A 288,358-nucleotide genomic window follows, 5' to 3' on the forward strand; every position below is an offset into this window, starting at 1 on the left:
TGTTCTTTTTATTTTATTTATTGCTTGTAACCAAGTGTATTAAATTAGAAAACTGCACATCCTGCTGTGCTTTAACTATTGGTAATTGAGCTGCTCTGCTGCATTTCTGTGCTGCAGGTCTGCTTGGGCAAGGAGGATCTGTGGGTTCTTCTGTCTGGAATAATTTTGTGCACTTTTGCTCTAGAGAAGCTGAATTTCAGTCTCAGAGTCCTTGCAGCCAAAGGACAGCATTGCTGTGCAATGGGGAGAGCTGGGAATGGATTTTTATTTTTTTTCCCAGTGTTTGGGTGAGCTTTAACCTCTTCCTATCAACTGTTGTCGATAGCATTCAGTTATAACAACAATTAAATGAATAAATAGAGGGGATGCTCTGGGAGGAGTCAAGCAGAACTAACAGAACTCTGCGAAATTCAGGAGGTGGGACCCTGCTGGTTCACAGAACTCTGCTCTTCTCTGGGGTTTTTAATCCTCTTAGTAAACAGATGAGAAATTAGGCAGTTACAGCAAAGGTCACCTTTTAGTCACAGTTAATTTTGGGTGTCCAAACCGCCTGCCTGGGTGCCACCTTTCTTTCTTTCTTTGTGTGTTGTCTTTGAATAAAAGGCCAATTTCTCTTCTCAATTTGACATTTGCACTGGGAGTGGGAGCTGTGGATGAGAGAATCCCAGACTGGTTTGGGTTGGGAGGGACCTCAAAGCCCACCCATCCCACCCCTGCCATGGCAGGGACACCTCCCACCCCCAACCCCAATGTCCAACCTGGCCTTGGGCACTGCCAGGGATCCAGGGGCAGCCCCAGCTGCTCTGGGAATTCCACCCTGTGCCAGGGTCTGCCCATCCTCATCCTAAAAACCTTCCCTGTGGCACCAGTGACATGGAGCCCAGCCCTGAGCAGGTGTCACTCCTCAGGACCTTTATTTTCCTGGTGGTATTGGAGTTTTTTTAGTGTTTGACCATCGAGAGGCCAAATGGCAGCCACTGCTCCACGGTGGTCACATCACTGAATCTTCCTGCACATCCAGCCCCGTTCATCCCCAGGAGCTGTGGAACATCTCCATGTAATGGGAATGTGCAGGGAATGGCTGGGATCGTTCTCTTCCCTCCCTGTGTGGGAGCTGCTGCCCAGCTCCAGCAGAGGGAGGTTACACAAGAGCTGCATTGCAGCAGCACTCCAGCGCAGCCCTGCCAGCAGCACCTTGGCCTCATCCCTTCCCTCCTCATCCCTTCTTTCCTCATCCCTTCCCTCCTCATCCCTTCCTTCCTCATCCCTTCCCTCCTCATCCCTTCCCTCCTCATCCCTTCCCTCCTCATCCCTTCCTTCCTCATCCCTTCCCTCCTCATCCCTTCTCTCCTCACCCCTTCCCTCCTCACCCCTTCCCTCCTCATCCCTTCCTTCCTCATCCCTTCCCTCCTCATCCCTTCCCTCCTCATCCCTTCTCTCCTCACCCCTTCCCTCCTCACCCCTTCCCTCCTCATCCCTTCCTTCCTCATCCCTTCCCTCCTCATCCCTTCCCTCCTCATCCCTTCCTTCCTCATCCCTTCCCTCCTCATCCCTTCTCTCCTCACCCCTTCCCTCCTCACCCCTTCCCTCCTCATCCCTTCCTTCCTCATCCCTTCCCTCCTCATCCCTTCCCTCCTCATCCCTTCCTTCCTCATCCCTTCCCTCCTCATCCCTTCTCTCCTCACCCCTTCCCTCCTCACCCCTTCCCTCCTCATCCCTTCCTTCCTCATCCCTTCCCTCCTCATCCCTTCCCTCCTCATCCCTTCTCTCCTCACCCCTTCCCTCCTCACCCCTTCCCTCCTCATCCCTTCCTTCCTCATCCCTTCCCTCCTCATCCCTTCCCTCCTCATCCCTTCCTTCCTCATCCCTTCCCTCCTCATCCCTTCTCTCCTCACCCCTTCCCTCCTCACCCCTTCCCTCCTCATCCCTTCCTTCCTCATCCCTTCCCTCCTCATCCCTTCCCTCCTCATCCCTTCCTTCCTCATCCCTTCCCTCCTCATCCCTTCTCTCCTCACCCCTTCCCTCCTCATCCCTTCCCTCCTCATCCCTTCTCTCCTCATCCCTTCCCTCCTCATCCCTTCCTTCCTCATCCCTTCCCTCCTCATCCCTTCCCTCCTCATCCCTTCCCTCCTCATCCCTTCCTTCCCCAGCCCTTCCCTTCTCCTATCTCCCAGTGCAGCAGCTCCTGGAATTGTACATCCCAACATCCCCCCTACAACAGGTTGTGGGCACCAACGGGGCTGTGTTTTGGTGGTTTATTTTAACTTGGCTATAAATACTCCGATGAATTTTTAATGCAAGTGCAGAATTTAAAGCAGCAGCCACTGGATTTGTTCTCCAAGTTCCGTGAATTCTCTGATGGGTTTCTTAGCACAGCCACCAGCAGCGATTTGTTGAGTTGTTTTTTGCAGGATCTGTTTTTGTGGTTGGTAATGGCTATTGACTACTTCCTACACTTTTTTGTTTATTAGCTGCCAGTCATAAAATCTGTACAGACAGTTGCTTATGGCTTGACCTTTACAAGCACATCCCAGGGCTCTGCCCAGTGTCCTAGAAAACTATCCCTGGTAAAGCTCTGGAGTTGTTATTTAAACAGAGCTTTTTATAGACTTGCAATCTGCATTTCCCAATGCTGAATGCATTTCAGACATGCTCTGTGTCAGGAAAATTGCCTTGGTTTGGAAGCTCGGGGAGCTGCTCCCTGAAGCCTCACAAAGCTCTATGGTCCCTCTTCCCAACAAATCTCAGCAGACCAGGCTCTTCCCTGGATTCCTGCTGGATTCCTGCTGGATCCAGCTGCAGATCCAGAATATATTCACAGCTGGGTATGTATTTCTCCCATAAGCTTTGATGCCTCCTAACCCTGATGGGGTTCACTGAAGGGAAGGAAGTGGTCAGAGCAGCATCTGTCCAGCAGGTGCCCACAGCTGGGCCACTCACAGCTGGCCAGATGTGCATGAGAAGAGAGGTGGCACCACCCCGGGTGAGCTTCACCCACCAGCTCAGTGGTGCCAGCACCTGCAGGGAGCACCTGTGGAGAGCCTCCCCTGAATCCTAAATGCCCTGAGCACCTCGCTCAGGGAATTCAGAACTCTGCCATTTCATGGCTTTGGGCTTTTCTAGAGGCTAAAATGAAAGTTTTAAAACAGGGGTCTCATGCTTGATGTTTAAACCCCGCTTTTTTTAGTGCAGTTGTTCCCTCTAACACCTAAAATTCATTATAAAAGAGAAAAACAGAACAAGTGGAACTGAGCAAAGCAGCCTGATTATTGATATTCTGAGATGTGTCAGTTTGAAGCTTTTTCAAACACATTTTTGGTCCTGCTCCAAGTACAGTCATCCCAGTGTTTCTTCAGTGTCCAGAAATACAAAACAGGAGCACAGAGAACAAAATAAACCCATTGCAGGCTTCAACATCTGAGTTCTTCTGAGAAATATGGGAAATGCAAAGGAAAATGTTAAGAATTGTATTGGCGAAGTATAAATAATCACAAGATACAGAGAGATGAAAGAAATAACTTGCATGATTTCTGTCAAGTTTTGAAGGTTATTGTGACAAATTGGAAGTGTTCTTTGGACACTTGCATTGATCAGTAGGAGATTTTGGATGCAGATGGCACTATGAATATAGGATGTTATTTCATCTCTCTGCTCTGACAGCTGAAGGAAAATGGTGAAGGCAGAAAAAAAACAGGATGAATTTTTCCAGGGCCAAATTTCCACTTAGTGGAGTTTGGATCATTGCTTGGATGGTTTCATTTTCTCACACACTGGGAGGGAAGAGAGGTTCATCACTCCTGTTTTCCATGAATCATTAAGCAATTAAGAGGTGAAATTAGCAGTGGGAAATGATGGGAAACTGGGGACACCAGTGCAGGAAAATCACTGGGTTTTAGGCAGAGCATGGAATGTTGGTGCTGCATGTGTTGGGCTGCATTTTTACTGTCTTGGATCTCTCTCTTCAAGCTGGACACAAAATCATTGAATCAGTAGGGCTGGAAAGCAGCTTCAAGGTCATCAATTCCAAACTTTGACCACCATGTGCCACCTCTGCTTGGTGTTTTGAACACTTCCAGGGATGGTGACTCCATCTCTGCTCTAGGAAGCCCATCCCAATGTTTCAACACTCTTGCAGTGAATAATTTTTCCTGATATCCAACCTGAACCTTCCCTGGCACAGCTGGAGGCCCTGTTCCTTGTCATCAGTTCCCTGAACCAGAAATCCCAATTCTCTGTCATGGTTGGGGCAAGTGTGTCCCCTGCCCACACCCATTGTTTTTAGAGCAAGAATCTTCTATTGTTTGGTGTCCTAAGCATTTCTGAATCTAAATTCTGGTTTTTTTTTTGTTTTTTGTTTTTTTTTTTTTTCCCCTGTGCTCCCACTGTCTCTCAGCCTTTTGTTTTTACATTTTGTTCCTTATGTAAAAGAGGAGCCAACTGGTTCCCCTGCCCACGTTCTGCTGGAGGCTTTGCTGACCCTCTGAGCAGAGCTTTCTTCTCCCTGGTGCAAGGCTTTGCTGGGAATTAGTTAAACCTCTGAGTCAGAGGAGTAATGAGTGGTTCTCAGCAGCATTAAAAGGCAGAGAGTACCCAGGGCAGCCGGCAGCAAGGAACACACTTTGCTCTGAAGAGCTGGATTTGCCTTTTCCCGACGTGTTCGTCACTTCAGACATCTCAAAATGGAAGGGATTTCACTCAGAAGTGCTCACACTTCATCCATCTGTAATTGCCTCCTGCTCCAGAGCAGTGCTTCAGCTGCAGCTGCTTTAACCCAACCGCTCTCACACGTGGTTGTCTCCAACACTCAGCAGAGCACTGGCCTTGGAATCCTCTCCTGCCATCCAAGGGATGCCAGCTGGGATTATTGGGCTCCTTTTCTCTGCCTAACCCTGGACTTGTTCCCAAATCCCTCTGTGATACTTCAGAGCTCCCAGGCAGTGCTGGCTGCAAGGGTGACAGCTCCTCACCTGCTCTTAGCAGCAGGTCATTGGAGTAATTTGCACAAAATCCCCCAAATGCCAGTGTGGAATTTATGCCACTCTTTGTCAACTGGGAACTAAGGATGGCTTAACTTTTATGTTTAATCCATAATGAGGTATTGATCTCGTGACAGGAGCTGCTCCCTAGGTGCTGCCTCTGAAGTTTTTATGTCTTGATAGACACCAATCAGGTACAAAATAATTCACACGTGCTAAAAAAGCAGGATTGTCTCCAGGAAGGAACCCAGCCTCTCTCTTCCTGGAGATTAAGGACATGGGGATTTAAGTGCCGTAAAATTGACTTGGATTTTTTTTTTTAAGCTTTATTTTATGTGGCTTCTAGAGAACTAAGCACAGATGATATTTAAATGATCTTAAAAATAGGATTATATCTCTAAAAAAAATTCAAAAGCAGAACAAAATGAGCTGCCTTCCCTCTGAAGGCTCTGTCTGGAAAGGTCCCCAAAGCTGTGCCAGCCCAGGGCTGCTGAAGGCTCACAGTGAACTCCAGCTATTTATAACTGGGAAATTGTAACTGGACCCTTGCTGGAGAAAGCCTGAACTTGAGGACTGGGATATTTTGTGGTTTTTCTTTGGGCTTTGCACTGCCCATCACAGCAGCTCCTTAGGGCAGGATGAGCTGGAGATGATGTGGGGGGGTCCCACCACATCTCCTCACTCTGCCGCTGCTGCAAGGGGGGTCAGATGTCACCTTGGAGTTGTCTGTGCACCACCAGTGATTCCAGAAGCCATTCCTGCTTCTCTGAGGCTGAATCTCAGCTTTTCCTTGAGCACAGTTTGTGCCTGCATTGTCCACTGTGTTTAATAATCCAGAAAAAAATTGGGACTATGTGAGCAGTTCTTTATTTCTTTCCTTCTAACAAAAAGTCTGCAGCACTGCTTGGGAAGGTCAAGGCTGTTTGACACTGCCAGGATGCTGATATTCTTGGAACAACCATCTGTTCAGAACACAGTGAAAAATCGGTTTGTGACTGCCCAAAGTCACTTCAGCTCATGAATAAAATTAAACAGAAAAAAAAAAAAAAGTACAGCAGTGTTTTACCATCAACAACAGAGAAATTTCCATTTGGAAAATCGGTGTTTCTGTCCATGACTGTCCATTTCTGTCATCAACAACAGAGAAATTTCCATTTGGAAAATCGGTGTTTCTGTCCATGACTGTCCATGAGTGGATGAGTGGTGGTTTGTTCATGGAGGGATTCAGGTGTTCTTGGCCAAAAGGGGGACATGGATTTTAAGGCCTTGGGACTGTCACTGTGTGACCTGATGGAATTGGCCAAGTGAGCTGGATTGAACTGCACAGGGGCCCTGGGAGGGGGGCAGGACACCCCCAGAGCTGGGAACGAGGCTGGAAATCACTTGTGTGCTGCACCCCCAGCCCAGCCAGGAGCTGGGTGGTTTGCACTTCTTCCTTTCTCTCTGCTTCATTTGTACATTTTATGAAATTGAGTAAACTTCAGCAGATGGAGGGTCTTTGTTACTTTTCTTTTTTCTCCTGGCAGTTTCAGTATTTCCTCATCTCTGCCTTATTCTTTTTAATGATTTTTTACCAGCTGCCGCATTTTCATCTCTCACTCTGTTCTTCATCCCTTAAGGCAGGATCCAAAAATATGATCCAGTGGCTTCTGTGGGTTTTGTGTTTTGCTGGTTGGCCCCAGAATGTGCCACATTTTGATCATTGTGTTTTCCAAAGCAAATTGGACGTTGTAGCGGGGCAGGGATGGGGCTCTGCCCCCAGGGAACAGTGACAGGACAAGAGGAAATGGCCTCAGGTTGACCAGGGGAGGTTTGGATTGGATATCAGGGAGAATTCCTTCCCTGGAAGCCTCTGGAACAGGCTGCTTGGGGAAGTGCTGGAACGTCCATCCCTGGAGGTGTTCAATACGTGTGTAGATGTGGTTCTTTGGGGCATCATTTAATGGTGGGCTTGGCAGTGTTGGACAGTGGTTGGACTCAATGATCTAGGAGGGCTTTTCCAACCTTAATGATTCCATGATTCTACTCACACACCAGCTTTTCTCTGTTTTTCCTTTGATAATTTGAGATTTTTCTTGCTGCTTAAATTAGTGAAAATACTTTCCCCTTGAATCTGATGTTGACTAATCTGTGTTTTCCAGGTGTGCTGTGACCTGTGCTGCTGTGGGATATTCATTGGGATATTCAGTGCTGCTTTTTGGACAAACCTCCTGATACAGTGAGTAGAAAATCCCAGCTAAAATGTTGGAGATTCTGTATAATGGTGTGGCTTAGAAAGGCCTGGAAGTGTCAAGGCCAGGCTGGATGGAGCTTGGAGCAGCCTGGGATAGGGGAAGGTGTTCTGCCCTTGGCAGGGGGTGGAATGTGAAAATCAAAAGCTCTGGTGAGATATGGTATATGGCAGGCTGCTGAAAATTATTAATATTACAAAAAAGCTTTCTGGTGTGGGAAGTTTCATTAAGAGTTACATCTCTGAGTTCAGTCCCAATTTAATAAGAGATAACATCTCCAGCTTCTTAAAATTTAATTTGATAGTTTATGAAGAAAATAATTAAAGCATATTGTGGCATCAGTCACTTTTTATTTCATAGAAAGTCTGTATGAAAAAAGAATCATTCGTAGAGCAGAGTTTATATTGGCCTGGAATTTCATTAGTCCTTATTGACAGAACATCCACTAATCCAAAGCAAATGGGAAGGAAATGATGGAAAAAATAATAAAGAGCAATCTTGACCTTGAGGCTATGGAAAATGGAACTTGGTGGAAAGTTTGGAGATGTTGCAGCTCTGTGGGGAAAGAAGATGTTTCCAGTTCCTAATAATGAACTGGTGTTCCCATCTCTGGGGGATAAAGAGATAAACCAAGAGTTTGGGGGCTCTTCAGTCACACCAATCAGTGCATGTGTCCCTCAGAGAATCCTGGGATCACTGCAGTTGGAAAAGATCTTTAAGGCCGTCAAGTCCAGGTGTCCAACCACATCACCGTGTCACCTGAGGGCAGGTGAGCCAAACAGAACATGTGGGATGTTCTTCAGAGCCCTGATTCCTGGAGCAGGACAAGCTGCTTATCCACTCTTGGCAGACCCTGTTACCTTTTTTTTTTTCACTGCCTTTCCCTGCACAGTTCTGCTTTAGGAATCCAAAATTAGAGCACCTTTTTTTGACATAAACTTTTTGTGGCCCTCCCCAGGTCTCTGCCCAGATGATGTTCACGAGTGCTTCATCTGCAGGCTACACCAATAGGTTTCAGAGAGTGTCTTGAAGATTGGATTTGCCTCTGGAATGGTTTTAATCAAACTATTTTTTCCTATCACTTTTTGGACACTTTACAGCTTTCAGTGACTGTCTTGAATCAGGTCCATAAGAATGTCTGACAAGCCAAAAATAGATTAATCTCAAGCCTCTGCTGCAATCACCACTTGGATTTCTGTATCACTTACTGCCTAAGTGGTTTACAAGCAATTACAGCCTAAGCCTTCCAGAGGCTCTTGGAAGGAGCCTTTCCATGGTGCTGTGCAGGGGGAAGCAGAGCAGGAGAGGATCAGTGCTGGTGGGCAGGACAGAGGCAGCCCCCAGCCCTGGGAAGTGCACAAGGGACTGTTAATCCAGCTTCAGGAGAACTGCCCGAGGGAATTTTGGCACTAAAGGAGAATCCAGTCCTGTCCTGGAGTGGAAGTTGGCTTTAGCTGGGCTGGAGCCCTGCTGCTGACAGCCCTGTCTGTGTCTGTTCTGACTGCTGGGCTTAGGCCAGGTAGGTGGAAGGACAAAGAGGTGCTCGAGTCATTGCTCAGGTAAAACCAGCATCCGATGAGAAAGATTTATGATGTGTTGGGAAGTTTCTTGGATAAATCACAGTTAATCCCTTCCTTGTGGCTCCCTTGTACCCACAGATTTGTTGGGAGTGACAGAACCTGCTGCTGTCACATCCATGGCCTTTCTTGTGGTATTACCCTGAGCAACTGATAATAGGAACATCAAATTGAGAATCACCTAAGGATTGTGTTTAATAAAGCAGCTGGGAGGCTGCCAGGAGTCACAAAGAGATCCTGAGCTCTTTACATCCAAGTTTTCATAACTAGTTTTTTAGATTTCAATGGGTACTTGGTTTAGATACCTGGAAGTTATTTTGGTGAGTGATCTCCTGTTAAATCAGGATTCCTTTAGAACTGGGGACTGATGGATGTCAGGAGCACTCTGGTTATTTTGGCTGGATGCAGGAAGGACAGTGCTGGAATTTTGTGTCCCCTAAGGCATGTGACCAAGTGAGAGCTGGCAGCAGTTCAGTGGAATGGAATAGAATGGCTGAACAACTTCTCACCAGGGCTGTGCCTGGAGAGGCCACAGATGAATTCACTGTGGATTCAACCAGAATTTGGGATAGGGGGAGCTGCATTAGTGAGGTTGGGATAGCTGGAGGAGCTGTGGAAGCACACAGGGTGGAATGGGAGCGTGCGGTGAAGCGTGCAGCCCATGGGTAATCCTCATTCCAGCTGGAGAGCTGGAATCCAGCCCTGCGGTGCCACGTGGGGCTGCTGGGCAAAACCTGGACAATGTTTGTTTAAACACCCTTGGACAACAGAGACTTTTAAAAAGCAGGATTTTGTTCACTTGATAAGATTAAATTAAACACAGCATTACCATCTCTGCCCCCAACCCTTAATGCCAAGAGGCAGGAAGAGGATCAGAAATCTCCAATTCTTTCTGGGGGAGGTGCCAGCAATAATATATGAGCAAATATATATTTTTATATGCATATATTGCATGCTATTCTGAGCAAATCTTCAATAGGAAACTCCCAGCTACTCCTGTTTCAGAATTTCCTTATCACCAGTGATGCTCCAAATGTGCTGTTTCACAGTCGAGCAGGGTTACACCATTATCCTGCCTTTTCTTCCCGGAAAATTGCACTGTGCAGCACTATAAACCTGAATAATGCAAGTCCTGTTGGAAAGACATCTTATTTTTTCCTTCTACGTTGCTTAATTAATTTCTTTCCACTTCTTTTATACTGTTTGATGAATATTATTTCAAACTACTGTCAAAGGGAATGTGAGGAGGGAAAAATGAGCCACCTACACACTGCTTCTAATACAACTGTATCACCCTTCAAAAACCAGAGATTTAATAAAAAATAGGTGTTAGCCCATATCCTTGACAGGGAGCATTTGGAATTGTCAGGCATGTTTCTACCCTCATTATCTTTGTCGGGCCATTTTGTAAACTGAAAAATTCCCCAAGTTCAATAAAAACTCAGAGACAGGCTATTGATAATAGGATATTGAAAGCTCCACTTTCAAAGACCAGAACAGAAATTGTTCTCATTTGGGTTTTCCTTCCCACCCATAGACCTCTCACAGCATATTGCCATGAAAAGCAAAATGAGCACATCTGGGGGTGTCATGAATTGGGTGTGTTTGAAGATTATTTGTCATCTCTGGGGGAAATCCAACAAAACTGGACAACTGTGCAATGTTTCAGTGTGGGAGAAAGCCTCCAGGTGGAATTACACGGAGAGGTTTTCATGTCCCTGCATTGTGATGATTAAACTGGAAGGGAAAATACAGGATAATGCTGATGCTTTGGGTTCTGTGGGGTTTGGGGTGTCTTATCAGAGGCACTGACACAACAACAGCATCCTCTGCAGTGCTTGTGGAAGGGAGAAGGGGGTGGTTGTGGGGTTTTGAGACAAGGATGCAGCTCCCTCAGCCAGAGGTGGCACCAGCGTGGCTGGAGGAGGTGATGATGACTGAGAACACCCCAGGAGCAGGTCAGGCTGCACACAGAGATGAAGGTTGGGTAATTAAAATTAATTAGGCAGATTCCTGAGCTGGGGGCCCCATGTCAGGCAGGTCAGCACAGCCAGGCTCAGCTGCTGCCTGCACACAGTTAACAGCACACTTGACTTTGGGTAGCTGCTGCTCCCAGCCTGGCTCGAGGGGGCATTCCCTCCCTCGAAATTCTGAGGGAATAATTCATGGGGGAAGTTTGTCTTTTACTCATGTTTGTATTTCCCATTTCAAAAATCTGTGCTGAAAAATTTATCAAAATAAGCCTTTTTCTTTAGTTCTTTCCTGAGACCATAGGAAAAGCTGCTGCTGCCTAATTGGAGGTTCCCAGAAATCATCTTTCTCCTGTGAATACACACAATATTAATATTGTGCATATTTGCTATAGATTGAGTGGGTTCCTTCTTCAAAACTTGCTGTGCTGATGAACGCTTCTCCTGGGAGAGTTCCCCTTTCAATATTTGTGGAAAACGCACAGAGGACAAGGACACAGTTGAAGTCTTTTAATTTGCAAATGTATCTGAATATTCATTATGCCTATTTTCATATTCATCCACTTTTCTCCTCTTGTTAAGGCAGCGTGTCTGTTTTAAGGTAGAACACATCCGTCACAGTTTGTTTTGTCATCAGAAATATTAATGCTGGGGAAAACCAGTGCAAAATTGATCGCAGAATCATGGAATGGGTTGGGTTGGAAGGGACCTTTGAGATGATCTCGTTCCACCCTGAATTTGCCAGCAGAACTCCTGCTGTGTGCCTTAATAAACTCCTGATTCGTGCAGGTTGATTCCTGCCCCAAGTGAAGGGCAAAAGTAGTGAATATTGTGGTCAAACCCAGATGTTGGAATGGTCACCGTGCCCCCACAGCTGCCTCAGGAGCTGCCTTTGGAGAGCTCCCTCCTTCAGAGACTCGCTTCTCATGCCTCGCTGCACTCAGCAAAATTAAATCACCAAGTGTTTAAAGAAAGGGCAGCACGAAAAGCACTTTGGATCCCTTCAGAAAGAAATTAATTTTCCATTTGGACCCAGAGCTGCTGAAGCCAGTGCCTGTGCTCCCTGCACGGCCCGCGGCGCCCAGCGCTCCTCGCCTTTCATCTGCTGCCTGTCGACAGCTCCTCAAATTGTCTGAGAGGGAAATTTCCTCCCACATCTTATTTGAACAGTTTATTCCCTGAGAAATGTTGCCAACAAAGATTACTTCTCTTCAGGACTGGCAAACACTATTTCTTACCTGGTGGCTTATTGGGAATACAATTGGAAAAAAAAAAAATCATGATAAGGTTTTACAAACAGCAGGGTGAATAAAGGGAGGAGGGAGATTTTTTATCTCCCCCCCATTAGCTGCAGGCAGAGGCAGTTCCTGCTCTGATTATCTCCAGTGTGCAGTTTTTCTCAGTGAAGCTGTTGATTTAGCTGGAAAGCATCGAGTGTCACGGGCTGGTGGCTTCACAAGGTCACAGTGCTGGCACGTGTGAGGTCCTCACTGTCCCCTGAGGAGCCCCACACCTCGCACTTGGTTTTCCATGATCTGTGTATTCTTTCCTCCTCGAAGGCACTGATGTTCTTCCCCCAGAGTGTCCCCACTTCTCTGTGCATTTATGGACTGGGTGATCCAGAGGGATTCCCTGGGGCTGCTTTGGTGCAGCGGCTCTGGCAGGTGTAGGAGGGGCATTCTGCATCCCTGAGATCCTTCCAGATCATCTCCAGAACAAGAGGTCTCTCTAGACTTTTAGCCAGTGTTTATTCTCCCTCTCTGTTTCAATTACCCAAATGTTTGTGTAATTCAAAAATTGATTTCAGCCCAGCAAAGCTCCTGACCACACTCTGAGTTTTGTTTGCTGCAGAGCCCATAACTAACAAAGAAACAACTTTTTATTGCAGGATAAAAGCCCATCTAAGATATAAGCTCTCAGGAGGAATATGACACTCTGCACTATTTCTGGGCATTAAAACTTCCATTTATTTTCAAATATTTTGCAGAGCAGCCAGCACCTGGTGCAGAGTTTTGGGATTACTGTGCCACCCAAACCCTGGCTGTCACTGCAAGGCAAAAGAAGAAACATTCGCTATTGACATTTTCCCTCCAGGTTCACCTGCTCATGCACTGTTTGTGTGGCACTTGCTCTGGTGGGTGAAGGCCTGGGCTGTTCTGCCTGGCACTGAAACATGCCCTTAAGGCTCGCGGAAATATAGGAGAAGACAGGGATTACAAGTCCTTCCTGAGCAGCCAGAACAGAACCCATTAAGGTACTGCAAGCCATGCAATTCAATGGCCCTGGAAGTCTAATTTGATTGTAATTCAGGAGGTTACTAAAAGGAAATCCATACCAGGCTGAAAGATAAGTGAAAGCGAGGAGTGTATTTACTGTGAGTGCTGAAATGTGAGGTGTGGAGTCCCTTATCTCCTTTGTCTGCACTTTATCACCACTGAAGGCAAGTAAAAGGGGAATAATATCTGCTTCACAAGAGAAGATTGGATTAAGTTTTCCCAATGGTCTTGTGGGAGTTATTTCCATTTGGCTCCTGCCTGGATTAGCCTAACTCCTTCAGGCTGCTTCCCTGTCTCTACAGGGGAAGGCCCTGGCTCATGGAGGGGAGGGGAGCATGGTTGGTGCGCTGGTTCTTCCTGGAGGAATTTGCCTTTGACCTCTGTAAAGGAATTAGGAGACCTACAACCTCCTCCCTGACTCTTACTGTGGAGGTTTCTTTTTCAGATCCCTTTTTGTTATGCAAACTTTTTGTTCAGCAGTGTTATCTCTTGCAGTTGTTTGTTAGAACCATTATTTGTGAGAAGAAACCTGGGTGTGCTCATTTCTTGCTGAGGTTTCCCTCACTGCCCTTGTGTCCAGCTCTAATCCCTCTCTGCAAAGACCTGCCTGACTCACTGCAGGACTTGGAAACAGGTACTTTAAATCTCTATTTTATATCTCTATTTTATCTCCTGGTGCTGCTCTGAACACTGAAAGGATGCTGCTGCTTCTGTATGGTGGGATCCAGTCCCCATTAGTGCCTCCATCCACCTGAATTCCATTGAGGTGGGAATGATGGAGTCTGGTGGTTCTCAGCCACGAGAGTTTGCTTAGATTGTTGAGTTACCCAGGCAAAGGCTGATCATGCTCAGGAGATGATTTTATAGCTAACACACATTAACTGTCCAGTTATTTCCATTTTTCCTTAGCCTTTTTCACATATAACTTGCCTTACATGCACGTGGGATGAAAAAAAGAATGCACTTATGGAATGTCCTGTTTTATTCCAGGGATGGCTCAGCTCAGACGTGATCACAGACAGACACTCATCACTTCCACCCAATTCCACACTGCTTGCCAATGGAACAGGGGAAAACCTCTGTAGCTTGTGGGCTCCGACAGGTACCTGCCAGGAAGTTTATAACTGAAATGAAGGGCTGATTTCCCTGGTTTTTCATTTGGAGGAGGCAGGCAGTGATTCTTTGCTCACTAATGGCCAGTGCTGACCAGCACAAGTGCCTGTTCCTGCCAGAGCTTTGATTTTCAAGGACCACGTGTTTCTTCTTCTACTACTTTTTTTATTTCTCTCTAGTTGCTGTTGTAACTGCTGCATCTTCTTTGAGCTCCTGGGCACTACAAGACATCTCCTAGATGTTGAATCTTGTCATTTTTGATAAATCTCTGTGAAGTACAGAGCTCAACTGAAACTGCAGCTCAGCATCCTGAAGTGCCAGTTCAATCTATTTCTAGCCTTGGAAAAAAATAGAAGGGGGCACAGCAAAAACATCTCAGTTTTATAGCAGTAATCATGGTGGGAATGAGTTGGCTTTCAGAAAATAATTTAATCCCTGGAGTATTGGAGATGGGTATTGAGTGTCAGAGCCTAAGGTAAGGCAATGTCCTCTTGTTGTGGCTTGTATTAAAACAAAGAAACCATTTCCCTCTGAAAGTTCATTAAAGCTCAGTTTTATTTTACCATTTTTCAGACTGAAGACACAAGTGGAGCAGCCTTCTGGAAATCCTGGGGATTGGTTTTGACTTAGCACTGTCAGGTCACCTGGGCACTGCCCTTCTATTGTTTTATGTGAGTTTGGGATCCAGAGGAATTCCTTGCACTGGGGAGAGGCCAAGGCAGTACCTTTTAAGAGGTGATTGATTACAGGAGAGCTGGAGAGAGCTTTTAAAGACAGAAATGGAGGCTAGCTGCCTCTCTGCAGCCCACAAAATCAGGCGTCTATGTCTTAGGCTTTGAAATTTCCTTTTGGTTTCACCAAAAGAGGACAAATCTCACTCCTGGTTTCACAACAACGCAGCAGTTGGCATCACATTAAATGTCAGGTGAATGCCACAGACAGGAGAATTCAAATTTGGCAGCAGTGACTGCCTGGTCCCCGGGACCAGAGTTACTTCCTCACAGATGCTGATGATTCCTCATGGATGCTGATCCATGGAGATCAGATGATCTCCATGGCTCTGGCTGGGCTGCAGCTCCCTGAGAGGCTGTGGGCTAATGGGGAACAGGGCAGGGGAGTGTGCCAGGGTCAAACCCATCCTTCTGCTCCAGCCTCTCCATCTCAGGCACATCTCAGACTGTGCTTGAGCTGTTTTAGGACAAACCCCTTCTTCTCTGTTTTTACCTGTGGATTGCCTCTGTGCCTGGACATCTCTTTTGTGTGGCTTTGGGGATCCCTGGTTCAAACTCAGCTGTTCAGTCTGATGTCTTGTCAAGGTTCAGGCCTTTCAAAACATCAGCCCTGTCTTAATATTTGGGTTGCTTCAGGTTTCTCTCCAAATACCATTAATTACCAGAAAATCCGCAACCATATCTTTAATTATATAGGATATCCAGAGGTACAGGTAAATGTGTCTAAGTGCATTTAGGAATAAACAGGATGCCTACCTGTTTAGCATTCAACTTCATCCTTCCTAACTACCATTTCCATTTGTACTCTGGTTGTGACATATAAATCAATGCCCCCCCAAATGAAATTTCTTTGTCTAATAATCCTTTGTGCCAGGGTTATCAATAGTTCATTAGTCTTACTTTGCATCTGTCAATAAAAGGTGGAATTGAGAAAGAGAGAGCTCAAAGAAAGGAGTGCATGCTCTGTGGAGGGTGTCTTCCACTCTTTGTCTCCACTTGATTCCAGGCTCAAGGGTGTAGCTGTGCACCCAAATTTTGTTCACTTGAAACACCTTGGAAGCTTTCACAGGTTTTCATTTATTCCTGGAGAGCCCCAGAGGGCTCTTGAGTCTCTGAGCAATCCTCACACCATGAAAAGCCGTGACTGAAAAGCTCCCACATCAGCACAGGGAATGATTTTAGCTGTCCCTTGGGTTTTGGCTCTCCTGCAAAGGCCACTTGTCCCTCCCTGGTGAGGACCTGGTGTGGCCCTGCCCAGGTGACAGCAGAGCCCTGTGCTGCCTAAGGAGGGCCCTGCCTGGGCCAGCCAGGTGCTCCTCACTCATTACCCTGCTTTATGGAGCTTGACAGGAGTCATTGGATGATATCCCAGCAAGGTGGCACAGCTTCAGGCCATGACATTTTATTCCCAGAATCTTGCCAAGTTCATCTGAGCAGCATTTTGTGCTGTGGTGCCTCTCACCCTGTGTCACTGAGCTCTAACAATGTGCCAGGGTCAGTGTAGGAGCCACTTTGGGTCAAAAACATCTCAGACCCTTGGTAGTTTCAATTTTTTTATTAATTATTATTTATTAATTAGTTAGAACTCTGCAGAGATTGACAAGGTTAACAAGCGAATTGTGTCATTCATTAGGTACCACATAATTAGTGATGGCTCCTGGGATGTCACCTGATTTCTTTCATCCCAATTTTTACCTTGTTACAGCAAGTTTTTCCAATGATCAGCAAACAATCATTTCACAGTTCATCAAACCAGTAGATGTAGAGCAAAACCCAGGCTTGGAAGGTCTGTGCAACAGAAGGGGATGGGGCTGGAGCTTTGGCTGGGTGTACTGGGCAGCCTCAAATGGGATTTCTGGTCCTGGAGGGGTTTCTCATGGAGACTGGAGGCTGAGCAGCTCCTGCCCGTTGTCCTTCAGCTCTGGAATCTCCCAGACTGAGGCTGGGATGGGATTTGAGTCAGCACATCCAAGGGAAGCAGAGAATTTATTTAAATCCATCAAATGACCTCAAGGGATTTGTGGAGTTTGTTTGGAAGGAAACCCAGCTAGATGAGCTAAACCCCTCTGGCCTTGTGGTGCTCCAGAAAGGAGTTCCTGAACTCACACAGGCTGTGTTGGGTAGAGCCACGGAAAAGTTTTGACTGAGAAACTATTTGTCAGCATATTGTTGCCATGAATGTTTCATGAAGCCTTTGATTCCTTCAGATTTTCCTGCTTGGAGAACATTGATCATGGTTGTGGGTAACTCTGCTGCAAGAAAATTCTTCTTCCAACTTATTTTATGTCCTTTTCCTTTTTGCCAAAGGGTAAAGAAAAAGGGATTGCTAAGTTATAATATCTACAGAGTAAGGAAAAGAAATTCCTTGTTTCACTACTGCTGAAAATGACAATGAATTTTAAAAATTTCAAGCTGAAAGCAATAATTTATTTTGAAATTCCTCACAAGGTATATTTGCCTTTTTATAAAAAGTCAGTTTTCTTCATATGTAACTTAACAAAGTGATCTGATAGTGCTAGGCTGCAGTTAAAAAAATATATATATTTGTACATAAAAACAGGGTGATTTAAAACTGTTTCTTGTGTGACACAGTTTTGGATCAATATTTCATCACAGGAAGTCGGCACCGTGACTTTGAGTCTGGCTTTGCTGGCACGGGGAAGCTGCTCTGCTCCAGTGTCACTTCTGCCTGGTTTTCTCTCCTGATAAAAGTGAGCAGGGAGAATGAAAGGGGACAAACGCTCACAGCTCTCAGAAAAACACGCAGAGAATGAAAGGACTGTGCTTCTTTTTGAATGGATGTCTCTTCCCTCCTGGCTGCCCCCATCACGTGTCCCCCATGCCCGGCTCCTGGTGCTGGCATGCTTCCCCATGGGCAAACATTCCCTGTGATCAGCTTCTCCTGCACTTGGCACCTGCAGAGTGGCAGGTGATGCTGTGGGTGATGCTTGTGATGAATGCATGGAAATCTGTATTCATGAGAATCAGAGATGGGGAATTTCTAATCTTTCCTCTGCTCCAGGCCAAGTGCAGATGTGGTTCTCAAAGATTATTCAGTGAGTCAGCTCTAAGTGAGCTTTCCTCAAGTATCCTGGATTTTTTTTTTTTAATAAAACCTCTCCAGCCCATGAGTGAAGTGGTCTCTGGGTGCTCAGTGCTGAGCTGTGTGCTTGGCCGATGGCAACTGCAGCCACAGGCAGGACAAAGCCATGGGAAACCGGGACAGTTAGAAGGTCAGAGGATGTTTGGCACCTTTATCACTGTCTGCTCCTTGCCAAGCTCTTCCAAAACATGACTGTGGCTCTGACTGTCACACTGTGTTTGGAGACAGATCCAAGAAATGACTCAGGGCCCATCTGTGTTGCCAAATAACTTCACTCCGCTGTTTGCTGCCGGTCGTGTCCGTCTGACTGTCCGTGCTGGCTGCTGCTTTGGAGTGAGCCAGCTCCTTCCCTCCAACAGGGACTTCTCCAGGGCTGCTGGCACAGATGCACAGTGTATCCCCACCTGCTGCTGCTGCCTCACAGCTCTGAGCTGTGAAACATCCCTGCTAGCATCTCAGCCGTCCTGGGGCCACCCTGCAGTCACCATCCTGCTGCAGGATTGCCTTGGGGAGGAAATGTTCAGGGTGGGACTGGTGAGGGTCCAGCAGGGAGGTTTGTCTGCCTGTGCAGCATTTCGCAAGGGCATGGAGTGACAGGACAAAGGGGAATGGATTTGGGGCAGGAATTGTTCCCTGGCAGGGTGGGCAGCCCTGGCACAGGGCCCTGGACATTGGGGCTTGGAGCAGCCTGGGACACTGGGAGGGGTCCCTGCCATGGCAGGGATGGAACTGGATGATTTTTAAAGTCCCTTCCCACCCAAACAGTTCTGGGATTTCAGGCCCCACTTTAGTTCTGAGTTACACAGTTTTAGTAACAATTTAAAATTTACAACACCCACTGAAAGTAACTTTGGATGGAAACACACAGCTATACTACTTTTTTCATAGTTTTATCAGCAAATATAGCCCTTCCTAACAGCCTTTCTACCCTCTTGCCTCACGATTTATTTTTGAAAGTGCTATAAACAGGCAATGCTCTGTATTGGGTCAGTTCCCCAGGGAAATAAGTGCATACCACTTTTATATTAGAGGTTAAATTCTGCCAGCCTTACTCTCACTGACAAGAGCATTAGGGGAGGTGTAAGGCCGGGAAGAGCTTGCTACTGTGTACAAATGTAATTTCACAAAGTACACCAATTGCATTTTTAGAAACCTGATTATAGGGTCGATTTATTTTGTCAAGTGAGCAGTAATTAATTTTATAGATCTTAAAAAGAGTTAACTCTAAACTCTGACTCGGACCTTGACATTAAAATAGAAGAGTTGTGTGTGCTGAGCTTTCAGAGCTGCTCTCAGTGTTGGCTGAGTGATGTGATGTGGTGAGGGGCAGGGGAGAGCCCCGAGTGTCCTTTGATCCAGGCAGGGATGGGGCCAGGGCTGGGCTGGCTGAGCACAGCACAAACTCCTCTCCCCTGTCAGAGGCTTGCCCAGTGCCCCTTGCTGCTGTTGGTGCCTTAGGATTTCAGCTTTTATATTTTCCATGTATTTGTAACCCTGCGGTTCTTTAGTGTAGAACTCCAAACTCCATACTCAGTGCTGGCTGCTGCTCTCCCATTTTGGGCACACACAACAATTCCTCTCTAGGCTGGGAATCAAGGACACCTCAGTGCCTCAGGCCCCCAGAGATGGAAACAAAAGTGAGTTGGGGGGAGCAAAACAACTTTATTACCTGAGGCTGTAATTGGGAGATTGACCCCCAAAATGCAAATGGACCAAACTTATAAAAGTGTGAAACCCCGTGATCCATTTTGGGTGCAGTCCCTGGGGGGCTTTGTCTGCCCTAAATGTACCTGAAGGTCCTTAAAGAAAAATATAATAGCTTTTTATTTGCTTAATTCGGTCTGGCCTCTGTTTCTAGGCAAACCCATCAAGACATCAGTGTGACACCCTTCTTTTTGTGCCTCTAATCCTCTGGGGGTTGTGCAGAGGGATTCTCCAGGCAGGGAGACACGGTGTGAGGGATGTGTGTAATTATAGGGTTGTTGTTCCCAGAGATGCTGACAGCTTGTCATGCAGCACAAGCCACTGGGTGCTGCTTCAGCTCTGCCATCTGCCGTGGTTGCCCTCTTCCCTGCCTACTCCCCATGCAAGAATTGTGGTTTTCTCCATCCTGCTGAGATTCCTGCACAGCCCATCCCCTCGTGCCACTGCTGGGACAGCACTGGGAGGCTGCTGGGGAGCCTGACCTGGATGACGTGGGTGTTACCCACCCACTCCTCACTGGGAAATCTCTCTTGTTCTAATAAAGAAAGCAAACAAAGTGAGATTTGAAGAAAGTGGCATCCAGTCTCATGTGCTGGTGAGACAAAAATCCCTCTTCTCCCTGACTGTGGGCATTTGACTCAAAAATTCAAGCAGACTTTCAGCCTGCTGTTTTGTGCAATGTAATTTACTCCTCTTTCATAATGAAAAATGTTTGGATAAAGGTGAAAAAAACTATTTTAACCCATTTTAGTGGTTGGTTAGATGACTTCAAAAGTCCCTTCCAACCCAAACTCTTCTACGACCCTGCAGAAGGTCGAAAGAATAGCCTGACAGGTTGAATATTTTGAAGGACGCTATTCCTACTTTGGTTTAGCAATCCAGCCAAGGAGAGAACAGCATGACTGGAGCTGAGGAGAAGAGTGGGGAGAGTGAGTAACGAGCAGGAATGAGCAGCAGCCTGTGCTGCACCTGCACAGACAGCCCGAGGCCAGCCAGGGCATGGCACAGGGATGGCACTGGGCACGGCATGGGGAGCACCATATGCACTGCAGGGCTGAGAGCAGCATCTTACACTGCCCTGCAGATGGGGGAAACAGCCCTGCCCTTGAGCAAGGTCAAAGAGAGGGATTGTTGAAGATGAGCAGCTCCAGAGTGCAGGATCTCATTTAAAGCACAGTGGGTTTGTGGTGATGAGGCATTGAGGGCGTTCTCAGGGACGTGATGTGCAGGAAGGGCCCTGGCACAGCCATGGGAATTTCTTTAGGGAAGAAATGAGGATTGATAGGGTTGCATGAAATTTACAGTAAAAAGAAACCCAGCAAATTAAGCATTTGGGATGCAGATTTTGGATAGTTCCTGTCTTCCCCTGTTCAGTGTATTAATGTTTGAGGTAGTGTTTGAAGGAATGATTTCAAGCAGGGATGTACTGGAATGACAACACAAAATAGCCTTAGTGCTGTTACCATGTTTACAAACTATGTAATGCTAGTTTTTTTCTGCTAAATGTATCTTCTTCCTAATTTTGAGTTTCCCTGATTGGCTGAGTCTGTTCCACTTGGTATAAAATAGAATAAGATGCAGTGTGTGATAGATTTAACAACCTGTGGGATGCAGGGGTGAGATCCCCTCTCCAAGCCAGGCAGACAGGACATTATTGTCTTTTCTGTGTTTTGTTTACCTTCCTTTTTGTTTCAGTTGAATACCTCTGGAGGGTGAAGGATGGGTGACTTCCCTGACTTGCTTTCTTGCCTAAGTCAGAGGAAGAATTCATGGGAATTAGGGAGAATTCAGAGAGCCATGGAGATGTTGGACAGATAATCCCCTGCAGGATGGCCTCTTCCCAGGATTTCAGCCTCATGAACCTGCTTCCTCCTTCAGGTCTCTTCAGGTCTCTTCCTTTAATAGGAACATAAAATGGAGGTTTTTGGCTTCCCCGAGTGTGTGACTTTTATTTTTGCTTGGTCAATATATTGGAAGTGCTCAAGGCCAGGTTGGATGGGGCTTGGAGCAACCTTGGAGGTGGCAAGGGGTTGGAATGACAAGACCTTTAAGGACCTTTCCAACCCAAAGCATTCCATGATTCCATGGCTATGCTGGGAGCTGAGAGCTGGAAGTCAGCAGGAATTTGCTGCTGGCACTGGAGGAGGTGGAAGCAGCCAGATACCCCTGACATGAAGGGTATCAGCACCCTGAAGCCAGGTAGGACATGAGGACTCAGCTGAAAAAGCTCCACCAGAATCACAAAGCTTTAAAATCCATTTAAGGGCGACTGCAAAATGTTTTGCATAAAGTCCTTTTCTTTCTGCCTAAATGTGAACACATCCAGATCAATCACTGAGCTCGAAAATCTTCCTGGTTCTTTTGTGAACATCCTGCTTTGTTATTCCTTTCATTTGTCTTGCACAGAACAAGCCAGCACCAAGAAAATAACTTATTGTGGATGATCAGAAAGACCTTTTTTCCCTTGCTTTTCAAACAGTTGTACACAGAAATCGAATGTTGTCTGTACACAAAGTTGCTGGTTTCCATATATAACCAAGGTGTCATGCAGCTCATTATTTCAGGAAAAAAAATCAGTGTCAACAACCAAGCTTGTGGCTGCCGTTGGGTTTTTTAAAAGCAAAAACGTTTGATCTCTTGAAGAAAGAAAAGGAATCAGCTCCTGGATTTTAGATTTTTTTTCCTGTACTCGGTCTTCTTGAAAAGCATCAAGAAATGAAAAATCTAAGGTGACATCCTCCGTTCTCGTGGCCCCTAATAGCCAGTCACTCCACCAATTTTTCTAAGTTTATCTTTAATCTACTATTCCCAAACTAATTAGGGACTGAATGTCTTTGGACTGATTTTCATTTTGTCTTGAGTTATTGTGACATCTTTACTACAAATTCTTTCTCAGTCTAATTAAATTCCTGCAGCATAAATGTCATTATTCATATCGTCACCTGTGGTAGCCTGGCTTTGCCTCAGTCTCCTGATGAGGGACTGACTCCCTTCCTTCCTGCTTCATATTTGAAAAGTCTGGCTTGAAGTAAGAACATCTCCAGGCTTAGCACAGACAGGGAAGCCATTAATATTTAGGAATTCAAATTGATGAGGTTTCATTAGAAGCATCCAACAGTTGTGCTCTTATATTAGTTTTCAGAAGAATATTTTATATGTGCCTTCCTCTGTCCCCCCGAGGCCCAGAGGCTGAGCTGGGCTCTGAGCCTGGCCTGAGCTGCCAGGACAGGCAGACAGCCCCAGCACACCCACTCAGCCCAGAAATCCTCTGCTCTGCTCTGCTCTGCTCTGCTCTGCTCTGCAACACGGTGCAGGGGCTTATCTGCTAAATAAAATCCAAATGAGAAATGTTGATACTTAATGAAATATAAGTTTGAGGATTTCACAAAAGAAATCTGCTGTCATTGCTTTAATTTATTAGGGGAGAGTTATGTGCAGATGGTATATACAGAGTTATTTCCTGACTGTACTCCAGAGTAAGTTGATTTGTGGTTTAATGACTTTTATCAAAATGAAATAAGCGTTTGATCTTTGGATTTGATCTGGCTATATCTGCAGCTGCTACACCACTACAGCAATTACTTCCAAGCTGGGCTTTTTGCCCAGGCAAATGGAGTTCGTCCTTGTTTCATGTCTCATTGACTGTCCTGATAATACACACAGTACTACTGTAGGTTTTTTCTTCCTCTAAATTTGATAGGTGTGAAAGTAAGAGAGTAATTCCCTTTTTATTTTAGTATCAGTGTTGTTTTATTATAATGCATTCACTACTCTGGTTAATTTTATCTCGAAGCTGCTCCTAACTAGAATTCAATACAAGAATGTGTAATTTTCTCCACATAATCCTGTGATGCCCTTCTATAGAGAAACAAGAAATTCATTTATGAATTCTAAATCTCAGACCCCTCGTGGTAATCTTCACATCTGTCCATGTGGTTTAGGGATGAGTTTGTAGTGATATGTTGTGTACCCACGCTGGGCTAAATCCACTCCTAATGGATTTCAGTGGAAGGCAATGGAATTTATAGTCGGAATCAATTTACCCCCATGTATCCATCTCTGAAATAGTGGGGTTTTTTTGCTGTTGGTTAATTAATTCCTGTCAGATTGAAGCTGTTAAGGTTAGCAATTCTTTTTCCAGGACAAGACTTCTTCCTTTATTTACCGCTCAGAACAAGATTTGTCCAAGTTCAGCCTCAAAAACTCCTGGTGGGAGATGGTTGTTATGATTAAGAGTTCTTAGGGCTTGTGCTGCCAGCTGTGACTTGCTGAGGAGCTCCAGCTGCATTTGTGAGCAGTGTGGGAGCCAGGAGCTGCTGAGGTGGCTGGAGCCAGCTCACCTGGGCAGAGCAGCAGGAGGGTTTGAGGTGCATCCCCTGCATCAGGCCGTGCTGGATGAAGATGTTCTGGGAGCAGCCTTGGTTTGGAGCCAGCAGGTCTGAAATCTGTGAATCACAATGGTGAGGAGAAGCAGTCAGAAGGAATTATAAAAACCAGTGAAAGATTTTTGTTCTCCCCTTTCTTGCAGTCACTTCGGGATAAGGCGCTTCACGCTTCGTGTGGCTGGAAGGTAGATTTTAAATTGTGATTTTTGGCTGGATATTTCCTAGAGATAAGCAATAAGAATGGCAATAACTGGGAAGTGACTGGTGGATGAGTTGCCTGGAGATTTGCAGTGCTACCAGAAGCTCTGTGAGAAGGCGGCTCAGCCTCGGAGCTGGGGAAGGTTTTCCTGTGCCGGGGTTGCTGCTGCATCTTTAGCAAATCAAACCCCTTGCACAGTGCTTGCTCCTTAATCCAGGAAAATTAAACCACCAGCCATAGCTACATTTTCCAGCCATCTGCTCTCCCAGGTGCTCCCATGCCTGAGCAGAGATGGAGGGATGTGACCTAGAATCCCACTGCAGAGCTGGGATCATTCCCAGCACAGTCCCAGCCTTCAATCTTCTGCATGACATCAGATAAAGTAAACATCAAGATTTGATGTGAGAGCATATGTCCATTGCATAATTCATTAGAGTTCTTCTCCACAACTATTTTTAGGCATTTTTCAATCAGAAGTAGAGGGTGAGGATTGTTCAGGAACAGAAAAAGATAAGAAAATAATGGGGGGGCTTAGAAAGATGTCTAGGTACTTCTGGGACTGAGATATGGACATTTAGCTCTGTGTGTTTGGTTTTTAAATAATTTTTTCTGTCCTGGACAATTCCACAGTCCTTCATGACAGCTTGGCAGTGGGATGGTATAAATCCAACAGCAGAACAGGAAACCTGCTCCTTTTTTTTCATTCAGCACTGCTGCTAACCCTCCTGTCAGACCAGACACCATCAGCTCACATCATTCCAGCCTGTATCACTCCATCACCTTGAATGTGGTTATTCCCAATTTCCAAGCACTAAACACATCCAAGAACATTTCCCCTCTGTTTTGAAAAGCATCCACTGAGTGTTGGTGGGATACAGCGAGCAGAGTTGATGGTTTTCCTGCAAAACACTTTGTAACTGCAAATCATCACAGCTGCCACAGCTTCTTCTCATGTGTCAGCAGGCTGTGAGCTGCATCCCAGGTTGTGTGAACACCTGGGATGTTCCTGGGTTCTCAAATTCAGGCAGCACCTGCGCCCTTTGCCCAGCCTCGTTTCACCCCACGCGTGCAAGAAAGCGAGGGCAAAAATCCTAACAAACCCCCAAAGCCCGTGTTGTACAGCGTGAGTCACTGACAAGAAGTGCAAGGACGAGTTATTTTGAGGCTTTCACATCTTGCCTATTGCTAGGAGACAGTTCTGGGCACGCAGAGCTCCTCGGGCTCCCACAGCTGCCTCCTCTGTGCCACGGCATCCAGGGCAACTCACGGAGCAGCTTCGAGGGAGACAAGGAGAAGGAAATTGGGATGGGAGCTTCTTTTCCTTTTTTTAGTCTTTCTGAGACAAATGGAGTGGAGGCAGCTGCAGGTGCCAAGGGGAGCGTGGTGCCTGAAATGTCACCTCAGGCTGACCTCGGTCACTCAGCTCTCACGGGCTGCTCTCTGCAGGGAGCAGGGTAACGATGTGGTTACACCGCATTCTGGCCAAATTTGTAGTGGTCGAGAAGGTGCAAAAATGCAGCAGTGCCAGCCAAGTTTGGGCCTGTCTCTGGTGATCAGTCCATGCACAGCATCACCTGCTAGCACTGGAGTCCCACAAGAGCACCCTCAGAGAGCACCTGGTCAGCATCAGCCTCACCACCGGTCACCCCAGTGTTTAAAATTCCCAGTTCTGATCAAAAATTATTCCCTGGATACCCAGTTTTCATCAGGCACCTAAGTATGGGCTGATTGAGGCTGGGGTTGTAAATGGACACATCTCCTGGGGTTGTCTCAAGGGCAGGGACGGCCTGGAAAAAACCAAAGCTGTCATGAGAACATGGGAATTTGTCATCCAGAAGGGACTGCTGAGACAACTGTGGAATATCTCGCACTGTAATTTTCGCACTAATGCCAGATGGCCAGGAATGGGATCCCCCACGTTCTCCTCCCAGTCTGAGAAGACAAGAAAATAAACAAGGAAAATGTCTGTGCTGATGGCATCTGTTGGCTCCCTCATAAGGTGAATCACTGCTTTTGATTGCTGAAATAATTAGGATTTCTTTCTAATTGGATTCCCATGTTAACCCTTTCTGCACCACAGATCTCAGTCGTCCTTTTAGTTCCTGGCAGGGGGTTGGAACTGGATGATCTTTAAGGTCCCTCACAACCCAAACCATTGTGGGATTCTGTGATTTTGTGGAAAATGAGATTCGGCAGCAATTCCAGGCAAGGAGATTTTACACCAGTTGGGCTGTTGGTGTGGAACCCCATCCCTCTGCTGCTCCCATCACCTACAGGACCATCCTGGGGGTGATCAAGACTCAGTTTCCTTCCAGCTACAGGACAAGAGTGCAAGGAATTGCAGGAGAAGAAACACAGGGCACAAATCTGTGGAAATATTTTATTGTGGAGTGCCCTGCAGCAGGTTTTACTTTGGAGGTGCTTGACACATACAGTCCATGCTCCCTGAGATCCCTGCACTCCTGCCATACGTATGTGGAGATACATTTATTTTTAAATGCTTACACGCAGCATTTCCTACCTGGCTGGTGCACCAAAGCAGTTTTTCTCCCTTAGCAAATAAGGGGAAGAGCTGGTTAAGTATAAATGTGCTTCTTAACAGCCTTGTTTGTGACAAAATTGCCAAGTAAATGTTCACACGACATCGGGCTGCGAGTATTCGAGTCACACTTGGACAGCAAAGCCCACTGCACGCAGCTTTCATTACAATATTTCTCTTAAGCACAGCCTGTCTCTCATGTTTTTCTGAACATTGTTTAAAGAACTGATGAAAGGGCTGAAAACTTTTCAGACTTTCCTTTTCTTGGGTCTCTTCAGCTCAAGTCTTTCATCGCTCAGTCAGCAAACAGTGGAGGACTCTTCTGAACTGCAGTGGGAGCGAGAAGGAGAAGGGGAAATTAATGATATCACCAAATTGAAACTCTTTCAAGTTCCTTTTAATTGCAGAGGGCACAGGGAGCTCGTTCAGTTTTCATTCTCTGATCTCTTGCTGTCCCCAAAGGACCAATCTGCCTCTGCTCCCACGCCGCATGCGATTTTCCCGGGGCGGGTTCCTGGCTCCTTGCTCAGGGCTCCTATGCTGTGCAGGGCCCTTCCCGGTGGGATTTAGGCAGTGAACAGCAGCCACAGCTGCCCACTGAGGTGGTCACGCTGCCCTTGGGCTGCTCCTGCTCCTTCAGGCCCCTGGTGCCCGTTCGGTGCCTCAGCTGCCCATCTGTGGATTGGGGATCACAGGATCCCACGCTGATTTTAGTTGGAACCCATCCAGAGCCACCCCTGCCATGGCAGGGACACCTCCGTCCACCGAGCAGCTTCAGCTGAAGGCACCAAGCATTCCCTGGCTGTCTTTGTCTCATGGGAAATATCAGTGCAAGGGGCTGAAAACTGCTCAAAGAGCCATTCCCACCGTGGAAAAGCCTGAGGATTATCATCACAACAGGTCCCTGGGCAGAAACATGAAGCATAAAGCTTTAAATTCAAGTCACACCGATAAGAATGACAAATAAAGAGACCAAATTCCCTTAAAAATGGGATTACAGAGGCCGTGGGGAAGAAATATTTTAAAGGAAGTTAAAGAGAAGTTAATCTGCTTTTATGTAATTTGTTTTCCTATTCTTCCCGAACTGGCTTGCTTTGGAGACAGCTGTTTTCAAGGTTTACAGCCATGCATATGGTTGAGAGGGCTGGAATTGGCAGCCCTCGGCCTGACAGAATAATGGCTAACTGGAAAAATGGCTGGGTAGATAATTTACAGATGATACGACCACATCAAACCCGGTGAAACACATCCCATTCATTTTTACAGCCTCCACATTGCTGCCTGTTGTGATCCATCCCTCCCGACAGCTCTCCTGTCACACAGCCCTTCCCTTCCTCTCCCATGGGGCGGAATCCCATGGAAATTCCTGGAGAGTTGGACATGGAGAAGCAAACCAAACAGCCCTTGGTTTCCAGATTTCCCAACTGTCTGGGTTTGAACCCAAATTGCCTAAGGTGAAGCAAGCACAAAATCAGTGATAAAGCTTGGGAACACCAGCAGTGTTTAACCTTCTGCAGATATTCCTGTCTTCCCTGTTGGAAAATCGTCTGGGAAAAGCTGCCTTTCAGAAAACGAGTGTTTTTCTGAATGCACTGTGATTTTAAATCACAGAACATCTCTGTGCTGTTTTTCTCCCTCAGTTTTTCTCAATGAGTGAAAAGGGAGAGGGGGAACCATGGAATACAGACATGGAATCTGGAAAAATGGGCTTTTTTCTATGACCTGGACATATTTCACCTTCAAGTAAATGGCTTTCTATACAAATCTCCTTTTATTGTGAACGTAGCAGTTGTTCTTTTCTCCTTGGGAAAAAAAACAGAAGGGTTGAGTCTTCTGTTCTTCCCCCAGGAAACAGAGATGTGACAAAGCCCAAGGATGCTGAGGTGATTCACGGTGTGGCACACAGGGATGTCTCTCTTCATTCCCGGGATTACAGAGGAGGCTTCCTGGAAAATGCCCTTGAGGTGGGCTGTAAAATCCATCCTACAGTTGCCTGTTGAGAATTATCAGTGTCTGAGGAACCAATGGCAGGCCTGGCCTGAGGCTCACTCATGTCCTGCCCTGGGGTTGAGGATTTGCTGAGGCTCAGCCCCTCCTGACCTTATCCATGTGTCTGCTCCCTCTGACACAGGGAATTCAGCAGGAGCTGGTGGGATCCTGACGGGATATGCTCTCCTGGGTTGGAAAGGGCCCCAGCACTGCTGGAGCTGTGCTTGGATGGATCTCTCCAGCTGCAGAGTCCCAGCCTGGGCTGGCAGAGGAGGAGATGACTCCAGGGTTGCAGTGAGTGCAAAAACTGCCGTGTCATTTCCCAGCCACGGTGCCAGGGCTTTCCTGGAGGGGAATCCAGAGCTTTGGAAACGCTGCTCAGGGATGCTCATGCTCACCAGGCTGTTGGAGCTCCCTCTGAACATGAGCTTTGTTGTCAGGACAGGGTGTGGAGCATTTTCAGCTCTTGGCTCGTGCACAGTGTGGGATTACTCTGAGTTTACACCAGACTCTCTGTGTAGTTGGAAGTGACTGATTTGCTCATCAGTGCTGCAGAAAGATCTCACTGCTCCTGCACTGTGGGACAGCTTGGGCTTCCCCATGGGATGGAACCTGCCTGCTTTACCCTGTGCTTGACACAGCACCTTCAAGGTGGCCCAGAGGATGTGGGATTAAGGAAATCTCCAACTGTTGTTAGAAAAATATTCATCCTTTTTTGTTGCTCTCACTTGCAGCATCACCAGCTGCAGCTGGACCAGGAGTGGAGTTCAGAGGCAAACAAGGCCAGGCTGCTCTGCCCCAACAGGGGCAAGTTTCAGCTTTTCAGTTACTCTCTCCTGGTAGGATTTCATTGAACGAGGGTGGAATGGATGTTCAGAAATATGGAAACAGTGCTGGTACAGTGAGGTACCTCCAGCCCCACCAGCTGGGTGAGGAGAGCAGGAAACCACTGCCCAGATGTGGGCAGCTGTGTGGGCATGGAAATGGATGGATATTGGATGGATTACTGTGGACAGGGGCAGTGCTGGGTGCAGACCTGAGGCAAGTTTTGCACCACTCTCATTTCAGTGGGATGAAACTATTCTACAGCAGAGACTGAAAATTCAGATGGGAAAAGGCAGAGATTATGTTCCTAGAGCCTGTGTCCATTCCCTGTGCCATTGATGAGTAGGACCATGGGTTTGAATTCCACTTCCTTTCTGTTTTCTCTGTTTAAACTGGGAACACGGATTAGTGTTTGGTTTGAGATTTTAATATTCAAGGACAGATTAAGACAACAGCAGCCTGATGTTAGATGACCATTAAATACCAAATGCTATCAAAATCTCCAGCAGCATCAAATCAAGCCCTAAATCCTAAAAGCTTTGTACTTTTCCCCCCAGAATTACACCAGAGTATCACCTTTGGAGCTGTGTTGCTCTTTGTTCAGCAGTAAATGAGCAATTCCTGGAGAAATCCCAGCTGGGGTAGTCCTGGCCCTCCCTTGGCCAAGCCCTGAGTGAAAGGCAGATTCTCACGGCTGAATTACAGAGCCACTAAACAAAATGGAAATGTTGATGTTCGTTATTGATTTTATCCTTTGCTGCTCTGGAATGGTGCTAGTGGGAGCTGTTGTAATCAGATTACCTTAAAACTTATTTACAGAATGAAGTACTTAATTTTTCCCCCCTTTTTCCTTTCCCAGATCAGTACAGCAGGAAGGGATCAGCTGTGCTTCTTGTAGAGCAGCCCTTCTCTTTTTGGTTTTCCTGCTGTGTTTGTGTAATTCATCTTTTATCACTCTCAAAACCTTTTTTTTAAAAACATTTTGCATTTGTTACATCTTCTCAAGTAATCACTCATATTGGTTATGGAATAGAATAGACTGTTATTGTTGGAGATATAACTGCAAAATGTTTCCAATTTCTGGGACTATCTATTGAAAACTACGTTTACTAAACATCCATCTCCAGCTCCCTGTGCTGTCAGGTCTCAGCTCCGTGTCTTTGCAGCCTGCATGTTTTTGGGATTCAAGTCAGCCAGGCTGATTCCAGTTTAACTGAGGATCTGGGAAGTGCTGCATTTTGAGTGATATATCCCCTCATAATCTGGGAGGTTAAACGGTTTTTCTGATTTGATTCTTTACTGCCTTCCCCATTTCACATCAGATGAAACCGGCTGTGAAATGACAGCAAATCCAAGTGGCACATTTGTGTGCCCACCCTTGCAGAGTGACTGCAGCAGGGAAAGAGGAGCTGGGCTTTAATTGCCCCTCATTAGTCATATGTTGTGTGCAATATGAGTGGCAATTTCAGTGGGCAAAGTGTGTGAGAGGTGCAGCCCCTGTCGTTATCCCAGGCTGGCTGTGGGGCTGGAAGTGGCTCAGAGTCAGGGCACCAAAGTGCCCAGTGCCTGCCAGGCCTGTGGCCAAGCAGCTGCTTGGGAAAATGGACCCTGCAAGCTCTGCCCCTTTGCTGGGCTCAGGGAGGATTGATGAGCATGATCAGAGAATCCCAGAATTATTTGGGTTGGGAAGGACCCTAAATCCCACCCATCCCACCCCTGCCATGGCAGGGACACCTCCCACTGTCCCAGGTGCTCCAGCCCCAGTGTCCAACCTGGCCATGGGCACTGCCAGGGATCCAGGGGCAGCCACAGCTGCTCTGGGAATCTGTGCCAGGGCTGCCCCCCCTCCCAGGGAACAGTTCCTGCCCAAAATCCCATCCATCCCCGCCCTCTGGCAGTGGGAAGCCATTCCCTGTGTCTTGTCTCTCCATCCCTTGTCCCCAGTCCCTCTCCAGCTCTCCTGGAGCCCCTTTAGACTCCAGAAGGAGCTCTAAGTTCTCTCTGGATCCTTCTCTTCCCCAGGCTGAACCACCTTGCTCTTGCTGTGTTCTGTGTTCACATTCATGTGGAATTTGGCTCTCCATCCTCTTAAGCCCTGGTGGGCACCTGGTCCTGAGCAAAGCACTCAGACCAGGCCATGCCCTTACAAAAACACAGAACCCTGGGATGCTTTAGGTTGGAAAAATCTTTGAGGTCCTCGAGTCCCACCATGAAGCAGCACTGTTACAGCTGTGCTGCTACCAGGGATGACCAGGCTGTGACCCTGCCATGCTCCTCTCCAAGTGCCACTCTGCAGGGGAACCTGCCTTTCAAAGGAACAAGACTTTTATCTGTGGATTTATCGATTTTAACCCTCTCCTTGCCGTGTCCTGCTGGCATTCCCTGCCATTCCTTGGCAGCCAGAAGCTCTGATCCCAGCTCCTCCCATCATTCCTCTCCCTGACCACCACTTTAGAAGGAGGATGGAGATTTTTGTGGCTTAGCAGATGGCAGCAAATCTTGATACCTGCATTTCATAGCCTGGCCGTGGGTTTAGAGTGATGTATTTACTCCAGCACCTCAAGTCAATGAATTACATCCAACCCTGCAAATGGTCATAAATATGATAGTCTGTGTGAGCTGAGGTAATTGCCTGCTTTATATATGTGTTTATCTTCCCTGCATTGCATACACAATGTGCATTATGTCAGGGAGATGACAAAGAGCAGTCATAATGCTCCTCAACTGCATATTTCTTCTTACTTTATGGTTGAGGCTCGGAGTTATCTTATGCAGAGTTGACTGCAGTGGTTTAATATAAATTAACATACTTAGAAAATGTCAAGGAGCATTAATTGACAATTTCAGAGGCCTACCTTGCTAAATACCAGTTCAGTTCTGAAGCCTATCCCTGTAAGCTTAATATATGGAAAATAATGCTTATTCATGAGTGGCTTATGTAACTTGGCATTAATTACATGGCAGCAAGTGCTGGCTGTCACAGATGGTCTCTCTATACAACCGGGTGCCAAAAATAAAGTTTCGAGTCCCACGAGGAAACTTCTGGGCTGGGTACTCAGCGCTTTGGAAAACCAGGGCACCTCATCTTGTGTGGAAATACCGACTTACTAACCTAATTCTGGACCCATTTTTGGCAGAGGATTGGCCTATATAAAAATATTTCACATCAGCACCTTCTCCTCCACCTCAAACGAGGGGATCCATGGCAGGAACCTGCTGTGCCCCTAACCCAGAACTCCCCAAGCACTTCCCACCTGGAAAACAGGGATGACACTGAATATTCCTGTTGATAAAAAGTGAAACAAGCTGAGGTTTTTATTCAAACAATTAGAACAGTGTTGGTGGTTGCTCTGCCTGCCCTCCAGCCTTGTCACAGCTGGGAGCAGCTGGTTGGTGTGGAGGTGCTCAGCTGAATGCTAATTGTTGATTAATATAGCCCTGGGTTATAAAACCCCAGTTTCTCTCTTTAGGGTTTTTTTCCCGTGCACCAGGAAGGTGCATGCTGGTCTCCAAGATTTCCTGCTCCTCATTCCAGCTGGGAACGTGGCCAGCTCCACAGCTCCTGGGAACTTCCCTGCCTCCCTAAACAAGGTTAAGCAAGGCTGAAAGATGAGATTTGAAGGCATTTATTGATTTTCCTTTAATATTCTGTTATTTCTTTCCCATCAATACACCATTTGCTTTATGCAGTGCACTGTGGTGTAAGTATATTCCCAGAAAATGATGCACATAATGTTATCTCAAATGTGAGCATATGGATATCAAATGAGAGCTGGGCTGTAAATCAGTGAAAATCAGGAATGGAAGCACCATCCTGGCAGGTGCACTCTGAGCTGTCCCTGCTCTGTTCCTGAGCTGGAGTGGGAAGGGCAGCCCTTCCTGAGCACACAGGGCTGGGTTTCCTTGCCATCAGTGGATGCTGCAGTGTTTGGGGCCCCAGAGCTCTGCAGTGATGGGTTTCTATGGCAACTGGCTGGTAAAGCCAGGGGTGGGGGGGCCTGCCCTGTGCCCCCAGCTTTTACCTAGTAGGGGTTTGTTTTTGCCAAATAGACCCTTCTTTCATGATTTCCCTCTTCCTTTTTTTTTTTTTTTTTTTTTTAATTGTTGCTGTTGAAATACTTTTCTGTTGTCCCTAAGTTAAGTCCTCCCCTGGCATCAGGGCAAAACTGAGCCTAGAAATGCCCTCCTGGTCTAACAGCAAGGATTTATTGCCCTCACCCCCCTGCCCTCTGCTTTTCCATGCCCTACTCCTCCCATCCCGGGCACCTGTGGGGACACAACCTCTCTCTTCAAATCCTAGAGTGGTTTGGGTTGGGAGGGACCTTCAATCCCACCCAGTGCCACCCCTGCCATGGCAGGGACACCTCCCACTGTCCCAGGTGGATCCAGCCTGGCCTTGGGCACTGCCAGGGATCCAGGGGCAGCCACAATTTCCCTGGACAGCCCATTCCAATGCCTGACCACCCCTCTGGGGATCTCCCATGCCACTTTTAAATACAATTCCAGGGATCATTTTGTCTTCTCTTGCTTAACCCACCTGCAAAGCTTCAAATTAAATTCTGTGATAAACCCAAAGGAATTGAGAAGAGACAAGAGGAGCTCGCCCTGGGAACAGGGTGATGAGGAATTCCCTGGGATGGAGCTGCCACTGTTCCTCTGTGCCACCCCAAATGTCCCCACTGGCACTGGGGCAGTTGTTGCTGCCCTTGTGAACCTCTCAAATGTGTCTTTCCCCTTCCTCCAAGATGTCACCTATGGCAATGACAGAATTCAGCTCAGCCCTCAGGAATTCAGGAAAGCTGTCCTGACCCGCGTTCCCAGAGGTGCTGCTCAGGGAAGGTGTCTCTGCTCTGGACACTGCAGAGAGCACAGCCCGGCTCTGCTGGGTGGCTTGAGCATGAAATTGCCCGTGAAATGGGAATCTATTGTTTATCATGCTAATTAGTAACCCCACGAGTTTATTTAAAGGTCACTGGAAAGCCATGAGAAATATCTTAGACGTGAAAAGAAGAAAAGTCAGGAAGCCATAGGAGGTTTGGGTTATTTAGTAGAATGTTATTGCTAATATTTAAGATACTTTTTGAGATGTGCATTAAATTAATAACGGAGATGAAGGAGTGTTTTAATATAACTTAGTGTGAAAGTAGCCCTCAGAATTTATTTTATTAATAGATTTTTGCATCAAAGGCCCTATAATGATTAATTTTCAAACTTACAGGTTTAAACAGCAAAATAAGAAATAATAGCTCCCAAGTTGCTTTGAAATACTTAATAAAATGGTGTTTTTTAAAGCCTAAATGGCTTCCTAATACCACTAGCACTTCAAAGAACAGCACCCTTCACAATATTTCTATTCAGTTTTCTGCACTCTGCAAAGCTGACTCACTGTATAGGGCATGGAAATATTTTCAAGTGGGCAAAATCAAAGTATTGTTATATCCCAACAAAAGCCTGGGCTGAAAACCCACACCGAGGGTTTGGTAGGGCAGGAGTTAATTTGATGGTGCAGAGGGATCCTCGGCCTTCCAGATTCCAGGGCAAACTCAAAATACAATAAGTTAGAAAAGGATGCTGCTGTTCTGAGGGATGTCTGACGTGGGGCTGCTGCAGAGGCACAGAAGGACTGACACAGCCCCAAATCCAAATGATTTTTTTTTTGTTGGAAAATCCATGTCTTTCCATGGACAAAAAGCATCTTCATGTCAAAGCCAAGGCGTGTAAAATCAGAGGTTCCAACCTGGAGAGTGCCCAGGTTTCCTTTGAGTGGGTATTGGAGGGAGAGAAATTCCTCCTGGGATGCTCCAGAGATAAAAGAGAATAAAACTCTAAAATAAGAGCAGGATTTGTCTCATTGCAGCTCCTGGGGAGGCAGAGGGCAGCTGGGATCCAGGGCTCAATCCTGTTACAGGAGGGCTCCTAATTGTAAATTCAAGCATGCACAGGATTAATTGCCAGCAGGTGTCAAAGATAAGAAATTCCTCTTTGATCTGGGCAGGGGGTAACTCTGAGTATTTCCCTGTATTGTTCTGTTCTTACCATTGTTCGGGGGGACAGAAAATGAAAATCTACGTGAGGAAATGGGAAAAACAATTTTGCTGCTGTCAGAAAAGGAGAAAACGCAGCACAAGGCTTCAAAGGGGTGAAATTGTTAATTAGGAAATTACTTCTTGAAAAAAAAATATAAATGGGGAGGTCAGAGAGTTGGGAAAAGCCAGCCTGTAGATTCCTGACCTGCCCCGAGCCAAGGGTTACAATAAACCCACCCCAGCAATTTACTTGAGTTCCTTCCTCCTGGTGTTGTGGGAAAATGAGTGAATGTAGCAATTAGTGGAGCTGCTGATTGACTCCTGGCCATCCCCAGCTCCTCGCCCCCTGCCTTGGGGCTGCCCTTGTCTCTGCAGCCCCTGCACAGGGCTCAACCTGGGAGGTCCTGGCACCACTTCTGCTCCTCAGGAGGAGATGCAGAGCCTGACCAAGCCTTTAATGAGGGGCTGGTCCCTGTGGAGAGCAAACAGAGCAAAGAAAAAAGGAAGAAGGGCATTTAGAAAGTGCTTTCCTGCATTCCCCAAGGCCAGGATTGTCTGGTTTTGCTTTCTTTGCAGGTGGAAGGGAAAGATTCCTGGTGATGGGAGCAGGGCATGAACCTGAGGGAAGGACCTTGCCGTCCATGGGGTGTCCTGGGAACATCCAGGAAGGGAATTTCTGCTGGAAGCAGCACTCTGCAAATGCAGGCTTCTGTTTGCTCTCCATCCACACAAACAAACCCTGAGAAGGTCACTGAGGAGTCATCCCCAGCTATGGAGCTGTGTCAGGGGAGGGTCATGCTGGAGAGCCGGAAAAGGTCAGGAAAAAGGAGGGTGCTGGACACTGCCCAGAGCTCCAGGGAAGCCCAGGGTGGGATTGTTGGGGGATCTTGATGGTCCTTGTGGGTCCTTTCCAGCTCAGGATATTCCCTGACTCTCTGAAGGAACTTACCTGACCAGTCTGGTACTGGTTGGGAACAGCCAAGTCAGAGAGGAATCATGGAATGGTTTGGGTTGGAAAGGACCTTAAAGATCATCTCATTCCAACCCCCTGCCATGGCTCTTGCAGATTCCCAGGACACACAAAATGCATCATTTCAATCATCATTTATGTGGCAGAAAAGCCATGGCACCCCTGTAGTGAAGCAGAGAAGGACATGGAATAATGAACTGCAGTCAGAAATAATTAATGCTATGATGAGTGCCACAGCTGGGGCTGTTCCAGAGACCTGGGGGTGTCTGAGGCAATGATGATGCCCTGAGATGTGCTTTGGTACGTAAGTCACAAGCAAACCAACGTGGCTTTAGGAGTTTTGCCATCATCCTCAGCAGGAGCTGAGGCACAGTCATTATTTGGGGTCCTCTCTGCATTATTTACAGGGGTGAAAATGGCTAGTGAGCCTTTGGGGTTTATTTAAAAAAATAAGAAAAATGTTGCTGCAGCCTTGCAGAAGGCTCCTGGGCCGTGTTAAAAAGCCAAGGCTGGGTTTAAATTAGCAGCCAGCTCTTTGCCAAAGCAAATGGGAAGAGCAAAGCAGACACAGTGTGAGTTTGTGAGTGCTGAGCTCCCCAGGCACTGGGCTGGCAGCATGGGGAAGGGGAAGGGAAGGGAAGGGAAAGGGAAAGGGAAAGGGGAAGGGGAAGGGAAGGAAGTTCATCCTGAGCAGAAGACACAGCTCACGTCTCAGCCCTGAATACCCCCTCAGGAAAGGAGAGATCCCTCTGCTTTCTGCACTCCTCCTTTGGGGCTGGGCATCCTTGGAGCATTTACAACATAGAAACAATGCTGAAATGCCATTTCATGGCATTCTCCAGCCTCCCTTCTTCCTGTAAATATCATTGTCAGCTTAGGAAAAGTCATTAGCAATGAGGCCGTTGAGTCCAAAGATATGCAGAGGAGTTTTTAGTTCCTTTCATTGTACTAAACCAATTTCTTAGGGATATTATGGAAATCTTTGCATTTCGATTGCAACTCTAAAGTAATTAAGGAAATACTCCAGATTGATGCAGTGAGGTTTTTCTTTACTTCTCTAGAAGATGGGTGCTCTGAGGAGCCACTCTCTTGAAAAGCGTGAGGAGCAAGTCCTTTGCTCAGTCTCTACACCCATTTTGGACCATGTTGGTGAAATAAAAGCAAGTGGGATTAATTGCAGAGGAAGTTCTAATGGGCATTTTGGATTTTGAAAGCTGTCCTTGACATCATAATGGACAAAGGGAATGACTTCCCACTGCCAGAGGGCAGGGTTAGATTAGATACTGGGAAGGAACTCTTCCCTGTGAGGATGGGGAGACCCTGGGACAGGGCTGGAAATGTCCAAGGCCAGGTTGGACAGGACTTGGAGCAACCTGGGATAATGGAAAGTGTCCCTGCCCATGGCAGGGGATGGAACAAAATGAGCTTTAAGGTCTTATCTAACCCAAACCATTCTGGGATTTTTATGATCATTCTTGTCCATCCTCCCTGAACCCAACCAGATAATTCCTGTAGTGCAAATCTTGTAGAATTCATTTTCCTGAGCAGAAGAGGCAGCTTCCCATCTGGGTAGGTTTCTTTTCCTTCCTTGCTGTAAGAGGAACGTGCACTCAAGCAGAATTTGAAGTCACTGGCAGAAAATAAGGTGGGGAGAGCACATGAGGGAAACTGGAGGGACTGTGCAGGTGTGAGGAGTGGATGGAATAGTAATGAGGGAGTTAGAGCAAAGACTGGGAATATGTAACACTGAAGAGTAAAAGATAAGCAAAGCAAAACATCCAGAGCTGACAGTATCCCAGCAACAATAAATTGTGTGTGTGATAGGGCCGGGTGAGAGAGCTGGGGACTGACAGCTCTCTAATCTCCTCCCAAAATCCCTGGTCACCATTTCTCCTGCACAGTGTCAGCTGGAAGGTGTGAAGCACACACAGGCACGTGGGGCTTTGTGCAGGTGCTGTTCCAGGAGCATCTCTCCCAGGACTGGGGGCGACACCTGGAGCGGCAGAGCTGAGAATTAACTTCACTCCCAGCTCAGGTGGAAGTGCTGACGCTGCTGATGGGAAATTCTGGGGTTATGTTTTCTGCCCAAAGGTGATGTTGGCCTCAGCCCATCTGCTCCCAAGGAAAAGGAATGGTTGGTTGCCACAGGGATCAGTTTATCGATGTAACAGGGCCTCTGTGGACACAAATAAATGAGAATTTCCTGTGGGTGAGCATCTGAGTGGCAGTAAATGGCATCAAAGTAAAGATCTGCACTTATTTTTTTTTTTTTTTTGAGGAAGAGGAGACAGGAGGCTCACACAGGTGGACTTAGGCAAGCTGCCAGTGCCAGGAAAGAAAGTGATAAATCATTGTCTTGGAAAAACCTGAATGGAGGAATGATAACCATCAACAGCAGAAGACATTGAATGAGATGGATTCTCACTTCTAGAAACTTCCTATGTTTATTATTGATGGCATTGCAGGTTTTATTTCTTTGCTTCTTGTACTTTTCAGTACAATCTGGTTAGGAATTCAAATGCCAAGGCAGGTGATGGAAGGATTCTGGAAGGAAAGTGAAAAATGACATAAATGAGCTGCAACAGCAGCCCATTTCTGGCAAGGAGTACAAGGAACTGGAGGTTATCCTAGATGACAAAGGCTTTGTTTTCCTCATTACCACTAAAACATCATGCAAAGAGTCTCAGGACAGGGTAAATCTCTGTTTCCATGGGATTTCTGGTTAGCTGACCCTTTTTTCCCTTCTCCAGTATCCTAGACCTGATTTTAAAGGTAACTGAGCACCAAGAGGTTTGGATTAGCACATTAAAAATTCACTGCTCCCCTCTTCAAACTCCTTGTAAACTCTTGCACATCTTTTAAATTGGGATATTCTGTCCTGTATGCCCTGGTGAGGGCTGCTGAAGTGGGATCTCACACAGAGAGGGGGGCAATGTGCTGCTGAGTAATGGTGAATTTTTCAGGAAATGAATAATTTTGGGACTTTCTAAAGGTCACTTTAAGTTCCCCTGAACTTTAATAGTTGCTTATATAAAATGAAAAGAGAGAACTCTTAGTCTAGATAACTGTCAGTCGGGTGAGATAACCTGGCAAAGGCTCTGGAAGGTCAAGGCACTCCAGTGACAGTTTTTGGGAAGAGACCAGTCAGCAGAGCTGCCTCCCCTGAGGGGTGTCTGAAATGGAAATTCCAGCTCTCCCTCTTGCAGCATATTTAAGTGGAAGTTCACAGTCCTGGTGGGCACCTGGGTTTTATAACTGACCTCTGAGAAGTACCTGAGCCAACCTTTTGTCTCCATTTGTAAAAATTAAAGCCCAGACAGGGACAGGTGAGCTGGAGTGGCTGGAAAAACAGACTGACACCTGCCCCCGTTTTTCCAGGACCTCCTTAGGGGCAGCTCTGGAGGATTGTGAAGGGGTTCAGGGTTTGCTGAGGGGGTGTTGTGCTGCTCCTGCTGGGTTTGGGTGTTGATGCTCTGCAGGACCGGCTCTGGAGCCCCCCTGGACCACGGCTGAGCTTGATGGGCTGGGACAGGGAGACTCCCATGGTGGAGAAGGCCTTGGCTCCAGAAGGAATCTGCTCCACCTGCAGATGTGCAGCTCAGGAACAGCCAGTGCCCTGATGGCAATGCCAGTCCAACCTGGCCCAGACCACTGTGGAGGGCACAAGGCATTCCATGGAAAACCATGGACCCTGGAGCTCTACCTATCAAAGACTGGAACTCAAAGCAGCAGAACGATGTTTCCCTTTGTTACGATAATTCCAATTCCAGGTATGCAGATTTTTTTTCGAATTCTGCTCCAAATGGCACTCGGTGATTGCCAGGAATGAGAAATGGATTGGGTTTTCCACGGTGCTGTGCTCCAGGTCAGCTCGGAAACACGGGAAATGGCAGGTTAATGGCAGTTTAACACCAATTAACAGGCCACTTTATAATAGATTGGCATTCGGAGTCTGTTCAATGGGTAATTACAATAATTAACTCTCGGCGCCTGCCTGCACTTGTGAACAGAAATTTGGTGCCTCCGTTTACTCTGGAGAAGGCAGGGCAGGAGCAGACATGGATCATCGGGAGTGCTCGAGCCAGGCAGGATGGCGAGGGCTCTAAATTTGGGCTCGTTCTTGAAATGTGCTCACAGGTGACATCCCCAGGTGGAGGGGACTCTGTCAGGGACTATTTTAGTCCTGGCTGAGCAGAGCTGAGATTTAATGCGCTGCTGGGAGAGGCACCTGTGCTACAGAACGGCCTCTGCATCCCTGGCCTCACAGAGATGGATTTACCACCTCCTTGGCCAGTTCTTTCCAGCATTCAGCACTTGTAGCCGAAGTCAGAGTCCCACATAAATCCCTTCCTGCTGGGAGCACTGATGCTGAGGAGTGTTTGGTAAGAGGCAACTCCATCCTGACGCTCCAAGGAATTCGACGTGCAGCGGGGTGGTGTCCTAAATTCTTCGGGAAAGGATGGACCTGCTGGCTCTGGGAATGAGGTCTGTGCTCACATTGTCCTGCTGGGTTAAAGGCTGTAAAATCTCCTTTGTAATTCTCGAGTTCCCGTTGAGTCGATGCATCTCGTTTAATTTCATTGACCTTATCTCTTAAATACTGTGAAATCTGCTGAGAAATGCTAAAGGTGAGCTCTAGTTGTGGTTGTTTGATAAATATTCAGGCAGCGGGCAGAGCTAACACAGCAATGTAGCCTGTGTGTGTATGGCTTCACTGCTGCATTAATTAAATGAATTAATAAAACCACAGGATCATGAGGCACCAACCCTGGGGAGCCACGATCCAGATCCCACTTCTCTGGGGGATGGATGCCAGTATCGTTCAGGACCCAGGATCTGTTTTAGCAATGGGGAAAAAGACGTTCAAAATCAAAACTGGGATTTTAAGGTAGAATTGTATTGCTCAGGTTATATGGCTGGATTTTTGTCATCCAAGCTGTTCCAGGTGCAAAAGCAATTTAGGGAAAAAGAATTTGGCAGAAAAATGAGAATAACTGGTACAGCTGAAGAAGGGTTCAAAATTCCTCAGTCCAGGGGGAAAGCCACTGCTCTGAAAAAAACCTCAGCCTTTTTCACAAAATTAGAAATTTATTTCCCTTCAACATTAATAAGAACTTCTTTTTCCTTCTCCTGCCTCTTCCAGGACCTTCCCTTCCTGCTCAGCAGAAGGAGAACCCTCTGCAGAGCTTCTTCAAACACAGATAAGTCCTGCAAGGCACTCTGGGGGTGTGGAGCAGCTGTTGGAGAGCACAGCTGCTCACCAGCCTCATTGTTACTCACTCCTGGTTTTTTGGAGCCAGCCTCTCTCCGTGGTTGTATTAAAGAACATTTTCTACCCCCGAGGTGCCCTGGATGAGCTGGAGATGTCTCCTGCCCTCGGCATCATTCGGGTCCTGGGGAGGAGCTGCTGCCCTGGGACTCTGAGGTGTGTCCCTGATGGAGCAGGGTTTGATGGGCTGTAAAAGGAGCCAACTTTAGCTGTTTGGTATTGAAAACATAATAACGTGTATTTAATTTTAGCTGTTCTCAGCACCAGGATGAATCTTTGGCACTGGGGCACTAAAGCAGTTCATGAAACAGGGAGATCTTTGTGATGCATCAGCACTTCCCAGAGGAGCAGGGCAGGTCCTGGATGCAGGTGAGGTGCCACGGGGCAGACATCAACCCTTAGTAAGCAGTAACTCCTGTGCTGCTGTCTGTGCCATAGATCAGATCTGTGGCTTTGGGGTGCTGTCCCAGGCACTGTAACACCTCGCTGCAGAGAAAACTGGCCAACAAATGTCTTCATAGTACTTAACATTCGATGGAGCAAAAGGAGAATAATGAGCACTGCAGCCATCCCAGGTTAGTAATTACCGCCGTCATTATTAATTTTCCAGAGCAATCTCGTCAAATGAGTCATTATTATCTCAATTCCTTAGCCAGGACTGATTGATTCTTTCTCCCTGTTGTGACTAATTCCATCTAATGTCTGAGTACAGTATAGAACCATAGAGCCCGTGTAATTCTAAGGCAGGATAATTCTAAATAACCAAATCCCTTGCCTTCAGCTCTGTTTAGATCTGATGCTTTATACCACTTAATGGAAATAAATACCCCAATCCTGTCACTCCCTACTCTCCACAGCCACTGGAATTCCACTGGAAACAGGGATTCCTGTCAGCCTGGGGTCTGCCCTGTGTGTTCCAGTGGTGGATCTGTGCTGGGACCAAGCAGGAGCTTCACAGCACTCACAGGAGCAGCATGGTGTGCTCTGAAGGAAGTGTTGGTCAGCTCCGCCTGATGTCAATTTTGACCATTTTAAAGGAAGTTTTTGTTGTTTTTTTTTAATTCAAGTAACGCTATGCAGGTGTTTGGGTTTTTTTGTTTGTTTGTTTTTGTTTTTGTTCTTGAGGAGAGGCTGTAAGTGATGTTTTTTAGCCCTGTCCATTATTTCTGTTTGCAGTTGAGTGTCAGCAGACCTGAGCATGAAGAAGTTCAGTGCAGGATGAGGAGAGGGATGACTGTGGGGATGGGAATGGGGTTCCTGCCTCTCTGGAAAAGGAGAGGCAGAACAATTACCTTTCCTTTAGAGGAACTGGAAACCCATTCCTTGCATTTCCCTTGAGCTGCAGGGAAGGGAAGGAGGAGGAGACCACAGTTATTTTACAACTTTGACCTTTTTGTCTCCCAGACTTCAAACATGATGAGACTGGAGAGGGAAAGGAGGAGGCTGCAAAGCCAGGAAGAGCAGCAGAGGGGCTGTCAGGGGAACCCTCAGCACTGGAACTTTTCAGACCAGGAAGATGTGATGGTTTAATGCTGAACCACAGGGAGGGGTGAGACATTCCCTGTCCCTGCTCTCAGCCTGGGCTTTGCCTCCCTAAAACCAGCCCCTGCCCAGCAGCAGCTCCTCGTGCCAGCTGGGATTGTGGCTGTGCTGACATTGAAGGATATCGGTGTAGGTTGCTCTGGATTGGATTGGGAGAATTAAAAATATTGAATTGGACAGTAAATAAAGGAGGAGAGGTCATTGCATTCCAGCACTCCTTTATTCCTGGTTATTTATTGAGGCAGTTCCACTTGAGTCCATTAGTGTTGAATTCAAAATTCACTTCATAACCCCCTGGAAGCAGAACTTGGCTGTTCCCCAAGAGCCTTTTCCCTGGTGGGTGTCAGGATGGAAATCCAGTGGGTTTCCAGTGGGATTCTGTGTTTGATGGTGTCCATGGCATTCAGCCAGGTCCAGCCAGGCCTGTGTCACCACCTCCCCTGATGGCTGTGTCCTGTCCTGTTCCTCCAGGTGTTAAAATGTCAGGATTTCCAGATTTTAACAGGAACACCCCATAACATTGTGCCACCTTCTTGGAGGTGTGTTTGTGCTGTAAATTCCTGCTTTTTTTCTCGTGTTCCTCCCTGCATTCAGCCAGCAAGAAGAAACTGAGAGGGTAATTTAATGTATTATTTCTCTTATTTACAGTAAAAACAACACCCTGTTTATGGTTATTAATTAGATATTTACTAGGCTTGAGATGCTGAAATTAAAGCAAAGCTTGAACTGATGGGAGGGTCCTTTTGGAGCCCAGGGCTGGAGTCAGAGGTGGCACCTTCTGTTAGCCACAGATGGGCCCAGAGCTGTGACACAGCTGGTGCCACGGAGCAGGAGCTGGAGCTGACCTCTGTCCAAACCCTTCCTGCACCCAGGGATGGGACCAGCTCAGCTGGGATCAGTGGAAAACAGCCTGCTAAAGGATGGATTTGTAGGAAAAACAAGCTGAGGTTTGGCTTGGTACAAATGACCCCCCCCCCCCCCCCCCGGCTCTGGTATTACAACAATTGGAATATCAGTTAAAGTAAATGTAAATTCTTGCATCCAGCCATGCTGGGAGATAAATCTCTGTGTTTTTATAATAAATGTTACTTTATGGCAATCACCATATGCTGCCTCTGGTCCTGTTTGGAGTGTAAATCATAACAAGTGTGGATCCTAAAATGCTTTATTGTCTTTTTATGGCCACATACGGCTGCTGCTCCTTCCATTTGTTATTAATTTTTTTAATGGTTCCCCCTAGAACCTAAAAAATAATTAAAGCTAATGAATACTCTGTGGTGACAGTAAAGGAAGGAGCATATTGCATCTCTTCTCACCGCTCAGATCTGATCAAAAGCGGGCTGGAGCTGTGAAGTTGTGACACTGACATTTTGTACCGAGTGCCGACCACCTCCTGAGACCAAACGATGACTTTGGGGAAGAGCAGGAATTAGAGTTTTCATTGTTTCACAGCAATAGTGCTGAGAGGATGGAATTAAAAGCAGTTGAAGTCACAATGTTTATTTCTTAGCAAATCCTCTTTAAAGAAATCAATCCAAGATGTAAAGGACTTTAAGACAGATTTTTTTTTCCCCCCTTGTCCTTGCCCCTGGGTGCATGAAGCGAGATATTCTATGCACTGGGACGGGTTTAAATCAGTATTTTGTCCAAACACAGAGCACAGCCCCTTTTCCTTTCCAATCCTGCAAGCCACAGGTCTGTGCCCATCCAGGCTGGGGTCCCTGGCTCAGGGAGCTGCAGCTGCTGAACATCACAGGAATGCCCAGCTGTGGCACAGCTGCCCTGGCAGAGCCTCCCCAGGGCCTTTAATGCCACCTGCACTCCAGATCCAGAGCTGGATTTGGATCTGCTGCCTCCCAGCCAGGGTTTTAGCTCCAGATAACCCTCCAGAATCTCTGCAGTTTGATTTTCTTATTTTTCCCCTCCAGTGCACTTGGGTGTTGAACTTCTGTGTGTTCTGCATGGGAGCACAGCCAGTGTTGAGAGCTGCTTAAAAACCTTTAAAAATCACTTCTCAAAACTAATATTTATCTGTAAAGGCTGTAATTAGAGTGTGGGGGGTGTTGCTGTGCACATATCTGCCTCTCTCCAGGCTTCCTGCAGCTCACAGTGGCTTTGAAATGAAACTTGAGGGGAATAATTGACAACCAAGTGCTGGACTGGGGTTAAAGTGTCAGTGCTGCAGGAGAAACCTCAAAGGTGCCACGGACAGATGGAAAACAAAGTCCCCAGGCAGCTCTTGGCATGGTGTCACCTCCTCCTTCACTGCTGGGTGTGAGCACTGGGGGCTTGGAATTCACTGGGACTTTTCCATGTCTGCTTTTCAGGCCCTGAGTGACACTGGCTTCTTCTTCCTCCTCCTTCTTCTTTCTTTCTCCTTCTTCTTTTTCCTTCCTTCTCCTCATCCTTCTTCCTCCTTTCTCCTTCTTTCTCCTCCTTTGTTGCAGCTTCAACCTTTCTGCCTTCCCAAATTCATGGCCAGTTCCCAGTTCCATCAATTAATCATTTTCTTCTAGAACAGCTTTAATTACCAAAGCAAATAAAGGATAATTAAGAATTACCATCATCTGCAGAACTGGTGGGAGAACAAGTTGCATCGCAGTTAAGTCACTGGTGGAACCCTAAAATTGAATCCCACCTTCTGAATTTCAGTTTGACATCTTAAGCTGGATACTCTTGCTTCCATTTTATGATTTATGTTGATTAATTTCTGGTTATATGAGTTTTAATTGGTTAAGTCGGTTTGTTTTTCAAGATAAAGCCAGAGCTTTAAGAATGCACTTTTTAATTTGCAAATGTTCATTCCAAAGAGAGAACCATTTATAGTTAAAACCTGAAATGTATAAGGAAAAGGGTCATTGAAGTTATTGTCAGGGTACTGCCAGGTGCTCAAACTTTACTGTCCTGGCTGATTTTTTTTTTAAAAAAACCTTTAATGACCATAAAGTTGCCATTTTCTGTAGTAGGTTCCCCGTGAGCTTCCCCCTGTTCAGTTGTACAGTATCATGAGTTAAAGTGAACCAAATTAAACTGTTGTGGCATATCAAAACAGCCAACAAAGGCAGGCAGCTTTTTTCCTGAGCCCCCTGAGATTTATTCTGACAGTTTGCAACTCGATGAAATGGATAATGGAAGTCCCTTGTCACAATAACTCAACTTAAATGTATTGTTGGATTAATAGACTCAGTTATCCACTCTTCCAAGGAGAAAAATGACTTGTGGTTTCAAATCAGGCCCTCACTCATGGAATTCCATCAAATTAACCAAACAGGCCAAATTTAAACTCCTGGCAGAAGGCAGGCACTCTTGAGTTGTGTCATAAAAACGAGTTTATTTATTTGTAATGATTTCCAATTGCTGTGGTAATAGCTGTGGGTGACACACGGTGGGGAGGTGGGAGCCAGGGTGATGGATGTCCCTGTGCCTGCTCAGGGAGCTCCTGCCTGGTGTCACCTCCCTCTGCAGCAGCAAATTCGGGAAGGGAGCTCGCTGTGGATGTGATACACCTGTGGAAATGCTGCAGGGCTGATTTCCTCTGCTGGAGATTGATGTGGGCAGTGGGAATTTACAGTTGGTGCAAACAGTTGGCTGCCTTTCCCTGGAGCTTGTGGAGCATTCTGTGGGATTTAGCACTCACACACCTGGGAGAGGCTCTGCTGTCCTCTCCTTCCAGGGGGAAACCTCACTGGCCATGCCCCTCTCACCTCTCTGGTCCTTGCACTAAATAACCTCGGGAGATAATTTCACTCTTTGCAAGGTCATGGCTTGGTTCAGTCTTACACAAAACCCTCACTGGCACAGGGTGGAATTCCCAGAGCAGCTGGGGCTGCCCCTGGATCCCTGGCAGTGCCCAAGGCCAGGTTGGACACTGGGGCTGGAGCACCTGGGACAGTGGGAGGTGTCCCTGCCATGGCAGGGCTGGCACCGGTGATACCTGGAGAGGCTCCCTGGAGCAGAGGCTGCACAGAGTTAAAGGAATAAAGCAGGGATTTATTAAAAACCCTTCCAAGGATTCACCTTGGGCAGTGCAAGAGCCCGGCCATGGCTACAGCCAGGATGGACCCTGGGTCACGAGTTCTCACACTTTTATCAGTTTTGCTCCATTTCCACCTTGGGCTTCATTGTCCAGTCCCAGCTCCAGGTTCTGCAGTCCCACCCTCCCAGATTCTCCCCTCCATTCTCTGCTCTTTGCACTTTTTGGGGTGAAGCTGCAGCGGTGTCCTTGGCTGTGGGGCTGGAAAAGGATTGTTTTGTGTGCCTGAGCTGTGAGCAGAACTTGGAACACTCGGTGTGGAGTTCAGAGTTATTTACTAAGGCAGCGCAGAACCTGGAAAATGTGAAAGCTCAAACTGAAGGCATCACTGGATGGGCTTTAAAGCCCCTCCTGACCCAAACAATGCTGGGATTTGTGTGCAGGGCATTCAGGGGCTCCCTGGCTGTCCCTCACTGCACCACGGATGGGCTGCATGCCTGCACTCCCAACTTTATATGGGGTCAGCTGTGGGTTTTCAGAGGAGTTTTGATTCTGTTTTGTTCTCAAAGCCCCAGTGTGAATCTCCAGCCCCTCCACCTGCCCCACAGGTGAGCAGCAGCCGGGCAGGGTGCATGACCTGGCTCACATCTGGAGAGGGGCACACTGGGTTGCCCAGCTGTGGGGCTGCTCCGATGTGCCATCACTGCCTGCTGCAAGTTTTGATCTGGCAGAGCTGTGGGGGTGTGGCAGGGCTCCTTCCCTGGCCTCTCCAGGGGAATCCGGCTGTGAAATGTGCAATGTTGAAGTCGAAACCTCTGAGAGCTCACGGCACTCTGAGGCAGCAGTTTCCCTTCAAAGTCCCTCTCTGCCTGTGCTCAGCACCTCTTGTGATGCAGCACACGTTGTCTCCACAGAAAGTCAGAAGGTTTGCTTCCTAAAAATCTCATTTTCTCCTCTTAATTAGGTGGTTCCCCCAATGAGCAGTGTGGGAGTCGATGGAGAAGGTGGGGATGTTGGCACAGCCCAGCCCCACGGATGCTGACTGATGAAACATCAGCTTTGAACTCTGGATTTTCCTTCTGGAACATCAAATAAATAAGAGACACATAACTGAAGGCAGGGAGGATGTGTGGCACAGCTCCTATCCCACCTTGCTCAGGTCAGTGGGGTTTCCACCTCCACATTCCTTTGTCTCTGGTTTGTTTTAAGCCTATTTTCATAAATACCATCTGCTACCTGCCCCTAAATCAGGCTGAATGTAAGGGGCTGTCCCCGAGGGGTTGAAATTGTGCCCAGCACGAACATAAAGCCAGGCCATTCATCTCCAGGTGCTGGTTGTCCATAAACCCCTCCAGACAGAAAGGGGATGAAGCACAACACGAAAGTTCATCAAGAGGATGTTTTCAACTTAAAAAGAGCAGATTTGGAGTAGACAGAAGGAAGAAATGTTTTGCAGTGAGGGTGGGCACAGGGTGCCCAGAGCAGCTGTGGCTGCCCCTGGATCCCTGGAAGTGCCCCAGGCCAGGCTTGGACAGCCTGGGACAGTGAAAGGTGTCCTGTGGTCTGCCCAGAAGGCATGGCAGGATTCTCCAGGTGGCTGTGTGGACATTGGAGCCCCCAGCAGAAATGGAGATGGGAGCATTCAAAGGACCCTCCTTGAAGCAGCAAAACAGCTGAGCACAGCACATCCCTGAAACACAGGGAAGAGCTTTTATTTTAAACTGTGATCGTGAAACAGAAAAAAGCTTCTGCCTTTTGATTTTTGCCTTTAACGTGTTAAACCAGAAGCACCTACTGCCTGCTGGGCTCATTAAATATGTCTTTTTATTTTCCTAAATCACCATGGTAGAATTTGAATTATTTACTCAGTAAACTCCAGGTTACATTCATTTACATTCTCCAAGGTTTTTGTGCATTAGCTTTGGAACTTTTTCCTTCCCACCTTTTGTTCAGTGCCCACCTTGTCTCCCCGAGCAGGATCGCTCCCCTTGGTGACTGCAGGGGTTTCGTGAACTTCAAAAGCAGCCTGAATGTCTGAATTATGGATCAGAATACAGCACATCAAACACCCAGCATTATTCACTTGTGGGTCTTTGCTTGGTAAAGCAATAAAAATCCCTGCATTTCTCCTTTGCTAGGATGTGGGGTGGTTGTTTTACATGCTCCAGTGATGTTAGCAGGGGTGTAGGGGGATGTGGAATATTTTTGTTTAAGAAAGGCACTTCACTCAAAGCTTCATGGTACTGTAAACCCAATTAGCTCCAGTCTGCCAAGTCAGCTCGACTGTCTGCAAGAGTGTGTGTAAGGCTATGAATAATTGCTGAACTCGGCTCTCGTGCTCTCTAGGAAATGGCACGAGCACTTTGCTACCCCCAGACAAGCCCCCTGCACTTGGCTCTGAGGTTCCAGCTGAGGACACACATTCAGAGCCCATCAATGTGTTTGAGCAGGGCTCTGTGTGTGGAGAGGCTCACGAGCAGGCACTGCTGGCTTTGCTCTGGAGCAGAACCTGGATCCTGGGTTAGGGTTAGGAGCTGAAGGGGGGGCAGGATCAGAGGTTCATGGCTGCAGAACAAGCCCATTTCTGTAAGAAAACAGTCTCTGGGCCCTCCAGGAGGAAGGGCGGCAAAATGAAATAAATGCTGCAACCAAACCTGTGGAAAATGGGTCACCTACTTTGGGTGAGGAAGTGCACAAGGTGTTCAGCTGAATTTGAGGTGCCACGTGCTGCTTTGTGTCAGTTTGGACACGGTTCCACAGCTGGAGGGTGCCACGAGGGAATTCAGGCTGGGTAACCAGAGCCCTGCTGTGGGACAGGGCACTGGGCTCTTTGGGATCCTGCCACAGCAGGACCCAGGAGGAGAAGAAACAGCCTCATGTTGTGCCAGGGGGGTTTAGATTGGGTATTAGGGGAAATTTCTTCATGGAAAGAAGAAATTGTTCATTTTCAGGCTTTGAACAGGGCAACAGTGGAGTCACCATCCTTGGTTTTAAAAACCTGAATGTGGCACTTGAGGAAGTTGTTTGGTGTTGAGGGTGCTGCTGCAGGGTTGATGGTTGGACCTGATGAGCTCAGAGGTCTCTTTGAGCCTGGGTGACTCTGTGGTGGCACCAGAGGTGTCCCTGGGACTCAGCTGCCCAAGCCCACAGAGGGAGGTGGGACACAGAATTGCCTCCAGGGCTCCCTCCAGCCCTGAGCAATGTGCTGTCCCTCCTCTGGCTTTGGCCAGCTGGCAAACAGTGTAGTGGTTTAAGTTCTAAACAGGCAGAAGCACACATTTTGTGTAGTGGTTTTGGTTTGCTGATTTGAGATTTCTCCAATTAACTGTTAAATAAACAGGTTTTTTCCACTAAAAAAAATAAAAAAGTGTGTGTAGAGTTAGAATATATAATAATTTTGGTAGTAAGCTGACAATATGGGGATAAGAGGTGGAATATCCTGGGGTGACTTTATGCTGCTTGTATCCCCAGTTGTCTGTTCTGTTTGTGCTGGATGTTAAGTTCTGCAGCTTCCAGACTAGTTCCTTTCCTTCCTTACCAAAAAATAAATTAATACAAACCAGCAAACACAGGCTGTGTTTCCTCAGGTGAGGAAAGTTGAGATCTTTGGTTGTTTCCAGTAGAACACACCTTCCCCAACTGCAATGGGTTTTTCCTTGGATATTTATTTGTCTTTCTACCCTGCATGTAAAATATCCTTATTTTCCCATTTCCATCTGTGGAGCACCTCAAAAGTTGTCATGGGAGTGAGTCACCCATCTCACTTAGGCTCAAGTTTGATGAGCTCCTGTTATTGTGATTCCTGTTAATCAAGAGATTCCTGTTAATGTCCCTCAAGGATGGCCACAACCCAGTGACATCTGGAAGACTCTCCCACTGTTTCCTTCCCAAACATTTACTTTTAAATTTATTTTCCTTGAAGCCTAAGGTCCATCAAGTGATCTAATACTCCTTGTGCTGGCTGTTGTGTGACAAGATTTTGCCATCCCAAGAAAAAGGCTGGGTCTTTTGCATGATTTTTATAAGTTCAGTGTTAAATGCTGTGTGTTTACACGGACACACATCTAGGCAGGGAATTTTATTTCCCCCAGATATGGCACTGTATAAAGTGTCACAACATTATTCCCTTCTTTTGTAACGTCTGCCAAAAATAACGCTTGAAAAACTGATAAACTTGGATATGAAACTAAATGTTTTTGCCGCAGGGGAAGAAGTGATTTTGGCTGATTTTATGATAGCAGGTAGATGAACAAATGCCTGTTTTGACAAGCATGACCCAGGCTGCACGAGGTGGGAGTGATCCCAGCAGCAGCAGCTGTTGCCACGCTGGTTTGTGACATCCAGCTCCCCTTTCCCTGGTGCTGTGTCCCACTTACACTCACTCCATGTAGGGGTGGCCCTGAGGAGCAGGTGACACCTGAGAATAGAACATTACCCACAGGGAGAGGGTTTTCTTTAAATAGAAGCCAAGTCTGGAGAGCTGAGAGACTCCCAGACACAGTGAAATCTAGAGGGAGATTTTAATCTTAGCTCGTGCTGTGGGATAATCTAAAAAACACATGTATGGCCCAGTCCTTTTGGGAAATGTATTAAGGGATCACTCCTGCTCCTAAATCTGGGTGTGAACAGCCCCACAGAGCTCTTCAAGCACTTGGTGGGAATGCAGGGACAGCCCTCAGAAATAGAAGGAATTTCCAATACTACTGCTATTAATGAGGTGCAAGAGAAGTTTTCCTTCCATTTGTTTGAATTCCTGGCTGATTCTGGAGTGTCTGTGTGTCAGCTCCAGCTGGGATGTTCTGCACACATCCAGGGAAGCTGAAAGGAGCCCATGCAGGGCTGCCTGCTCAGAGCTGTGCAGGAGAACCTGCTCCTCTGTCAAGCTCCTGCAGCAGCTCCCTGAGACCTTTTACCTATTTTCCGTTTATATGGCACTGCTTGGGGTGAGTTTTTAAAATGCTTTGCAATTGAAAGGACACTCGGAGCCTAATTCAGGCTGGGTTTTGTGCTGGGGACTGAATTTAATGCACTTAGCTCAGTGCTCTCTGACTGAAGACAACTCTGGAATGAGAGAACACGTGGAAGCTGTTTCTGAAGATTTACATGTACAAAAAGATAGGGTGCTTTATTAATGCAATTGCAGGGATCCAGCTCCAGGTTCTGCATTAGGGCATTCGAGTGTGGCAGCAAGGGGCTGCAGGGGGGGAGTGGAGCAGCTCTGCCTGGCCCTGTCCTGGAGCATCCCAGAAGCAGACAGGCTCCTGCAAGGAATCCCAGCCATCCCCTCGGATGGATTTTGCAGGATTTGATGGGATCAGTGCATGGAGCATTGCTTGTTGGGCTGGAAGGAGCACGGGGAGCACAGCACAGGCAGCCTTGGAAGGAATCCTGGCAGCTGCACTGACTGACACTCGTGGCCAAATAAAGCGTGGCTTGCACTTTGTTTGACTGCTGAGGCAGAGCTGGGATTTTGGGGTCCCTCAGGAGCCACGTAGGGGTTCTCTGCAGGGTGCAGAACCTGTGGGTGCTGCCCCAAGCTTTGGCTGCAGCACCCCTGCTCCTTTTGGGAGGCAGAGCATCTGTGAGGCCACGTAAACAGGGACAAGGTGGAGCTCTTGGAGAGCCTTGGGGAGGGTGGCAGTGGTGCCAGGGCTGAGTCCTGAGTGCTCCTGCTGTCCCCAGGGCTGCCCAAGGGCAAGGACACTGTGGCCACTTGTCACTTTTAATGGCTCCACTCCGCTGCACCTCAGAGCCAATTAATTTTATGAGTCCTATTTGTAGCTCTCGTTCCTCCTTATATAATCCTCATTTGTTTCAAATGAGCAGAGAGTGTGCCCCTGAGATTCTAAACATACCTCTTTATTAGTTCAAACAGAAACTGTTACCTGCAGGAGCTAAACTTAGCACTAATGTATGAGATAAGATGAAGAGTTCCTTTCAAATCCCCTACCCGGTGTTAGATAACAGGGGCTGTGCTGGGAGGGGAGCAGGGAACTGCACAGTGCTGGGAGCAGCACTTTAAAGATCTGGGGGTTTGTTTCTCCAATTAAAAAAAAAAAAAAAGATTAAACCCCAAAATGCAGGTATAGGGGGTGGGTGCACAGCAATCTATCCCTGCTCCCCCTAATGCCACACTCACAAGGCTGGCCACCCTTCCAGAGTGTCTCAGGAGCAGTTTTAGAGCTGATAACCCCCTCTGAATTGTCTTTATCTCTGTCACACACCAGTGTCTCACACTGCTGACCCTGCTGGATGCCCTGGTTGGGATATCAGTCTCCCATCTCCAAAATTCCCTTCACAGCCTTGGGGTTCGTCTCCCAAGGATATTCCTGTACAGCCCCGAAGTGTGAGACAGCTCAGATTGTTTAAGGTATTGAAGGATTTAACGAGCCAAGCTGGAAAATGTTCTGTTTTTCTAAGAAGCAGAGTTAGGGAGCACGAGGAGGAGGGAGAGGAAGGAACCACAGCACGGTGCAGGAAATTCTGGCTTTGCTGTGTTGTGGCTGTGGCATCCTCCAAAATCAACACCCATAACTCCTGCCACAGGGTGTCAGACTGCTTGGACATCTCTGAAGGATTTTTATCCAGATTGCAACTTCTGAAATTCAGGCGCGTTCATTTTCTGTGCTGTAAGCAGAAATGAGGAAGAGCAGAGGTTCTCTGGGGGATTTCTGCACCGGGAAAAGTAGGGCTGGGAAGAACTGGGGGTGTGGGAGAGCTGGGGCTGCCCCAGGAACAGGTTTGGAGGAAGGGGCTTTGTTAGAAGTTTTTGGGGATGTATTTAGCAAGGTGTTTTTTGCCATTCTCCAGCCCAGTTTACAGCTGGCTCTGTGTGTGTGTGTCAAAGGCAAATTCCTGACTTCCATGAGCAGCTCTTCTGCAAAAGCTGTTACTGGAATTAAGTTGCAGGAGCGTAGATGAGGAAAAAAAATTGCTTTTCCTCTAAGGAACATGAGGATGTTTGTAAATTCCTCTCCATGAGGAGACCAGCACACTCCGAGGCCAGGATGAAAAGTGAGGATCAGATGAAAGGATGGAAATGATCACTCAGGTAACTCGGGGATGTGACACACGCTGTCACCATGGGGGCACATTTGGCATCTCATTGCTCTGGGAATACTGAACCTGCCTGTGCAGTGATGCCCAGCAGGCCTGGGATGGTTTTGGATAACTGGCAGCCACCTATTGATCAGATATTGGATATTATGATTTTGAATCCAGGGATTATTCCAGGTGTTTCCATGTGCAGTGGGCAAGCAGGGGGTGGCATTCAGGTGTTCTGGGGTTTGGGGCTGCTCAGGAAACTGGGTTTGACTGCTGGGTTAAGCAGGATAATGTTTGCTGTGGCTTGCACTGTGTTCCTTGTATTTTCAGGTATCTGTATGCTCATTTTCCTGGATTTCTGACCTGGAAAGCCTCTCTGCACTACAATACCTGCTCCCCAGGTGTGTAGGCCCAGCCTTAACAAAGCTTTAAGCCAAGAAATACAATCAGATGTAGGTTTTTAGCTTGTCTTTGCAATCACCCACTTGTCTGGCTATAGCTGGAATTTTCATGGAGCTGGATGGATCCAGTCTCTGGTGGATTCAGGATTTCCTCCTCCCATCGCCTCAGGGATGGCAGCAGAAAGATGACTGTGGCTTTAAATGACATCAAAATGTGGCTCTCATCCTCCTGTGTCCCTAAAACAATTTAGTGCCACTGTAATTATTAGCATTCTCATTAAGAAGAGTTTAGCTGAAAACCAAGACACAAAGATGCAGTGACTTCATCAAATCCAGATAAAGCAGGTTCCTAATTCACTTCCATGCTTTGAAATAAATCCTCAGAGCATCAATTACTGTATCTCTTGTAAAGCAATTACTAACAGCCTGCATTGCTCCCCTTTACACATTTTAATTTAATCATTATTTTTGCTTTAAAATACAGGGTAAGGAATTTCACATTTCCTCAGGAAGAGCTAAAGCAGACAACAACAAAAAAACCCTGTAAAAGAAGAAATTACTTTCTTTTGTAATCAGGTTGATTAGACTGGTGTATAATCGTACACAGCAGGTGGGAAGATTAACATTTCACTAATTCCTAGTGGTCATTACTGCAAGGAAATTTAATCTGCAGAGTTCACAAGGATTGCAGTTGCATGCTGGTAAAGCTCATTTAAAAGACAGAGCAAAAACAACACAACTTTGTACTCTGGAATCCAGTTTCCCTCTGAACTCTTTTGGCCTGCAGGCAATACACATACACCAGGATCTTCTACTTAATTGAGAAATAGATTTGTATTGATCAGGCCCACTTAACAAGCACATTCAGAGCTGTTCCCGCTCTCAGTTACTCGGGTGGGGAATGCGGGCAGACCCCAGAGGCTTGAGTTACCTGATAAAATAGATATTTTTACAGCAAATGTATTTTTCTCTGTGGGGGCTGCCCTAGTCCACAACACTGAGAGTCAGTTCTCATATTTGGATCAATTCAGAGTAATTCTGCTCAAGTTGAACAACTTATTAATTTCTTCCTATGAAAACAAAATGTGACATAATTATTGTGATCAGGTTCTGCTTCACTAACCTGGATGAGGGTTAGTCCAAAATAAAAAGCCCAGCAGCTCGTAGTGGGCAGGTTCTGGTCATCTGCCATTGCTGCACCTCGGATGTCTGCACTCCTCATTCCCAGCTGCTGCCAGCAGGAGCCTTTCCCAGCACACCCAGTGCTGCAGCTCAGGGTGCTCTGGGACTGACAGGGAATGCTTCAGGGGATTTTGGATGGGGAAATCGGGATGACTGCTCTGCTTTCCACTTGTGTGGGGTCTGGCTGGGACTCAGCTGAGTTCTGTCTCCCACGAGGGACATGAAAGGGCAGAGGGAAGGCAGAGCTAAGGCTAAACTGGGCAGGATTTCTGAGTGGGAGGTGAAGCAGATCCCAGGGAAGCAGGGTCTGATTCCTTGTGCTGCACCTCCTGCAGATCCCAAGGCACAAACCCATCGGGAAGCTGGAGGAGGGTGGGGATGGGAAATTCAAACACTGGGTTTAGCTTTGGCTGGAGTTGGGTGCTATTCCCACAGATTACAACATCTCCCTCAAAACACAGCAAGAGGCCACTGATCCTAGGTTTGACCGAACATCATTGAATTTACACCCCACAGAAAAGCAGGGAGTGGGAGCCCTGAAGGAGCTGCCCCACTCCTGCCCTCCCAAAGCTGGGAATGTCCCATCTTCGGGTGAAAAAGATGCCCAGGAGCCTCGTGGGGCTCCAGGCAGCACAGGACAATGTCAAGGAGCTGACACTAACGAGGATAACAAAGTTAATGAGTAAACAAGGAGGCAAGTTAGGCCATCAATATGCAGAGTAACAGCACCCCTGAATCACCCGGGATCTGCTGCTCTAATGATGCTCTTGTGAAAGCCATGGCCCTGAGCTATTTCAGACCACTGCACTGAATTTGGGCTGACGCTTATCAGTTTATATGCAAGGAAATTTATAGCACGGAACTGAAATGAAACAGTGCTTTGGACAAGGAAAAATGGATTGCAGGTGCAAACAAGCATGAAATGAAAATCTACTAATGAGTTTCCATTAGCAGCTAAATACATAATCGAATAATTTTTAGCCAACATAGAGCAATGAGAAAATCAATTTATTCCTGCTAAGTACTTCTCTGTGGATTGATGCTCTAGCACAGCTCAGGGTGGTTTTGTTAAGTGAGAGCTGAGCTTGGGATTCAGCTAGAGCAGAGCAGGGGTTTGCTTCTGCTGAGTATGAATGCAATGCGATTTCCTTGGAAACCCTAAATAATATAAGGTAAAATATATATAGTTATATATCTTAGTTAAAATAGAGTATTTCCATCTGAAAATTAAAGAATAAAACATTCCAGGAAAATGCACCAGCACTGGCATGTAATTGACTCAGAAATATCCATTAGTGCAGTAAGGCTTGTTCTTCACTGCTCTTGAAGCAACAGGATCCTCAATTTCCCTTCTTTTTGCCTTAAAGAGCCTCTGACCTGGGTTCTCTTTCTGCCTGGTGTTTCACAGCTGATTCAGTTATGGGAAATATTTCTCTTGAGGCCCTGGCACAGGGTGGAATTCCCAGAGCAGCTGGGGCTGCCCCTGGATCCCTGGCAGTGCCCAAGGCCAGGTTGGACACTGGAGCTGGAGCACCTGGGACAGTGGGAGGTGTCCCTGCCGTGGCAGGGGTGGAATAGGACAAGTTTTAAAGTCCCTTCTAACCCAAAGCATTCTGGGATTCTGGGATTTGTGTACAAATTCAATATAAAGCACACCAAAACACTTTGTTTTCCTAAGAACCTGTTTTATATCTGTGAATGTGAAACCAAAATTAGCTGTAAATTGCCGGGATATGGTTGGAATTTTGAAATCTTGTTTAACTCACTTTGTCTAAGAAAATGCCCATATTTTGGACCCATCTAAAAGCAATTTCTCATTTCCAGCTGGCTTTGTATCAAACCTTAGCGTGCTTTACAGCAGGCAAGTAAGAAAATCAGTATTTCCACATCTTTCTGCAGAGCTGGGAATGCTGGGGGAGCCTGAAGATCCCCACGAGGTCTCCCTGAGTGTACCCACCTGGATGCCCTGTGCAGGTGAGTGGTGACAGGTGAGAAACCAGGGCCACAAAAAGCCAAATATTCATTAGGGTACACCCTCTTCAGCTGAAGGAAGTGTATCTTTTTTCCCATCTCCCTCTAAAACTCTAAATGAGAAACAGATAAAAATTTTATCCTCTTCCATAACCCCGAGTATCAGGCAGCATCCTTTATCTGCCACCAGCTGGAAATCTCACATTTTCATTGCCTGAATCACCAGATGCATTCATCAACCCTGACAAATGCCTCCAAAACACTAAATCACACCACTCCATCTCAATGGGCTACATAATCATTGTCAGGCTGACCATAAATCTGGGAATATCTCTGTTCTACATTCCAATATCTCCAGCTTCTACCAGGCCTGAGAAACTGCTGCAGGAAACTGGATGCTAAGTTAATTTTAAGAGTTTTTCAGTCCCTCAAAAATTTGATAAACTCATGAGTTTCTGTCAGGCTGGTTTATTTTTAGGGGAAAAAAAAAAAGATACTATTTTCTACCCACAGGGGTAACTCATGGACTATGAGATTTTTCCCAAGAATAAGGTTATATCTTAATAAGTAAAAAAACACAGAAGGGGGAAAACTCTCCTGGGGAGCTGCCAGCTCTGTGACCTGGCATTCCAGAGGATCCACAGCTGCCTAGGGTGGAGCTGGGAGGGGATGGCAATATCCCTGCAGCTTCCAGAGGGCAGGAATGCAGCAGAGCATCCCCTTCAGGGTCTGTTTTACAGGACCTGCACCCCCAGGGCAGTGCCAGGACAATGTTGAGACCACCACATGCCAAACTTCAGGATTGCTTCAAAAAAAGGAAAAGTTTTGCTATGGACACATGAGCAAAATGCCCTGAGGATCCCATAAATCAGCTGAGATAGGAGAGCCTCATCTCCTCTGCAAGGGAACTTGATAACCTTAATAAACGAGCTCCTTGTTCTGTGCCTGCATTGCTGGGGAGGGCAGGGAGGTGCTGCTGCCTCAGATGACCTGGGCTTATCCAGGGCCACACACACATCTGCCCCACTGGGCCATAAACTGGTTTTTACTTCCATGGAGCTGCTGCTCCGTGGTCAGAGTTTAAATAGACATTTAAATCACAGAATCCAGGATGGTTTGGGTAGGAAGGGACATTAAATCCCACAGTGCCCCCCCAGCCATGGCAGGGACACCTCCCACTGTCCCAGGTGCTCCAACCTGGCCTTGGGCACTGCCAGGGATCCAGGGGCAGCCACAGCTGCTCTGGGAATTCCACTCTGTGCCAGGGCTGCCCACCCTGCCAGGGAACAATTCCATCCCAAAATCCCATCTAACCCTGCCCTCTGGCAGTTTGAAGCCATTCCCTGTGTCCTGTCACTCCATCCCTTGTAAAAAGATCCTCTCCACCCTTCTGGTTTCATTTTAAAACAAGTTTCACAGAAGATGCAGGAATATAAACATTTCCTCTTCAGTGCTTCTAACCCAGATTCAGAAGCCTCATGTCTGTGTGTAGGATTGCTATGTGAGTATGTAGGAAGTCTTTGTTTTCAGTTCGTACACGAATCTTGATGGTTTAAAAGTGTATTTATATGCACCTATTTTCCTACACATTGTGCCCAAAGCAAGGATCCCACTCACTGCTCTTACAGCATTTCCTTAGCTCTCTGCTGAGCGCTGTTTATTGCATTTTTAATTTCGAGTCCAGTCAAAAGAGGAGACTTGCCTGGGATTTTCACTGGGGTTTTGCCACCCAGTTCCCCCTGAAGCTGAATGTGTGATTTTGCTGAAAAAAAAAACCAAACAAACAAAAAGAAAAAAACAACACCAAAAAAACCCAAACCAGATGATTTTGCAAGAATGCAAAAGCTGTGCTGGTATCAGTGGGATTTTGTGTCTCTGGAGTGATTAAAGACCAGAGGCACTGCTATGGAACCAGCCTGGCTTCTGGCTGAGTGTGCTGAGCTTCCAGAGATTCCCTGGCAAGAAGGATCTCTCAAATTGCCATACCTGTAGAAAACTTCCACTCCTATTTTCTCACAACATCATCTGATTTACTCCAGTGCTAAATCCAACATGCTGTATAAACATTTATTTCTTTAACACCCCCTTTGCTGTTAGAAAAATGCCCAAAGCTGGGACCTGTTCTGGCGAGTGACAGGTGAAAACTCAGCGAGTGCAGGCTGACTGTGTGCAGGACCTGTGACTGCAGTGCCTGAGCAGTGGGAAGGCAGCACGAGTCACAGCCCACGGCCACCTCCTCACACTGTGGTGGCCACCAGGGACGGGCAAGGCAGGTTCTGTCCAGCCCTCGCTGTTAACAGGGCTGGGATGAAACTCTCTGAAATGTTTCTCAGTGCTAAGGACTCAGAGTAATGATCCTTGCAGACTAATTGCCCCCCAGAGGATTTTTTAAACTTTTTTATTTTTATTTTTATTTTTTTTTGGATGCAGGTTTACCTGTCAGGCTGAAGAGAGACATCACAAAGTTACACCTGAGCACCAGGCTCCTTTGGTGTGAGGAGCAGCCAGGAGCTGGGCAGGAGGGGATTTTCCCAGTGGAGGATTATGGAAAAACATCTTCATTTCCCAGCCAGATCCCGAGGTAGGGGTGAAAACCAGGCAGGCACAGTGCCAGGGTGAGCAGGGCTGTCTGCTGCCATCCTGAACATCCCAGAAAAGGCTGCTCCAGGTGTTTTTAGAGCACAGCTTTGCCTCATTCTGTCGTTGAGCAGACATCGGGTGCTGAGGGTCTCTGCTGGAGCCACAGCTGGAGCCTCATTCACAAACACCCTCGGAGGCCCCTGTGCCATGAGAGCAGGCAGGATGGCTCTGGCAGGCTGTGCCCTCCTCCCTGTGTGCTGGCAGGAGCTCAGGAGCAGCAGACATGCACTGCAGGGCTGCTCCAGACCTGCTGGAACACAGACTCCTGTCTGCTGCTTCATCAGCGCTTTCCACATAAAGAGCATTTTGGAAGGAGCAGAACAATGCTTTGTGCAATTAAAAAAATCCCCAAAAGGACTTGGGCTGGTGGGATGTAAATAACTAAATGCCCCAATGAGCTCTCTCTCCTTGGAAGAGATCCACAACCCAGATGCTGGTGGGTGCTTTGTGTTTTGAGTGGCTCTGTCCTGTCCCTCCTCTGCTCTGCCCTGACACCACAGTGCCACGCTTGATTTATCCAAATAATGGTCTTTTGAAGAAAAATGCCCCTTTGCCCAGGCTGAGGAATGGCTGAATCAGGGAAAGCAGCACTTGGAAGTTTTTCTGGGAGGTTGCTGTGTCCAGTGCTGGTCAGGCCCTGCTCCAGCTCAGCCCCTGGGAGCTGCTGATGCTGCACACCCACCAGGGTAGAGCTTTTCCTGTTAAAAAAACCCTAACTACCTCCATCCCTGCAGGCTGAAATAGAAACCCCGGGATGCACAGCAGCTTTTCCACGTGGGCAGCCATCCAGCCCAGCTGTGATTTCCAAGTGAAACCATCATTTGTGGGATGGTGCATGGGACTGGCAGGTTTGGGAAGCTGTGGAGAACGAGGTTGTTGTCACTTAGATAGGTCCAGAGCTCACCCAACAAAATCAGCTTTTAATAACTTTCAGCTTACTCAAAATGATTCATGGATTTAGACAAAATTTGTTGAAGGAGTCTCAACAAAAAGGAAAGAAAATTATCAGAAAAAACAACAGCTTTGAGATGTTTCCAATTTTTGTTTGAAAATGGTGCTTCCATTTCAGAGGCAGCACCAGCAGTTCACAATTTACTCCCAATTTAACCAGTCCTGTGGTGTTTAAATTCAATAAAAAGGTAAAACTCGCTTAGAAGCTGTTTTTTAAAATCCTGCTCCCTCTTTTTTGGAAGCCTGGAAGGAACATAAAATGCAGTTCTCAGCAGAAGGATGTAATTGGGAGGAACTGTAATGGATGGGCCGTGTTTCTCTTTGATGTTCCCATTGATCAGTGCTGCTGAGACGATTTTTCTAATCCATAACTCAGGAACATGAAGGAATTGTCACTTAATTCTTCGGGTGTTTGTGTTTCACCTCCTAAGAAAACAGATTCTGGCCTTGAGTCAAGTTGTTCTGTGAAAAGTGAGGAAGAATCACCCAGTTCTAGTGGGGTTTTTTTTAATATATTTTTTTCCTCCTGTTAACCAAAACAGTTCTGTGATTTCTTTTTTATGCCTGACTTGGGTGTAGGAAAGCCACAATTAATACCTTCTGCTCCAAGAATGTGCTTTCAGGCAGTGGAGCAGTAATTAAGAGATGATTTCCCCCTCCTTTCCACTGGAGAGGCAGCTTGTGCTGAAAAGCCAACCCTTCACAAGGAGGCAAAGCCATCTGTCCTCTCTCTGAGGATGGAGATCATTTTTTATGCTCCCATTAGTTGAACCTCCACGTAATAACTCGTTTCCATAAGGAAGGCACCCACTGGGATGAATTTCCATGCCTCTAATTCACACAGCTCTGATGGCAAAGCTGCCAGAGGAGCTCTGGCCACAGCTGGGGAAGATCAGGGAGTTCCATCAGATGCTTGAGCAGCCCTGGGACCACGGGCACAGAATCCCTCTGGAATTGTGGATGTGCAGAAAAAAATGTCCTGGTGGTTAAAGTGCCACTTGTACTGACAAAACACCTTGGCCAGCTACTGCCAGGTCATGATCTCTCTGAATTTCATTATCTCAGCTGAAACCAAACACCCTTAGCAGGAATTTCTGAAGAGAAAACATTGAGGACTTTAAGGATTTCACATAAGTTTCTGCTGGATCCATGATAGTTCTGGATATGAGGGCTCCTGGCTTGGAGAGAAGGGGGAACACTCAAACCCTGGGGGCAGGTACTCGAGTTCCTGACTCTGTTTTGATAAGAGAAGGAAAAATTATGCTCCTGCTTGAGGAAATGATGGTGATCCAGAATTCAGAATAACAGTCATTAATAAATAATGAGGGGAGTTGTGAAGAAAATGTATTTTTCAAGGACTCTGAAGAACATATTTGGAGCTGAGGTCTGGAACCTGCAGGCAGAGAACTACAACCTTCATCCCACTGCACATTGATCAGAGGTTTGGTAATTAGCTGCTGCTAAAATGTCTTTTGCAGCTGATCTGATATTAATGAAGTGGTTTGGACCAGTACTTTCCACTGGTTTGTCCTGGTTTGAAGAAAAAGAAGGAAAATGGTGATTTGTTCTGCTAGACTCTGTTCAAGCAGCAGTTTTTTTAAAGCTGATGTATTTGTAATGTGGGTCTGTACTGCTCCTTACCCCTGCTTTTGTATCTCTCTATCAAGGACTGACTAATAATTCTTCCTAACAGCCTTTTGGGTGGTTTTGGCATCTATTTTTGCCCAGAAATCTCATCATCCTTCTCCCTTTCAGAATCCTCTCAAATTCCTCTCCATGCTCAGACACTTGAGGACAAGCTGTGGCCATTGTGTAAGTGCAGAGCACAGTCCAAATGGAAATGAAAACAATTAAATATACATGACAAGCAGGTATTTAGACAAGCCCAGATTTCTTAATGGTTCATTTCCACCTTTCAACTAAATTAAATGTTGCTTTCATCTATTTTTAAAGGAATGTCTATTTTCAGTCAGGAGCTGCCCTGCTCCATCTGTTCCTTAGAGGGTTTTCCTCTATCCCAAGGACAGCCCCACAGGCTGTGTCAGAACCAGGAGATTTTTATGGCATCAGGGATGAGGATTCACACAAACCAGGGCTCTGTTACCTCCAGGATCCTTTGGAAAGTCAAGTCCTCTGATTTTAAAGACTGTTCCTGTTAATGACGTGGTCCTGGAACTTATGGCATGGATTTTGGGATCTGCTTCTCCCAGTGCCCCTCAGCAGCTGGAAATTGTGGGGGCTTCAAGAGCTGCCTGTATCAAACCCGTTCCTGGTAACCCCAGACTCAGCCTGTGCCTGCTGAAATTCCCATACCTACAGCTGGAATTCTGCTTCCATTCCCATATCTACAGCTGGAATTCTGCTTCCATTCCCATATCTACAGCTGGAATTCTGCTTCCATTCCCATATCTATGGCTGAGCAGGGTGACAGGAACTGGTCAAAGGGCTCTTGGCAGTTGCTTTGCTTCCATCTTGGGAATCTCATTTTCATTGTCTGAAAATCAGGCACTGGGAAAACAAAAACTTAAGGGGTTTTGCTTCTTAATGATAGGCAAAATGAGGGGAATAGTGAGAGAAAAAAATGACTGTAAAATGCAGCACATGAAGAAGGTATTTGCATATCCCTGTCTCTTTTGGGTGGCTCAAGTGGATGTGGATCACAGATCTGTGTCCTTTGATATAACAGGTACTGGGATTGGAATTCTGAGCGAGATTTCATGGATTAAAACCCTCACAGGCATGATGGGTGCAGGTATGGGTGCCCTGCTGCCCTTGGGCATTCCTGGCTCCACGGCCCCTCCAGAGGCAGAAGCTCTGCTGTAATTCCCAGGCTGGGAGATGAATATCCCTTGGCAGCTTCCCACGAGTCCGTATTGATCAGGGCAGCGCTGCCCTTTTGTTTTGTGCTGAACAACTCGGTGTTTGGAACCGAGACCTGTCAGGAGCTGAGGGACTAAACAGAACAGGTTGGAAGGAACAGGGCCATAAATTTCCCAGGAATTCACGCCGTGGTTAACACTGGGGAGGAACAGGCTGCACACAAACGGCCCTGCCATGCAAATCCTGATCGATGTGCTGACAAATATCCTGCTGCATCCTGCTGTCTCACTCAATAGTTCTGCAAACAGACGGAATTTAGGAGGCAAGGCAAGGCAGAATGTTCCACCTGAAGTGATGCAAGGATGGGAGGTATTGTGGAACTAATCAGGACTGGATGGATGAGCTTTGTGGTTGCCTCACTGTTTATTTCATATATCTGCTGCTAAACTGTATTCAAAGGGATTTAATTGAAAAGGGGCCTGCTTGACATATAAAACACCTTTTCTCCAGTGTGTGTTCTGAAAAGGCAGTGCAATATCCTTTCCTAGGGATAAATCCAGGAACTGACGGGAATCCAGGTCAATACATTGATGCAGGAAACAAGGATCCCCCCTCAAGCCCCATGACTCCACCGGGCACTGCCCAGCACCTCCACCCTTCCACAGGGCTCTTCTGCAGCGCCCAGCTCTTGGTGCCCTGCAGTGCCAACCAAACTCTGCCCGAGGATCTCCCTGAGCTCCTCAGGTGTCTCCAGCTCTCTGTCCTCTGCCACTGTCACCCAGCTCAGCCTCAACACCCCTTGCCCCTCTGCTGAAGCAGAAAAGGTTGTGTTTGCAGAGGGCAGAGGCTTCCAGAGGTGATGGCCAAGGTTGTTTTAATGTTGGGTGTCTTTGCTGGTGGGTGTTGGACAGTTAGGAGAGTCGGGGAAAAGGATATATTTGATGTGCAAAAGGAGCTATAAAATAGGGTGCCCACAGAAGCTGTGGCTGCCCCATCCCTGGATTGTCCAGGACCAGGTTGGATGAGACTTGGAACAATTTGGGATGCTGGAAGGAGTCAGGGGTGGGACTGGGTGAGCTTTAGGTGGAGGGGATTTGCCCACTTTTGGACACTCCAGGAAGGAGCTGGCTTTGCTGGAGAGAGATTCTCACTGAGCTCCCACTGCTGTGAGAGCTGGGAATTTGGGGGAGGTTTGGGGGGTGACAAACACGCACTGTAAGGAGAAACTTGGACTGACACTTGACAACTCCTCTCTTTTGTGCATTCCAGAGGAATTTGAATTGCATGGTATCTTCTCACTTGCAAATGTTGCAGACTTGTTATTTTTCCCTTTTCCACATATTTTAAGCTTACAGAATTGCATAATTTTTTATAACTCTGTCCTTGTGGAGGAACAAGCAGAGAGCAATATCTCAGGAATAATTCCCTTACAACAGCAATCTGCTTTTGCCTGCAGACAAAATAATCCAAACCATGTTAATGGTTTTAATTTCCAGGGGTGTAAGAGCTGGTGCTTCTGGAAAGGTGATCTTTAAATCTGTGGTAAACTCAGATGCCTCCAGAAGAGCTCAGTGGGAGCTCCAGGTTTGTTGGTGGAGTAAATATTGGAGCTACAAGATTGTTTGGGAATACTTTATGGAAGAGCAACTGGAAAAGCACATGTTAAACTGAAAGGACTGCAGTGGGACTTGGTCCTGGGCTGGTTGAAGCTAAGGAGGGCAAGGAGAAGCCAAGTGTTTGAGGAGGGCTGGAAGGGAATATTAGGCAATGGCAGGAGATGTTTAGATAAACAACAAACAACTGCTGAAGGCAGGGATTAAGAGATCAATGGGAGAGCGATGTAAAAAGAAATGAAAGGGGGGGGGAAACAAGGTTGTAATGAAATGCTGAGATGATGTGGTCAGCCTGTGCCAGTGGGATTAATTTCTGTGCCATCAGGGATCAGTGGCTCGTGGGACTGTCCCCAGCTCCTGGGGCAGGTGACACGCTCGGGGCAAGCAAGAAACTGCTCCAAACTGGTGGTGGAAAACACAAGTAAAATTGAAACTCAGGAATATTTTGGTGGGGAGGAGGAGAGAAGAAGATGTTTTTTTTTTTTTCCCTTAATGCCAGCTGGCACCTTGTCTTTCATGGAGGAGGAGGAAGAGGCGGAAGAGGAGAGGGGGAGGAGGTTGATTCTCCCATGGGAGAGGAGGAGGATGGAAAGTTGCTGAGGAAACCATTGGATTCCCTGGCATGATGTGATGGGTAAATTTGACCATCCCTCGATAGCAACAAAAATGTCTCTGCACAAAATTCCATTTAATCCCGGTTCAGAGTAAGTCAGGAGAATTGAGGGAGTTCTGTGCCCTCAGGGAGGAGCTGGGATAACACAAGTGTGACCTTTAAGGCCCTTGGAGGCAAGACAAGGTGAGCAGAGCATCCCTGCTCTGCATCCGGCCCGGTGGGATGTGGCAGTGACACAGCAGGGACAGCACAGCAGCAACTCCCTGCAGCTGTGTTCCTTCTCTTGTCACTGCCCTCCATTTCCACTGCAGGAAATGCTCTTAGGACACTGAAAATAAACAGCATCTCTCTTCCTACCAGTTTCCAACAACACTTCCAATTGCTGGGAGCCTGTGCCCTTCCAGAGGTGCCCCCACACCATCTGCTGGTGCCTGGCTTTGGCATTCCAGGCTCTTGGCAATCCCCTCCGAAGCATTTTGGTGGGAAAAGCCCCATTTCCCTGACTGAAGCTCTCCTGTTAATGGCCCCATTCCCATCTCTGCCATGTGCAGTATAAATCCCACTTTAGCTCTGTGAGATCTTCACTGGGCTCTGTGGGCTATTGTGCAGTCATTTCACTGCTGCTGGGAGCATTTGGAGCCTTTCCTATTATTTGTCTTTATTCTAGGGAATAAATGCTCAGCATTTGTTTCAGATGTGCCTCTTCTACAGAAAAAAATCCCCCTCAGCATCAGAAATTAGCACAGGCACAACAGACAGAGGTGGCAACTCTCTGAGGATGCCAGACTGGCTTTTCCCAAATGCCTGTGGTGACATTTTGGATTGATATGACCCAAACCAATGCAGGAGCACTCCGGGTAGCACAGAGGGATGTTCCTGCTTCTCATCCTCCCAGCACTTGTTTTTCTGGATCTTCTGTATCCAGGAGCTTCCTCCCAGTTGCCACTCTGGCTCCTCTCTGGTGTTTTATTTAGAAAATTAAGTTGCTGTACAATGTCCAGTGATGGTGTTCAGCGTGCCCTGGGATAACATTTAAATGTGGAACAGCAAAGCCAGCTGGGAGGAACCTCTCGCAGTGAGGGGAGAGCACACTCATTTACAAAAGTACTTCAGTAGGAATTAAAATAAAATTTGCATTTTCCACACTCTCATTCTGATCCTCGTTGTCATTAACTTACTCCAAACCCCACTTGGTATTTCAGACTGGAGTAAATCATTGTGTCTTCCAATTAAATTCCATCCTCCAGACAACATAATGGGACTGATTTCATTCAACTCTGTTGTTTAATAAACATCCAAACAATTCTTTATCTCTGAGCCATGCAGAAATGTGCACTTCTGGTGTACTGAGCACGAGGTAATGGGCAAAAGGAAAATTACTGGGGAGGGTTCATCTTGGGTTTTGTTTCTCACCTCACCCTGGGAGCAATGGGCAAGGCCAGGGAACGAGCTGCTCTCCCAGCAATACTTCCATGGAGAAAGTATTGCATTCCTGTTCCAAATTCTGGGATTTTTGGCTGCCTAATCAAAGGCACTGCAGGGGTCAGCTGGAGGCTCATCGGCCCAGAGGGGGCAGGGATGTAGCAGTGAGTATGAAATATGATTATTTCCATCAAAGGCAGGGATGCTGCGATGCTGGGACAGGGTTGGAGGACTCAGTGTTCTGGGATCAGCCATGGGCATGAGCAGAAGACCCAGGTAAATTCAAGGTATAACAGCCACCAAAGTGATGTGAGCTGAACAATACTGCAGTCTGTGCAGTTAAATTATTCAGTGTTTGGAAACGGAGGATGTGAAGGGGCAGAGCTGTGCTGCCCGTGTCCCAGCAGAGGCTGCAGCACAGGGCAGCAGGATGACAATGAGCCCCAGGGAGGGTTCTGCTAAAAGGGGCAGGTTTGTACAACTGGCCCTGCTTACAAGGCAGGCAACACCTTGTAAAAAGTGAATTATTTTGCTGCTGTCACTGCAGAGGGCTCTGTGTGCTCCCTGCATGGTCACTGTGGGACAGGGCTGAGTGCTGGAAAGGGAATATTAACAGGGAGGAAATGTCATTGTGCCTGAGTTTTCCTTTTGGAAATTCTCTCCAGGAGAGTTTGAGCAGATGTCTAATCAGGGAGGAGAAAGACTGTGGTGTCACTTATCACAGAATGAGCGAGTGGTTTGTGTTGTGGGGACATTAAAACTCATCCCATCCACCCCTGCCATGGCAGGGACACCTTCCACTGTCCCAGGCTGCTCCAGCCCCAGTGTCCCACCTGGCCTTGGGATCCAGGGGCAGGATCCTGCTATAGGAACCTGTTCCAAACCTGTTCCAACCCTGTTATCAAAATGATGGCTCTTGAGTCTGGAATTTCAGCCCCTGTGGCCTTTTTCAGCTGAGCCTTTGAAATGAAACGGGCTACATCTTTTCAAATATCAGTGTCTTTGAGGAACACAGCCTCCTCAAAGGATTCCTGGGGCAGAGAGGAAAAGAAGACTGGATTCCTTGAAAACTTTGCTAATTACTGAGCTGTGGTGTATGCACCCCAAGCTCTGAGATGCAAGGTTCTGGTTGGCATCAGCCATGATCAGCAGCACTGGGCTGAGCACTGTGGAAATCCTTCTGCTCCCTTTTATGCCTGACAGCAAAAATGAGCATTTATTCCTGAAGTGAGGAACTCTAGCCCTGCCTGAGCTGAGGGAAGGCATCTGCAGGGTCCAGGCTGCAGTGGAATGCAAACAGGCAAAAATGAGGAGTTCATTTAGTGGTGAGTGCTCTGATATTTTTTCCCAGATGTGTTTGCAGAGCCATTAAGAGCTGTGTTTAATCTCAGCTCCATTTGCAATCTGATGCACATTATGCTGCCCCACACAGAGCAGGAGCAGTTAATGGCACTGGATGGCTCTGCCCCTCCAGGACAGGCTGATGAGCTCTCCTGTCCAGGGCTGCTCTTCCAGGGCACTCTGGAGACAGCTCTGACCCGAGCCCAGGGCTGAGGCTGTTCCATGGCTCTGTGTACCACACTGGCACGCCAGTATTTGGGACTGAATGAAAACTTCCCTGAATTAGTAATGATGTTTTTATTTTTAAGGTCAGGCAGAGTTTTAGAAAATGAATCATGATTTTAGGTGATTTCTTTCTGCTTGGATGCTCAGAGCTGCCTGAATATTGTCTGTTAAAGCTGCTGCAACTTCTGTCTCTAATGGAGGTGCTCACACTCACTAAACTGTTTGGCAAACACTGGCTGTCGTGGCTCATCCTCCTGATTAAATCCCATATTTGCATTTCCTTAGATATACAGAGAAAAAGCAAATCAGCAATGAACATCACAGTTAGAGCAGGAATCAGCAAACATGGATAGAGGAGTAACTGCTGGTCTGGTGATGGCACACTGCAGAGCCAGCCATGCACACAGGCCCTGTGCAGGAGAGCATTCCTGCATCCCTCAGAGCATCCTGCATCCCTCAGAGCATCCTGCATCTCACAGAACATCCTGCATCCCTCAGAGCATTCCTGCATCCCTCAGAGCATCCTGCATCCTTCAGAGCATCCTGCATCCCACAGAACATCCTGCATCCCACAGAACATCCTGCATCCTTCAGAGCATCCTGCATCCCTCAGAGCATCCTGCATCTCACAGAACATCCTGCATGCCTCAGAGCATCCTGCATCTCACAGAACATCCTGCATCCCACGGAACATCCTGCATCCCTCAGAGCATCCTGAGCCCCCTGGGGACCCCAGTGCCATGCAGGTGCTGCCAGAGGAGCAGGGTGGCCCTGCCCATTCCCTGCCAGGTGTCCCTAGGGATGCACTGATGGACACAAGCACTCCAGCTCAGCACGGCTCAAGTGGAAGGTGCTGTGTGGGATTTCTGGTTTTATCCTTTTCCTTTATTTCATCAGAAGGATGTGAGGAAAAGTTTGATATTTTAACACTTGGCCTCCTATTAGCTAGGGAAATCTAGCAGATGTACTTCATCATCTCAAAGACATGAGCAATCTCCAGCACTCTGGTGTTAATGTGGGGAGATTGACTCAAAGCGTTTTGCTTCAACAGCTCTTAAGAAATTCACAGTTCATTTCCAGTCATTAAAATAATTAGTGCTGTGCTCTGCCTCCTCTGAGGACAGAGCTGTAGGGCCAGCTGCCCTGGGTGGGAGTGAGGGGCTGAGCTCCTTCCTCAGCCTGTGATGGGGATGATGCTGAGCCTTCTCGAGGCCTGGGGGGACCCAGGGGAAGACCCAGCTTAAAGAAGGACTTGGGGGCTTAAATGGCTTTGAGGGGCCCTGGCCCTGAAAGAGCACATGAAAAACTGCCCCATTTGTTTTAATGAGGCTGCTCCTGTGATAGAGAGAGTTCCATAAATAAGTGATTACAGGACTGAGCCAAAACCAATCGTGAAGGATTAGATGAGACTCAAGGGATCATGAAAAGTCCTTAGTTTTACTGGAGGCAAGGGAAAAAGTCTGTTCTTTGCTGAATCCCATTGTATATCACCTTCTCCCTATAAAGAGATCTTGGAAAATAGGAGTTAACCCAGAGATGCTGCTCAAGGGATGGGAGAGATGTCAGGCACAGGGAGCTCTAGAACTGCATTTCTCTTTCAATAACCAGTTCTTATCTAAAGGTCTTTAGTCTATTTTGGAAAGAGCAGGGACATTCTTGCAGTTCTGGTGTCTGGTAGCAAGATCTGGAAGGTGTTTCTGTAAATAGGTTTGAAATGGATAGAATTTGGCTCAGGAGAATTTCTGAGGGCGAGCAAAGCTTTTCTGTGCATGGGCAGTTTGGGCAGGTGAGGTTTGTAGGGATGGAGGTCTGGACAGTTTGTGATGGGCAGGTGAGGTTTGTAGGGATGGAGGTCTGGACAGTTTGGGATGGGCAGGAATGGGTTATCAGAGCCAGGGCAGTCGAACCACAATGCAAAGGGAGTATCCATGGGGGCTGGAAATCAGTCAGCTGTTCAGTTTGAACTCAAACCAAATGGGAATCAAAGGGAAAACCTCTCTTGTTTGCTCCATGGCAGTGCAGGATGTGAGGGACCAGGATCCAGACAGGATAAGGGGAATGGCTTTAAACTGAAGGAGGGCGGAATTCCAATGGATATATTGAGGAAATCCTTCCCTGGGAGGATGCTGAGGCCCTGGCACGGGGTGCCCAGAGCAGCTGGAAGTGTCCAAGGCCAGGTTGGACACTGGGGTTGGAGCAGCCTGGGACAGGGGAAGGTGTCCCTGCCATGGCAGGGGTGGAAGCAGAGGATCCACTCACTTTGAGGGATTGAAGAATTCAGGTGTTTGGGTAAGTTTCCATTCACTATTCCCTTATTTAACTTGGATAAGTATCACCCATTGGAGTTTTAGGAAGGCAGGCTGTGAGTGTGCTAGGAAAATAGGAAGCAATAAAAAAGGCTATTGAGACACTTATCCAACGCTGAGGGAATTTTCAGAACAGCTGTAGTTGAGTAATTATGAGCAGAACCCTTGTTTCCACTGGAAAAAAAATGTAGATTAGATTACTCCCTAATGATAAAGATTATTTAAAAGACAAAAGCTATAGAATAATAGACATTAGCAGAAGTATCTATTTCCAAAATCCCTGAAACCAGACTTAAATCTTGGGAGTTATTCCTCACCTTTAGCAGAGCTCTCATCAGTGCAGTGTAAGCCCCTGGGCTGACACTCCAGATAAGTACATGATATAGCTGAGCCCTAAAACTCTTAACACAAAATACATCAGGACTTACTGTAAAATTTCATGGAGGATTAGAGAAAATATTAAGTCAATAGTTCTTTAGTTATTAGGGGCTTTTAAGGTAATCAATACTTTCCAGCCATGTTAGTGCCTACGATGATAAAAAGATGACATTAATACCCAACTTTTCTTTTTTTCTGGTATATTTATGTATATCCTTCCTTTAGTCACTCCTGCTAGAATCAATAGCTATACAAAGAATATGGTTATTTTTAAATGGCACCAATATTGATTCACCTGTAACTGCCAGTTTCAACTGGAACTTGATTTCAGGTAAAAAACTCTCACTTTTTCATACAAAGGGATTACCAACCTCCCTAAATCTTTGGAGTACCCCTGCCTTTGCTTCTAGTGATTTTCACATTTAGCAGTGTGCTAATGCAGCAGAAACTATTTTAGGCTTAATAAATCCTAAAAATAGGATGAATAGGATTAATTCTAACATTTCTTTGGACTTACATGACATTTTGTGTCCTCAAAGCATTGTGCAGATGTTAATTGAATTTAATTCACTGATATCATTCAGTCCCCAAAGTTATATGCGTGCAGTTATTAATGGTTTAATTATTTTGTCAATGGAATAGATTCTTTGCTCTTGATTCTGCTCCAGGAGATCCAGACAGTCCTTAGGCTGAATCCTTTTTATTCAGGTGACTCAGGAATGTTGGTCCAACGATAAAATTTTGCCCAGGGCATCCCCAGGCAGGGATTTTCCCCTTGGTCAGCCCCAGCCTGAGGTCTAAAAGGGATTATTGCTCTTTGCACGTGGAATGTTTGGTAAATCCATGGTCAGGCTGTTCCTTCAGCCTGGGGAGGGATCTCATGGAGCCATGGAATGGTTTGGGTTGGAAGGGAACTTAGACATCATCTTATTCCAACTCCCTGGGACTCGGACACTCCACTGCCTGTCCAGCCTGGCCTTGGACACTTCCAGGGGTGGGACAACCACAGCTTCTCCCCACCGCACAGTAAAGGCTTACAATTAAATTAGCATTAGAATTAAAGAAATAGAAGGATCTCTGAACAAAGAGCACTCTGCCCAGTCCTCCCAGTGGGATGGACATCCCTCTGCACCCCTGTCCCCAGTGCCTGCTCTGGGCTGCTGCTGGAGGTGGGACAGGGACAGGGCTGCACCTGGAGGGGAAGGATTTTCCTGCAGCTCTGGAGAGCCTGGCTCTGGGAAAGCTCTGCAATAATCTGAATTAATGTCTGCACAGAATGGCAGCAGCCTTTATTTCTTTTGTAATTAACCAAATCATAAACATCACCTCCAGCCAGGAGGGAGCTCTGCAGTGTTCCCTGGGTGCTCCTGACAGCCAGGGGGTGTCAGGATAACACAGTTCCAGCAGGGCTGCTGGATGGGGTGCTTTGCCTGGCTGAACCTGGCTTTTGCCACTCCCAAGGAAGCGCAGGTTTGTTCCCTGCAGTGTTTGCTCAGCTCCCAGCAAGTGCCAGAGGGTGAGGAGAGGATACATTGAATTAATTGTGGCACTCAGAACTGCATTCTTTTGGCTAAATTTAAATCACATTGGACTCACATTTTCATCTTGTTTTCAACCCACTTGTATGCCGGAACACAGACTCTTACAGCAGTTACCAGCTGGAATTTCCCTTGGAAATCAGCTCCCAGATGCCTTAAGTTCAGCAAAGCTGTTCCACAATTCCGTACAATTTGTCCTGTTCTGACCTGTTCGAAGAAGACGGAAGGAGACCTCTCAGGGTTGAAAATGAAAGAAACTCATATTTAAAAATACCTCTGAATCCACTGCATTTAGAAGCTTTATTGAGAGATGTTGCAAAACTGTTCCCAAAAATGGTTGTAAAGAACAAGAGGGTGGGTGCAGTAGGAAACCAAGGAACCATTTATGCTCAAACCAGTTGCCCCAGTGGCTCTTAGGGCACCAAGCCCTGGATATGGAGCAAACCAGCCACAGCAGACTCGGAGAGTTTCCATCAGAGAAAGCTGTGAGCGATCCCCGGTGAATGCACCAGCATTCCTGGATGCCGGGGTTAAAATCCCTTGTGTCTGCAGGCACTTCTGCAGGAATTGCCTTTCCTTGGGAGCTGTGAAGGTCTCTGGCCGGGGCAGGGAGGGTGGCTCTGCTGTGGTGTGGATCCTGGTCCCTCTGCTGCCAGGGCTGAGCACAGTGAGAGGCACTCAGCGGACACCAGGCTCCTTCTCTCAACTCAGCCTTCTCCAACGCCCAATTAATAGGACATCAAAGGGGAATTACCGCATTTTGCATTTGAGAAAAGGCTGGTGTTGTTCCAGCGGAGTGTCAGGCCCTAGTGATGGAGTCAGGGAAAACATGTCTGGTCAGGCCTCTTTTCATTTCAATCCCAGCTTATCAAGGGGAAGAACAAACCCTAAAGAAACCACAGAAAACATTGAGCTGCCCTCCCACAATACATCATTTGTAAAGCTTTCACTCCAGCTTTCCAAAAGGCCATTTAGCTTAATAATCTGTCCCATTTTTCATTTCCTTATGCTACAGGTGCTGAGGGGATGATTTACAAAAGAACAATGGAATGACATTTTACCTGACTTTGGAAATTAATTCCCAGCAGTCTCACGCCTTTTGTGCCTCGGATTTGCCTTCCATAACACGGAATGGGTGGTGAGATTTTGTAGCAAAACAATAGGAGATTTAAAAATGAGAGAATACATCCAATTTTCCATCCAGCCACTATCATCCAGAACCATTAGTAAATTGTTTGTATGTCCATATTAGTAATAAAAGATTAATCGACTGATTGAATTTTCAGAAATTTAGGCAAAGGCCAAATGAATTGGCCTCCATTCTAATGTAAATAAATGCCAAAAAAATTACTTGTATAAAATAGTTATTTAAAAAACACTCTGAAGAACACATGCCTAGCAGTATGAGACATATTTAGATAATCTGCATATTTAAACCCTGTAAGAACCTACAATATCTGAATTATATTTAAAAAATTAATGAAAAGGTGGGGGGGAAATTTGTATCTCAGTTTGGCTGTTACTGTTCTTATTTCCACTGATCATGACACGTCCTTAAATGAAGGTCAGATCCTTGTGGAATAGTTTGTTGGCTTCTTCAGGATCTTAAAACTTGTGAGGCATGAAATCAATGACAAATTTTAGGGCAGTATTAGTGTTGTAAAATGGAGATCTTCCAGTGATTCAGAACATTGTAGGTATTCACCTGTTGGGTGAATGGCCCACAAAATATGATCTATTGCTGAAAATCTCCTTAAACACTCAGCCATTGGAGGAAATGAACTTTAAGTGAGACTTGTGTAGTAGAACCTCTGCTTTGATGAATTTATCATGCTTGGTGGGTAGTGATATTCAACTAATGGCTTAATAACCTCACTATTTACAGGCAATTACCCCCAAGAAGGAGCTGAGATGGGATGCAAACATCTGCTTCCTTCTAGAATCTGTGCACATCTGCCCTTAAACGTAGTGAAAATTTGGTGTGAGAACTCTTAAGGACTGAATTACTGTGGTTTTTCTGCAGTGCTACCTTCTCTGCAATTAGATAACACCTTAAAATCTGATTACTGAGTTGTTTTTTACCTCTCAGAATGCACAGGCACAAGTGAACTCTCTGCTGAGAGCTGATTTGATGCCAGTTAAATATTCAGGTAGTCCTCTGAAGGCACTGGAAATCAAATACCCGAAACATCTTGTGCAGAGTGAGAATTTCCATGTTTCTGAACGTGTATTTCCCTGCCATTCCCAGTGGAGGCTCTTACTGTTGCTTTTTCCAAAGCCCTTTAAAGCTGTTAGTGAGTTCAGAGTTTCACTGGGACGTTCTCTCAGGCAGGGGAATCCTCTTGATGTGCTGGTTATGCTGGTAAAGAGAAAATACAGCTCTGTGAGTAGTTTTGTACCTGAGAGAGGCAATCTGACAGGGAGATCCTCACAGCAAGATCCTTTCTTCCTTCCAGCAGAGACAAAACTGGCAGCTGGAAGGATTTGAAATGTGGGGGAGCTGAGGAATCTGAACAGCTCCAAGGCTTTCTTGAGCTCCCAAAGGGACTGGGCTGTTCCAAGGGGATGGAGGCTCAGCTTCTCCTGCTGGGAAAGGCCACAGAGAGGACTGGGAAGGTCATGGATCTGCAGTGTGTGTGACATCAGGGCCAGGCTGTGGAGAAACCTGGGCTGGTGGAAGAAGTCCCACCATGAAGGTGGAAGGAATGAGAGGATTTTTAAGGCTCATTCCAACCAAACCATTTCATGCTTCTATGAAAATGAGAACTGCAAAAGCACAAGAACACATCTAGAGAGTGCATTGCTCTGCTGCCTGAGGCAGAAATCCAGCAGACTTTGGTATTTATGCCCATTACATGCACTTCATGTCCATTACATTTTAGCATGTATTTTTTCCCCCCATCTTTGCAGTGCACCCACCCGTGGATCAGAGTGATGCAATACTCAGTGCCACTATTAAAAAAGAACTGGAGAATGATGTTAACAATATCTTTCAGCCCAAGAAATGGAGAAACCCTAAGTAAGCAGCCTGCAAACACGGTGTGCTCAGTCTCTACTAAATATCACTAAGTTATGATGTGAAAAAACCCAAAAAGGGCTTGATTCCCAAGCCTTTCTGTGTTCTTTCCCTCCCTGACTCAGTGATGGGTTTTCACTGCCATTGTCTGCAGACGTTACTGAACTTCCTCCCCGAGACAAACTGCAGGAAAACTTCCAGGATAAATTCCCAAGATTAAGGACAACATTGTAATATATGTGGCTGTATTAGCTTTCCTCAAGCTCCCTGAGTTCCGAGTGGTTTTCCTGCGTGGATAATGGAACGAGCCTGCTCTAAATCCAGTGAAAGAAAACCAGTACTTTTAACTCATACTTAGTGCTCTGTGTTTGAAACTGAAGTGAGATTTATGAGCAAGCTCCCTCTATCTAAATGTATATACACCCATTTACATGATTTTACATAATATATGGGAACAGTTTGTTGGGTAATATACACAGGGATAAAACAACACTCTTTGCACTCGGAGTAGGGATCACTGCAGTGAGCTCTGCATAAACTCCTGTGCACACAGGGCTATTGGATCTTCTTGGGAAATAAATGTCCAGAATTATAAATACATTGAACTATAAACACATTGAACTTGCTGACAGATCTAGCAGGAACAACGGAGAAGGAAAAAACGGTGTTACAGCTTATAAGACTCACTGGAATCACTCTTGTTTATGCTGGTTAAAATTTTGGGACCCCATTAACAAAAAAAAGATCAAAAATTTTGTGATAGAAAAATTAAAGGAAACTCCAAATCCTTATCTCTGACAAATCTTCTTTGCAATGGATACATGAGACCTGTGCTAACCTGCACCTCAAAGCTACAGACACATCTCAGGTGATCTGGCAGCTCTGGATTTGCAGAAATATTCCTCAAGGGTCCCTTTGCTGTAGTCTCCCCTTCCAGAAAGTGTTACAGAGTTTTTCTCTCACTTTTCATTCCCTTTATTGAACCACATTTGTGTTTATAGCCCCATTTGCTTTCCCTGCCATGCTGTCTGTCACTTGTGTGGAATATGGGTTTTGCACACTTGCCAAATAGTTTTGTTGCTTGGCTGGGGGTTGGCTGGCAGAATTTGCCTCTCCCATAGTAATGGGCATGTTTGGCTAATGGGCCCTTTGTCTGGGGCCTCCTGCATATTCAGAGCTGCTCCTTTGTCACCAGCCTGACCCAGGCAGCAAATATTAAAAGGGATTGTAAATATGTCCTGTTCTCACTGGGATGCTGGCTGAAGCAAGGATCAGCTTCCTGGGATAAACTGGTCCTCTGCTGCTCTGCAGCTTCCCAGCAGCTGTCCAGGCTCTCTTATTCTAGAACAGCTCTACCCATCACTGGTTTTGATGCTTTTGGAGTCAACTTTCTCCGTGTCTTGTGTCCTCTTAGAGTACATTTAATACTGACAAGGCCAGCTCTGATGATGTGCTGTAGGGATGGCACAGCTGGTATTGGGGTGTGTGCAGAGCTGACAGCTCAGCTGGGCTGCCTGTGCACTTAGAGAAGGACTTTTCCCCTTTTTGCTGGGGACCGGCAGGTAAGACATCTCCCTAATTTGTGCAACAAAGTGATGACAAAGAGAGTAGCAAGTCCAACTGGTCACTTGAAAAGCCAGGAATTTCCATGGCCATGTGGACATGACAAGTGTCTTCAGGATTGGGGCTATTGGTAAGAAAGTGGCTTCATGGATTTTATTGTAACCTTCCCCCACCCCCCCATGTCTGGAGTATAGATTTTCTTTTAGTCCTATAGCTGCTTTTTACTGTCAGTGTTTAATAAATTGTCTAAAGGTGGGGAGTCACTTTTTATTTTGGAATACTTGGATAAATTGCTTGGTTCTGCCTGGAACAGCAAGTTTGGGTGGATAATGAGCCAATTTATTGGCAGGGCAGAAATCAATGGCACAAGCACACAGAACTTTTACCAGTTGAATTAGACTATCCAGACTCCTTTTTAAACAGCCCGGTCAAAGCACCACTTTGCAGAGACACAAAACCCCTCATTTAAAAGGATAACGCTGTAGATCAAACTTTTCCATTGTTTGCAGTGAATCCCCTAAAATCAGAAGCCCCAAAGCTCGCCGAGCAGCTCAGCTGAATAATCCTGCCAGAGAAAACCAGCAAAAGGGGATGTTACAGCACCATCTAGCGCCTCTTCTCCCAGCAATATCGGGAATTTTTGAATTTTCCACTTCATCCAAGGATGAAGGTGTGGGGACGAGGGAGTGCATTGGCTGCTTAGACATTGACAACTTTTCTCAACCAGTGTGGAGAGAGAAGGGAAACGTGCGATGGAAAGGAGCTTTGGGATTTCACACGGGGAGGATTTTGTCAGCAGAGCTGCTCTTAGTCCCTCTGATTTCAGCTCCTCACCAGTCACACAGCTTTCCTCCTGAGGATAGTCAGGGAGTGGATGCAGCAGTAGGAAAATGGGAAGAACAGTTAAATAACAAACTGGCCAAATGGCATATTTTGGGGAGGCAGGGTTGTATTTTTGGTAGAGCAATGATCTGTTCAGTGAATGACTAAAGGAGGAGGCTGGTGTTGGTTTGCAAACTCCTTGTGTTGAGAACTGCACCTGTAATCAGGGAACGAGCACTCAGTCTTTGCTTTCCTTATCCCCAGTGTGACCCGGGATGAAAACTAAATCAACACTAAATTCAGTTCTAAACAGGGCTACATTTTAATATGCTTTACATTCCTATCCCTTTGTTTCTTTTTCTTCCGGAAAGGTGATTTAACATCCTCTGACTCCAAACTACTCAATGGTTAACAAAAAAATAATTTGCAATCATTCCCAGCCAGCCACTGGAGATGAATTTGGGGATGAAGCCCCTCTAGGAAACAACTTCCAGTGCTCCCAGTCTGAGTTTGGGAGCACAGCTTGTGCTGGGAGCGATTCCAGTGTAAGATTAATGACTTCAAACTAAGTTTTTTGTGATAATAAATATCATTATTTATATGTTAAACGTGTTTTCTAGCAAGTTGAATTTAAACCCCTCCAAATTAATTATACCTTAAAGCATTTAGTAAACATGCTGATGGTGATGTGGAACTTAACGAAAGTCACTAATCTAAAAAAAAAAAATCTTCATCCAAAATCCTCAGTGTCTTCACTACAGCCCTGTAGAAAAAGCTGGTGGAGAGTGATGTCTGTAAATTAGAGTCTAAATTAAGAGTTAATGCCCATTCCGGGGGTTGAATTTATGTTTAAAGCTCTCGCTGGAGTTACAGTGCTCACAGACAGAGGTGTTAGCAGGGTGAAAAAGAGCTGCAACAGCATCCAAAATACTCCCAGATTCCCCATTACCTATCATTTTGATTATTATTGAATTTAGGGTTTCATAAAAGAAACCCCAGCTCCTTGCACCCTGTGAATTTTTGGAGATCCCAGAAGCCACTAAAAATAATATCTATCCTTCAAGAGTGCAGAAACAAGCTTAAAAGTGTGACTCCAATATACCCCCAGTAATTTAGTAAAAAAAAACGACAGAAATCAAAATATTTTAGCATATCAAAAGAATTTTAAAATTATTTAGCATAATATTCCTTAATAAAATCCCAGGATTTGGAGAAGGGGCTCATATTTTTTTTTTATTTTTCAGTTGGCCAGACTAATAACAAAAATATATATTTATTTTTTATCATGGTAAATTATCAGATACAATACCCTGCAATTATGTGCATTACACTGAGACAATGCAGATAAAGTTATGGAACCATAACGTAATCATTTAAGTAATTATTGTGTTTTATAAATGCTTAATGTATCACCAGGGGCATGTTCATGCTCGTTTGGCAAATGTAGTATTGATTGTTGCTCTAAAGGCCCATTCAGGTCAGTATTGATAATGATTGTTTGGGAATTTTCCACCCAGGATGCTAAGTAAATTACAGTGCTATTTGTCTTTTAAATTTGGTTCTCTAAATCACTTTAATTCTGAATTTCTGAAGAATTTTATTCTGAAGTATAAAAGTTAGTGTTTTGCTTGCTGGCTAATCATTGCTTTGTTCTGTCACTGATGCAGGGAGAATATTATTGCTGAACTGAAATGGGAGATAGTGAAAAGAAAAGCAGAAGGGAGAAAAACAAGAAACAGGGCTGAGATTGAAGAATCGTGAAATGCTCAGGAGCACCCTACGGGTTTTTGTGATTTGTAACGAAGAATGCAATAAAAATTTCAGCAATAAAAATGTAACATTTTAATAGAGGAAAAACCCCAGGGCCACGATACGGCTTTTCTGAGGGCTTTTAAAGGGAAATGGAATGACAATAAGTGATGAGACAGAGCGTTTGTGTGAGAGGTGGGCAGCACAGAGGCAGCTGCGTTTCTGGGGTTTGCATCCCACGAAACGTTTCTGGTGATGCCACCAACCTCACACCAGGACAGGACTCTGCTGACAAGCTTCAGAACACAGGGCACAGGTTTGTGTCCCCTCAGGTCTGGAATATCCACAGGGAGGAGGCTCCACAGCATCTCTGAGCATCTGCTCCAGTGCTCGGTCACTGCTGGAAGTTCTTCCTCATTTCCAAGGGGAACTTCTGGGCATCACCTTGCTCCTGAGCCATTGCTGGGCACCATCCAGAGGAGCATAGCTCCATCCTCTCGGCACTGTAACTCATCAGTTTAATAACTAAATTACTAAAGTTGGTGTGCACGGATAAAATCCCCTTCCAGCCATCTCTTCTCGGGGTCCAAGAACCCCAGCTCAGCCTTCCCTGACAGCAGAGATGCTCCAGTGCCCTCGGCACCTCCTTGGCCTTTCGCTGCACAAGCCTCTCTTGTGCTCATAGATTTTTATTTAAGATTGCGTTTAGTTTCTTTTCAAGCTATTCACGCGTGAGCTATAACCCGGTTTTATTCACACCCAGCCTTTCTCCCATGCCCCCAGCCATGAGGCGCTCTGCGGACCCGCCGCAGGTGCCAGCCGGGCCGGCTCTGCCCTGCTCACCCCCGGCCGTGCTCCGTGGGCACAGCACGAACCGCTGTGGAGGAGACTGCTGTCCCTGCCCTTGTCCCTGTCCCTGTTCCTGTCCGGGCACAGGAGCCACCGCCCCACGGCCGCTGTGAGCCCCGGGGCCGAGCACCGACCCTCGGGCCGCGGCTCCCGGCCCCGCTCCGGCCGGCTCGGGCTCCTCCTCCGCCCGCCTCCTGCTCCTGCCCCCGCCCCGGCGCCTTCCCAGGCTGCTCTCCGGGTAAACAGCGATGGCCGCCGAGGATCGAGGCGGAGAGCCCCGAGATAACATGGGGAACCACCTCCAGCTGGTGCCCGGTGAGGGCCGGGCCGGGGGCACCGCGGGGGAAGCGCCGGGCCGGGACTGGGCCGGGAGGGGAAGGAGAAAAAGGAAGGGAAGGGAAGGAAGCAGGGAGGAGAAGAGGAAGGAAGGGGAAAAGAGAAAGGAAGCGAAGAGAAGGGTGGCGGGGAGAGCCCCGGGCGGGGTGGGGAGCGCTGAGGGCAGGCGGAGCTGTGGGCGCTCCCGGCCGCTGCACGGCGAGCTTGGCCCGTGAGCTCCTGCGGCCTCTGCTCCTGGGCTCCTGCAAATCCATGGAGGCCCCGGGTGCTCCTTGCAGGCCCCGGGTGCTCCCCGGAGTTCCCGGGTGTTCCTTGCAGGCCCCGGGTGCTCCCCGGAGGAAGGGACACCCACTCACGGGTGCCTGGGGCAGCCGATGGGCTGAAAGGCACGGTGGGGTTTCCACCAGAGTGGGCGAAGCAGGCGTTTCTCTGTACAGCAGAACCCGAAGGCTGAGGAAAACGGTGTTGTTCTAGGAAGTCTCGGCTCTGTTTCCCAGTGAAAATAAGCAGGGAAGCAGAGGTGCTGGGGACTGGGTGGAGGGCAGTGCTGGATCCCATGTGCAGCCCGGCTTATCTGGCACACTCGCCCGTGCAGCTCTTCTCCCAGGGAATTGCACGTAATTATTGCATAATAATGGGGTTTTCTGCATATAGTGCCTCCACACTGGCAGGAGATCGAATGGCTTGGGAGGCAGCTTAACAGGAAAGAAGCATTATTTCAGAATAAGCATGCAGGGGAGAAGGGAGTAAGAAATTCTGCCAGCGACCAGCATCATTTCCCATGGCAGGAAATTCTGTGACTTCCTTAGGCCTGTATGTTTTAAATACTAAGAAAATATTTCCTAAATATTTTAGGAAATACAACCTTAGTATCATTGCAATATAAGCAATTTTCCTGAATATTTGAGAAAATATAGCTTTAGTGCCAGCTTAATAAGCTATTTCCCGAATACTTTAGGAAATACAGCCTTGATGTAACCTTAATATGGTGTATAGATAACCTTGTCCCTTTTCCTTAAATGAGGTTCATATTTCCTCATTTCTGCACAAAGGCACTGAGAGTGGGTTGGGTTGTGTTAGTGAACCAACGCGAGGGAAATGGGGTTTTTGTTACTCAGGGGAGCCTTCAGCTCTTGCTTTTCCCTCCTTCCTGTGTGTTGGTCGTGCTGCTAATCCTGGCATTTGAAGATAAATAAAACCCAGTAGTTGGGGGTGTAAAAGCTTCAGCTTGTTTTGCCAGCTGAGAGGGAGGAGGAGAGGGAAGGCGCCGGGGTTTGCTGTGTTCTCTGGTGCTGCTGCAGTGAAATGAGTCATCGTCCCTCAGCCACCACCACACAGCAGCCACTGTGCGCTTTTGGCAACAGCCAGCAAAAGTTTGCAGGGCACAATTCTTTCCAATCAGCTGCTGCTAATTCCTTCTGTGTTCAGAAAGAAACAAATGGGACAGCCTTTCCCTGTTAAAACTGCTAATGATGGATGCAACCGGATGGGAGCACGTGGAAAAATCAGAATTTTTTTTCCCTCCCCCATCCTGCAGTGATGCCCCAGAACAAAACAAAAACTTCCTGCTCTTCCCCTCCATCAAACTCAGCAAAACATTGTCGTTAAACATTTTGTAATAGTTCATGGTTAGGGTTGCTAATTGAATATAAGAAGTTTCATATAGACGTGGAGTATTTTTAACAGCCATTAGGCAGATGGTGTGTCACTGCTGTAATTAGGTACAGTACCAAGGAGAGTCTGTAACCTCCATTCCTGTCATGCTGGATCATTTCTTGCTGAGATAAATGCAATATAGGATGGATCTGTAAGAGCAGGTTCTGTAAACTATGAACTATTTAAAAAAAACATAAGTGAGGTAAAGCAGAAGAGCAGTGACTAAACATTTTGTGGGAGCATTTAACAAATGTGTCTGGAGGCCAAAGAGGGGAAAAAAGTTTCTCTAAAATGAGTTTTTAATGTCTTCTTCACTGTTCTCTTGTCCTCCTGCTCTCAGAAATAGTGAAATTAGCGGTGCTCTCATTTCTGAAGGAAAATTCTTTGCTTCTGCAGCATCTTTCTTTTTTGAGATTTCCCTGCAGAACCCTTTGGAATGAGAGAACCCCTCCATCTTTTACAATTTCAACTCTGGATTATTTTTTAAGAAGATATTGATTGCAAAGGCAGGCAGCTAGACAGACTATTGTAAAACTAATTTTTCCCATCTTGTAATACCTTTCATGGTCTAAATGATGTTTTTCAGCACCTCTGGGATTATCCATTACCCAGCAGCTCTTGGTGTAAGAATCTTGGAGATTGGTTTATGCTAACGTAGTTTAGACATAACATGGTGTATAAATAATGTTTGTGTTCAAAGAAATAGGGTCAGTTAATGCAGTGACTGATAATTTAATTGTCCTCTTGCCTGAAAACTACTTTAGGATTGGCTGAGAAATGGGAAGAAAGCAGTGGTTTTTAAATACTGTTTTCTATCTGAAATCCCTTGGAGTCTTGTGATTGCTTCCTCAGGAGTTCCTTTGCTGGGTTTGTGTTTGGTGTACACACAGCAGAGGCTGACAGCAATTAAATTGTCTAAAATACCAGCAGGAGTCTCTGCATGAATATGGAATTTCCCATTGCTTCTTACTCACTTGCCGTTTGATTGTTGAGGTTTGTGCAGCCTCAGACGCTTCACTCAGCATCCTACAAGGAATGAATTTATCTGGCATCCTAGTGTGCAGACAGAAAACCTTCAGAGCTGAGATAAGGAAGCACCAATGCAGTGAAAACCTGAACTGACAGCCTTTGTTTATTGTTTTCTTCCAAAGGAAGTTGTTCTTTAGCCTTTCAGAAATAAATTACCAGCTTTTGACCCTGTCTATAGAATGATGATTTTGCTTTAACAGCAAGAAAATTATTTTCCTCCAGTTTATTTCCCTGTGCAAGGCTGTAGGCTGGGAATACTGAATTCATTTCCCTGAATCTCAGGTTTTTCTCAGTATCTCAGTCTTTATTGATTGACTTCTACTCAATATTCTGTATGTGCTTATCAGTAGAGAGCGAGGAAGAGGATGACAATGAAATGGAAGTGGAAGACCAAGATAGTAAAGAAGCTGAGAAGCCAAACATCATTAATTTTGATACCAGTTTGCCCACATCACATATGGTATGTTTTTATATGTTGTCCATTAAATATATCCTGATGGGATTTTAATGGGTTTTACATAGTTCTGCTGTAGTGCTCTTAAGCCCAGATCTTAATTTTATTTTCACAGTATCATATGATTGTAGAACGGTTTGGGTTGGAAAAACCTTAAAGGGCACCCACTTGCACCCCCTGGGCAGGGACACCTTCCAGAATCCCAAAGAGCTTCAGGTCCCAGTGTCCAGCCTGGCCTTGGACACTTCCAGGGATCCAGGGGCAGCCAGAGCTGCTCTGGGTACCCTGTGCCAGGGAGGAATTTCTTCCCAATATCCATCTGTCATCCACCCACCCATCCACCCACCCACCCATCCATTATCCACCCATCCATTATCCACCCATCCACCCACCCACCCATCCACCCACCCATCCACCCACCCACCCACCCATCCACCCACCCATCCACCCATCCATCCACCCATCCATCCACCCATCCATCCACCCATCCACCCATCCACCCATCCATCCACCCATCCACCCATCCATCCACCCACCCACCCATCCATCCACCCATCCATCCATCCATCCACCCATCCATCCATCCATCCACCCATCCATCCACCCATCCATCCATCCATCCACCCATCCATCCATCTCTGCCCTCTGGCAGTGGGAAGCCATTCCCTGTGTCCTGGCACTGCATACCTTGGAAAGAGTCTCTGTCCCTCTTTTCTGTAGCTCCTGCTGGTACTGGAATTCGATCACCCCGAGGCTTCTCCAGGCTGAACAGCCCCAACTCTCCCAGCCTTTCCTCCCAGCAGAACAGCTCCACGGTGCTCTCCGTGGTGTCCCTGTCCTCCCTGAGCTCCCACCCCTTCCTGAGTGTCCCTCCTTGCCCTTGGCAGTACCTGGGCTCGGACATGGAGGAGTTCCACGGGAGGACGGTGCACGATGACGACAGCTGCCAGGTGATCCCCGTGCTGCCCCGGGTGATGGTGATGCTGATCCCCGGCCAGACGCTGCCTCTGCAGCTCTTCCGCCCCCAAGAGGTTAGCATGGTGCGGAATTTAATTCAGAAAGACAGAACCTTTGCTGTCCTTGCATACAGGTAAAGGCCACGGGCGGGTTGCTGGTGTGTGCAGCATGTTTTTAGCACGGTTTCTGTGGACACTAAAGCAAAAGCAGATGGTTGCATCAGTTCTGTGCTCGATAATGAGCTGAAATTGTTTAACAGAAATTGTCTTCCAATATGTAATGGCAGTGTAGGTGCTTGACAGCATCGTGTTTGTGTGGAGAGACAGCAAGTGCTGATCTGCTTCCTTGTTTGAACATCCTCTTCATTCCAGTAACTGTTTGTTCCATCTTGTTAAAGAATAAGCCTTGACCTGAAAAGTAAAAGTCACATTCTTGTTTCTAGAGCTGTATTGTTGCTTGTTTTGTGTGTGAATTAACAAGCACTGGCAAATGTTTCACAGTAGAGTTGAGAGACAGGAGGTGATAGAAAAGTGGAAAAGAGAGAAGCTCATCAGTGCCAGAAGAAGTTGGGAATGTTCCTCCCTCTTCCCCCTGCAATTTACTCTGGATTAATTGTGTGGGAGGTGGGAACAGTTCTGTTATAAAGTCAACCCGAAGAATGTTGGTGCTTTCAGTGCCTGCATTTGAAATACTGACACACTGGTGATCCCTGTGCTCCCAGAATGTCCTGTCTAGACCCTAAAATAAAACCAAGTCACCTGGCAGAAAAACCCAACCAACCGAAACCATAGAAGTTGCTTTATAATGGAAAAACTATTGTTGTGATTAGTTAAATGTATTTCACCAAAAAATTGCTTTTTTGATCAGACCAGTCATGTGCAGTCAGTGCAGGCAGACTGGAGTCTGAATGATCAGTGCTCTTTGGGGGGGGGGTAATTAATTTAATTCATCTTTAATTCTGTTACTTTTAGTAATGCTCATGAGAGGGAAGCACATTTTGGAACCACAGCAGAAATCTATGCCTACAGAGAAGAGCAGGAATATGGAGTTGAAACAGTCAAGGTGAAAGCAATAGGAAGACAGAGGTTCAAGGTGCTTGAAATACGAACACAGTCAGATGGGTAAGGAAATAATTCAGTTATTTCTGTACTCAAGTCAACTTTGATAGGACTGTTCTCTTATTTTCTATATTCCAGTTGGATAGCTGTGATATTTCAAGGCTCTTCTGACTAGTTTTAACATATTATGTAATTAATGCCTTTTTGCATTTCTAAAAGTGATGAAGATCCTCAACATCCAGTAAGAATATGCTGAGTGTTCCCTCATTTTGAAATCCTTGGCATCATGCCCTGCACCATGGCAGTGTCACTGGCCAGAGGTCCAGGCTCCAGCACTGATCTGGGAGCCTGTGACAATTCTTAGCACAATTGCTGGAGCTTCTGTGATATTTTCTGCAAGGCTTGTGAAGTATTGCTCCAAATCTGTAAATCTAGAGAGACTGAACTGTATCCTGCAATTCAGATTGTGGCATTGCTTTGGAAAGAGGCCTGGGAGCAGCATTTCTGTGGATTTGTGACCTGCAGCTGAAGAAATGAAGAATACCAGTGCTGTTGGCTCTCTATTTGGTTCCACATAACAGACTCTGAATGTTAGAGCTTAGGTAAAGCCCTGCTTGGACACATGGTGGCAGTGCTTGGACAACTGCAGCAGCTTTGTTACTGGGAATTCACTGTCCAGAGGTCTCCTCAGCAAGAAGAGCATTTCCATAATTCTTGGTGTTTCTGATTCCTGACTGCTTTTGGCACAACATTATCTTATAATTTATTGTAAGTTACCAGATCAGTGCTGTCCCTGTGCAGAAAATCAGAAATTTGTAATGACATACCCCTCAATATTTCAGGATTTCTACTGCATAATTCTGATAAAACATGAAGTCCTTCCTGCTGGACAGCATTTTTAATAGCCACATAACATATGCTGAGGTCTTTGTGGAAGAGATGACCTTTGATGCTGGGATATTAAAATCTGGTCAGAGTCTGTATCCTATTTCTGCTGATTTTCACCTCTAGCTGAGCACAGAAGCTTTTGTGGTTTGAAGATAGCAAAGTGCATTTCAGCTAAACTGAGGCATTGAGATGGAAGAGCTGGTTATTTATGCCAGAAGTAGCTTGAAGAGACAAAAATCTAAATTTATAGTGCTGAGATTGTGGAACATTGAGCTGTATGCCTCCGTCAGTTTGTCTGTGTTTCTGTCCACCACAATCCCAACAGATCTGTAGTGCCCTAAGATAAAAAGAAGTTCAGATGGAATGGGTTGTTGTTTAAATTCTCTAGTCTTGTGGAGTGATCAGGCCATTGCGCCAGCCTGTGAGCAGTAAGCAGTAAAATCCATTTTTAAAACGCGTTTATTTGAAAAAACATTTTAAAATGAGTGTTACATGAAACAAAATATTTTTGTTTCCTTCCTCAGAATCCAGCAGGCTAAAGTACAAATCCTGCCTGAGCGAGTGCTGCCTCCCACCATGTCAGCAGTGCAGCTGCAGTCCCTCAGCAGGTGCCGTGTGATTCCCTCTTCCAAACCCTCCTGGCAGGACAGAGCCATCCGCCAGTGGTGGCACAAGTACCAGAAGGTGACAAGTTCTTCTACAGCTTGGCTTATTTTGTTCTTGTATTTTTTGGTCTTCATTTCTGATGGCATCTAGAGAATCAGTATGCAATTCCATGTGTAGAGGAGGAGGCACAGCAGGGAAGGCAGATTCCAAGCTCCTGCTTTTCATGGAATCGCGCGGTGCTTTGGGTTGGAAAGGTCCTTAAGAAAGGTGCTTAAAGCCCAACCACCCCATGGGCAGGGACACCTGCCTCTATGCCAGGTGTCCCCAAGTCCTGTCCAGCCTGGCCTGGGGCACGTCCAGGATTGTCTCCCGCCTCTCTGGGAAACTTTTGCCAGTTTATATTTGTATCTATTATTTATTCCATTGTTTTGGTCACTGGCACAGAGAAGTTACCTTGAAATCTTCTGTCTCTGTAGAGATCTTTGGACCAACCTCCAGAAATTAATACAGAGTCCTGGTAACTCGACTCGTGTTTGGATTTGCTTTTTTTCTTCAATGGTTTTGAACTCTTGTACCCTCAGCATCAAATAAAAAACTCCATTGATAACAAAGAGCTCTTGATTCTCAGAGTTCCTGCCTGAGTTCACGTGGGTTAATGAGCCCAGGAGCACTGGGCTGTGAGGTGGGAATCTCTTTCCAAGGCTGCTTCTGTCAGGTGAAGCTGAAATGAGGTGAACCCACTGGAGGAAAAACCTGGGATGCAGATCCAGAGCATCCTCTTGACCTCCATCTCTCTACTGGAGTAATTTGTCAATGAGGAGAGTTGCCCTCCACGGGGAGATTAAAATTGAATTTGTATGTATTTGCAGTGCAATATGAGATCCTCTTTTGAAAAGCAACGTAGTTATGTTGTGTGCAGCTTTTTAGACTTTTATTAACTAAAGCTCTAAATTTCTGTGTTCAGAAATCACTGGAGAAGATTGGTTAATTAAGCAAATGACATTACACTGGTGGAAGTTTGGTGGTTCCAGGGACAGCTGGTGGAGACTTAGGAACAGATGCACTGTTAATAGCACTTAAATTTTGATTTGTCTCCATTTGAGATAGATACCCTTTTGAAAGACAGTTTTTTATTATTAAACATCAGAAATACCTGTAATGCAGAGACAAGTTTTGTGACAAAATCCATGTATTGTCCTGTTCAGAGAGCTTAGCCCTCAGTGCATCTGAAAATGGGTTTGGAAGCTTCCCAGTGAAGTGCTGGTGCTGATGGGGATAATTTCTTGTGTCTTTAAATAGTTAGGTCTGACTCCCCTGTTTCATTTGTTAAAAAAAAAAACAAAAACAAAAAACCATCCTGTTGCTAAAATCTGCTTTTGTTAAAGAACAAATCTTTGTGGGTTTGGTTTCAGAGGAAGTTCCACTGTGCAAGTTTGACATCTTGGCCCCCCTGGCTCTACTCTCTCTATGATGCTGTAAGTTCACCTTTACATTAAATAACCTGCAGTGAGCTTTATAGTTGTAATAACTAAGTATGGCATAACATAAAAAGCTTAAATTTTGTTGGCTAATAATTTCCATTTTAAAGCATTTTCTGTTCAGTGTAATGTGAAAAGATCAGAAAGGGTTTCCCTCTCTGTGGTTCCCTGCTTCCTAGAGCAAATGTCTGGGAGGGATAGCAGAGATTTCTGGTTCCCTCTGTGCTGTCTCAGAGCAAAAACAGTTACACTATGGAGGTACAAAGTGATTCTTTAGTTACTCTTTAATTAAAATCTACTGTCCACTTAGGGAAAAGAGCTTACTCTACATTTTGCTTCCCTTTTGTTCTTTTTCCTAAGAAGAAAACAGCAATACCTATGTATTTAAATTAGGCTTTTCTTCTAACAAAAGGAAACCTTGATGGAAAGAGTCAAGAGGCAGCTCCACGAGTGGGATGAAAACCTCAAAGATGAATCTCTTCCATCAAACCCAGTAGGTACGAGATTTTTATAAACACACACTTTATTATTTTTTTTTTTAATTTAAGAGACCACAGCTTAGCTAATCACCTGTGGTAAATAGAAATAATTGGGTTATTTCTCTGTGAATTCTAACAGACCTGCTGCTTTCTCATTTCTAGATTTTTCTTACAGAGTTGCTGCCTGCCTGCCCATTGATGATGCTTTACGTATCCAGTTGCTCAAAATAGGCAGTGCTGTGCAGAGGCTGCGCTGTGAGTTAGATATCATGAACAAAGTGAGTAGTTCTTCTTTACTGGCCACCAGATTGCCAAAAAACCAGGAGTGGCTGTTACAGTCTCTTCCAGAAATGATGGAATTTCCAACTAATCCTTCCAGAGGATGAATTTGGGTATTCTGTTCTTTCTTCAAAAGGAAAATGATCTCTCAGTGCTGGATTATGTTTAGCAGCAAGCAAGAAACATATAATAAAATATAATAATATAATAGCAGAAATGTAATATTTGCCTTTGTTGGAAGTATTTCAGTGTGGCACAGCACTTTTTTAGCCAAGAGATGGTGCTAGAAGTCCAGTGTTGTTAACAACCACTATGGCTTCACACCTACTCCACAATTAAGTATCATTTCTCCATGGAAATTTATGGATTTTTTAGCAAAATCTTCAGAGCATTGAGCATAAATCTAAGTATTTGACTATTTTTTTTTGGTTCTTTGGGTTTTGTTTTTTTGTAAAAGTCATATTTGTTTCTTAGGCAATTCCTTGTTAAGATGTTCAAAAACTTGTTTCCATTCCCTTCTTTTCATTGCCATGGCCTTGTAGTGTTCTATTTTTGTGTAGTACAGTTCTTTATATTAATTTATATTTTCTAAGTAACACTGCTGTGTTTGTCTAATGGATACAGAGCAGTGGAAACTTTGCCTGCTTGCCTAAAAAGTAGTCATTAAATTCTTGCCTGTTTCTGGGGAGAAGTGAACCTGAGGGTCATTTTAATAGGGATCCTCTTTCCAAAGCTCATGGACCAGAAGTGTAAAGAAAGGAGACAGAAAACCTCTCTTCCAAAGTCTGAGTCAGAAATGGGCAGATTTTTGCCTGAGGCTGTAATCAGACTAAATTTCACTTTCCTTTTCTGAGTTGAAACTCTGAAAACACCCTGATACTCAAGTACTGCTGACAACGGTTCATGTTCAGTAATTATGTATTTTCCATAAATTCCAAAGAGACAGGAAAACTGGAATTACCCTCATAAATTGAAGTTCAAGTTGCTTTTTAACCTATACCAAAAGGTGTTTTCTTCATCATCGTGTGACATTTTGTTCTGTAAATGTGTTTAACTGTTCTGTATTAGTGTCAGAATGGGTTTATTATGGTTTATTTACAGTTTATTTAGCAGCATTTTGGTAGAATCCAGTTTTGTTTTTTTTTTACCCAGAGTTCTTCAGGGTGTTCAGACTGCAACTTCCAGTAATAAAACTGATCCTGAGAGCTGATCCACTTTGCTTTGTCTGTGACACCAGTGAATGATGCTGTACTTTTATCAGCTTTCCCTGTTGTTAATGCAGTTACCAATGCTTATTTTAAGGAGTGTGCCTGGCTCCCAGGTGTAACACTGTGAGTTGCACTCGGGAGTGCTGATTACAGTCATTAGAGGGGTTTGGAAGTGGAGCCATGGAATAAAAGAGTGGCTAAATTGGATTGTCAGTGCTGAGCAGCACTGGAGTGAGGGTGTCTGAAAGAGGTGAGACAGGAGAGAGAGGCCAGGGGAGCTTCAAGAGGGGATGAAGAGGATCTGGGGAGTGGAGCTCTTGTCCTTCCTCATCTCCTGTGAGCAGAGAGGGGCAGGACCAGTGGCAGCAGAGGGAAAGGGGCTGGAGCAGCTGCACTCCAATAAAAACCTGGGAAGGGAGCAAAGGAGAGAGGGAGGAGAGGTGTGAGTGTGGGGTCACAGCAGAGTGCAGCAGGCACAGCTCAGAAACACAAACTCCACGTTTTGACAGAGCTGTCCCTGCCTGCAGCATTTTATGCCAAAATCCTGTGGCTCATTTTGGGGGGAATTTCACAGACATTGCCCTTAAAAAGTACAAGTAATGCATGTCCTGAAAATGAATGGGAGTGTTCTCCTGAGCTGATTTAAATGCTGCTTTTCTGGGCAGTGTCAGTGATGAATTGTTTAGTTCTACTTTGTAGAAATTGTAGAAGATGAATTAATCTGTTATAATCTGCAGGAGAGAGATCAATATGTTTCACCTATTTTTGTGAGGAAATTGAGCCCATTGATCTACAGTACTCTCAAATTTAAGAAAGACTTAATGATTGCATTTGTCTCATCTGCCTTTTCTGTGCTGTATTGCAGAAGAGCAAAGGTTGTTTTTTCTAAATTAGCCTTTAGAGACCTTAAAAGGTTGGCTCATTTATTATCTTTGTGGAGTCAGATCCAGTTCTCTTTTTGTGAGGGGACAATATGAAAATTGTGATGTTTTTTGGAGAATTAATTTTTAAATAAATGAACATTTATTTATTTATTTAAAAAGTAAAATGCTTAGGAAAAAAAATCCCACATCAGTGACTGCTGCTGAGATGAACAAAACAATTTGTCCAAAGTCTGTTCTGATGGAAAATGAGAGACACTTTTTATTATTTCCCACTGCTGACATGCAGCTGGAAATTAATGAAATTATCCTCTTTGTGTCTCTTTCCCAGTGTACATCTCTCTGTTGTAAGCAATGCCAAGACACAGAAATAACTACCAAGAATGAAATATTCAGGTGAGTTTATTACTCTTTACCTTGGGCAGCAACTTGGTCACAAGCACAGGCACAGCAAAGCAAATTAAGTTGGGTTAAGTCTTAAAACTGCTGGGTTTGCCACAGCTCCAATACAATTTAAATAAATATTTATGGAATTTCCATTTGAGCTTTTTTAATAAAAAGTTAGGAAATCTCAGCATTTCCAGGTATCTTGGAACAGAAGTTGGTGTTGTACCACGAGCCCAGCACCTCACACGGAACAGTTTGAAATCTTTAAGTACATAAAGACTTTTTCCATCCTGGTATTTCTGAATAAAGTTTTTGATATCCCGAATTTTATTTCTCAGCACTTCATTTATGTGTCAACAGGCCACAGGATCAAATTAAAATGCACTAATTGGGGAATATAAACAGGCTCCCAGGATGCTGGCATGCAGGGAAGTTCCTGTTGAAGCCATTAAATGTCGTGATCCTTTTTTTGCTTTTTAAGAATTTAAGATTTTTCCTGATAACTGGCCCCATTCTCTTTGCCCTATAAAACATCTCCCATGTTTAACAACTATTACGTTTCCTAAATAATTGCTGTTTCTGTCAGCCTTGTCACTGCTTCTCATCGTGATTAATTCCCATCAGCCCAACCCCTCTGATAATGGCAAGGTTAGAAAATGGTTTGGGTTAACAACGATTGCCCAGAGTTTTTCTTTATCAGTGTGATAAGGAGCTGATGGGATAATTAAAAGCCATTTCTTATCTTCTAATCAAATAATGGATTGCAGACACCACAATTCCTGCTGTGTCAATATGATGAACTTTTAACAGAAGATGCTGAGAAATTGGTGCAATAAATGAACATTTTTTGCTTATTTTTAAAGTTACATTTTCCTTGCTTTTTTTGCTGTTTAAAGTAATACTTTAAAAGCTTAAAGGATGAGTCTGTCGTGCACTTTGCTGCAATTCTAAGCAAGTTTGAGCAATGATATTTTAAAATAGCATCTATTTTCTTTAAATTTTTAATACTAGAACTCAAGTAGTTTTTTCCCCTACAAAAAGTGTTTGGGTTTTTTTTTTTTTTTCTCTGTTGAAATATTTTAAGCTTTGCTGGCAGTTTTTCCTCTGTTTATATTTGTCACCCTTTGCTGCTGGAGTTTTTTGGTTTTATTTTTTCTTGTTTTGGTTTTGTTATTTTGTGGGGGTTATTTTGGGCTACTGTGCTTTGTTTTTTTGTTTGGTGTTTTTATTTTGTTTGGTTTTGTTTGTTTTCTGTTTTGTTTTTTGTTTCTTTGGGTTTGTTTGTTTGTTTTTTGGGGGTTTTTTTGTGGCTTTTTGGTTTGGTTTTTAGGTTTTTTTTTTTTTTTTTTTTGTTCCCTTGCTCTCTGACAAAATTCCTTGTGTGTTGTAGCTTGTCCCTGTGTGGGCCCATGGCAGCCTATGTGAATCCCCATGGATACATCCATGAAACCCTCACTGTATATAAAGCTTCCAACCTGACTCTCAGTGGACGCCCCTCCACAGAGCACAGCTGGTTCCCTGGGTAAGAGCAGCACCATTTTAATAGAAAATTACCTAAATTGGCTGTTTCTGGGTGGGTGGAATAGTAAATATTGATTTTTTTTCTTTTTTTAAGGCATGTGTCAACATTTTACTCATGTAAAAAATAAGGAACTAAATATAGATTTAGTCAAAACACAGAATAAAATGGAAAAAGAACATAAAATATTGCAGGATTTAATATTTTTAAAATGGGGAAATATAATGATTTTAAAACATAGTTTAGAATCTAAACTGTTTAAGTTGTCTGGAAACTTCTCTGTGTAGTTTTGTTTAAAGTGCAGCTGTTTTCAGAATCGTTTTCACACAGCTTTAGTGCACATGAAAACCAGAAAACATAAATGCATTTAGTCTGCTGAAGTACATTTTTATATCTAAAACCTGAACAAGTGCTACATGAAATTAAGAGCTAATAACATTTATATTGATCTGATTATCTTTGATTTTATTTTAATAAGAGGTAGTTAATAATGAGTCTGCCTCTGAGACAGTAACAGAATTAAGTGTTTAGATGTAAAAGTTTACCTAATAATAACAGGTATTTTTTTCCTGAAATTACACAGAACTGAGCAGTGACTTGGAGGATGTCTGGCATTTCTGTCACACGTTTTAACTTTCCCTAAAGAAAATTTGAGACTTTTAATATCTGGAGTTAATATTGCTCATCCTTTTGTGTTCTCTCAGCTTTGAAATATTCATGTTCTCGCTCATAAAACTGTTAGAGAAAAGATCTGCTGCTGTGGGAAGTGCAGCAGTCCCCATTATTTGAGGGGCAGGGCAGAAATCACTTTTTATTCCTATTAAATAATTTACTGTGAGAAGTTTTCTGAGCCCTCTTTAGGGGCTCACTGCTGGAACCTGGGACAATAAAAAGCTTTGGTTGCTCCCTGTCTTTGAAGAGGCAAGAGAGGGCTTTGGGGATGGGATGTTTCTGGGGTTTTTTGCTTTATTTTTTGAATCTCTGCAGGGTTTTAGATGGGAGCTGAGCACTGGATTCCTGAGGATTGGTACCTGAATCCAGCTGGGGATTGGTATTCCAATCTCCCCTTTTTAATGTTAATTAACATTAATAGTTTGTCTCACACTTGAAGTTGAAAATACTAACAAATGCAGTTTGGGATTGGTACCCAAATCCATCTTCACATTCTTACCCAAACCCACTTGGGAATTATTTCCCACTTGGGAAATGCACTTTGGGGTTCTCACCCAAACTGAATCTGGGGATTGTCACCTAAATCCATCTGGGGATTGTCCCCCGAATCCAGTTTGGGGATTGTCACCTAAACCCAGTTTAGGGATTGTCCCCCTAACCCAGTTTAGGGATTGTCCCCCTAACCCATCTGGGGATTGTCCCCCTAACCCAGTTTAGGGATTGTCCCCCTAACCCATCTGGGGATTGTCCCCCTAACCCAGTTTGGGACTGTTGCCTGCTGAAGCATCTCGCAGAGCCCTTTTCCTGGACCCAGGCTTTGCTGTGCCCTCGGCAGGTACGCCTGGACCATAGCCCAGTGCAGGATCTGCGGGAGCCACATGGGCTGGAAGTTCACGGCCACCAGGAAGGAGCTGTCCCCTCCCAAGTTCTGGGGGCTGACGCGCTCGGCGCTGCTGCCGCGCATCCCCGAGGGCGACGGCGAGGACTCGGAGCGCGGCCGCTCGCCGCTGCTGTGCCTGTGACACCCCCAGGGCCCCTGCCCAGTGCTGCTTCCGTGCTTCCTCGGCCCGGGAACCCCGGGAAGCGCTCCCCGCCCCAGGGAACCGGGCTCACCCGGCTCCCTGTGCCGTTCATCGGGAGCTCCGGGCCCTTCTGGAGAGGGGGTGACGGGAGACGCCAGGAGCGAGATCCGCGTGGGACGCGCCGGGCAATCCCCGATCCACGCGTGAGGCTGGACTTGCGCGAGTCCCACTGGCAGCGAAGGGAGGGGACGGAAACTGAAATGGAAGTAAAATCCCGACGAGCAGAGTCTGATCGATGCAATAGCAGTTACCTGCTGAGGAGTGTTTGCCATAATACACTTACACGTGGTGTGCTGAGAATCCCTGTTTCTAACTCTGTGAAGTCCTTCGGGTTTGCTGCTTGTGCTGTTTCTCAGCTTTTTGCTGAATAACCGTGGAACGGAGGAGCAGCCTGAGAGTTGCTGAGTGCTGGAATGTGCAAAAGCTGGAATTGCAGCTGCCTCCCAGGATGGAACCCGTGGGGAAGTATCTGTTCCTTACAAGTTGTCTCATCCGTTTAGTCCGTTTGTCTTTAGAAGTCTTAAATTTTAAACTGCTGATAAGAAGTGCACGGGTCAGTCCCAGAGGGTAAACAGCATTGTCGTGTTCTGTTCAGTGTGCTTCAATTGCTTCCCCAAATTGTTCTTGGTAAATTTAGCAGTGGAGATGTCCAGGGCTTTGGGAAGGACTCTTAAAACATCCCACCAAGGTGATTTTTAAATACTACTTGTTGTGACAAAGGGAAGGAAACATCTCATTTAATTATTTTGTCCTAACTTTCAGATCATAAAGTAAAATTTCACATTATCACCATATACAAATAAAGCAGAAATAAAGGCGGTGCATTTTTGTGGGGAGGTTTCTTGGTAGATCTTTGGTTTGGTTTTTGTCTGTGCTCCACAAATTGGGTGCCAAAGTGGGGCAGCTTTTCCCACTGATTAGTTGTTGTATTTCCTCTCAGAATGCACTTTGGTGATGGCAATGGAGATTTTTTTCACTGCTTGTACACGTAAACACTTGTTTTTCTTGTGAGCTTTTATCATTCACTCTTCATTTCTTCACAGGGATGTAAAACTAGTCAAGTTTAAGATGTGAGCCAGTGGTGGTTGCTTGTTCTCTGTCATGCTCCAGGCAGGTGTAGCAAGGACAGGTCACTTCAGCTGAGGGCCAAGGCACAGCAGGAGCTGATTCCCATGGCAGTGTGGGACCTCCAGCTGCTAAAACCCCCCAAACCATGGACTTGCTGCTGGGTATTTGTCATGCCAGGTGTGTAGAGATTAATTGTGTAACTCAGGTTTAGTTCTTTGAAACTTTCTACCTCTGTGCTGTTTCTGTTCTTCTCAGACACCTTTAATTCCAGGCTCAGTCCTATGTGCAGTGCCCTGAGTTGGCGGTGAGCTGTGAAAAGCAATACTTGGGATGTGGCTGGGAGCAAACAGAGGGTGATGATGGCTCATTTTCATCCAGAAAACATTCTGGATGTTGATATTGATTCATGGCAAGCTGGGAAAGCCAAGCACTCGTGTGAGAGGGAGACTCTGAATGCTCTGTGTTTGTGAATCTACGGGACCCAGGCCTGCTTTCCCTCAGCCCTGCACACACAACACACCCGGGCTGGATTTTGTGACTTTTGTGATTTTGTGACTTCCCCTCCAAGTCCCTCCTGTCTGTTCCTGTGACCCTCAGTGGGGGCAGAATTTGGAGGGTGCTCCCAGCACCTTCTGCTGCCTGGGTGCGAGCATTCACTGGGGCCTGGGCAAGGGCAATTTCAAAAGGATGTTCTCAGCTGTCACTGAACTTCTAAAGATTCAGTTCTTTCGGGTTTTGGTCGTTTGGAGTCTCAATGAAAAATGGAAGTGACTGAATCCAGAATAAGTGTATTTTTGGTCTTTTGTGTATATAGTCAAATGTAAACTAATACAATCGAGGTAAGTCAGGAGTAAATTAACATGAATTAAATGTTACTGTAGATGATGCTGTTCCAAGTGCTTAACCTGTGTGGTGTTTGCTGTATTGGAGTCCATGACACTTCCCAGGTTGACTCCAGTCCTTACAGGGAGGCATCAGTGTCCAGCACTCCAGGGTGTGGAGCTGGGGATGGTTCCTTACACTGGGTCATATTTTCCATGCTTTTCTCTGTTTTGAAGAGAAAACCATTGGTGGGAATTAGGGAAAATTTGGAACATCAGTATGGAAAAATACAGACACCAACTGCTTAGGAGAGCTGATTAAAGGAAACAGGTTCTGTTAATATTTACTACATTTACCCCACTGATTGGCTGAGTTGCTTCATGCAGGAATTAATCAGTCAAGTGGGCAGGACTGAGGGATCACAGGATTTACAGCAGACTCACTCATTTTCAAGCCATCATTGCAGCATCACCAACACCCCCAGTCAGAGCCTGTAACCTTGCAAGTTTTCATTAATTTTAGTTTCATTTTAAAAAATAGGTAGTACCACTTGTACACTGGGTCTGAAACATTTCAGATACTCACTTGTTTTTTATTAATGCTGTTTTTGTGCTGCAGTTCATTTGTTCCTCTCTCTGTCACCTTTAATTGCACTGTAAACTGCTCCAGGGGTAGCCCAGTCTCTGCTTTAACTCTTCCTTTCTCTGCCTTTTGGGACAACTTTTCTGACAAATCTTGTGGCTTGCAAATATTTGCAACGAATAAAATTCAATTTGTTCCAAAAGTCACCTGGTTACGCTGATTGTCGGGGTGGGAAAAGGAAATGTTTGGGTTTAGGATGTGTTTTAAACAGGTTGGCTGCAAAAAGTAAAAGTTCCACTTCCAAGTCTATGCTGGCTCATCTGGCCCAGGACAGAGAAGGTAAGGAAGAACAGGGGAGAGAGGGGAGGTTGTCAGGTGTTAAAACCCATTGTGAGTATCATTTAATTAGTCAAGAATCTATTGGAGAACTTCACTTGACCCTGTGTGTATCAAACTTCATCTCTTCCCTCCCCCTTTGCTTTTTAAATGGCCCATACTAGATAAAAGAATATTTATTTAAACCCAGCATTTTTCCAGATCCCAAGCTGGCAGTGCTTGCCTAAAATACATGAGTATTTTTTATCTTGTGCCTTTCATTTTCCTAGGGGTTAATTTTAGTGGAAGATAACCAGAGATACTCAATAGTCCAATAGGAAACCTCAAGCAAGAGCTGATCTTTAAAGAGGTGTTGGAACTGAATTCCAAGCAGGACTGTTCATGAAGGTGCTTGTGGAATAATCTGGTTTTGCTGGTTTCTGGGGATTTGTAGCAGGATCCTTTGTGTTCCCAGTGAGGGATGCAGGACATGGGGTTCTCCCTGCTTTTAGTGACCAGCTTGGCCAGATAATCTCCAATTAAACCCATCGATTTCTACCTACTGATAATTTAATAATGCACTCTACAGCAGCTGTAACTCCCTATACTGTGTAGCAAATAATTCTGATTAAATTGAAGTTCAGCACTCTTGGGAAGCTCTCCTTGCTAAACTTTGTCCAAAGTATCCATTTGATCTATGCCAAGATCATCCATTTGAAGCTTTTGTCCTTAAAAATCCTTTCTCCACAGGGAGTTGGATCCTGACAGCAGTTTTGGGTAAATTTAAATCAGTATTTTACCATCTCCACAGCCATAGCCCTAAAGCTGATTTTCACTTTGGTGAAATCTTTAAAGGACTCTCTACAGCCCTGAATTTTGTCACCCTCCCTCCCAAGATTTCAGTAGTTGCAGAAATTACACAAAAGAGGCTTCAATTTAATCACCTCATTCAATTAAGCCCCAGCCTTTTCTTGGGAGATTTGCCTTCCTTACAAACAGCACTTTCCCTCTTCCCTTGCTGGCTCCCACAAATTCCCAGGCACCTTCAGGATAATTTAGTTAAAGGACCAGACATCCCAGGAAAATCAAAGGCAGCTGGGAGGTTGTGTGTAAGCCCGAAATGCTGGGGTTTTTTTGTTTTTTTTTTTTTTTTTTCCCCAGCATTGCTGCAGTGTTGCCATCTAGTGTTGCAAAATGATATGCAAGGAAAATGAAATCCAAAGGAATTTATTTGTTACCATGGTTCTGCAGGAAAACTTCAACCTGCAACAAGATTTATACACACCAGATCTGCTCTCAGATCTTTTAACAGCACGCCAAAAAAATCCCAAGGACAGGAAGACATTCATAAAGACCAGGAAGAGCTCTGCACCCAATCCCCAAATGCCCAAGGCAAGGAGCTGGATCTTCCCTTGTTAATTAATAGTTTGTTTCACACCTGAAGTTGAAAATCCAACGTAGAACCTTCACCAGCTTACTGTGGATTTAGTTATTCAGTGATAAGTTACTGAAAAACTACTGAAAATTCATGATGCTCATTCAGACAAGTCATCCTTTTAACCTAAAACTGATTCTGGAATATAAAATCAGTCCTAGAAAACAGCCTGGTTTTCCATGGCAAGGCTTTTGGGGACTGCTGGAGTGAGTATTTCTATCTGTTATCCAGTTTTAAGTACAAAAAAGAGTTAAAGTAGAACCTTTTATTTCCACACAGTCTCCTAGGCACATGAAAACCTCTCCATGATTTTTGATTTGCATCTAGAGGATGCAAAGAACCTTTTGGGGGGGGAATTTTGGGTTTTTTTGGATATAGAAAGAAGGAGAAAAATCTTGCCCTCACCTCCAATGCCCTAAGTCATGATAAAACAGTAAGTATCACTAAAACCAGCAAAGACAGGTTGAGGAGGTGGAATTTGGCAAACAGGGTGACATTATTACCTCCTTGCAGAAGTCAGGAATTAGTAATGAGAATGTTAAACGTGACATGCTCAGCTAGCTGTGAGAGGCTCAGTTCCACTCGGATCAGGGCACAAACAGTTCTGTTATTATTCACTTCACAGCTTCTTCAGGCAGCTCAGCAGTTCCTCTTTATCCATGTGGTATCCACTCTTTTTCCACTCATCCCTCAGCTGCTGCAGTGCTGTCCCAATTTCCTTCCCAGAGGACACCCCCATCTTCCGGAGGTCGTGGCCACTGACAGGGAAAGAGGGCACAGTCCAGTCCTGCATTTCTTTTAAAAGCTTCTCCTCTCCTTGGTACTTCAGGAGCTCAAAGATCTTGGAATTGGTGTTAGCTTCCCTAGACTAGGAGAAAAAAAGGAAAAAAAAAAAAATAAAAGAGAGGGTTCAGTGTTAAACAGCAGAAACAGCTCCAAGGGGGCTCAGCCACTGTTCTATTCCCATTACTCCTTGTTAGCAAAGATCTTGGACAAGCTGGGACTATGGAAGCAAGGATCTCTCCTGTCTCACAGGTGTTAAAACTGAGTCTTGGAGATCCTTGGAAACTCCCTGAATCCCAGGTAATAGCTGTAATCCTTTTCCATCACCTTTCCTGTGGTGGATGGGCCTGGCCCTGGGGACTGGTTCTTGCCCTCACTATCAGGGGCTGCTCTAGAGGTGCAGAATTCATTTGCTGTGGAAGAACATCCCAGGGCTGCCTAAGGAACAGTGGGCCTTGGGAGGAACACCAAGAATTGCACTGATTTTCCATTCACAGCTGAATTTCACAGTTAAAAAAAAAAAAAAAGCCAAATTCTCCTTGAGGTCCAGCTCCTGTTTTATATTTCAACAGGTCAGCACAGCAACCTGCCAGTCCCAGGTAAGGTCACAAGAAATTGAATGTGACATTTTTCAGCCTGACTTTAAAATCAGTCCAAAAATTGAGCACAAAGTGCTCAGAACTGCTAAAATACAGAAGATTTGTTTTTTAGAAATGTCTTAAAATGAATTCAGTACTGTGAAGCCCCAAATGAAGCCATCTGAACTACACTCACATCCATCAGGAAGTCCTGATATGGTCTAAGTGGTTCTGGCCCCGGGGCTTTGGTCAGCTCCTGCCTGTGCTTCACCAAGAAAAGGCCAAGGTTTTTTTCCTCCTTGGAGATTTTCAGCCTCAGGTCCAGGTTTGTGACATCATCCTTCCCCCTGAACAAGGATGTCAGGACAGTCACAGGTTTTGGAGACAGGTTTTGGATGTTTTTAGTGACTTGGGCAAATTCCTCTAAATTCCCATCGAGTGGTAACCCTAAAAACACAAAGTGCAAGGAAGTGTTAATAAGAAAAGTGGGAGTTAGCACAGGATAAAAATAAAATAAAATCTGATTTCTGTGTAAACCCAAGTTTGATCTCAATCTGCCACAAAATTTTGTCTGTATAAGATACAGGAGTAGGAAATCAAACTTCATTTCACTTTACCTATGTACTGGGCAATATCCAGCTCATACATAAGTTGAACCAAATGATTGACATGGTTTCCAAGAAGAATTTTTTTCAGTTCCACCCAAATCCTTTCTCCTGATATTCCAGCCAAGCCTTTGGCATTTTCTTTAATTGCTTGCAGTGTACTGGGCTCATGATCTCCAGGTTTCTCTGCAATTCTTCCATAAAATCTGCCAAATAAACTCTCTGGATGTTAGACTAGAAAACTATTCCACTTACAATCATAAAATCATTTAGGTTGGAAAGGAACTATGACAACTACAACTCCTTCTGCATCACTGGTGTATTTTTACATGTTTTTGAAACTTTATACCATTTGTTTATCAAGGCAAGGCAAAACCTCTCACCTGAAGTATCTCAGGATTCTTAAATAATCTTCTTGTATTCTCTCAGCTGCCTTCCCCACAAATCTGATTTTCTTGTTTTTCAAGTCTTCATAGCCATTAAAGAAATCATAGAGAGTCCCATCCAAACCTAGAAAAAATGAGAAAACAGAGTATGAATTTCCAAACGGGGCTGACACAATGGAACACTCATTTGGAAACGAGAACATGTGGGATTTGTCAGATTATCTCATGTATTTATACAGACCTTTGAGACACAATTCACTGGCAAAACTCAAATTCACTGCTTCATCTACGTAACAGTTTTCCAAATTTACCTAAAAACATGGAGTTGACAGTGAGATCCCTCCTCTCAGCATCCTTGTGCCAGTCAGTGGTGAACTCCACCTCTGCGTGCCGTCCATCGGTGACAACATCTATTCGGAGAGTGGTAATTTCAAAATTCTGTTCATGGAGCTGCAAATCCCACAGACATCATTACTCAACACAACCACAACATGAAATGAAATGCCAAAATGAAATGCCCATTTTTTTCAGCCCTCTGTTTGTGTACAGTGGGTAGATACATGCACAGCACTGTTTTCATAGAATGAGAAATAGGAACTTCTGAGAATAATCTTGACATTATTTATTCTCTACAGAGCCTGCACAAGATGGATTAAGAGCAAGGTAGAGAAAACAGAACTTGAGAGGAAATCAGGAGCAGGAAACCTTAGGATCATGTGTGGGCAGCCAACATTATCTTTTCTGGTGATTTCACAGCAGCATGAATGGGTTACATGCATTAAAATATGATAACTACTTGAATTCTACAATGAATAATCAAAAACATCACTCCAGGTGTTAAAGCAGGATCTCATTTACACTCTTGCTGTGATATATTAACAAATAAGGAGCAGATTTTCTATTGGACATCATCTACAGACAGGTAGAAAAGATCCAAACAAGTCCCAAACCAACCCTGGCAGTGATGGTTCCGTGTTTTTCTCCTTTGTTATTGATCAGACGAACCCCAGCTGCTGTGAACATTTCCTTCATCTCTGCTGGTGTAGCTGTGGTGGCAAAATCGATGTCTTGTGGTGTCACTCCACTCAGTAAATCCCTCACAGCCCCACCTGCTATTCTCAGCTCATAGTTCTTCTTCTCAAACAGTTCTGGGAAGGGAAGGAAAAGCAAACAGCAGTAAACCCATGGCACAATCAGCCATAAGGTGCCTTCTCACAAAATTAACATCATACATGTAGCAATAAACACTCAAACATGCAGCAAGTAACTCACAGCTTCATGCAAAATGCACTAATTCGTGGCACAGCTGGGCACCCACAGGTATTTTTCCTGTCATTTATTTTTCTGTAAACAAAAATATTGGCAGGTCCAGGGGATCGTTTTGAACAACCAGGGGACGACAAGGGGAAACAATTCAGATTATTTACGGCAGAGCACAGTGAGCCGTGAACCCAAATTTCTCCAGGAACAACAGAGCATCATGGAATGGGCCTCCAAAGGGGAAAAGGAGCTCTGAGTGTCCCGGAGAATGGCTGAGCGTGTTCGGCCTGGAGAAGGCTCTGGGAGCAGATAAACGCTCGGGGAGAATTTTTACAAGGGCACGGAGTGACAGGGCAAGGGGGACGGGCAAACAGGTGATGGAGGGGAGGTTCAGGAGCGAGGTTTCCGCGGCTGCCCCCGGATCGCTGGCAGTGCCCGAGGCCAGGTCGGACACTGGGGCCGGAGCAGCCTGGGACAGCGGGAAGTGCCCCTGCCATGGATGGGGTGGGATTTAAGGTCCCTCCCAAGCCGAAGCACCCCGGGGATGCGCCCAGGGCCTTTTTTCCGGGCCCTCCCTCCCCGCACTCACCGGCCACGCTGCGCAGCCCCGGCGTGAAGAGCGCCTGGAACTGCGGGGCCTGCAGCCTCATGGTGCCGCTCCCGCCGCTCCGGCCCCGCAGCAGCAGCAGCCGCAGCCCGGCCCTGCGGGGCACAACCAAGAGCTCAGCCCACATGTGAGGCACGGCCGCTCCGCCGCCCGGCCCCGCCGCCCGCACTCACCCACACAGCCGGGCCCGGCTCCGCAGCGGCGGCGCCGGGAGATGAGCTCAGAGCAGCGCCGGGGAACGGGAACTGGGGAACGGCACCGCCTTTGGGCCGGGCTCGGGGAACGGGGAACGGCACCGCCTTTGGGCCGGGCTCGGGGAACGGCACCGCCTTTGGGCCGGGCTGTGGGAACGGGGAACGGGGAACGGCACCGCCTTTGGGCCGGGCTCGGGGAACGGGGAACGGCACCGCCTTTGGGCCGGGCTCGGGGAACGGCACCGCCTTTGGGCCGGGCTCGGGGAACTGGGAACGGGGAACGGCACCGCCTTTGGGCCGGGCTCGGGGAACGGGGAACGGGGAACGGCACCGCCTTTGGGCCGGGCTGTGGGAACGGGGAACGGGGAACGGCACCGCCTTTGGGCCGGGCTGTGGGAACGGGGAACGGGGAACGGCACCGCCTTTGGGCCGGGCTCGGGGAACGGCACCGCCTTTGGGCCGGGCTCGGGGAACTGGGAACGGGGAACGGCACCGCCTTTGGGCCGGGCTCGGGGAACGGCACCGCCTTTGGGCCGGGTTCTGCTCCGCTCCAGCTTCACCGGCGGGGTTCCCCACCGCCTGTGCCTGTCCGGGAGCGAGTCATAAAAACTCACAGAATCACCGTCAAGATCAAGAGTCCAGCCCATGCCCTAACACCTCACCTAGACCATGGCACCACATCCAGTCTTTATTTAAACACAGCCGCTCCACCGCCTCCCCGGACAGATCATTCCAGTACTTTGTCGCTCTTTCAATAATAAACTTTTTCCTAATGTTTCCCCTGGTGCCCCTTGAGACTGCATCCTCTGGTTCTGTCAGTGCTGTCTGGAGAAAGAGACCAACCCCAGCTGAGCACGGACACTTTTCAGGGAGTTACAGAGTGACAAGGTCACCTCTGAGTCTCCTTTTCTCCAGGATAAACAACCCCAGCTCCTTCAGCCATTCCTCACAGGGTTCGTTGTCTCCTCTGCATGTGTTTGAGCATCTCAATGTCCTCCCTAAACGGAGGGGACAGAACTGGACACAGCGTTCCATAGCAGACATAATTTACCCTGGCTTTGTCTCAGTTTAGAGAAAAGTACTTAGAACAGGAATATAAGTCGTAGCAGGAGGAAAATTACGTGGTTTGGTAATGGCAAAATAACTGGGATGGCATTTACGGGTTTCTTCTCCCCGATGAGAAGGAATTAGGCAGCATTTAAATGTTTGAATCATTGAAATCACAAAGTGATACTTTTGGAAAAGCCCTTTAAGATCAGCAAGTCCAGCTGCTCCCCAGCACTGCGGGCTCGCCACCAAACCCTGTCCCCAAGTGCCACATCCACACAGCTTTAAATTGCCCCAGGAATGGGGACTCCTCCACTGACCTAAAACCCCCTCCTGTTCTGAGGAGCAGATATCAGTGAGATGTGTGATAATCGATTATTTACAGCTATTAATGTGCACTTGATAATGTGTAAATGCAGTTGAGATCTTGCCCGCATTGAATTACACCCATTTCCACCAATTTGGAAGGAGCTTTAATTGTATCCTGAGCCCCAGAACACTCGCCCCTCCAAGCTTGTGTCACCTGCACATTAATAACTTGGATTCCAGGTTGTTAATGAGGGTGAGTCATTAGCCTTCTTCTCCTCCTTCCTCTAACTCCATCACATATGGCCCCACTTTCTGCAGGGTCGTCCCTTGGGTTGGATTCTGTTCCCTCTCCTGTTTGTGAGCCTGCATTACCATCGTAGAGTCATGGAATGGGTTGGGCTGGAAGGGAGCTTAAAAATCATCTTGTTCCAACAGCCTGCCACAGGCAGGGACACCTTCCACGAGCCCCATCCAACCCTGAACACTTCCAGGGATGGGGATCCCCAGCTTCTCTGGGCAGTACAGAGGTTATCCAACCCTGGCGATCACAGCTCAAAGCTCTCAGCACAGTATTAGGAAACTGGTTTTGCTCTGGTACCAGTAAAAAAAACTGGACGAAACATGGACAGTTTTCCAGCAATGTCCGGGTTTGATTTTTCTAGAGGAAGAACAAATTGGGATATCAGCAGTGGCTGTGGGTTATTTCTTTGAGGTCAGCCATCACATTCCTGCTCTTGAAAAGTCATCAGAGAACTCTCAGACCATCGTATATAATTCATGGCAATAAACCCATTTCTGGGCTGGATTGTGCTTGTATGGAGCCTTCCACCTTGTGGTTAAATCCTCAGTTCCCTTTTTCAAGGCGTGCTTATCTCGCTCGTCCTCTGCCATCTCTTCTGAGGTGCCAACCCCGCTGGCACTTAAAGGCAGCAGTTATAAAAGAAACCCCCAGGGAGAGCACCCCGAGGATGGGGAACAAACACACCCAGCTCTTCACAGGACTCTGAGATCCCCAGGTAACCTCCCAGGGGTCTGGTGTGCTTTGGGTCTGCCTCGTCCTTGCTCTGAAGGCTGCAAAGGTCCTGCTTTTTAAAGTCAGTTTTCACTGGGAAAAGCTCCTGGAATCTGCTGCTTCTTCGTTGCTTGTGAGGAACTGGGACACATCAATGTAAGGGAGAAGATCTTTACTTTTAGGAGGCTGGTTTTTGTGCTTTGGGTTTCTGCTGTCCTTCTAAAAGGGATATATTCCTTGCACAAAGGGAATATCCCCTTTACCCTCTGCTTATTACTTATATAACCAAAACATAGTCAAATCTTTGTCCTGAAAACTTCCCATATCTATTTTTGTGAGGAGCACAATCCTCCTGTAGCCTTCTAGTTTCCATCTTTACTTGCATATACTTATTTGCTTCTTTTTTCAGCAATTTCTCCCATTAAACAGGGTATCACAGACTGCAGTTTGTTCTCAGGGGTTGTGGTCTTACAGGTGCAGCTTCCAAAAGCTGTGCTTTCAGTCTTAGTCTGGCAGCAAGAAAAAGAAAAATAGCATTTTGGAAAACAAAGCAAGAAAAAATAGACTGAAAAGAGCAGGATAATAATTTAGGACTCATCTGAATTACAGTAACATTTCATATCCAGTTTCAGGTCAGTAATGTGCTGCACAGAAAATCTAAGATCTCATACATGCATGCTTTTGGGAAGGAAAAAAAAATCTTTAGGATCTTTTTGAAAGTATAGGGAAAAGAAAAATCAGAACCCTTAACTTTCTGTGGACAAATTAAAAAAAAAAAATAAAAATCCACAGGTAGCCAAAACCACTTGAAATAAACCCTTGGGAGAGTCATCTGTTGCAGTTATGGTAATGCCTGAAAGCAACACACTGACATTATTCAATCAGATGTGAATGCTAAGCACTTGCAAAACATGAGGCTTTTAAAAGACTTTTTTTAAAAATAATGTACTGAAGTCATTGCTTTTTTTTAAGAAAAAGGAAGAATGAATGCTCTCAGCAGTGAAACTAATGAAGCTTCTTTCCTAAAGTTGCTTTTTATTTTCATGGATGTGAGGATAATGAATTTTTGCTTCTAAACAGAGAGAAAAGTTATTAGAGTATTTAATAGTCTCATCAGGTAAATGAAAGGTTGTTTCTTGAAGCAGCAAAGAAAGCCTGATGCCAGTAATTTGTGCAGACATAAATGTGTGCTGTAAAGAATATTTGTCCCATTGTCTGTGATTTGCTACATTTTGGGAGAACCAAAATGTGTGGCCAAGATGTCATTCCATAGCCCAGTGTACACAAAATAAAACCCTGGCCCCCCAGGAATTATCCATTAGCAAACTCCCGAGTTTTCAGCTGGCCTTGTGCACATTTGGGCTGTCAGGAAAGCAGAGAGGCACAAAATGTGGATATAGATAATGAGGGGACTTGGACATTAAAAACACACTCTACTGTAGATGATGTGTCATTTTAATGAACTCAGCACTCAGACTGCATTTTGAAAAATAGTTACTGTACAGCAGAATTATTCCAACTGTGATCAGTGGGAGTGCTTCCAGTCCCTGGATTATTCCTGCTCATTACCATTGGAAAATATTATGTTTGCCATGTGAGCAATTGCTGTAGTGCCCCAGGGAGGTGGTGAGATTGGGCTGGGAGGGTGCATTTCTCTTCAGGAAGAACATTTTGGAAAGCTGCTGTTCTGAATGCCATATTTATATGAGGTTATACATGAGTGGTTACACAGAGATTTTTTTTTCCTCCCAATAATTCATGAAACAATCCATAGGAAAATGCTGGGTTTAAGCATTAAAAATTGTTGTTCATTTAAATTAGAAACAAACAAAGCAGTTTCTCTTACACCCAATAATTAACGGTGGAGAATTAGCCTTGAGGTGAGCACTGACTGTGTCTAGAGAGCTTTATTGGAGGCGGAACTAGAAAGTAAATCTCAGTTAGCAGCTATTGATATAGAGTGGGAGCTAAAATATGGTTATTTCTATTCTTGGAGGAAATGGGACTCTCCCCAAAGCCAGTGTACACGAACCTGGCTCACTTTTCATGGAGAAATGCTCTAATTCCATGGATGCTCTGAACATCCCCACATGAAGGTTTGAAACCAGCAGCTTTTCAGAGAGGGCAAAGGGAGCAAGATGAAATGTGCTCAGTGGTACCTATATTAAATTTAGCTCCCACAAGAAATATTTTCCTGCAAGAAAAGAAGGCAAGGCAGCAGTTTCACTCCTTTGATCATGGGGATAGATCATGATCCATGGTTTGGGTGTTTAACCCTTGGGCTTGTGCTCATTTTTAGCTCCTGTGAAATGGTGACAAGGCACATGTGCTGCTGCCTGGCTGTGCCCATCCACCACCCAAAGATGCTGGCCAGTGGGATGCGAGTTTTCCTGCTCCTTTGGACAGCAAACACACCTCAGGGTGCAGGAGGTGAGGAGTTTCCAGCTGCCAGGGTGGAGCTGTGGTGGGTGCCCAAGGTCCCTCTTTGTGTTGGACACTGTTGTACATGTGGATAAAGCAGTTCCTGGCATGCCATGGGCCCAGCACCAGGGATGGCCACTGCTCTCCTGCTTCCTGGGACCGTACCCTGTCCCGAATTGTTCCCTCACTTGGTGCCTGGTTTGCTCTGGGAGGACAGAATCTCGAGTCATGGAGGAACAACTTGTGTTGGGGTTTTCTGAGCCCTTGTGGAGCAGTTTTCCTCCTGCGGTGGATGTGCTTGAAAACTGAACTGCTGGGCATCAAAGGCTGGAATCACAGGACAAGAGAAGTGGGGGCTGATCGTGGATGAACCAGGATGGTTTGGGTTGGAAGGGCCCTTAAAGCCCATCCAGTTCCAGCCCTGCCAGGGGCAGGGACACCTTCCACTGTCCCGGGCTGCTCAGAGTCACATCCAGCCTGGCCTGGGACACTGCCAGGGGTGCTGATGGCCCTCATCTGCCTTGGATTTGGCAGATAAGGGAGGGCAGGCTCTGAAGGACTGGAGGGGAGCAGATTGATTATTTCACTGCCCTGCTATTTATATGCTACCATTTCCCACAGCATGAGCTCCTCCTCATTTCCATGGGAGCTCCAGGAATCCTTCTTGCCCTGTCATTTTAAATTATTGTTCCCATCCTTTTATGTTTTCTTCCATTCGTGCTTAATTCCTCTGTTCATCATTTTGGCTCTACTCTCACATGCAACTTCTTGTGGCTGTCAACCTTCTCATTGAAAGCCCCCCACTTTGCCCTCTCCTGCAAATTGATGTGGGTGAGGATTGTTCATGCAGTTGATCACTCCACCAGCCCCATTTCTTATGTGTCTCTGTGAGGACCCAGATGAAAATTCTAATTATCAAGCCAAATGTATTATATCATAGTAATTTTCAAGTTGAAACTGTTGTAAAAATTTCATTTTTTAAAGCTAAGTTTTAATAAACTCTTATTTGATGGGGTTTTGGTTATTTGAAGGGGTTTTTTTTGTCAAATAGTAGCAATATTTGACAAGGACCTGTTGAGAAAATATAATATTGAAATGAAATTATTTGCTTGTGCTGCTCACTGCTTGCAAACAGGTATTGCTCTAAACAATTCAGTGGATTGGACATTCATGGGTATTTCTGTTTTCTCCCTTCCAGTTCAGGTTTTGCCCCCTGTTAACTTCACCCTCACAGTCTCTGCATTAGCACAGGTGCTGTTACACTGGGAACCAAACCCTGCTCAGGAACAAAACAACTCCACCATTAGATACGATGTGAAAATCCTGAGCCCTGTGCCAGAAGAGGTAAGAGAAAAAAAAAAACAAATCAAGGATCCTACGAAAGCTAAATCCCTGCTATTCTCTTTTATCTAAACACATACTTTGGGAGCTGCAGAGATTCCCTCTCAGCCATCCTTGTGGACACAGCTCTGATGGGATGAGCCTTGGGAATTGCATTGTTCATCCTGAGGGGAGGATGGATCCTGGCTTTATGTACTGGCTCCCTGTTGGGGAAGATGAAGCAGGAAAACCTTATAAATCTGATTGCCTGGCTGAGACTATGGAAACTAAAAGTGAGATTGAAATGAAAGCCATCTTTGAGATACCAAACCTCAGTTACTGAACAACTGAAAACAGCAGCGTGGGCAGCTGAGAGTGATCCCCTCTGGATTGAACAATTCCCTGTGCCTGCACACAGCTCCAAGGTCAGAGCAGACCCTGCCAGCCTGGCAGAAGGGTCCACAGAGGAGTTTTTAGGGTTTGAAATGTAACACAGCATGGCAATGTAATGATTCCTATAGGCTGTGTGTAAATGCTGTAGGATTTGTATCTTGTATTAGATTGGTCAGTGATAATTAGAATATTCAGCACAGAAGAAGATTTATTGTATTGTAATGGGAACTTTGCTCTCTTACTCTCTTACTCTTCTTCTTACTCTCTCTCACTCTTTCTCTCTGGTGCCTGCTCCAAGCTGTGCCTGGCAGCTCCCAGCAGGGCCCTTTCACCCACAGCCTTTACAATAAACCACAAGTTCCAGACCTGCATTCAGAGATCTCTCCTCTCCGTCCGTCCCGACCGTCCTCCCCCTCGTCTCTCCTACAGCTCCCCATTCAGCTCAGCTCACTGAACTCTGCCCAACGTCTGGCTCAGTCTTTGCAGGTCCTTTATTTTGCCTCCCATGCCCTGTGGTGTTTATTTGATATTTTTAATTTCAAGTATGACACCAGGAGGACTCGCAGTGTCCGGACAGCGGCGCTCCACGACGGCTTCTCCGCACGCGTGCGGACCTTGCTGCTCCAGGAGGACCTTCAGATGAGCAGTGACTGGGTGGAGGAAAACCTCCCACCTCTGCCAGGTCAGGAAAGCCAGGGGAGGGCTGGATGTTGTGTTCAGCCCCGATCCACGGACTAAACATTAAGAGGTGACAGGTTTAATTCTTTAAAATAAAAGTACGGTGTTTTCCGCTCTGCCTGCTGCAAAGGGATTCAGTGCAGACCTTTCTCTGCTGCAGTGGAGCCTGGAGTGCAGTGTGGAGGTGCAGAGTGGCAATGACACCAATGAACTTTTCTAACAATGCCTTGCCAAGGCTGCCTTAACCCAGCGTGCCGCACCTGAGGACGTTGCTGCCGTGCTACACCCAAAATACGTGGTGCTGTGTGGCATGGCTTTTCTCACTCTGCTCAGGAACCTGCATCCCTCCCCACCCACAGACCTGCGTGAAAACCCAGACAACTGGATGCCACAGACACAGCCATAGTGGCCCAAACTGGGACCCAGTGTTTCAGCAGCAGGAGCTCGTTATGGGCCTTGCAGTGAGGTTTTCTCCTGCTCTGTAACTGCTTGTCTCTCCAGGTGCTGCAGACACCTCTGTCACCAACGTGTCCTGTGTCACTCGTGTCACCACCCCTGGCAATGTCTCGCTCCACTGCACTTGGCTCCCTGGCCAAGGGGCACCAGAAGACACCAAATACTTTCTGTTTTACAGGTTGGTGTTTGCTCCTTTTGCAGCCAGCAGTGATTTTCTTTAAGAGCACCCTGTCTCAGCAGCATTTTAATTTAGGTATGAGGCACACACTGAGCAATGTCCCACTTACACCAAAGACAAGAGGAACAGGAATACGGAGTGCAGGTTTGCAAGTACTCAGATTAAACCTGGAGAGATTGACAACCTCATTGTCATTCACATTAATGGCTCCAGCCAACGTGCTGCAATCAAGCCTTTCCAGCAGTTATTTAACCAAAATGCCATCGGTGAGTAGGAATACATTAAAAACATATCAGAAATGTCTAGCAGGATTGTCAAAATGTGAGGAAAGTCTGTTGGATTGAGTGGTTCTTGATGCATGTGAAATGATGTGATTTTGTATAGTCATCTTAAGGAAACTGGAAGAAATAACTGGATTGTTTTAGCTAAATTTGATTTTAATAATCTCTTCTAAATTATCGAGTGGCAAAACTAAAAGCTAGTAAAGGCAATTGGTTATTATAAAAAAATAGTTATTATATAAAAGGCAATGTTTCTTAGCCAAAACATTATTCCCAATATTAATTTTCAGTTGATTTAGTCAATATACCTTAAAACTCAGTTTTTATTACCCTTAGTTTTGCAGCCTTTCTTTAGAAGGAGTAAGACTTGGGGTGTTCAAGTTAACCCTGTCCTGTAAAGGAAGGCATTAGAGTATGGACTAAAAGGGAATATCAGCCATGATTGTCTATCATCTTTCATCCACACCAATAATTTACTTTCCCTCATTAGTTCCATGTCTTTTTCCTTTTTGGTAAACAGATAACAGATCTCTTTTTCATGACTTCACTAAGAGAAAAAAAATAATATATTTTCTTCTTAGAAATCATCCCCATAACAGCAGCTGAATTCCTTGGACTTTTTTTCCATTTTTCAATAACATTCCTGGCTACATCTGGATTTTCTTCTTCCTGGAAATGAAGTTTTTCGAACTGTGGGATCATTCATTTAATACTTCCGTGGAAATTGATTTAATAAATTCCTCTTTCCCCAGTAATCTAATTTTCCAAAACTTTTAAATGGATTTGCCAAACTGTTTTCCTATAGCTATTACCAGCAATGTAGTTATTCCTCCTAAATCCTTATCTTTTCAGTCCAAAAAGGGAAATAAATTCAGTAATTATAGTTCCTACTTGGAAACACTATTAGGTTATAAAATGCTCCAGTTTTTAGTATTTAAACTTGTCTCTATAAATAACTCACCAGTACAGTTTTCTTCTTGCAGAGAAAGTGAATATTCCCAGAAATATCAGCGTCTCCCTGGAGCAAAATGATCTCCTGGCCACGTGGGAGAAGCCAATTTCTCCTTTCCACGAGGAATGTTTTGAGTATGAATTTTATCTCATCAACCTGAAGTCAGGTAACAAGCAGGTAATTGCTCCTCCAGCATCCAAGATTATCCAGCATTCCTGTCCTCTACAGCTGGAATTTCCTTCCTCTTCTCAATGCCTTTTATATCTGCAGCCAGCCATCCCCAAGGAACTTGGGAAAGCAGGACAAAATTGGATTTGTTCAGTTTATGCATCTGGGTTCAGAACAGTTTTTACCATCTTGAAAATGCTGCGTTGAGAATCTGGAGGAAGAATGAAAATAAATGAGGCATTTTCCAGGAATTTTCCCTGGCATATTGGTGTATTAGGAGAAGTTACACCTATAAAACAGAGCTCTTACCTCCAAAGCAAGGCCAGCTACTCGCAGTTAATAAAAGCAATAAAAAGATTAACGTGGTTTAAATTTGTTTTCTGAGTGGTTGGGACTTCATCAGTCTCTAACAGCACGACTTGTTTTCCTGACAGATCCTGAAAATCTCCTCCAACAAGTTCCAGCTCCAGGTCGATGTGAGCAGCAGCTATTCCATAAGGATCAGGGCCAACCACAACCACATCTGTCGTGCCAGGGGCTTCTGGAGTGACTGGAGTGACATCATTTACATTGGTAAGAATTCCCATTATTCCACTGCTGACCAGGAGCCTGTGCAACACCCTGGAATTCCAATAGGAAACAGGAAAACTGGGATTTGAAGGAAAAACCTGACTTGTTAATGACAAGGGGGTTTAAATCCATTCCATGAAAAATAAACTACTTGCAAGAGGATTGGTTTTAGGTAATGCTTTGTGAGTGTTTCCAGAGATTGCTTTAAACTCGAGGCCTTGTCTTGCATATTTTCATTTTTTTTCAGGTGTTTCCCTGCCCTCATTGTGATGCTCATGCTGGAAATAAATATGAGAGACTATACCAAGCATTAATTCACTGAAACTATCACACCCCTTCAATGCTGAGAGAAAAAGAAAAGAGCATAAAAAGATTTTAGCATCTTCTAGCATCTTTTTAGCATCCCCATTGCTGGGGGGCAAATTCTGCCTAATCAGCAGCATGCCAAACATCACAAAATTTTAATAGGATACAGGGAAGCAGGGCTTTTAATTTAATTTACTAAAATTATCTCACCCCTTAAATGCTGGGGGAAAAAGAACATGATTTTGGCATCTTTGGACCCTGCTCATTTGCCCTGCTCTGTTCTGTATTTTCTCCTTGCTGAGCAAGTTATTGTGGAAAGAGCAGTTCCTTTATCATTGCACGTTATCAACTGTTTGTCGTAGGTGTCCTGGTTTACAATACAACATACATATTCTATTACCATCTGAGAAGTGTGATCATCCTTATCTCTGTGGGAAATGTCTTCTGTTGATGGGCCATCACTGATAAGGGTGATCATCCTTATCTCTGTGGGAAGTATCTTCTGTTAATGGGCCATTGAGTCCTACTATAGAACTGATAAGATTACTTCATCCCATTGGGAGATGCTCCAGCCAGGAGGATGAGCCAAGCCTTTCCTACCTAGATAAAAACTGAGGTTTAGAACGCCAAAGGCAGCCTTTCTCCACTGGATTCCAGAGGAAGAACCAGGTCCTTATCCACATCATCGCTGGACCCTTTGGAGGAAAACTGCACCAGCACCCTGACTGACAGGGTATCAGGTTGTATTCTGACTCTGTCAGTGGTTTTATTTTTATTATTGCATGTATTTTGTTTTTTTTCTTCTTTTTTTTTCTCTTCCCTATTAAAAATTGTATTACTGACTTGAAGTCTCACTGGTTTTGCTTTCCAAACCAGTACATTTATTGGCGCCCAACGTGGGGCAAGAAGGTACTGAGAAAAAAGTCAGCATTACAATTTTGAATTTTGCCAGCCACCTATTCACCATGATTCTCAACATGCTTACGTGGATTTTATATCTTACTCTCTATATTTTTCCGCACATGGGGAACTATCTGCCGGTTGTAATGCTCCTGTGTAGACCAGGGTATGGTATAAAAATTGCTTTATTGGTCTATTATGTCTATTGCATGATAACCTCTGAGGCAATGAACATCATTCGGAATATATACTCAACTTTGTTTGTTTGTCCTAGTCTAGGCTGCTACATCTGGGGTCTCAACAATCGCACCCAGCCCCTGGGGGGAGGGGAAAAGGATGATTTTTTCCAATCTTTCAGGCATGGCACAGCAGTTTTTGGAAATGTTGAGTTCTCTCTGGATGCCAAGGACAGCATAATATTGTTGTTAGTTCTGCTTTGTCTTCTCTGCACAGCCTTCACAGCCTGCAACATGCTTAGAAACAAAACACTACATGGTATAGTGCAGCGTATTCTTGAGGAAGAGGAAAAAAGAAACAAATCTACTGCGTCCATGTCTGCACAGACTGTCACAAAGGAGAAAAGAGCCAAAAGAAAAGCAACAGCATCCGTCTCTACACAGACTTTTATCCAGGAAGAAGGAACCAAAAGTGCCACCAGCATCTCCACACAAACTGTCACCGAACCAGAACAGCCCAGACCAGTAGCAGTTGCCCCCGTTCAGAAGAAGAAATCAAAGAGCAAATCAGTTCGCATAGTCACTGATGAGGACGTGGCAGGACCTTCGCACCCAGCAGAAGAGACAGAGCCAGAAATCATCACTCGCTCTCTATCCCTGGGTGAGCTGCGTGACCTGCGGAGGGAATTCACCCGCCAGGCAAACGAGTCCATCCTGACCTGGCTGCTCCGCATCTGGGACGCTGCAGCCAATGACACAGTTCTGGATGGAAGTGAGGCCAGGCAACTGGGATCTCTGTCCCGGGATGTGGTCATTGACCAGGGGATCGGGAAAACCCAAGAAACCCTCAGCCTCTGGCGGCGACTGTTGACAAGTGTGAAGGACAGATACCTTTGTAAAGAAGATCTCCAGGTGCACCAAGGAAAATGGAGCACAATGGAACAAGGTATCCGATGCCTGAGGGAATTGGCTGTGCTGGAGATAATTTTCTCAGAAGATGAGAGATTTCCTAAGAGCCCAGACTGTGTCCGGTGCACCTCACAGATGTGGTTGAGATTCGCACGGCTTGGACCAGAGATATACTCCCGTTACCTGGCAACGCTGCAATGGAGGGAAGGTGAGGACATGGTAGGCGTCTTGGCCAATAAACTAAGAATTTATGAGGACACTGTCACTGCCCCATTTCGTACCCATGTCTCAACCGTGGAAACAAGGCTGGTTGAGCAAGTCCGGAGCTTGATTGAAGAGGGCCATCAGAAGCTTAAAAAAGAACTTAAGGCAGAAAACTACCAGATCTCACCAGAACCAACAAGAGTCTCTGCCATTAGGAGCCGGCGTTTCCCAGCCAGGGAGAAAGGACACACTCCACGAGGTAACCTCTGGTTTTTCCTTCAGGAGCATGGAGAAGACATGAGGAAGTGGGATAGAAAACCCACCTCCTCCTTAGCAGCCCGGGTACGTGAACTGAAAAGAGGGACACCGAACATAAGAAGCTCACCTAGAGTCAACGCTGCTCCAGTCTCTCGTGCACAGAACTCCAAACAATATCAGAACGATGATATGACTGATCCTCTTGAAGGAACCTCAAGAACCTATCTACAGGAAGAGAGCAACGTGTACCAAGACCAGGAATAGAGGAGCCCTGCCTCTAGCCAGGTAGAGGAGAGGGACAATCGGATCTACTGGACTGTGTGGATCCGATGGCCTGGCACATCCGACCCACAAAAACATAAGGCTTTGGTTGACACCGGCGCCCAATGTACCCTGATGCCATCAAGGTATGTAGGAGAAGAGTCAATCTCTATTTCTGGGGTAACAGGAGGATCCCAGCAGCTGACTGTAGTAGAGGCCGAAGTGAGTTTAACTGGGAAAGGGTGGCAGAAACACCCCATCGTGACTGGCCCAGAGGCCCCATGCATCCTCGGCATAGACTATCTTCGAAATGGGTATTTCAAAGACCCAAAGGGATATCGCTGGGCTTTTGGGATAGCTTCTGTAGAGACAGAAGACATCAGAAAACTGAATACCTTACCTGGTCTCTCAGATGACCCCTCTGCTGTGGGACTATTGAGAGTTGAAGAGCAACAGGTACCAATCGCCACAACAACAGTACACCGTCGGCAATACCGTACCGACAGAGACTCTGTGACTCCCATCCATGAGATGATTCGTAAACTGGAAAGCCAAGGGGTGGTCAGCAAAACCCACTCACCCTTCAACAGCCCCATCTGGCCTGTGCGCAAGTGTGATGGAGAATGGAGATTGACTGTGGACTATCGTGCATTGAATGAAGTGACTCCACCGCTGAGCGCTGCCGTGCCAGATATGCTGGAACTTCAGTACGAGCTGGAGTCCAAGGCAGCAAAGTGGTACGCCACCATTGACATTGCCAATGCATTTTTCTCCATTCCTCTGGCAGCAGAGTGCAGGCCTCAGTTTGCTTTCACCTGGAGGGGGGTGCAGTACACCTGGAACCGACTGCCCCAGGGGTGGAAACACAGTCCCACCATCTGCCATGGACTGATCCAGGCTGCACTGGAAAAGGGTGAGGCTCCTGAACATCTACAGTATATCGATGACATCATTGTATGGGGGAGCACAGCAGGGGAAGTCTTCGAGAAAGGAGAGAAGATTATTCAGATTCTGCTGAAGGCTGGTTTTGCCATTAAGCAAAGTAAGGTAAAGGGACCAGCTCAGGAAATTCAGTTTCTAGGAGTCAAATGGCAAGATGGACGTCGTCAGATCCCAACAGAGGTAATTAACAAGATCACCGCTATGTCTCCACCAACCAACAAGAAGGAAACACAAGCTTTCCTAGGTGCCATAGGCTTTTGGAGAATGCACATCCCTGAGTACAGCCAGATTGTGAGCCCTCTCTACCTGGTTACCCGCAAGAAGAATGATTTCCACTGGGGCCCTGAACAACAGCAAGCCTTCACCCAGATCAAGCAAGAGATCGCTCATGCGGTAGCCCTTGGTCCAGTCAGGACAGGACCAGAGGTAAAGAACGTGCTCTACTCTGCAGCTGGAAATCATGGTCTATCCTGGAGCCTTTGGCAGAAGGTACCTGGTGAGACTCGGGGTCGACCACTGGGATTCTGGAGCAGAAGCTACAAAGGGTCTGAAAACAACTACACTCCCACAGAGAAAGAAATTTTGGCTGCCTATGAAGGAGTTCAAGCAGCCTCTGAAGTAATTGGCACTGAAACACAGCTGCTTCTAGCACCTCGACTACCGGTACTGGGCTGGATGTTCAAGGGAAAGGTTCCTTCCACACATCATGCCACTGACACTACATGGAGCAAATGGATTGCCCTCCTCACTCAGCGCGCCCGTATTGGAAATCCGAATCGCCCTGGGATTCTGGAAATAATTACAAACTGGCCGGAAGGTGAGACTTTTGGGTTATCTTCTGAAGAGGAGGAGCAAGTGGCACGTGCCGAGGAAGCCCCACCATACAATGAGCTACCGGAGACTGAAAGACGATATGCCCTCTTCACTGATGGTTCCTGCCGAGTTGTAGGCACTAACCGAAAATGGAAAGCTGCAGTATGGAGCCCCACACGACAAGTTGCACAAGCTACCGAGGGACAAGGTGGATCGAGTCAGGTTGCAGAGTTAAAAGCCATCCAGCTGGCTTTAGATATTGCCGAACGGGAGAAGTGGTCAAAGCTCTATCTCTACACTGACTCATGGATGGTAGCTAATGCTCTGTGGGGATGGTTGGATCGCTGGAAAAAGGCCAACTGGCAGCGCAGAGGGAAACCCATCTGGGCTGCTGAGATTTGGCAGGACATTGCCACCCGAGTAAAGAAGCTAACCGTGAAGGTTCGACATGTGGATGCACATGTACCTAAGAGTCGAGCTAATGAAGAGCATCACAACAACGAGCAGGTGGACCGAGCTGCCAAGGTAAAAATATCACAAGTGGATCTAGACTGGCAGCACAAGGGAGAATTATTCCTAGCTCGTTGGGCCCATGATGCCTCTGGTCATCAGGGGAGAGATGCAACATACCGATGGGCCCGTGACCGAGGGGTGGACCTTACTATGGACAGCATCTCACAGGTCATCCAGAACTGTGAGACCTGTGCCACAATCAAACAGGCCAAGCGGGTGAAGCCTCTGTGGTACGGTGGACGATGGTCAAAGTACAGGTATGGGGAAGCCTGGCAAATTGACTACATCACCCTTCCCCAAACCCGCCAAGGCAAGCGCTACGTACTGACCATGGTGGAAGCAACCACAGGATGGTTGGAAACCTACCCTGTGCCTCATGCTACTGCCCGCAACACCATCTTGGGCCTAGAAAAACAAGTCCTTTGGAGGCATGGTACCCCCGAAAGAATTGAGTCAGACAACGGAACCCATTTCAAGAACAGCCTTATCAACACCTGGGCCAGAGAACATGGTATTGAATGGATATATCATATCCCTTACCACGCACCAGCTGCCGGGAAAGTTGAACGGTGCAATGGACTCCTTAAAACTACCCTGAAGGCACTCGGTGGGGGAACCTTCAGAAATTGGGAAATGAACTTGGCAAAAGCCACCTGGATGGTCAACACCAGAGGGTCCATCAATCGAGCCGGTCCTGCCCAATCTGAACCCCTGCACACAGTGGATGGAGACAAAATCCCTGTGGTACACATGAAAGGTATTTTAGGAAAGACTGTTTGGATCAATCCCACCACAGGCAAAGGCAAACCAATCAGTGGGATTGTTTTTGCTCAAGGACCTGGTTACACTTGGTGGGTAATGCAGAAAGATGGAGAAACCCGCTGTGTACCGCAAGGAAACCTTATTTTAAGAGAGAACTGTGTGTAGGGTTTCATTCTGTATTATATGTAAATATATAGGGTATTGGTTTGGGTATAATGTAGATGGTAATAGAATAAGGGGTGGATTATGTCCTGGTTTACAATACAACATACATATTCTATTACCATCTGAGAAGTGTGATCATCCTTATCTCTGTGGGAAATGTCTTCTGTTGATGGGCCATCACTGATAAGGGTGATCATCCTTATCTCTGTGGGAAGTATCTTCTGTTAATGGGCCATTGAGTCCTACTATAGAACTGATAAGATTACTTCATCCCATTGGGAGATGCTCCAGCCAGGAGGATGAGCCAAGCCTTTCCTACCTAGATAAAAACTGAGGTTTAGAACGCCAAAGGCAGCCTTTCTCCACTGGATTCCAGAGGAAGAACCAGGTCCTTATCCACATCATCGCTGGACCCTTTGGAGGAAAACTGCACCAGCACCCTGACTGACAGGGTATCAGGTTGTATTCTGACTCTGTCAGTGGTTTTATTTTTATTATTGCATGTATTTTGTTTTTTTTCTTCTTTTTTTTTCTCTTCCCTATTAAAAATTGTATTACTGACTTGAAGTCTCACTGGTTTTGCTTTCCAAACCAGTACAGTAGGACATCCTCCTTTGCTCTTATCTTTGGAGTTTCTTAACTTCCTTGTTTTCACTTAAAAAATACTCTGTTACACTCTCCTGTTTACTACATTTCCCCTCTTGTATCAGAAATTCAAATTTTCAGTCTTTTGCTCCTTTCTCCAACACATCCCCTTGGCCTCCCCACATGGCTCACACAGCAAATGTGGAAAATTAATTCTGATGGCAAAACAAATTTGGTCTTCCCCAAAAATTTATTTAAACCTCAACAATATACAAAGGCAGGACCACTTAATGAAGTTTTTTCTCATGGAAAGGAGCTCTCCTTTCCTTTCCTTACAGGTTCCTGCCACTTTCTCAGCCACTTTTCTCTCCTTTACATCAAAATAAAAGAAAATTATTATTGAAATCCGAAATTCAGTGCCATGGAAACTCTTCTGGAAGCTCTTAATTTAATTTCTTATTCTAGGTGTCAAATCTTCAAGATCTGCATGTTAGTTTGTGATCTGAATACAACCACATTAAACAGCTGATGAAAAAGTTACAATATTTAAATTCTAAACATATTTCAAATAATCTGTACTAAAATAATACATTTAATTTCTTTTTTTTCCCCTTTGAAATTCAGGGCAAAATAAACTGGACAATTCCATAGCCTGGATTCTCACTCTGCTCTGTGTGTCCACATCCTGCACATTGCTGCTTGTTGCTGTAATATGCAAAATGTAAGTATTAGCATAATTTTTTATTACAATATAGCTCAAGACCAGGTATTCAACAAGTGTGGGGGGATGTCACAAGCTTTTGCTTAATTCTGAGAAAAAGCTGATTTTGCCTAAGTATGCAAAGCAAAAATAATCAGCCTCATAAGTTATCAGTAATAACATTCAGCAAAATGGGTGGGGTAAGAGATTTATTCAATTTAATCTTATACAACAAACCCATATATTGAGTGAGGTGAATTTGTTAAAATTCGTTAAAAATGTGCTTGTCCTTATCTCATTTCTTCACTTAAAAGCACCTGATTGGTGGGTCAGTGATTTCCCCAGGAATCTTCATTTATCCCTGGTGAAAGCTGCTCAGAGCATCCCTCATGGCCAGAATACCCAGACCCCTGGAGCTTGCTTTGGGTATTTGAAATATTGAATTTATTTTTAATTACACAGAGCCTCTGGATGCTGTATAGTAAAGGGCAAAACTCCCCAAATGTGCAGTGAGGAAATCCAGCTACACTTTGGATTTGTGTCTGTGACAGTCAGATCATAATTGATGAATTAAAGGACCCATGTAATTAGAAGTTTCTCCTTGAAACATGCAGCAAGCAGCAATTACCAGTCCACAATAAACACAGCTCCCCTTAAGGGAAGTTCTAATTCCTTATTAATTTATTTAGTGCTTTTTTATTTATTGGTCATCCTGATGCCTCCTTGGCTGTTTTCCTCTCGGTGCCGTGTTTCCTTTATCCAATAAAGGTTTTGTGTGCAGGGATGTTCTGAGAGGATAACTGGAATGAACTCTGATCTCTGCTGTGAGCTCTGCTATGAACTCTGCCTGTGTGAGCTGTTCAGGGCAGCTGAATTAGCAGAGCTCTGCTCAGGAAGGTTCTGGCAGCAGCAGCACAGATGGAGTCCCCAGGGAGTTTATTCCTTGTCCCCAGCTATGCAGCCTTAATGTCTTGCTGAAAATCCCCAAGTTTGTCCTACTTACATGATTCTTTTATGGATTGCCCTGGAGCTGGAGCATCTTCTCCAGCTCTCTGCTCTCTCCTTGGGACAGCAGAACCAGCACCAGTTATTGGCAGCAGTCACACTGCTCCATGTTTTCCTGTGAAGTTCTGCAAACATTTGAATATTACATTTACACCCTTTGGAGATCCTGGAACACAGACAGGGCAAGAAATAAATCCAGGGTACAATTCTACTCAATTTGGAGATGCTGTACTAATGCATTTTATTATTTAAATCCAAATTTCAGGGAGCTTTTCCAGGTTCAGCTGCTTGCTGTTACCTTGGCTGCTTCCAGGAGTTTCTCTCCAGTATAAAATTCCCCAACACCCAAAGGTTCATTACTTTCTCTCTTTGCCAACGTGATGAAAATTTCACCTCCCTGCTACTGCCCTGAATTTCTTGGAGCTGCTCACCTTATTCCATCCTTCCCTGCTGCTCCTTGCTCCTTCTCCTTGTCTGCTCCTCAGCCCGCCCTGGGAGGATGGGGAAGTGTAAGAAGATGAAACACAGGGTTGTACCTGCAGATATTGAAAAAAGAAAAATCGTGCAGGTTTCCTAGATCACAGTTTCATTAGTAGTGTCTGTTTTTACTGCTCTTGAAAATTCATAAAGTGCACTCTGCAATTCAAGCCACGGAATCGTTTCAAGTTTCATGCGATTTGCAGCCATTAGAAGGAATTTCATTACAGCAAAAAGGTCTATAAATTTTTCTGTGTACTTGCAGGCATCAGGGATAAAGCCCACCATTTGGGAGGAGTGCTGCAAGGCAAAGGATCCCTCTGGGACTGTTTGGGCAGGCTTTTCCCTTCACTCACTTGCAGAGGCTGATGGGGTTAGAGTCCTGATAAAAGCCACAATTGAATGTTCTCCTGGTTTGCTCTCTTGCCTTTAGGAGTGAGCAGCTTCTGTACTTCCCTAGGAATAACATTTCCTCCTGGAGGTGAGCCCACAGGAGGATGGAGGCAGTAAAACTTGCTCCCCTTAGCTGGCATGAGGGCACTCAGTGCCCTCCACACCCCAAAATCAGTGTGGTCATCCAGGTGCCCCTCTCTTGTGCACCCCTCTGCAGCCCACGAGCAGCAGTTCCCAGCCAGCTGTGAAAAAAATTCACGGGGAATCTCAGGGGAGGCACTCTGACACAGAGCTAAAACAAATATGTACCAAATCTCATCACAGCAAAGAGAGTTTCTTCTGCTTGGTTCTCTTTGTTTATCTCTGGCTTTTACATGTCACAGCCTGTGGGAAGAGTGAAATTTCAGAAAGACAGACACTGCACAAAACCTGGAGACCCTGAGATGCTGATTTAAGGCACGAGGGTCCCGTGGGGTGTGTCCAGGGCCTGAAGGTCCCAGCAGGGATCGTGGAAAAAGGCTGTGCCTTAACCCATGTAGAGACAGAGATAGCTGGGATGCTTTGTGTGACAAGAATTTTAATGACATAACTCCCGCTTTCCAGTAACCTCTAAAAAAGAGCAGAACCCTTCTGAGTGCACCACCCCAGCAACTCCTCTCTGCAAAGACCTGAGGGGCAAAGCAGCCCCCTTGGACACACTTCTGCCCCATTTCTCCTGGGCATTTGTGCAACCTTCCTTAAGTGCTCCCATTCCAGAAGTGACATGGAATTTATACTTTTTGCTGCCTCAATAAATAATTTTGATATGGCTCCATCAAAATATTTTATTGGCAAACAGCACAATGAGGAACACGCCTGTTCCAAGTAGAACCAGTTGTTGTTGGGCACTGAGCACAGCAGAGGCATAAATCAGAGCTGAAATGAGCTGCAGGTGGAATGACGGGGCCTTTGGATCAGTTTGTGGGAGCTGGCGAAGTGCAGGAGCTGTGAAGACGGCAGTGCAAAGCTACCCTGGGTAAGGGCACAAAGGAAACCTTAGGAGGAGAGCTGGGAAGAGTGGAGATGATGGAGGTGATGCCAGGTGCTGCAATGACAATATTGGCACCCATCCTGCCCCACTCCTGAGCTCCAGCAGCAGCCACTTTCCTGTCCCACCCCAGTGCTGGGGAGCAAACAGCCTGGCTGCTCCTTTGCACCCAGCAGTGGCCCTGCTGTGTCCAGCATTTCAACAGAAAAAATGCAAATGTTTCCACCTGAACAGCTCACACCCTGTTTTCCCTCCCCATATTCCCATTTGTGGCTGTCCAATTCCCTCACAAAGCCTCATCCCCAAGCAGAGGGGGGACATCCCACAGCTCGTGTCAGTGGGGTGAGCAGTGTGTGGTCCTTCCCTTCACCTGGTGATTAGTGAAGCATCAGTGTCACCTTCGAGGCAGCAGCAGCTCAGCCAGGAAGGTTTAGCTCCAAGCTGATAGACAGAAAATATTATTCCTCCTCACCAGGAGAACAGTAATAGGATAAAGGTAAACTTGGCAGAACTCAGAAAGCTTCTGGAAGAAGAAAAGTCCTAAGAACATAAATACTGAACGAAGCAGACATCAGCCAGGGGGATTGTCACCAAATAAACGGGGCAGAGGAGCAGATCTGCCCTTTGTCCCCACACCCTGAGCACATCTCTGCTTCCTCCAGAACAGACCTGGATACCAGTTCTGGGCCGAGCAGCCTTCACTCAGGCCAAGTTCCCATTAAAACCTGCCCCTTTTGGACACGGTGCTCTCCAGGGCTGGAGACAGTGGGAGTGTTTTGGCACCTGGAATGTGAGGTTGGAGCTCTGGCATGTATCAAGGACAAGGAAAAGTTCCCTCTGCAGCACCTGCTACCACAAAAACCCCTGTGCTGTGAGCCCAGCCAGGCCAGGCAGAGCCAGCCAGGGAAGGGAGGTCTCAGAGGGTGTTGGCAGGATGAGTTATTACAGCACTGAGCAGAACCATTTGCTGTCAGCCATCCCTGGTGCCTTCCCCTGCCTGCTCCCGGCTCCCAAGGCACACAGTTATTTGTGGCTGCTCTCCTACCACGAGGCACTGGCAGTTTATGTCCAGAAAGCAAAGCCTGAGCACGAGGCACTTGTCTTGGCTGTCCAAATGAGGAACATGACAGCAGAGCCCTTGGGAAGAGCAGGAGCATGAGCAGACAGCTCAGAGCAATTCATTTCTCTGCAGACAGCCCAGAAACCCTGGCACTGGATGGGATGCAGAGGGAGAGGCTGGAGACAGCCTCACCCACCTGCTCCTTGTCACCTGCCTGTCCCCAGGGCCCAGAGGTGTCCTGTGAGGAGCAGCACACTACCCAGCCCCTGGAAAGGCTGAGCTGGAACAGAGACTGGACAGGGCAAAAGGAATAAAATAGGAATTTATTGAAAGGATAAAATAGGAATTTATTGAAAGGATTCATCTTGAGCAGTGTAAGAGCCCAGCCAGGGCTACACCCAAATCAAGTCCAGGATGGATCCTGGTCACGAGTTTTACACTTTTATAAGTTTTGGTTCATCCACATCTTGGGTCAGTTATCCAAGCACAGCCCCAGGTTATGAGCTCTCAGCCCCTGCCTTGCCCCTTCCCTCGCTGCTGTTTCTGCTTTTTGGGTACCAGTTGTCCTTGATTCTCCAGCTGGGAAGGAATTGTTTTGTCTAACTCCAGTGAAGAGAACTCACTGACACCTAACATGAAGTTTCAGAGTTACACACCAAGCAGCAGAGATTCTGAAAAATATAAAAGCTAAAACCCAAGATATCACCAGTGGGGACCATTATCCCTGACTGGAGGTGCTGCAGGCAGACCTGGCTGCTCCTGGGGCTGAGCAGTGCTGCTGCTTGATTTTTTTTTCCCTGGGTCTCTCATCCCCCAGGAGCAGCAACTCTCACATCCCTCCACTGCTGTTTCTTACAGAAACCACGTTTGGAGTAAACTGTTCCCACCAATCCCAACACCCAGCAACAAATTCCGAGACCCTTTCCCAATTGACTACGAGGTAAAATAGAATTTTATTTTATTTAATTTAAATTAAATTAAATTTAATTTAATTTAATTTTATTTTGTTTTGTTTTTAACTGAAGTGAATGCTTGGCTTGTGTTTATGTGCTGCTTTTTCCCTATAAGGCTGAGGGCAAAGAGTGTCATAGAATCATTAAATCTCAGAAAGATCTCCAAGACCATTAAGATCTCCAACCCCATGGCCACTAAATAAATTGAATTTAGCAATTCCTGTGGCTGTTTTTGCCATCCTCACTGCTGTGGTGGATTCTCACCTCCCTTCCTTTGCCCAGGACGGGTCCCAGTCTGCTGCAGGATCTGGCTTTGTTTGCAGATGTTGTGTTTTGGGAAGGGTTAAAAATGAGCACAAGGATTAATTGCTATTGCTGAGTGCTTTGTTCATGTACACTGAATTTCAGGCACACCTGTGGCTCTGCCTTTTGCAGGGAAATGCAGTTTCTCCCCAGCCCAGCAGAGAGCTCTGCCTTGGCAGAGACTGCAGGGTGACTCCTGGAGAGCTGATTTTGTTCAGCCTAACAATTCAAAATGTTTTGCTCCTACTGTTAAGCTGGACTTAAGCCTTTCTATGTTTGCTGTTACTTCTGATAAACACATTTATCTTACAGATAAGATAAACCCCTCATTTTCTGCTCAAGGGAAGGGCTGCTCAGCAATTTGATTTTCATTTGTCCCCTTGGAACAGGGGTTGGATTTTTTTGCATATTGTTCTTATTCCATGGTCTGGTCGAAGAAACAGGCTTAAAAGATTATCATATATTGTTTGTTTTTAATTAAATGGTGTAAAACACAACGACTTGGGGCATCACCTCTAAGAATACGAGAAATAGCAAATATTAATGCTGCAGCTAGAATTTGTGAGCTTGCAGAGGCAGGTTCACATTCTCAGAAGCAGCTCTGTCTTGTTTTCAGTCTCTTTTACTCAAAGTGAACTGGCCTTGGGAGGTGACAGCAGCCAGAGGCTTTCTGCTGGCACCACAGCCACAAGGCTGGTGGCACTGGCAAGGAGAGGGGAGGACATGACCCTGCCGAGGTCACCAGGGAGAGGGAAGGTGTTTGTTGGGGACACTCAGTTCCTAAATTCGGTGTAAACAGGGGTGAGGTGATGAAAGCCCTGCACGTGGTGGCCCGTGGGAAGCTGCTGGTCCCTGCTCTGTCACCTGCCACCCTGCAGGGCTTCCCAGCAGCTCAGCCACTGCTGCTGCTTCCTTCTGCAGCTCTCCAGCCCTGCACACTCGTTTGTGCAGCTCTGGCAGGATGTGGCCCCATAAATGCCATGTATTCAGAAAATTTGCCGCGCCTCAAACCCTGATCCCTGACTGGAGCAGTGGCCAGGCCCTGGACAAAGCTCCCCAGGGAAGTGGCGGAGTCACCATCCCTGGAAGTGTTCAAAAACCACTTGGTTTTTGGATGTGGCCCTCTGTGGCAGGATTTTGTGGGTGTGGTGGGATCTGATTGAAAGTTGGACTTGATGATCTTGGAGGTCTTTTCCAGCCTTAATGATTCCACGATTCTGTGCCCTCCAGCTCCTCCTGGGCTCTTTGTCCTTGGCTACAGAGGGGTAAAATGTGGCAAATGGGGAATTTGGGGGTGCAGGGCTTGAGGGAGAGAGGATGAACACCTCTGAGAGCTTCAGCTGGAGGGTGAATCCTCCAGTGCTTCTGAGCTCCTAAACCATGAAACATTTTGGGTTAATCCCTCTCTAAATGCACCAATTTGAACTGTTAACTCTGCCCCAGCCCAAGCCGCCCTCCCAGCCCCCAGCTCCAAAGGGTGTTTGCTTTGCAGAGAGCACGGACCTGCACCAGCTCCATGGAGACCGAGGTGTGCAGCCTGGCTGAAGGGCTCTCCTGCAGTGTCCTCGATGACTCCGTGTTCTGAGAGGCTCCACAACGTCACCCAGCAAGGCTGGAGAGGGCTCTGTGTCACCTCTCTGTGTTCCTGCTCCCACTGGGGAGGAGAATTTGCCTCCACCAGGTGCCTTGTTACCAAACAGAAAGCACCAGCTCAAGCAGGATTTAACTTCATGGCACAACAGAAAAAAAACCAAAAAAAACTCGGAAAAGAGCTAATGGATTCATTTTTTCTGGTTGGCAGCTCAATCTTTTGGATGTTTGTTTTACCCTGCTCTGACAGCTGGAGATGCGAAATGGGTTTGGCACGGCCCTGAGGATGCAGCAGGGTGGTCCTGGCAGTGACCAAGAAGGGTCAAGCACTGGGAAAAGAAGAAAAAAGTTGTGAAGCACCCAGTGCTGTCACCCCCAGTGCTGTCACTGCCAGTGCTGTCACTGCCAGTGCTGTCACCCCCAGTGCTGCACAGCAAGGCCACTGTGAGAGCAGGGACATTCACCTGGCCTTTGCTGCTACACTTTGTAATGAAACTGCGAAATTCCACCTGAAAAACATCCACGGAAATGCAATTCCTGGGTCAAGGTAGTGTGAGTGTGCAGCCAGACCACCCCGTGTGGGGACTGCATGGCCAGTGTCCTCTGCACTGCTCAGAGGCACCTAATCCTGCTTTGGGAGGGACACAGCATTTTGGGATGGAGGGAAGCACCTGGGCTCAGCACAGCCGGCCAGAGCATGGTGCTGATCTCACCCCCGTTGTGTTTGATCCCTGTAGTCCCACTGCACTCAATCCTTGTGGGTCCTGTCCAACTCAGAATATTCTGTGATCCTCTGATCTGTCTCAGGACTTTACGAAACACGAAAAACTTCCACCTTTTGTAGGTTATTTAAGACAAAAGTTAGTTTGCTTGTGCACTTGATGTACAGTTAGAGCCTGACTACTCCTGTGAGTAAAGCTACACTGTGCCTGCTCCTTCTGTACACTCAGGTACCACATTTCAGTATAAAACAGAGTTTCACGGTATCCTTACACTTCTGAGTGAGGGAATCCTGCTGGGCTGGGTGGGATCCCCTGCCCAGGTGGCTCATTTCCCATCCAAGGCTCTTTTTCAGTCTCTGACATCAGCTGGCAGCATCTGCAGGACAACAGGGGATTGTTTTTGCTTCCTGCCACAGGAGATTAAATCTTAAGTGAGGGAAGAAAGGCAAAAAAAAAAAAAAAAAAAAAAAAAAAGAGAAAAGTGGCATAAACAGATAAACTTCCTCAACTGCATCAACAAAACAAAGCAGCCCGGGAACAGAGAGTTTGCAAATGTGAAGTCATTAAAGAAATGTGCCAAGGACTGTCTGGTGCTCTGGAGTCTGAGCTGCAACAAGCTGGGCTCCTCCTGGGTGTGCAACTCCAGTCATTCTGAAAATCCAAGCCCAAAACTGCAGCCTGGGTCTCTTTGCTCTCTGTTGTTCCATCTGAGATGACCTGGGTTTGAGACAGCCTCGGTTTCTCATTTATTTCCCTGTGTTCTGTGATCCACTGAGGGAATTCCCAAATAAACCTGCCCCAGACCGTGGGCTTTGCCCTCCCTGGCTGTGACCCATGAAGTCCTTCTGGTCTTGCAGAATTCCTTCTAATTCCAAGAAACCTCCTGTCCATGGGTTAAACATGTTAACAAAGAATAAAAATAAAGATTTGATCCAGCCAATAGGTTCTTTGGAAGGTGCCTAAAGAAATGGAGTTCCCAGGTACTATGGACTAAAAATTGTAATAAATGAGCCAGTTCTCATCTGGGTGAAGTAGCATTGCTCCATCAAAATTAATGTAGCTCATTAATATAACATTTGTGCCTCCAATGTCTCTCCTGCATGTGCTTTTAATGGATTCGAGGGGGCCAACTTTAACACTCTAAAATCAGAATTTCATTAGCAAAATCCTAAAAATGAGACTAAAGAGAATTCACTTATTGCAATGTATTTTATGTCATGCTTTCAAGTGGCCTAATAAATCAGGTTTGTATGTATAAGTCCATTCCCATTAATGGCAAGATGAATGCAATATATTTAAATATATTTTGCACGTCAGGTTGTTGGTATTTCCAGGATGAGTCCTCTTGGGGACAGGTAGGGCTGGATGGCTTGGAGAGCCAGCAGCCACACTTCTCCTCATGGTAGTAAATAAATCCAACCTGGCATAAAGCAGGAGTAGCTGCATTTCCCCAGCCAGGTTTTAGTGGCAGGGCTGTGCTGGGATCTCACATCCTGGTGAGCCAAGGGTGCAGGATGAGAACAATCCCTGGCCAAGTTCCTCCTCATGGTATTGAGCCCTGGAACAAAATCCTCATTCCAGGTAGCACAGGGAGAAGAGGAATTTGTCCATTATCCCAGGCTGCACCCAGGGCTGTGCCAGGTTTTGGCACCACCACACCACACCTCCAGCCCCTAACTCCCACAGCACAGAATTATTCATTTCTCAGTTTCTTTCCCCTTCAAACCCAGCTCCCAACCCCTCATTCCTCCTGACCAGCTCTTCCCTGCTGCCTCCAGGAGAGCAGCCCCAGCAGCTGCTCCTCGCCTGCCTCTGGAAATGGCAATTTTACTTTTCTTGTTCCAAATGGAATTGTGCTACTGGGCCAGTTTATTTTTGTGCTTCATTGATTGCGAAGTGCAGCACTGCTCCTTTGAAATGCAGAGAGCACCCTTCAACTCCTGTCCCTGAAAGGATTAGAAATGTGGCTTGGGTGGATTTAGTGGTTTCAAGCCGTGCTCCCAAAATCCTCAGGAATGCCCAGGATAAGCAGAGGCAGTGCCTGAAGGGCTTTGCTCCAGCCACAGGGTCAGAGATGCTCCATCAGCACCATCCCCATGAGCTTGGACAGCTCCCAGCTCTACAGAACAAACCCGAAATTCACCTGCTCACCTTTGATGGTCAGTTTTGGGAGCAGAATTAGACCGCAGGTGTATAAATAGATTTTGCTTTTTTCTGCCTTCACAAAGTTTTGATTTATACCAACTCTTGTATCCTCACATCAGTGACAGTCTCAGGAGGCTCTGAGGGGAAATTTCTCACTGGGCAGAACAAAAAGTGGAGGAAAAAGGCTCCTGGAAGACAGGTATCTTTACAAATGACAGAATATTTATTACCAATACCTTTAAAAAAAGATTACATCTGCTAGATCACTGATAAATATCATTTACACCGGGGAGAAAACTACAGAAGCTTTTTTTTTAATTTATTTTTTCTTGTTTTTGTGGATTTTTTTAAGGATTTTCTTATTTTATTTTTTTTATACATAGAAGTAACCATATCAAACTAAGAAAGGAACACAGCTTGAAATACTGACAATATTTCTCTGGTCAACACCCCTGACTTTTACACAAGTGGAATCCTGATTATGAGTTACTGAATAAATATATTTAGAAGGTCTAAAAGTTAACTGTATTATTTTGTAAGCAAAAAAGACAAAGTTACAGGCAAATTCAAGCTATCAGGAGAGGAAAAAAAAAAAAAACACTGCAGCGCATTGAAAGTTGAAAATTGTATAGAAAATTCCATTGCCTTTTCCAGCGTTATCCCATCTGAACTTACAAAATTCCCCATAGTAACAAACAGTCCTTCTCTTGAGAAGAATTATTCCAGTGTGGATATTGTTGTTTTCTGGTGTGACTCTGTTCTGTCTCCAGGTGTCTGGGAAGAGTTTCTAAGGAAAGGCAAACTTCCAGCAGGGATCTGGGAGATTCCCACTTTTCCCCGATAACCTGGAGCCGGGGCAGCGCCGCTCCGGGCCAGACTCCCAAGTGTTGTCTGGAGAGTGGAGTTACCAGGGATGAGGAGTTGTGTCCCAAAGAACGAGCCCAGAGCAGCTTGCTGTCTCACAGTGGCCGTGTTCTGGTTTCCTTGGAATTAATCCCCAAACGTGAGGAATTTTCTTGGAATTAGATCTCCAAAGGGTTGAGCTGGGTGAGCACCCAAGGTGAGACCGGTGACCATCCCATTGAGTCACTGCAGGGAGAGGCCACAGCTTCACAGGATCTTCATTTTCCCACCCAACCTGATGCTTATTACGATCAAGACAAAGCAATTTCCCAGCCCCTCCTCGCTGCACGGTGCTGGAATATTGGCTACGTGTCCTGTAGTCCACAACCAACCAAAAACCATTTGGCTTTCCAAAATTCTGCTCTTCGGAATGTTTTGAGTTTGTTCTGCTCAGAGCTCTGGGTAAAACGTGTGTTAGAAGCACTGGGTTCAACACAGGAGTCACTGGAGCTGCCAGTGAAACTCAGCCTGTTACAATCCGGGTCTGGATCAGTTCTGCCCTGTAAAACTCTACAGTCAGCTCCAGCCAATTTGCCAGGAACAACTTGGAACTCTCCGTCGGAAAGGAAAAAATCCCAAACAATATTTTCGTGATAATGTCGTCCGTAGCACTTTATAGCAGAGGAAAAAGAATTAATATCTACATCATATGTTAACTTTAAAAAATTCTATAAAACACTAAATATATAATAAAAAATATGCATATAAGGACATATGTAAACTGCTTTGGTAACATCATATTACAGATGTTTTCAGTGCATTGCAGAGTTTCCAAGGAAACTTCAGACAAAGCTATATTTGCTTTGAGGAAGTACTGTATAATGCCATTCCTAAAGAAGCATAAACATTTTTTTTTTCCAGTAGTAAGATGTACTCAAACCACAATATTACTTAGTACTGGGTGTCTCCAAAACAACTAGCTAAATGTTGCTTATATTATAAAGAAGAAGTCCTCGATGTTATTGTTGTCATAAACTGGAGCGGGCTGTGAGGGAGATCATGATTGTGCTGAGGGCTGACAGGGTGCAGGCGCTGGAGGTCGACGAGCCCGAGCCTCTGGCGTAGGCATCTGAGAGGGGAGACGGGGAAAAGGAGCCAGAGGTGAGCAGAGAACAATCCCTGAGCTCTTCCTTAAGCCACCTCCCCCGAGGTTTAAATTCCCTTTCCTCAGGTAAAGCCCCCTCCACCTCTTCACGGTCCCCTCTCCAAATGAATTTGTGCTTTCAATTCCTGCCCCTGTTATGGTGAGGCTCCCCTCACCGTTCTATTATTTCCCATGCTGCCTGCTTATCATTATTTGGTGTTTTTTTCACAATTACACCGTGTTCCAGCTGTTCTGTGTGACTCCCATCCTGGAGGAGCCGTGTACCTGCGCTGTGACCTGGAGCCAAATGGGAGCTGGAGTGTTCCAGCTCCCCTTCCCTCTCCTGTGCTGCTGATTCAATTCCTCTGCATGGCTTGCACAGCCACGGTGGGGAGAACTCTGCTCTAACCCAGGGCGTTTTTACATGGCTGTAATTTTAATGCCATATTCCTGCATTGCAGAGGCTCCTGATTTAATGCAGCTTATAAACTGGGACATTATTAATGGAAGATGGGACACGGAGATTTTGCAAAAGCCATGTTGTGTAATAAAATACTCTTTGTGTTTGTTCTTCTACACCACTTCATTTCCCTAAATAAATATTTATGCATCCAGCACACAATGGGATGTGGCTGCAAGTAGCCTCATAGATTTAGAAGCCTCTGCATCCTGTGTTTGGCTGTAGTGAATTGCAGTGAAACAATACATTCAAATGTCTGGAAACCTTAAATACAAACAGAACTACTGAGGACGGCCTTTCTTATGGCTGAATCTTGCTTTTGGGGTGAAATCAGAACTGGGGACTGGAATCTCTGCTGGTGGAACCCTGTGGCACAGAGCCCAATCCCTCCCATCCTTACTGGTTATCTTTGGGATTCGGATTTGCTCGCTGCTGCTGCCGTCGCCGCCGTCGCTGAAGGGTTTGATCTCAATGATGTAATCCTCTTCAAAGGGCAGGGACAACTCCACTGAGGTTTTATTTGTTTCTATGACAGACGTGCTGCTCTGCCTGTTCCACCTGTACAAAACCTGCGGCCGAGGGAGACAGAACAAGAGGCAGGAGTGGCAGAGCTGCTCTTTGTCCTCAGAGCTGCCCACCTCAGGCTGTCCAGAGGTGCTGCTGCTCTTTGCCTGCCCCTGATGCTCAGGTCACAGAGGGGACACGTGACATTTGCTGGGGACACCAGCACAGAAGTGGCAGGTGGGTGACACTGGCAGGAGGATGATGCTGATCAGCAGCACCCAGAACAGCCCTGGTGCCTGGTAGAGCCCCTCAGTGAAACCTTTACCTTGGTCAAGCTAAAATAAACCCCTCTAGAGGTAAAAACTTCTTCACAGAGGTCAGAAACTCCTTATCATGCTTCTTCTGGAAACTGAGTTGAGATATTTGATGCAGTGCCACCAATGGTTTCCCAGAATAAATGACTTTTGTGAATGACCTTCCGAGCTGTGGGAGTTGTACTAATTTATATAATAAATTCAGGATTTCTAGGCAAAAAGAAGAAAAATAGGCAATGTTTTGCTATGATTCAGGAAATAAAGCTGTGTGGTTGTGCTATCCTCACACTAAGTTAAAGGAGAATGCTTTTCCAGGGCGATGAGTCTCTCTCTCCCTCTTTCAACTGACTCCTTAATTTGCATTTCAAACCTAAAATATGTAGTGAAAATCTGGTCCAGATTGCTGAGGTTCATCTGAGGTTTGGGCTAAAAACCCTGAGGAATTACTTATTTTTGAAGAGCCCATGCAGAGCACCAAAGACACTTAAAAGTTGGTGCAGGAATTGAGGGGAGCTGGCACAGGCTCACCAAGCTGCTGGCATTCCAGACTGGGAATAAAACATGGAGCATGGCCAGGTCCTTCACTGCCTCAGGCTCCAGTGGGAAATGTTTGCACAACTCCAGCCCCAGGGCAACGTCTTTTTGGGCTAAATGAAACCCTTGTGGAAGGTGATGGAGCTGAATTCTTCCCAGGGTTTCTCTCTAGTAAAATTATGTCCTATTAAAACTGCTTCTAATGAGGATTCTCTTTCTTTTCCTCTTGGCTTGGCTTTCTGATGGAAATGGGAACTATTAAAAAAGCATTTTATTTATCTGCAATCAAGGAGCCAACTGTAGCCTTTGGGAAGCTTGCATGGAAGGCAGGAGTGAAATCCTGCAGGTGGGAGGTGCAGGAAAAATGTGCTCACATACAAAGGGCATGGCTCTGGTCTTGGAGGAACGCCCCAGCTCTGACCTGGGAAGTCATGGAAGCACTATGGAAATACTCACTTTGTAGCCTCTCACTTCTGACTCGTTGTCCAAGGCTTTCACCTGGTCCCAGTTCAGGATGATCTTAGAGTCGGATGAATTCCACACGATGTTCCCAGGGGGCTGACTTGGTGCTACACCAAAAAACAGACAGCACCACGTTACTGAGGAGAATCAATTCCCAGCTGGAGCCCTCCCAGTGCCAGTGGGGCTTCCACCAGCACAGCTGAGCCTGCCCAGAGCCCTGTCCCTCTGGAAAGCTAATGAGCTGCTTCACTGATCTGTGTCCTCGAGGTCATGGGAGGTGTGACACGACACGAGGCTTTACATGAAAAAAGGATTCAGTCAGTTGCTCAACATGCCTGAGACCAGAGGAAAAAAAGCCCTCTTGAACACTGAGATAAATATTTAATTTCCCTGCACAGCTGTGATTTCGGTTTTGCATGCTCTGCTTACTTAACACTGGGAAGAACCTCACGAAAAAAAATTAAATAAAAAGGCTGAGCCTGGCAAATCTACACAAAAACCTGGCAAGGAGAAGTCTGACAGCTCCTTCAGCCTCAAGGGAGCTGGGAAATGACAGAGGGGAGCAGCGGCGGGGCCGTGCCAGGACATCCCTGCCAACACTCACGTGGCTTTTTGGTGGTGACGTTGACAGCAGCGCTGGAGGGGCCGGTGCCAGCCGTGTTGTAAGCCCTGACTGCCAGGTGGTAGAGGGCATTTCCCCTCAGGTTGCTGACTTTTGTGGATGTTTGGTTCCCAACCGTCCGGATCCTTTTGGCGTTCTCCTCCTTCTCGTCGTGCCGCCAGCAGCGCACCTGGGGGCAGAGCAGGGCTGGGCAAGGGGCTGCCAGCACCCCTTTGTTCCTGTCAGCAACCCGGATCTGCTCCTGGGGACAGCTCCTGCTCCCTGCCACAGTCCCTGGTCCTGCTGGGGACAGCCTGGGCTGCAGAGCTCCCTCCCCAAGCCTGGCCATGGCAGCACCTTCAGGGAGGGCTCCATTTCCAGCCAGATCCACACAGAACGATGGAATTGTCAACCTTGTGAGAGAAAGGTGGACCTTTTAACCTTGTGAGAGAAAGGTGGACTTTTTAACCTTGTGAGGGAAAGGTAGAATTTTCAACCTTGCGAGAGAAAGGTGGAATTTTTAACCTTGTAAGAGAAATCTCTGTGCACTAAAGAAGCAAATCCACTTCAGGAACACACCCATGGCAGGAGGAGCAGCACGAGGACATCTCAGTGTCCCCTCAAGGCTTGCTGCTGAAAGGATCCTGTTTCCCATACCTCATATCCCTGTATTCTTCCTTTGTGCTGGTTCTCCCACGGGGGAGCCCAAGAAACTTCGACGTCTGAGGCAGAAAGGCTTCTTGCCAAAACAGTGGTTGGGGCTCTCGTTGGCTCTGGGCAGTTAGAAATAGAAGTAAGACTTTTCAATTCTATATTCAATTAGTCCCAGACATCAGGGGATTTATTTTCCTCATTGCACAAGGAAGGAAGCAAACAAACGTCCATGTTTCAAACCGATGGCCTGTCAGGCTGTGCCAGGCCTCTCCCTCAGAAATAATAAGATGTCATTACTAAACTCAACCCAGGATACCATGTACTATAATTAGGACAAGTGGGAACATTTTCTAATCAGCGGGCATTAATTCATACTAAAATCTCCGTGGAATTCTTCCCAGATGACACATTACTTTCCCATTACTATCAAAAGATTTCATTACGATTAACTCTATTTTAATGACTACGAAAAGAACTAACCACGTCCCGTCCCGCCAGTTTATTATAAATCAGAGCGAGGCTGAGGCACCACAGGATGCGTCAAGGTGGAGAGCAAACCCTTTGAGATGGGAGGAGGGAGAGGAGGTGGGCAGGGCTCATCTCTACCTTCCTCTGCCGAGTAGACCACAGTGACGGGGCTGAAGGAGCCTTCCCCCTTGTTGTTGTAGACTCCCACTTTGACCTCGTAGGGCGAGAAGGGCGGCAGGCTCTCGTTGCGGAACACGTAGCGGGCGGCGTCCGGCGAGGCCACCACCGTCTGCATCCAGCTGACCGTGCCCAAGGGCCGGAATGCCACCACGTAGCCAAAGCCACCCCCGTTCTGCAGCTCCTCGGGCACCGTCTGTGGGCAGGGACAAACAGCACTGACCTCCCCCCACTGTTTACATTGGTTATGGCTTCTTAAATCTTCCTTTTCTTTACCAGGTTGGACGCAGGAGAGATGGTATTTCTTGTTTGGACTGGGATGTTTGTTAATTCTTATCTACGTTACAGTGAGTTCTGCAGCACCTCAAGCTAACAAGCTAAAAATGGAGATGTATCTCTCTCTCTACAAGGCCTTTTAAGGGCCAGTCTGTCCAATTAAGAGCTAACACCTAAATTATTTTTACTTTTAACTCAATAACCAATCACCTGTGACCTGCAATGCAGAATTTTCTAGCCAATTACAGAAGTACCACCTGGACCTATGAAGGAGAATATGAAGAAGAAAGAAACCTTTGCCCTAAAACCTCTATTTTACTTTCTATATATTGCTATATTCTCAAACCTTAAATCTTAAGTTTTCCACCACGTGATTTTACACACTTCTATTCAAACTACACACCTGTGATCTTAGTTCTGTCACTCAATTTTGGAAGCCTTTTCCATGGCCTCAGGTCAAAAGCAATGTTTTCTTGGGGGCCAGTGCCTGTCAGCACAGAAAGTTTAAAACTCCCAGTTTCCAAGGGAGAACAGTAGAGATATTATAAATTTATATTATTACAAGAGTTAATATATTTATATTTATATATTATTTATATAAGAGGTATTTATATTATTATAAAATATGGTTTAGGCCCTGCTACTCTAGCTGAGCTAACAGTAGCGTATAAGTTCCCATAAGGAGAAATCGTACAAATGAAGGCAGTTAACACAACTTATCCTAGTAAGAAAAATAAGTTTGCACCTGCATAAAGAATGAATCTATCCCACGAGAATCACTGAAGAAGATACAGAAACAATCGAAAAATAGGGAGACTTGACAGGCAGAATGCCATTTACTGGCCAATGAATTGAGTAGCAAGAAAGCTACTGGTCAGCTGGAGTAAAACATGAGGTCTATAAAAACTGTATAAAAATGAGTTCTGTGAATAAAGAATTGGCTTTTCTGCTTGAAGAAACTGAGTCACCTCTGCACCCTGGGGATTCCTCTTGGTCTCTTCATTCACAGGCTGCATTTGATGATCTCAGAGGTCTTTTCCAGCCTTGTTACCTCTGGGATTCTGAATCCATTCCATCTTGCCTGCACCAGAGCCTTTCTGCTCCATCAAAAAGGAAGCAGCACCTCCAAAAGACACTTCTCCTAAAGCTTATTTCTCTTCCCTCCCTGGCTAGATGAGGCCTCCATAGCTGATGTAATTTTAGGCTTTGTGAAGAGCCTGAGGTTTGCTGGGGTGAAGCAAGGACACAGCTTTCCCAACACACGTGCAGCTGCTCTCACGCCTTTAGGATCACACATGAAGCCCTAAAGAACACACCCTGGACACACTGACACTTCCTACTCTGAGTCTTGCCGCTCCCTAAAAAGCTGCACTAAACCCAAAGGTTCCATGTTAAAATAATCCATAATTACAGGTCCTCCTCCCTGAGATGTCCATGGAACTTCATAGACAGGGATGCCATGGTGACTGAATCCTACTCTGTATTGTAAGGCTCACACAAAAAGGCCTCTGGATGCTTAAAAGAGTAAAACCACTCTTCTATCAAAATACAAATTATGTTTTGTGCAAATTACATCTCGAACCAATGGCTGATGTTCTGGCCATGTGTGTTTTTGAAACATATTGCAGTATCTTCAGGAGACACAGCGTAACTAATTAGTCCAACAGAGGAGGAAATTTAGCACATTGAGCACTGTGGTGAGGACAAAAACCCATTTATAGGTTTTTAATAACCTCAAAAATATCTCTGGCGATTCATTCTGCCAGCTTGGTCAGAAATAGTGCTAAATGGAAGCGTTAGCATGTCTAGTGGAGTTCATTATTCGGAGAAATATGCCAGCTGCATCTCATCACAACACGAAAATACGAGCAGACAAATGACTAAAGTTCTAACCCCGTCTGCCTTGAGGAATATTAAACATTTCTCATCTCTGCATCTCCTCGTGCTGGCTGCCATCAGCAGCAGTGAAAGCCAGCATGCCTCGTGCTGGCTCTGAACTGTTTGCTGCCTTGTAGCCCAGAGAGGAGGACAGAGGAAGCTGGGAGCCAGCACAGCAAATTCTCCACCAGGTCAGGATGTTCCAAGCCTGTTTTATCCCTCAGGTGGCTCCTGGCCATCCACATTTTGCCATGTGGGTGTGCTGGGAGTCAGGGGCAGCTGAACTGGTGGCAGATCCTTCTCCCCATGGTCCCAGCTCCCCACTTCCCTGGGGCTGGGGTGGGCTCTTCCTTCAGCTCCATCTGATCAGCTGGGCTGTATTTGTCACACAGTCTGAGCTTTTTTACTACCAACCCTTTGAAATCCACAGAAGTGAGACTCACCTCCCAGGTAATGACCAGCTCAGACTTGCTGCCTCCACCTCCACTAACATTAGCTGGGGTCACCTCAGGAACTGCAAAAAAAGAAACGCAGAAGATGGATGTGACAGCTTTGAAACCCAAGACCCACATGGAGATGGAGCAGAGCTGGGCAGCAGCAGGACACTGCTGGCCTTCCCCTGCTGGTGCCAGGAACTGTTAAAATGACTAATTTGCCATGGCAAACAGCACATTAGAAGTATGTCAATAATAGCACATTAAAAGTATGTCATTAACTTGGGTATTCAGTCTCTAACTGTTTAGTTTAAACATTTGTCCTCCATTAAAAAAGGAGTTTTTCATTCAGTTCCTCCATGGGCTCCAGCAGAACAGAGGAGCCACCTTCCAGGGCTTCCCCACCACTGAGGGATCTCTTGGCATTTATCCCACAAAGATTTCACCCTCATCTCCTCTGCCCAGCATTACTCACGAGCTTCCTCAGTTCTTCTCTTCTCTGAAGGGCTGCTGGGCTCCCCGATCCCAATCAGGTTGGCAGCCACCACTCTGAACTCGTACTCCACCCACGGGTTCAGCCCCACCACCGTGGCCGTGAACGTCCTGCCGTCGATGACCTCTGGCACTAGGGATGCAAGGAGACCCACTGGCATGTTAAAATGCTGCTGGGGAAAAGGCACGGGCAAATCTCATTTCTTTAAAGGTGAGGGCTTAATGTAAATACCAGGAAGGTTTGACAAGCTCTCATCTTTCTAACATTTTGCTGACTGCAAAGAAGTGAAAGAGGAAGCGTTAAACCCCTCTGCTTTTAGCCCAGAAATTCCTGCTGTGAAACAGTTTCCCCAAAATTGCCACAGTTTGGAAACGAAGTGTTGAGACAACAGGTTTGGAGGGTCTTTATTTTTCTCTTTTTAAAACACACTGTTGTCTCTGCTTAATGGCTACTGGAACAAAATTAACCTCTGATGGAATGAGCAATTACATCATGGGACTTTTCCCTCTATCAGGAAAATAATTCTCCTTAAAGATAGGCTGGATGACACGGTCTGTCCCTGAGGGATGTCTTTATAGACCACAATTACTGTTGTATATCTCCAGCACAGCAACAAGAGATAGGAATTCATTCTGTTTTCCCTTAAACATTCATGAGAAAAATGGGTGAGTAATGGAACTGCCTGCACCTTAAATCTTTGGGTTGCCAAACCTGAAAGTAGTTAATAAGAGCAGTGCTGTGCAGCCAAGGAAATTGTTTTTCACACCACAGCAGGTCCAGGCAGCCCCTGTGGGTGCTGAGGGGTGGGTTTGCCATCCCTGCAGCTCCAGGTGAGCCTTACCTGTGCTCACTGCCTGCCAGCCCACCGAGAAGGGCGTGCGTGCCTGCACCACGTACATGGTGATGGGGCTGTGGTTGTCTGCCCCCGGCCTCCAGGACAGCTGGGCTGTGGTGTCCGTGACCTCATCGATGGTCACGGCCTCGGGGGGACCCGGGGGACCTGTGGGATTGCAGCAGAACCTGAATGACTCGAGGAAGAAGCCCTGGGTTCATCTTCCTCTCCTGGGAACAGAGGTGAGGGGTCCCTGCAGAGCAGCTGGGGCAGCTCCAGCACTCCTTGCCTGCCTGGGACTGGGAGCAGTGTGGTGGAGAGACCAGGATGTTCTACCTTTAACCTGTGAAGCTCTGCAGGGAGCACCAGGCAGGCACAGACCCCTCTGCCCCATGCCATGGCCATCGCTGCCCGAGGTTCAGTGTGCTCCCATCTCAGAGGCACGGAAGGTTTGGGTGGAAGGGACCTTAAATCCCACCCAGTTCCACCCCTGCCACCTCCCACTGTCCCAGGCTGCTCCAACCTGGCCTTGGGCACTGCCAGGGATCCAGGGGCAGCTGCAGCTGCTCTGGGCACCCTGTGCCACTGTTTTAACACCCCTGATGCTTTTATGGGAGTGACAAGATCAGCACTTTTATCATCATCAAGGGTCATTTCCCTGTGAGAATTTAATATTCCTCATCTTTATGAGAACCAAGGGTAGCAGGGACAGAGCAGCACCCAAGTTTGCCTTCCCCAAAGTTAACAAGCAGGAAAATATAAATCATATTTCTCAGAAGGACACAGACTCAGGGTAATTAATTACAGCTCTGTTCAAGTCAAGCTTACACATCACCTGTGCATGGCAACGAAGAGATCTCGATATACCAGTGAAATCACTAAATCATGTTTATTCTAAAAAAGAATGACATTGCTTGGTAGAAATGCTGCCAGTAGCTGGCACAGTTCATGGCACAAATGAGCCCAGTGGGTGCAGGGCTGGCATTCAGGACATGGACAGGGACCAGGCCTGTGTGGGCTGGGTCTGTTCTGGGAGCATCTGAAACCCTTCACATGCTCTGGTTGATGCTGTGAACCCCAGCGTGTACTCAGAGCTTTTTTCTCAGATTAATTACAAGATGCTTTGCTGGGCTGTCTCTGAGCCCAGGGACTGCAGAAGGCAGGAGAAAAATAATAAAAATTCTACAACAACATCAACAACAGCAGCAAAATTCAAATACCTCTTACAATCAGGTCTGCAGCAGCTGAGAGCTTGTCCACACTTGTTTGCACCATGCAGACGTATTTCCCTGCATGCTTCAGCTGGATGCTCCTGATCATCAAATCACCAGCTGAATCCTGCTGATAAAGTAGGGAAAAGTGGTTACAATTACTTTTTAATGAGCCCTAAACATCATTATCACATGAAGGACACTGTGACCAATTGGTTTACTTTATGCTGGCTGATGAAAACATCAGCAATGCGAGCCATGGCTGTTAAAATGATGTGAGCCTGCCTGCAAGGTGAGAGAGGGAGCAACCCTAAAATTCTGGCTCCTCCGAGGAACAGGGCTGGGGATCTTAAGCACTTTCCCCATTAAAACAACGTGACAATGTAGGACAGGCTCACTCTGATTCCTCCTTTTTCTCTCTGGAGATCCAATTTTTACCCTCTCTGGCATCCAGAGGCCCAGGCTGTGTCTCCATCTCTCCTGCAAGGGAAGCCCAGCCCCGATTTGGAGATATCAGCAGTAGTTTCATGGCTTTGTGTCCCAGACAGCATTTTGATTGCCTGGCACTTTCGTGCTAAAAATCACGAGAACAGCACTCTCTGAGGAAATCTTGCATCACACACCAGCAGTAATTTGTTTTCCAAACGCCAAGTGCATGTCTGATTAACTGTTGAATTCAACTAATTAGGTTTCTGGCTGTATTGGATGCTGAGAACCTCTCTCAATTTCTCTCCAGACACAAAGCATTCGATACATTGGAAATCTCAGGGTAACCTCGTGGTCGTGGCCCTTGGGCTAAGGAATGTTAATAAACTTTGTAATTTTAGCTCTGTGGGCCAAAACAGGAGCAGGCACCCCAAAAAGCCATGGCTGCTGCTGTGAGCCCTGGGCATCAATCTGTGAGTTCATCTTTTAATGATTTTTTTTTTTTAAGGGATAATAGCGAGGCATGGAAATTGTATCTCCTTTTCCTTTCAGCATTAAATTTCACTCCTGACAAATGTAAACGTGAACTGTCACAATGCCTGAGACCTGCTGCTCTCTAAAACCTCTCTCAGAGCAACACGAAAAACCCTTCCCAGTTTTCTACTTCTGCTGAAAAATTTCCATTTCTTTCCTCCTTTTTCTTGCTGCCTTCATCCATTTCCTTCTGTCAGTAACTTTTTCTCCATTACCCACTTTGTCAAATTTAATACTTACTCCTCCAACCCTTTCGAAGTGATCCCCATCTTTCTCAAAGTCTATCAGGTGCCCATTGAATGACCAGGTGAACACGATGTCCAGGGAGTGGTCGTGGGACACCTGGCAAGGCAGGACAATGCTTTCTCCAACTGTGACATCCATGCTGAAAGGGGACACCATCACCCGGGTTGGGTCTACAAACAACAAAGAAAGGGGGGAAAAAAGGATTATTCTTGTTCTCCTGAGCAAAAGAGACATTGTAGGGCTGAGAGAGATCCTAAGCAGTGATCACTTAGGGTGGTCCTTAAATCAACAAGTGAATTATTCCATCTTTGGGTTTATCCTTTCTCTAGTTGTTGGATTAAAACACTTAATAAACCCTCCAGAATCCTCTTCCAGCCACCATCCTGATGAAGGAGGAGGAAAGAAAAAGCTGGGGAAAAGTACAGCAGATCTGAAAGGCCCAATTAAAATTTTTTATCAGAGATTCTCTTACTGGAATCTTCTGACTTCAAAGAGTTGTTTCACACTCATACATTGCGCACCGTGGTTATCAAAAAACTATTCTGTTGTTCCTAAATTAAATGCAAAAGCTCCAAAACTGGAAGAGAAAGAGGAATTAAAACCAGGAGTTTGAAATCTGGCCATACCTGGAAAGGCAAAGATCAGGCTGAGATGATTATTATGTTATGATGGATGGTTTCACATCTCAAACCCCTTCTTTGGGCAAGGAGAGCCCCCACAAGGAATAAATATAAATGATAAGGAATAAATATAAATGATGAGTGATTCCAACAGAACCTTCCACAGCATGGAACCCAAAGCCTTGATGTGGTGTCAGACAGGGGCATTTCAGGGAGCTGAAGTGGAAGGGAAGGTCCCAGCCAGGACATTTCCAAAGGGAAGTCCCAAACCTGGATCTGTGACATGTCAAACACAGGCAGAGCTCCACCCTCACTCAGGACTGATCTCTCCCTCCCAGCTGGAGCTCCACAGCTCCTTTACCACTGCTTTAATTGTCCATTTTTCACTTCAGTATGAGCAGAGTGGTGGCACACAAAGATGAGCCACGACACATTATGCAGACTCCAGCTCCTCGTCTGTGCCTGTGAATTCCCTCTGCCTCTAAAGTTAACATTTCTCTTCCATTTCTGTTGACAAAAAGTGCAGCAATTTTTTTCTACAGGGCCTCGGAGGAAATGAAAAGGAGAAAAAATATTGTGTAACAATGAGATCAAAAGTCTGAAAATCATACAGAGATAGATATTTTTGCTTATACCAAAAATCTACTCTGCACTGCTGTCATGCTAAAATAATATCAGCATTTTTCAGCTCTGGTACACAACACCAAAATCTTAACCACTTCTTCCTGAGCCTATTGCCCAATTGCTTAATTCTCTGCTAAAATAATAAAGATACAGCACCACAGATATGGACTGGCAGAACTATTCACGGAAATCCATGGGATGCAAAGTTGTTCCTGGATTTGCAACATTATCAAAAGTCTACAGGAGGTGGTGAGAAAGATTTTGTTGCTGTCTGTAGAGATTTCAGATCAAGTCCTCAGGGACTTGGCTGTATTATCTTGGACAAATTTAATTTGTCTGTATTTTGTGTTCACTTCTGACCAAATTCTTAGAGCAACTGTTATGACACTTAATTAATCAATCAATTAATCCATTAAATATTTCTCAGGTGTTTATAAACATGAAAAGAATGAAGAATATAAAACCTATATAGAATAGAATAGTATAGAATTTTAGAATATAGAAGAGATTCTGGAATATAGAATTCTGGTATGTGATTTGTATTCTAGAATTCTACGCAATTACATAGTAGAATATATTAGATATATAATATATATTAAATATGCTTAATTGAATATTTATATTCTAGAATATAGTTAGAATATTACAGATTTATATAGTTAGAGGTTTATATAAATGTAGAGAATATGAAATATACTGGGATTTATATCAATGATATCAAGAAATGGGTGTTTGCTGAGCAGCTCAGCACAGCTCCTGCAGGTGCTGCAGGAACTGCAAGTGCCTGGTGCTTCCACAAATGCCTGCAGGTTTCATGGAATCATGGAATCATTTGGGTTGGAAAGGATCTTTTAAGGTCACTGAGTCCAACCATTCCTCACCACTGTCCCCTGTCCCCAAGTGCCACATCCAGGGATCTGTTAAATCCCTCTGGGCAGCTGTGCCAGGGCTGGAGAAACTTTTCCATGGGGAATTCCTCCTTCAGTCCATGGGGAATTCCTCCTTCAATCCATGGGGAATTCCTTCTTCAATCCATGGGGAAATTCCTTCTTCAATCCATGGGGAATTCCTCCTGCAATCCATGGGGAATTCCTCCTGCAATCCATGGCGAAATTCTCTTTCAATCCAAGCTCATCCTGGCCTGAGCAGGAGCATCCCTGGGGTGGCTGTGCCCCGTGCACACAGCAGGGATGTCCCTAGGTGTCACTGAAGGCTCGGGGAACAGCAGAGCTCCTTTCTTTCTTTCCTTCCTTCCTTCCTTCCTTCCTTCCTTCCTTCCTTCCTTCCTTCCTTCCTTCCTTCCTTCCTTCCCTTCCTTCCCTTCCTTCCCTTCCTTCCCTTCCTTCCCTTCCTTCCCTTCCTTCCCTTCCTTCCCTTCCTTCCTTCCTTCCCTTCCTTCCTTCCCTTCCTTCCCTTCCTTCCCTTCCACCCCACACTCTCAGGAGGATGCTCTTCGTGCGACAGAGGTGGCACTTCCCAGTTCTCCGTGGTTTTTCCAGAGGTTTTTTCAGTGCATCCTGAGAGCTCCTAGGGATGGTCCCCGGCTGGAGCAAACCCTCCAGCACGGCTCTGGATGCCCAGCCCTCACCCAGCCCTCCCTGCTGGGGTACACCGAGGTCACCCCAGCTTGTCTCACCTCCCTTAGTCCTACCTGAAATCCCGACTTTTCCCCTCCCTCGGCTTTTTTTGGGGTCTTTCTGGCTGATTAGATGGATTTTATCCTACAAGATATTTTATCAAAGTTTCCTTTCTTCCTTAGAAGAAGGGGAGCTGAGCAGCATCTGCCATCTGTGGGAAGGCTGGAATTGCTTCCTTTCTCTCCTTTATCATTTGCCCATCATCAGCCGTGAGTGCATCAGCTCCCAACCCTTGTGGGATGCTGGGATGCATTTTGGGATGCTGGGATGCATTTCCAACTGCACCCCCCAGGCTGCAGGACCGAGGGTAGTGCCTGGGGGGGTCACAATGAGCCAATGTTCCAGGGAAACCAGCCCTGCCATGGATCGGGTGTCCCTGGGGAGGGAGGATTTGTTTAGGGAAAACATCTCTGTGGATGTCACATCCACCTGCAGGATGCGGCACGGGCTGCGGTGGCACCACATGAGTGACACAAACCTCAGCACGGGCTGACACTCGTGCACAATGCTTTTTTTTTGCCCCTAAAATATAGGTCAGAGCAGAGCAGCGGGGAGAGCGGGACACGGTGGCACAGATTCTGTTTCCCACTGACCAGAGGGGATTTTCCAGACCAATCCTGTTTCCATTCCCCGGGGCTGTGTGAGCCGCTCCAGGGGATGGATCCAGTGGGGCTTTTCAGGGAAGGATGCCCAAATCCTCAGCACACAACACAAGCTCCTGGCTGCTGGAGGAGCACAGGGTGTCTGACTCCCGTAAAGAACTGGAGCATGCCCAGGAGATGCAGCTCCTGTTGGAATCGAGCATCCGGAGGCAGATTAAAAAGGGAAGGGATAATGCCAGCATTTCCAAGGCTGGCTGCAGCTAATATCTAAATGCTTATTTAGACATCTATCCCAGCACACAGGAGGAAGGAGAAGGAACAGAAGGGAATCCTTGGGTTTTCACATATTTATCCAGCACAAAAACCCTGAAGAAATCAACACTCCCCTCCACAGCCCCCAAACTATCAGTTCTTTCAGACTGTCCTACTTCTAAAGGATTTTTTCCAAGGATTTATTCCTTCCTTTCTTCTTCCAGCCTTGCCTTCATCCAAGTTTGCACTTCCACGCTGCTGGGAAGTGAATGGGCATGTTGTGCAAGATCCTACAGAATCATGGAATGATTAAGGTTGTAAAAGACTCCAAGATCATTAAGTCCAAACCTCAGCCTACTTTGAGGTCTGCAGTACATGTCCCTCTCCTCTTCCCTTTTTTTGCCTGGGTAGGGAAGGTCTGTTGGAAATACTCCTGGCTGTTGATATTCCTTATGAGAACCTGGGCAGATAAGCAGCAATTTCCAGTTTGATTAACCAGCTAATTACCTGATTCTCTCAGATTAGTGTTACAGTGTTCAAGATCCAGATATATTTTTCCTTATCTGCATAAACCATTTCCTGTACAAGATTTTAAGATGCGTTTTTCTTGTAGATGAACTCTAACTCGAGCATTTGGGACTAATTTTTTTGTTTTGTTTGTTTTTTTATATAAGCATATTTACCATTTCCATTTTGGCTTTTAGCAGCGAGAGTTAATAAATGCATCTTAGATCAATGTGCTCTATTTGCAGTGACATTTTACATTATTGTATTGATTTCAAGGCAAATCATGTCTGGAGATAAAAAAAAAAATCAATCCTGGAGGATCTGGTTTCTATGAGCAACCAAAGAATCAAAGTCCAATACATGAAAATACTCAAATGTGCTCCATTTTTTTTTCTTTCTCCTGTTTGTGAATGAAATATTTATCCAGGACCATAAAGTCAAAAGCCTCTGAGGCCTGACTGGTGAAACTTCTGGGAGTTCTGAGTGCTGTGTCATCAGACACTGAGATGTGCAGGAGAGAGGAAAATACAGCTCTGAATTAAAGAGATTAAAACCCAGTGAATGACTGAGCACATAGAGGAATTAGCAAAGCAAGTTACAGCTGAATAGATTGAGTACTTCATGGGGCATGACCAAAATTGGGATGAAAAAGAAATGGGGAAAAGGTTAAGTATTCACAGCAATTGGCCTTTAAAATATCCCACCTGTGAGCTGTGATGAGTCACACAGATGCTTTCAGGAACAGGCACTTGGCTTTTATGCCAATATATCTCTTTTTTCCCCTACAATCAGCTATTGCACACATTCTTAACAGAAGATTCTGCAGCATTTCCACCCTCTGGTGTGTACTATGGCAGCTCAGCCTAATCAAATATAATCCTATTAAAAGGAGACACTATCAGTTTTGAAAAGGGACTTTAGGCCTGGGACTAAAGCCACTTAGCTCTGATTTTAGAAATATTTGTGATTAGTGACGAGAGCTTTCCATGTCTTCAGGCAGCACTGATCTCTGCAGTGACACAGGGCCTTGTATTCAGTGGGGATTAGGGAAGGGAGGGATGGAGCATCTGACCTTTCCTGGGAGAGCACAGCCTCAATTCAGCATCACAGGGCTGAGCTGGGCGTTTAGGAGATGCTCAAATTGCTTTGCTGTGCTGAAGGAGGATCCTTATCCTGCCACTTGTTTGGCTAAAATCACCCCAGGGCAGTGTGGGGATATGGGATTGCTCTCAGCTGGGAGCCTGAGCCCCTTTGTCAGGAATTTTCTGTGAGGATGGGCAAGGCTGTTTTAAGAGGAGACTTTGGCTGTTGCTCCCTTTCATCTGTCCCTTCCAAGGGCAGCAGTTTCCTCCTCAGCTTCCCACAGATGGAAACCTCTCCAAAGTTGATGGCAGAGCCTTTGTGCCAGGAACGAATGTCCCCCGCTGCCCAGAAGGGAGCGGGCACTCACCAGGGGGCTGCACTCTGCATCCCCCCATTGCATCCTTTGGGTGGCTGAAGAATAAATGAAGGTTCATTTCCATCTGAAAACAAGGATGGAGCTGCAGGGGAGGATGCTGGGGAGGGCTGTGCCATTAGAGCAAATTCAAAGTATCTGAAAATACGTCCACTCCAGTGAGAGTGCAGGGAGTGAGGAGAGGACCCAATACTCCACTTTAACCTCCATTTTACCCACTGTAATGCAATCTGATCAAATCAAGCTCTCTCCATACAATTGTCACAAAGCAAATCACATGTAATGGGCTCTGGAGATGACAATCAAATTTGTCACTCAGGGAAATTTGTTCTTGCTCTTTGCAGCAGGATGCAACAGCGCCTGATTACACCAGGAACCTCAAACATCCTTCTCCAGCTCTGCACTACAGACTGAAATAAAACCCACTTCACTCCAGAGCTGCCTCAACTGAGATCTCTGTATGTGACAAATGATCCAGGCATTGGTGACAATCTCTGTGGATAACCCGGGGAATTCGAGGTGTCACCTTTTGTGGGCTATTGATTGCCACGAGCTCATATCCGTCTTTTCAAGTATGGAATAATCTACTGTCATTGCAGGAACGATGGCAGAGAAGGTTAATCAGATACAGCAGAAATCATATCTAATCTGTGATAAATTGCAAGTCACTCAGGGATCAATCACTGCTCTCCTTGTACCACAAACCAGGGGAATTGTGCAGATGGAAGCCCATGGACACGGTGCCCAACAACATTTTGCCTCTTGGAACAGCTCACCCTCCGGAGTTTGTTTGTTGATGGTGTTTTTACATGTTTTTAATGGCAGTATTCATAAATCAGAAAGTTCAGGAAGCAGCAGAGCAGCAAAAATACAACATCCAGGCACTCAAACTGCACAATCATGGAGTGGCTGCCACAGTCTGCATTTCTAAGGCACAGGTGTGTATTTTAGGCCTTTCTCACCTGAATTCTATGCCTGTTACCCACCCTCCTCATCAGCACCAAGATGGTTGGAATTAGCTGCTGTGCCAGAAAAAATCCCAAATTAAGAGTCATTAGGAGCAGATGCCTCTTGAGCTGTCAAACTCACTGAACAGACAGAAAATCCCTGGCTGGACTTTCCAGCTTCCCAGAGAATGATCCACAGCTTAACCATCCTTAATGTCACACAGATCAAGGCTTGGCTGTGTCATCCCTGCCTTGGGATAAGCCAGGCTTGGTGTCCAGGACATTTATCAACCCCAAGACATCCATCTTCCCTCATGCCATTGTGGAAAGGGAACTGGAGGGGAGCACCTATGGATACCTCTAAAAACAGGACAAGTTCTCTATATTTTTTTACCTTTTTTTTTAAAAAAAAAAAAACCTATTCCCTTTTAACTTGTGGCAAATACACATTATCAAAAAGTACCTGCAAGTTGAAGTCAAAGAAAGCACAAGAGCTGCAAACGCCAGGAAGCTCCAAGTATCCAAGGAACGGAGCCAGGCACCAGGGAGACATGGGAAGCAAAAGCAGGGGGAGATTTTAGCTCTATTCCCATGGGAGCACTGCAGGGACCCAGCCCCTCAAACTCCACTCTGAACATTGAGACTGAGTCAAAGCCTAAATGGGAACAACTAACATCAACAATTCCATCAGAAAGAGAATTAGTTAAGCAAAAGAGGAGGAGGAGTGCCTAAAGAAGAGGAAAGGTTGCTCCAGCATAGGCACAGACTTGGAATAATTTGGAATAAAATGAGTTCTCCTCCTCACTTTCTGTCTGACCTTGAGCAAGTCATTAAAAGTCTCTGCTGCCTTATTTGCCCAGCCTATAAAATGGATCAGGCCTTCATTAGAAACTGTTTTGTCCCTGTACCACTGTGCACAGCAGATATTGTTATTTAAGATGAACTTTTTCTTTCATCCCCATTGAGACCTCCACAGCAGCGTGAGCAAGTGTGACGCCCAAACACCTATTACTGAACAAACCCTGTGACAGGGACCAACCAAACAAACACTGAAACAAAATTCCCTGGGCTGAAAAGGTCTCATTTGTTTCCTGGTGCAGAGGAGATTGGCTCAGGATGCCCTGTGCTCCCTCCTAAGGAAGTGACTCATTCTAATTAGTGGCACACAGAGAAGACAAACCTCTCATTCTGAGGGCTGTGCTCCTGCTTTGCTGCTGATGTCAGGGTGGAGGCAGGAAGGATCACAGATTAAATGAAAATAACAACCCCCAAGACCATTCCTCATTAGAACTTGCTCAAAATCCTCAGTGCCTTCTCTCCTGAAGAAATCTTCCCCACAGAGCATCATTAAAAAGTGTCCCTGACATTTCTGCTCTTCCATGGCATTTTGCCTCAAATTAGCCAGGAGTTTTTCTTAAGTAAATAATTCCAAGGCCAGGATCAAGATCCAGATTGCAAAAACACGCACAGGGAAGTGGAGAACAGCAGATCCACCTCTCCTTTCAGCCTGGTTTCAGTGCTGGGGTCAGCCATGGTCTGGTGTTTTCTCCCAGACACTTCCACTCGTGGCTTTCTCCTTCAGGCAATGATTTCATTGTCAACTGCTCAGTACAGCTCCCAGGACAAATGGATTTTTACAGAAACTTTCTACTGTGCCCCTAGGACGAGAACTGAAATTTTCACTGCTGAAATAATGCTGATTTCCTAAATAAGCTCTATATTCACATATATTCACAAAGAACCTGGAAGAAAACGCGGTGCTAAACCCTACAAATTGGATTGGTTCTTCATGGCCCACTTAAAAAAACTTCATATGAAAGCAAAATTCATATTGCAAGTGTGCGTGTGACTGACAGAGACAGAGACAACCAACCCAAGCCATGGCGAGTCAGCTCAGTGATGGAATTCCATGCATTCCAGAGTCCACCTGCTTCTGAGTCAGGAACATTTGTATTTTGGGATGAAGACAAGACACTCCCGTCTCCACGTGATTTCTGATGGGACTGCTCATATCTTGCACTAATAAAAAGGGAAAATCAGGTTGCAGGAGTCCCTAGTATTGAAGCACCTCCTCCCTCTCGTTCAGCAGTGCTGTAGGTACCCCTGATGGTGATCCCAGGTTTATCTGGCTGCCACCTGGCTTTTGGGACCTGATAAGGAACTCTGGGTAACCTGTTGGTAATCCAAGCTCAGGGAGGAAAACTCAATCAGCTCGAATCCTCGGGTGTTTGGCTCTGCTAAGCTGCCTCCAAAAGTGCTCCTGAGAAAATGCACAAAAGGACTGGGATTTCCCCAAACCCTGTCCCAGATTCTAGTCTGCAACACTCTCAGCTTCCTCCTCCTGCCATGGAAAATGTGCTCTCTAAACACTTCCTCTGTCTCTGTGATGTTAAAAACATCACCCTCAGGCCAGTCTGCTCTGAGTCACTGATTTCAAGGATGTAAAATTCACTCTTTTTGTTCTCCCACACTGCTGCTCTCATCCTCACCTGAACCAGAGCCTGCAGTCACTGCCCAGTGCAGCTCACATTTAGAACATCACCTCCCTGTCCCAGGCACACTGAATTCCTGGAGAATTGGGCACAAGTGTCTGCAGGGACACCTTCCCCCACTGCCACTGCAGCTACAATCACCTCACTCTTCTCAGGTGCTTTTTTTTATTTTAGTGCTTTCCCTTCGGGCATCACCCTAATTCACCCAGGATTTGTGGCATTCCCATGGAACTCCTGCCTGGAAGTTCATCCCACTGCACGCTTTGAAGGAAGGGCAAGCTCTGTGTACCCTCCTCTGGGATGGAGACCAAACTCATCCATCAGTGCACTACTCCAGGCTCAGAACCCAGGATCAGCCGGGAGGAGACGTGGGACCACATCCCATGTAATGCTAAGCACGACTTAAAAAGTGAAGTGCAGCTGTCACGTTCCATTTTCTGCAGACCAGGGGAGTTCCACAGAACTGAAAAAGCTCAAGGAGAGAGAATTTCCACTGCCTGAAATTCCCGTGCCTCCACTGGAGAGGCACACAAAGCTGCAGGAACTGAGATCTGGGCCCTGATCTCTGAGCCCAGGGGTGGAGCAGCAGCATGAATTCTCAAACACCAGGGCTGGGCATAAGAGAGAGCATCCTGAGCTGGAAGGGACCACCTTCCACTGTCCCAGGCTGCCCCAAGCCCTGTCCAGCCTGGCCTTGGACACTGATTCTCTGGGCACCCTGTGCCAGGGCCTCACTGCAAAATCATTTGTTAATTATGATTTATGTCCAGCCACATGCATAAACACGCTCTCACACACTGCATTTACTTGGATTTTAATGTGATCTGTGGCTTTAACCACGCTGGGCTTTCATTTGTATTCAAAAGCTGACAAATATTTTAACCTTTCTGAAATGCAGTGTGTTAAAATAAATTGAAGCGAGTTGATGAAAACTGTTAATTAACCTGCTTTTGTCTCATTAAGAGTCTGTGTTTAACCTACAGGTCATCTTCTCTTCCAGCTGATGTATGGATGTATTCAGTGATGAGCTGAACAATCCAGTCTTTTATTAACAATGGAAAACTCCTAAACCTCCTGCTTTTTTTGGGAGAGGTCAGAAAAAATCCTAAAACAAAAGTGATGAGCTTTTGAAGGCATTATTCAAACACTTTTTTCTTTTTCTTTTTCCTGTGGTGGGAGAGGTTGCAATAATGCTGACCCTGCAATACACTATGGGTTTAAGGTAAAACTACAGAACAAAAATACTGGTTTTTCCCCTCTGCAGGTTATTCAGAAATAATGGCTGAACTTTTGTAAAAAACATATTTTCCCCCCCACTTTATGTGCTGAATCAGCTGTATCAATAAGCACCAGCACTTGCTGTTGTGTTGATTCCATTATTTACCATTTAGCAAATATCAGTTTTAAGACCCTTGTTGTGCCTGAAGGTTGGCTGGGGCTTGGAGGGACAGTGAGGAGAAAGGAGAAGGTGGTGGGAGGGAAGAATCTGAGACATTTCTCAAATCCAGAGGCAACATTTCCCACCAGCTGCACCCTCTCCATCACAACCACACAGGAACCTGGGGAAGCTGCTCCATGGGAGTCAATCTATTTGTATTTCTGCTTTGAAAAATATCACTCCAATAATGCTGGAGATTAGTCCAAAACTGGCACCAGAGCAAGGCAGGAGATCTATGCTTTTTAATATCAAGCTCTTCACCAAGATGACTTTTATCATGTTAATGGTTAAATCACACTGATTGTGAAAGAGCCAAAATGAGGCAATTAGTAAGGTCTGTGACAGCCCCAGCAAACGAAACACGAGGTTTGCAGTGGGAGCCAGATGGATATCTTCAATATATTTCTTATTGTCTGTTTGTGGTAATATGTTCAATTAAACTAAATCAGTACTACAGAAGAACCTCTGAATTGCCTGAAAAAAAAATTAATTGTCTGCTGCAAATTTAATGAAGCTTAACACTTGTGTTATGTTTACAAGTTTTATTTGTTACGAGCAGTAAGCGCTTACAAGAGGAAAAGAAACCCTGAACTTACTTCATTCAGCCAGCCCCGAGAGCTGGTGTTTGATTTTATTACTGGGATTTGATTTCATTTACATCTCTCGCTGCCATTCACTGGTTTTGTCCTTAGCAGCTGGCTGGGGTTTTTTCTTTCCCCAGTAAGAATCTGAGAGCTCAGGCTGTGCTGTTCATTCACAGTTCTGTGATTCAAGCCTTGCTCAGATGGCCACAAACGTGTGACAGGACATGTCCCCAAGGGGGCCACAGCTGCTCATTGTGACCCTCAGCATCATCCTCATCCTCAGGGTGTCACCGACCCTTCCCTGCTCAAGGATCCCAGCAGCTGTGCAATCACAGAACCAGGGAACATCCTCAGCCTGAAGGGACACCCAGGGATCATCCAGCCCAGCCCCTGTCCCCTGCACACGCACCCCAAATCCCACTCTGTGCATCCCTGGGAGGGTTTTCCAAACTCTCCTGGAGCTCTGGCAGCCTCGGGGCTGTGCCCATTCCCTGGGGAGCCTGGGCAGTGCCCAGCACCCTCTGGGGGAAAAACCTTTCCCTGAGATCCAACCTAAACCTGTACTGGAACAGCTCCAGCCCTTCCCTGGGCCCTGTCCCTGTCCCAGAGCAGGGATCCGCTGTGTCTGACAGGTTCACACGCAGAAAATCAGAAGCCAAAGTTGCCTCTGAGCAGCCCAAGGAGGGGAGGCTTTGGGGAAATCCCAAGAGCACAGGAGGCATCTGCTTCTCATTTTGCCACCTCTGTCACCTCAGAATAAACACAACCACTTTGCTTCAATTAGCTGTCAGAAAAACAGGGATGCTGACAGAATCCACAGCGATTTCATCTTCCCTGGGGTGCTCTGGGGCTGACCTGATTTTTGTGATGACCTCAGGTCCTCACCTGAACTGAGCTGGGAGGGAAACCAGACTTTACCAACCTTAGGTATAACAATCTTGGGAAGGAGGGGAGGATGCTCCTGTCAGTGCTGAGACTCAAACTGAGCCCCTCACACCTGGCCAAGGTGATGTGGATCAGCATCACACAGCAACCTCGGCTGCCTGGCAGCTGCAATGAGCAGGGAAGTTGCCTGAAACTCTAAAATCCTCGAAAATCCAAGTGCCATATGGAGAAGAGCTCTTGCAGGATGCAAGGACCCTGAGGAAGCTGCTGGATTCCAGCCCCAGCAGCATCTTCTGCTCTAGGATTTCCCTGGCAGGGCTGGTGAAGGAGATCAGCAAAGTGCAGCTCAAGCACTGGGGCTGCTGGGCTCAGGGAGGGAGGAGCAGACGTGGTGGATGCACAGCTCTCTCTTTTATGCTCGTGCTCTGGGTCATCATTTTACTTAAACCCAGCAAAAGAGCCTTAATTGTGTCCTAGAAATAATTGGTGTCAGTGGAAATAGTCCAATTAGAGAGGAATATTTTCCTTTGCAATTTCACGGCCAAAGACTGTGGCTTTCCTTGTCAATTGTGAAAATCAAGCCTTTGCTGCTGGTTGTGACTCAGAAGTCAAGAAAGGTTTTTTCCTAACTTAGAAATAAGTTTTATTTCTTAAACATGAGAATACATAACATGTTCTCATGAATAAATCAGAGCCTGCATGACTCCATGGCACTCTCTGAGCTTTTTTTTGCCTACAAATCCCTGATTTAGAGATTCTGGAGGACAAGTTCATACTCTAAATTGACTTTTCCTCCATGATTTTTTAGAAAAAAAACATATTAGACCCGATAAGGAATATTCATTCATAGCTGGGCTACTTACAAAAATTGTGTTCAGCAAATGCTAAAACAAAGTGTAAGAATAAGGAAACTTCTTTTGATGGTTTTAGAGTTGAGTCTTTATCTTGATTTTGACACCAGCTGAACACAAACCTTGTGTGCTATCCAGGAAAATTACAAAAAGCCCAGACATATGGAAAACCCTCCAGTGCTGCTCTGGGTTTATTCCTTTAAACTCTGCCTCTCTTCTATAAAATTACATTTTGTGCTTTCAACAGCAGGTGTCACTTAACCAGGCCCCTTTTTTAAGGGCTGAACATAACCAACATGAATTTAAGATTATGCTGAACGATGAGGAGAGAAAAATAAAGACTTTGCATTGCCTTAAACAGTGCAGGAACAGAGGGGCCCCTCGTGTTGCAAAATGACAACCACTAAACCCAGAATATGGATGGGTGGGATGAAAAATTCCTGCAGCACCTTCCTGGGACAGCTTTGCCATAGGAGCAAAGCAGCAGCAAAGGGGGGAAAAAGATAGGAAGGTCTGGGGAGGGCTCCTGGGAATGTGGACAGTGCTGGAACAGGTCAATAGATTTCAGTAGCTGCTGTAATTTTCCCTTGGTTCATGTGAAAAAAACATACCCTCAATATCTTAATGTGTGGTTTATTCTTCTTCTTGGGGAAAAAGTTAAAAGCCCCACTTCAAGGAATTGATATCCCAGTTATTCCAAAGTCACTTCAAACTCAACAGAGCTGAGAACAGCTGGTAAAATTCACAGTTACTGGAATTCACTGATTAAAAAAAACCCCAAAAGTTAAACCAAACCCCACGGACACGAGGCAAGCACAACAAAAATTCCAAACAATGAAGTTTCAATTCTGATCAAGTGATTTTGAAACAGAGACAGCCACGGGGGGCAAGAGGGGACCATCACATCCCACTGCCACTTTCTGCAGAAGGCAAATGCTGTGTCCTAAAGGACTGGAACAAACTCAGCAAGAATTCCAGGTTTAAAGGCAGCAACATCTGAAGTCTCTGAAAAGTTACTCGATAATGGGCCAGAATTTACAGTATTTAATCAATTTTAACTGCAATGCAGCACTTCAACGTTCACACAGAGGAATAGGCTGGGAATGAAAAATGTGCTATTTTATAAGAAATAATTTGAATCACTGTGCTGGACAAAATCAAGACTATCAGTCTATCCAAGCGTGAGGAAAAAATAACCTCCTGACATTATCTTTGTCTTCTTTTCCTGCTAAAGTGATACTGATTCCAGCCAGCAAAAGTTCTTCTGCTTTTACTGCCTCGAGCCCTCCCGTGACAGCCCAAACGAGAGGAGCTCACAGCAGCAGGAAAATGTTAAAAGTGCATCATAATTAAACAGGCAAATGAAGCCACTGGAACTTGCCCTTGTCAGGGATGCACAACGTGACCAGAACTGCTGCACCCCCCACAGGAACAGGCACCAACTGTACCAAGCAGTCAGAGATAAACCTGAATTAAAACGTATTAAAATAGATGTACTTAGATCTGGAGATGGATTTACAGCTGAGCCCAAAGCAGATTTAGGGAAGCAGCCACGGGTGTCAGTGGTGGGACCACGATCCATTCACGTCCCGTGTTCCCCAGGCAAAGCTCCAACAGAAGCAACTGGAAATGTCTGCTGGGAACACGTCCTGCACTCCAAGGCTCTTCTCAGCCCGTGAGAGGAGCAGTGCTGACACACAGCGACCACCTGCAGCCCCTCCCCACCTGCCTGGGACTTGGGACACCCCATGTGGGTCCCACTGCTGCCCCAGCTGGGATCTCAGCACAGGAGCCTCTCCTGGTGCTCCCCACATCCACAACTTTCATTGCAATTCCTTGGAATTCCTTTCAGCCAGCTGGTATCACTGCATTAAATGCAAATAAACTCGGATTGTACAGCTGTGCCTGTTTACTCTATTTGTCATTGAATCCCCCGGTACTCAGGGAAACTCTAATCTTTCTGTGTGTTGGAAGAATTGAACATTTAGCCTCAAGTACAGGAAAAATTGAGGGAACAAGATGGAAAATTAATATTTATATAATACATGGAAACACACACCATGTTTTACAGAGCTCTGAACGCTGCCTTAGAAGGAGCTGCTTCTCCAGCCTTACAAACTCAATCCTGCTTTTTAATTTAAAGGTCAAACTGTACGAGTAAGTTTCTAAGATTTCAGGTGTTGGAGGCCAAGAGGTTCTCATTTAGCACCAGCCAACAGAACAAACCCAAAGCACAACTGCACTGCTTCAGAAAACCACTGGGGTTCACCCAGCCTGACAACAGAATGTTAATACCCAGCCCTATGGGCACCTGTCAGGATTTGATATTTTTTTAAACTGTCTACTCACGCATAAAATGAATATTTATTCATCTTTGGCTGGTTGTTTGCCAGGGAGTTATTTTAAGCTCCTTGCTTCTGGTGTAACATATTCCCTTCCTCCTCTCCCATCCTTGCCTGCTCTGTCTCTGACACTCTCTGACACTCTCCCTGAGAAAGGAAATTTAAAAAAAAAGAAGGATAACCTGCAATGTTAATGGAAGAACATAGGAAGGTTAGAAAAAATGTCTTGACCTTCACAGTTTTTCACTCAATGACATAAGAGGAGTTAGAAAAGAATGCAAGCATGCCTTAAGGTCAAAAACCACATCAGCTGTTAAATCAGTCTTTTTGTACACCACAAAGATGAGTTAAAATAGGGAATTCACTCATATTTCTGGCCAAACTCACACGTGTTTTACTTAGGGCAGAGAAACTCAAGCATTTCACTCTATAATACAATATTTTACACAGTTCATTTGGAGTTCAGAATAGTTTCTGCTCTTTTATACTTTTTATGGGCCAGAATTCAAAACTGCATTTCTCAGTTTGCTGTTAATATCCACATCTCGGGCTTAAGAGTTTATTCTCTGCTTCATGCACATGTGTCACTGCCATTAATGCAAATGGAATGGAGTCAAAACAGAACACTGAGAGGGAAAAAAGCCCTCACTAATCCTTTATAACCTCAGTGTGAAGAAAAGTGATTTGTGGAGCACGGGAAGGCAGACATCAGATACAAAAACTGCCAAGGTTTTCCTGGGAGTCACAGGATATTCCTTGGGCACTGGGGAGGGAGGAAGGATAAGCCAGGAGCTACAAAACCATGACTCTGGAATAACAGAACCCAGTCACTTCTGCTTCCTCAGGGAAAAAAAACAAAAAACAAAAAACCCTGTTTTTTTATGGTGGGAGAAGCAGTTCTCGAACTGCAGCTGCTGATTCTCCCCTTTGGGGTCTTGCAGCATGTGGAAAGCCAGGACAGCCCCAGATGTGGCCAAGCTGGAGTTGGATGGCTGGAAACCCACCCTGCTGTCATCCCTGGGGAATGGGGATTGGGGCTGGAACCTCATCCTGGGGAATGGGGATTGGGGATGGAACCTCATCTTGGGGAATGGGGATTGGGGATGGAACCTCATCCTGGGGAAGGGGCATTGGGGCTGTTTGTGCTGTTTTGCTCCCCAGTTTTGCTCTGGGACAGACAGAGGCTGATCACAGGCTGTCCAGGGAATGTCCCATCCCTGGCAGTGTCCCAGGCCAGGCTGCACAGGGTGTGGAGCTCCCTGGGACAGTGGAAGGTGTCCCTGCCCATGGCAGGGGGGTGCTGGATGGGATTTAAGGTCCCTTCTGTCATTTTGATAATGGACAAAGTCTTTTATGTTCATGCTCCCTGAGCAGCCCCTTCCTGGCTGTTTGCTGCAGGTGCCTCTTAGGACAGCCCAGATTAGGAAAAGGAAGAAACATCTACAGAGACCTGACTCTGGTCTTCATTTCTCTCTGTTCTTGTTTTCAGGGAGCAGTGTGGACAAATGCCACACAAAGGACTCAAAACAGCCCCAAACTTGAAGAACTGTTGGAATGCACCTGCTTCCCTACAAGAAAATCCCAGACTGGTTGGGGTTAGAAGGGACCTCTGGATGTGTTCCAGCTCTAAAAACCCACATTGAAACATTTTAAGCATTTCCTATACACCACAGAAAGAGCTGACAAGGAAAGCCTCTAACTGAGTATGATCCATCACTGCCTATGTGTGGGAGAATTAAAACCGACAGCATTAGAGCTTTTTGATTGATTTATCACTTTGTAATCAATATTACCTGATTTGCTATCCAATATAGGTTTTTCCCCAAGTAAGAAGGAGATAGAGTGTGATTTCAAGGGTAATAACCTCTATGTTCAAGGCCTATAATAATTAATCAGACACTGGACTACTCATCAGCAGGGCAAAAATTAATTCAACACATTTGTCAGTGCCTCTTATTATTTATCAAATTATTCCTTTTAAATGTCTTTGTCTAATTATTCCTTTAAATATCTTGGTCACATCAGAGCTTTTACTTTCAAAAAACATTTGACAGAACACAAATAAACACTCGGGATTCCCGAAAGGCCAAAATTCGACCCTGGAGGAGAAATAATGAAAATAAATGGGAGCTTGTGCCCCAGGCAGGCACAGTAAGAATGGTTTTAGTCACCTTTCACCACCAGGCTGCCCGTGCTGCTCGCTGTCCCAAAGTGGTTGGTGGCCACACAGGTGTAACTCCCCGCGTCCGATTTGGTGACGTTGACGATCCGCAGGCTCCCGTCATCCAAAACAGTGATTCTGCAAAGACAGCACACACAGCAGCTTCAGTTTTCTACTTTTTTAAAGCCTCCATAAAAGGCTTTTGAGCGTGCACTAATTATGGATGGTGTGAGCAGCAGCCCTGCCCTGCACAGGAGCTGAGCTGACACGAGTCTCTGGCTGTGCTTCATAAATACTGAATGCATCATTTGCAGGAGTTTTCCATGTCTTTACTCCAGGGCGACTTTCATTTACACATCAGCAGCTCCTGGAGGTTTCCCACATGTCTGTGCTTTGATATCCAGCCCTGTCTCCATGACAGCCCCTGCAGCACGTGGTGCCCTGGCTCTGTGGCAAACCTCAGCGTTGCTGCTGGGCAGATGTGCCGGAGCCAGATGTTTCATTCCTGAGGTTCTTCCAGCAGCATGAGGGCTTTTCCAGCAGGATGAGGGTTTTGCACTGAGGACACCACGCTGCCAAACTCACTCCCCAGCTGCCTGCCTGTGTGTCACTCAGGTAAACTCAGGGGTTTACCTGCACTGGCAGGTTTCGATGTCCTGTGTCCTCCCCATGCTCTGCTCATCTGCACATTCCCCACCTGAACAGGGGGGCTGTCTGCAGCCTCTCGAGGGCAGCAGGCAGGTGAGGATGGAATGTTAATTCCTGGGTGATCTCAATCCCCTGCTCTTGCACTTCAGGCTCCCCCTGCTCTCTCAGTGAGCTTTGCCTCCTGTTATGGTTTGTTGGTTTTTTTCTGCTCTAAGTCAGTGAACACAGAAAACCTGATTTTGCCCAGTAAATCCCATTGGAACATGAATATGCCCTGTGGAGGCACCACCTAAGGAGACTCCAGAAAAGCCTTTTTCCCACCCTAAAATCACCTCTTTACCCAACATTTTTGCCTCCTCAGGACCACATCCTGCAGCACAATCTGCTTTCTTGCCTTCAGCTGCTTGCAGATCCGCATGGAAGATCTTTTATTAATTCCTGCCTTGTCCTGTTCAATTATTTCCCAATGTCACTAAAAGGAAGAAGCCTTCCTCCATCCTTAATGCCAGAGAAGCTCTGCAGAAATGGTCTGAGAAACCAGGAGGAAAAAACCTCAGCAACAGCACTGACACGGCTGCAGGAGGGCTCAGGGGGCACTTCCCTCCTGAGAGGATTTAGGGAATCACCTGGAGCCCTGGGACAGCCCTGGGACAGCCCTGGGACAGCTGAATAAAGGCTCAGCCTGAGCCAAGGCTCAAAGTCAAGGTCACCATGGGGCTCCTGGCTCCTGCCAGCTGCAGCCACAGGACTGGGCAAGGTGTCCAGTGGCACCCAGGAGTCCTCAGCTCACCCAGGGAGCTGCTGAGGGTGCCCTTTGCCACTCCACAGGCCCTTGGTGGGCACACAGAGCTGCAGAGCCCCCATTCACAGACCTGCTTCCACAGGTGGCACAGTTCGAGTGACTGTGCCAAGCGAGGAGGAGGGAGATGGCAGGGATGCTCTGAGAGCACTCACCCACCTCTGTCCTGGCTCACCTCTGCCTGAGCTGCCCCTGCAGCAGCCCCAGAGCCCCAGGCCAGCTGGCAGACAGCAGGCACAGAGGTGATATTTCACCCATCAGCAGCAGTGATATTAATAGGAACCTCTCAGCTGGCTCGTGGTCTCCAAATTGTTGCAGTCAGTAACGCTCACTGCTGTCATTTATTTCTGAGGGACTCCAGTGCCACGGATTTGCTTCTGTGGCAGTTGCTGCAGCTCAATAATTGGAAGGGAGCAGTGGAGAGAGGCTTGTCTCATCTTCAGCACTCCCTGGGCACAGATCAGTGCTTGTGCTGCATCAAACCTGGGCTGGAGTGGCCTCCAGCAGGAGCTGGGCAGCACCAGCAGCTCCCCAGGAATTATTTGCTGCTCTTATCAATTCCAGATCTTCAGGAACAACAGGGTCTTTCTGAAAGCTGAAGGTGCCCTTGGCAAGCACGAACATTCCCATCAATGTAAACCAGGACAAGCTCCAGCACTGTCCCACCAAACTCTGCCCTCCTTCCCTCCCTCCACACTTCTGCCACCCCAGGAAACCCAGAAAAAGTGGAGTTTTCTGTTATTTCTGTACACTCGAAGTTTTATTTTTAGTTATTTACGCTTTATTTTCAGCCATATGGCTGAAAGCTATTTACTAGCTAATCTCTTCCACAGATCATTTTAATTGTGTCTGTTGATGAGGACAGATTTAATTTCAAATTCTAATGCCTTTTCTGTCTCTGTCTTTCTCCTGCTATTGCTTTCCTCCTCTGTTGTCTTGATTCCCAGTGTCACACTGGTTTTTAGTTGCCGTGGAGTGGATTGCCCTGGAGGATCAGGACAGACAATCCAGCTTTGGCACATCTCAGGGAGCTTGTGCTGTCTTTATTTCCTTCCCTTCCTAAGCTGAGACCGTGATCCCAGGCTTTGCAGCATGAGCCCACGGGCATCCTTTAACCCCAGGAATGTCTGGCAAAGAGCTCAGCAGGGACCTGCCCTGAGCTCTCCAAGCCCCTTCCCCAGGGAGCCCCCAGGAATGTTTAATTCTCATCTGGTCTCTCAGTATCTCCCTGCACACTCCTGGAAACGAGCAGCATTGAAAGTGACAGATAACTGTACAAGTTAACAGATTTTTTTCCAAATAAATCAGACTATTAAAACCTCTCTGTGACTCATTGATTAGGAGGCCTTATGGTTATGTGGCTCTTTTTGCTGAAGCTGCTCTTCTACAGTGAATGTTTTGTCCTCTAATCTGAATCCAATGTGTTAAAAGCTAACAAATAATTATTTGAACACTTGGAAATTGGTTACAGTTAGTTGAGAAAGGAGGAAGGCCTCTCACTGATATTGCTAATTCCCAGATTTTCTTTGCAGACTTATCTGCATTAAACAAGATGACAGGCTCATTTCAGGCCACTGAGGTTCTCAAACTGCTAATTGGTTCAAAGCAAACAACCCTTCAGCCACAACTTTTAGCAGATTGGGTGAAAAAGTTCTTCCAAGACACAAAGTTCAAACTGAATGAAGCACTGCTCATTGTGCTCTCTCCTCTGAAATACACCCTCAAAATGTTTTCTATCCAGATGCCTGGGAAAACATAAAAACAAACCACGTTTCCCATAAACACACACATCAGAACAAAGTGTTGGCTGCTGAGTGTGCACCTCTTTAAACCACTACAAAATTGAAAAATGAGCTACTGACTTGCTATTAAATGTTCTGTGTTTCCTGACTCTACTAACAGCAGTGGTAACAATAAATAAAAATATAAATCTCTTCTTGCACAGGTTAATGAACTGTTCTGCTGCTAACCTGGCTCATGATCACTGCTAATCAGAGAAAAATCAAAGAAAGTAAAAATATCCATTTGGAAAAAAAAAAAAAAGAAAAAATAAAACTTAAGATAGTTTATCCTTATAGGAAGAAAGGTCATCTATTTTAAACACAGCATTTGTAAGAGGGAATCTGGGGGTCTGTGTTGTCAGCTGGAGATTTCAGGTCCACAGAGAGCAAAGACAGGTCTGAAATTAGGAGATAAAAGCATTGCCTATTTCCCAAACTGAAGCACAGGGTTCTACTGCAGCAAGAGCTGACCTTGTCAGTGTTTTGATCAAAACTCTTCTGGGGATAAAGGACCTTTAAAAATGCTGCAAACATCCCTCCCCAGACTTCCTTAGCCACTTCCATTTTGCCACTGCAGCAGCACATGGAAGGAATTGCTGAATCCTTTGCAGAACCCTAAAGGAGCTCCCAGAGCAGCTCCTGGGCCAAGGGCAGGGAGTGACAGGAGCAGGGAACAGCTCCCAGTGCCAGAGGGCAGGGATCACAGCCCTTGGGATATCCATCCCACAGGGATCACAGCCCTTGGGATATCCATCCCAAGGGATCACAGCCCTTTGGGATATCCATCCCACAGGGATCACAGCCCTTGGGATATCCATCCCAGAGGGATCACAGCCCTTGGGATATCCATCCCAGAGGGATCACAGCCCTTGGGATATCCATCCCAGAGGGATCACAGCCCTTGGGATATCCATCCCAGAGGGATCACAGCCCTTGGGATATCCATCCCAAGGGATCACAGCCCTTTGGGATGTCCATCCCAGAGGGATCACAGCCCTTGGGATATCCATCCCAGAGGGATCACAGCCCTTGGGATATCCATCCCAAGGGATCACAGCCCTTTGGGATGTCCATCCCAAAGGGATCACAGCCCTTTGGGATGTCCATCCCAGAGGGATCACAGCCCTTTGGGATGTCCATCCCAGAGGGATCACAGCCCTTGGGATATCCATCCCACAGGGATCACAGCCCTTGGGATATCCATCCCACAGGGATCACAACTCTCTGGCTCAGTACAGCAACACTCACTAGCCCCGAGTCTCCAGGAGCAGCTGGAGATGGATGGGAGAGATCAGGCAGACCTGGAGCAGTGGCAGGAGGAAGAGCAGTGCAGAGTCACTGGGCTCTGATCCATTGGTGCTCATTGCCAGCTCATGGTCCCCCTGCCAGCTCTGTCACTCCCCCAGCAGCAGCTGTGTTACCTCCAGCCTGGATGGAGCACGGCAGGTCTGATTCATGGAGCCCACTGCAGCATTCCCCACTGCTGGGCAGCATTCCCAGGAGCAGATAAATATTCCTCAGGCAGTAACATATGCATTTAGAGATAGAAATTGTCCTGTCGAGCTCAGGAAGAGTTTTATCACCGACTTTGTAAAAATGAGATCAAGCCTTTACTTGGAATATAAATGATAGCAGAAATCTGCCCAAGTCCCAGAGCACATCATAAACCTGAGTGTCAGTAACCACCTCCATGGAAATCTGACCTCTGGGAGCTCGGCTGCATCACCTGCATCTCCCAAAATGTGCCTGCTGCTCAGCTTGGGGCTCCTGCTTTGACAGAATATTCCCTTAAAATCCCAGACTTACAGTATCCACCGGAACATCTCGCTCTGGAGTTTAACTAATAAAACCTATGTGGCTCCAGGAATTAAAGCAGCAGCACTGCAGAACCAGGGGTGGCTGGAGCTCACCTGAACCTTGCAGGTGAAGCCTGTGCAGGGTGAGGAGCAGCATGGCCAGGCACCAACCTTCCCAGTGGGAATTGTTCCCCCAATTCCCACAGCTCAGCCAGGTGGCACGGCAGGTATCCCTCGATCTATTCCTCTCAGCTTGCCCTCTATTTTTGTGTTCAGCAGGTGGAAACATGTGGGATCTGGATGGAATATGAATGGAGTCCAAATGCAGTGCATATGGCAGCCTGGGCGTGCGTCCCCTTCCCGAGGGACACGGCACAACCCCAGCACTGCAGATTAGAGCTCCATGCTTCTCTGGAGCAAAAGTGCTCAGAATTACAAACTGACTTTTTCTTTTCTCCCCAACCCCCCCATCTCAAATGGTTTCATTAGCACTGCTGCAATGGAATAAGGTATTTTGTTTTCTTATCTAATAATTTTAGCATTTTAATTTATGAAATACAAGCATAACTACCCCTGCTTTCACTCTTGATTAAACACACGCAGCTCAGATATTTCATGCTTAGCCAAGTGAATATTTTAAATATTTTTTTCTCCCACAAAACAATGCTTAGGATGTCCGATCCTTTTTCTATTACAGGGAGAAAAGATGTCTTAGAGCAAGCATTTAAATGAATGTCAGCTGGAAGAAACACACACTGAGTGCAATTTGAGATAAAACTACCATTGATCCCTTCATGTACAGCCTTTGTGGCAGTGGTGACGTGGCTATTGAAAAGAGACACTGGTGCCAGAGTTCTTCTAAGAGATAATCTGTCTTCTGAGAGAGGATTTAGGTTAAATGTACCTGTGAAAAACAGTGTATTTCAGCCGACATGATGAATGGCCTATTGTTCATCCTGGCTGCAGTGCCTGGGCTGGGGGGCTGGAAACAGAGAAGAAAGCAGAAGCACCAGGCAGCCCTGACTGCAGTCTCAGCACTGTATTTGTTCCCTCTTTTCCCAGAGTTCCTAGGCAGGAATATCTAGAGCAATTTTTAGCCTAACAGCAACTTTGCCTCTGCCACAGCTCCAGGCAATTGCATTATTAATCAAATTATTTCTATTTCTATCAGATATCTCTGTAGCTGTTTATTACCTTTTAAATAATGCTCGCCATGCAATGGGGGTTATTAAAATGATCTCATGGATGTGGTACTGGCCATTAGGCTATTTTGGGTAAACAGTGAAGTTTATAAATCCTCACGGATTTTACTGCTCAGAGCACAGCCCCCCCAAAATCAGGGACACAGCTCACGGGCACCTGCTCATCACTTGAAGGATGGGCTGGTTCAGGGTAGAGTCCATATATAATAACATCCTGTGGCCCTGGATGCTGTCCCCAGGTGTGACTCCAGCCTTTGTGTTGCATAAATAACAAAGAGCCAGGCCAGAGCTTTCTGCTTCATAACCTTCACCTCCATTAAAATACCCCGAGGTCAAAGCCAGGGTCCTGGGGCTGCACCCCACAACTCTGCACAGGGGGGGACAGCCCTGACCCTAAACCTCACCCAGCACCCTGTCATGTCACTGGGACTTCCCACCTTTCATCAGGACCAGCCCAAACCCCCAGCATCCCCCTAAGGACTTTCCAGGCTGCGGCTTCATCCTTGTCCTGTTACTCCAGATGTTCCTGAACAGGGTGGAGAAAGGGATGGTGTCCCCAGCACCACCAGTGTGGGACATCAACACAGCCTGAGGGCTCAGAACACGAACCTGAGCAAGGAGGGGACAGTCTGGGTCAGTCCTACAGCTGTCAGGATAAACCTAAGGGAAAGGCAGGATGATCCTGTGTGCTGGAGCACCACGAGATTTCCTTGAGTCCATCTAAACTCCCACTGAGTGACTCTCCTACCGTGTACTCAGCCTCCTACACACCTGCACCTCCTTGCCCTGGCAGCTGTGCCTCACACAACCCCCCAGAGCTGTTTATTTGTCTGTAAGGACCTATCTTTTCACGGTTCACAGAAGAGCCTGAGATAATTTAGAGGCTCCGTCAAAGCCCATTTAATTTAGTGCATGTCTCTCTCTCAGTGAAGGCAGCAGTAGATAAGTCCTGCCTTATCCATGACAGCTGACAGGCCTCTTAACACCAAACCCACGATAATTAATTTTCAGCTAAGGACTATATTTGCTCTGAATAAACTGAGGTAAAATCCTGTTGCATGGAGTTCAGTAGAACATCTCCCACTTCCCAATATAGGAAGCCACCCCCCTTTGTCCTGGCACTGTCTGTCCATGGAAAAAGTCACTCTCCCTCTCTTAGTACTGACTTATCATAAAAACCTGTAAATAATATTCTGAAGAGAAAGAAAAACTAGAGCGTACTTTGCTCAGATAACTATTTTGGATATTATAATAGCGGTCCCTTTGGAAACATCAAGCAGCACACTGCCTCTGAATTCAGCATCAGCTTAAACTGCTCATGGATCTGGCATCCTGAGTTTTCCCACAATTTTCTTTTTCCACCAATTGTTTATCTGCAGTGACGGAGCAGTCCAAAGCAATAATGCTGCACCCAGCCATTATTAATATCTATAAACACAAAACCTGTGGTTTGTCATCATCTTCCCTTTGGTCTGTACATTTTTCAGACAAGTCTGGAAGTGACAGAATCTCGTCCCAGTGGAGCAGGGAGGCAGGAGGAAAGGAAGGGAGCATTTACAGCTATTAGAGACTTCATGTAGATTGTTCAGAGATTCCTGGAGTTATAATTCAAATACAAAAATATCCCTAGGTTATCTAAGAAAAGCAGTTCTCTGGAAAATATATTTCTTAAGGGATGCTGATAACAGGGATGAAACAAATGAAAACCAAACACAAGAACTGTGAGGGACCCTGAAGGGAGCGAGGGGGCTTTGGAGAATCTCAAATAATGGAAACTTTTCTGCCTTCTCTCCTCAACCACTCTTTTTTTTTTACTACACACAAAATTAAAATAAATACAGTCAGAAAGCCCATGCCATCAAAATAAATATTTGAGCAAGCAATTTTGAGTAAAGCAAAGGAAAGCTTTGTTTTTACAACAGCTTTCATTCCTGAGACATGAGGCAGTGACAATTTGATACGGGAAGATTCTGTGAGTCTAAAAGGGTCTGATGGTGCAAAGAGCCAAATCTCCATTGATTTTGGTGGGAAATGAAGACCACCCCCATGGGGAATGGCCCTTTTGACACAGCCTCTCCAGCTGGAAGTTTATTTTCCACCCAAAGCTGACTGTTTGCTATAACCCATGGATGCTGTGATGGCACCATGAGGGACAGGCATGCTCCACACACCAAACAAAAGGCTCAGGACCTGGACCAGCTCTTGCTGGGAGCAGTGGAGGGGCAAAGCACACTGCAAAGCACCACATGAAAGGCTAAACCCTCCCTTTCTGCACAGCTAGCCAGCAGAGACACCGCTCTCCACACACTCCTGTGCTGGCAAGTGAGGAAAATCCTGCCTGGGCAGCAGCAGGCGCTGCAAAGCCACTCCTGCTTTCACTCTGTCTAATGTTCAGTAGAGTATTTGCTGTGCTCATTCTTCCAGGGCAGTGACTATAGCCCAAGGCATGGAAATTAAATCATTTCTAGTCCATGGAGAGGGACAGTGGAAATCCAAGGAATCGTGTTTGGAGTGCAGCATCCAGCCATCTACACCAACAACTCCTTCCTGAAAAGGACAAGGCACCATCCTCTGCCTACAGCAAGCACTGTGGAGGTTTGTGGAACACAAGAATCAGAGGGAACTCCACTGGAGCTTGTAAAAATTATTCTCTTATGAGGAGAAAAAAAAAGAGAAATCCATGCAAGATTTTCATTGCATCAGCTGCTGACACAAAGCGTTTCTGGGAGCGTTCGTGAGATCACAGCAGAGGCAGCAAATGCACTCTCAGCTTATTTGTTCCAGCTGATACCACCCAAATTCAAGCCCAAAGGCACAGTCTTTCAAAGATAACACATCTTTCCCTCTGGTTCCAACAAAAAATGCCCAAAGTACAAAGAGAAATTACGCACTTGGCTTGTACTGGACATTAACAGGTTTGTGAGGTCCAAGGACCCATTTACATCACTTCAAAATGATGTCTGAATGGCCATCAAGAATATCGCCAAGTCTGAAATGTTCATTAGGAATCCTTCTTCCCCTTTAGGCATGTAATGATTTCCTTGGATTCTAAAAGTGCATCTCAAAGTATGGCCCTAACTCTAAAATCATTACCTGCTTGCTCTTCACCATAAAAACACCCTAAGAAGAAACAACTGATAATAATTTTTTCCTTCAAAATGCCACAGACATACTAAAATCATTACCACTGCTTTCTTCAGCTGCAGGACAAGCAGGAAGTTCCACATCAATCCCAAACTGCATTCGGGAGAGTGATGACAGGCATTTCTTTGGAAAGCAGTGGCTGCAGGGTGTGCTCACCATGGAGCAAACCCCATCCTGCTCCCTCCAACAGCAGCACTGTGGGGAGGGACCAGCTCCTTCCTGGAGCACTTTTACACAGAGGGAGGAACAATCTGTAGCTGCGTGTTCAGCACTCAGAGATGAATTTAATAATCATAAAACCATGAGAGACCTCAAGCAGGAACAGCAGCAAGTGACACGTTTCTTTTAAGGGCATCAGCATGGGACACATCTGGCTGTGATCTGCACATTGGAATCCTCTGGGACAGGGATCTGGATGCTTCACTCTCTCCACCTCTGCAAGCACAGCCCTGCTTTTAAAATTAATCCACAAGCACTCAGGTAAAAGCCTGATGATTTCTCTTGTCCCCCTGTGACACATTTCTCTTCAGGATATCTTCATCCTACTTTTAACAGGACACATCTGGCTGTGATCCAGAGGTCAGATGCCTCTGGAACAGAGCTCTGGATCCATCACTCTCTCCACCTCTGCAAGCACAACTCTGCTTTTCAAATTAATCCACAAGCACTGAGGTAAAAGCCTTTTTGATTTCTCTTGACCCCTTGGGGCACAGCAGCCCCGTGGGTTTGGCCACAGCACGGCTCTGAGCCGGGTCCAGCAGCAGCACAGGCAGCAGTGATGTCCTACACGTGTTCCACTGAGCGCTACAACAGCACCACGCTGCAAATAATCTGCTGAGGAAACAGGAACAGATTGCTGGTGTTCCAGGAGGCAGTGTCACGGCATGAGGGAGAGGCTCATTCCAGGAGTGCCAGCTGAAACTTGGCAGAGGCTGGGACTGCACTGTCAGAGCAGTTTGTGGCTGGAAACAGGAAATCATTTCTTGCTTCTACAGGAGCAGATGGAAGAAATGGAAATTTTAGGGATCAGCCTAATTATTGATGCATACAAAATAAACCAGCACCAAAGCCAGATTCTATGCAAATCTCTAACCCTTCTCAGGTAACCTTGAGATGGAAACATTTACAGAATCATGAAATCAGTTTTAGGCAAAGCCTTCTAAGAACACTGAGTCCAACTGTTCACCACTGTTCAGGCCACCACTGACGCCTGTCCCCAAGTGCCACATCTTTTTAATCCTCCAGGGATGGGGATTCCACCACTGCCCTGGGCTGGACAACCCTTTCAGTGCTAAAACCAGCAGTGATCATAGAATCACAGGATGGTTTGGGTTGGGAGGGACTCTAAAGTCCCTCCAGTGCCACCCCTGCCATGGGCAGGGACACCTTCCATAGACCACGTTGCACCAAATCCCAGTCCAGGCTGGCCTTGGTCTTCCAGAACGACACAGAGCTAAAACCAGTTTCTGCTGGCAAACAGCCTGTGAACAGAAGGCCATCAAGGACTTTCCAACACTTCTGATCACCAAATCCAGTGGCTTGCTGGTTCATTCTGCAGAGAATGGGTTGAAATAAGTGGACAAGTCAGTTATTTCAGATGTTGCAATGAAGTAGAGCCATCTTGTGCCACGGTCTTTGCAAAGTAAGATGAATGCTGCGCTGTCGATTCAAACTTCAGAAAGCCATTTGCAGGGTGTCATTTTTCATTTCACCTGGGCAGGATGTAATGAAAACCCGACAAGTTATTGATGGTTTGGTTACCTGTCTGCCTTCAAGAAATTGCACAGGTGCTTTATGTAAAAATAAAATACAAAGAGTCAACACAATTAATGTGAAGCGATGATGGGAAGCATCCTTTGAGGCTTTCTTTTCTGCTGAAGTGTCACTAGGCTATGTGTCCAAAAAGACACTGCTGGCAATTCATCTCTCAAGCAATCAGGATAAAAATATCACCATGGTTTGTACCCTGGCAGCAGCCTGGGAAAGATGTGCTGTCTGTCCTCTTGCCATTTTCTTTCTGGCTGTTTAAAGTAATTAAGCACTAATTAGAAAGTCTGAGGCAACAAACATAAAATTGGAGTTTATACAACTTTTTGTATTCAAGACATGCTGGAAGAATGGAAGAGAAGCTTTTCTTGTTCCACGTTACCATTTTTCCTCCTCAAAATGACGTAGCATCAACATGGATATGTTAAAATTCCTGTTAGAAAAGAATATCAAAAGGAGGGGGTCCATAACTGCACAGCCTTTGTGAGGAGGTCCTGAGATTGAGAACTCTGGAGAAAATCATGGCTGAACTCTTTCAGGGAGACAAGACATAGTGGGCAGTTCTGACATGCAGAGAACAGCAAAAAAATCAGGTGAGAGTTTCCTGTTTTTCCTTGGCCAGAATCACTCCTGGAGAAGGGATTCAGCAGCTTCAGCTCTACCTGGGGATTCCCAATGGCTCCATGCCAGCAGGGGACCAAGGACAGGAGGGAGCAGCTGGGTGTCCCCAGGGCAGGACCTCAACTCCCCTGGATGATGTTCTTCTTTACAAACAAATTAACAATCCCTGCCAAATTAATAAATCTGGAGGCACAGCTGTGTATTAACATATCCAAGAGGCTTTCCAGCTCCAGTGCCTGGTGTCCTTCCTCCTGAGGGGGCTGGGATTTCGGGGAGCTCTGGTTGGGTTTTCACTGAGGGAAGGGCGAACAGCCCCGAGCTCTGTCACATTCCTGCTGCTCCCTCCCAGTCTCAAGCCCTCACTTCTTTTTGGGACACCAGTTGTGGCTGCCACATCCCTGGAAATGTCCAAGGCCAGGCTGGATGGGGCTTGGAGCACCCTGGGATAGTGAAAGGTGTCCCTGCCCATGGCATCCACACCAGGATGAGTTTTAAGGTCTCTTCCAACCCAAACCATTCTGGGATTCATGACTCTGCAAACCAAATTACCCTCCTAGACTGTCCTAGACTCCAGGTTATGGTGGAGAAAACAGTGAAATACCTGGGAAAATCTGGACCCAAATTACTGAAATCTTGCAGCAGACAAGAAGGTTTGGGTACCAAATCCCAGCAGCTGTCTGGAAGTGCAGTTCTCTCTCCTCAGTGCTGTTTGACAAGGACTGAGTTAGCCAGGCACTTCCAAACACTTCCGTGGCTGAACTCGCTGGGAAAATGCCACCATGTGCTGCTTTCCTGTGCTTCTGTTGGTTTTCAGCTACAAAAAAATGTCAATGTTCCTGCTGTAAGTGCTGTGTGTGCGAGCTCACACATCACAGAGCTTGTCAGCACTGTGAGATAATGGGACCAACTGGGAGAATTTCCACCAGGATCGTGAGCGTGCCTGGAGTATCTGGGTCAGATCCTGCTCTAACAAAGTGCACCAAGAAGGTCCCTTTGTACAGAAACTTGGTTAATTAAGATAACAGATGTTGCTATTACACAAGTTATAGGGAATGGTTGTTTAATTGGACACTTTCATATTCTTTGCTACCAGCAAAGAACATAACTTGTTTTTTTTTTTATGCATTTCTTTCCTTACAATTAAACTGTATAAACAATGCAGGCACTGCACATTTGTGGAAAAGAAACAGCTCTAATGATGTAGGGGCTTTACATGAAGAAGAATGAGAGAAGAGCAATTTGTTTTGAGGCTTAAAAGTACAATTCTTTTTGTGTCCCAGCCTGAGTATGTGTCTGGTGGCAGGGTAAATATGACTTCCAATGGCTCTAGGAGAACATTAGGAATTAAGACTGCTGTGTACATATTTTAAATAAAAGTTGTCTTGTTTTTCCTGCACTCTTTCTGCTCTTGGGGAGCCAAGGAGAAAGGGAAGGTGGGAAGCTGTGGAGGACCAAGAGAAATGTCAATCTGCTCTTGAACCACACAAAGCTACAGCTTCACCTCTGGGAAATGTGAATTCTCACTGTGTGAGGAATAAATAAATGGAGTTATTGCCATTATTAGGGCATGAAAAATGGAAACCCCTTTGCCTAAGTCCAAAACAAGACCTGAGAAAAGAAGGAGGACTTGCAGGGGAAGCGATGCAGACCCTGCAGGGCTGAACAGCCCCTTCCAGCACCAGTCCCAGAACGGTTCTGGTTGGAAAGGATCACTGGAGGCCATCACATCCAACCTCCCTCCTCAGGCAGCTCCCCCTGCAGCACATGATTCAGGATTCTGTCCAGACTGCTCCAGCAAAATCACTCCACACCAACAGCAATAGACATCCCTTGGCCAACTCCATGAGAAATTTCTTTAAGATGCTCTAACTGAACAGCCTCTGGTGCCGACTTATTAAAAGCCAGTTCACTCTGTGCAGTGGAGGGACAAAATGCCCCAGTTTGTTGCCACAGGAGCATCTCAGCCCTGATATGAAACCCCCCGGTTCCCTCAGCCAAGCCCTTGGGTGCTGCTCACCAAACCCACCTGTGGGTTTTTTGGGACACTGACCTCGTTTATTGGTGGGCTATGGGAAACTCAGGGGCCATCCCCACCTGAAAGGCATCCCCTGGTCCTGAGCAAGGCTTTTCTGGGAATGGGAGGATTTTAATCCTGTCTCACCTGCCCTGGGAGGAGCAGCATCACCAGGACTAAAGACCTTTTCCACAGAGGGTAACACTCGCTTTGCACTGGAATGCAAAGGGAAGATCAAGGATGGAAAATGATCCCTGAAATAATCTTTGTTTCCAAACAGTATTTACAATACATCTACATCTGTGCTAGAGCTGTTCCTATATAAAATTTACCTTCTGGAGTCAGGCCCCCAACATCATTTTGGCTCAGTTAGGCCTCCAAGGCAGGATTTCCATTATTATGGAGATGAAGTGCCTTTAATGACTGCAATAATATAATTGTACCCCAGGGCAGAATTCCTAATAACAATTGCACAGTTCTCAACCACCAGTAAGAGATGCCCTCAGGCCATGTGATTCATTAGAGGTACAGCACACACTACCTCAGCCTCCAGAGAAGAATATGAAACCTAAACTGATAAAGCTCTTTTCTTTTTTTTTTTTTTTTTTTTTCTTTTTCACCCTGGCAGTCTCTGCTCTCTGAGCAAACATTGAAGAGCACATTTTGTTTTGCCTCCTGGATAGCAGGAGCCTCCAGAGCTGGAGTCTCAGCAGCAAAAACCATGCTCAGTGTCTCCAGCAAGGAATTTAACATCACACACCAGCTGGAAAACCACAAAAGCCCCAGGAGAAACTCGGAAGTGATTGCCATGGCAGCCACCAGGCTGAGCATCAGTATTCAAAGCAAGCACAGCCACAGGAACGCTGCTTTTAACTCCACCTGGAATTGGAAGGATCACCTATATTGATTAACCTTCAGGTGATCAACCTGCAGGCCGGAGAAGGATCCACATGTTCAGGTGCCTCTCTGGGACTTGCAGGACCCTTCAACGTCACTTTGAGATTTCATTGAAGTTTCTCCTCCCACGCCTGTCTAAAAGTTCTGTTTCCTGTCCTAGATGAAGAGACTGAAGCAACAGCTTTTCCTGGCATCTTTCTTCCCAGATTTCAACAGTTTATTTTTTTCCAACAGCCAAGAAAGTTCTTGTTTGAAGTCCATGTATGACCGTGGATGTAGGGAGATGCTGGAGCTGGACTCCAGGCACTGCTGCTGTCCCCTGGGACAGCAGGGAGGAGGTGACATTTCAGCAAGCACAGAAAGCAGAAATCCAGCAGAATTAAGCAGAGCTCAGGCACTTGGCCCCTCCTGCCCGTGAAGGCAGACAGAGCTGATGAGCAACACCACAACCACAGCAGGCCATGCCATTCCCTAATTGTGCATTTCACAGCCTGCAGGTCCACGCTGCAGGCTGGGGTGGTGAACAAAGGCAGTGCTGAGGATTCAACACCCTCATCCCCACGGGAGACACAACCCAGTGTGTGCCAGAGCAGAGCAGTCCCCACGGCAGGGCTGCCAGGTAATTCCTGCTGGATGATCCTGCTGGCTGGAAAAGCCCTGGGCTGGAGGAGCTCGAGATGTGACACCTGCTGGGGCACATTTCACGGCTGGTTTGCCATCCAGGGCTGGGTGCCCAGGTGGGAGGCTGCTGGCTGTGGCTCAGCAGGAGCAGGAGGAGCGAGCCTGGCACCGCCTGCAGAGCTCACAGGGGCCTGGCTGGGTTTGCCCCTGAGCCCAGGGTGTGCCACCACCCTCCTCCCACTGCTCTGCTGGGCAGTCCCACTCCCGGATTAAAATGAGGAGCAGGAGCTGTGCTGTGCCAAGGGGAGCAGGCTCAGAGCAAGCAGCACATCCAGCAGGGACCGTGCCAGCCAGCACAGGGACACGGACAGGACCTCGTGGGGCTGGCACTCCAAACTTCCAGCACCAAACACTCCCACCTTGGCACCACCCTCACCAGCAGAGCAGGTTATTTCAGTTTTAAAAATCAATTCACCCTGATCTATGACCACTCTGACCTCAGCAGCTCTGTGCCCTGGCTGCTAAAGGAATCTTTGTGCCATCGATCACCAACTCCTTTCATCCCCCAAAAAGCCCACAGAAAACAGCTTTGTAAGGATCAGGGAGAGGAGCTAAACAAGCCAGGAGCAGGGCGTTCAATATTTTAATCATCCGGCTCTAAATGAACTGGAGCTTTCTGCATACTCAGACTCACCACCACAGTCTCTATTTCAATGGACATGGTGGAGCAGGATTAGACTTTCCAAGGTAAAAGAACAGCTCAAACAGATTAAAGTTTTTAAAGATAACGATTTCCTACCATTTCTGGCTTTTTGACCTTTACTGATAGGACAGGATTCTCCCCACCAGTCCTAGTGCCACACCATGTTTTGGAGGACAGTTTTCCATGTCCTGCTCTCAGGTGCTGTGCAGGTGACACAATCACACCTCTACATAGCCAACAAAATATTGACAAGTAACACCACAGAGGAGGAGTTGAAAAGCTGGCTTACAAATTAAAAAAAAAAAAAAGAAAAAAAATATTTATTTGGCCAGTCTCAGAAAGCCACCTTCAAGTCAGGCATTAGAATTGTCAAATTAATTGTTTCCCTCAAATAATTCCTGTTTTCAGGACAGCAAGTAATGTACTTGAGCTGTGCAATTTACAGTGGGAGCTTTTATCTCCTGGTGATCTAATTATTTATTTTTTTTTAAACAACAGTTATTTAGAGCAATGTAGAAGCAAAATATTTGGGGATTTTTTTGGAGTGCTTCTTTATCATCTTGGCAGGGATGCTTTAATAGCAGACAGAGATGGGATGGACACCATGGGAATAGGAATCTCACCCCCAGCTCCTTGGGGTTGAACACAGGCTGTTTCCTCATGTATTTGCAAGTCAATTTTGCAAAGCTGTTAATGACAAATTTAGCTTTGATTGCTGAAAGTCCCCGGGTTAGTTAATGAAAGAAATGGTTACTTTAAGATATTACCTCTCATTTTCTCTTAGGATGTCTTTTCCTTTCTTCCAAGAATAAGTAGGTCTGGGGGAGGCTTTGGGCTTGCACTCAATGATGACTTCACCACCCACTTTAACAAGAGTTAACTTCTTCAGCAGAGTTTTGGAAAAGTCTGGACCGATGGCTGAAAGTAAAATTGACACAAACCAGATCAGAATTCCCTTGGGAAAGAAACAAAGTCAGACTCATTGGAACATTCCAGACTTCCAGGGTGTTTCTCACAATCCCTAAATGATTGGACTTTATGAAGGGGTGTCTGGATGGGGCAAACAGACACCTGAGTGCTTCTTTCACTGCAAAAGATACTTGATTTGTTTAAAAATGTGAGTTCAGCTAAAAAGCTGATAAACCAGTAACCCCACCATACACATCTTACTGGGACAGCACCCCTAGGAACCCCTCATGCATGAGGAGTATAAAATATTTCCTTTTTCTGTCTCAGGATCACCCTTTTGTCAGGCAGGGAATTTCTCACAAACACAGAATCCATATAATTAATCAGAATGTTAATATTTCCAGACAGGTTGACACTTTTATGCTTTCTATTCATAATTATTGCATAAACTGGGTTATTTATTTAAATTCTATAAAGGTGGGAGACACTGACACAGCCAGGTCCTGAACCAAGCAAGACAATGCACGACTTGTTGGCTCCAAGGCACAAAAAAAAAAAATCTTCTTTTCCTGCCCCCAGGGCACACTCCTGTGTTTTGTGACAAATATTCAGATATCCACTGAGGTGACTCCCAAAGCCCTGCAGCCTCTGCAGCCCAGGGAACAAGGGGATGCCTTGGCTTCTGATTCCCTGATTCCTGCCTCAAGGGCTCTTCAATAGTCCCTTTGCTGGGCTCTGAGGCAGCTCTGGCACTGAAATCCCCCAAGACAACCAGGAGTTTCATTGATATCAAACAGGACAACTCGCTTCTTTATCACAGAAAGCTCAGAGCAAAAGGTGAGGCAGATGAAGGGGTTTAGGAACAACTCTTGCTGACAGGAGCTTGGCTTTCAGTCGGAGCAGTGGCAGCAATGTCTGCTCTCTCCATCCTCCCTGCTCAATCCCTGCATCCCTCCTCCTCCATCCCTGAATTCCTCCTGCTCAATCCCTGGTTCCTCCTGCTCAATCCCTGAATTCCTCCTGCTCCATCCCTGCATCCCTCCAGCTCCATCCCTGAATTCCTCCTGCTCCCTCCCCAGATCCCTCGAGCTCTCAGCACTCTCCTTGGCTCCCTCACTGCTGCCCCTGTGAGATCAGAGCTGAGATCTCTGTGCTCTGCATCACCTCCATGCCCACGACAGGATCCAGAGCTCACCTGCAGCAGCTGGGAGACAAACCCCAGCAAATTCCTTTTTCTCAGGGCACCCCACCTGCCTCAATTCTTTGGGGTAACATTCCTGCTGCCAAAGAGGTGAATAAAGCATAATCCCACACTGACAATGGGATGGGCTTTTATGATCCAATAGTGCTCCAAGTTCCTGAATCACAGTTCAGTGATCTCTGAGGTATTTTGTTTTCCATGTCTAATCACAGGCAGGGATTTAATCTTAACACTCAGAAACACAGGTATTAAAGGATATACAAGACTATAAAACAGCCCTGAAACCAGCACTGTCTTGGTAAAACACTCCAGAATTAAAGGAGACATCCTGAGGACACTTCCCACCCATTCACTCAGAACCAAAGGCATTATTATTTATATAATTATTAACATATTATCATTTCTGAAAAAAAATTCTCAGATGATTGTCCCAAATTTATAAACAAAAGAGATCTTTTTGAATAATCCTGTTATTCCAATTTCTGTAATAAAGAGTTTAGACTGTTTTTTGTGAGTCATTTGCTATATTTTCTTGCTCCTCTGTGAGACACAGGAGTTGCTAACCTTGGTTTTATTCTGTGACATTCAAAATGTTGTCATTTGACATTTAGAAACTCTGGGATCATTTCTCAGCACTGCCACAACTTCCCTGTGCCACTTCAGGAGTAATGAATTTAATTTATTCACACTTTTTGTTTGTCAAGTGGGGATTTTAATGACCTTTTTTCCCCTGCTGTAGGCCCACATTTCATTTTTAATTTTTATTTTTTTTTAAGCATTTAACCTGAAAATTCTGTAAGACAAGACTGCATCTTGAAATACATATTTTACAATGTCCAGTACCACTGGATTCTGCTTTTATTTAAAAACTCCAGGCAAGATAATTGACAATAATAATTGAGAAGAGTCAATCTGAGAAAAGCTTGGTCTGTAATTTTCCATTTCTCTGTTTCACTTAGTTTTGCTGAAAGTCTCACTTGAGATGATTAAACATTGCTAGTAGCAAGTGCTTAACTTCAGGACCTTTTAAAACAACCATTTTAACACTCAGATCTGGTTAAAAGCTCAAATTTCCCAGGGAGGGCTCAGAATGTTGTCTTGCTTTGAAACTCTAGTGAAAAGGCAAACGTGCTGCTTTCCTTTCAAAATGTGCCAAGTTAAATCACAGATGCACAGGAATTTATCTGCAGGACACCATTTGGGTGCTTTTCCTGTGACAGACAGAAACAGAGCTCTGGAACCCAAATGAGAAGTTGACCAAATAAATATTCCCTGACAGGTTTCTCAGTCCAGACTCTCCAAAATCTGGGTTTTGTGTGGACACGAGAAGATGCTGGGCACAGGGACACCTTGGGAGGTTCCACCAGCAAGGATTAAAACTCTCTCCTCAGAAAACATGTCCCTTCTTCCCAAAGGTCCATTTTTACCAGATTTTAAATAGACAAGAAAAGCATCAGTGAGTTTATTTCGATTTCTTTCATGTCCAATAAATCTCAGCATTGTGAAGTCTAATTTATTGAGCATTATCTTACCTTTCTCCAACAGCAACACAGACAATCCTTCAAATGATTTTTTTTTCTATATAGGCATCTATCACTGATGATAAAAAATGACCAATAATTGAAAATCCCATAGCAGGAAAAAATCTCATTCTTTGTTCTTTGGGATAAATCAGGGAATGCTGCTGCTGAACATTTGGTTTGAGAGCAACTAAACTGCTCTTTTGTAACCAGGAATTGTGTTTAACCCTTTGAAATGACATCCCTATGCTTTCCAGGGCTGCTGCTCGTACAGGAACATGGTTTGGGATCGAGTTGCTGCCTGGCAGGAATCTCTGGGATGGCTCCACCCCAGCCCTGCTCAACCAGGAGCAGCTACAGGGAGGTTTGGGAGGTTTGCAGTCTTGGGAGATCTGGGAGGTTTGCAGGGTTTGCAGGGTTTTGGGAGGTTTACAGGGTTTGGGGAGGTTTGCAGTTTTGGGGGGTTTGCAGTTTTGGGAGGTTTGTAGGGTTTTGGGAGGTTTACAGGGTTTGGGGAGGTTTACAGGGTTTGGGGAGGTTTGCAGTTTTGGGGGGTTTGCAGTTTTGGGAGGTTTGTAGGGTTTTGGGAGGTTTACAGGGTTTGGGGAGGTTTGCAGGGTTTTGGGGGGTTTGCAGGGTTTGGGGAGGTTTGCAGTTTTGGGGGGTTTGCAGTTTTGGGAGGTTTGCAGTTTTGGGAGGTTTGCAGGGTTTTGGGGGGTTTGCAGGGTTTGGGGAGGTTTGCAGGGTTTGGGGAGGTTTGCAGGGTTTGGGGAGGTTTGCAGTTTTGGGAGGTTTGCAGTTTTGGGAGGTTTGCAGGGTTTTGGGGAGGTTTGCAGTTTTGGGAGTTCTGCAGGGTTTGGGGAGGTTTGCAGGGTTTTGGGGGGTTTGCAGTTTTGGGGGGTTTGCAGTTTTGGGGGGTTTGCAGGGTTTGGGGAGGTTTGCAGTTTTGGGAGGTTTGCAGTTTTGGGAGGTTTGCAGGGTTTTGGGGGGTTTGCAGGGTTTGGGGAGGTCTGCAGTTCTGAGGGAAGCAGACTCACCGATGACACTGAGCTCTGCACTGGCAAAGATGACGCCGTGCCTGTTCTCTGCCACGCACTGGTACATGCCCGCATCCGAGAGGCTCACGTTGGGAATGGTGAGGGAGCCCTGCTCCAGCTGCACCCTGCCCTGAGGGAACAGCAGAACAAACTCCAAAATCAACCGGGAGACTCCTCCTCAGAGCATAAACCCCGAGGTTATCGTGCTGTGTTTTATAGTGAGGTGGACAAAACAAAGTAGAGGTAAGGGGAAGAATTTGCATGCTCCAATTTGTTTGTCTGCCAGCCAAATTTATGTCAGGCTAGAGACTAAACAGTAAAACCAATATAGGAGTTGGTAAATACAATTTAAATTAGAGGGCTTTGCCTTGACCCCTCATTGATTTAATACCCAAAGCATTTAGATTAATATCCCTTTCAAGGAGATAAGCTTGAAGCAAGAAATGCACTTCTGTTCCACAGTGGCACATCACAGCCAAAGCCATCCTCAGAACCATTTAAAACAATGGTATTTCCATGGAATCACAGAATCGTTAGGGTTGGAAAACACCTCCAGGATTAGTGCCCAACCTTTGCCCAAACACCACCAGAGCAATGAACTATAGCACATACAGGTGTTTCTTGGACACCTCCAGGGATGACTCCACACCTCCCTGGGCAGTTCCAGTGGAGAAATCCACCCTATCCATGGAGAAATTCCTCCTGCTGTCCAACCTGACCCTGCCCTGGCACAGCCTGAGGCCATTTTGAGTGTTATTTGGCAATGCAGGCTGGTAAGACTGGCTGCCATCTCAGCCAGCACAGACAGAAACACTTAACATCTTCTGCAGTTTACTGAAAACAATGAAAATGCTAATAATTTAATGATCCTTTACTTCATATCAGCCACTAACATGATTTAAGAACAAGACCATCTGCCAGTGACCAGCGTGAAGCAACCAGAATTAGCGTGTGGAGTGAAAGACCAGGCTATCATTTGTCAGCCTGAGGATACGGAGCTCAAGTTATCAATTCTAATAAATATAGTAAAGTGTTCCCTCCCTCCCCAGGAGTTTGACATAAAAAAAAAAAAATCTAAAATAAAAAGCCATTGGTTTTCTACTTGGCCTTAGGGCAGAAATTTAATGTTTGTGCAATTTTTATCAGGGTTTGATCAAATCGGGGCTGCCATGTTCCTTCACAGTAAGTGAAGGGGAAAAAGTGCTGGCTACTGTGAGAGCAAAGCTCTGGTGACTTGGCTGAGCGTGTGGTGACAAGGTGGGATCATGGGCTCGTGATGACCCTCCAGGAGAGGCTGGGCAGATGTGCTGGTGGGAGAGCTGTAATTCCACAGCTCCTGCACAGGGACACAGCCCAGAGGAGGAGTGGGAACACCATTAAACACCTGCAGGAACCCCGAGGTTTCATTATCACTTGAAGTTCACCTAGACATCATAAATTAAAATAATTATTTGAGGGTGATCATTCTTTGGTGACAGATTCCAAAATCCCATTCAGACATTCCTTCTTCCTTCCAGCCTTAGGTTTGCATCATGGATCCTTCATTTTGGGAAGGTGCTCTGAATGCAGAGCTGTAGTGTGTCCCTGGGAGCAGCTCCTGGAGCTGTAGGGAGGCACGGGAAGGAACGGGGGATTTTCTGTGAGGGTGGAGTGCTCAGAGAAACTGTGGATCCCTGGAAGTGTCCAAGGCCAGGCTGGACAAGGCTTGGAGCAGCCTGGGATAGTGGAAGTTGGCACAGGGTGGAACATGATTGCTGGATCCCAGAGCTTTTTGAGCTTTCTGGCACTCACCCCTTGGAGAACACTGATTTTGACCTGAGGCCTTAGAGAATGCTCCCAGATTTGAGTGATGGAGTTAAAATCACGGGTGTGTAGGTAAATAGAAGTGTGTGATTTCACATGGTGAAGGGTTTTATATTTGAGGTTTTTATAATATAGTCATAGGTACGGGACAAGATGGAGGATTTTAGGTTGTGTTTCTTTGGGTGCTCACCTTCCTTCTTCATGGTTTCAGGTAGCAGTTTCTGGTTGGTCAGTCAGTGTCACACTGAGGGTCATGGGAAGTTAGTTATTGGGTTAAAAGGATAAATAGTATAGGTGTTAATTCTCCACTGGACTGTTTAGCTTTAAGAGACCTTGCAGCAGCTGGATCTGTCTCCATTGTGCACACTCCTAGCTGGTGGCCAGAAATGTTGCTAAACGCTCTGTACTTTTGATAAGATTTAATAAACAACCAAACCCGAACATGAGAAATCAGCTTCCTTAGTGTATTTTTTAATCCTGGCTCTGAGTGAAGGCAGAAGAGACTTCAGACAAACCACTAATTAAACGGTGCAAAAAACACCCACCACTGTTACACCGTGAAGGTCCCTTCCAACCCAAACCCAAACCGTTCCGCGATTTCAGAGCACCTCCATCCTCTCCCCATCCTCACACAAAAGCAGCCAGAGAGCTGGCAGAGCACCCCCGGATGCCATGCCCAGGGGGTTCCAGCAGTGCCTACCTGTGGCAGCAGGGGCTCCCCATCCTTGAGCCAGCGGTACGAGGGCTTGGGGCGGCCGCTGGCGCGGCATTCCCAGGAGACGCGCTCCTCGATGGCCGCGTGCACGTCGCTGATCTGCTGGGTCCAGCTGGGCTGGGCTGCAAGGCAAGCAGGGAGGGAAGCCTTGGGAGCAACAGCTCTGTGCTGCCAAATGGCCCTTCCTTCCCTTGTCAGAATGTTTACAACGTTTGGATTTTAGCTTTTATATTTTCAATGTATTTGTAACCCTGCGGTTCTTTAGTGTAGAACTCCAAACTCCATACTCAGTGCTGGCTGCTGCTCTCCCATTTTGGGCACACACAACAATTGCTCTCCAGGCTGGGAATCAAGGACACCTCAGTGCCTCAGGCCCCCAGAGATGGAAACAAAAGTGAGTTGGGGAGAGCAAACTTGGGGTGAATGACTTCATTGCCTGAGGCTGTAACTGGGAGATTGACCCCCAAAATGCAAATGGACCAAACTTATAAAAGTGTGAAACCCCGTGATCCATTTTGGGTGCAGCCCCTGGGGGGCTTTGTCTGCCCAAAATGTACCTGGAGTCCCTTCAATAAATAGAACAGCTTTTTTTTTCCTCAATTCTGTCTGACCTCTGGTTTTAGGTACTCCCAAAAAGGCATCATAAGCACTGCTAAAGATTGCTGATCTTCCTCAAGTCCAGTGCTGCTCTTCCCGGAGGTGGCATAGGCAAGATCAGAAGCTGGTTTTTTTCTGTTTTTTTGTTTTGTTTTTTTTTTTTAGTAAAAAAACCTTAAAGAAAAGGTGTAGTTTCAGAAACCCTGCTCATCCTACAAAAACAAAGCAGTAGTTACAAACCTGGTCCTTCAAATACAGACATTTTCCTCTTCAGTGTCTCTATCACTTGGGCTTCAAAGCTCTAAAATAATTTAGCTTCTGTCTTCAAAACTTGTAATGTGGAACTAGTTCTACACTGAAATTGAGGATATTCCAGTAACTCTGCATGGTTATAGGTCCTGCTTCAGGTCCAGGCTCTCAGTCTTGCCTTGATTATGGCCAGATCTCCACGTCTCGCCACAGGAACGAAAAAATCTTTGGACCAATAATTTTATTAATGGCACTGAATAAACCTAGTAAAGCCACAAGCAGATACTGGAACACAGTTTGGTAGAATCTGGTGAAAACTAGCACTGGCAGTTTTCAGTCACTTGTGAGATTGTATTTTTAACTGTGTTGCACATAATTTTATCAGGGTTTTTTGTTTGTTTGTTTCGGTTTTTTGTTTGGTTTTGTTTTGTTTTTAAATAGAGTTTAAGTTTAGCCAGATTCCACCAAATTCCACTAAAATTCCCATGTGGTTTTGAAGACCACACGAAACCTCAGACTTTCCTAAGAGAGTTACCTTTTGTCCAGACATATCTGCAATATACAATACTATCTAAGATTTTATTATTAATAGCACATTAATATATTATATCTATAATACTTTTCAGAATGTCAAGAGAGTTCTGCACAAGAGAGTTCTGATTTCTTTTAATGGGCATTTGCCCTGTTTTGACTTAAGAGCCTCTGACTTAGCAGGATGGTATTACCAGCAGAGGTCTCCAAGAACCTGATTAATATTTTTTCCCCATGTAATCAGATAAAAGAAAAAAAAAAGGATTCCTCAAAGCCAGGTAACAACTTTACACATCTCATTTGGATAAGGGTAGGGGACCAGAGATGGGCTTAAAGGGATAAATTTTAAAATATCCCATCAAAATGGCAAATTGGTGTGATTATACCCAAAATAGGGGTATGCCTGTGATGATGGGATGCTGGAAATACAAATTCAGAGAGCTCAGGTTGTGTTTAACTCCACCTCTGGCACCCTGAACGTGCCTACAAAGCAGAGATGAAGTGGAGAGTTTTCCACAGCACCTCAGCTCCAAGGGACTTCCAAAATAAAAAAAAAAAAACAAAAAACCAACAACAAAAAAACAACAACAGAAGGTGAACTGAACACCCTGGCAATGCAGAAGTAAAAGAAGTGAGTGGTGTTTATTTCTCTGGCTGCCCCTCCTGCCCCTGTAATATTTTAAGCTTGTTTATTGTCTGTATCTAAAGAGATAGGAAAGGAAAAGCCTTTACATGTAAGAAGATGAAAGTCAGTTCTATCATCTGGAGTAAGAACTTGAACAATTCCATTGAGCAGAGCACTTGCAACGGGTTCAGTGGCTCAAGGACATTTGCAAATTACTCATGAATTTACATATTTACTATTCTAACAGCATCTAGCTCATCATTTTGAAGGGAATTTTACGATCCCATGAAAGGAGCTCTATAAAACCTACACACATCCATTTGCTTTTTTTATTTTTGCTGCTCTGTTTTACAGCTTTCCCACATGAAAACAAAACTAAAAAACAAAACAAAACAAAAAAACCCCCCAGACAAAACAACTGGAATTAATCTGCAAATCAAGAAAAGCCACGAATGGTAAGCAGTGCTCTATAACCAAAGTGTGTGCTATGGAAATACAAAGATAACTCCTGTGGAGAGGAGGATAGAAATTCAGAATTCATCCTCATTTCATCCAGACTCCCCAGATAAGGGAAATAACAATTCTCCCCAAATAAGAGAAATTGTCTCCAAAAGGCATTTTTTGGGGTGGTTTGTGGGTCGCTCATCCCAGCTCCTGCCCTGAGTGCTGAGATTGAAGCGTGCAGGGCTGGGAGCTGCCACCCCCAAATTCACATCAGCCTTTGGTGCAGCCCCCATGAGCCACGGCCTCCACCCCACCCTAACCCCCTCCAATTTTAACTTTAATGCTTCAATTTTCAATCCCAAAGCCATTTATGGCGCAGACAACTCCAGAACGAGCAGCGCAGGTCAAAAAATCATCTCGGTGAAAAGCTCTGAGTCATTTGCTTGGCAGGAGTTCCTTCTCTGCTGCTCTTTGGGAGCTTTTTCTAATTAGGTCAAGCTCTCCTCTCAACAGTTCAGTGCAGAGAGAAGCTCTTGGCTTCATCTTGGGGAATACTCAGGGGTTGGCTCACGCTGCAAATCTGTGTGAGCCACCAAAGGAGAGTGGCCACGACCTAATGGAATTTGACAGGCGCCCACTGGGGATCAGACCAAGGTAACACGACACGAGATTTCAGGCATGATAATTAAAATAATTCAAATAAGGGGATGAGACCAGCTCCTCTCTACAGCATTTTCAGGTATAGTGATGTTTTCGGAGATAATGACAAGATTTAATTTGTGACTGGTGTAGAAAAAAGTCCTTTGGATCGTTTCAGCGGCGCTGAACAAAGAGAAATTATTTTATTTTGGGAATATTTTGGCCTTGCTTGGAGTACTTAAGATAGTACTGGCCTTGGAAACATCCTGGAGGAAAAATCTGGAAGCTGATTAAGAATTCATCTGAGTTGCAAGCAAAATTCATATGCTAAATCTATAAAGTGAAAGAAAAAGCTTAGAGATATAAGCATGACTCTTACATAAGGATTGCTTTAAAGAAAAATCTCCCCCTCCTAGGAGATGAGAACTGTCTGGAGTTTGGGCTCAGGGGGACAGAAGAAAAGTGATGGAAATAGTGAGAAAAAAAACCCTGTTTACCTTTGATCACTTTTCAGGCTTCACCAACACAAAGTGGGACAGTTAAAACCAGGTAAATAGGAAAATATGCCCAAATATATTCTTACTTCTCCAAGGCAAAAATGTCCAGGGGCAGTCTAAATTAAAAGGCAAAAATAGGAACTGGAAATCATGCCCTAAAAGATATTTGAAAATAAAATGACGTGGCAGGGGATGATGCATCACCTCAGAAATGAGTAACAAACCCCCAGAAGTAAGGGAGAAATATGAGAAATAAACCTGTAGGACTCTGCAATCATCTGTGAGTCCAAAACAACCAAAAAGAGTCAAGCAAATGAGGTGCTAATACATATCCAGAATCCAATTCTCGGCTGGTGTGTATTGATTTCAGTGCTCCTAAGCCAATTTCTAGCAGCTGATGACCTGGTACAGGCTGTGTAATTCATCATTAATGGCAGATGAAAGGCTGAATGACTTGTCCATTACCATCTCTATTCTAAGGAGATTGAGACTGAGCCCAGGATCAGAGCAGTCTAAAGACTAGAAAGTCAAGTGTAAGAAGTAAAAAAAAAACCAAACAAACAAAAAAAAACCCAAAAAGCAAACAAAAAACCCACCACCACTAACCAAAAAAAAAAAAAGAAACAAATAGAAAAAAAACAAAAACCCCCCCAAAAAACCAAAAACCCCCCAAAACCCCAAAGAAACAAAACAAAACAAACCACATAACCAGGAAAAAAAAACCCCAACAAATTAAAAAAAAAACCAAAAACAAACAAACAAACAAACAAAAATAGATGGGAAAAATATACGAGTAACTGGAAATAAAGAGTGCAGTCAGTGTGTAAAGCTTGTACAGATAAATCCAGATCAATACACACACCATCCTGCCCTGAATGGGGACACAGCTCCTCAGATCCTGATTTGTTTCCTTCCCAAAGATCACAGGGATGTGAAACCAGACCTCAAGTTTTGCTCTCTCTTCCTTTCCTTCCTCCTGACCTCTGCTGCCAATTCAGGACTGTTTGAAACCCATACAACCTAAAGCTGTGCAAATCCTGCACCAAACCAATCTGCTGGAACCTTGTACTAAAGAATCTCATTTTGGCCGAGTCTTCGGAAACTCAGCAGGACTGACCCTACGGCCCCAGCCTGGGAGTTCTGCTTGGCACTCAAATATTAAACACCAGAGGAAAATGGGAAGGAGTTAACCCAGCTGATGAAAACACTTCGGTTGTCCCTTCCTCTCATTTACCTGTTCCATGGGCTGTTCTGCACCATTACAGGATTTTCTCCCCAGTTTTTGTCAGGCACATCCACAGGGACCCATCCTCTGGGTTTAGTTATTTTTCTGCAGCTGCTCAGGGGTGTAAGGGAGGTGTGGGGTGTTCTATGAGTACTCTTCACATTTAATTTCTATTTATTTCACCCTATTTGTATTTTTGTTTCTCCTGCTGGAGAGACGTTTCTCCAAGCAACAATGAATATAATATGGGACTTGTTCTGAATCTCCAAAAATTGGATTTCTCTGTAGGCAGGGTTCCAGCAATCCCTTGAAAAGGAAAAGCTGATGAGAAACACATCTGTGCTCTGTGCAGGAAGTTGTTCTGGGTGCAAGACTCCCCTTGGGCAGCAAAGAATTCAAAACTCAGAGTTACTCCTCCCTACACTAACTTTTACCTGTGTAAAAGGTGACAACAGGGTTTTCTAGTGAGTGATGCAAAGGATAATTAATAATAATATAGCAATAATACAATAATACTCTTGCCCTATTTACAGGAATATTCTTGTATTTTTATCAGTCCAAAAAACATATTCAAATTTTCAGCAAATTATTTGTTATTTGGACCTAAACTGAGCAGACATAAAACTGCCTGATTTTCACTTTTTTAGCTTTCCTTTTTTGCCTGGCTTTTCTTTTTAGACCTCTGGCCATAATGAGGATCATAATCTGATTTACATCTGAGGCTGTTTTACAGAGTGGCTGTTTTACAAAGTGGAGTTTGCCCAAATAAAACACAGGACTGCTGATGAAAGGGGGACTCTCTTCACTGCAAAATTAAGGAGCCTCACAAATTCCTAGTGGGACTTGGTTTTGAGAAGGATTTAATCTGAAAAGGGGCTCAGCCAATTCAATGGGTTCTGCTGAATACCTCAGAAAATGCTGCACAGAGCTGTAATTAGTGACAGAGAAGTCTGTCTGTCTGCTGATGCAGATGCTGCTGTGCTGACACTTTTGGAAAACATTTGAGCTGCAATTTTCTCCTCTTTTCCTGGGCTTGCCAGAGCAGGAGAGGATGGGAGATGCTGGAGCAGCACAGGTGATGCTGCGTCAGCACCTGCATCTGTGCTGGCTCACACTGAGCTGGTTTGGAGCCTGGATATTTCCCAGTGTTGATCTGACTGGACAGCCAGGGACAAATCCCATGTTTTGTGTCCAAATCCTGGTAAACAAGTGTCCTCAGTGGTGGTGGTGCAGCTCCTCAGCCCTCCCAGTGCTGTCACTCCCAGCCCCACTGAACACGTTTGTATTTGGATCACCTCAGCCAGCAGCTATTTTTCATGTTTTCTGTTATCCAGGTCAAATATTCCGTTGGGAAGGGGGATCTGAAGATGTTGCATTGGCTCATCAGAGTCAATATAGGGAAGCAGAGCTCAAGGAGTTCAAACCCAGGGATGAGCAGCCTTGGGGTCACCAATATCAACAAAAGAAGGTTGGGCTGAAGCAGCATCTAAACCTACCACGAATTAAACATCAATAATAAATAAGCATCTCCTTGATGCTGATTTTATGAACAAAAAGGCAATTTCTTTTTAAATTAGCTGGTTAAGGTAATCTGTTTGCTGTAATTCTGCCAGGAAAAAAAAATAATTGTTGGCATTGCTGTTTGCTCAGGATATAAATCTTAGCCCTGCGGAGGGGTAGCAAATGTAAAATTTATGAGCAGCCAGATTAAAAATACAATCAGGTCAATGGGAGTGCATCCCAAAACACGCAGCTGAGGGTGTGGAGGGCCCTCACTGCAGGGAGAAACTGGGAGAAACTGGGAGAACACTGGTCCCCTGTGTCCTGCTGGGGACCTCACCTGCCTCACCATGGGCACAGGGAACAAGCTGCCAGGCCAGGAAGGCAGCACCAGCAGTCAGAGCTGCCAAAAGGTGGAAAAGAAGAAGCTGTGCAGTCTAAATTGATAAATCAGGATCAGGGAATATTCGGAGTTGGAGGAAACCCACAAGGATCAAATGAAACACAGACAGCCCTAAGAACCCCACCAGGTGCCTTAGCCAGGAATTAACCTGGGGCAGGGACGGCGGGGAGAACAAGAGACCCAGCAAGGAAACGTGTCACCGAGAGTTCCACCAGCCATGGAAACAGAAGTGAGAGCTGTAATTGCATTAACAGGAACATGTTTCCATGGGAAGCTCGATCCATCAAGGGGGACTCAGCCCTAGGACAAATGTTTGTGGACAGCAGTGAAACACAGCCTGGTGCAGGGGCTCAGAGCACAGAAAATGCACCAAGAATGGATCTTGCACATTTAATTAACCTTTTCTGCTGCAACGAGGATGTCAAACAACTTCAGTGTCACTGATAAGTGAACGGAGGGGAAAATAAACACTGATACAAGAGTGGTACACAGCAGAAGTCAACCCTCCCTGACAACTTCCAGGAGCACAGAGAAGCTGACAGCGCTGGGTTATCTACAGTGAGCAGGCAAATCTGAATTTCTTTTTCTTCTATTCTCTTCTTTTATGCCATGCACAGAGGCTGATGGCTGGGTTCAAAGGGGTGGTGCTGTTGGAGCCTCAGTGTGACCTGCAGAGCCCATCGGTGCACGTGGGCAGCACCTCTGATAACCCAGCTCACACTGAACCCCCTGCTCTGGCTGCAGGGACCTCCAATCCCACCCATCCCACCCTGCCATGGCAGGGACACCTTCCCCTGTCCCAGGTGCTCCAGCCCCAGTGTCCAACCTGGCCTTTGGCACTGCCAGGGATCCAGGGACAGCCCCAGCTGCTCTGGGAATTCCACCCTGTGCCAGGGCTGCCCACCCTGATGAAAAAAAATTTCTTCCTCAAATCCATTCAAACCAGAACCTTTCAGCACCTCCAGAGCCTTTCCCTCTCCAGGCACCAGCCTTGACCTTCCAAAAGCAACTTGAAAGCTCTGCCACCATTACAGCTGCATTTCAATAATGAAATAACAGTTCTCAGCTTTAAAAAACTCCCAATTTTCCCCAAGGAAAATTATGTTCTTTTCCCAAACCATTTTGTAACATATTGTAAACCCTAAAATTTTACAGTAAATTACCTTCCTCTAAAAAATTTTGCTGCCAAGCAAAACTCCAGAGCCCAGAGCACAGAATGGTTTTAGTTTTTTGTTTTTTTTTTTTAACAAATCTATTTTCAGCACTGGCTGCAAAACACAAGTTATCCTAAAAACCCAACTGGTTCCCTGGAAAACCACCGTCCCGAAGACAACAAGGATGATATTTTAGTGACTTATCTTTAAAACCTACAACAGGGGAGGTGTGTGGCTGCCACCTCTCCACTGGGAATTCCTTCACTTGCAGGCAAAAAATGGAAAAACTTCCAAGCATGACAGACTGAGAGCAGGACACTCCTTGTCCCCAAAAACCTCGAGCTTCTCTGCTGAAATGCCATGAAGGGTGTGAAAAGCAGCACGAGCCACAGTGGCAGCTTTTGTGTAGGATCCAGAGCAGTAAATTCATTACAGTAATGGGATTGTAACTGCATCTACACCATGGTGGGGGTGTTCCAAAGGCTCCATTTACTGCTTTCCAGGGAAGGCAGCTTTGGCCGTGGGTAGAGTAAAAAAAAAACTGTACAACTGATGAGTCTTTTAATTTACTCCCCACACGGGAAAAATCAGGGGAAACACACAGCCCAGAAAAAGGAATCTTTAAATAATCTAATTTAAAAAATTAAAACCCATTCAAATCAACCCCAGATTCTTTCCTTAACATGAAAGATTTCACTTTGTTCTTGCTCTTTCACTCCTTTTTAATGTTTTCTCACTTTATATTTCCCTCAGTTTTAAAAGGAGAACTGTTCATTTGAAATGGAAAGCCTCAAAGTATTTCAGAAATATTTTCAATTTGAAAACATCCCTACCTTTAAAAAAAGAAGTTACATTGCCCACCAAATTCAATTCAGTTTTGCCAGAAGGGTTGGTTCCCAAACTCTTTTTCTGTGGCAAAATTATTTTAAATCAAAAGCCATTCTCTTCATCTCTGGAGTTCAACCCAATCTTCCCTGCTGACAGGAACTGGGCCCCCAGGAGCACTTGGGGGAGAAAACTCTGAATTTTTGCCCATCTTTTCTACAAAGAACAACATGGGATGGGAACAGGGCAGGAACAAAACCAGGAATTTGTCGATGCCGTGGAGGTCTCTGCCCACCTGTGGGGGTGTGGAACCTGCAGCTTCTCCTCTCCAAAACATCTCAATCAGAACCTTGGTACCAAACCCAGCCCCTTGTGCCCCTAAACCCCCTCCCTGCTGCTCTCCCTCACCTCCACACAGGTAAAGCCACACTTTTAGTTTGCTTCGTGGGGCTGATCCCAGCAGAAATTTGGGGATGAGCACCAGGATCGGAGGGATTAATACATTTTCTATTTAAGAGAGCAGGCCCAGGAAGGTGCAATTTGACATTTTATGGTGCCTGGCACAAGGACTGATTTCAGTGAGGGAAGGGCAGGTGCAGAAAGGCTTTGAGGGGAGAGGGCTCTGCCCTGGCAGGGTTAAATCCCAACTCTCCCCATTGCTCAACCACTGATCCTCTTGAAAGCAGTTCTTAATTGGTAATCAGCAATTAACATTTATCCAGCAAAGCTGGGGCAGCCCATACATCATAAATCCCAAGCTGTAACACAAGAATGCTCGCCCAGATTTCCTGCCTTACCCTCCCAGCCAGGAGAAGGCAAAAAAAGCCCTTTCCAAGCATTTCCAGCACGTTTCCATGCCAATGTCCTTCCGGGGATGTGTTTTGTTCCAGCTGCTCTGATTCTCAATTAATATGCACCATTCAGCCAGATTTTATTTCAAATTACACCCTTCTCGAGATGTGCCATTAGGAAAGAAAGTCATTTCAGAAATATCCTCGCAAAATTACGTCCTCACACAAATATTGACTGCAGATTGCACTGGCTGCTTATAAAGCCCTGCAAGCAGGCAGCCTGCTCACCATAAAATGTCAGCTGTCCTCGTGCCACGTTTTTCCCTCTCACATTTTCAGCCACACACTCGTAGAGCCCGGCGTCCTCTTGCTGGAAATTGGGGATTTCGAGGAGCCCGCTGGATCGGTGTCTCCGGGCTTTTCTGGGGATCTGCTTCCCATCTGCCCTCCTCCAGCTGATCGTAGGCACTGGGCTGAAGAGGAAAAGAAAGTACAAAGTAAGACTGGCAGAGTCTTGGACTCACCATGGGTCTGGTCAGTGTGTGGAGCCTGGCACAGGATAACCCTTACACAATAGAAATAGAAATATGTTTAGCACAGTGTATAAGCCGAAGATGTTTTATTATCAAAATGCTGTTTTAATCCAGCTGAATTTGGGGTTCTGCTGTAAAAACACATCAGTTTTAAAGTGAGGATGCCCTAGCAGGGCTTGCCCAGAGAAGCTGTGGCTGCTCTAAAAGTGCCCAAGGCCAGGTTGGACACTGGGGCTGGAGCACCTGGGACAGTGGGAGGTGTCCCTGCCGTGGATGGGGTGGGATGGGTGGGACTGAACATCCCTTCCAACCCAAACCATCCATTTTGTGATGATTTTCCTACAAGTCCCAAATTTTGGAAGTGTTGCCAGTGTTTACTTCAGAAAGAACAGTCCCCATCCCTGTGGCCACTACAAAAACTGGCCACAAGTAACTCCTGCTGAGGGAAGTGGATCATTAGGAACTGCTGCAAACTCCACAAATCCAGCACCACAAACGCGAGAAACTGCAGGAATAATAATAAATAATAATAATAATAATAGATCCAAACTTACTTGCCCAAGGCAAAGCACTCCAGTTTCACCGTGGTTCCTTTTGCAGATGGAACTGTTTCTGGGAACTGCACTTCTATTTTGGGCTCATACTCTCCCATCACCCCTGGGAACATAAAGGAGATGCTAAGGCTTGGTAGAATTTCAGCAGTAAATTCACAAGTGTTCCTGTGCTAGCACAGAGCTGTTCTATACATCATTACTTGCCCAATTAATCCATTCATTTTAAACATGGCCTGTTCCTAACAGCCGTGGAGTGTGGGCTCTTTTCCCATTTACTGCCAGAGGAGAAGCTGAACCAACTCTCCACACCATCTGCCAAAGATTAAAATCTCTTCACGGCTCTGTTACTTTCTGCTTTTGAATATGCAGGATTTTTGCAGGTAACTCATGAAATAAGGGGAGCAATAATCTGGGAGGTTCAGCATCTTCTAGAAATGAAACACGGAACAAACAGCCATTAGGAAAAAAGTTTTAAAACCCCTGGAGTTTAACAGAGACATTTCTACTCACTTGCAGGATTTCAATGCACAGAGATCATCTACTCCTCGGGTAATTTCTTTATTTTTTACTGCCCCAGTAAATCACGGAGCATGGCAGCCTCTTTATGAAATTGTGTTTAAAAATTTGTGCACATAAAAAGGCCATTATACCCCTGACAAATGGCTCCATTTCCAGCCACTGCACTGTCTTAAACCCAGCACATATAATTCCACCAATAGTGATTATCAGCTAATTGATGATTGCAGTTCAAACCTCAACAGTGCAGCACGTCCTGGATGGAGGCCAGGGAGGAGAGGAGCTGGGTCAGCCCTGAGGAATCCCAAAAATACAGAAATGAGCCAGCAGGAGCCTGCAGTGACACTGGGGCACAGCAGAGCTGCTCATGCTGGCCTGTGATTGCTGACTGCTCTTGTTTCTCACACTGGATGCAAGAAAATCCTGATTTTTTTGTCCTTTAATTTTCCAGTGATGAAGCTGGAAATGCTCAGTGTGAGGCTTACACCAAGTCTGCCTCTGCTTGCTGACCTGAATGTTCCCTGTTCTGATGAAACAGCAGGTAATGTCACCTTTCTTCAAACACATCAATTCATAATAAATTATTTATATTTATAATTATTCATAATAGATAAAATTAGAACAGATAACATGTAATATATATTATTAATATATAACATATATACAATAGTCTATAATATATAATATTATATATAATACAATGGATAGCATATAATATGTAATATATGCTGCATTATAATATATTAAAACTATTTATAATATATATAAATAGTATAAATATACTATATACTATACAATACTATAAATTTCTGATAAGCTATAGTAGCTGCTGCACAGCCTCAGTTGTCAAAATTAAGTGCATTTATTAAAAATATGGATACTCTCCCCACACAGATGTCCTGCCCAGCACATGAAACAGGAAATCTGTGATTCCGTGGTGACATCCCAGCACTTACAAACCAAACAAGAATTATGTGGCACATCACACATTAGCCCTCTGCACCCTCCAAAAGCTCAAAATCCTCTTTCCCCAATTGGAAACTGCCAAATCTTTGCAATCTTGCTGAAATTTCCTCCAAAATCTGTGTTAAATATTTGCTGGGTGAGTTTTAATCATGTCAAGAACTGCCCCGTGGTCTCTACTGCAGCATCTGATAGAACTCGTGGAGACCTTTTCCTCCTTCTCTTCACTCACTTTTTATTTATTCCCATTTTTTTGCCTTGGGCTGGGTCTGGAGAGCTGAAATGCCTGAGGGACAAACCCCCCCAGTGGGGTGGGAATGTTTCCCTGGGTATGGGACAACAGCTACAGCCACCACCCCCCCCGAGCCCTGCAGCTCTGGCCTCTCACAGCCTCACTGTGAACTCCAACCACTGGAAAATCGGGATTTGTACCTGGCAAAATCGGGATTTGTACCTGGAGAAATCGGGATTTGTACCTGGAGAAATCACAAGGCTCCTGCTGCAATGACACCCTGCCTCTCTCCATAAGTATTCACAGGGCATGAAGTGAGCCCTGCTGCCTCCTCTTTACAGGAGCAACATCAGAGCAGTTGAGACATTTCCATCCTGAACCCAAGATCATTTCCATGCAGAAAATCCTCATTTTCCCTGCTGTTCCTGGGTGATTTAACATCTGTGCAGGTGGCAGGGATGGAGGAGGAAATACAGGACTAAACCAGAGCCTGGGTTGCTGCTTGGACAACACTCAGTGTCACAGCACATCAGATGCTTCATGTGTTGGCATTTCTGAGGCTTCCGTATCTTTCTTCCAATTTCAAGGCTTAAAAACGTTCTTTGGGATGAAAGCCCCAGGAGCTCGGGAGGAGTTTAATTTGTCTGAGGATTTGATCTGCATTTCCTGACAACACCTGTGAAACGTTTCAGTTTAATTGGCCCATACAGCTGCTACTGGTGGCAATTTCATTCCAGGACTATTTTGGTCCTTTCCCACTGTTTCAATCCTGCTATGGAAAAACCCCACATTTTACAGAGAAATAGGGAAGTTCTGCAGGAGCAGCAGCTCTCAACACCTGGATGCTCCCAGCAGGATTTGGAGTGGGACAGGGCAGCCACAGCTGTGCCACCCTCACAGGGAACAATTCCTTCCCAATCTCTCCCTGCCCCAGCAGTTTAAAGTCATTTCCCCCTTGTTCTATCACTGCACACCCTTCTACCAAGTCCCTCTCCAGCTCTTCCAGTAGGGTTTGCCAAAAAAAAAAAAAAATCCCATTATTGGAATATTTAAAAATATTATTTCAGCACTGCAATTGTTAGCATGAGGCAGATTTAAACACTGCCCTTTGTCACCCATGCCATGACTCCCCGTGGACTCAGGGATTTGCTGCTGCTGTGATTATAGGAACACAGAATTCCCTCAAAGGGAGGGCAGATAGGGAGCAGAGCTGGAAAAGCAGCACCTCCACCCCTCCCAGTCCAGCTGTGACAATTCCTCATCACCAGCAGCATCTCTCACTCCATCCATCCCAGGGATTCTACCATCCTGATGGGCAGGAGGAGGTGCAGCAAGGAGCCTGCATTTCCCAAGCAAGGAATTTTTGTCAAATCCCATGAGGTGACAGTGGATCTTCCTCCAGGAGAAGTTGCTAACATTGCATTTCTATTCCTGGAACAAATGTCCCAACTGTTAGCCTTTAAACAGAGACATTTTAATTAATTTTAATCGGAAATTAACATGCAAATGTATTTTTCTTATCTGCTCCAAAATGACGATGATACAGATCAATCGTCTGTATAAATTTAGAAATCCTCTTTTGCTTTCTTCTCCCCTTTTTTGTATTATTCCACAGAGCACTAAAAATAGCTCTAATTCTGCTGGGAAACAGAGGCTGAGCTAACAGTTACCGAAACAACAAAGTGCCTTTGTTCACTTTTGGGCTGCATAAAATGAGAAAAACTGATATATCCAGACTCTAAAATCTATTTTGTTTCCTGTCTTTGGCCAAATCCCAGTGGGTTTTTCTTTTGTAATTATTGCCTGACTCTGAGAGTCGCTCCAGCAGTGGCAAGAACAACTTCAGCTATCCATGAGTTTGAACCACAAACTCCAGCATCGCTGTGAGAGAGAAAAAAAAAAAAATAAAAAAAAAAAATAAAAATCACGAGGGGGAAAAACCCTGCACTCCAATACAAACATCTCAGGCCACTTTTGAATTTCTGGGTGACATCCAGCCACGACAAAGCCCCCAAGGCCAGCAAGGGAGGGTCCTACCGTCATTCCTGAGGACGAGGGGCGTGGGTGGCCCCAGGACCTTGCTGTTGGTCACGGTGTTGGTCACCACGCAGGTGTAGTTGCCCACGTCCGAGCTCTCCACCTTGGCAATGTAGAGATTCCCAGTTTCCTGCGACACGAAGCGCCGGCTGTCCTGGTGCACGAAGCTGGGGTACTCGTTGAAGATCCAGGCGTAGGAGAGCTCTGCAAGCACAGGGCAGCTGCTGTGAGCAGGGAAAAGTGCAGAGAGCACAGCCCAGGGAACCAGCCCACGCTGCTGCTGCCCTTCGGTTTTGGCCTTTTCCTCTTCTCTAAATTCTCTGATGCCATTTTGGTTTTAACCTGTTGTTCTTTCCTATATTATCTGATGCCATTTTGGTTTTTCCCTTTTTATCTTCTATGTATTCTCTGATGCCATTTTTGTTTTTACTTGCTTTCTTTTCTATATTCTCTCATGCCATTTTGGTTTTTACCTTTTTTCTTTCATATATCCTCTGATGCCATTTTGTTTTTTTCCTTTTGAACTTCTACGTATTCTCTGATGCCATTTTGGTTTTAACCTTTTTATCTTCTCTATATTATCTGCTACCATTTTGGTTTTTACCTTTTTTTCCTTTCCTATATTCTCTCATTCCATTTCATTTTTACCTTTTTATCTTCTCTGTATTCTCTGCAACCATTTTGGTTTTTACCTTTTTTTTCCTTTCCTATATTCTCTCATTCCATTTTATTTTTACCTTCTTATCTTCTTTGTATTCTCTGACTCCATTTTGGTTTTTACCTTTTTATCTTCTGTATATTCTCTGATGCTGATTTGGTTTTTACCTTTCTGTCTTTCATATATTCTCTGATGCCATTTTGCATTTAACCTTTTTATCTTCTCTATATTCTCCGATGCTGATTTGTTTTTTACCTTTCTTTCTTTCCTATATTCTCTGATGCCATTTTGTTTTTTACGTTTTTACCTTCTCTATATTCTCTAATGCCATTTTGGTTTTAATATTTTTTTTCTTTCCTATATTCTCTGATTCCATTTTGCTTTTTACCTCTTTACCTTCTCTATATTCTCTGATGCCATTTTGGTTTTTACTTGTTTTTCTTTTCTATATTCTCTGTATTCATTACCCATCTATTTGTAGCTTTTTATTGAAGCTTAGCCTCAATGTTTCCTAGGCAGAAAGACAAAACAAAATTCCAGGACACCTGTGATGTCTTGGTTCTCCTTAGAAGCTGAAAGTTTCAAGGCTGAAAATGGCTTTTCAAGATACATTTTTGTAAACAGGGCCTTGATCTCATCTGAGGAGGGAGAATTTTGAAGTTACTAGAACTGGGGGGATTAATTCACTGAGCAATCCCTAATTGGGGTGTTCTTGTCAGATATGCTAATTTGCAGAATCTATGAATATTGTACATAAATCATGAGCAGGGTGCATCCTCAGCCTTTTCCACCTGATGAATTTGTGCACTCAAGGATCCTTCCACAGAGGGGCCCCTTTTATCACCCTAACAGTGTCTGCCTCATATTTTTAGGACCAGAGAAAAAGACACCACTACAAATGCAAATTTCCACCTGTGACGCTTCCGAGCCCGCACACGGACCTGATATTCCTGCTACTCCTTCAACTTCATCCAGAACAAAATGCATTTTACAGGAATCTCACCTTTTTGCCATGAACATTCCAGCCTGCCCATGGCTTTGCTTTCGTCCTCCCTAATTAATTTTTTCCCCCTTTAAAGCCAGTGGTGAGGAGGATCTGCCGAGTCGTGTTATCACCCACTGGATGCTTTATTCCTTGGGAATTTCTGACTCAGCACAAAACCAAACACTAAATTAAGCAGCTGTAATCTTCTCTGTGACTAATTAGACAGGGCTCTGTGTTTTATAAGGCTCCTTTGGAAGTTATTTGAGCCATAAAGAAGAAGTGAGAGCTGTTGCAGAGGCTGTGAGTGAGGTTAATGCAGCCTAACCCTGTGATATCTGCCTGAGCCAAATGCCCAAACACACTCAAAGAGCCTGAAGTGGATACAAGACTGCTGCAGTTTTCTAAGGGAACACTAATTATACTAAAAATCATATTCTTATTTTAATACTCTAATGAGTCGTGGCTGTAATTGACCTCAACTACCATTAGGTACTTTGGAAAATATATTCTGCCCTCACATCCCACTGTTCCCGGCCAGAAGAGGCTGAAGGCAGACTTTTGGCCTTTATTTATTTGTAACAACAGGACTTGAAAGTGCCTGCTTAGACTTTTAGGAAGAGATGAGAATTCTGTTTATGAGGGAATATCTAATCATCATATTTACACATGTGCATCTCATAAGAGGGAACCTCATGCTGATGTCAAGAGGATACTCAGAGCAAACAAGGTACCACTTCCCAACCAGCTCATTATTTTCTGCAAGTAGTTAAGGTTTGTTTCTTTTTTTTTTTTTTTTTTTAATTTGCTCTCAGTGAACAATTATCTTCCTCCTCCAGGAGCAGCCAGCACCAGACAAATAAACATTCCTGCCCTGGGATGCACAGAGGTGTTGAAATTGGAGTGACTCTTCACACACAAGGTTTGCCCCAGAGCCCCCCTGAGCTCTGCAATTCTGCACTGACTGTGGAAATGGTGAACTGGCCACAGAAAAACAGTGGGGAGGGAATTTCAGGATCAGTCCCTGTCCCTTCCATCCTCCCCCAGGAGGTCTCCTGGGTATAATTACATCCCAGAAACCTCTCCTGCTTTTTTCTGTGAGCCAGTATCACTTTAATTGCTAAAACCCCTCTAATTTCCAGGTTAAATATTTTCATTGTAGTCTGTGGTTCTGTGCTTGTGGGCTAATGATCCCTTTGGCTTGAGGAGTTCTCATCTCTCTGCTGGTGAGAGCCATCGAGAGCCCTTGTGCTGGCATCTTCATGACTTTCCAACCCTATAATCATTGTAGGAGCTTTTCCTGGGCTCTGCCTCAGTGAAAAAGTCTGGGATAATTCTGTCATTGGAGCTGAGGGCCAGGCTGGAAGCCCTGGGTAAGCACAGGAGGCTGTGCAGCAGGAGGAGGAGGAGGTCAGATCAAAGACAGAAACAAATGGATGACCTGGGATCCCTCCAAAAGGTGGAAGGAACTGAAGGAGACCCATTCCTAGAGGGCAAAACATCAAAACCTCCCCCAAAGCCACCTTCAAACTCTGTTAATTTGGCCATATAAAACTGAGGAACACAGTGAAGAGCTGAAGGTGCAGCTCTGCCTTCCTATCAGTGCCAGAGAGATGCAGCTGCCCAAATGACACAGAACTGGGTATTAGGAGCAGTCCATTATTGCTGTATAACATTTAAAGATCTTTAAAATATATTGCTCCATAATATTTAAGGGTTGGAAGCCATGGGTAAGCAGGGCACAGGAGGCTGTGCAGGAGGAGGAGATCAGAACAAAGACAGAAACAAATGGATGAGCTGGGATCCCTCCAAAATGAGGAACCCAGCATAGGGGGGGTGAAAGAAGACCCATTCCTAGAGGGCAAAACATCAGAACCTCCCCCAAAGACACCTTCATTTGGCCACGTAAAACTGAGGAACACAGTAAAGAGCTGAAGGTGCAGCTCTGCCTTCCTACCAATGCCAGAGAGCTGCCCAAATGGAATTGGATATTAGGAGCAGCTTATTATTGCTCTGTAACATTTAAAACTGGCTAATTCCCTCTCTCAAACACCATGGGACTAATGGAACATCGAGTCCAGGGAGCAGCATGGACTGGAGCATCTCTAAGTGCAGCTGCTTGTGCAGCAACATGTAAATAAATACTCCCTCCGACTGCCTTTGATTTCCTGAGAGATCCTGGTGCAATATTTATGGCTTCTCCAGCTTGACAGGTTCCTCTTGATAAGGTCTCCGTCTCTAATTGCTCTGGAAGTGACAGGCAGCTCACATCCCACAGGCAATTTGTAACTCCTGTGCAAACAGACACTTCAAACACAGCCCGAGGTGGCTCCTGGTGATGGAGACGTTTCCCAAAGTCACCAGCCTTGGAGCACAAGGAATCAGCAGCAACAGGCAATCCGTGGTTTTCTCATCACACATTAGGCTCTAATTCCTGGAGGAATTTATTACAAACTTCTCCTGTCTAATCTGGAGCCCTTTTCATGAGATTTTTGTCTATTTTCCCACGCTTTTCATCTCCCCTTTAAAGCAGATTCAAGCAGGTCTCTCAAACATAGAATATTACTCAATTTCTGAGCTGTTTGCTGTTCTTAAAGGAAAGGAGAAACTCCACGAGCTGCAATCCCAGAGCACCTGCCTGGTCATCCCCTGCACAAACCCAGGACATGTTGTGACCTTCTATTTCTTCATTTCCATTATCTACTCTATAGTGAAAGCTGCACGAAAAGTCTGAGTAAATATTAACTCAGGCCTGTGATTTGCCAAAATGTTTTTTTTTCTTGCCCATCCTGAGAGATGTACATATTTTGCCTCTGCCTTTAAGTAGAAGAAACTCTTCTTGATTTTTTTTTTTTGTTTAAAGTCTCTTCCATAAAGTCAGGGCTGCCACTTATAAAGGTCTCTGTGGCTATTATGGGAAAAGCTATTAAAATATCAAGATTATGGCAGCAGTAAAGGTGAGTAGAAGAATGAAATTTTGGGATCAGTATTAGCCAAAGAACGGGGGTCATTTATCATTTTTAATAAGAACAGTGTGGGTGCAATACACTATTATTTTTATAGGCTTTACTGAAAGTTACAGAGATTAATCCAATCTTTAATGATTGCTATAATTCCTGCATTATCACCTACTCTGTCACTCTCACGATGGGAACTGATTTTCAGTGTAAAACAGAAGGTTTTCTGTAAACCATGATGTACAAAAATTATGTTTGATTACACATGGCAAGAGAAAAAAAACATGAAATTAAGGAAACAATGACAAATATGAAATTAAGGAAATTTTTAAATCCTCCCTTTAAACTGTCCCAAGCCACCCAAACTATGGCTGAAGCATTAATTAATTTTGAGAGATTCTGAAAGGAGAGGTGATGCTCATCCCCTGCTATAAACAATTTCAATCCAGATGGAGTGAACACAGCTCTCAGTGTGTGGCTGGCACTTCCCCTGATCATGCACTTCTCTAAAATTATGGCTGCTTTAAAAATTTTGTTCAAAATTCAATTTTTTTTTTTTTTTTTTTTTGCATAATGCGCTTCTGTATAATCACGTCTGTTTTAATTTTTTTTTTTTTTCCAAAATTCATTTATTTTTTGCATGATGGGAAGTGCTGAAGTTTTCCTGTCTATTTTCCTCCCTGTCATTCCCAACAGCAGCAGTGAAGTTTTTCCTGGAGAGAAGCTGTTCCCTCAGCTATTGCAGCGCAGGTGATGGAGAGGAGGAGCTGCACTGAGCACTTTGCTTTTAGCTGATTTAGCACAGACAAATTTCTTGGCTCTGGGTGTGTTCCTGTGCCAAACATTCCCCCCTGCTTTTTTTTTTTTTTTTTTTTTTTTTAGTGTATCCAAATGCTATAATAACATTTTGTTGCACAACCCCCAGCCGCACCCATTGCTGTTGTATAAAATTCATAGAAAACTGATTTTTGGGGGATAATTTGCAGACCTCTTTGTGGTTTTTTTTTGCTCCGATTGCTTCCGTTCCTTGGTGTTCAAACTGCTCATAAGTGAAGGTTACAGCAAATCTGGGCAAGGCTAAAGCTGAACTGATTCTCTGATGAGTGTCCTGTGAGTCTGAGCTGTATTCTCAACTTGCTTATTCAAATCTGCCAGCTGCTTGGAGGGGATATTCATAGTTCAAATTTCATAATTCCAGATGTCACTGGGATTTGATTGAGCAATCAACACCCATAGCCCCGTGAATCACAAAATGGGAGCAGCAAAGAAGGCTCCAAGTGCCACAAGACCCTGGCAAAGTGCCCCGGGGAAAGGGAAAACAGAAATTATCCAGGAAACACAAATCCCTGGCACAACACTCCATGGGCATGGCCCTACCCGACCCTCCCAGGCTCCTCTCCACACACACCAGCCCTCTGCAATTCCTGGAATTTTGGCCATCTTTCCCTTTCACAGTTTTATTTTAACGTTAAAACGACATTAATTATGCACTGTCCTTTTTTTTTTTTTTTTTGGTGGGCCTACAGACTGTTGCATTGCCCTGCCAGCACCACCGGATCAATTTTTTATCTTCCAGTCTTAAATAATTGCAAAACAATTTAAGGAAATCAGTCTGGACAAAAGAATCACCTGATAATTCTCCCTTTGAGTCTGTCTGATCTCTGCTGCCCAACTACATCACACCACAGCTCTGTGCCTCACATGCAGGTTTTAATATAGAGAGTGATAAATAATGGACAAGATTAATCTAAGGTTAATAAAACACGTTAGGCTGAACCCTCAGCTAACCCAGATCTGAGGACACAGTTACTCAGCAGCCAGGCAACAGAGCAATGTGCTGCCAGAAGTTTATAAGAACGAGAAAAACACACAAATTACCCAATTTCTGTGTTAGATTCATTCCCACAGCAATTCTCAGTGCTGTGCTCGCCTCCCAGCCCCTCGACCCCCAGGTCCGGGTAATTAAAAGGGCAGGAAGTCTTCATTAGCTGAAGCCTGATCAATAACCCCTGATCTCGTGCACCTGCAGCTCTTGGCTCCCCAGAGCAGTGAAATATTTGCTGGCTGCACACAGCTGGCCTGGCTGATCTCTGCCAGGCAGCTCCAGCCCCACGGACGGCTGGGAGCACCAACCGTGACTGCACTGTGCCACAGGGCAGCCTGAACCCAAAAGGACAAAAATGAGCACAAATCTTCATCTGGGCGAGAGGAAATGTTGTGGGATGAGGTCTCCTGCAACTGGGGCATTTACTCCAGCTAAAAGACTTCAACAAAAACTATTTCAACAGCATCTGCTGGGCACAGACACCTTCCCATCTAGCACAGCTTGGCTGGTTTGGGGGAAAACTTGATTTTTTTTTTTTATTTTTGTCCGAAAAGCTTTTAAAACTTGTCTTACAGGCATTTACAGCTCAGGAAAGGAAACCCACCCAGCACCCAGGCTGTGTTTATCACTCTGATAGCTCCTGAAGCAGGTTTGGTGCTCCCAGGGCTGGATTTGATGCCACTTTCAAGCCCTTCTGGTTTAAACTGAAGGTTTTGGAGTCAGGCTGACCCCAGCAGTGATCAGCTGGGTATAACTCTATCTTTTTAACTTCATTTCAATGAGGAAATTCTGGTATTAAAAAAGGGAATAATGGCTTGATATGGTCCAGAGAGTGGCATCAACATCTTTGCAAAGGAACACTCACCTTCACCTGACAGCCAGAGATAACATGGAAACAGGAGACATCAGCCAGAGGAGAAGATCAAAAGGAGGCTGGGCTGAAGCTGCTAATTACTTATAAGCAATCATCAAAAGAGAATAAACACACGGGAAGCTGGGCATGTGCACAAGTGATGCCTACACTGAATTTAAATTCTGCTCTGGATTTGTGCTGTGAGAGATTCAGTCACTGCTGATATTCTCCAGGCTTGTGTTACATAAAGTGCTCCACACATCACCTGAAGGAATGACTCACAGATTTAATCCATCACTTTGTTTTCTGTTTAAAGTCAGAAAGAGTTAGCCTAAAAATCTTTTTCTGTGTGTGCACTTGCTTCAGAAAAGCTAAAGGTCCCTGGGCTTGTTTTAAAACATATTTCAATGTGACCCAGCTAATCCTTTAATACCAGCTTTCACTACCTTTGATCTGTAGTTGTAAGAGATTAGATCAAACCTCTAAAAGAAAAAAAAAAGTTGGTTGCAGAGGAATTTTCTTACTGCAATGAATTAAAATTATGATCAACTCCAAGGCTGAAATATCTGCCCAAACAGCCTGAGGGGAGTATGGCCTGTAGGGCACGTGCCAGTAGCACCCAGGAAAAGATCATTCTCCTAATTTATTTGATAGATAATCAGTGTTTAGATAAAGTGTTTTGATATCTACCAGCTGAAAACATCATCATGGTTGCACATTTATTATATTTAAACACCATCATGGTTGCACATATATTTAAACACACCATGGTTGCATTTTTAGGCACTTCACGTGCATGAGGTGAGAGAAAAAGCCCAAACCAGTACCCCCGCTGAGTTTTCAACAACAAAACATCAGCCCCATGGCAATGGGGGCTCCCACAGCCAGGACTGTTGACTTGAAGGAGGCAGAATGTGCACCAAGGGATGTGGAACCCCAAAACTGGATCCACCAGCGCCGTGCTTGTGTCACTAGGCACATTCTGCACCCCTGGCTGCTTCCGAGGGCTTGGGAAAGGCCAGCAGAGCTGGGTTTGGAGGGAAGGGGTTAGCAGAGCCTGGGAGCAGGACTCTGATCTCTAATTTAGCTCATGAAGACAGCACAAGGCGTTACAACTCCTGACAAATGCTATTGACTGGGTTCTGCCAGACGACACATTTCACTCATCTCCAGCCAAACCCTACCCCCTCTCAATCCCATTTCAATCTTCAGTTAGTGCTGACTGCAACCAAACAGGGAATAAACCACACCACTGGCTCGCTGATGATTTCTTTTTAAAGATGTCACGAGCTGTCACTGATAAATAAAAAATCCATTATCATCATGTTCCTTATTATTTTGCTGTTTCCAAGGTCTTTAGTGGAGGGCTGAGCCTCTTCCCTTGCAGTTACAGACCCCAGAGCTCCTCCTGTGTCCATGCCACCCTCCTGGGGCACAAAAAAGGAATGTTGGGGGGTGCTGGCTCTGCAGGTGACAAGGGACACGTGCCCAGCTGAAAATCTGGGTGTAAACTCCCATGGCCAATGTCTGCTCTTGACCGTTTTTTGCCCCAGTTTTTTGCACCTCAAAATTCATCCCAGCTGAAATGAGGCAGATCACATTCACCACCTCAGGTGCTCAAATGAGTGTAAATCTATGATGAGCTTGGCATTTGTGCTGTTAGAAATATTTGTAATTTCATAAATCTCTCAATTACGAGAGCTCTGCGTGCTCCCTGTGCTGTCAGAAATATCAAGCCAAAGCACTCCCAAATTAGAGGAGAATTTATCCTTATCCCTCATCCCCAAATATGCTGATAAACTTGTACACAAACTGAATCAGCAGTTTTAAAGAAAGGATTATGTCAGATTAATTTTAATCTAATCCATTTCTATCTCCTGAGAAGCTTTTTACTTCTTGCTTTTAATAATTTAAATGGTAACTGTGGCAGAGCATAAAAAATAAATGATGGGAGATGCACTTTAAATGGAAGTTCCCATTCTCAATCACTTTTTATTTAAATGAGAGTTTCATATGCTTGGTTTTAAGTTTAATGAGCCCCATTTTTGCTGAACTGTAATAATCTCCATCACATGGAGCCAGACACAGATGAATTACAGAAACCCAGTATGTGACTCACCTACTCCCTGTGATGGAAAAAGACACCTGGAGGGAAATTTGGGCTGAATTTTGAGGGAAATTTTTTTGGCAGAAATGCTGCCAGGCTGCTCAGATCCAGCATCCAGGAGCAGGAGACAAACTGCAGGAGTTGGAAGCTTTGGGAAGTTGTTTTCTGGATCTTGGCCTGAGATCAATCACTCCAAGGCTGTTTGAGCTCAGCTGTTCATGCTCTGGAAAACACTTTGAGGATGTTGGCACTTTGGACATGGGAATTTTCCTGCTGTTTGGGGTCACTATTGAGAGGAAAAACTGGCGACAGATTCAGGTGTTTCTGATGCTGCATCCTTTGCTCTCCTCATGGTCTCCTCCATCTCCCACACATCTCCAGCACTCATCCTGCCTCCACCTCCTGGGAATTCCTGGGAAATCCTGCCGTGATTCCACGTGTTCCCATTCCAGTAAAGTCAGCTCATGGCAACACCACCTTGCTGGGGTATTTTCCTCTCTGTTTGGGAACTGAGCCTCCCCTCTGTCCTTCCCTGCATCGTCCAAGCACAATTATCCACGGAAAAGAAGATTTAACACCTGCCCCACACCCCACACCTCCTGATGCTCCAGGTCTGCCAACACCGGCCCAACACCACACAGTCAAATCCATCACTGGCTGTCCTGAATGGAAAACTATTTCCCTGCCTCTTTTCCCTTTGCTTTTCCCAGCCCCAAGGCAGAGTTTACCTGCTCACATTTTCCCTCCAGCCTTTGGAGTGATCCATGGCAGGCTGCTCAGTGACCCTGCAGCATTCTGACAAATAGCTGAACCAACTTCCAACCACCTTAGCAGATTTTTTGCTTGGTTTCCTGGAGAAATGGAACTTTTGCAGCCATGGTGCCCACCCATGTGTGCGAGGCTCCTCTCTTAATTAGCTTCTCACTAATTGGAACCAAATCTGACCAAGCAGCAAAGGCTTCCAAAGACATTAAGGCAGGAGAGTAAGAGGAGAAACTATGAATCCCTTAATAAGGAGTAACAGGGGTAGCTCAGCCCTTTGACAACCTGCCTGGCAAGGGCAAACTGGGAATAGAGGTTCTGTAAAATTCACATTTCTCAAATGCTCTGGGCATCCCATACTGAAAGAAACAGGGAAAAAAAAGGCTGAATATTAAGGTTACTGCAGTGGAGTGAGGACATTAAATGCTTCAGGATTCCTGCTATGCTCCATTTGCTGATCACGTATAAAAATGCCTGATAATTGCCTTTTTCCTCCTGCACTGTTCTGATTTTTCCCAGGTTTGCTCCCCTTCCTCCTTGCACCGCCTGGTGGGGGCTGTGCAAACATGAGGGAACATGAGACATGATTTGTGGGATGGATTATTTACAAGACAAACCCCTCAAACCACTCATCCCACTAGAGGCCATCAGCCCCCCTGAAAACCAAAAGATCCTCACCGTTCCCAGCCCATGAAGAGCCCATCATCCCTTTTGAAAAAAAAAAAAAAAGAAATAATAAAAGGAGAGAAAAAGTGAGCGGACAAGTGAGCAGCCACTAATGATTTCTGTGCCCAGGAGTGGTTTTAGCAGCACTGGAATCGGTAAAGTGCTTTCTGCAAACATCTCAGGTGTCCACACTTCACTACTGCTCGTGCAGCATGAAAGGCTGGGATTGAGACGGAATCAGAATTGCCATCTCCACTGTCAAATGCTAAAATCTCGTTAGTTCTACTTGATTAAGCTGTGCAACAGAACTAAAAGTTTTCCTGGATACAGGCAGGGGGGGAAAGGCAGGAGAGAATGAGAAAACCTGAATGCATCCAATCTGTGAAAAGATGTGGGAATAATTCTCTGTCAACAGCACAGCTCATGGACATGGATGTGTTTCCATCCATGGCGGTTTCCATCAGGAGTGATGACATCAAATAGGAAAGAATTATGGGAACAACTGAGCTTTCATGAATCTCCTCTTGGGGAAGATGGAATTTTCCAAGTGCATTGAGAACGTGGGCACTGCACAGACAGAAAAGTGATTTTCCTTGAAATCCTGCCTTTGTTCACTCAAGGGGACACAGCTCCCAAGAAGGTCAGAAAGGAGCAGGGGGACAAAGTGTCTGAGGAATTGAGGTTCAGAGAGAGGAATCACTGGGGACGTTCAGTTCCAGGGTCAGCAGGAACTTTGAGGCACATCCTGTGGGAACACCAGCGGGTTCCCACCTGCCTAGCTGAGCACTTTGTTATCTAAAAAAGTCATCAGCTGGTTTATTTCTTGCCCAGATTACTGAGTTAGATTAGGAGTGAGAATAAATGAGTGAGGGACAGAGCGGTCTCAGAACAGGATACACCACCAGGGAATGCAATGAGAACACAGAATTCAAATAATGGAGTAATTGAGAGATCATCTTCACCAGCCCTCTGTATACACTCAGCATTTCTCACAGCACTTGGAGAGCTCCATCTCCACAGGCTTTTCCCACGAGGGCTGAAAGGCAAATGTCATGAGAACATGGTTATAGATCTTTCTAAAGATGAACCACGAGGAACTCGCAGGGAGAGGGATGAGAGAAATCCTTAAGACAAGTTCATTTATCTTCCCAGAGAAGGGAGGGGAAGGATTTCCAGACCCACTTGTTCTGCATGAGGAAGGGTGTGCTACCAGCCTGTCAAGTAGAAAACCCTTTCAGGACTGTATTTTTTTTTAGCCTCTGGACTCGCAGAGAAATGCCAGGGATGCTAGAAGGAATTCGAAAACTGTAGTTGTTAAAATATTAACTAACCCTGCCCTGACTATCAAAGAAATCTAATAAAAGTGGCAGCTAAATGGCTCAGCTCCCACAAAGTTAAAGGAAAATAACTATTCGGCACAAAAGAATATTTATCTTAAAATCCGGAGATAAAGTTAAAAGGACAGTGACCTCCACATACTTCCCAGGCTTATCCCCTCTAGAACACAGCTTAGATTCAGAGCCCTGAGAAACACGAGTGAGTGTTTGCTTTGGCTTTTGGAGCTTTTTGTTTGTTTGTTTCAATTAAGTTTATCTCAACAAGAAATGTATCCTGCCAAATTTCATTAACACCACCAAAAAAAGCAAACAAGGAAAGGTGTTTCCCCCCGCAAAGCTCCTCAGAAGGAAAACACTTCCACTAAGAACTTAACTTGAACACTTTGTACAGTTTGAAAGGATTTATGGTTTCCAAATGGTTTAAAAATACAGCAGAAAGATACGCACAAGAAAAAACAAAGCCTGCTTTGGTGATATTTTTCCTGTTTTGGCTTGAAATGCTCCCGATGGTCAAGGAAGGGGATTCTTCCCCTCTGCTCTGCTCTAGTGGCAGTTGACCCTGAGGACTGCCCAAGGGCAGGGATTGATGGGATTTTGGGCAGGAATTGTTCCCTGGCAGGGTGGGCAGCCCTGGCACAGGGTGCCCAGAGCAGCCCCTGGATCTCTGGGTAGGAATGGGTGGTCCATTCCTACCCAAACCACTCTGGGATTCAGTGGTTGATCTCACAGGGCTCTGAAAGTATAAAGCAGGAGAGCTTTGTGTTCTGGCATCCAAATTCTAGAACTCACCCTAAGACAGGCTGAGGTACCTAAATGGGTCTCAACAAAAACATTACAGAAACTCTTTGATGCCCCTCCACTGTTCAAACCTGTTTGTGTGACTCCATCACTGGACACTGCCCAGCTCATGCTGAGGCCATGCATGAGTCCCTGGTGGTCTGCACCAAAACCAAAGCCCAGTTTGAGCTACACTCAAACTTTCAGGATTTTTGACTATTTCCTCTTTGTCCACTCAAACACCAACAGCAGCTCATCGTGCCATTACCCAAGCCCCAGTGCCACGTTCCCAATATTTTCTCTTCAGCAAAATCTTCTGTGGAGTTTCAGGGTAGAATGGTCGACACAAGACCATTGTTGGGCTTTTGATTAAACAAGCTGCAGAAATAATGAGGTAACACCCTTCACGCGCAGGGTAATTATCTCAGAAAAACCCTAACAACGAAGGCAGGTTTCTACCAGTCCGTTAGGAACAAATGGAGAAGGCAAACAAAAAAAGGAGAGGAGAAGGACTGGGATTTCTACCAGACAAAGGGGTCATCAGTACAGCAGGACCGGTCTCAGGGGGCTGGGAATCCGCTGCTGCGAGCGCAAAATACGCGGCAGAAGCAAATGTTTGATTTGCATTTATTCCACTTCCCAGCCCAGTCGCTTCCCGAGCCGCAGATGAACATTTATTTTCCAAATCTCCAGCACTCAGCATGCACTTCATCAGAGGAGGCCATCACATCATTATGCTGCTTAACAGAATGTACCAGCACAAGGCAGTGACCTGACAAACAGCGGCTCCCCGCCGCACGGAGCACGCATTCCATTTCCATTTGGAGTCTGGGGGGCAGCTCAGATCCATGTGCTCAAATTTCCAGCTCATTTCCAACCAAAAACTGGGACAATGCACGGCAATGCCCAAATTGTTCTGTGCGAGCTGTACACAGCCCATTTGTTGATGCCGAAAGGACTTGATCATCATTTGGACTCATTTTCGGGATGAATTTCCTGTAACGTTTGAACAGTAGGAAGCTCTTTATTGGGCGTCATTAACAAGAAAAAATAAAAAGAAAGCCTCAACAACTTATGTATGTAGACCAACATCACTTTTAGCTGACAGCTCCTCAGAAATGGATATTTCCAAGTGGCAAAGTATTGGAGTGAGCTACAGCTGAAAGGTTAATGGTCTGGACACTGATCAGCATCTTTTTAATAAAATCACAATTTTTAACCCAAAGATAACCAGTGACACAATGGCTGGCAGGAAAGAATTTCCTTCTCATTTACTATTTTTCTTCTCCCAGATCTCAGCATCAGCCCAAGATGTTTTGTTTTTTTTTCAAGCTTCTACTATTCTAGTGAATACCTTCATCAGCAAAACAATGGCAATTCTCAGATTGAATAATTTTGCTTTTTAAATAATTTTTTCAGACTTCATTTTCAATGCACATATGAAACTAAAGTTTAAAGCAATAATATGAGAGCATATTTTTCCCAGAATTAGTCCTATGTTTCAACAGTGGTCATTAAAGCCATCAGGGACTTTTTGCAAGGATGATAAAGTTGGGTTTGCTGCCCTAATCAGATTCTAAAATAAGTAATTGCATTTTCTCCTGTTATAACCACTCACACTTCCAAAGAGCTGGATTATTTTTCACTTTGAAACGGAAGAGGTTTTTTTCCTGTGGCACCACAGTGTTAAACACTTGCAGTGTTACCTTGGGGGGCTGGAAGGAACTGATCCCTACAGCTCTGCTTTGCCCTGGGGACGGGGCTGCCCACGGAAGGAACATCAGGCAATTCCCGATGAGCAGCAGCTTCCCCTGACCCCTGATATTCCACCTGAACCTCCCTCTGCCCAGAGCTGAGCTGGAGAAGGCTCTGGGGTTCTGCAGTGGCTGCTACAGACCCAAGGGCTTCTAGCAGAGCTGGCTGATGGAAACATGATGGTCACCAAAAACCATTCATTTGAAGTTGTGACTTTTAAAACTTATCTTATTTCTAACTTTGGGAAGGAGGAAAAGTAAGAGCAAATGTTGGCACAGAGCAGATTAATTCCTGCAGAACAAGTGCTCTGAATTAATCTGTTTTGAGTTTCCTGTAAACACTTTGTGTGCAAGCCAGAGAAGAACAAGCCCAGTGACACCAGCCCGGCTCGGGCTGTGGTACAGTCAGTTCAGACTGACAGTGATACAGAGCTGGGAGAGCGTCACTTCAGAATAATTGTGTCTCTGGCTACAATTAGGATAATTTTCTGGCTGCAGAAGAGCAGGTCATGGATGGCGGTCACGGGGTAAGTCATCTCTCACCCAAAGGATCGAGGGAAATTATTACCAGAAACGCTCTCACCTCCCAGGCAGCACACGAGGCTCTGTCCCTGTTATTGAACCAAAGCTGGAAATAACACCAGCACCTTCTGGAAATATAGGGGGTTTTTTTTGTATCAGCAGTAAATAAACTCAGACCAAACCTTCTCCTGAACCACCTGAACAACCATTCCCTTCTCACTGCTCACTCCCCCACCATCTGCTCTATCTCCACACAAGGAGGAGATTTCTTATGGCAAAACAGGGAACTCAGCCACTGCAGAGCAGGGCTTTGCTGAGGAGACAAATGTGCACAATTCCTGCACCCCTGAGTCCCTTTGGGGCTCCTGCCTTGGAGGAATGGGAGGCAGCACTGCTGGAAGGGGCAGTGCCATGGGCTCAGTCCTGCTGGAAGGGTCCCGGAGGGACAAAGCCCACGGGCAGCTCTGCCAGCCGAGCCCAGGAGCTCCCCAAGCCTCTGTCTCCTCCTGCCTGAGCAATAAGCTCAGCCTAGCAGCACATGGTCCACCAGGCAATTTCCATCCAGCTGATGAGGCCGGACAGAGCTCAAAGCAGGATTGCAAATTTCTTTAAAAGGGACACAGATCCGTGGAAGATGTTCTGCTGTTGTGATGGAGCGAGCAGCCCCTGATGAAGGAGCCAGCTGCAGTGGCTGGTGGGGGTCCTGGGGGGGAGCGACACACACATGGAGCTTCCAAGGGCATCCAGCAGGAATTCTGACAGAACCACCCCCTCCCCGACACATCTTGAACAGAACAGTGCAACACACACGCTCAGGAAGTCACAAGCTGGCACATTTAAAATTAGTTTGTGCTGAACTGAAAGAATCGCTTGGTAGTTTCTAAACATTTGTAGCACCCTCTCTGAAGCAAACAGAATCCTGTGAGGTCTGAACATACCCTGAGTAGCAGGACACAAATAATAGTGCCACTAGTATTTGAAAAAGATAAAATAATGAAAAATTATGCACAAAAGTGGCTCTGTCAGCAAGCTTCAACTTTTTACCAGGAGACACACCCAGGCCCCAAAACAGAAAGGCTGCACAAGATCTTGGTCACATCTTCAGGAGATGAAGACATTGCTTTTGTTTCCAACAGCTCATCTCTGAAGTTTACACTCAGATTAACAACATGGATTTCTCTGTATTTATCCCCCACTGGACCTTCCCCAGTCACCACCACCCCCCATCAGGGTCACAACCTTCTCCTCATTTCAAACGTCCTGAAAATCCTGAGAATTCTCTTCCCTTAGAATGGAACCCCCCCCAGTTCGTTGCCAGACACTGAAATCAAGAGAAGGAAAGTTCTTTACCTCCAGAGTGGGGCGGGGGACCACAGAGCAGCACCATGCCCTGGCCCTGGCGCACGGACACCGTGCTCCTCGTCCTGGTCTTGAAGTTCTCCAGGTCTGCCAGGAGAGAAAGAACTCGGTTAGAGGATGGCCAAAGGCTTCTCCTCATGAGGAGCACGAAAGGAAAATGATGAAAAAAAAGCAAATATCAGCTTGGAGGGTGGGCTGGGGGAATCTGGGCAGAATGTGAGGCAGCAGGAGGCTGAGGAGCATCAACAGAAGGATCAGGAAATGATAGAGATGCTGGGAATGCTGGAAAGGGGGAGAAGCTGCTGATTTACCCTCCGCAGCAGACACAGCTGGAGAAAAGCCCAGCACCTGTAATGCTGAGGGAGGTTTGTTGTATGAATTTAGGAAGGATTTCTGCCTCAAATAAGTCAGGCTGTTTCCCTCCAGGAGCCCTGCTGCTGATGCTCCCAGCCCAGGTGTGGAGACCCTTCCTTCCCCACGAGGAAGCCTCTTGCACCAGCTGCACGTTAAGCCACAGAGCGCTTGAATTAAATTAAATTCCTCCTTCCACCTCTCTTTTTTCCCCTCTCCTCAGGGCCCATGCACTGCAGAAATACAAAAACTCCCTCTGCTCACTGAATTCAAGAGTCTTGCAATGAAGTGAGGAGGTGACAGAGCTGAGCAGTGGCACCAGGACTGCCACCAGCAGCTGCTTTGTGAGAGCACCAAGACATGGAATCACTCTGGCAGCCTCTGATCTTTAACAATTTCCTGCACTTCAATTCTCAGGATTTCCCCCCTTGTTTCCAGTGTAGCTAAGCCTTGCTTTGGCAATTACAAACCTGATGTCAGTGCAGTTGGGACCCAGAGAAAACACAGAGGTGATAAATATTTATCAGCAGGAACTGCTAGGAACCTCGTTATAAGGTTACAAGGATGGAAAACCGAGCCTTGATTTTTATCCTCTCTTAAAAATGTTTTCTGCATACACACTTAAAAATAAATAAATAAATAAATAAATAAATTTTAAAAAACAAAAGTTGTCACTGCTTTGTTTCCCTTTTTAGGAAAGAAATCTTTATGGGCCTTTCTCTCTTTCTTTTCTGGCTTAGGATAAAAGAAAAACAGAAAAAAAATCAATTAGGTATAATTTTTCATTCTTAAATCCCATAAAATTTACAAGTTTTTATTTTTTTTTTTATTTTACAGGAACTACTGTAACATTCCTCTGGCCACCTGCCAGTGCCCAGATTTTTATATATTTTGACTGCACATGGGCACAAGGCTGGATCCCATCCTCTCTGAGGACAGCTGCAAGAGGAGTAACAGCCTAAAGCCCAAATAATGCCTGCAGGAATAAATGTGCTATTTTTCACATCAGTATTGACAAGAAAAGGATTGCTACCAGGAAAAGCAGACTCTGCTTGGATGAACATCTAGGAAATGATGCAAGAATGGTCAAAATCAGCAAACAAAGCTGAGCATTCATCATTGCAAACCATCAGGAGCCAGCTCTGAAAAGCCTCATGTAAGCTTCAAATCTGGCTCTGAGTAAAATAACAAGATTAAGATAATTATAAGAAAGGCTAATGCCTCATCAAAGCCATCAGGATGATTGTGCCTGTGCTTTCTGAAGGCCACAGGTTTATTTCACACAGTCTAAACTGGAATGAACAATAATATAATGGAGATTTTATTAGTGGGGAGCTTCATTTGGGATCCACCTTGCAATCCTTGAATTGCAGAGTGGATGGTTCAGCTTCATGGTGACAACACCATCAAGTTCCACTTCACTTTGTCCTCAAACCTAAAATCCCTGGGTAGAAGAGGAGGATTTTTGTTTTTATTTGTCCACAAAAAGAACCCAACAACAACCAAATAACCAACCAAAAAAACCCACAAAAACAACAACAACCAAAAAAAAACCACGCAAAACCCCCCAAAAACAAAGAAAACCCAAACCAAAACAAAACAAAAAACAAACAAAACCCCCTAACAAACAAACCCACAGAACTACCAGATTAAAAGGAAAAATTGAGGAAGAAAATATGAACACCTGCAATTCTGGAGATCAATGTGCTGCCAACAATTCTCACAATACCAAACCAAGGACTCCAAAGAGCACAGAAAAATATTGTGTAAGCTCCAGTAACCCCAGCATTAGAGAAGGATTTGTAATTAGCAATAAGTAGTGATTTCAAGAGGAGAATACATCTGGGGGGTGTGATAGGAATGCAGAGAGGTTACTGTGGGTAGCAGCTACTCACACCTTATTTAATGGATGAATTAAGGTGCCTTTTAAACACTTTCTGGACAGTATCAATTCTAAATCAAGCTGAACAGACCCACAGAAGCAGAAAGTGGCATGTATTATTTAATTTCAGCTGGATGTATTTAAAAGCAGCTGCATGACTTTGGGAAAGTCGCTTCAGTTCTCGGTGACAAAGTTTGCACATCTCAGAGGACAAGTTCTTCAGCTGTGTCCCTCAGAAGAGCTTTAATTAGCTAATATTTGCACAGAACCTTGACATCTGCTTCTGAAATGCACTGGAGTGCAATGCACACACCAACACCCAGCCCCTAATGGGGACTTGAATGGCTTGGCTGGAATAATGAGATTTTTTTGTAGCCCCCATTAAAACTCTGCCTTAATGTTCGGTGCCACAGCTTTGGCAGGTACTGGGATGTGACGCCAGGCTGGCACAGGTCCCTGTTCCCCCAAAAATGCTCCAAAGCCCAAAGGAGGTGCCAGCAGCAGCTGTCAGCCCACCAGCTTCTCACTTTGGGCAGGGTATCATTGTATGGAATGACCTGTTACGGGGTTTAATAAAAGCAATCTGAGGTGATCCACAGCCCCTCAGGACTGGGTAGTTCATCTCAGTAAATGGCATTTGGAAACTTTAATCCGACTCAGGTGGCTTTGCACAGTGACAATTACCCAAGTTGTCCAGAGAAATGAAAAATTTCCCCAAATTTTGTCTACAAAAATCAGTCTTTACAGCAAAGAAGATTCAGGTATAAGCAAAACAAAAGGAACTGCAGCTTTTTCTCCTTTCTTAGGACCTACTTGGGTTTGAGCTTTATGAAACGTAGTAATTCTTTTTCTGAGTGACTCCCAGGCAAGCAAAGTTTCAAAGAAATATTTTCCAGATGGCATCGAAGGGTGGGCACACAAACAATGTCACATCAGCTCCTGCTGGTGGGGTCAGTGCAAAATTTGGCCTCAGATTTTTGTATTTACACCACTCATCATTCCCAGATCCACTGATTGTCCCATGGTGAGACTTCTACTCCAGCAGAGCAGCTACGCAGCCCCCCTTGGCTCCCATTACTGGCTGCAACAACACCAGAAATCATGGAAATACCAGAAATAATGGAAAGAACAAAAATAATGGAAATACCAGAAATAATGGAAATACCAGACATAATGGAAAGAACAGAACTCCTGAACTCAGCATGCCCTGGGAACCCGGCTGGAACACCAAGACTTCCCTCAGGAGCCTGCCATGCTCAGGGCACTGGGGATGTGACAGAGATCCCTATTTTCTGTGAAAGCTGAGCTCTGTTTTGCTGGCTTTGTTTGCCCGAGGAGCCTTTCCATGCTTTGCTTTGATTTTTTTTTCCACATGTGCCTTTTTTTTAGAACACAAAACGCTTCGTAATTACGCCGGTGCTGCAATTAGGAGAGACCCCTCTGTGCAAGAGCTATTGAAAACCACCCAAAAAATATGATAGAAAATGAGATGAAGAGTCAATGATGCAAATTGGTGGTGGCAGGTGTCTGCATGTCCTTTAAAAAGCCAATTTCTGTGACTGTATCATGTGGGAGGCAGCTCTGCTGTGCAGAGCCTTGAATGACACGCTGTCAAAAACTCACATTAGTGAGCCCTTTGTCATTTGTTCAGGGTTTTTTGGTTTTGTTTTTTTTTTCCTAATGATTAGAAAAGCAGTGTCAGTGCTGTTTTCACCTATTATTTCTGTTTAACTGGTATGAAACGATTTCTGCTTTTACTACATTCCAACAAAAATGTACACACATCAATCACTGCTTTATACATCAATGGCTTTTAATTGCCAAAGAAAACCACAGCTAATAGGCTTGGAAAAAATAAAAATGTTAGTGGATTTTACTTAAAAATCTTTCCCTAGAGAGTTTTGTAAAGTGAATTTGATAACACATTGTTGATATCACTCAACTGAGTTGATGTTGGAAGCAAGGAGCCTCCAGAGCACAGGAGCTGCATCCCTAGGGATCATTATTCCCACAAAATGAGATATCCAATGGACCTGGACAGAGGGAACACAGAGTTTCTGCCCTGGAGCAGCACAGGGAGGGAGAAGGGTGGGTGATACCCACAGAGCTGTGCATCCAACTGGGAATTACTGGGAATTAGCGCTGCCATTCCTACCAAACTAAAAATCAGTCTTGGCTTAGGACACTGCTACTTTGCTTAGATGAGCAGCAAATCCTTGAATCAGCACTTCAGGAGTTCTTGTAGCCTGCTTGCATTTTATGGGGGGTTGTGGTTGGTATTTCACCCTTGAGGCATGGTTGTACTTTGAGCACAGGAAAACAGAATGGTTAAAAATGAATCTGATAATTTAGGAACTGATAAACTAGAAAGTTAACACACATTCACTGGAAATCTGGGGTATTCTGGAGTGGATAAAACACCACCTTTATTAATATTAAATGGATTTTGAAGCACCCACACAATAGGAAATAATGAGATAGGTAAGGTGCAATTACCTTTTTTATATGTGAAATGCCCAATCCCCTTGGGTGCTCAGACAAAGCCAAGACACCCAAAGCCAATTTTTAGGCATGACTTAAAGAGATTTACAGATCATAATGGGCTTTGCCTTCTCAAACTCATCCTATAATTTTAAAATAATCCCAGCAATCTAAAATTTCAGGTGATGTTTAAGGTCATATCCAGTCCTTGAGTTGAAGACAATGAGATTATTCCTTTTATTAAAGGGCACATGACTCATCCCAGTGGAATCTGATTAGGCTGGAAATGACATCTCCAACAAAAAAAAACCTGATGGAAGGGTTGGTCAAATCCTCCTGGCTCAGACTGAGCAAAGAATTTCCCCCTCAGGGATATCTGGATGCCCTTTCCCAAATTATTCTCATCATGTTTGCACAACTCTCCACATCCAACAGAGCCCAGGTTCCTGCCCTGGACAAAACTCACAACCAGGTGGACAGGGGAGGCATGGGATGATAATCCCACTCCACTGGCTGTTGGCTACAAATTGTGGGAATCGAAAAATACATGCTAAAAATTAAAAAAATAAAAATATATGAATATAAAACCAGTCTTGGAGAGGGGATCCCAGTGCACCTCAGTCCGTCTGGGATGTGAGAGGGCACCAGTTGGAAGAACTCACAGGAAGGAAGGCTGGAAGCTCCTAACTGGCCCCCACAACAGACAAGATTTACCTGCTGGTATTTATGGCCCCACCACCCCCAGACACCGTCTCTATAAAAATCTGCACCTGATTTTCAGAGCTGGATTTTCTGTCATCCCTTTCACCACTACACAGAGATGAAGTTCTTCAGGCTGTCCTTGCTGGTGTGGCAGGACCACACAGAGAGAGCTGTGCGGGTTGGAATAAAACCCCTTTGATACAGAGCTTAATAGTATTTTAGTTTAAGAGTTGGTGTTCTAATGAATAATTTCGAGAGTCACTGATTTGAGAAATAGTTTACAAGTCAGGGGATGAAAGCTTTCTAATTTGACCTTTAGAGCAGAAATTTCACTGGGACTTCTACTTCGCCGAGGAGAAAAGAAAGGGAAAAAAAGTTTTAGAAGTAAATATCTTGGCATTTCTCCCACCCCTATCCCTGCTGGAATATATTTTTCCTTGGACTTTATTACTGAGGGCATTAACAAGGCACTGCCTGGGTAACTTTACCACTCACTCCTCTGATCTCTCCATCATCTTGGACTTGGACATCTCTATCTGGGTTCTCAGAATCCAAAACTGTTTGGATTTTCCCAAGTCTTTCTGACCACCTTCTGTTAGAACCAGACTGATTTCTGACCCCACGTGGCTGAAATTCCCCCTCACTGGGGTTTTAATCCTTGCTTCCAAACAGGCTGCAAGGAAGCCCCAGGGCTTTTAGGGTTTTTCTGCCTTCCTCCACACCACTGATTCCCAGGAAAACAGGAGCTCTTAGAAATCCCTGCAAGGCATCCATTTTTCTTTTCCAAAATCAAACTACTCTTCTCTGTGATATTATGGGAAAAAAAAAAAAATCCTTTTTGTCTTCATGTTCCACTTCATAAAAACTGCCTGTTTGCCTTCTTTCGACAGGAAATATTTCAAACATTTATTTTGAAGCAGCTCCTCTGCTCGAGACAAAATGCTGAGGACTCTGAAAATTTTATTACTTTAATCTAGAAAATCTGGGCAGACATTTCCCCTTGGGTTGACTCGAATGGGGTTATTTCACTCTCAGAAGTTTTTTATCTTTCCCTAGATGGAAAAAAAAAAAAAAAAAAAAGAAGGAAAAAAGCTGTTTGGACTTCCTTCAGCACAGATGACTTTGCAGTGGGCAGGGAGCAGAAATTCCATGGGCACAGGAGGTGCTGCACCCCTTTTTCAGGGGATGTCTGAGCATTGCAGGTGTTCCCCACGGGCTCTTCTGCACCTCCCCACTCTGGGCAGTGACAGGAATGCAAATTCAGACCCGAAGTAATGTAAAATACAATCACTGAGTCACAGAATTCATAAAATCCCATCCAGTGCCACGGCAGGGACACCTCCCACTGTCCCAGGTGCTCCAGCCCCGGTGTCCAACCTGGCCTTGGGCACTGCCAGGGATCCAGGGGCTGCCAGAGATTTTCTGGATAATGTGACTCAAGCTCACTCAGAAGTTTCAAAGTTTCAAAGGAAAATTTCCCTTTCCTTGATACAAACCCAACCAAATCCCACCCCTCAGAGACCCTGATCCCCAGAGGAGTCTGGAGCTTCAGCCTCCCTATGGAAATGCACATTTTGGTGCTCAGCAGCATCTCAGAGTGCTGCTGTTTTTCCATTCTGTTCCTCTCTCAGGCCTAATGAATAATGAAATGCCAGTCATGTTTGCTGCAGACAGGGAAACCAACACGGGACAACTTTCCACAAACACATTTAAAGCTCCTCCATCCTCCACATGCCAATGCTGACTCCTGGCTTTGCTTTCCAGAGGGAAATCAGGAAAGAAAAGACTAAACAAAGGTAAAGCAGCCACTGGGATAAAGTTGTTCTGCGCTGCTCTTGCATTCCATCAACAGGAACAGGAATTTTCCTGCAGAATTCACCTCCAGCCTTTGCCAAGTCTGTGCTTGGCTCCTGGAACTGCTATTTCCACCCAATTAGAGAAAATACTGATTTGCATTGATACAGAACTCCTCAGGATCAGCCTAAGGATCAAAATTGCTTCTTTGGCTCGGTCAAGAGCATTATTTCATTCACAGACCAGGAGGTTTAGAGGCAGAAGGGGAGGTGTCACAAGAAGTTTCCTAATAACAGAGCAAATAACACCACCTCCTGATTTCTTGTCCTGTTCTCCAGCCAGTGGCCACACAAACCATGAAAACTGATTAGAAAATGCCATGAAAACATAACCCCACAGCTCTACAGATGCTTTCTACTCTAAAATCAGTTTTTACAAGATGTTTGGGGGTTAATTTTTTTTTAAAAGCACCTACATCATAGTTTAGTTTTAAGAATAAATCCCCTAGATATATTAAAAATAATATATGCATTTTGAATATATATATTTTTTCATATTAAAGGCAAAATGAATAAATATGAAAAGAGATGGGGGGAAATGCCAAGCCTGTGCCTTGTTTTTCCCTGAATTTCTAAAGCAGAAGAGGAACTGTGGTGTTGTGAGTGACCTGTGATCCTCAGCTGGCTCCAACACCTCCCTGCCCTCTGCAGAGCTCCTTCCAGACAGAAACCAAAATTCCTTCCCAAATAACACTGCAGGCTTAGGAGATCCCCAGCTTTAGGACAACGTGCACTGATAATTTCCAAGTGCCACTGCTTTAAGTAATAATGGATTCAGCTTATTTATAACCCTGGGGGGGGAAACAAAGCAGGTAAAAATCCTCCATTTCTGCTCTGACTTAAGGGTCCTTCAATCCTAGATGAAAGTAAAGTAGGTTATAGATCCACCCTCTGCTGAAAACTCCCTCTTGGTCCTATTCATCAAAAAAAAAAAAAAAAAAAAAGAAAAAAAAAGGAAAAAAAGAGGAGCTTACGTGAGGCTTAGCCTAGTTTTCCACCCATCAGAGACTGTGGGGAAGAAGCAGAGGTTGGGAGCTCATCTCTAACACTGCTGGCTGCCCTGTGCATGGCTCAGCCAGGATTTCAGCAAAGAGAAACACTGGCACACGGGAACAAATGGGAAAATGCAAATAAATGTGCTCATTCCTGAGTTAAGATCACACCAACCGCAGTCCTGGGGGGACAGGCAGGTGGAGGGGTTGATTTTGGGTAAGGCAGCAGGGCTATGATTATTAATGTGATATAAATGGCATTTTTTCCTTGAAAAGGCACTGGAGAGGAGTCAGGGATTTGACGCTTGGCAGGAAACCACACAATTTAAAGGTTTGTGTCTGTGCAGAATTGGGGGGCACCCCAACGGGGCTGTGCCCTGCTCCCAGAACCTGACAGCTCCAGGAAAACAGGGGTGGCACGTCCCAGGGGAAACCTGGGAAAACGGGGTCTTTGCAAAGGCAGAGCTGCACATCCCAGCTCCAAAATGCTCTTTATTTGCAGGGTTCCAGGTCACAACAAAACCCTTCAAATGCCTGGATGCACAGAGGCTTCAGTGAGAAAAAGAGTGAGATTCTGGGGGATGCAGGGGAAATTGGGTCACGTTAAGAAAATCAATTTCTGAAGATGTAAGAAGAACTAAGAAAATGTAATGATTTAAAGCATATCTGTGGGCCTTGGTCTAAGCAAGATGCAGTGGCTGGCTGGGAGTGTTAACTCTGAATTGTGCCCGTGTGTGGGAGGCAGCATGGTGATGAAAATGCCAGCAAAAAGGGAATGAAGAAGTGGGAAAAGCTGGGGATTTGAAGTCCAGGTTCTGAAAACAACACCAAAAAAAAAAAAAGAAAATCACAGAAGGGGTATCTGGGTGAGAAATAGCTGAGTGGGACATTTCAATCCTGGGGTGCAAGGCAGTGTTGGAGCACAGGGATGCAGGTCCTGCAGTGGGGATTGAGGGCAGGCACATTATCAGAGTGCAGGTGAGCAGATCCTACCCAGAACACTGGAAATTCCCACCCCCTCTACTCCACAGGGATCTTTTCCTCCACAGGAAAACTCCAGAGCCAGGGAAATGTGCAGGGCTGGGTTTCTGCTCCTCACAAAGTAAAACCTTGGAGAAATCAACCTCCCGAGGAGGATGAGCAGAGCCAGGCACACCAACCATCCCAGCTGCCTCCCAAAAACCTGCCCTGGCTCCTGCATTTCCAGAAGGTTTAAAACACATCATCCCTTATCAACCCCCAGACTTTAGTGATCCCTGTGGAAATTCTTCCATCTGTGTGCTGAACACACGGATCAACCCCTGGGGCTGTGGGTTTGTTTGTTTGTAATTCAGTAAACTTCTCCCCCCCCCCCCCCCAAAAAAAAAAAATATATATATTATTAGTAATTGTTGTTGAAAGAGTGACTTCCTTGACAATTTAGTCACCAAAAGATAAAATGAATGCACTCGAGGGCAATGAGGGTTTCCCAGTAAAGACTTTGAGCAGCCATAACAATGTGTTCCTTAGCAACTAACAGTGAAAATTATGGGATTTACTCATGTAAAAGATATAACAGCAAACATTCCGGTGATGGGAATATTGAAAAAAAACCTTTTCAGTGGGATGTTGGGAGTAATTTTCTCTTTCCACCACCACAGTGAAATTATTTTGGGATGGAAGGTCAAAGCCTCAAAGGATTCTCATTGCAACCACATTATTACTGGATTTTCTGCCACTCTTTGCACTGTGCAGTGCTGGGTCCTGGCTGCTAGTTCATGCTGAACAATTATTTAAAAAAAACAAAACAAACCAAAAAAAAAAAACACCTCTTCTATAAAATGAATTCTTTTAATAAAGTGTATGTGGGGAACAGTTTTTAGAAACAACAGCGTGATTCCCTTCCCTTCAGAGGATGTTTATGGTAACAAGGAAGAAAGTAAAGAGTTTCTATAATTGAATCAGAATATCCTGAGCAGGAAGGGACCCCCAAAGACCATCCCTCATGAATAACCAGGTGGAAAAGCTACAGAAGGCAAGGTGGAGGCTGCTTCCCTGGTCAGCCAACTCCAACCCTGCTCTTCAGGCACTGAGGACACAGGGAAACAGCTCAGACTCAATTCCACCCTGAAAATCAGACATTTCACCTGTCTGGGGACATCTGCAGGGGGAGGAGGAAGAGCACCAGGAATTTTTTTTTTTTTCCTTTCCTCTTTCTTTTAACCTCCTGGGGCAGCACAGTGATGCTTCACTCCTGCTCCAGCATCCCCAGGGGACACCTCCCTTCAGAATCATTGTCCTCCACTCCCCTGGGGCCTCGTTTCTTGGCTGGAATTGGTCCCTCAGCCCCCTGGACATCTCAAAACACCCACAGCATTAGCATGGATCTGCTAAATTAGATATTCAAGGGAAACTCCTTCCTGGGAAATGGCCATGGGTGGGAAAGGGGATTTCAGAGAGGCCTCTGAGCACAGAGCAGAGGGAAGGACATCAGGCATCCTCCCCTCATGGGCTCCCACAGATAAACCCCCCCTGAAAAGTAGATCCCATTTCTCTAACAGCTCCTGTTTCACAGACATTGCTTTCAGGCAGTTTTTGTAACAACAGGGGGCAAAACAATGATATGACTGAAAACCAGCTCTGATTCAAACTTGATTTTCCTCTTTGGATACCCATTTCCAAATCAACAGCATGTGACAAACATCAGTGCTGATGAGAAAGGCAGCAGCTCCTGCCCAGCTCCTCACCCACTCCCAGAGGGTTTATTTCCAAACCAGCATGCTGCAGCTGGCAGCAGCTTGGTGAATTTTCAGGTTAAACTGCAAATCCTGCTGAGGAGTTTAGGGCCAAATTGAGTCGAGTTATCACAGCAGGGAGAGAACATTTCATCTCTGAGCACTGGGGACAGCTCCATGGGAGAAGAGAGGGGTCATCTGTTGGGAGAGGCTTGGTCCTATGCTTGGGATGATTCAGCTGCTGCTGGTGGAGGTGGAGATGGAGCAAACACAGCCTGGAGACCCCTGGGGTTGGGACATGTGTAAAGCTGTCTGGTTTCAAAGCTTTGGCAGTAAAACACAAACTGCAGCCTCAGCAAGGTAAAATAAATTCAAAGTTATCTCTAATTAGAAATGCACTCCTACAGGACTCGTAAATCAGCAGGAATTGTCCTGCCTTGCTCATCCCACTGCGATCAGGAACAACCTGGGCATCCCTTAGCAGGAGTTAAAAGAGAAGGGAAACCTTGTGCTGTCCCACTTCCTCTGAACCTGCTTCCAGCAGTGCTGCCCATCTGGGACAGGCTGGAAGATCAGCAGCACCAGAGGCCACCAAATGAAACTAAATCTGAATTCACAGATCTCCAAATGCTCCAATCTCTCACCCCTGAGAGGGGTCTGCAAGGGCTGGGCAGAACAGGAGCTTCTCCAGGGGGGATTTAGAGAAGAACTTCCCATGGTGATCTGATGGCTACAGAGGTGTGGGCACAAATCAGAGGCTGAGGTTGGAAACCACCCCCAAGGTCAAATCCAACCTTTGAGCAAACACCGTGGCCACCAAACCCCATCACAAAGTGCCACGTCTGCTCACTGGCTGAGCAGTTCCAGGGATGGTGACTCCACCACTGCCCTGGGCAGCCTTTTCCAATGGTTAACCACAATTTAATAAGGAATTTTTTCCTGATATCCTCCCTGGCACAGCTTGAGGCCATTGCCTCTTGTCCTGTCATTTGTCCCCTCAAAGAGACCTACCCTGACCCTGCCACCACGTCCTTCCAGGGAATTTCAGAGAGTGACTGAACAACTTCCAGCACCTGTGAGATGTTCCAGTCCGTACATTATTCCGTGGTCAGCAGGAACAATTTGGCAAGGACACACTGGGAGCTCACCCTCCCTGTCCTGCCAAAGGGATGGGAGCTGAGCAGGCAGAACGAGCAGCAAATTCATCACTTTGGGAGGGGTGAGGTTCAGCTCTGGTGCCACCAGAAATCAATGGGAGCTTTCTGTCCATCCTCAAGGGGAGCAGGATCCGGGCCACAAAAACCAACTTGGATCACATGTCTGAAGGGGTGGGCTCACCCCAACATGCCAGCTCCCTGCTAGGACTCCTGACTGATTCCGGGGTTATTTCCCAACACAAACCATGGCACCGTGAATAAAATCACCAAGCTAAGCCCCAGCCCCTAAAATAAAAAGCACAACATTTAATCTAGTTCAGCTGTATTTCCTTAGATCTTTGTGGAAAAGCCATTATTAGATCCATACTCAAGAGTTTAAAGCTTTTTTTATTTTCTGAAAGCCTGTGTTTCTGTAAGCACAGGGCTTAGGGTATCATTAATCCATATTCTGTTACTGTGGCACAGCAGATTCCTCACTTGGTGAAAATATGTTCAATTTCAAGAGACAACTAACATGGGGGAAAAAAATAAACAAAAAAAGGTGGAGGAGAAAGGGAAAAAGAAGGAGGAAGAAAAAGAAAAAAGGACAAACCTGAAATGAAAAGGACATATCAAAAGCAAGTATTTGGGGGAAATATTGGCACTTTTATCATAATGAGTTTGTAACCTAAATACATATTTCAAGGATGAAACTGCTGACCCTGTCTGCCCTCCACAGGAGGCTGAATGGCTCAATCGCAGTTTAATCTTCCCTGAAATGGCTACAGAAGAATAACACAGCCCTTGAAGAACAACACACATTACTGATGCCCCAAGATTCACGATTTAACTCTTCAAAGGAGGGGGAAAAAAAACCCTCAAATCCCAACCATCATTCTCAAAGCACCCAGCAGTCATTTCCTCAGAAATAAAAATGAGATAAAACAAAAACCACCCAACACACGATGAGGCTGGAAAAGAAGGGATTGCTCAGATGAAGGGTGAAGCTTCACATACATGCCCACTTCTATTGTTCCTTAGAGGAAGAGCCTTTGTAATAAACTTAAATCACTCTGTATTTCCTAATTCAGCTAATTCTCATTGCAATGCTTTTGATTAGAGAAGACAAAAAAATTGTTCTGTCAAAGCCCACCTTGAGAAACCCTAATGTTTTTTGGGTTTTTTTTCTTTAATCTAAAAGTTTCTAAAATGATTATGCTATTTTAGCCAACTAAAATATAATCTAGGGGTCAAAAATGTATCCATTTATCTGAGTTCCCCACCATTACTGGAAAAGAACAAGCTTGTTTTTAAATCCAGTGCTCTCAGAGCAGATCTGTGAGAAGAGGATGAGTTTCCACTCAGGTTGTCCCCGGCTACTGCACTTGTCAGGATCAGAGAATCCCACAGTGGTTTGGGCTGGGAGGACCTTCAAACTCATCTCATTCCCACCTCCTGTCCTGGGGACACCTTCCACTGGCCCAGGCTGCTCCAAGCCCCATCCAGCCTGGCCTGGGACACTTCCAGGGATCCAGGGGCAGCCCCAGCTGCTCTGGGAATTCCATCCCAGCCCCTTGACACGCTCACAGGAAGAACTTCTCCCCAACATCCCATCTAACCCTGCCATTCCCTCTGGTCCTGGCACTCCAGGCCCTTGTAAAGTCTCCCTCCGTGTTTCTTGTCACCTCCCTTAAAGTCCTGGGGAAGCTGCATTAATCCAGGGGCAGCCACAGCTGCTCTGGGAATTCCATTCCAGTCCCTTCCCACCCTCTGAGGGATTGGGAGGATCCTCCTGTCTCATCCCACACCCAGATTTGAGGAGCTGCTAGCTGGTACCCAGCACATCCTTCTCCGATGGATTTTGGGAAGCTGTGACCTTGCCAGGGGGTGCTGAAGGGCTTTGCTGGGAGTGCTGCTCAGCCCAGGCTCTCCTGGGAGCTGGGAATGGCCATGGGCTGGAAGGCAGAGCCTGCTGGGACAGCAGCAGCCCAAGGTGGTGTTTATGAAGCAATCACCTTGACATCCTGAAATCTGGAGGGATGGGAATGGTCTTGAGGCAGCTGCTCATTACCCATCCCCAGGGAAAAAGCACCTTCAGCCATGGACAAACTCCAGCAGGCCACAGGAGGAGGATAATTTATTGTCAACTACGTGGGGAGACAGAGGACTTGACTTCACCCTCTGTATTATTCCTCATTACAAATCATCTCTCTCAAGTGTGTGAACCTGGGGGTTATTGTCATTTTTATCTTCTCGTTTCTGTAGCTGGAGCACATCAGCTTCTCTCCCCAGCCAGCCAAAAGCACCTTTCATTTCACCATTCTCCATTTCTGAGACCTCCATGCCTGGGAAGGCTCTGCCTTGAACTCCTGCACACTCCTGCAAGGATATTCCTGCTGGAATTCCTGCACGCCCCTCCCAGTTCAGCAGCCCAGGAAATCACACAGGTGAGGGGTGAACAAGCCCCTGTATTTATTCTCTGCCTTCACAACCACGAGAGCAAAAAGATGGCTCGTGGTCCTGGGTCGTCATCTGCCCACTCTCACAGAATTTATGCTCCAAAGGGGTTTGCAAAATTCCATACAATGTTAATTAACAGCAAGATCCTGCCTTTTCTTATCCTCAGCTTTTGACAAGAAGCTGCAACTCTGCTTGAACCCAAAGTAAGCACAGAGCTGCCCATTCTCCCCTTTTACCCTCAGAGTGCCCACACCTGATGCACCACTGAAACCCAGGACTTGTGAAATCTATCGCTGTGAATTCATCCCTTGTGGAGATTTATGCTCCTTTAGAAAATTTTGAAGCTTTAACTGCCCAAGGAAAGGTCAAAAACCAATGGTGACATCCCATTTGCCAGATCCTTTGCTAGGTAACCTCTCCCCCAAGAAGTAAGGCATTTTACCCTGTATAACCCATACAATTCCAGCTAAACAATGATAATTCAAGATGTGCATTCCTCACTCACATTTCCCTTCTTTCTCACTGCATGAATTAAGAGAAACCCCCCACTACAACCCACCAGGAAAAGCTGGGAAAACACACCCAGCTCCCAGTTTTTCCAGCACACCGTGCCTTCTTACTTACAAGCAAACTGCAGCTTTGCTTCTCTGCTGACAATCGTGCCGAAGGGGTTTGTTGCTACACACTGGTACGTTCCAGCATCCTGGCTTTTATTGGGATTATTGATCAGCAGGCTGCCCTCCAGCAGGCTGTAGCGGTAATCCATGCCCACGTCAATACTGCTTCCATTTAACTTCCACCTGGAGCACAGAATGCCAAAGTTAAACTCTGCTGATGCTCTTGGGTCTTTGAAAACGCAGTGTGAAGTAAGTAAAGGAGGGTTTAGAGGGGCTCTGACTGCTTATTAAAAATAAAATAAAAAAAAAATAAAAGACAGAGTAAAAATGCAAATTTCCTGAGCGGTATTGAAAGATTCCAGTATTTAACTGAAAGAGCAATATCCTTGACATATATTTCAGTCTCTGAAATGATTAATGCTTCTGGAGTTGCTGGTGCTGCTGCTCTTTGGAATTAATCACTTGGCAAGGGGAAGTCCCTGAGACAGGATCTCTAACCCATTCAACTCCACTGAGGATATTTTTTTCCCCTCTCCCGACTTGCTGGTTGTTTGTTTATAAATTTTAAAAAATTCCCTCCTGGCAGATGTCACAAAGCAGGGCACTGAGGAATTCCAGCTCCTGGATGGAGCAAGGAGTGGGGCACAGCCCCTCTCACCTCCTGAGTGAACAGAGAAACTCTGGAGATGTGTTTGCGCCGTGAATCCGTGGATTTTATGGCATGGGATGGCTGGCTGTGTCAGGAGACAGCACGGAGACAGAGCCTGGTGACTCTGAGTGGTTTCATTTACTGGTGAGCAGAGAGAGGCACCAAAGGGAAGAGCAGGGCAGCCCCAGTGATTTACAGCAGCAGCAGCTCTGCAGGAGGACAGCACCTTCCTGCAAGGATCCCAGAGCAGCTACTAAAGCTGAAACAAATGAGCAGCTTTGTCCACGCTCCTGGAAAAGGATGGTTAACCTCAGAGCCAGGACTATTCATAATCCTTTTGTAACCTTTTAGAACTCCTGTCCACATTTTGCAGTAGAGTTGAAATACCTGGAGTTTTCCTGGTGTCCATTCTCTCTGCTCCTAACACTCCAGGATCACAGAACATCCTGAGCTGCAAGGGACCCACAAGGACCATCAAAGTCCAGCTCCTGGCCAGGACACCCCAACAATCCCACCCTGTCCATCCCTGGGAGGGTTTTCCAAACTCTCCTGGAGCTTTGGCAGCCTCGGGGCCATGCCCATTCCCTGGGGAGCCTGGGCAGTGCCCAGCACCCTCTGGGGGAAGAACCTTTCCCTAAAATGCAGCCTGAACCTCCCTGGCACAGCTCCAGCCACTCCCTGGATCCTGTCCCTGGTCACAGAGGAGGGACCAGAGCTGCCCTTTGGAATTTTTTGGGGAGCAGTGGTAGCGTCCGGGGACGTCACTGATACAGGCAGGAGAAAGGCTCACGGGGGATGGTTCTAAGGGCAATAAAACATTGAACAAACCCAATGGTTGGTCTGGGATTTCCTTTCACTTCACAGCTCAGCTTCACTTTCTTCTCCTCCGAGTCCAAGGGGAAGATGAGGCTGTTGGGCTCCTGGAGGAAAACCGGCCCGTGCAGGGTGTTGTCATCTGCATCAGACAGGGAAAATGGGACAGGTCACTCATGGAACCTCCATCTTCCAGGCTTAAAATATAAAATAGAGGCTCAGCAGTGAGAGGCTGTGTGTCATTCACCTTGGAAAAGATCTGATGATGCTTTATTTAGTTCATAACAGATTTTTTTTTTTCCCAAAAGCCACCGAACCTCACTCTACACTTGTGCCCTTCAGAGCATTAAAAACTCACACTAGATAAAGGTAGAAGAGGGAAAATATTTTGGCAAAACAACCTGACACGACCTTCAGGGAGCTCAGGAGTCATTTCCCAGCAATCCAGCACACTCTGAGGTTGGCAGTTCCTGATGGGAGCCTCCCTCGTGCTGACTTTCCTTCTTCATTTTAAAAATATACTTCGATTTTTTTGGAGCTGTTAACTCCTTCATATCTCCTTTCCTCTCTCCTCAACCACCTTCTGTTGTCACCTTCTCAATTTATCCTCTCTCAGACCTGGAGCTGAGGGTGGGAGCTGCTCACTTCCCTGAGGTGCAGCTCGTCCCCTTTGCAGCAAGCACTGAATTTCAGGAAATTCACTGACACTGCACAAAACACCCACAGAAAGCTCTGACTAAATTCACTGCTCTCCATCCTGTTTGTATCAGACAGTTTTATCTCCACAGTGGCTGTTCAGAACACAAAAGAAACCAACTTTTCCCACCTGAAAAGATCAGCTATCTTGATTTCACTGAGACTTTTCCTCTCATCAGTGTCAATGTCTGGCTGCTCCTCTAAGTTCAGTGCAAGTAAAGACACAGTGGAAGTGCTCACAGCCACAAAGTCTTTCAGCTAACTGGAAGGAGCCTTGATTTAACATTTTTAAATCACCTTCCAACCTTTTGCTGCCCTGTCTACAGCAGACTCTGTTCTTTCAGTGCGCAGGGACTTGCAGGGATGTGAACACAGAATTCAATCAGGCTGCTGGGAGCCCACCTGGATGGGGATACAGGAAATTTGTGGCTATAGGAGGTCAAGGGAAAATGAATAAATAAAATATAGAGATGATGGGATGCACAAAAATACAGGGAAAGAAAAAAAAAAAAAAAAAAAAAAGGAATGAACAGAAGATGATGGATCTTCCAGATGGAAGGAAGGTGAGAATGAATGGGAATAACCCTCATATTCCCTGACACTGGGAAATCAGCTGGATTTGCTAAGGGCAGAATAACAGCCCTTCACTCCAGGGAGAGCAAATTTTGTCAACTCCACAGAAGTATTTCACAGAAACTCTGCCAGGGAGATTAGAAAGGAGCCACCTCTCCCCTGTGCCTCCTCCCTCAGGCCCTACCTGAACACAGGATGCACCAAGCTCACGGCCCCAGGCCTTGTATTTATCTTTATTTTTAATTAAATGCTAACGATACCTGGCTGAAACTCATCTGTTATTCAAAACACATTTCACATTTGTCTCTAGCTTTAAATTACACCCATGTGCAACTCATGGTGCTGGTGGGAAAAGATAATAATAGCCATAAAGCATAAGGGACTGGATTGTGGCATCCAGACTTGTTCCTGAGGGCCAGGGCTGCTGCACTCCCTGAGCAGTCTCATTCACACTAAGAAAGAGCATTATAGCCTGACCCATACAGATTACAGCTCTGAGAACTGTACCAGTGGCTTTGAAAGCAAGAGATTTTAAATCTATTTGAATGTATCCAGTTTTCTCACTGGAAAATGCAGAAGTGCTCAGGTCCTGAGGAAGAGTTGCCTCAAATCCCAGGAACACAGATTCTGATGGTGGCACGAGCCAGAGCATCCCAGATAATGCAGTTAGGGAGCTGCTGACTCAGGGATGTGTTGGATTGCCTGTCCCCTGCCTCACACCCCTCCCTGGGCTGTCATCTGCTGTTATTTCAATTAGAGACTGTCAATTTATATCACATCACACCAAAGGGCAGACTTTGGTCCTCCTCCCATTGCAGGAAAACACAGCTTGCATTAAAAGTAAAACAGTTCACCCACTTGAGGTGGGAGACAGGAACAAATCCGAGGGTCCAGAAGTGTCTCCACATGTCCAGGACATCACCTGGCTGCAGGAGCAGGGGTGAACGTGCAGCATCCTGGACTGCAAGGGTTAATGGGACTGGTCCACACCAGGCCGTGGGAGGTACATGTGTAAGAACCACCACATCCTCTCTGTGTAATTAATTAGTTAGTGAGCCATTTACAATTTAAAAAACACAGACTCAGGATAGAGAAGTAAAGGTAGAAATAGTCACAAGTAGGTTAAAATGCTGGATTTGTCCACTAAATGACTCAATTTACTTAAGCTGAAGCAGAAGCTCATGAAAGATCAAATGGAAACACTTCTAAATATTCCACCTGCTGCTGACACTCTTCAACATCTAGCTTTCATATGGCAAAAAAAAAAAAAAAAAAAAAAAAAGCCTACCCTTCCTGATGGGCAGCAAGAGGGAAAATCCTGGTGGAAAAATCCTTTCAAGCAGAGGGAGCCGGGCAAGGCAGGGAGAAACTCTGAGAGCAGCAGCAGCTATCAGGGGAACAGAGGAGCAGGAAAAACCTCACAACACTGGCTAGATAAAATTATTTTGAGTGCCTTTCTTCTTCCTCTTATTGCTGCCTGTGTATAACCAAGATAAGCAAGTCCAAACTATTTAATCTTCAGCCTGTGGAGTTGCTTTGCTACAGCCTTAATGTGTGATTGAAATCACTGCAGCCCAGATCCCAGCACGGGGTGATAAGGGCTGAGCCACAGCACCTGACACAGGAGGAGGGTTTGGTTCACAGAGCACTAAAGAGTCACTAATAAATAAAACAAGCTGCCATCTAGATTCTTGCAGACAGGAAACTACAAGTGCCTGCACCAGAAAAAGCCCATTTTGGACTAAGTTGTGTTACTCAGATGTTCACTGTCAGCACAGCCAAGGGCATTTGCTCTACTGAAGTGTCTTTTGTGGGGGTAAAGTTTTGCTATTTGGATAACTCTGAAGTACAAATTCTACACTTTCTTTTGCAAATTCCAAGTGGTAACTTTATTTCTGTGGCAGTAATGTCCAGGGACTTGCACTCCAAGAGTGATAACACATTTTTTGGCTTATCACTGGTGAACACTACGAGCAGCTCATTCCACAGAAACCACCCAGGCCAGGAGAAAGCTCTTTGCTGTGCTTGGAGGTTTTTCCTCTCACCTTTCTCATCAGATTGTGTCTAATAGACTCTTTTTTGGTCATTTCATCAAAAAAAGAACAAGAAAAAGTGCATATCTGTGTGACACACCTGGAAGTGCTCAGTTATTTTAGCCCATTTCCCCTTTACACCACTCTCAGCTGCTGCCACTCCTCACACATTTCCCACTGTCCAGGATAATAAACTAAATAACCTTCCCAGCCAAACTAACTGGTGAGACCCTCCCAGAGGCAGATTTTACTTTTCTGAGTTACATTTCTTTGGAAGAGCCCAAAACGAGTTAACCCAGAACGAACACGAGCAGCGCTCAGCTTAAGACAACCTGCAAACAAGATTGGGTTCCAAAGAGCATTTTTCCCCCTCCTTGTCAGATAAAACAAATGTACTCCTGCTCTGGGTCTGCCTCCTCTGACAGAAGTGTGTTTCTTGCAGTAAGAGGCAGGAGCTAGGAAATTTCAGTTGATTTCCCAATAAAAGAAGCACTTTAACCACAGGAGGAGGTGTGTGTCCATATGGTGTTGGATGGAAAGTGATAGATCATTTAGAAGAACATTCTGCTCAATATATATATTTTTTCCCCCTAGTGAATCACAAAACCTATTTAAAAAAAAAAAAAGCCAGATTAATTGGAATACATTCCAAATGAAGAGTATATTTGCTGTGTCCCTCCAGTACCCCAAAGCTGAGAGCCAGCACATGCAGTTGGATGCTAAATGCTGTCATCTTCTCCTGCTTTTGAGGAATTGAAACATGAGGAATGTCAGCCGAGGTTAATTCACACCAAACAGGTGGAACCACTCCTATTCTCTCTGAACATTAAGCCTGGTGACAGATACTGGTACCTAAATAGAACTGCTTTAATTTCCATTGAAAGTTATGGCCAATTTGAGAGAAAGTTTAATTGAATATTCCACACCGTAGGGAAAGATAATAACCAAACTGAACAGAGAATTCTTGGAGTATATCCAGGATAAATGAGAAAAATCCTTTCCTTGTTTGCTGCTGAGGGAATTGCTCCCTGCTCTGTGTGCTGGGGTGTTTTCATACCGTGCTACAAGCTGGTATTTCTTCGAGACAAAACTGCACCTTGGGAAGAGCAGCTCTTCAGAGGAGTGGGAAGTGGAATGGAGAGGACAGCTCAAGGGCACGGCTGATGAACACAGCAGCTCTTCAAGGTGAGCAGCTGCACTCCATCCTCCTGAGCTGCCAAGGGCTCCACTGGATGGCTCACTCCTGAGTTCTTCCCTATCACTTCTGTTAACGTGGACTGCCCTTGGCTTTGGAATTAAAACAAAGAATATTTTACACCGTGCAGTCCTGCTAGCATTAATTCTGTAGACTTCTCAATGAATAAGAACCACTAAAGGTGCTTCCTGTTCAAAGGAAAAAAAAAAAAAAAACAGACAAAAGGATAAACCACAGATATTTTAAAAGTGTATGAAGTGGTGGTTTTCAGGGAAGGGCCTCGTAGCTCTGAATCTTTGGGGACAGCCCCTTGATAGGAGCCTGGGCTCCTTCTGTGGCACCTACAGGTCTCCAGCAGGTACTGTGAGCCCTCTGCTGTCCCCTCTCCTCCCGATGTCCCCTCTCCCCTTCTGCTGTCCTGCTCTTCCTGGGTGGATATCTCACAGGCAAATGTGGATATTTATGTGTGGATATCACACATACAAATGTGGATATCACACATACAAATGTGGATATTCATGTGTAGATACCACACACACAAATTTGGATATCACGCACACAAATGTGGATATTTATGTGTGGATCTCACACACACAAATGTGGGTATTTATGTGTGGATACCACACACACCAATGTAGATCTCACACACACAAATGTGGATATTTATGTGTGGATACCACACACACCAATGTGGATCTCACACACACAAATGTGGATATGTGGATATCACACACACAAATGTGGATATTCCCCGTGCCTCCTCTCCTGACATCCAGGAGAGGCCATTCCCACCACAGCACAAGGAGTGACCTGTCCTCCAACAAATCCCTCATTTTGCAGGATGCAATTTGTGTTCTCTTAGCAACTCAACAGCCTGATAATCATCACACATGTCCCCTTCAGCATCCCACAAAAGCACATTGCTCCAGTACTGCAGAAAATCACAAATTTCCTCACCATGCAGCCTCCCTCTGAGTCACCACCACCAACAGCAGGAAAACAAACAGAGGAGCTCACAGCACTCTGTTGAGGACAATATCAGCCCACGACAGAGCTGGGAGTAAGTACAAAACAATAGCAAAAATCAGATTAATACAGTGTTAATGGTGCTGCCATCAGTGCTGGGTGTTCTTGCATAGATCTGCTTGGGAATAGAAGTGTTTCCAAGGCCTGTGCTAATTATCTGTTGGTTTATTAGTAAAATGTAAGGTGCTGATATAATTGCTGTCTGCCAAGAACACACATCATTACTGTAAAACTTTCAGCTGTCTTGAGTATGACAGGGACTGTACAGTGCATACATAAAAAAGCAGAAGTAGTTGGTTGCACGTACATATTTTAAAGCCACGTATTTCCTTCCCACAATACCTCCCTGAAATTCGATTGATTTAAATCTTTGATGCAATCAGGAAGGTGTGCAAAAGCCAGGTTAACAAATGCCATCCTCCCCACCCCAGCAGCAGACAGGCAAAGTTATGAAATGCTCGTGGTGAAAAACCCTCTTTCCTTTAAAATCATGGAGCCTCAGAAAAGACAAATCCCTGGGGGAATAACCTATAATCTCTGTCTCATCTATTGCTGGAAAAACAAAGACAACTCTGGCAATGTGTCCAGGCTCTCAATTGATTGAGGAGCCAAACCCTGCAGAAAGCTTCAAGGTGAAAGAAGCTCTCTGTGCTTGGCTTCAAGGTGAAGCCTCTTTGCTCTCTTCAGGTTTAAGTACATTAGCCACTGTCAGAAGGAAAGCTGATCCCTGCCAACGTTTTATCCAGCTATTTACAGAGCGCTTTTGGCCATGGATTCCCTTCTCAAATATTTGTGAATAAGCAGATGGAATTACCAGGGCCTGGAAGGGGAAGGAATGATCAGCCTGGCACACTCAGAGCCAAACACCTGTAACTGAATTTGCACCATGGCACCGGTCAGGGAATGCTCATGGGGTGCTCCAGCACTGGAAATCTGCCTGCTCTGGGTCACCAGCACACAAGGAAACACAATTCCCAATTCTCCTGGGTACCCTGGAACCCATCAGGGATTCCAAGCAACAGGCACAGAACCTTCAAACCATGCACAAAGCAGAGAAGAAAACACCTATTTGCAAACTCAGAGGGCACATTTCTCCTTGGCTGTCTGGTTTTGGCAATTCTGGAACGTTTCCATGTCCCTCAGACAATGCTGCAACAGGACATCTAAATTTCATCATCTCCACCTAATGGAGGTTTGTTTTCTCTCTATTTTGGAAAAAAAAAAACAAAACAACAACAACAACAACAACAAAACAAACAAAAAACCCAAAAACAAACAAAAAACCCCAAACAAACAAACAAACAAACAACAACAAAAAACCAACCAAACAAAAAAACCCAAGCAGAATTAAACTCTAAACACATTCCTTTCTATCACAGAGCACTGGCACAGGCAAGTTTTAAGCATCTGCCCCATTACAAATAATACCCTCTGCAATTTTCTTCCTATTTCTAAATTGGTCAGCCCTTGCTCTGAACAAAAAAAGGACAGTATTTCAATATCAAAATTAAAAGGTAACTGAAAGAATGGTGAGAAAGGGAAACCTCATGTTTATCTTGTCATAAATGTATATTTTGGGGCAAAATTTTCAGCATCAACTTCCAGTGGTCTGATTCGAGACTGATGGCATCCTGAAGTTTAGAAAATAATCAAGAGAGTTAGGAAAAGAGAAGGACCCGTGCTTTGGAGTGACACAGAGAGGTAAATCCAAGCCCCTCCTTGCCAGGCACTGCACACCCCAGTGCTGGGCAGGCTCCTGACCCTGGACAGGAAAACCTCCCTCACTTTCCACTGCTGCAAAAGCAAGCAAGTGTTTAATCCTGCAAACAGGATCCAAGGCTGTAATCTCCAGGTGGTTCTGCTCCACAAATGGATTTCAGGCATTGGAAGTCTCCTGCCAGGACACCGGGCTGGCAGCTCAGCTGCTCTAACTCTGTAACTTCGTTGGGATTTCTCCAATTCGGGGCACGTTTGAGGAGTTGCCCTTCAATCTTTTTTTCATTGTTTTCCAGATTGTTTCTGCAACCCTCAGCAGAGCAGGAACAAAAGCCAATCCCAGTATCCAGTGGGAAATTCAGGAACACAGAGGGCTCCTGCTGTGGCTCTGGAAGCTGGGACACACCAGGACTGGCCACCCCCACCACAGGCACTCCCCAACCCTAAAAGTCACCATTTATCCCCATTTTTCTGCTGGGTCACCCCTGCAGAGTGACCAGACCCTCCGTGCAGACACAGACACACAGACACCAGACCCCACAAAAACCCAGCCTTAAAATCAACGCCACGAAATGCCAGTCTGAGAGAGGCTCAAATAAAGTTCTCAGAGTTCAATCAGCAAAACATCAAAGAGCAGCCAGGAGTACAATTTGAACAATCTGCCCACGGATAACATGTATGCCTTTAATTTTTTAAAATGTTATGAACTTTCAAGTGACACAGCAGGGAAAAGATATCAGTAATAGCTGTCAAAACCCTGATTTGTGACTTCTTACACTGCAACTCAGGCTCTCCGAGCCTGCTCAGATGGATGGCATTTGTGAGGAGAGCCTTTCTTCCCTCTGGTGTCACACGAGCAGGTGAAGCCTTCAAACACTCCTGGCTAGCTGCATTTCCTTGTAATTAGTATGATACCACCTACATTATATACGCAGCAATCACAGGGTGGGGCTGCAGCTCTTAGAGCTTTAATTCCATGGGTGTCCTCAGCCTCATTTTACAGAGTGAGACACAGGAGATGGTGAAAGCCCCTGCCCTGACAAGGGCCAAAATTTTTGTTAGAAAGTCTTTTAACAACTTCCTAGCCAACAGCATAATGTTAAAAGCTGGCAAGCATTTGCTTAAGCCAATTATTAAAGCTGCAGGAACGTCTTTGAACAATGCTTAAAAACAATGGATTAAGGTTCATTATTAAGCCTACATATTTCTGTTATTTTGCTTAACGTTTTCCTATCTTTACACAGCTTGCAGCCCTATTGCTTCTTGTCCTTGTATCTTCAGCATTCTGGCATTCTTCTATTCTGAGATTTGCTTTCACACAGCTTTTGAGAGTTTTATGCCTTTTCTATTTCCCACACTTGCCCACCTCTCAAGAGCAGTACGATGGGGATGCCCCAGAGACAGAATTCACCTGCAGTGGTTCATTCCAAACCCCCCTGCCCAGCTCAGCTTTGGGAAGAGAAGTTCCTTTTTGTGGTGGGTCAATGACAGGAGAGAGCTGCTCCTGGAAACAGAGTTTTTAATGCGGCACAAGGAAATGGCCTTAAGCTGTGCCAGGGCAGGTTTAGGGGGGATATTGGGGAAAAGATCTTCACTGAAAGGGTGGCCAGATCTTCACTGAAAGGGTGAACAGGCTCTGGGGAAGGGATGGAGTCACCATCCCTGGCAGGGCTCAAAAGGGTGTGGATGTGACATTTGGGGACACGGGGTCGAGGTGGGTTTGGCAGTGCTGGGGAATGACTGGACTTGATGCTCTTAGAGGGCTTTTCCAACCTCAGCAATTCCATGGTTCTGTGACATCCAAGAGCCTCAATTCCCCAACAGAGCCTTTCCCAAGGGTAAAATTTAATTTTTCTTTACTTACGAAGACTTTGGTTCCTCACCTAGAGAACACTGAGATGCAACATTATGCAAAATGCAGATCCAATACTGATGAGGAGAGAGAGGCAAGAGTTAAATGCAGGGGGATCACGTGTATTTTCTTCATCTGCTCAAGGCCTATTACTTTATAATTAGAACCCAAATTTATTTCATTGTTCAATAAGAAATTGTGGTTTACTGTGTTGGTGTAATGAAATAAAGTGGAATAAATCACTCGCTATACAAAGTCCATTTATGCCAAGCCAATATAATGCTGAAGTGTTATAGAAGTCATAGACCAGAGCTAATAAAATAGACCAGAGCAAAATAAATGTTAATCCTGCCTGTGTTTTAGTATAAGAATCCCAAAATATCAGAAAGATGCCAAAATAGGAGCTGACTTGTCTTGAGAGGAATGGGAGACAAGCAGAGTTGTAGTGGTTTGTTTTTCTCTTTTGGTAAATTACAAGTCAGAAGTTAAAAGCAAGAAAATTAACGAAAATCATGTAATTTCATTCTAGAGCAGAGAAGGCTTAATGGGTAATCGAAATAATGTGCACTGCTTCAGCAATTTTTTCATTACAATTGCAAAAAAAAATATATAATGGCTTTCTGTGTTTTGAAAATTAAGGATTATACTGGATTGAGAACGCACTACGAAAAACCTAATTTTTTTTTTTTTTTTTCAGAAGCCTCAAAGACAAAGGAGAATTTCTGTAAGCAGCCTTTTATCTTGGACAGAGAGCTTGGGCCTTAACTTTTCTCCAGCAAGCACAGCAGCACACTCCATAATGAGAAATGTGCAGGCACGGTGATTAAACAGGGAATAACTCGTTATGGATCACTCTGCTCTCTGGGCAGGGCGTTGTTCTGTGAGCAGCAAGAATTCAGAGCCACAAAATTCCTCTTGGGCCATTTGCTGCTCAAGCCATCACTTCTGAGAGTTTCAGCACCCTCAGCACTGTGGCTGCAGGGAAGTTTGTAAGGGAACTGAGGAAGTGGCTAAAAGCAGCTCAAAGACATGAAAACAACCATAAAAATGTGAAAACAACCAAAAAAAACCCCATTAAAAAACCCCACAACCATGAAAACATATAGAGAAACATAAAAACTAACAAAAAGACATGAAAACAAACATAAAGACATGAAAACAACCATAAAAACATGGAAAAAAATACAGAAAGACATGAAAACAAACAAAAATATATAAGAACAACCATAAAAACATGAAAACAACCAAAAAAACCCCATGGAAAAAAAACCCACAACCATGAAAACATATAGAAAGACATAAAAACTAACAAAAAGACATAAAAACAAACATAAAGACATGAAAACAAAAAACCATGAAAACGTACACAGATATGAAAACATACATAAAATTATGAAAACATATAGAAAGACATAAAAACTAACTAAAAGACATGAAAACAAGCAAACATAAAGACATGAAAACAACCATAAAAACATGAAAAAGACATACAGAAAGCCATGAAAACAAACATGAAAATATGAAAACATATAGAAAGACACAAAAACTAACAAAAAGACATGAAAACTAACAAAAACACATGAAACCAAACAAACATAAAGACATGGAAACAAACTTAAAGTCATGCAAACATACCTAAAGATATGAAAACAAGTATAAAGACATGAAAATGTACAGAGACATGAAAACAAACGTACAGAAAGCCATGAAAACAAACACAAAAACATGAAAACATACAGAAAGGCATAAAAATTAACAAAAAGGACATGAGAACTAACAAAATGACATGAAAACTAACAAAAGAATGTGAAAACAAACAAGTACATGAAAACAAACATGCAAAAAGACATGAAACAAAGCTGAAGTCATGCAAACAAACATACAGAAAGATAGGGAACAAATGTAAGGACATGAAAAAAAACATAAAAGGCATGAAAACAAATATACAGAAAGACGTGAGAAGAAATAAAGACATGAAACCACATGAAAATAAACATCTTTCTTAAAACCTTCTCTCTTTTTAAAGATGCAAAAGATAGAATATGCAATTAATAGATGGGAGAACAGACATCAAAATTAGCGCTGAGTTTTCTGCTGGGGGATTTTAGGAGCTGCAGCAGCACAGGAGAAGAGCCCAGCCAGGTGAAGGGTGGTTTCTTGCAGGTGGGTTGGACACAGATGTGGTTTCAGACCTTAATTAAACACACACATCCTTCATTTTTCACTCATAATCTGTCTCATACAGAAAAAATAAAAAATAATAATAATAATAATAATAAAAAAAATCTTTGTCGTTGTTGGAGATGCAAACATCACTCAAACCTGGTTGTGTTTGTTGTGCAGCAGTGTAAGGAACATCCTCTGCTTTGTGATGGATTGACGGGTGGGTTTGGGTGGGAATGGACCTTTAACCCACCCATGGCCACCCCTGCCACGGCAGGGACACCTCCACTGCCCCAGGCTGCTCCAAGCTGGCCTTGGACACTGCCAGGGATGGGGAACCCTAAAAAACCTGTTAAAATCCTGAGTTCAAGCCGACTTTGCGGACACCTCAGCAGGTTTCTGGTCTGTCTGTCCAATTAACACGCTCTAATTAAGGATTGTTTCCCCTGTATTAAGACAACTACCAATTAACTGCTACATCCTCCAACAAATCTGCTTAAAAACTTGTAATCTGTTCTTGTTCTGTTTTTTTGGTTCTTTTTAGCATTGCTACAATTTGTACTCCTTTTTGAACTTTTCTGTGAACTCTTCCTCCGCTCTTTACTCAGCACAAACGTCCCCTCGGCTTCTCCCAAGTAAGCAAAAGCCTGCTGGGTTCCTGCTGCAGCAGCATTGCTTTGTTTACCTCTGGGAGAGAATTAAAAGCATTTTCCCAGTGAAGAACAAATGTTTACAGTGCAGAGTGCGCCGTGCCCGTGTTTGCACCGTGCAGTAACGCAGGGAACGCATCCCTTAAATATTTCTCTAATCCCGCGGATGATTTTTCATCTTGCTGGGCTTAGTCAATGAACACACAGCAAGCTCCTGCTTAAACCAAGTGAGTTTTCCCTCCTGAAGGAGCTCTGAGCACACGACCCACAGCCCATAATGTTCCCTGTATCCCATACAGGGACCAGCAGTTTGCCTGGAAAAAACTCATTTCCCCCCAAACCCCCCTGCAGCTCCCACCTCCTCTCCTACAGCTGCTCCGACTTCCAATTCACAAAAGCAGAACCTCTTTAGAACCAAAATAAATACTAATCTTATATTCAATGTACCCTGACAGCAAATAAGTTTGCTGTGCTTACTTCAGCATGAATAAAAAGCCCGCAAGGAGACTCCTACATAAGAGTATATTTACAAGTTCCATTACCCACTGGAGAGATTGATGTAATAAACCCATAATAAAAAGCCTCGTGGTATGGATTTCTCTAATGTTTCTTATCAAACAGCCTGTATTATCTTGGCTTGTGTATTCAATTTAAAATAGGTTTGCAATAAGTGCCTGAGAGGTCATTTTCCCCGAGTTCCTGACACGCTGGGATGTGCAGTGTCTTTTCCTGCCCTGGGAGCTCAAAGCAGTTTGGAGCTCGGTGGAGAGGAGTTTCCAAGGCAGGCAGGTGATGAATCCAAGGGAAAAGGAGTGGGAATGCATTACCTGAACTCCTGTTCACACCTCCTAGCCTCAGCGGAGCTCCTCGGGCCACAGGACCCAGCACAGTTTATTTTTCCGACTGAACTCGTTCCTCTGGAGATAAAACCCGTCCACAGGAATTGTTTTGCCACCAATTGTCACCTCATTTGTATTTCATCCCGGCTGGCAGCAACACAGCCCAGGTGTTCTCCGGGACCTGATGCCTACCTGGGACCTGCTGCAGTCCCTTCAGCTTTTGGGTAAAAGTAGCCCAAAACTGGGACTGCAGCTGCGGTGGTTGGAGGTGGAAGCAATAGCTAAACACTTGGACCTATTTATTTCTTCCCTGGCACTGGATTTAGCTAATAACCATTAGTTGCTAATTAGGATTCAAAGCAATTTTCCTTAGGACCTGTTTCAAATCATTGCAACACAATTATGCACCGCATTTGCCTCGTTTATTAAATCTTTAAAAGACGTTGTTTTAATTTCCAATTCTTAACCTCTCACTCCGCAGTGTCCTCTGCTCCGCGGATCTACATGAGAACATCAATTTTCTGCCCCTCTCCCTTTCCCTTTTTGCTGAAGCCTCCTGAATTAACCCTTCAGCCCCTGTAAAATCCATCCCCTAGAATCACACGGTGGTTTTCCTGATTTCAGTGAATGCAGGATTTGCATCCACTGATGCCAGACACAAGGAAACCATAAGGATTTTTAGGCTTTGTGTGCCAATCACTTATTATCACTTTTTTCCCACCCCTGTAATCAAATTTTGCTTCCATTAACCACCCAATAGTAGCAACAAAAGTTCATAACTCCAAGGCCTTCTTCTTCCACAATAAAGAATAAACCAGTATTTTTCTGGTAACAATTAACATTTTGCAAAACAAGCTGCTCAAAAAATCGGAGTCAAATTTAAGCAGAGATGCATTGGGCAAAGATGCAATGGAGCAGTTTGGTATTAGAAGCAAGGGCTGTGCCAGGTTATTCCTGACTCAGGGAAAAACTGAGACTTTCCTCGGACTGAGGCTGCAGAACACAGCCCCTGTGTGCAGGGAATAAAGCTGCAGACATGCACTGGCACTGCTGAAACTGCACCCTTCAGTCCCAGCAAAGAGGAGCTCTTCACCCCTGGTGCACTGAGGTGTGTGGATATTTAGAGCACTACAATGAACACTTCTGGAATCAAGGGCCTCCTTCCAGACCTTTATTTGTCTCCTGCATTTCTGAGCAGGGCTGTGAGGTGTCACAGAATCACGAGGTTGGAAGAGACTCCAAGATCATCAAGTCCAACCCGTGCCCTAAGACCTCAACTGGACCATGGCACCGAGAGCCACCACAGCTGCAGTGACAAACAGGGGGCTGCAGGAAAAGAGCTGATCCCAGGGCTTGAGGTGCTCCAAGGGCTGCGGCCGGGCTGGGAGAGCTGGGGGAGCTCACCTGGAGAGGAGAAGCTCCAGGGAGAGCTCAGAGCTCCTAAAGTGGCTCCAGGAGAGCTGGAGAGGGACTGGGGACAGGGGATGGAGGGACAGGACACAGGGAATGGCTTCAAACTGCCAGAGGGCATGGTTAGATGGGATTTTGGGATGGAATTGATCCCTCTGAGGGTGGGGAGGGTTTGGGATAGAATTCCCAGAGCAGCTGGGGCTGCCCCTGGATCCCTGGCAGTGCCCAAGACCAGGTTGGACACCGGGGCTGGAGCACCTGGGACAGTGGGAGGTGTCCCTGACATGGAACTGGATCATCTTTAAGGTCCCTTCCCACCCAAACTATTCTGTGATAAAATGATGCTTAAAAAGTCTAAATTCACACTGCATTCCCCAGATCAGCTTAAAGAGAGCCTTAATGCTTTTACAACACAACCCATACAAGTGGGCTGGCCTTTTCTAATGGCCTTTCCACATACTATTGAATAGCTTTTAAAAGGAAGAATATGCCCTGGATCAAATTTTAATGGAAGACCTTGAACAAGTGATAGCAAAAGAAAATTTGAATGCTTGATAATTTAAGTGTTATTTTTTTTTTACTACCAATGTGAATCCAACCCTAGCAAATTAAAACAGGAAGAATTAATTGGATATGCAAATAAGTTTGTTCACTATATAAATCTAATTACATACCAATTTGCTTTAACAGCATGAAAAAGACAAAAAGGCCTCTTTGTAAATTGTTTTCAAAACCACCTGTAGCACAACAAAGGGGAAGGGCAGGTGCTCATTTCAGCCCTCATCAAACGAGGTGCACGAAGATCTTATCAAGATCCCTTTGCCATGGGCACCCCGCTGCTCTGTTCCCTCATTTCCCAAATTCCATGCTTAGTTTCCAAACACATCCCAAACACCGCCCCTGTTTTTGTCCCAGGAGCAGACAGAAGAGGCTGGACCTTGGGAATAGGAGGTAATTCTGGTCACAGATTTTTGGAGCTGGTCCAGACTTATTTTCCTGCCTGAGCCCAGAGAAGCAGTGGATCTGCTGGGCTGGCACTGGGCACTGGGAGCTGCTGCCTGCACATCCTGAGCCCTTCAGAAAACAAAAAGGGACAAAGGAATAATTAACAGAGCCCAACAGTGGATGAGGGAGATCTCTCCAGGGGAAAAACCCTGTTAATTTGGGAGCCTTTTGTGTCCAAAAAGCAAATTACACTGATGGCAAATTTATTTCTTTGAGTAGCTCCTTGTCAGGAAGAATGAAAATTACAAACAAGATCACTGGAATTGATTAAGATACAGAATAGCTGAGACCATAATTAGTGCCCATGTGCCAGCCCTGATAAAGGATCTAAATCACTCATTTTCTCTGACTGTACACTGAATTTCATCATCCAAATCTGGTTCCTTGGTTCACATTGGGTATCTAAAACAATCCAGAGCAAAAATATGTTCCAAAGAAAAGGAATGTCATGTCTACACCTGGACAGCAAGTACTGAGGTCACCTGATGTTATGGAAAGCAAGGTGGTGTTATTATAGAAAATGAAATTTGACCTACATGAAAAAAAAAAACCAAAAAAACCCCTGCAAAACACTGAAGAGTTTTAAAAAATTAAATGTGCACTGGAGGCAGAAATTTGGTGAACACAGAGGAGGTTTTTTGTCACTTAAGCTCTGTGCATAAAGGGGTTTTGCAGCTTTTAGTGTCTGTTTTAGATCATATTAATAAAGAGGTGCATTGCCCTTGCACTTTATACATTGAAATATATACTGAGAAAAAATGCAGAAAATTGCTGCACACAGGTTTTTGTTACTTAAACTCCATATACAGAGGAGTTTTACAGTCTTTATTGTCTACTTTAGATTATATTTATAAAGAAAGGGGTGCATTGCCCTTGCACTATAGAGATTGAATAGATACTGAAAAGAAATGCAGAAATTTGCTGAACACGGAGAAGGTCTGTTTCATTTTAATTTTTTTTTTGTCACTTAAACTCTGTATATGGGATTTGTTTGCAGCCTTTATTGTATATTTTAGACTGCATTAATAATGGAGGATAGCTAAGATGAGAACTGCACATCTCCAGAGTCACTGGTGACACATTTCTATGGTTTAGAAAAACCAGTTTTCCTTTAAGCCCAGACTGGCTGCCAATACATTTGTACATTCAAACTGATACATTTTTCTTTTTGCCTTCGATGCTCTGTGGGCAGCTGCGCAGTAACTCATGAATTTTCATGAGATCTGAAGTCTTCAGGAACAACTTAAAGGGTTTTTCAACTCCTGCTTGGTCAAAAAAAAAAAAAAAAACAAGGATTGGAAGGGACAAATCCTGCAGGTAGCATCAGTAGGGGTTTTTTTGTGTCCTCCAGCACCACTGAGAAACTGGTGGAAAATTTTGTGTTGCATTTCCTCTATATTTCTCAAAATTTTGCCTCTTTTACTCTACCAGGGGAGCTCCCAGGTGTGGAGACCAGTGCATGGGAAGAAGGTTTTCTGGCTGGAATTTATCCTTGTGCCAACCCTCACCTCACTGATTGAGACTGACAGGTTTTATCAGTTGACAAGCCTTAAAAATGGGCTTAAAAAAAAAAAAAAGAGCAAGCTGTTATGAGATCTCTTAAATGCCAAAGCCCTTGCTAACTGCTACTTTTTCATGCTTCCCCTAAATACTTTCAAAACACAGAAGTGAAATGCCAGAGAATGCCTCCACTTAAAAATAAGAAGGGGCGGTGAAGTTTCAGCGGTAACTGGATGTCACATTAGGGAAAGTCACAATGAAGAGGGTTTGGAACACCTTGCGGGAGGTGTGAATGGCAGCGCTGACTCCAAGGTGTAAGAGCTCTCAGGGTAACAAATCAATCCTGCAAGGCTCTGACAGGCACATTTCGCTCCTTCCCTCCAGAAAAACCCAGCCACAAGCACATTTTCTACCCAGCAAGCACTTTCCAAACCAGCACAGCCGCACCTGAGCTTGAAACACTGAGGTTCTGTGTAGGAACTAAATGAAATTGTATCATTGTTTTTTCAGTTTTGATTCAATATTACTCAAACACCCCCCCCTCCCCCACCAAAAAAAAAAAAAAACAACCAAAAAATAGAAACGCAGCGATCAGACTATTATTGCAGTGACATGGTTGTTCCAGGAACCTCCTTATTCCAGGAATAACTCAAGTCCCAGGTCAGATTCCCATCTCCTGTGCTTTTATTCAGCTTGGCTGGGCAGTTCCTGACTTTCCCAAAGTGTCCAAGCAGTGCTGAACAAGCTCTGAGCAGCCTGGCCATGGGGAACGTGTCCCTGCCCAGGGATGGGAACTGCATGGTGAAGAGACTCAGCAACCCAGCACCAAAATTCAGCTAATTCTTTGTGTCAACTCCTGCCCCAAAAGCTTTTTGATTGTACAGAGGAGCTGTAAATCCTCCATCAGTATAAAATCCAAGGGTTGCCCTTTCCTGCACTCTGCAGTGTTTGGATTTTAAATTTTAATTTGTAGGTTCTATGCTGAGCAATACCTGAAATGCTGCTCGTTCACGATGGGTGAGAACTGGATTTGCAAGAACACGTTTGCTGTTCTTTCTCTTCATGTGTGCATATTTAAAAATGGAGACATTTGGAAACCCATGTGTTTCAATGGGATCTGGACCCTGAATCAGTGCAGAATTAATCCTGAATGGGAAGGGACCCACAAGAATCATTGAATTCTAGCTCCTCTTGGATTTTCAGCCATGGATTCAACTTTAAATGGTTCTACACATTCCCACCTGGTTTGTACAACACTCCTGATAAAATACTGGAATGGTTTGCCTGGGGAGGTGGTGGAGTCACCATCCCTGGATGTGTTTAAATAAAGACTGGATGTGGCACTGGGTGCCATGGTTTAGTTAAGGTGTTAGGGCATGGGCTGGACTCGATGATCTTAAAGGTCTCTTCCAGCCCAGTGATTGTGATTGTGTGGTTTTGTGATTGTGTGATTTTGTGATTGTGTGATTTTGTGATTGTGTGATTTCGTGATTGCGTGGTTTTGTGATTCTGTGATTTCTGGAGTGGTTCAAGCTGCACTTTTTACCTGTCCTTCCCTTCCCAGCAGTCGATTGCAGCATTCCCAGGAGCAGGGTGCAGCTCCCTGTCCCCAGGGCCCCTGATGCAAGCCGGGCACTCTCTTACAGCTCCTCTCCTGCTGCCCCTTCCCAAAAGGAGAGCTCCAGCAATTCATCATCCCCAGGGCAGCAGCCTCAGGAGAAGGTGTTTGTAAAAAACACATCCATCAGGCTGCACCTCCTTGTCCTTGCACCTTCCTCTGCCCCGTGATTTTTGATAAATGCAGCTCTGTGTGTGCGACCATCCCCCGGTGCCTCGCTGCAATTAGCACCCAGAGGCTGAGAACCAATTATGAGATTATTTAATGAGTCATAAGCAGCAGTGGTGAAATAGAGAGATCGTGTGAGCCAACAGTGAGACAGAGGAAAGCAGAAGCAGGGCAGGAGAAGATGGGAATCCCATGTAATTAAAAACTCATGGATCCAGCTCCTAGGCTGACCTGAATGGAGGTTTTGACTGAAGTCAATAAATGTGCTCTAAAACAGGGTGCCCAGAGCAGCTGGGGCTGCCCCTGGATCCCTGGCAGTGCCCAAAGCCAGGCTGGACACTGGGCTTGGAGCACCTGGGACAGTGGGAGGTGTCCCTGCCATGGCAGGGATAGGAATAGGTGATTTTTAAGGTCCCTTCCAAGCCATTGTGGGATTTTTTTGTGTTGCACTGGTGCAGGACTGGGCTGGTTTGCCAGGTGTGATAAAGCTGTCCCAAGCAGCCCAGGGGGTGCAGGATCCTGCAGGGAAAGGCTCTGACGGGTCACAGGGGTGATGAGGAACCATCCATGAGCTGCTTTCCAGACAAAGCATCTTCCCACAGCAACCCTGCCCAAAATGTCCAGCTCAACCCCTCGTGCCAGCACTGACCCCACAGGGCAGGCTCAGTGCTCACCTGCAGGAGTGGCTGCAGCTTTGAGGCATCCAAAACCCACATTCCAAAGCTGCTTCCCAGTCCTGGGAGCTCCTGAGACAGGCGGATTAAATGAGCAATAAAATGCAACTTAATGGGGTCGATGTTAAATTAGTTTCAATTATCAAACCCCATTTTAACAAAATGAATGCCTGGCTCCCTTCCAGAACTCACATAATTTACATGGGAAAGCACTGGGTTCCCTCTCCTCCCACTGACTGATGGCATCTCTCCCTCGCCTTTCATTAGGGGGTAAATTCCATATTCCATCCTAATATACCAACAAATTCCAAATAAAGAAGAGAGAGCATTCAAGTTTGCTCAGGAATGCAGCAGAGGTCAATAAATGTTACTGTTAAACTTAATAAAGCAAAGTCAGTATGAATAAACACTGGGAAAATCTAGGCAGATTATTTACCAATGAGTTGTTTGTAGAGTGTTGTTTTACAGCAAGTGGGGAAACACTCAGGGAAGCTCTGCTTTTCATTCAGGAAAAAGAGGACACTGGCTTTGGAGTGCACACCATGTTACTTCAATACTGGGAGGAAGACAAGGCAATTCATGACCATGTTCTGCAGTGGCCATCTCACTTTTGGGAGGTTAATGAGGACCCAGAGCTTGCCCTGCCTCTCTGGGAAGGGAGAGGGGAACCCCATCCACCCAGTGCCTCTAGTCACTGTCAGGTATGAAAAAACGGAGAGGCAGCAGAGTTGTTCCAGTTTCTAAACTGAGATGCAGCCATTCCTGACAGCAGTTCTTGGCCACTTGACTTGAGAATCACAGCTGGGCTTCCCAGCTCCAAAGAGGCAGCACGAGACTGCCACGGAGAGCAGTTTTTATCCCAGCTGAGGAATCCATCTTCCACTCTGCTTTAGGAGCTGCTCTGCCTCTCAGATTTGTTTTCTCTCAAGTGCTTTGATGTTTCCAACCCACAGGGGCTGAAGAAGCCAAACACAGGCAAACACACCCGATGGCAAAAGCATTTCCAGATCTCTCATCCAGCTGGGTTACTCCTCCTGCTGTCCTTCATGGCCCACCCCACTTCAGCTCTCCCAATTCTGAGGTCCAGAAGAGATTTTTTGGGAGTCTCTTCCCATTATTCCTTCAGCCCTGTGATGTTAATCACCATTTCCCTGCTGACAGATCTGACACTCCTCTGCCTGAGCTCTGCTCCCACATCTCTGCCTCTTCCCAAAGATGCTCCTTCCCTCTGGAAGAAAAGCACAAGCACAAAGCTTGTCTCTCTCTAAGCCTTTCTTCTTGCTCTTTTAACTTGAATTGGCAGTAAGTACCATCCACTACAATAATATTTACAGCTTCAGAGTTGCCTGTACTGACTTTTTTTGAGTTTGGGCACAAACCAACCAAAAAAAGCTGGCTGGAAACCTGGATGGGCATCAGGTCTGCATTAGGCACTCAAAGGGATCACAAAATCCAGACAGACAGAAAAGAAAAAAGCTGTTCCAGTCATTGCCAAATCACCACAACCTGGACTTCAGCTGTAAAGCTCAGGAATTCCCCAATCCTGTGATGTTTTGCCACATATAATTCCACTTTCCAGGGGAAGGACATATATATATATATATATATATATATATATATATATATATATATATATATTATAAAAGACAATTTAAACTACTTGATGGGGAGAATTTGGAACCAATTTTTTCCATTGCTGAGGAAGTGCACAATTCTCCTCTTCATCCCAGCTGTGCATCCAGCTGCTCCCAGCCCTTTCCCATCTCTGTGCCCTGCAGCACTCCCTGTTTCACACCCCAGACAGCCCAGCCACCACCCTGCCTTCTGTCCAGTCCCCCTCCAGATGTGTCCCAGCAAAGCCCACCCAGTGTGAGGCTGGAGCAAATGCCATTCCCTGTGCTCCACATGAACATGGGAGGAGAGGGAACGCTCCAGGAGCAAAGCCTGAGCTCCCAGGGAGCATTTTATGGCATCGTCTGAGCTGGAAGGACACAAATAATTTATTTTCTTCCAAGTCTCACTGAACATCCACTGCATTATGCCTGTTTCACAAATTAAACCGATGATCACATTCAGGATCCTGTCAGGGATCTATTTTGCAGATTATAAACACAGGAAATGGACATAAAAAACCACCCCTAAATAATTGGAAAAATCCCACCCAAAGTATTAAGGGCAAGGCAGAAGGTACAAATTAAAAGTCGGGATAAGAGGAATTTCAGACACATCTGAGTTTATGCTGTTCCCAACATGCACTGGACAGACTCAAAACTTTCCCACACAAACTGCTTATTTTCTTTTCAGCTGTGCAAGACAGCCATGGGAAGCTTTATAAATGACAATATCCCTTAAAACAGATGCAATCTTCAGACATTTCAACTCAGAAAATTGGAATTAAGACACATCAACCTATTAAGATAGCTGTATTTTTCATACTTTCCCTGACACCTGGAAAGTTTAATGAAGTTTAAAGTCACCAGCTTCAGCTGGAGATGCTGACTGCTGACTGGCTAATTTGTTACCTGACTAATTGGATTAGCAACTTCTCCAGTAGTTGATTATAAATGGTTGCAATGCTTGCCTTGCTTTACAGAGTGATTAATATGATATAGACTATTTAACAACTGTGTCTTAGCTTGATCTGTGAAGCTGAATATGTGTATTTTACTGCAAAAATAAAAAATGCAGAAACATCAAGAGAACCAGACCGAAGCACTGAAGGGGTAACAGGCAAGTTTTGCTTTTACACTGTAATACACAGGAAATCTTTCCTAAAACTTGCAATACTGACTCAGTGCAGCCTGTCAGCAGCATATTCTTAATTTCAGAGCACAGCCTGTCACAGCATTTGACAAATGCTTCAATAAAGCAGCATCAAACAATGCCCAGCTGAACTGCAGCATTCTGTGCTCTATTCATTACAAGAAGAACTTATTGGGAGCAGCTATTGATTTACCACGGACTGACTTGGAGCACAAATTTCAAAAATACATCAGCATCTGTTCTGTTTAATGGCCCCAACCCTGGAGAAGTTGGAGCCCTGGTGACACCCAGGCCTGGCTGAAGGAGGGGACTGGAATTTTTGGGAGAGACCCTGCAGAAGCTCCCTTTGTCCAGTGGAGCTGTCAGTGGTTCTGTGACTGCCCACACTTGTGGCACTTCATTATCCAAGCTGGATTGATACTGGATTTTATTCCCTTTGGGTGATCCCCCAAGTGACAGTGATTGCTGCCAAGAGCATTTCCAGCCCCTCCATCTCCAAGGGCTGCAGCAAAACCCAGGGATTTCACCCCAAAAGGCTCCGTGGGAACTGCTGCTTCCCCCCGTGTTCTAAATGATGAAAATCCCCACCAAAGCGTGGAGAAAAGGAGCAGAGAGTTTGTACCCAGGCAGGGAGGAAATCCCCACACAGATGGGTTTTTGACTAGCTAAGCCAGGCTTTGCCCAGCACCAAACACAAGCCCCAAGCCCAACCCAGGTTTCCTACTGCACCACATCCCTCACCTCCTGTTCCTCTCCATGACCACACGAGCATCACAAAATTAAGCCCCTTTCCAATAATATTTATATTTTCTAAGAATCGCACAGTATTTTACCTATAAAGCACCCGACTTTTTTTTACCTATAAAGCACCCAACTGAAATTTTGCCATAAAACCCATTTTTGCTGGCAATAAATAATCAGTTTGGGTCCACATCCTCCCTAATTTGACAGAGGTGTGGAAAAGAAGGCATTTCCTTAAGTGCCTAAATGAGATTTAATTTCAATACCTGCACACTAATTCAAATGCAAAGGAGCTAAATTGAAAAGGGGCATCATATAAAACACACAGGGGATCAATAGACAGCCAGAGAGTTGGAACATCTGCTTAGAAAAATGCCTGTCTGCTCCCTGGTTTATTTAAAGTGCACCATCTCATCTTCTTAACTTTTGAGAAAGAGGCAATTAAACTCATCCAGACGGACTTGAGAGTGAACCAGAGGAAAACATCATATACCTAATAATTTGTATATAAAAATGAGGAGATGGCATTGATATGGCCTCTGATTTCATCATTTGGGAAGTGATGGCCTAAATCAATCGGGTCACATCCAGCAAGGGCTTTGGTGCTGACAGATCAGGAACAGAAATGGGTACAGACTTCTCGTGAAGCTGCCTCAAATCCTCTGCAACCACAGGAAAACTCCCCACATAATCCCTAAAGAAGCATGAATTATGTTTTCTTAGCTCTCCTTTCCACCCGTGCACAGCTGAGTGGTGCTGTAGAACCCCACTTGGGCAGCCAAAAGTCTTCTGGCTACAAGTTAAAGGAATTTTTGTCCATTCTTATCCCAGCCAGGAGAGGTGGATCCAGGACCTGCCTGCCAGACGATGCTGCTGGTGGTCCTCACCTCTTCCTGAGGGATTTCCAAGCACAGGAACTGGAAATGAACATGAAAAAAACCCTAAATAATCAGGAAAAAAAAAACCCACTCAAAGTATTAAGGCGAGGCAGATGTGATTTGCAAACCCTTGTCCAGTGGTGCCCGGGGCTGGGTGGTGTTTGAGGAGTACCAGGAGTCACTCCCTGCCCCCTCTGCTGTGCAAACATTCATTAAGCAGCCAGCTCCAGAAATGCAAAGTGCTGCAGAACTGACCAAAATATAAATTAATTAATTATGGGGCCACAGCAGATGAATCATTTCCCGCTCACATCAAAGTGCAGAGGGAGCTACACACCACCAGAAAAAAAAAAAGAAACAAAAAACAAAACAAAACAAAAAAAAATAAACCCCACTGAACAAATTGAACTGCGGCCTCGTTTAGAAGAGACCATAATTTAATATGTACAACAGGGCTCCCAGCTTTAATTATTTATATTCAGACATGAAATTAGCTGAATTCTCTGGTACAAAACCTGCAGCTGCTTGGAGAGCTGCATGAATTCAAATCCCCATGTCTCTGTGATTTTTGAGGCTTGATTTTTTAGCAGAGCTGGGTGCCTGATTTCATTGGAATGTATTGATATAAATTATGGGGGGGTTGCCTCACTATGGAAAACATTTGACTCTATATTGCACCTTTCCCTCCCAGGAGCTGCACACAAGCTCTGAACACTTCGGTTTGAACCGCTCTGGGCTGTGGCTATGTTGGATCAGCACCAGGTAAAAGGAGAAAGAATGCCTGGACAGGCATTTCTGAGAATATTACCCTGTTAAAAATGTTTTGGGGGGAAACCCCAAACCAACACTAAAAAAAAAAAAAATCCAAAAAGCAACAACTACAACACAAAACAACCAACCAACCAACCAACAAAGCCCCCAAAGAACCAAACAGAATACTCAAAGTGAAACAAAACAAAAGAAGACAACCAAAACCAAAACAAAACAAGAAAAAAAAAACAAACCAAGAGCTCCAGGACAAAATAATTTCTTAGCACTCCTGTATTTATGTGGTGCTGGAAGGGGCTGGTCAGGAGTCAGGGCAGTATCTGCCATGGGTCTGTGGGTGTTAAACAATTTTATTGTGCATCACTTGTTTTTCTACTTTATATTATTATTTACTATTATTAATATAAAGTAAATAATATTGTTACTTATTATAACATTATTATAATTCTATTTTACTTTCTTTTAATTATTAAATTGTTCCTATCTCAACCTACAAGTTTCAATTTTGATTTAATTTGATTTTGGGGGGGAATAATCTGGGCTTAACCCACGGCACTGTCAGAAGGTGAATGGTTAAACCCCAGTATAAAATATTCATATGCACACTCAGACATTAATGTGTCTGTGCCACTGCAGCTCATTAACATGCAAATACGACTTCAGCAGAGAAACTCTCTGCTGCAGGAGGTTAATGAGGCAAAGGATGGCACAGAAGTCACAGAAACACAGAAAATTTCCTTTCAGAAAACTTCCTTTCAGAGTGGTCCAGTGCATTGCAGGCACACAAAGCCACCTCTCCTCACTGGCTCACCCCAGGAAATGCCTTTTGTTTCCATTGATGCCTTTCACATTTTCCAGGTTCTGCACTGCCTTAGTAAATAACTCTGAACTCCACACCGAGTGTTCCAAGTTCTGCTCACAGCTCAGGCACACAAAACAATCCTTTTCCAGCCCCACAACCAAGGACACCGCTGCAGCTTCACCCCAAAAAGTGCAAAGAGCAGAGAATTGAGGGGAGAATCTGGGAGGGTGGGACTGCAGAACCCGGAGCTGGGACTGGACAATGAAGCCCAAGGTGGAAATGGAGCAAAACTGATAAAAGTGTGAGAACTCGTGACCCAGGGTCACGATACATCTTGGTGTATCAAAAATGAACAATTTCCTCACCCAGTACCTGTTCTAAAACTTACACAAAACTTTCTGGCACTCCTCTCCCCACACATCTGTTGAATCTCCCTCAGCAGGACACAGAATCTGAGGCCTGAGGAAATTCGGTGCACTGCAAGGAGGAGGGAAAAAGCTGCTGCAGAATAATGGGGGGAAAGGCAGTGCTGGAGAGATGCATTTTCATTAAACACAGATCTTTTGATAAAGGCAACCTCCCCAGCCACATCCTCCTGAAACTTTATTTTGCTGACCTTAAGCAGTTTGCAGTAGGTATTTCAAGTAGAGAAATTACAGTAAAAATATTTTCCACGCTTTTGTTTCCCCACTCTTTTATTTATTTGCTTGAAATAAAAGCTCATCCTCGCTGTATTCCTGCAGCCCAACTTCCCTGGGGTTGCAATTCCTGAAACACGTGGGGGCTCTGCATTGCAGAATCTCTCTGCATCCAATTTTCTGCCAGCTCAAAAACTGTCAAAGCACATTTAGAAAGACTTGGAACCAAATTTCAAAAATAGGTACCCCTAAGTACCGGAAGAAAAGTCACTTTATGTTCAGTAGAGCTAAACAGAAAAAAAAGTAAACACAGCTCTAAGTACTTTGTTATTATCTAAAATGCTGGAAAAGTAACCTGGCAGTGAACACAAAGGAAAGGGGAGAAATCAAAAGTCAATAAATAAAGCAGTAAAACAGTCTGAGCAAGCAGCAGGTAAATTAGAGCAATCCAGGTTAACACCAGGGTGACATAAACATTAATTAAAGCCTGACACCCTCCCTCAGAACAAAACACATGTGAGAGAATAATAATGGCAGCGTAAGGAGGAATTAATCAAGGATATGGCAAAGACAGAAAGGCTCAGGACAGCCTTGGGCAGTCCTGGTGTGATCCTACAGCCAGTGGCAGGGCTTTGGAACCAGCTCTGCTGAGCCTCTGCAAACCCAAAATGTTCTCAAGAGCTGTTTCAGCTCCAGGAAAAAGGCACATCCCTAAAAAAACCGAATCTCAGGGAATTTCTCCGGGAGTGCTCTGAACGTTGCAGCTTGGGCTGAAAAGGTTAAACAAGGGCGCTTGCAGGAGATGGCTGTATGGCTGGAATATGTTATTCTAATTATTTGTTAAATGGAGCGAGGGCTCAGCTGTAACACAACACCACTTTAATGGGATTTAAACTCCACGCAGGTTTAATTGAGCAGGGAAACGCTAACACAGAATGAGGGAAAACAACTTCCATCAACAGCAGCTTTGAAGAGGAAAGGGGAAGAGCAGACCTTTGAGAAATTGTGCTTGGGCTTGGAGATTCTGACCAACAGGAAAATGAGTTTCACCTTGATCCATCCAGTGAGCAAGGCCACGAACAGGGATTGCTGTGGGCATTCTATTGCTGGCACTTGAACTGCTGCCTTGGGGTTTAGCTTTTATATTTTTCAGAATCTCTGCTGCTTGGTGTGTAACTCTGAAACTTCATGTTAGGTGTCAGTGAGTTCTCTTCACTGGAGTTAGACAAAACAATTCCTTCCCAGCTGGAGAATCAAGGACAACTGGTACCCAAAAAGCAGAAACAGCAGCGAGGGAAGGGGCAAGGCAGGGGCTGAGAGCTCATAACCTGGGGCTGTGCTTGGATAACTGACCCAAGATGTGGATGAACCAAAACTTATAAAAGTGTAAAACTCGTGACCAGGATCCATCCTGGACTTGATTTGGGTGTAGCCCTGGCTGGGCTCTTGCACTGCCCAAGGTGGATCCTTTCAATAAATACAGATTTTATTCTTTCAATAAATTCCTATTTTATCCTTTCAATAAATACAGATTTTATTCTTTCAATAAATTCCTATTTTATCCTTTCAATAAATTCCTATTTCATTCCTTTTGCTCTCTCCAGTCTCTGTTCCAGCTCAGCCTTCCCAGGCAACAGAGCCACGGGACACCCTGGCATTAGTGGGAAAAGCAGGGGTGTTTTAACTCCAAAATGGAAAGAGGACAGCTCACCTGCCAGGCACAGCAGGACCGAGTGCAGCACCAGCAGCTCCCATAGCAACCTCATCTTCAGCTCCAGGGGCAGAGGAGACAAGCCCAGGAATTACAGAGCAGAACGGGGCTCCTTGGAAACCTCAGGCAAGCTTTAATCTGTAAAACAAAACAGATTGATCAAGGAGATTTGGGGGGGTTGTTGCTCCTATTTGCTGTCAGTTTGTTCTTCCTTTCCAGGAAAGTCGTACCTGAGGATCAGCAAGGAAACTTTTGCAAATATTGACTTTCAAGTAATTCTCAGCAGTGATTTGTGAGCGTTTCAGGTGTCCTGGTGGCAGGTGAGGATTAGGAATTGGAACCTGTAGCTGTGAAATTTCTGCTGTCTCTTAATTTTGCCCTCAGGGGATTCACTCCCTGCCTCTCTGGGGTGAGCTGGTGTAATTAGTGAACTCTGTAGATTCAAATGAAAATTAGAGTAATTCTCTACCTCTGTAACTTTTCTCTGCAAACATCATCCAGCACACAAGGGACACCATCTCTGCAAGGCAAGACTTTGCAGGAAAGGTTCCCATACTGCTCATGGATGTTTTCCCCATTCCATCTCCATCCTCACTGCTCTAAAATTCTGTTTAAAATTCAACCTTCAAACATCTCCAGGTAAAAACTGATCTTACCCCCTCCCCCTATTACGACCTGTAAATAATTAGAATTGGAGAGCAATTAGAGACCTTCTCAGCTGATCACTGCAAACTTCCACCATCCACCTCTCCAAGCAACACAAGGAGGAAAAAACGCCTTCATTTATGAAAGGAACCACTCCAGAGCAGTCATTTAAATATTAAAAATAAATAAATCAAGCCAGACACACATTCTTATAATTTATTCATCTCAGTGAAGACTGGAAGTTCAGGGGCCTTCGTGCCTACAAGACAAACTGCATGAGTAATAACAAGAGAGGTCTCTGCCTGCTTTTGTGAGCTAAAATTGGGAATATTCTTCTAATAAACTCAGGTTCAATGCACTGGGAAGGTTGAGAATCTTCACCCTCTGATCTGAAGATGCTGCTTTGAAGCAGGGAGAGATTAATTTCATAAATCCATCTATTCTCACACAGACTGATGAGGCGTGCTTGGGGAGCAGGAATGACCAATCAATGAATGCTAAGAACTATTAAAGGCAATGATTAGAGTATTAATTATTAATTTTGGAAGGAAAATGTCTGTATTGATTGACATAATGAAGCAGTTACACTCTGTTTATAGTGAACTCCAGAAATGTATTTTTTTTACCCTAAAGAATCTCCTGACCTGTGGAAAAATATTAATTTTTTCTCCAAGTAGCAAATTCTGTTGAACAGCAGCTACACAAGAGGTTTCTGCCAGAGAAAGGCACTCTTGGTTTTGCACCAATTTAAGTGAATTTTGATATTTGAGATAAATCTTGGATTTCAGCAGCTGCTGAAATTCTTCCCTGCTCTCAAATTATCCCCCATCAATAAACCCCCACAAAGTTTCTCTTCATTCCCTACCCGGAGATGCTTTGCAATTATTCTCCTCTCTGCCTGCAATGAGCAGAGCAATCACTCACAGCATTTGATACCTAATTAAAAACACAAGAGGTTGATAAGCACTTATCAACTTAACCTACTGCCAGGAGCCCGTGGGAAGCACCCACAGACTGCCAAAGTGCAAAGAAAAAACAAAAAAAATCCCTACTTTTCCAGAAATTCAGAAAAAATCCTGGGTAGTCTTGCATTTATTACCCCTCCTCATTGTCACTTCAGCTCTTACCACAGCTGTCCTGACCCAGCATCCATTTGGGGGAAAATTCTGGCTGCTGTGAGGGTTTGCAAACTATTTTTTTTTTTTTCCTACTCGGGAAATAATGTTTCTCTCAGCATTTTAAGCACTAATACAAAGCATTTCAAAGTTACTAATGTAAATTAGTTTCTAACTGATAAAGATATTAAAAGTAGCAGGCTCTGTCCTTCCTCCCATTGAGTTTTGACACAATCCCTGGGTTTCAATTCCAGCCACAAACAAAAGTTATGCCAAAAATATGGAATTGTAGAATGGTTTGGGGCTGGAAGGAGCCTTAAATCCCACCCATTCCCACCCCATCCATGGCAGGGACACCTCCCACTGTCCCAGGTGCTCCAGCCCCAGTGTCCATCCTGGCCTTGAGCACTGCCAGGGATCCAGGGGCAGCCCCAGCTGCTCTGGGCAATAAATGCATTTCAAGTCCAATGAAAAAGCTGAAATTTTCCATGATCCAGTCATTCAGCAGTTGCTGCAGAGAACAAACAGACACCAGAGGGTCGTGCAGCGCTTCCAAGCAAAGTTTCCAGTTCCCTGATGTCTTCACAGGGCAGTGCATGACAGAAAGTTTCCCCAAAGAGAAACGATGCCTGTGTTGGCATGAACAGCGCTGAAAAGTAAATTAGATGATTACCACTAAAAATATTTTCCTTCAGTTAAATTATGGTGGTTCTCAAGCCGTGGCTGCAATTCCATTTCTCGTGATAGTTCCCTATTTCACATGTGAATGAGTCCAATTCTCAAAATCTTTCCCTGTAAATATTTCTGCTGTTCACATCAGCAGGGCCTTTGTTCAGAACTCTGCAAGAATGTTCAAACACATCAACTTTTTATGGCAGCGACTTTAGGAAAAGCAACATTTGTGCACGAGCAAAAGGTGGATAATTGAAAAGATCCTTCCCATTCCTAAATGTTTCCTGACTATGAAATCCCAGGGGAGTTTGTGCTGCTGCTGCTGCTGAAGGCCTGAAAACTCACAAAGTTTAATATTTCATTTCCAGAAGGAAGCAGAGGCAGTTTCAGTACGACACAAGTTATTTTTCCGAGATGAAAATGAGATTGCTGAGCTTCAGTCTGGAAGTGCAGCCCATTAGAAACCCCAGTGCCACCACACGTGTGCAGATGTCTTTTTAACTTGACTTCTGGCAATGCAGCCATTGCAAATTCTTTTGAAAGGCACCTTTGCTCCTAATTGGATTCTGCCAAAGAAACTTGACTCTAAGAGCTCTGACTGCAGGCAGGTAGGAGGGGAAAAAAAAAAAGGGGAGTAAAAATATTTGTGGTGAATTTTTCCGTGTTCATGGGCATGGCTGTGTGAGTAATTTTGTTTGGATGTTTCATGAGAAGCACTTGAGTAGGAGCAAAATAAAAATTATAATTCTGAGGCTAATACATCTATGGATGCATTCAGAACGTGACAAATTATTTTTAAGATAAATTTGCACTATGTGACCTTTCAATTTTGTGGACATTCTGAAGGAAAACGTGCAGAACACACCTAAGATGCCTTAGGATTTCAGCTTTTATATTTTCCATGTATTTGTAACCCTGCGGTTCTTTAGTGTAGAACTCCAAACTCCATACTCAGTGCTGGCTGCTGCTCTCCCATTTTGGGCACACACAACAATTCCTCTCCAGGCTGGGAATCAAGGACACCTCAGTGCCTCAGGCCCCCAGAGATGGAAACAAAAGTGAGTTGGGGAGAGCAAACTTGGGGTGAATGACTTCATTGCCTGAGGCTGTAATTGGGAGATTGACCCCCAAAATGCAAATGGACCCAACTTATAAAAGTGTGAAACCCCGTGATCCATTTTGGGTGCAGCCCCTGGGGGGCTTTGTCTGCCCAAAATGTACCTGGAGTCCCTTCAATAAATAGAAGAGCTTTTTATTCCCTCAATTCTGTCTGGCCTCTGGTTTTAGATAATCCCAAAAAGGCATCAAGACCCCTGGAAACTGCAGCAGCACAAGGAGCAGCCTGAGCACTCAGCTCACATTTTGCTGCTGCCCACTGGTGTGCTGCAGAGTGCCAGCTCTGCTCAGCTCCCAAATAAATCACTGCTAATGAAGCGTGCTGCACAGACAGACAGCAACAGGCAGCTTTTAATCACCACGGCAAAGGAAGAGCTCAGGGTGAGCACAAAACACTCAGCACTAATGGGGGACTTGTTAGATTGGAGGTGATGCAGCCCTGGGGCTGCCACAGGTGTGACCTGAGGGCAGGAGGGAGGGGAATTCACTGCTTCCCTCCACACTGACATTAATTCATGCTGCCAAAACCTCCTCAGTGGTCCCCAGCTTTTGAAACAGGAGTGGAGAATCACAAATATAATCTTCAGGCTTGGCTGCAGAATGGAGAGCAGAGCTTTGGGTGACCTCACTGCTCTCTGGTTACACCTGGCGTGGGGCTGAGGGCACAAAATCTCAGAATTATTTGGGTTGGAAAAGACCTGCAAGATCATCAAGTCCAACCTGTGACCAATCCCCACCTTGTCACCCAGACCAGAGCACTGAGTGTCACATCCAGACATTCCTTGAACTGTTTAAGGAAGAGAGCAGACACAAAATGTAGACAGCACCTACACTGCAGGCCAAATCTAGAAACACCAGAGCACAAAAAAAAAAAAAAAAAAAAAAAAAAAGCCAAAGAAAGTTTTCTGAGGTTCCAAAAACCTCCCTCCTTTTCTTAAAAAAAAAAAAAAAAAAAAAAAAAAAGTAGGAAAAATGCACCTTTTCCAATGCACACCTATAAAAAGGTCTCTACCCATGGTAGGTGCTTCAGGACTCTTGGTAGAACTATGGAACAATTAAGGCTGGAAAGACATGTGAGATCATCAAATCCAATCCTGGACCAAACATCACCCCAGCCAAAAAAATATCACAAAGTGCCACATCTATTTGTTCTTGAACACTTCCAGGGATGGTGACTCCACCACCCCCCCGCCCCGGGCAGCCTGGTCCCATGTTTCACCACTCTTTCAGTGAAGAAATCTTTCTTGATATCCTACCTGGACCTCTCCAGGTGGAACTCCAGGCTGTCTCCCCTTGTCCTGTCACCTGCTGCCTGAGAAAAGAGGCTGACCCTCAGGAAAGTTCCTAAAAACAGCCTGCAAAGCTACACCAAAACGCTGCTCTCCATTTCCACCTCTCCAAACACCCATTCCTGACGTTCCTTGGCCATCTGCAAGCCAAATTTCAGTCCAGAGTTTGAGGACACAAAGTGTTTCATTCCAGAAGCACCAGTGTTTAGAAGGGGATGGAGAGAATTTGAAACCCTGTGATTGTCCAGTCCTAGTGCTGGGTGATAAAGGAGAGGTCATTCTCCATCTGATCCAGAAATTGGAATAAGGATAACCCTGAAGTCACTCAAACTGAATTGGAGCACGGAGCCAACTTCTATAAATGATGGTTAAAGGAATTGTTCAGCTGTGGTCAGGGAGCAAAAGCAGTGAGGTTTCTTTGCATGCAACAGGCAAACGAGGCTTTTCCCAAAATGACAGAAAATTGCTTTATCTGTGAAAGGAATTGAACGGAGCTGTTGCAGAGGATCTGGGCACAGGCAGCGCCCACCTCCTGAACAGCAGCCACGGCCCAGATTCAGCAAAACCTCAGCCTTGTAACCCAGATCCAGCTCTGAACTCTCTGCTGAATCCAAGCCTGTGTGTCAGGAGAGGCCCAGGCTCTCTCCAGCAGCTGCAATCAGTGACCTGCAAAGCTGAACAGCCAAAAATAGAAGGTGCCTGAAAGAAGTGTCTCCAAAAGTGCAAATTTCACAGCAATGCTTTTTTGATGTATACACATTGATTTTTTTTTTTTCCAGCACTCAAAAAAAAAAAAAAAAAGTTCTTTTTTTTGGTGTGGGATTTGGGTATTTTTGTTGTTGTAAGTTCTTAGATAAACAGTAACTTCGCCTTTTGTGTAAGGAAAAATAAAAGGGGATTTTGTAAAAATGGCTGGGGGACATGAAGGGCAGTGGCACATGCCTGTGGCATCTCCCACTGAGCTCTCCTCTCTCTCTCTCAGCATGTCTGTCAGATCCTGATCTAGCTCAGGAGACTTTCTTAGCTGAAATTGTCCCTTCTGGAGTTGTTCTGGCACACAACTCCCACATTGTGGCTGACAGAACAGTGACACGCACGCAGCACGTGCCTGTGATGAATGGGAATCTCAGAATATCCCCAGCTGGAAGGGGGACCCAACAATCCCACCCTGTCCCTGAGAGTCTTTTCCAAATGGCAAAGTCCACTCTGGGCTTTCCCAAACTCTGAATTCCAGGCAAAATCCAGTCTGGGCAATCCCAAAAATTACTTGTCTGAGAAAACAATGTCAGATTTCACATCGTGCTTCCCCTTTGGGCTCTCATTCCCATTCACCGGACAGAGATTTCATTTCCCCAGGCCAGGGAAGTTGCAGCAGCTCCACAGATGGAATTTCCCAGCTCAGCCCAGTCGTTTGTATTTGTCAGGCCCTTGGTGAGCTGCGCCCCAGCCATGGGATGGCTGCATCCATCCCATCCACACAACAGATGGAATTCCAACAGCACGAGCCAAGATTCCTGATGGAATCACTCAGGGAGTGCCCACTGCCACCAATTACAGCCTCTGGAGTTTAAATACTGTTTGTTCCATGCAAGTGTTTTTGATCTAAGTGCTCCCTAATGTATCATCCCACATATTCCCTACAACCCAGCTGTGGGGCAGACAGGGAGAGGCTTCTCTGCTGCTGGAATTACAGATGGAAGTCACTCTCACCAACACCATCCCGTTCTGACAAGGTCTAGAAGCAACATTCCCAGTTTATCTTTATGCAGAACCTAAAGCCACAGCTTAAAACCTGATTTAGAGGGTCTGGATTATACCTTTATCCCTGCACACCTGGCTCACCACTGAAAGCTGCTTGGAAGCAACAGTCCAGCCTAAACACAGATATTCCCAGCTGAGTCCCAAGCTCCTTGAATCACAACACAGTTTTCCACAGAAAAAAAAAAAAAAAAAAAAAAGGTAATTAAATGTTTTGAACCACCAGCCACTAACTGCACCACCACATCACTCACTCTGTGTCTCTCACCCTCAGGAAACTCAGAATTGCCCTGGAAAACCTGGATAATGCAAGGATAAATCATCTCCAGGGAAGGAGAGCCGGGTGGCCAGAGACAAGACCGAATTAAGGCTGTGGGTGTTAATTAGGGCTCACTGTTTATTGTTCTACCTTTTCCATTAAGGGGTGAATTGGGAAATGCTCACCTGAGGCAGCAGCTCTCAGAGAACATCCACACACAAACAGCCCACAAATTCTGAGGTGCTTTATTCCAAGAAGGAGAAACATTATCTTAATAAAAAGCTACAAGCAGTGAAAACTCCTAGCCTGGCATTTTCTACAAATTAGAATTTATCCTCTTTTAGCGAGACTTTTACTAAAGATTGTCTGGATCAGTTCCCTTAAAACTCACCAATTTAAAGCCAATTTCCACCTTCACGCCGAGTGACATTTTCAGTGCAGTGTTTTGGGAGATTAAAGTGAGGGGCTATATCATATAGCCAAGCAATAAATTATAAACCTCAAAAGATGCCAGCTTCAGGGAGAGTAAAATAACTCCAAAGAGCAGAAGATATTTGAGTTGGTATTCCCTAAGTCCACTTCTTCTCTCCTAACTATATCACCAGTCCATCATCAACAGCAGTGGTCTCTAAGGATCATTACATGTCCAGTTTTGCTTTTTTCTTCTTCTTCTTTTTTTTTTTTTTTTTTTCTGATAGCAAAGCTCTCAGTGAGAGCCCTGAATTAGAGCTCAGGCAGCCCAGCCCCTCCTGGTCTCCAAGCAGCCTCTTCCCACCAGAGAGCACAGCCACACTGGCAAACCCCTGGATGTAAAAATAAGTTCTCAGACCGGAATATTAATCTCCAGCTGACTTTTGAGCAGAAATTTCCTCTGGAAGTAAGGGTTAATTTAGTGCTGCCTCAGTTGGACAGAATGCTGCACCACAGGAACAAGGCTCCCAGGACTCTGCTGCCAAGGAAGTTCCTGTTATCCCCAAATCACTGCTTTAAGATAAGGAATCAAGGCAGTTTCACTCTCTGACCAAATTTAGATAAGCAACATTCAAAGTTATCATTCCCTTTTGGATAGGTCGGTTCCCAAAATCCACATTATCAGACAGCATCATCTTGTCCAGGAGACAAAAAAAAAAAAAAAAAAAAAAAAAAAGAGAAAACATTGAAGATATTTCCGTATCATCTCCAAAATCAGCGTCTTAATGACATTCTACTTTGCACTTCTGGAGCTCACAGAAAAGCCCCTTTGATTTCAAAGACAAAAGGAGAGTTTTCTCCACAGGAGCTCCTCAGGGAAATTCCAGTCCAGTGGACACACTCATGCTGAAGAATGCTTTGCCTTCCTTCAGAGGTACAAACTGGAGCTTTCTTAAGAGTATAAAATGGAACTTGGAGAAGAAAAACAACAAGCAAGTTTATTAACTTTGAAAAGCTGGTGAGAAGCCAGTTCTCTGTGTATTCCTGGGAACAGAGGCTATCAAAACAACAATTCCCTCATCACCTATTACTGGCAGAATGCTTCCAACCCAGATAATTGAGATGCTTGGACCTCAAATGTTTTTAACTGTTTTGTTAAATCCAACAATCATCTAGGGAAGAGAAAAAATAACTCTCACCAACTGATATCCCTGTTACGTGATTATTTAGTGTTTTGTTTCCCTTTCAAAGTTTATTTTAAAGATTGCCTGCAGTTGAGGGAGATGGGGATGTTGAGTGAGGACAGGAGAAGGGGCTGGGGAGATCTGAGAGCTCAGGGAGAGCAGACACAAGTGCAGAAGAAAGGAAAAAGGAAAAAAAAATCTCTACACTTTGCACATTTTATATGAAAATAAGAAGGAAGGAATGTTATTAATATTTAATAATATTATTATTAAATGTCTTGGAAAGTCCCTGCTGGCAGCCCTGCTGCTCTCAGCAGCTCTCCTGCCCACAGCCTGCTCCTGGTGCTCATCTCTCACCACTTGATCCAGAGCTGGAGCAGCTCATGGTGCAAAGCCCAACAGCTCAGCTGCTGCTGTGAAACTACAGAACCCACACAGGGAGACAGCACAGCCAAATACTGAATTTACAGGTTCCCAGCCTGCTTTTCCTCCCATTACCTGTGGATTATTTCCAGCAGAGAGGCCAGGATTACTCCTGGGACATCAAGTGAAGGCACAGCACCACTCTTGAGCATCCTCTGGGATTTTTGTGACTGCAGAAATGGTGAGGTCATTGTTTCCTTGCAAATCTAAAGACACAGCTGAGTCAAGATCCAGTTGGTGATATTTTGCTATGGAATAGTCTGGGTTTGCACTTAAATTTGTTACTTTGATTAAAAATTGAGCTTATCCCCAAGAAAAATGATAGGGAATCGATGCTATGGAGGTCTAGCCTTGACCATGGCCCTCCAGAGCAGATTAATTTAGCCCTGACATCAGTTCACTGAACTGCTCAAGTTTTCAGCATGGCCTGAACACAAAGTTTTCCCTCCCACTGGGAGAGCAAATCCTGCAAAATGAAGCCAAGCAGCCAAGAGAAGACCAGTGGAGGCATCAGTTCCCTGGAGTGCAGCTCAGACAGAGCAGCAGATTCTTTGGGCTGTGGTGAGAAAGAGGAGCAGCTCTGCTGCTCAGTGATGTGGTTTGGGTTATTCTGGGCTGGAATTCAGGCCATAGATAGGCTCCAACAGAAAACTAATTGGTTTAATCAGTACAAAGGACCTTTGTTAGCAACTGTAAACCCTCAGAACTGCAGCTGGAAAGTGCCTTGGGCACAGCAGTGCCTGCCTGGTCTGGCCACAGATTTTGGCCACTGAGAGTCACCTGGCCATGGCCGTGTGGGCTTTGCACCTGGGAGCTCCTAGGAGATGCTGGGACAACAAATCTCTGTGAGAAATGATTTAAAAACTGTGGCTGAAGCCTCTGAGATGAGAGCAGGGCAGGAGCTCCTGGCTGCTCCAAGGATGTGACCCATCCCGTGGGCTGACAGACCGACCCCTGCAGCAGAACAAAGTGACCCTGGTGACACCTCCCTGCAATCCCTGCTGCTGCTTGGTACCCACAACACCATCCTCCCGCTCCGATTTAATTACTAAACATAAAAGGAAATAAAACTTCAGAAGGAAAACAAAGAAATTGCGTTGGTTGTAATTTATGGGAGCTGTTCTCCAGCAGAGCACCATAAACTGTGTGTTTATGATCCCTATTAGAGGGCTGCAAACACTCTGGCATTCCCCTACACTGACTACGCAGATTACATGAAATTACTGCCTTTCCCTGCCTCTGCCATCTTTTATAGAACGCGTGTACTTTTTAAAAGACATCCTTGCACTCAGCGTAGGAAAAATAAATAAATAAGACTCCTGTGAGCTCCCTCATTGCCAGAGGCTCTCAAGCTGGAATGTGCTGAGCAGCTGGCAGAGGTAGCCAAGGAAGGGGTGCTGCACACAGCTTTGTTTTCAATCTGGAATATCAATTATTGAAGGAATCAAGCCCCTGGGCAGACAAAACAAGGATCATCTCCTCTGTGGATAACGAGCCAAGCTCCACGGCGTTTCGGAATGGCTGGATGGCTGCACCAGGGTTTATTGAGAGATCACACTAAGCCTTTGGTTTGCTTGTCATGGGCAGCAGATGAAAGGAAACAGGGTTTGCAAACATTGATTTGTGTGTAACAGCTTCAAAAGGTGCGAACAGAAATGTTTGTTCCTGTTATCCCTTGCTTAGGGCTCTGCCTGTCCGTCCAGCCTGCAAGCAGGAGAGCCTGGGATGGCCTGGGATGAGCAGAGCCTGCTCCTGCTGCCTCTGGCAAGGGGCTCTCCCTGCCCAGGTCCCTGCAGGAGCTGCCTAGAGCTCCTCAAAAGGCACGGGAGGAGAGCAAAGGAGCCAGGAGGGACCCGAGGCTGGGTCTGGATGCACGCCCTGGCACCAAAGGCACCTGCAGATTTTAAAGCCTTTCCCTGCTTAAAGCCCTTCCCTGAGCAGCTGATCCTTCTCCCACCTCGCATGGATTGAGTCTGGGTGAATAAAGAGGGGAGTTCACACCGAATTCTCCAAAGGTGAGCAGGAATTCTTTATTCCAATAGTGGGGAGGCACAGGGTGCCCAGAGTAGCTCTGGGAGTGTCCAAGGCCAGCTTGGGCTTGGAGCAACCAGGTCAAGGGAAGCTGCAAGGAGCTGAGCTTTAAGGTCCCTTCCAGCCCAAACCATTCTGTGATTTTGGGAATTCTTCCCCACCCAGGCTGCAGAGAGGCACGGCTCCCAGCTGGACCCCACAAAAGTCACACATCCCAGTGCTGTGTCAACCATTCAACCCCATTTTAATACCTCTTAAAATGCTAATTGCCAACATTTCAACCTCTATCTGCATCTCAACTTTAGGTGCCAGCTTATTTCCAGCCACGGTCGGTATTTTCCACTTTTCCTTCTGCATAGATGGAGCTGTCAGCTCAAATTTAATACATGCAATATTTGGCAAAATTACTTCGTGATGTCTGTGTGATTCTTAAAAAAAAAAAAAAAAAAAAAAAAAAGGTAACATCTTGAATTTAAGATAAAATAAGAGCTCAAAACCAGGAAACAGAGTATGGAATTAGAACACGAAGACTGAGAAAAGGAAGAGTAAAAAGTGTCACTGTGGGTTTGAGGTTTGGGGTGGGAGAGAGGAGCATGAGCAGGCACTGGAGGCAAAGGCACCCTACAGCTGCCAGGAGACTCCAAAAGCACCAGAGGGTGGATTGAGATTCCAGCTGGGAACAGGAGGGACAGCCCCACATCCTGTCACAGTTCTCCCCTGCCACAGAATCAAAGGGAATTTTGGGCTGGCTAGATAAGAATTTACTGCATGCAGTAAAAGCCCAGTTGTACAATGGAAGTTAGAACAGGAGTGTGTTAATTCATCTCCTGCTCACACAGTTAAAGCAATGGCTGGGAGCAGCAGTCACCCAGTTTATGGCCTCTATTAGTTCCAAGGGGCTTTGGATAAGACCATACTGGAAATAATAGAAACATCACCAGATGGAAGAAAAAACAAATGATCAATATCTGCACCATCAAATTTATCAGTTAAATCAATTGTAGGTATAGGATAGCCATTGAAGAAGAACTACACACATTATAAACCTTGGCCAACATTTAACCAGAGGCTCTTATTTAATTTTATTTTAAATAAAACACAATCATTATGTTCCCCTGTATTTTATGACTGTCACTTTATCAAGGGAAACTCCATAAAATACCCAATGTAAACAAGAAGTTATAGATAAAAAATGAAAAACAAGTATTTTAATTGAGATCATTATTTCTTCCTCCTTATTTTCTTTTTAGATCACTGCACAAGAGAGAAAATCCCAGTAAAGGCACAGCAGGCACTGAAAACTGAATTGTTTTGAGTTGGGAGATATAAAAATGTTTAATTTCGGCCTACAGAGTTGCTGGTTTTTAAATGTCCCTTAGTTTATCTGTCTGTTCCTTCTGTCTGCTCCCCTCTGCACAAGTTCTCAAGCCCAGCAGCCTCAGACTTCGAGGTTTGGAGAGATATTAAACTTCATACAAAGATCAATGACTTTTAGAAAGCTCAGTCTGCCTTTAAACCCAGATGTGAAACGATTCCATTTTATTCTGATGGAGACGTGGCCACTGGTTATTTCCACATTTTCCTTCAGAGAAATATTCATCCAGCTAACCAGGAAGTTCAGAGAAACTATTTTAAAAACCCACACCGGGGTTAATTTGAATGCAGTTAAAAATTCAGGCGACTTCCATGAATCCTGACCTACATTTGAAATTTATGGCAGAAAGTCCATCGAGAAGATTTCCTTGTGCCTGGGAGCAGCACTGAGCTGGCTCAGGCTCCGGGCTGAGGAGATTCTGTGGCTCAGGAGCTCGTGGGGTTGCTGTGATGATCTCCGCTCGCGGCTGCAGCCCCACGACACGCAGGGCTGGCACATCTCTGTGCTGGGAAATCACCTCGGAATCATGGAATGCTTGGGCTGGGAGAGACCTCAAAGCCCACCCAGTGCCACCCCGGCCAAGGGCAGGGACAGCTCCCACTGTCCCAGGTCACTCCAGCCTGGCCTTGGCCACTTCCAGGGATCCAGGGACAGCCACAGCTCCTCTGGGAATTCCTTCCCAGTATCCCACCCATCCCTGCCCTCTGGCAGTTTGAAGCCATTCCCTGTGTCCTGTCTCTCCATCCCGTGTCCCCAGTCCCTCTCCAGCTCTCCTGGAGCCCCTTTAGGGGCTCTGAGCTCTCCCTGGAGCTCCTTTAGGGGCTCTGAGCTCTCTCTGGAGCTTCTCCTCTCCACCAGAGCTCCCCCAGCTCTCCCAGCCTGGCTGCAGCCCTTGGAGCATCTCCACGGACTCTCTCCAGCAGCTCCATGGCTTTGATATTTTGGGGACCCCAGAGCTGGAGGTGCCTCCAATGCTCAGCCCAGACCTGACCCCAAACACACCTTTCCAGCAGGAAGGAACTGAATGCAATCATTGTGAGAATCTGCCTTGCTGCACTTCCCAAAATGTTGATTTTCCAGAGGACGGGCCCAGAGGAGCCCACTAGAATTCTGTCACAATGCTCAGTTATAATCACCAACCTCAGCCTGGGGACAGATCAAAGTAATTTGCTATAAAAGGGTAAGAAAGACAAGTTTTTGGTTGTAGTGCCAGAGGAAAAAGACTTCAAAGATGTTTCCTGACGTCCTGGCTGCTGCTCTGAGAGTGATGCCGCACAGCAGCTCGTAATGAAACCCGACAGTGACGGTGCTTACACAACTTTAACGTGTAACACCCAGGCAATGTGTGGCAAAAACCAGCATTTAAGGCAACAACAGCCTCAAAATAAACTCTAACAGCAAGCACAGAGATCCCTCTGGAGATTTCTTGTGGGAATATCACACTAAACCCCAGTATTGACATAAGGTTAAAAGATATTCTAAATCAATTGACATTTAAGGCTGCAGCAGTGTTAGCGTGTCTGGAAAATGCAAAAACCTTGTTAACCCCCTTGTATCAGTCTTTAACTTGAAAATGCTGCCTCCATTTGATACTGGGAAGGAGATATTCAGTATGATCAGGAGGCTTTAAGCTGCTGAGATCCAGCCACACCGTGCATTTTCGAGCATTTAAACCGCACAGGCTGCAATCCCAACCTCATAAACCAGCTGGGGATTTCTCCCTGGCCTTCCTGCCTTTCTTGCTCATCCAGAGGAAGTTGTAAGGAGGCAAATGAGAAATAACTTTTCCAGTGCCGCCCCAATATTCCTCATTTCTGTGAGCCCCCAGCTGTTTTCTCTGAGGCTGCAGCACCTCCCTGCATTACAAGCTGCTTCCCATGGTGTTCTGCAGGGGATTGAAATTGTTTCCTGTTCCTTCCATCTGGGATGTGGTCACCAAGCTGTCTGTGCTGCTTCCACCCCAATAAACCCCAGGGTGGTTTAATGACCCTGCACCCTCCCTCTCCTGGGAGCAGATGGTGAGCACACACACACACACACACACATACACACAACTTCATCAAATCTCCTCAAATCCATAATTTACGGGCAGGGAAGTTCATCAGCCACCTGACCTCATTAGCTTCTCATGCCTCACTTGCAGAACTTCAGAGATCCTTCCAGAATTATTTATAAAATCCCTGAGAGGTGAAGTAAGTTCTAAACAAGTTGTATTTTAAACTGGTGCCCAGGAACTGAACCTGAACCCAAGCTGTGCTAAACCCCTGGGACAGCCAGCACTGTGTGCAGCCTTTTCCTCTTTAATAGATTAGCTTTTTTCAAAGCTCAGCTTTGAGAAAAAGAAAGTCAGATAATCCTTTTAGAAACCATTGCTTCACTTTCAGGAAGACTGGACTGTGAAGTTGAACTCCACAGCTTAAGGGCTATAGCAAATAAACTCAGCGTCCAAAAAGCATCATTAATTAACATGTAACATATAACAAGCATCATAACAATTCACTAAGACACATCCCCTGACTTTTTAGCTAAAAATAGAAGCTTTCTGCCCAAATCAGTGCACCTGTCAAGTTAGGAAGATAAATGGAATTGTGTTTAAATATACAAGTGACACAACACAGTTTTAACTCCCACACTGCCTGAATTCCACAGTTCACAGTAATTTCAACTCATCTTTTTAACACATGAAGAATTATCATCCTAATCCAGCCTGGTTTATGGCTTGAATTTCCTTGGTGTCTCTCTTTTCCTGCCCAAAGCAGAGAGCCCTGCAGGATGTGCAGCTCCAGTGCAGGAGGTGCTGCTGGCCCTGCACAGCTCAGCTGCTCTCCCCAGTGCCACAAACACTCCCAGACAACTGTGGGACAGCCCAGAGCTTTTTATGAACTGCAGCTGCTTGGTTTTACCAGGCAGAGAATTCAGGGAGCTGCAGATTTCATCCGGCAGGACACCAGTACAGCAATATCTGTACTCAGCTCTGTGCTCCCGAGGAAAACCTCGGCTGGGACTTGAGTTTGTCACAAATCTCACACAATAATCCATAAAGATGAAAGCTGCAGAGAGCCAGAGTAATTTTATGACGTCTCTTAGCACAAATGCAACATGGCACGTGCACTCAGAGCTGTTTGTTGGGATGTAGCTGGCGTGGTTTTTCATTACTCTAACAGCACTTTGCTTTTCCCCTCGCTAGCACGATTTCACCTGTAATATTGTGTTTATTTTGAGGGGTTTGGTTCTCCCCGAGCTTGGCACAGCAGATGTTTTCTTTGGAATAAGCTTGAAACAACAACAGGCTGTGCTTCCCTGAGGGAACAGAGCCCAGAAAGTGCCTGCCCAGCATCCCCTGAGCATCCCAGCTCCCTCTCCCAGTCCCCCCAGAGCTGACACAAACAACCCTCCAGCACATCTGCACCTCCAGCAGAGCTGCCAGGGGATGGGCTCATCAGCACTACAGCTAATTAGGTACCTGCACCGGGAGGAACTGTGCATTAATCACGTCCTACTGCCTGCAGCTCACAGAAAGATGATTTGGGCTCCCCTGAAGCACAAGGTCTCGTCACTAAAGACGTTTTTCCCGATGTGGGAGGGCATCACCCACACACCAGCAAGCCCTTGTCTCCTAAAAGGACTCTGCACATCCCTCACATAGACATTTCACTCTGTACTTCATGTACACCATTTTTTCTCCACCAAAGCCTGCCCAGAAAATAGCCAAGACCCTGGAATGGTACCACTCATCGCCAGGCTGCAGGATCTGCTTTTTATTCTATTTTTTAAGCTCATACAGATATTTTTCAAATACGTTTAAGCATCAAAAAGCAGCTAAAGGCAATTAATTTCCTCTTAAACCTCTCTTCCCACAATGAACCACTGAAGTTTCATAATCCTTTCCACAGTAACTCACCGGTGCATGTGGCAGCTGTTCCCAAATTCCTCCCAGTGGCCTCACATTCAGTGTTTCCCAACACACGACACATCCACATCCTCAGCATGAAGCTCTTCCTGTGCACTTCATTTACATTTCCTTTGCAGAGCACTTGAATTCCCATCCCCTGATATGGGATTTCCTTCTGGCAAGCCTTAAATTTGCCTTCTTTAGTCCATTTGCCAACTGCAAACACTGGACACTCAGCTTCCTTAAATTCTGCCCTCTCCTTAAAAATCTGCACTGCTGTATTTTACATCTTGCCATAAGAGACTTTCTTCCTTTGATCTCCTCGTCATGCTCCTCTCTGAGTTTAAATCACCTTTTTTCCATGCTCAGATCCAGGTTGATAATGGTGCAGCCCTTTGCTGTGTAAGGGAACTGCTTTATGGGTTCCTTGAAATATGGAGCTTTTAATTGTGGTAACAGAGCTCCAGCAAAGCTCTCCAGGGCAATAAATTCAGACAAATCTTACCTGGGATGCAGAGCTGGGCTCCCCCTGCACCACAGAACTTCTGCTGCACCACAGGCAGGGCTGAACAGTCCAAAATTCCTGATTTATTCCTGGTTCCAAGCCAAATGCACGATGTTGCTGAAGCCAAGAGGTAAAACTGCAGCTCAGGAATTAACAGCTTCAAGAAATCCAAGATCCCACCATGGCCCCAGAGCCTGGGTGGCTGCAAAGATGCAAAGCTGCTTTCCTTTAAAATGAACCTACATTCCCAAGATGGAAAAACCAGCACAGAAAAGGGCAGATCCTGCATTGGTGCTTCCTGGGAATGAGGTCTGCCTTGTTCAGCTCAGGCTATTGATACTCTGAAACCCAAAAGCAATAGGATTTTCAGCACTCTCATAAAAATTTTAACTGTTTCATGGTTCAGTATACGACACCCTCAATGTTTAATCAGAAATGACATTACCAAAACTAAAGCAGGGAATATCTGAGATGGTATCTATTGCTCTCAGCAATAAAGGGCTTCAGATGATGTGCAATAAAGCATTTAAAGGATACAGAAAATACTGTTTTCTGCTACGTTCCTCAGGGGTTTAAGAATACTCAGGGATTTCTTTATGAAATTGGTAAAGAAGCCTTTAATTTAATAATTTTTACAGCTTTGTGAGCATAAAGCTGATAATCTCCTCTTTTATTCCACCTGCTGGGGGCTCCTGTCCCCACCTCTTCCCTTTTCCATTGAAAAAGAGAGATTGAGAGACATTGTTTACAAGGGCCTGGAGTGACAGGGAAAAGGGGAATGGCTTCAGATTATTATTATTATTATTATTATTATTATTATTATTATTATTATTATTATTATTATCATCATTAATATTTCAGATATTAGGAAAAAAATTCCTTCCTATGGGATTAATGAGACACAGGGTGCCCAGAGAAGCTGTGGCTGCCCATGGATCCCTGGAAGTGTCCAGGGCCAGGCTGGGTTCTGGCAAGCATAAAAGTATTATTTAGGAAATTCACATTTTAGTGGTTAAGTTTTGCTTAGCTGTGTTAGGAAAGTTTGGTCAAAAAGATAAAAACCCCTTTTAGTTTAAAAGCTTTGGACCTCTTAATGTAGAAGCAAGACCTCAGTGCATGTTTATTTATTATTTTAAGGGAAAATATGGATGTACATTTAAATATACAGATATTTATAATTTGAAAGGAAAATGTGTACATTTGCAGAAGCCTTCCTAAGAACCCTGGATTTTGGTACCATGATTTGTGCTGAAGCCCTACCCCTGCTCATTACAGAAACCCTGAAATTACAACATTCCTAAGAAAATTAATTATTTCCATAATCCTCCTATCAGCCCTTTCACTGGTGCTCACTGGGGATGCCTTTTATTCGGAAATGAGGGCAAGTCCCGCTTTCCATGAGGGGAAAAAAAACCACTGGAAACAAGAAACCTGTCCCTTACGGCTCACGCTTAACTTTGAGAGCTTCCCAATCCACCCCAGTGTGGCTGGGCAGGGCAGGATGCCCCTTCCTGAGGCACAGGAGTGACATTCCATGGATATTCCATCACCTCTGCTCAATCTCTCCCTTATTCCACCCCTCAGACTCTGGAACATCAGCAGCACAAAGGTCACTGCTGGTCTTCTTTTCCTGGGATGTTCTCCCCAAAATCCAAGAGAACATTCCCTGTCCTCACCCTGGGACATTCCCATGCTCTTCTCCCCAAAATCCAAGAGAACATTCCCTGTTCTCACCCTGGCACATCTCCATGCTGTGTTTTTCTCTGCTTTCCCCTAGAGCCTGTCTAGGACAGAAATTGTCTCCAGAAAATTCATCTGCAGAATTTCCTGCAACTCGTGCAGCTTCCCTGGTCCTCAAATCAAACCAATACCAGCTCCAAGGTTTTGAGCTTTAGCCAGAAGAACCCAAAATCCAGGGACAGAGCATTAAACCCAGTGTGTGACAGGCACAGGGAACTGCAGAGTGGCATTTCCTAATGCCACACTACGTCCCCAAAAATCCATTCCCACCATTATCAATCCTCAATGTCACCCCAAGCGCTCAGGAACTGCAAGGCCTGGCAAAAACCAGTTTTGGGCAAGACCCAGAACGTGAGGTTGGTTTTAGAGCTATCGACTGCTGCTCTTGGCCAGATGGGATCCAGGAGGCTGCAGGAGGATCAGCACATGGATCAAGGGAGAAGGGAGTGGTGCAGCCCCCAGCATCGATTTTTAAAGTATTTTTTAAGAACAAAAGCAAATACTTAAAGGTTTCAACCATTTACCCCACAACTCTGATTTCTGCTTTCATAACACTCCAAGGAACCAATGTGAGAAGTCTTCCTGGGCAAAGCACATCCTTCTCTTAACTCCTTTCTCAGATTTAAATGGAAGAAATTAATATTAAAGCCACAAAGCTCAGAAGTTTGAAAGTGCAGTGAAAGGCATCAGGCATTGCACTGTCCCACCCCTGCAGCCCAGTGATTCCAAGCTGCTCTCTCCACAAATAATTTCTATATTCTACCAGAGAATGCAAGAGCCAGAAAAATTCTACTTATGCCAGATAATTTTTCCTCTTTTTGTCCCTGCTATACCTGGCTGAGCTGCTCCTGAAGTTTTATTGCAGCTTGGCTCTGAGGTGATGCAGCGCCATCCTGTACCAGGAGATCTTGAACTCCTGCAGAAACTTTTTGGTCCTGAGCAGGGGCGATTTCCTTAAAGAATCAATGCAGTACCTGCAAAAGGAAAGCCCAGAACTGCTGAGCTCTGCACAGAGGATTGTGTCTCATCAGCTCAGTGCAGTGAAGATCAGATCAGAACCCCGGGAGCAGCCAGGGGAGGAGAACTGGAGTGTCCAGGGATGCTCTGTGACCCAGCAGAACCCGTTTGGCTGCACAAGGGATGCAGGAGCTGCTGCCTGCACGTCCCTGCCTTGTCCCTGCTGCTGTGCCCTCAGCTGGGATGTGCAGGAGCTTCTCCCTGCCCTGCATCCCTGGGGAGCAGCTGAGTGCTGCAGGAGGGAGGGAGGAGAGAGCAACACCTGCCAAGGGGAGCTGGTGCCTGGAGAGGCTCCCTGGAGCAGAGGCTGCACAGAGTTAAAGGAATAAGGCAGGGATTTATTAAAAACCCTTCCAAGGATTCACCTTGGGCAGTGCAAGATCCCGGCCATGGCTACAGCCAGGATGGACCCTGGGTCACGAGTTCTCACACTTTTATCAGTTTTGCTGCATTTCCACCTTGGGCTTCATTGTCCAGTCCCAGCTCCAGGTTCTGCAGTCCCACCCTCCCAGATTCTCCCCTCCATTCTCTGCTCTTTGCACTTTTTGGGGTGAAGCTGCAGCTTTACCAGGTGTCCTTGGTTGTGGGGCTGGAAAAGGATTGTTTTGTGTGACTGAGCTGTGAGCAGAGCTTGGAACACTCGGTGTGGACTTCAGAGTTATTTACTAAGGCAGCGCAGAACCTGGAAAATGTGAAAGCTAAAACTTGATGCATCAGATCCATCCTCATTCCCAACCCACTGACACCCAGGGGAGAAGGCAAAATGCAGAGTGACCCCTGCCTCTCAATCCTGTCTCCACAAAAGATGAGTGCAGAACCCCTGTAATTAAGCAGGATGCTGTCTGTGCTGAGGGCTGACCAGGCTCTGCATCCCTGCTGGAAGCAGTGATGGAACTGAGGCACCACCCTGCTTCCCTCAACCTTTACTTCATCTCTGTTTAAACTTTGTGGAGCAGACTCATCTCAAAGTCTCCACTTCAAAGACCCCAACAGAAAAGATTTTCTCAGGATTTTCTTGCAGTGAGGGCAGCTGTACAGATGTTTCCTCCTCCTCCTCAACCTGCAGGTTTATTGCTTTACACACGTTCTATTTAAGCATCACATTCACCAGTTCCTAAGGTCAATGTAACAAATATTTAATTGCCACTTTAAGCAAACAGGTTCTTTCCCTTGTGAATCCTTGTGGGAGCCCTGCACAGCCCCAGGAGTGACACAAAGCACTGGAATGCAGGGGCTGGGTTTACACCCCTGGATATCCCCAGAGAGCTGCATCAGATGGGGAGAAATGGGGCAGGAAAGGTCTGGAATGGGATTTGCTGAAGGAAATAACTGCAGAACTCATCCCCAGTCCAGAGGATGCCCAAGGACACGGATCCCAGACTCAGCACAGAGGAAATGGGAGCCATCCCTGCTTTAAGGAATTGCTTCCCGGCCTTCAGCAAAAGCTGTATTTACTTTGTGCACTACAGACTGGAATAAAGCAAAGATACAGGGAGGGAGTGGGGTGTGACGGACAAACAGACCAACATCCCAGTCCACAAGGGGCTGCCTGGGATTGTTGCATATGAGCTTCTTTGTAATCGAGAGCAAAATACATATTTCAATGTTGTTCCCACATCATTTAGATATTTCTGTATTTGGCTATAACAAAATAAAACTTATACTATTCCATTTCTAATGTAAGATTCCAAAACTGTAGCTTTTACAAAGATAACCACGCTCTTATTATAACTTTATGCAAATTGCCATAGATCCAGTGAATTCAATTAACTGAATTGAATTCCAATTTGCAGAGAAGCCTGGTTCAATAATTCAAAAACTGCATTTCTTGAACAGTTTTTAGTTGTCCAATGCTTACAAATCTGTCATTTCTATTTGGACTATTGTTCCAGAGCTGTCAGCACACATATTTCACAGAAACCATGAGATGCCCACAAAAAACAGGTTAATTAAGGAATTCTCATACATCCCAGTCACATTAACAAGCAGACCCCGTGAGCAAACAAAAAGTGAAGCAAATGAAAATATCCTGGAGTATTTATTCCACAATAAAATTGAAATAAAGGCTTGAATTGCCTTCAAGTTCCGTTCAGTCTTCATTTCCTTAGCAATTCCATAGAGTCAGATTTTATTGTTCCTTGGGTTGGACTCACTGTGGTGCCCTGTGACCCCCATTTGTTTCTAAATGGTGGCAGTAATTAGCAAACAGATTTCTTCCAGCTCTGTGTGTCCCTGGTGGGATGGATCCCCCTGGAAACAGCCACCAAAGGCAGGAAAACTTGTAACTTGAAATCGTGTGATGTCTCAGTAACTCCTTTAAGGTGGAATTCAGTGCAATAAAAGAGATATTATTGCAAAGAGAGCAGAGAGTCATCATTTAATCATTCCATATGTGTAAGAACCACCACCAAAACAGGAACTGATGTATCCTGTGATAGAGAACACTGTGAGAGGAGAGGGGAAAACAGGAAAAAAAGCTGCATTAAGGGATGCAAAAGGAAGCGTTGAAGCCACTGAACAAACCACAGCAATCTCATCTAACAATGTTTTAAACCCCTTGTTTTGTAAGGATGGATAAAGCAACGGATGTTCCCAACACTGGAGCGCTGTGGCAATGCCTGGGGAGGCTGAGTGGGAGACAGGAATCATTTCTATTAACACAAACACAATGAAACTGGGGACAGCTCTGCAGGAGCTGCTTCTTTCTCTGGGCAGCATCACCCTGGCTGTGCTCCCCCCCACACCCCTCCTGTATAAAGCAAAATAATTCCTTTCCTCCTAGCAAAACCCTTCCCTAAAAGCAGCTTTGCGCCCAGCAAACTTTGCTAAAACTGCCATGTTTTTCAAAATTCATGTTTTTCAGTTGGTGTCTCTCTGATCAAGGGTAAATTTTCCTGTTGGGAGCAAATCAGCTTTGCAGTGACATTTCTGTCCTTGCCTGGAGGAGCCTGTACTCTCAGAGAGTGTTAGAGTGAGAGAATGAAAACAAAAATAATTAAGGAATCCAGGTGAGGATAAGCTGATCCTGCGATTAATAAATGACACCAGTTTGGAACTTGGTGTATATCCAGTTGGAACTCAATGATCTTTAAGGTCCCTTCTAACCCAAACCATTCTGAGAGTCTGAAAAATAAGTGAGGACTAAGGTGAGGAAAGAAAAAAAGCACCTCTGTGATTAATAAACTACACAGAGCATCACAGTCTGTGGTTCTGCTTCTTAGGGCTTTTTTTAATGGCTTAACATCCTCCAGTCTGAACTGACAGAAAACTGGTTTTTCACAAAAGTTTGATGCTTGGAGAGAAAATAAGTTTTTTTTTCTTTTTTTTTTTTTTTCTTTAATAACAAGCTCCTTTACTTTTTGGATACAAGCTAAGTCACCTCACCCAAACTGAGGGGGACAGTTTGGTGGGGCCTCAATATTTTTTTTTTTATTATTACTTTTTTTTTTTTTAAATGTAGTCACCCATATTTGTGAATTTCATATCATATATGCCCCCCCAGGGAATGACTGTGCTCCCTGTTAGGTGATGCTCTCACACTGCACCTGCTCCAGCCTGCAAAAAGATGGGAAGGTGAAGCTGTGGAGGGCACAAAAAAAAAGAGGATGAGGTGGTTACTGAACTCTATTTTTATGGCAATAATAGATTTTCAATAATATTTAGAAAGGCAAATAACATGAAAAGGGTTCGGACAAGACCCTGGCAAAGCAACACTTCCTTGGTGTGCATCCACCAGGGATCTCTCCAGGGAATAAAGAGCACAAGTCAAGTGTCAGATTCCATTCCAGAACATTTGTTGTTGTTGTTGTTGTGGATATGCCATTAAGGAATTACTTGCTAGCAGCAAAGTATCCAGGAAACCATTCAAAGTACAATCCTCAGTCTTTTATGATTCAGCTCAGTCGTTTCCAGTAAATAAGAGAAGTCAAGAATAACTTTAATTACTCAGCTTCAGCAATTTCTGCCATAAACGATGAGAGCTATCAGCTCCAAGTATGTACTGCACGAGTGAAAAACTCAGGCTGGAGATCCACAAAAAAGCACTTAGCTTCAGAAAAAGAAGGAAAATTACCCTATGTGTTATTTTAGGCTGTATAAAGATGGCCATGGAAGGGGAGATTTATTCTCTCTTCCATCTTTGTTGACTTCCCAAATGGATCACAGTCATCAAAGGCAGAGCAGGGATGCTCAGTGCAGCTCATCCTCCTAATGCTGCCTGTATTTCTCTGCCATTAAAACCCCAACAGAAAACATTCCTAAGATGATCACAAAATATTGAACTGCCGAGAGAACTGGTTCATCACTCCACCAAACCAAACAGTGCAGTTTGTCACTCTGCAGGTATTTCAGACCAGAGAATAACCTGTGCAAAGCCAAAGCTGCACGCCCAGGAACAGCTCCTGCAAGTCAGAAAATCTCAAAACGTGAAGACGAATGATTTGGCCCTTTTCTATTACTTATTGTGCCTTTTTATCCAAGAATCCCAAGCTATCAATTCCCAGAGATGGTGCCCACACTCCATTCCTGTAATGCTGTGACAGACAGATGTTTCCATTGTCCCCGAGAGCCCCTTCCAGTGAAGCTGCTGTTAAAGCATTGGGATCACCATCAGGATTGCTGCTGCCTCCCACACAGCGGGGTTCTGTCGGGATTGTGACCTATTCCATGGTGACACCCTATGGAATCCTGCTCACTTTTCCAAGCAAACAAGACCTTGGATAAGGAATTGTCCAGCCCCTGCATCCGGGTTAATTGCTGACTGCAGTGTTTGGGTGTGAGTGATTGCTGAGGGTGCTGGCTGGTGTGGAATCCTGGACAATTATACACACTTCAGGTGCTTCGGGTCTTTGAATTGCCCAGGTCCAGGGATGAGCAGGGGCAGGAGGGACCTGAAGATCTGCTGAGCCATGGAAGCCTCCGAAATTGCACGTCACGAGTGGCCCCTCTGTGTTTTGGAACAGTTCCTTAGGGACCAAAGTAGGATCAAAGGAGGTGACATCATTTCCCAAAGATCTCACCTGTCCCTGTCTCCACAGCTTCTCTTTGCTGGGGACAAACTCCTGGAAAAGCCGCCCCCTGTGTGTGCTCTGCAGAGATGAATTCCTGCAGGGACACTGTCACCGAGCCTCAGTCACCTCCTCTGGCCCCTGCCTTGCTTCCTCTGGGAAGGAAAGTTTCCAGAAGTATGTCTTGGAGTTAGGGCAATGTGGAAAAGCAACAACCTGCAGAGCATCCACACCTGCCAATTTTCCTATACGGCAACAAGTTTTAAGTAAAAATTACAGAGTTTGGTTCCTGAAGCAAGTCCAGACAGCAGCTGGAGCTGCCTCTGTCATTGATTCAGACAACTCTCTCCTAGCACTCATAAAAATCCATGAATCTCCCATCCCCAGAAGTTATTAGAGGTATTTAAAGCTCCTGAAGTAAGCCAGGCTGGCAGATGGGAAACATGAATCCTCCTTTTACCCACACTGAGAGAACCATGCAGAAATCCCTCAGACTGCTTTGCACATCCCTCTCCTTTCCGAGCTTTCCTCTCCAGTGGTTAAAGGGAGAGGAAATAAAATAAATAAATACAATTCTGCTGATGAAATACATCACTGGACTTGCTTCAAAATAACCTTTCATCACCCAGAGCACAAACTGAGCACTAAAGGTTCTCATGAAAAATGTCAGCATTTAAAAAACATAGCAGCTGACAATTTCAATTTAGAAATATTTTTCCAGGTTCCATTTTTTTGTTTCTCTGTTTTCCAGACAGAGACACATATAACAAGACTAATTATGGTGCTAATTTGCACTGTAGTACTGAGATTTGTCATGAAGGAACACGTTCAGGGCTGATGAAAATGTTACAAGATGCATGCTCGGTTCTCCTGATTTTATCCCAGTGGGGTGACGCAAAACTGCAGGAATTAGAGCTGGAGAAGACATGAGGTAAATTGTGTTGAAATACTGGGATGGGAGAGAGGGATATAACTTAGGATTTATCCTGCTGCACTTCTGATGAGCTGCAGGAATGCTGGAATATCCTGTGGGAACATCAAAGAAAGGGGAACAAAGATCCATCCTATTTTTAAAAGAAGTAAAATTTCAAATGCATTAAATCTCTGGCAATTTCTCCAATCACTGCTCCCCAAATGTCTCAGTTATCTCCAGCTATGATGAATGGTAACTCCTTACCACTCCTTCCCTGAAAATATCCAAGCATTGTCTCACCTCCTGTGGTGCTGCACATCTCATTCTCCAAAAACTCTCTCCACTGTCATGTTTTGCTAATTGGTCACAGAATCACAGAACCATTTAGGGTGGAAAAGACCTTTCAGATCATCGAGTCCAACCACTGCCAAGCCCCTCCATTAAACCACATCCCCACATCTCCTAAACACCCATCTTGGGGTGGTGGAACAATCCCCATGCACAGTTTGTCCAGTTTATCTGCTCAGTTCTCCTCCTCCTCGTCTCAGGCTGAGTGGATCCTTTCCCAGCTGGCAGCTCCTCTCTGCTGCCTCCTGTCCTGGCTGCCACAGGGAATTCCTGGGAGATCAGTGGGGTTTGCAGGTGGGGCTTACAGAGGGGTTTGCCCTGGGGGGTTCTTTATTGCTGATGGAAATGGAGACACCAGAGAGCTCCCAGCTGGAGTCTCAGAGCCCACGGAGCACTGGCAAAGCTAAGGAGATCAAAAAGCACCTTTTTTTTCCTGGAATCTGCACAGATTGAGGGACAATAAAGCATGAAATCACACTCGCAGACATTCCCTGGAAGTGCTTTCTGGTATCAAATACAATACTGCAATTTCTCCCTTGTCCTACCTGGACATTTTGTTTGCAGCCAATGACTCAGAAAAGATTTTGAGCTTTGGTCACTTTGTGGCAAAGCTGACATTCTCACCTTGAAGCTGATTCCCTGTGGAAGGATCAGGGATTTCAACACGGTAACACAAAACCAGGCTATGAGCAGATGCTAAAAACATTATTTGGGGGTGAAATGATGGCAATTCATGTCACAGCCTTAGGTCAAGCTTCACCTGCCTGCCTTTGGGCTTCAGACCCAGATGAAGCCTCTTGAGCCTGGATTTGAGCTCCCTGAGCCACGCTTCGACTTCACAACCACAACGTGGCTCCAACACGGATTTCTGGTACTTCCAGGCTGCTCCTGCTGGGAATTTTCACAGCTGTTCTCCCACCACCCACTCCCAGCCCCTCCAGAGCTCATCCTCCACTCTGCAGCGACACCTCAGACACCTCAGAGGCTCCGAGGAAAACAGAGGAGTTCTGGAAGTTAAGAACCAGCAATGCTCTGTGCTTATGCAAAGGACAGTGAGAATTAACCCCTTCCAGAGGCGGAGAAAGCTTCCTAAAAGCTTTTTTAGATCTCGCCCTGTGTACAGTTTCTCCAACCCAAAATAAATCTATTAATGCAGCTGTTAGTTACAAGCACAACCTGAGCTGCTGCTACATTAAGGACATGTTCTAATACTACACTGCAAAGCATTTAAAGTAGTTTTATTACATGTGTGAATGTCAAACACCAAGAAACCAGATTATTTCAGGTCAAACTGTGTCACCCCTATGACAGGGAGCACAAAGGCAGCCCTTGGAGCATCTGGAAACCAGATTTAAACCTGGATCAGCTGAGGGACCAACACAAATCCCACCCAAACACAACCCTGTGCTTGCACAAAGGACAGAGCACAAAACATCTCCTTGTTCCTAATTGCTGCAGTGTGTAAAGGTCTCTTAATTTGCTGTTCTATGTCTGAAAGAAGAATTCAAAGATGCAAAGTCATAGTTAATGAGCATTTTTCACGTAACAGAGCTGGTGAACACGACAATCTCAGGACAGCAATTCCAGTTCATCAACTACCACTGGTTTATCTGAAAATAAAAAAACCTAAGACTTCTGAACAGGTTACATCACATAAATAGATTACAGCTGATTTCCTCTTTATGATCCATTATATGAAGAAAATACAGCACTAATTTATGCCTGGGATGGAGAGAATTTGCAATGATTCAATATAACTTGAAGGAATTGATAGTGTCATCTATAGGAAGGAAAGAGGGGCATTAGCAGAGTATCAAATGCAAAGTACTCCGAGAAATAGAAACAATTGTTTGAGGGAAGAGATTTTGCCCAGGAAATAATGGCTAGCAAATTAAAAATTAATCTCAGAAACAAAAGAGACGACGCTGTGCCTTGGCTTCCCTCTCTTCCTCACGCACCAAAATCTGAATTCTCGGGCATTTAAGTTTCTCAGGAGCAATCATTTTCTCTTACCAGAGTGAAAGTGACTCCTTATTTCAAACCGCACGAATTCCAAGCACTTTAAACTCTGGATTTCCAGCTGTCCACGTCTTTATTTCCCTCCTGCCACTGACAGAGTGAGAGCACAACTCCCCTGAACAAAAACTGACACATTTCAGGCAGTTTTGCTGGAATTATCCCCAAATTCCAAGAACATCACCGATTATCAGAATAACTTTCCGAGATTTTCCTAACTATCCCTCCCCTAA

At 45.4% G+C, this 288,358-nt stretch overlaps 4 protein-coding genes across 8 annotated transcripts; 2 read left to right on the forward strand and 2 right to left on the reverse strand.

Moving 5' to 3' along the window:
- The first annotated feature begins 82,090 nt into the window (after positions 1-82,090).
- On the forward strand, positions 82,091-97,631 carry CRBN (cereblon). 5 transcript variants are annotated; one of them, XM_062500394.1, is made up of 11 exons: positions 82,091-82,157; positions 85,211-85,323; positions 86,205-86,407; positions 87,246-87,395; positions 88,745-88,904; positions 90,239-90,301; positions 90,717-90,801; positions 90,946-91,061; positions 93,483-93,547; positions 94,929-95,060; positions 96,565-97,631. In XM_062500394.1, the coding sequence occupies exons 1-11, from the start codon at positions 82,091-82,093 to the stop codon at positions 96,749-96,751; spliced, it is 1,341 nt and encodes a 446-aa protein (XP_062356378.1). In that variant the 3' UTR covers positions 96,752-97,631. The 5 variants fall into 5 exon arrangements, with proteins under 5 accessions (XP_062356378.1, XP_062356380.1, XP_062356381.1 ...); XM_062500396.1 differs by having other exon boundaries at positions 82,092-82,157; positions 85,214-85,323; XM_062500395.1 differs by lacking the exon at positions 82,091-82,157 and adding an exon at positions 82,595-82,795.
- A 3,178-nt stretch (positions 97,632-100,809) lies between these two features.
- TRNT1 (tRNA nucleotidyl transferase 1) lies at positions 100,810-105,379 on the reverse strand. The gene is made up of 7 exons (XM_062500567.1): positions 105,235-105,379; positions 104,340-104,533; positions 103,697-103,835; positions 103,383-103,509; positions 103,012-103,205; positions 102,591-102,841; positions 100,810-101,901 (listed from the first exon to the last, which is right to left on the reverse strand). The coding sequence occupies exons 1-7, from the start codon at positions 105,377-105,379 to the stop codon at positions 101,653-101,655; spliced, it is 1,299 nt and encodes a 432-aa protein (XP_062356551.1). The 3' UTR covers positions 100,810-101,652.
- A 4,759-nt stretch (positions 105,380-110,138) lies between these two features.
- On the forward strand, positions 110,139-129,842 carry IL5RA (interleukin 5 receptor subunit alpha). The gene is made up of 10 exons (XM_062500982.1): positions 110,139-110,244; positions 111,434-111,579; positions 112,492-112,630; positions 113,128-113,260; positions 113,336-113,526; positions 114,525-114,670; positions 115,096-115,234; positions 122,650-122,746; positions 127,546-127,627; positions 129,436-129,842. The coding sequence occupies exons 1-10, from the start codon at positions 110,139-110,141 to the stop codon at positions 129,526-129,528; spliced, it is 1,272 nt and encodes a 423-aa protein (XP_062356966.1). The 3' UTR covers positions 129,529-129,842.
- A 4,429-nt stretch (positions 129,843-134,271) lies between these two features.
- On the reverse strand, positions 134,272-231,695 carry LOC134048938 (contactin-4). Its single transcript, XM_062501038.1, has 20 exons — positions 231,537-231,695; positions 216,333-216,428; positions 199,783-199,986; positions 196,035-196,137; positions 195,236-195,420; positions 185,453-185,589; positions 182,950-183,079; positions 179,050-179,200; positions 162,300-162,427; positions 144,886-145,061; positions 143,695-143,812; positions 142,484-142,642; positions 141,625-141,774; positions 141,159-141,229; positions 138,523-138,757; positions 137,920-138,035; positions 137,266-137,452; positions 136,656-136,768; positions 135,248-135,416; positions 134,272-134,372 (listed from the first exon to the last, which is right to left on the reverse strand). The coding sequence occupies exons 1-20, from the start codon at positions 231,676-231,678 to the stop codon at positions 134,272-134,274; spliced, it is 2,871 nt and encodes a 956-aa protein (XP_062357022.1). The 5' UTR covers positions 231,679-231,695.
- Between the last annotated feature and the right edge of the window lie 56,663 nt (positions 231,696-288,358).

Source organism: Cinclus cinclus, chromosome 12 (assembly GCF_963662255.1).
Source record: "Cinclus cinclus chromosome 12, bCinCin1.1, whole genome shotgun sequence".
In the NCBI taxonomy this organism is placed as follows: domain Eukaryota; kingdom Metazoa; phylum Chordata; class Aves; order Passeriformes; family Cinclidae; genus Cinclus; species Cinclus cinclus.

What these genes read in the sequence shown, in the direction of transcription:
- CRBN (XM_062500394.1), top strand. Translation starts at nt 82,091, where the DNA reads ATGGCCGCCGAGGATCGAGGCGGAGAGCCCCGAGATAACATGGGGAAC. An exon ending in GGTGGCACAAGTACCAGAAG is followed by an intron (nt 88,905 to 90,238) that starts GTGACAAGTTCT and finishes GTTTGGTTTCAG; the next exon opens with AGGAAGTTCCACTGTGCAAG. An exon ending in GAGCACAGCTGGTTCCCTGG is followed by an intron (nt 95,061 to 96,564) that starts GTAAGAGCAGCA and finishes TGCCCTCGGCAG; the next exon opens with GTACGCCTGGACCATAGCCC.
- TRNT1 (XM_062500567.1), bottom strand. Translation starts at nt 105,379, where the DNA reads ATGTGGGCTGAGCTCTTGGTTGTGCCCCGCAGGGCCGGGCTGCGGCTG. An exon ending in AGAATCCTGAGATACTTCAG is followed by an intron (nt 103,206 to 103,382) that starts GTGAGAGGTTTT and finishes TTTATTTGGCAG; the next exon opens with ATTTTATGGAAGAATTGCAG. An exon ending in GGATATTGCCCAGTACATAG is followed by an intron (nt 102,842 to 103,011) that starts GTAAAGTGAAAT and finishes TTGTGTTTTTAG; the next exon opens with GGTTACCACTCGATGGGAAT.
- IL5RA (XM_062500982.1), top strand. Translation starts at nt 110,139, where the DNA reads ATGTGCTGCTGCCTGGCTGTGCCCATCCACCACCCAAAGATGCTGGCC. An exon ending in CACACCTCAGGGTGCAGGAG is followed by an intron (nt 110,245 to 111,433) that starts GTGAGGAGTTTC and finishes TCTCCCTTCCAG; the next exon opens with TTCAGGTTTTGCCCCCTGTT. An exon ending in ATTTAACCAAAATGCCATCG is followed by an intron (nt 113,527 to 114,524) that starts GTGAGTAGGAAT and finishes TTCTTCTTGCAG; the next exon opens with AGAAAGTGAATATTCCCAGA.
- LOC134048938 (XM_062501038.1), bottom strand. Translation starts at nt 231,678, where the DNA reads ATGGATTACCGCTACAGCCTGCTGGAGGGCAGCCTGCTGATCAATAAT. An exon ending in CTGGCAGGCAGTGAGCACAG is followed by an intron (nt 141,775 to 142,483) that starts GTAAGGCTCACC and finishes TTGCATCCCTAG; the next exon opens with TGCCAGAGGTCATCGACGGC. An exon ending in CAGAAGTGAGAGGCTACAAA is followed by an intron (nt 135,417 to 136,655) that starts GTGAGTATTTCC and finishes CCTCGGCCGCAG; the next exon opens with GTTTTGTACAGGTGGAACAG.